Source organism: Triturus cristatus, chromosome 6 (assembly GCF_964204655.1).
Source record: "Triturus cristatus chromosome 6, aTriCri1.1, whole genome shotgun sequence".
NCBI lineage: Eukaryota > Metazoa > Chordata > Amphibia > Caudata > Salamandridae > Triturus > Triturus cristatus.
The window spans coordinates 1718458123-1718746480 of NC_140589.1; the positions used below are offsets into that span (position 1 = coordinate 1718458123).

Here is a 288358-nt window from a genome sequence, read left to right on the forward strand (position 1 = left end):
TTGCAACAAGGCTTCTTTCTGCTCTTCTTTTTGTTCTTTCTGCACGTTATCCTTCTTCCTGCACTTATCTTCGTATTTGAGGACTTCTGTTGCTTCTTTCTGCACTTCTTTTGTTTCTTTCTGTGCATTTTTTCTTCTTTCTTCACATGTCCTATCTCTGTAGGCATAGTTAGAAATTAGCATTTAAAAAACCTTTGAAATTCACAGAAAAAACCATAGGTTTCAGGCACGTTAGTGTTAGGAATTAGCATTTAAAAAACCTCAGAAATTCACTGAAAAAACCATAGGTTTCAGGGGTGTTATAGTTAGCTGGACTTTTCACTTGTACAAAACCATTGAAATTCCCCCGTTATAGTTAGTTCAGCTAACTATAACTCGCGCGCCCGCAATGCACTGCTGATGACGTCACATATTACATCACTCATGACATGGTCAGTGACATCACTCATGACATCACTGATGACATCTCAAATGACATCACTGATGACATCACTGATGACATCATCCTTGTGATAGAGTGGCAGACCTCCTCTCACCCTAATATAACCTTTGATACACACATTCAAAAATAGAGACTAAAATTTTCAAAACAATGGACATACCAATACCAGTTACAACAACCTCTTCAGTAATTCTAAGATCCACATACACATCCACTCATTCACCAACAGTCCTATACAGTCACTCATACATGTACTCACTCATCATATGTACTCATACACCTATACATCCTGTTACACAATGCCACTCATCCATAGAGTTACTCACACACATAGTCACTCATGCTAATAAAGAATCAAACATACATTTACTTGCATATACAGTTATACACACACCACCATACTTACTTCTACGGAAACTTACACATACTTAGTCTTTTAAACAATCACTTAAATAAACACATACTTATTCATACAGGAACTCTTTCAATCTCTCACTCTCACATATACTCACATATATACACCAATAGTCACATATACTAGTTTAAAACATATGTAGTTACTCATAAAGACACTATTGAGACAGTCATTCACTCACTAACACACCCATACACACACTCATCCACCCATACAGTCCTGCACACATGCTGTGTTCAACCCATACAAACAGTGAGTCACTCATTCATGCACCTATGCACTACGTAATACCCCCCACCGAACCATGCAGACACTCAGACTGATACTCAAAAAACCAACTAATAACCTATATAGACACCCATGTAGCTACTCACCAACCCATGCAGCCACTTATACACAAAGTGAGAGACTGATACAGATATTTACATATTTAAACATTACTCACTAAGCCATGTATTCACTATGATACACTTAATCAGTCAGTTACACAATCAATTTTTCAAAAACAAATCATCCATTTAGACACTTATATACCCATTTATTCTTTCATCGACCTTGAGATATACATATATAAAACATATTTAATTTTCAGAAAAACACACATTCACTGGATGATGTCATCAGTGATGTCATCAGTGATGTCATTTGAGATGTCATCAGTGATGTCATGAGTGATGTCACTGACCATGTCATGAGTGATGTAATATGTGACGTCATCAGCAGTGCATTGCGGGCGCGCGAGTTATAGTTAGCTGAACTAACTATAACGGGGGAATTTCAATGGTTTTGTACAAGTGAAAAGTCCAGCTAACTATAACACCCCTGAAACCTATGGTTTTTTCAGTGAATATATATATATATATATTACCTACTGGCGGTCGCCAGTAGGTAGTTATAGTTAGGACCACGTTTCCATAGGAAATCCGCAACATTCTATTTTGAATAACTTTGGCGCCGGTTGACGAATCCTTGCGAATTTTTCGAAATAGGTGGGGCGCTACGCTCCGCTCCTACCCTGAAAGTCTCGGGGGGATTCGTCAAGCGGGGGCTGAGATAAAAGGGGGGTCCCAAAACGCGTTTTTCCCATGCATTTTTCCATAGGACCTTTAGACACAGCTACAGCCCGAACGGCTGAACAGAATTACTTGAAATTTGGCAGAGAGGTAGTCCTCAGGTCAAGGAAGTGCCTTTTGTAGGTTTGTTGTAAATCTGTTCAGTAGATTCTGAGAAAATAGCCTTTAAATCAATATATATATCTGAGCCAGCTTACGGTGCGCTTACGGTGCGCTTACCGTACGCGTACGGTGACGTGCGCGAGCGCGATTCTGATTGGCTCTTAGATCTTAGTAAACATTCGAATCGGTCGAAACCAGGAAGCGGCGGCCGCCATTTTCTCACTCGCACTCTGACAGGGGGTTGAAAAACAAAGTGCAAAAACATATAAAGGGGCTGTTTAGACAGCTCCCAAGCACCTAGCCATGTCGAGGGAGTCCCCAACGATCCCCCAAGTGAAAAAAGGCAATTTTAATTTTTTCAAAAATTTCGCCGATTACGCTTACCGTACGCGTACGGTAATAAATAATAAAAAAATAAAAAAAATATCCACATTCTCCCCACCCCGTGTGCAAATGGTACCCGCAGGGCACCATTTGTGCATGGCCTATGACATCAAAAGCAAAACATATATTTTACCTGTCACAACGATGCTCATCATATGTCCTCCATGTGCGCACGGTGCGCGAAGCGCATCGTGCGTTCATGGCCCATCTAGCGTAACGTGGGCACGCGGTGCGCGAAGCGCACCGTGCGCGCACGGAACGAACTGCGTTAAGTGGGCGCGCACGCCACAAATGGCGTAAAGTAACTTAGCATTTAAAAAAACGTACAAATTCACTGAAAAAACCATAGGTTTCACACACGTTATAGTTAGTAATTAGCATTTAAAAAACCTTGCAAATTCACTGAAAAAACCACAGGTTTCACACATGTTATAGTTAGCTGGACATTTTACTGATAAAAAACCAATGAAATTCCCCCGTTATAGTTACTGTAGGCAACTATAACTCACGCGACCGTAATCCTCTGCTGATGACATATGTGTCTTTATGAAAAAAAAATATTTGTAATATATGTATAGCTAAAATTTAATGGAAGAAGACATGGGCAAATAAGTGTCTAAATACAGTATTAGCATCAGCAGAGGATTACGGTCGCGTGAGTTATAGTTGCCTACAGTAACTATAACGGGGGAATTTCATTGGTTTTTTATCAGTAAAATGTCCAGCTAACTATAACGTGTGAAACCTATGGTTTTTTCAGTGAATATATATATATATATATATATATATATATATATATATATATATATATATATATATATATATATATATATACTATTTGAAAATCTTTAAACTTAAATTTCCCACTCTAGTCAGTAAAACAGTAGGGAAAGTGTTGGATAGCGGAGGGGTAAAAATAACTATACCCACTCCAGTGAGAGCAACAGTAGGGAAAGTGTTGGGTAGCGGAGGGATAACATTTACTATTCCCACTCCAGTGAGTGCAATAGTAGGGAAAGTGTTGGGTAGCGGAGGGATAACATTTACTATTCCCACTCCAGTGAGTAAAATAGTAGGGAAAGTGTTGGGTAGTGGAGAGACCAAATTTACTATTCCCACTCCAGTCAGTGCAACAGTAGGGAAAGTGTTGGATAGCAAATGGGTAGAAATTACTATTCCCACTCCAATGAGTGCAACAGTAGGGAAAGTGTTGGGTAGCGGAGGGATAACATTTACTATTCCCACTCCAGTGAGTACAATAGTAGGGAAAGTGTTGGGTAGTGGAGGGATAAAATGTACTATTCCCACTCCAATCAGTGCGTCAATAGGTAAAGTGTTGGATTGCGGAGAGGTAAAATGTACTATTCGCACTCCAGTCAGTTCAAAATATCATCAACAGAATAAAAAAATCTTTTTTAAAAGTAAGTAAAAAAATATAAATATGTTAAAAATAAAAATATATTTAATATTAGAAAATAAACATTATAATGCTAAATACATATCACAAATAATATATTAAATAAGTTAAAAAAATAATTTTGAAACAAATAAATATTTTTATTTAGAATGTATTTATTAACACAAATATTAATTATTACATACATGTAGTCTATATACCTCCTAGCCTATCACACCACATAACTCACAAACTATATCGAAAAATAAAAAAAAAGTATTTACATAATTAACATAATTATCAATTAAACAAATATTATAGATTAAAATACAACTTAAAACATATGCAATTTATGAACGTCCCACACTTTACACCTATAATACCCACAGTCCACACCTAAAATTAAACTGTAAAAAATGTAATTATACAATGAAACATTTTTTCCAATTAAATACCTAATAGAATTTAACAACTAACTATGAAGTAAGGAAAACTAATTTACTCCCCACCCTTCACCCCTATAAACCCAAAACCAAACACCCAAAAAAAATTAACAATTACCCTAATAAATAAATAATTAATTAATTAATATTAATTATCAACTATTTATTAATTAATTAAAAATAAATTACTTCCCACCCTCTACCTCTACAACTCCACAACCAGAATTAATTACACAATTTCCATATTTAATTGTCAATTACTTAATCAAGTGACAATTAGAGAGGAATTGGCCTGACGGCTAGGGCGGTCAACCTTGAATCTGGGGAACCGGGTTCGAGCCTCAGCAATGATGCTGAACATCCTGTGATTCTGGGCAAATCACTTAATCTCCCCGTGCCTAACAAAAATGAATGTGTCCTAATGTAACGCAGCTGTTGCTATGCAAAGCGCTCTGATACCCGATACCTTCGGGTCAAGTTCACGCTATATAAAACTCTGCAAAAAAAAAATTATATTAATTAACAACTAATTAATAATTAATGAAAAATAAATTACTTCCCACCCTTTACCCCTATAAACCCCACAACCCGCACCTAAAATTAATTACACAATTGCCATAATTATCTGTCCATTAATTAATATTAATTAACAACTAGTTAATTCATTACAAGTAAATTACTTCCTACCCTTTACCCCCATAAACTCCACAACCTGTACCTAAAATTCACCAAAAACAATTAAAAACACAATTAACATTATAAAATCTCAATTTAATGAATATTAATAAATAAAAAATATTTATTAATTCATTAGAATTAAATTACTTCCCACTCTACTCCCCTATAAACCCACAACCTGCTACGGAACTAAAAAACACAAAATTAAATTAAACTAAAATAAATACCTACTAAAATTGTAACACATATATTAAAAAGCATAAACAAGAAGTATAAAAAAATACATCACATACATTTAATATATTTACTAAAATACATAACACTAATTAAAAAATCTAAATTTTTAACCACCTATATTTTTGCAAATGATATTAATGACTTCTATATTTTTACAATCGATATTTCTTACCTTAAAGTCGATTTTCTTGACCACAATATTCTTGCCGGCGATATTTCTGTGTCACGATATTTAAAACTCGATATTAGTGTAAGTCGACATTTCCAACTCGATATTTTGATGAATACCTCTTTGTTTATCACTGGTAGATAAAAATCTTGAGCTACACTGCAGCTGTAACCTCTTTCTGGTTCCCTGATAATGCTCAAAGTGAAAGCACTGCGAACCAGGATCACACTTGGTATTGTTCTATGCTCACTCAAGAATAACACAGTAACTTCAACAAATGTCAGAGATTAAGGCACAGGAGTACCTGCAGGAGCTCAGAGAAGCTAAAGGAAGGACTGGACCTGGGACTGTATGGCTGGGGACCCTTCAAAACCTTTTGGCTTTTTTTTCTCTTCTTTTTTTTTCTCACTGTGTGTAAGATCGGCGCAATTCTACAGAATAGTATTTTGGTAAAAATGTGGTCAAATGTGTCTCAGCATTTATTTATTTATTTATTTATTTATTTAATTTATATGGCGCGTTATAACCACAGGGGTCTCTAAGCGCTGATGCAGTATAGGTGTAATTAGCGGATTGGGGGAGGGGGATTTCTCAGCAGCACGAGCGGTGAGATACGGCCGTCACACATGGGTCATAGCTGACCTATTTGCTTGTAAGGGGTTTGGGGAAGGGGGGGAGGCAGGGAGGGTTAGTAGTGGGGAAGCGGGATGGTGGGCACAGGGAGGGGTAGGAGGGGCAAAACTCCACTCGAGGAATATTTTGATAAAGGGGGAAAGGGGGAAATCGAAACTGCTTGGTTGATTTATAAAATTACTGATGCTAGATCTGAAACATATAATAAAGGTAATATCATGGATGATAAACTACTTCTGCATAGCTGATGAGTATACAAATGATCTCAATGAATATATGTGGTCTGAACGACCAGGGTAAGAGACAAAGAGCAGCAATAGTGCTAAAAAATGCTAAGGCTGATCTTATATGCCTACAGGAGACTCACATCGAGGGCACTAGAGGGAGCATTATGGAACAACTAGGGAATAGGCATATCATGAACACTAGACAGGGGGGCAGAACAAGAGGGGTGACTATTCTTTCACGGCGGAAAAGAAGCCACGCTAACAGGTGGGGTTGCTGGGCTATGGCTGAATGTACGTTTCAAGAGGGTAGTTTTACTTTGTGCTCAGCATATGGCTCAACTGGGGATGATCCAGAGCTTTTTTAATTTTTGATACTGAACTTACAATATGGCCAACCCCCATTATATTGTGTGTTGATTTTAATCTTAATGGTCTGGGAGGACTTTGGGGGGAAGCAGGTCACAATTACTCGGGACAAAAGAGAAAGGTTTTCAATGCTCTTACTAACTTAGTGCAGAACAACGGTCTTACTGATGTGTGGACCCACCTGAGGCCTGCTGACCTGGCAAGTACATTTTTCTCAGCCCCTCAGAAATTAGTTGTTCGATTAGACTATTTCTTTGACTCATACTAGGTACAGAGAAACATCCAAGGGTTTTTTCAGACCATAATCCCCTAATATTAGCAGTAACTTTTACACGGGTAGAGGGATTAGAGCGGACTTGGTCCTTTGAAAGAAAACTTTTAAAGGATCAAGAGTATGGGGCACATATGAACAACTGGATAAAGGGGTTTTGGGATAATAATAGGGGGAGCACAATCTTGGGGTCGTGTGGGATGGGTTTAAGGCTAGGGTGAGGGGGAGACGCTAAGCTTTAGCCTACATCGGCAAAAGAAAGAGGCACAGCGAGAGAGAATGCTCTACCAACATTTAATGGAAGTGGAAGAGGAGCTTGTAGCAGCCTTGACATAAGGTGCCGCTTCAGACAAAATACAGCTAAAACTGGCAAATGCCAAGGCAGAGATTGGAATAACCACTGCAGCCAAGGCAGCTGAAAGATTATTTGGCAAGAAGGAGATATGCCATGAGTATAGTGAACAAGTTGGTTCTGTCTTGGCAGCACGATTGAGACAAAAAAGTGCTGCAGGAGCGATCCTTGAAGTTCTAGACACTAGTGGAAATCTAGTTAGGGATACACCAGATATTCGTGAAGTATTTCAACAATATTATGAACAATTATATTGTAAGGAACAACGAGGGGAGGTGAGCCTGATTTTAGAGATTCTGAGGGATATAACCATACAGTGCATACCATCTGAAGACAAGGAAACACTGGAAACCTTATTGACTATGGAGGAGGTTTATGGCGCAATTAGCAGTCTCCCCTCTGGTAAGGCAGTCGGCCCAGACCAGATCCTACTGGAATTTTATAAAACTTTTCTTAATGTAATTAGGCAAGATTTAGTAAATACTGTTCAACAAGCTCAGCAGGGGAACTCGGTTCCTGAGTCCTGGGCCTGGGCAGTTATCACCATTTAAAAAAAAAAGGGTAAGCCACCTAGAGAACCAGGCTCTTATAGACCAATCACGTTAATGAATAGTGATACTAAAATACTATCTAAGGCCTGGCGACTCGCCTGAATTATGTTATTGGGAAAGTGATTCAACCGCGTCAACACGGGTTTATTTCTGGGAGGGGAACAACTGACCATACACGTAGGGTTATAACATTGTTTGATGCTGCTGAGGTCTCAGGAGACCCTATGGCTCTCTAGGGTCTCATGGGTCTATCTGTGGATGGTTCTGAAATGGTATGGTTTCGGGAACTCCTTTCCTGGAGCGATACAGGCTCTCTATAAAGCAACTATAGCACAACTAAGACTGAATGGGGGGATAACTGCACCAATAACAACTACACGGGGCACCAGGCAGGGTTTTCCCTGTTCACCTCTGTTATTTGCGCTGTACATCGACCCTTTGATTCGGAAAATGGAGGCTAATAATGCAATTACATCAATGAAATTTCACGGGCTAGAAACTAAAATCCTAGCTTAAGCGGATGACGTCGCGGTGGTCAACCTCGATCCCTGCCCAGCATTAGCTGCAATAGAGAATGAAGCTCAGGTATTTAGATTAATTTCGGGCTACGCACTGAATCGACAGAAGACTCAGGTAGTAAAGAATGGCAAGGTGGAATTAGAGGGCTCCCGGGTCACTGATGCAGCAACATATTGCGATATCTCCATTACAACTAACCTGGAACGGCTGGTAGAAAACATTATGACCCCAGTAATATAGAAGGCTAAAAAATATTTTGATAGGATACATAACCTCCACTTGTCTATTGTAGGGCGGTGTAACATAATAAAGATCGTCTTTTTACCCAAAGTGCTGTATTTCTTCAGGGCTATCACGCTGGAATTTGAGAAACAGTGGTCTTTAACTTTGGAGAAAATCTTGAATAAGTTTATCTGGGCACACGGGTGAACAAGGAGAGCCTTAAGGTACATGACGTTACCAAGGGAAAGGGGAGGCTGGGAGGTACCAGACTTTAAAATGTACTATTGGGCTGCTGCTTTTCAATATATGCGGGGGCTACTGGATGGGACTATTGAAGACCTATGGATAAAAGCAGGTTCCCCAGATGTTTATAAATTATTACTAGGGAAGGAAGCACAAAACTACCTATTGAAATATAGTGAACCTAGCTACTACAAAAAACCAAGATTTAAGCCACTGAAGGCAGTATTTAAGTTCTGGGCGGTATTTAAAAGAAAAACAGGCCTAGGCAGGATTCATTTTTACACCCCAATGTATAGAAATCCTACGTTTCCTGGAATTTTATCGGATGGTGTAATGTTAGAGTGGGAGATGCACGGGTTACAGAAAGTGAGTGACCTTACTGGGACGGAGGGAACCTGAACATTTGGAGATATTCAGGTTGAATTTGGATTAGAAACTAGATACTTTTTAAAATATCTCCAATTACGGAGTTTTTTCGAAAGTAAAAAAGGGGGATTGACCGGCTTCAATGAAGTTAAAACAATTGAGGCTGCAAGAGATGCAGAGAAATGTACCATTAGGGGAATTTATTCAGAATTATCTATTCTAAAGCAAGATGATTTAGAGAAGTATGGGAAAAAATGGGCGGTTAAACATAATATAAATCAAGAGATATTTTTTGAGTCGTTATCTCTAGGACAGACTATTTTGTGTTCAGCAGGACTCCAAGCCCAACATTTTAAAACAATATTTTCACTGTATCACATGCCGGCTAAGATAGCACAGTGGGGGGGACAAGAAGGGACTAGATACCCCCGCTGCCATAGCACTGAAGCGGATATAATCCATATGTTCTGGACCTGGCCACAGCTTGAAACATTAGTAAATACAATTGGGATAGTCCAGAACCAAAGTTTAAATCTAAAAGTAGTATTAACACCTGAACTAATCCATTTGGGGGTTAATGGTGAGAACATGCAAGATCAGTCTCATGTTATCTTTCTGGCTACGACAGTGAGGAGAATCTGTATTGCCTCTCTGTGGGTTGATAAGATGGCCCCATCATTTCAGCAATGGCTTGCTAGGCTTCTCTCCATCTTTAATTTAGAAAAAGGAAAAAGGAAAAAGGAACTCTCAGACTCCAACAAGATGGCCTGGAGGACCTCATGAAGATTATACTCCAGCTCAAACAGAGGTAAGTCCCATGTCATATCTACACCTGAACCAAATAACCTGCCTCCCCTGAAATCCAGGTCCAGCCCCACAGCGCCCTGTGCCATGTGTCTCTCCAATTGGACTTTCTGATTTAAGATCAAATGATGTTTCTGTTTGGCCACCAGCATTGCATGAACGCAATTTACACAAGAGACAGCATAGAGTTTCCTTTTATACCAGCCAAATATTGTAATAGCCACCTGCATCATCTTATTGATCATCTTTCATTCCAAAAATATAAAAAGACCTTAGTTTTTCTTCTATTCTTTCTCCTTTCAGGCTCTTGGTTGCTTTGCTTAGTTTACCTCTTTAGTACATAGACACCCTTCAGGGCAACTAAGTGTTTGCGAACACCATCATCATCATACCCATCAGTCAGGCCCTGGAGACAAAAAAGAAAGGAGCAGTGTATTGGCAAAGCCCAGAGGGGGCACTATGCAAGGAGGCGTGGCAGAGAGCAGGGAGACAAAGTATGAGCAGAGCGAGGATGGACCAAAGAGAGCAAGGTATGAGCAGAAATGGCAGTGTGCGATCAGAAGAGGCAGGGTGCAGACAGAGAAGTTTGTAAGCAGAAGAGGAAGGGTGCAGACAGGGCAGTGTGTGAGCAGGAGAGACTGGGTGCAGACAGGGAAATGTGTGAGAAGAAGGGACAAGGAGCAGAGAGGGCAGTATGTGAGCAGTAGAGGCAGGGTGCAGACAGGGCAGTCAGTGAGCAGAAGAGTAAGGGTACAGACAGGCAATGTGTGAGCAGAATAGGCATGGTGCAGACAGGGCAGTGTGTGAGCAGAAGGGACAAGGAGTCGAGAGGCAGAGAACTGAGTATTAGCTGGAGGAGAAGTGTGCTCATAAGAGTCAGGGACAGAGGGTAGTGATTGTGCAAAGGGGTGCTGTAGCGCCACTAGGCCCATTTACTTTGACATCAAGTTTCCCTGACACTACACCTCAAATTCATTTATTTACTCCTCCGATGGATCTTGAACCGTGCCAAGAGGGGCCGGACATAAGGGACTCAATCCAGCAATCAAATGAGGACCAGGTATTGGATAACTGACTTATAAGCTAGTAATTATGTGCATGTAAATGACTCTCATTACTACACTATACAGGTACAGAATTATTACTGCTAAACCAAATCATCAATACATTTAGACGAGCTAGGATCATACAAACAAGTAACTCAGTTTAAGCTATACAAAATAATAACATAAGGGCCTGGTGACTAGAAATCTCTCTATTTGAAATTTCATCCCTCATCTAGACTATGGAAATGTACAATCAATTATTGGAGACCAGTCATAGAGAGAAAGAAACAGGATTTATATAAATGGTTAGATTTTATCAGTATTTTTAGGAAGTAAATACACCAAAATCAGACATTAAGGGGGTCATTAGTATGGCGGGCGGACTTTCCGCCCGCCATACCCCCGGGAAACGGGACCGCCCGCAATGCATGCGGCGGTCCCGCAACTACAATTAGGATGCGCCCGCCACACTGGCGGGCGCATCCCGCATTTGTAACATTGTGGCGGGCGGTGCTGAAAGCCCCGCCTGACGCAATGCCACAAAAGCAAGTTGTGACTTTCAATGCACAACATGACAGGCACTGCGCGGTGCCTGTCACGCTGAACATTGGAAGGCAGGGGGGTACCATAAGTACCCCCATGTGCACCCCCACCCCCCAGAATCCCTGGGGGCCCACTACGCGCCCCCAATGTTGAAGATCGCATGCCTTTCCGTGGTGGCAACGCCGCCATGAAAAGGCATGTCCCCGCCTGCATTCTAATATGGATGGCGGTGTCTACCAGACACCGCCACCATATTAACAGCTTTTCCGCCCGGTAGGCAATCGGCGGATTGCCTACCGGCGGAAAACTGGCGGACGGTCTTTCCATCCGCCGGGGTCCACCCGCCATAGTAATATGGCAGGGGGAGAATGGCATGCGGGCGGTAAAGAATGTTGGGCGGATCGCCACCGCCATGCTGGCGGTGGCGATCCGCCTGACATTCTAACGGGCCTCTAAGAGTTTAGAGTACAGAGTAATCACATTTATCACTTTGGGCCATCAATTACCATGGTTCTAGAAGGAGAGTTCAGGAAAGAGCATGGATCATCTCAGCTCAAAGATTCTCTCTCAAGGTGGGCAGAAGTCCGGTAATAGTGCACACAGCATATGCACCAGCCAGGAGAGTCTGCAAGTAAAGTTGTCTCTCAGTCCGACAAGAAGCAATCCTCATGAGAAAAGTGGCCAAAAGAATGTGTTCCATCAAATGGCAAAGAGGATGCCTCAGCGCCTGATCATCAATCCAACAGATAGTATAATTTTCTAGTTCGGGGGTGGCCCCACCTGGGCCACCTCATCAGATCAGACCTCTCAGTCCATTGGTCAGTTTGTTTAGGATGATTGTCATGTAGCATGAAGAAGATATATTTTTATGGCAAAAAAGGTGGAAATCATCACGCAAGCTGTAGAAGTATTCCAATTGTATAATTACGAACAATCATCTTTCAGTGAAGGCACATGAGTGAGTTGAAAAGGGCAATTTCTCACGGCAGATGTTCCCATTGTATCAATTTAGTGACAATCAGTTCTGGAATGTGCATGGGAACTTGTCTTCAGAAGCACAGTATCATTCTGCATTGCAAATGTTTGAAACATTCTCATGAGAACAGAATCAAGTACAAGGAAGAAAATGCAAGCCTAATGTGGATTTTAGTTCATGAAATACACAATATAAATTAATTGGAATATATTTTCCATTCTAAAGTTTGTATCTTTAATATCTTTATGAAGTCTAGGTAGCTAATAAAGCATTTGGATCCTATTGCAATTTGCACACATTACTACATTTGAAAAGTATAAACATATCAAATAATTTCAAATTATAAGATAACTAAATCATTTCTAGTAATTCTCATTAGAATATATGTGAAGATCATTATCTAAAAGTTTCAGTGAAATTAGAATTAGCATTTATGTGCAACACCATTTCTTTTTCTCGTTTGGTGCACACTTTAACATTAACACAAATAGCATTGAAGCATCTCTTTAATTTAGTTATCTCATTTACATTTAGTTCTCTTAATTCTTCACATATCTCTCATTACCCAAAGAAGGCTGGTTAATAAACTTCCACTACACGTGAGTTACCACTTTCACATTTCTATTTCACATTAACACGTGAGTTATCACTTTCACATTTCTATCTCACATTAAAAGAATACCGTGAAGTCTTAGTAAGCAGTCTACTCTTATCTTCATGCTTTTCCGATGCAGTGACTATGTGTCTTTATGATCTACATCTCAAGGCTCTTTGGCGTAAATGAGGGTCAATTGTGCACGTTTGTCGTTTTCTTTTAAAATATGTCAAAATGTGGTTTTAAGTGTCAAGTAAGGATTCAGCAGTTTATCTGCTTCATCAGGGGCAATGAGCAGAGAATGTTATATATGAACATAAAGGACAGGAACTAAAGCGGACAGAATAGAAGTGACAGGGAGCAGAGAGGAGAGAGTGTGAGCAAAGGGGCAGGGAGTAAAGAAGCCATGGTGTGAGCAGAAGAGGCAGAGAGTAAAGAGGGCATGGAGTAAGCAGAGTGGGCAGGAAGGGCAGGGATCAGAAATGATAATTTGTGAGCTGACCGGGCAAGAGCAGAGGAGGCCGTCTATGCAGCAGCAAAGGTAGGGTCCAAGTAATAAAATGTGTGAGCAAGTGTGTGAGCAACAGGGTTGGGAAGCAGAGTGGGCTATATAGGAGCATAGGGAAAGGGAGCCAAGGGGGCAGTGTGTAAGAGAATTGGGCAGGGAGAAAATAAGTCATGAAGTATGCAGAAGAGGCAGAGAGGGCAGTGTGTGTAAGCAGAAGGGGTAGAGAGACGGGAGGACACAAAGTAAGCACTTGGGCCAGTGGAGTAATGTGTGAGCAGAAGGGGAAGGTGCAGAGAGAACAACGTGTTTGTGAGTGGGGGCAGTGGCTAAAGTGGCATTAACAAAGCCCATCAGAAAGGGCATCGTGTGAGCAGAATGGGGATGAGCAGAAAGGGCAGTCATTGTGCCAATAGGCCAGGTAGTAGCGGGGGCAGGGTGGGAGCCTAAGAGGCAGACGTATATCGCTGTGTATAATCAGACTGGGCAGTGGGCGAACATTAATTGAAATAAGTAGCATTAATTTGCAATGAAATGAACTGCCTTGTACAGTCTTCTAATGGATCAAAGTGTGTGCCTTTCACAAGTAGATATGCCCTCTGAACTCCACTACCATCTGTAATTCGTTCACATTTATATCCAATATTCGTCCGGCTGATTCAGGACTCGCCAATACATTTGTGAGCACATCTCCTATGTTAGCAACAGGCCAGATCCACCAGCTCCGCATTTCGTGTCTAGTCTTCATGCGCTCCTCCCGTTCATCTTGTTGCAGTCTGAGAGTCCGAATTCAGGATGCAGAAAAAAGCACTTCGACACACGCTTATGAAGTCAGACTAAATCTTGCCGTAGGTGCCCAACCCCTCAACTGGCCAGCATCCCCTGTGAGGGAAAGACATCAACGTGTTTGGGGCTGACTGGAAGAGAATAACTGAAACCACCCTGCACCTCTGACACCCCTGTGCCTGTCCAGGATTGCTTTCCTAGGCAGAACATTCCTGTCAGCAGGGTGTACTGAGAAGTACTGGCACAGCTTCCGCACGGTGATGCTACCGAACTGCTTCAGGGGTACACATCCCAGAGTGCACTGGTGTGGTAAATGAAAGCCTAGCTCTGGAGACCAGGTATCATATAGAAACCACAGCTTAAAGAGTTGGCTTGTGATGTTTCAATATTATGCTTTCTTCAGTATAAACAAAAAGTTGTCCTGTTGTGGTCAGTGCAATGTTACTTTTCCTTGCCCCTATGCATGGTTACCTCTAGAGAGCAGGGTCAGCTTTTAGGGGAAGATTTATCTTGATGGTAAATTCTTGTTAAAATATTCAACACAATCCTGTTTACGTTGTTCAGAACAGCCCTTGCTAATAGGTAGGGTTGCCACCTCTCAGAGGAAAAAATGCCCACAACTTCTTTACATTTCAGGATTCTGTAATGATGTAGACATAGTACTTAAGTTAGAGTTTTGTAAACTCATTTGTGTACATTTCCATTCATAACCTGGCATTTCTGTCTTTGTTTACTTGTATTATCATTAAGGAATGATTTAGGTAGCCTGTAAGAAATTACGTTATTGGATGAGAGGAGTGGAACAAGCAACAACCACAATCCTTGTCAAGGTGAACCCAGTACTTAATTTGTAAAAAATTAAATAAGTGCCAGAGCCCTTGTCAGGAGGTCACTGCAGCTTGCACCACCCATTGCCCTTGCCAGCACTGCCAGTGACAGTACCAACCCAACTACTAACCATCCCACTCCTACAAGTGTGGCAATTCAGACTTTTAATATACATAAAAAATGACTCATACCTGTCACCCCAGCTATTCTTATAGTTTTGGGTGGCAGATATTGGTCATTTTTTTTATTTATATTGAATTATTAAACAACTGTGGTAGTGCTCATCACAAAATTAGAAAAATAGCGCCACCATGTGGCAGGCTGTCATGAGTGCTCGTGTTGGCAATAAAGTGCTGGTGCCGTGCACCGGAAACCATTGGTTCAAATTTAGCACTGCGTGAACCACAAAAGCCACTAATTTAACCTGTGCTTAACCCTCTGGTAGCTTGGCACATAAGCAGTCAGGCTTAATTTAGAGACTAGAGACAAAGTGCAAAGTATTTATGCAGCACAAAAACAGTAATAAAGTGAAAATAAAACAAAAGAAAAATCCCAACCCAATTTAGAAAAAGAGTGAGTTTTGATCAATAAAATGGCATTAGAACAACAAAACTCCAATGAGTAGAACCGGAGATATGCAATTTCAAAGTGTAAGGTACGTATAGTGAACTAAAGCACAAAGCGCTACTCGTGGTCATGTGGTCATGCTAGACTGGGGGAATTACATGTTCAGGCCAACCGCAATGGAGCGAGGGCTAGATACAGGGCCAGGTGACTGAAAAAGTAACCTTCTCAAGTCAGGCACGAGTAGTTCCATTGGCAGTGGAGGAGGTTGCAAAAAGCAAGAAGAGCATCGCGGATGGTCATCTTTGTAGCGCAAACAGCAGGAAGAGCAGTGTGGGCTGTCAGACATGTGGCATGAGGAGCCATTTGGGTGTTGTGGATGGTCGTTGCTGAAGCTTGGTGACGGCGGTCACAGCGGCCTGTCATTGCTGTAGCGCAAAGTGCATCTCACGCTGCCAGTCACCACTGGCAGTTGCGGTTCCCAAAAAAAGTCGGATTCACCAGAGCTTTGCATTGGCAGTTGGTGCGAGTGGCAGAGTCTCAGCAGCATGCACAGGCCCATTCAAAGTCACCAAGAGCCCAAAACTTCTGCATTTATACCTTTCTTTACAGAAGAAGCACAACTGATGCCAGCCAAGGGCCCAGGACCTGGAGAGGTACCTCTTGGGATGAGGAATTCACTCCAGCAGACGCCAGCAGGGCTCAGGCAGCTCCAGTTGCAGGTCCATGTCAGCTGAGTAGTTGCAGGAAGAATTCTGGTGCCTGTTGTGTTCCTGTAGCTCAGAACAGGACAACTGGCCCCTGGAGTCACTCAGAAAAGCCTTGGATGATGTGAGAGTTCCAGTTTTCCTTCTCAGACAGAAAGGCAATCCTCATGCATCAAGGAAGTCCTCCTTCTGCAGGGTCCACAGATCCAGGAGTGTTCTGAAAAGTGGCACAGAAGGCCCAATATCTATACTTGGAGCCAACCTTTGAAGTGGGGGAAACATCCTGACCTAACCCCACATCTAGTTCTAGAAAGTTTTTCCCTTCCCCTGCCAGGCTCCAAGAAGTCTAGGGTCACAAAAGACTGGTGTGAGGTTTCTTTGTATGTGCTGGAGACAGCCCCTATTGAAGTGCAAGTGGGGCAGGGAACAGCACCGCCCCCTCCCATCCTGTCAGTGTGGTTCGTCCTGCCCACACCTAAGCCGAATTGTCTTATTGTCTGGGAGAAATATACAAATCCTAATGGCAGAGTCATGAGACCCAGGAAACTGGCAGCCGACACCAAATGGTTAGGACAAGAAAATGCCAACTTTCTAAAAGCTCAGAATCTCAGAATCACGGTGCCTCTGTTTTGAAAATGGATACAAATAATTTTGGAAAAATTTTGAATAAATATGGATTACCTGGATGAATACTGGTTTCAAGTTTCTTGTCCTTGTGGAGACTGGAACAAAATGGCAGGGCAACATGAAGCTGGTGCGTGACGACACACCAGACAGTTGTGATATATGGATATGCTATTGGTACATAGCGCACTTCTGGCTTGCACGCAAAAAATGCATCATTGAAGATTTGTCTACACTGTTTAAATTAAGTATCAATCAGGAGTCAATTCCACCACTTTCTTCTCTAACTTTCTAAAAGAGCCATTTTCAGAACTGTGACTTAAAATATGACTTTACCATTACTGGGCATTTCAAACTACATTTCATTTGATGTAAACTTGACATTCCTCCCAATCAAAGGTTATCACTTATTAAATGTAATAAGGTAACCTAATGTTATCCACTGGGAGATGTAAGACTTACAGTAGTGGAAAGCGAATTTAGAACTTTTTCACTATCAGGACATGGAAAACTTAAAACCACATGTCCTACTTTTTTAATACAGTGCACCCCAAATTGTAATGATGCATATACATATGTTTAGGGACTGTCCTCGGGGTAGCATGTTTTAAAAAAGAAGGTTTGGGCCTGGCAAAAAAATGTGCTTAGCCAGGTGGAAATAACAGTTTAAAACTGCACTACAGGCTGCATGGGCAGACCAGAGATAATGTATAAAAGGCTACTTCAGTGGGTGGCATAATGAGTGCTGCAGGCCCACTTGTAGCATTTAAAGTGATTTCCTCTTGTATGCACTGCTTTAAGCATGAAATGCAAAGGGTAAAAAACCCAACCAGCTTTGACTGATATTCCTAATTTTTTTTGCCAGCCTTGACATGAAAATACTACCCATGCCGGTAATAACAAGCACTGGCAAAGCTAATAGGTCTTCCATTTGGGACCTATTGGCTTTGCCAATGGTTCTATATATGCTGCTCAGCATGCACAATGCAGTGCGGGTAAGCAAATAGAGAGAGAGACAGGTGAGAGAAGCAAACAGATGACAGAAAACAACATCAAGGTGGGGAGCAGCACATGTACGAAAAAGCTGAGCAGGGTGACATAGGCACACAAAGACAGGGGGAGGCTCACAGGCAGTGAAAGTGCAATGTGCGGAAGGAGAGACATATATTAGGAAGAGAGATAGAAAACAGTGCACTCTCGTACAGTGCTTAAACCAACAGAAAAAAACTAGAGCCTGAAAACAGAGCAGTTGGAGGACACAAAATGCCATTCTCCAGGGGAGAGACAAAGCCAACAAGAGGGAGTGAAGCCCAGAGGTTGAAGTGGGCGGGATCAGAGGGTTAGGACATGCCCATACTTTTTTGATTTATGAAAAACCATTCCCCTGCTTTTTGTAAAAAGACAACCATCCCAGGCCGGTTAATTCCGATAGTTTAAATGCTTCAGCTAAAATGTAATTCAGTAAATCTCCTGTGCTAGGAAACCGAAGCCGGGCAGACAGCTAATCAAGCCTTCCTGCAAGGGTGCTTGCTTGCCTTAAAGAAATGCAAGTGTGCACAACTAGTTAATTCTGCAAATGTAAAGGGTAATATGCAAATGCAAAGGATCAGGTATACAATCGGTGGTCAGCAATAGGCAAAATGGTGCTCTAAGGTCTAAACCAAGTACAAATCAGTTATGGCAGATAATCTAGCACGGTACATATGGTAGGGAAAAACCACCAGATCCCAAAGTTTGTGGCCAGCAGGCCACTGTTACTATATATACAAATCCTCTGCACACGTTTAGAAGTAAATTGTATTTTCAGATGTCTTTAATTCAAGATCTTAAACCTTCTTAGCCAACGTGTGTTTCGTTGCTGTTACAGGGGATTACCCCGCAACTTCTTCAGGGCTGTGGTCAGTATCAAGTAGTATCTTAATTCCGGTGATAATTCCAACCCAGAAGGGGTTCCAATTAGTATTGCGCCTGGAGAAGTAGACTAATCAGTCTGCTGATTCACACAGCGTACACGCCACAACCTGGAGATCGACAGGATTCTACTTAAAACTGCCGGATGGGGCAGTTTCTCTAAAACTCCTTTACATTTGGAAGCACAAAACTAATTAGTCTACTTCTCCAGGTGCAATGGATGCTTGGGAGTCGGTACTGGCTTTAATTGATTGAAACACTCAAAACTTTGTGATGACAAATATTTATTCTTTCTGAGTGGTAGTGCAAAGACACAAGCCCGTACCACCCCATTTTACCGGGTTATTTCCCTGTGACCCTACTGTGATGCCTATGACAGGACTGGGACCCGATACCTCTAGTCTGCATTGTGACATGTTGATGGGTTTGGGGTATGACTTCCCAGAACCCCCATAGATCGTTTACCCGATGGGAGAGATGTCAGGACTGATTCATGAGGACTGTCTGGGCTGGCGTCACTTCATTATAAAATTTCGGTACTATTCACGCATCGCTGTGAACATAACATTAATCCCCATATGCAGTACGATGCGCACGCGCGGGTGAGTAGTTCTCCCCAGGGGCGCAAGCGCGGCGGGACCTCGCATCTGCGCAAGTGCCCTGTCACGCTGAGGGATTTACGTCCCGGATGTAGACGCCGCCCGGGCTTCTCTATTTGGACTATTTAGTCCGAGCATTGTCCCCTGGTAACTCGTGGGAGGAGACGTATGGACGGGGCAGGTACTCTGCAGCCCGCACCTGGACACCATTGTAAGTTAAGTAGGGGGCGTTTTTGAGGAAGGGGCTTACCGAGCGATTAGAGCACGACTCGTGCACAGCCCTTGTAGTGTTTGGGCTCTGGTCTTTTTGCTCCCCCTCATGATTGTTCTCTTTTAAATATCCCTCTTTATTACAGTCCGTTTGGGTGCGGGGGTCCACCGTCTCTGGCCTTAGAAGGGACTCTCCTGATAATGCTGGGTAAGGAATTTTTATTGAAATTGCTTCCCTTTTTGTAAGTCCTGTGACATTACGCTTACCATACGGAAACAGGTAGCCATACATGACTGGTCCTATGCAGAATCACACTGTGGTCTAGGGTACTGTACATAATTTTGACACCCTGGTCCTCCACCTGACATTAAGGGTGTTTGCTAGACCGGCTTCGATGTAGTATGGAATTTTTATGGGCACGCACATTTTCGAGAGGTTCTCTTTCTTTAGAGTGGAAAAATCCCGGTAAGGGATAAATGGTACTTGGGTAACTTTTGGGACGCCCCGAAGTTCTGGCTTGTGTGTCTTTTATGGTGGCAGGTTGTGCACACGATTGTGGCACATTTTGTGGCATCAAGTTGTACTGATACACATACTGCTTATAATGTATTCTGTGTTTCTACCCTAGGTATCCATCAGGAGGATAAGCAAATTACTGCCACCCTGTATGGGAAACAGGGCACTGGCTCACCCTGACTGATTATGAGGGTATATGCTTTTTATCACTCACTTCACGTGCACTTCACTGTTGATTGTTTTTGATACTGAAGAAGCGCCTATGACCCTTGTGGCACCAGTGGCGCAAAACATGTCGATCTATTACATGCATATCTATGCCTGTAAGGGTAACTGTTTACCCATGGGGTTCTAATGTGCCTTTATGGGAACTATTCCCGTTGTCAATTTTTTGGCCTTAGCAACCCTTTTTTTAAATTTTTATTGTTACCTGCACGCACCTTGTAGCCCTCTTCATTTGGACCCATACCCCACATACCCTCAGGCACCATCCGGCATTGACTTTAAAAGAGCTCCGCCAAAGTGACACTTCGGGGGGACCCGTTGGGCATTGCACCGCCGTGTCCGACGAGGAGCCAATGCCCGATGATGAAGCATGACATCCTCCGGGGTGTGTGAGGGCAACAGGAGATCAGACCTCTTCTTTCTCCTTTTAAGGGGGTCCCTTCTATACCTAGGTCTTTCTCTTCACTTTTGCTTTTTCTTGGCGAGGACTATTGGTTGACATCCGGTAGCCAGCCTTTTGGAACAGTGTCCTTTTTGTTTGTTTAAATACTATGAAAGAGGAGCATGGACACTGGACCGTAATTCGCTCCTCGGTCCCCCCTCTCTTTTTTGATTTAGCAGTAGCACGGCGGTTCAGCCGAGGGACCTATATCTTTTCTATCCCTTCTACTTTCTTTTTTCATTTCCTTTTCACACACAAGCCCGTACCACCCCATTTTACCGCGTTATTTCCCTGTGACCCTACTGTGATGCCTATGACAGGACTGGGACCCGATACCTCTAGTCTGCATTGTGACATGTTGATGGGTTTGGGGTATGACTTCCCAGAACCCCCATAGATCGTTTACCCGATGGGAGAGATGTCAGGACTGATTCATGAGGACTGTCTGGGCTGGCGTCACTTCATTATAAAATTTCGGTACTATTCACGCATCGCTGTGAACATAACATTAATCCCCATATGCAGTACGATGCGCACGCGCGGGTGAGTAGTTCTCCCCAGGGGCGCAAGCGCGGCGGGACCTCGCATCTGCGCAAGTGCCCTGTCACGCTGAGGGATCTACGTCCCGGATGTAGACGCCGCCCGGGCTTCTCTATTTGGACTATTTAGTCCGAGCATTGTCCCCTGGTAACTCGTGGGAGGAGACGTATGGACGGGGCAGGTACTCTGCAGCCCGCACCTGGACACCATTGTAAGTTAAGTAGGGGGCGTTTTTGAGGAAGGGGCTTACCGAGCGATTAGAGCACGACTTGTGCACAGCCCTTGTAGTGTTTGGGCTCTGGTCTTTTTGCTCCCCCTCATGATTGTTCTCTTTTAAATATCCCTCTTTATTACAGTCCGTTTGGGTGCGGGGGTCCACCGTCTCTGGCCTTAGAAGGGACTCTCCTGATATTGCTGGGTAAGGAATTTTTATTGAAATTGTTTCCCTTTTTGTAAGTCCTGTGACATTACGCTTACCATACGGAAACAGGTAGCCATACATGACTGGTCCTATGCAGAATCACACTGTGGTCTAGGGTACTGTACATAATTTTGACACCCTGGTCCTCCACCTGACATTAAGGGTGTTTGCTAGACCGGCTTCGATGTAGTATGGAATTTTTATGGGCACGCACATTTTCGAGAGGTTCTCTTTCTTTAGAGTGGAAAAATCCTGGTAAGGGATAAATGGTACTTGGGTAACTTTTGGGACACCCCGAAGTTCTGGCTTGTGTGTCTTTTATGGTGGCAGGTTGTGCACACGATTGTGGCACATTTTGTGGCATCAAGTTGTACTGATACACATACTGCTTATAATGTATTCTGTGTTTCTACCCTAGGTATCCATCAGGAGGATAAGCAAATTACTGCCACCCTGTATGGGAAACAGGGCACTGGCTCACCCTGACTGATTATGAGGGTATATGCTTTTTATCACTCACTTCACGTGCACTTCACTGTTGATTGTTTTTGATCCTGAAGAAGCGCCTATGACCCTTGTGGCACCAGTGGCGCGAAACATGTCGATCTATTACATGCATATCTATGCCTGTAAGGGTAACTGTTTACCCATGGGGTTCTAATGTGCCTTTATGGGAACTATTCCCGTTGTCAATTTTTTGGCCTTAGCAACCCTTTTTAAAAATTTTTATTGTTACCTGCACGCACCTTGTAGCCCTCTTCATTTGGACCCATACCCCACATACCCTCAGGCACCATCCGGCATTGACTTTAAAAGAGCTCTGCCAAAGTGACCCTTCGGGGGGACCCGTTGGGCATTGCACCGCCGGGCCCGACGAGGAGCCAATGCCCGATGATGAAGCATGACATCCTCCGGGGTGTGTGAGGGCAACAGGAGATCAGACCTGTTCTTTCTCCTTTTAAGGGGGTCCCTTCTATACCTAGGTCTTTCTCTTCACTTTTGCTTTTTCTTGGCGAGGACTATTGGTTGACATCCGGTAGCCAGCCTTTTGGAACAGTGTCCTTTTTGTTTGTTTAAATACTATGAAAGAGGAGCATGGACACTGGACCGTAATTCGCTCCTCGGTCCCCCCTCTCTTTTTTGATTTAGCAGTGCAAAGACTTACCAACTGAGCTGTGAAGTGCGTTTTTAATTGTAATTATATTTATATAGCCTTAATTCCCCTGACGAGGTGTTGAAGGGACAGATATGTAAAAACATTGCATTCTGTACAGTCTGGGGATTACTAAAATCTATATTTCGGAAGCACCAATTTATCCTAAATATTTTTGCACATTTTGAAGCAGTCTGTCTTATACTGTGTGTAATGTAAGTTTAAAATAATGACTTACTGTTAGACCTGGCATCTTTTGGCATGTCTCTCTTGTCTTTTTGCTTTCTGGCCTCATGTTTTTAAGGGTACGTTGGACTTTGCTTTGTTGGTTTAGTGCCTCTGTGCACTATCTCACTGCTGTTCAGTGTTGAAGTGCAAGTGCCCCTACTAAAAATTGTGTTTATGGATTGGTGTTTCCATGCTGGCTTGTTTGATTTACTACTAAGTCTCTAGTATACTGCACTGTGTGTGCCCAGGTCCTAGAAATCAAATGCTGCTCATGGGCCTGCAGCACTAATTGTGCCACCAACATAAGCAGCCTTTCAAAGGTGTCTCAGACCTGCCACTGCCACTGCCACTGCTGCTGCTTGCACCTTGGTTTGAGGGCACTGCTAGTAAGTTACACGACGCACCTCCCTGTCCCACACTGCAACCTTGGCCTACCAACGCCAGTGCCATCGACTCCAGTTCATCAGCTGATGACAGCGCTTCAGCAACAACAACGACGCTGCCTGTACCGTGACCTGCTAGCACCACACCACTTCGCCCTGCAGCCCTGGTCTCACCGACGCCGCTAAACAACCGTCACTGAGCCGCTGCCTGCACCGCGACCTGAGGGCACTGCACCGCAGCCCCGACACCCTCCGATGCCAGCACTCCTGATTTCAACCGCACGAAGTTCGATCTGCAACATGTGTGACTTCAAGAGCCCGACAACTTCTGCACCGACCTCTGGGACCGATGCCTGCCGATGCTCTGCATTTCTAAAGGTACTGTTTGCTGGTCTTCCCAACACCGCAGCTGGACTGTGATACCGCGGTCATCCAGAACTGTTTGGAGTTGTTGTACATGACACGGTGATAGCCTGGACGGAGCTATCGACTTCAAGGAACTGTTTAAGTCTATTTTTGCTTATTGATATTACTAAGAGCTGTATAGCAGATTTTTATTGTTTTTGGTCTTGTCTGCACAGATAAAATATTGGATATTTTCTAAAAACTGGTGTGGTGTCCTTTTGTAATGTTCTCACTGTATTCCTGTCTGTTATGTGCAAATGCTTTACACACTGCCTCTGAGATAAGCCTGACTGCTCGTGCCAAGCTACCAAGGGGGTGAGCAGGGGTTATTTTAGAAATGTATCCCCTATTTAGGTCTCACCTGGCGAACGCAGCGCATGTGCTGCTTTCGCCTTGGCGAAACTCTATTGTTGTCGGTTTGGTTCGGAAGGGAGACAAACCATGTGCGCGTACGGACAGTCGATGTGCACGCGCATGGCGTCTCCTCTCTGGCTACATTCAATGCCGCTCACACACGTGCACATCTCCTGTCCTTAGCTGTCTCCTGTTCACTGTGCCTGCACGGACAGGAGATGTGCACGTGGAGACAGCTTGTTTTGTAATCCAATCTGCTGTCAGCGCTAATGCATGCCCTCCTCCCGTGGCACAGCCCGGGTATGCTATTTGCGTTTTTATTTTCTGAATGTCTGTATCCCGACACCCTGCTCCTAGACCTATGGTGCACAGAAATGCTCAACTTCCTACAGACACACAGGGCAGGAGCAGCACACATGGGCGTCCCTCCCCCTTATAGCAGGACTTCCCTCCCCTCCCTAAATAGCTCGAGTTTGGCTCTCGCATCCAGTCTTTCTTCCAACAGTAAGTTTTAGCAATTCCCTTAAGGAAACAAGCAGTTCACTCCAGCATGTGTTTCCTCTCTTTCACACATTTACACAGATATTCTTTCTCTCAAACACTGTCACAAAAATTTTCCCAAACTGTAACACACTCTCTCTGACACTAATTCTCTCACACATGGTTCTCTCGGGCACAAGCTCTCTCTCTCTCTCTCCCTCTCTCTCTCTCTCTCTCTCTCTCTCTCTCTCTCAAACACACACACACACACACACTCTCACACACACACTCACGCTCTCTCTCGCTCATACACTCTCTCACACACTCTCTCTCACACACACTCTCACACACACTGTCACACACACTCTCTCTCACACACACTAACACTCTTTCTCACACACACACACACACACACACACACACACACACACACACTCATATACACTCTCACACACACATTCTAAATCTGTCTCTCGTCCACAGGTTCAGAGCCCCATCCCTGTGAGTGCACAACCCCACTAGCCCTTGCCGGGTTGCTAATTCTGCCGCACATGTGGTGACTGCACAGGTTTCCGCATCCCGACTGACTTCTTGAGTCTATGCACCCCCCGGTACCTAGCAGCCAACGGGCTCTTCTGTCTGGTTGTCAGTGCCGCGGGTACAGCTTTTCTTTCATCAACCGCTTCTAAAACTCCCAAATCACTTGTCACTTTGTTACACTTGCGGCACTTAAAGCGCACACACCCTGCGATGCTATTGTGCCCACCCTGTGCCAGGTGGAGCCTCTGACTGCCTATGAAGCTCTGACCTCCGCCAGAGGACCTCTTGTAGTGTGTGTCTGTGTTTCACAGAGGATTAAAATGTAGATTATATGGCAGATGATTCATTCATCTCGTTGCTCCATGTTGCATTTTATCAGTGCAAATTGCAATAGGTCACACCTTTAATTAAGTCAAAGCCATTTGCTTTGCTATACAATACCATTAGCAAAACAAATGGCTTTAACTTAATCAAGGTGAGACCTATTGCATTTTTAATGCTTGTTCTAATTAGGAAGAAGGGTCCCTACTTGGACAGAGTAACAACCTGCCAACTAGAGACCCCCATTTCTAAAATTGGTTGTAAGCGGTGAGGATAGTACTTGACCTCTAGTGATTGGTGTCCATATCACAGACCACTACGTACTACATACGGTTTTCTTATTGGTCTATTTTTGTATTCCCAGATTTTTTAACTTAAACTTCCTACTGCATCATGCCTGATTCAGCAGCAGCATCAGTTGCATCCCTAGAAGTGCACTTTGAGGAGGAAAGGTTGGAAACCTACATGGTAAAGGAGTTGAAGGCTATTTGCATAAACCTAAGAGTCTAAATCAGAGGCTCACCAGGAAAGAGGAGCTACAAAATGTGCTGAGGGCCTGGGTAGAAGTCAGACATGCCAGAGGACAGTGTGGAGACCATAGTGTGGAGGCAGAGGAGCCTATTCCAAGGGTGGATGATCTGTTGGGAGGGAGGGACCCTCCAGGCCAGGTAGCAGTGGTTTGTCCCCTAACGAGCTGGAGGACGGGAGGGAAGCTAGGAGGTATCAAATAGAGCTTGAGAGGCTCAAGAAGGAATCACAGAAGATGGTTTTACCATGAGCGTGGTCTTAAGGAGCTGGAGCTACAAGGTAAATCCAACTCAGACGGTGGCAGCAATTCCTCAGTGCACTCAGAAAGAGTAGTATACATTTCAAAGAATTTAGGGAAGGAGTACAAGGTGTGGCATCATTTCTTAGAAGAGGAGAGGGACACCTTGTTGGCTTTGGGTAAGGGGCACAGCCACACCTACACTGACATGAAGGAGGCCCTTCTCACTAGGTATGGTCTCGCTCCTGAAAAGTACAAGGATCAGTTTAAAACCAGTAAGAAAACTGATTCCATGACATGTTTAGAATGAATAAATTCTTTTTGCAGGTCACTGGATGGTTGGGTGAAGCGCAGCAATTTGACAGTTTTTCAGGGGCTGTCCAATTTGATTGTGTGGGAGCACTTGTCTAGTCTATGTTTTGCAAAGGTGCACCAGCACTTGACAGATAGTAAGCTGACTGACCCCAGGAAGGAAAGGCGTTCTCCAGAGGGCCCCAAACTAGTATGCGGGGGTAAGGATTCCTATCCCCCCAGATAAGAAACCATGGGCCTCTTCAGGAAAATCTGCAGAGAAGGGAACCCGCACGTGCTATGCCTGTGAGCAGGTGGGTCACTTGAAGGAGGAACCCAAGTGCCCCAAAAGGGCAGAGCCACCCACCGCTGGGCAGTCCAAGGTATTGGCTAGTGTAGCGCTTGGGGAGGAGGAGTACCCACAGGAGGGTGGGGACCCCGCAGAAATGACCGTCGTCTCACTAGGGGACAGTGAGATGGTCCCTGGAAATGTGGTGCAGCCTAACACAAAGAAATACAGCACCTGGGTGACAATCAATGGGAAATGGGTAGAGGCTCTCAGAGATACTGGTGCCAGTGTGACCTCAGTCCAGTGTCACCTGGTCTCTGAGAAGCAGGTAGTCCCAGGGGCATTCCACCAAGTAATTGCGGTGGACAATTCAGAGCGCCAGTGTCTGGTAGCGCAGGTTCCCTTTGAGTGGGGGGAGTCTCAGGTCCCTTGAGGATGGTTGTGAGCACTTCCATGCCTGTAGATTGTCTTCTAGGTAACAACCTGGAGCAGTCCTTATGGAAGGATGTTGAGCGCAGGTCTCACTTGGAGATGCTTGGGTTGCCAGAGTGGGCATGCGTGTCAACTCGGTCAATGGTGGCTCTAGAGAGTGATCAAGAGGACTTGGAGCCTGAAACAGTGGCGCAAGTCCCTGCCAAGAGAAAGGGCAAGGGTCGTGGGAAACCGGCCCCTGAAGTTCCCACGGACCGGGAGGAGGCGGACCATGAGGGGGGTGCCCCGGTGCCTACAGGGGAGAGGGTAGCTGAACTGGGGAACATCTCTGAGCTGACCCATTGGCAGCAAGAGGGGGTCCCACCAGGGAGGAATTCTGCAAGGAGCAGAAGGAGTGCCCTTCTCTGGAGGGGTATTCAGAGGAGGATGGGGATCCTGCACCCTCATCACACTAGGGGACAGTGAGATGGTCCCAGGAAACCAGGTGCCTGCAAACACTAAGAAGTAAAGCGCCTGGGTGACCATCAATAGGAGAAGGGTGGAGGCTCTTAGAGATACTTGAGCCAGTGTGACCTCAGTCCGGTGTCATCTGGTCTCTGAGGAGCAAGTAGTCTCTGGGGCATTCCACCAAGTAATTGCTGTAGACAACTCAGAGCACCAGTGTAAGGTGGCACAGGTTCCCTTTAAATGGGGGGTCTCAGGTCCCTTGAGAGTGGTTGTGAGTCCTACCATGCCTGTAGATTGTCTGCTAGGTAACTACCTGGAACAGTCCTTATGGAAGGATGTTGAGCGCAGGTCTCACTCGGAGATGCTTGGGTTGCCAAAGTGGGCATGTGTGCCCACTCAGTCCATGGCAGTCAGGAAGGGTGGTCAGAAGAACCTGGAGCCTGAAGCACTGGCCCAGATGCCTGCCAAGAGAAAGGGCAAGGGGCACGGGAAACCCATCCCCACAGTTCCCACGGTCCGGAAGGACTGCGGCGGTGTGCCCTGGCAGCAGCAGTTGTCAAGGCTGCAGTGTGAAGCGGTGCGGTGCGGAGTGCAGAGCCCACAGGGAGCGGTGCAAGCAGCGGCTCGGTGGCCGCAATGGTCGCCGTTGTCGGTGAGATCAGGGTTGCACTGCACAGTGGGGCAGTGCCCTCTGTGGTGCTGACAGTCACAGTGCATGCTTTGGCGGCCGTCGTGGATCGGTGGTCAATGGGGCTGGTGTCGGTGGGCTGCGGCTCTGGTATGGGATAGGGTGGTGCTGCGTCTAGCTTAGGAGTGGTGCCCCCAGACCACGGTGCAGATCACAGCGGCAATGTTAGCTGGCAATGGCGTAGACAGTGAGACCAGGGTGGTGGAGTGAAGTGAGGTGGTGCAGAGTATGGTGTCCACAGGTTGCGGTGTAAGCAGTGGCTCGGTGGCGGCGGCGGTCATCGTCGTCGGTGGGACCAGGGTTGCGGTGCCTTCAGGTCACGGACCCGCCAGCAGTCTTGTTGGCGGCATCCGGCTGCAGTCTCTTTCTGTAGCAACTGAGACATGCGGTCCCAGTGGCGGTACCCAGAGGAAAGTGACATCTTTGCTGTCCCTGATACTTCGTGAACAGGAGGCAAGCTCTACCTCAAGCCCTTGGAGATACTCAGCAACAAGTGAAGAAAGTTCAGTCAAGTCCTTTCACTGCCCAATGCAGATGTGGCAATGGTAGGCCAACCCAGCAAAGCAACAACACAGCAAAGTGGCCATTCTCCTCCTGGCAGTTCTTCCAACTCTTCTTCTTGGCAGGTTCCTTGATCCAAGCGAGTTCTAAAGTTCTGGGGTTTGGGACCCAATATTTATACTGCATTTCTCTTTGTTCTCTTGGGTAGATAGTGTCTGTGTTCAGTCCAAACCAGATTGGTCCTCTCTGGCCCAGCTTCCCAGCAGGAGGTGGAGACAGCATTGTCCAAGGCAGACCAGGCACATTCAGGTGCAAGGAAATCTCCTCCCACTACTCTAAATGCGGCCCGGGTCTATTCAGCCAGCCCTGACCCATCCATTAGAAGGCAGGACACGCCTCAAACCCCCAATGGCTGTCTGAGGAGAATGAACATCCCCAGTCCCTGTCACTCCAAAAGCCAGACAGTCAATCCACAACCCAGCAGCGCCACACAGGATGGCTAAGCAAGAAAACACCTCCTTTCTAAAGGTGGTATTTTCAAACACAGAAAATAAAAATCATCTTTACTAAAAGATGCACTTCTACATTCTGAGTTCAGGCATAATAAACTCCATTTCTCTATCTTGTCCCAATGGGAAGATATACTAGTAAAATGTTACAGAGTATTCCCCATTCTATCCTGAAGGACAGATAGTCTTTCATCAGTGAAAAACGAATTAGACTGTAGTTCACTACCAGGACATGTCACACACACGAAGACATGTCCTAACTTTCACATACACTGCACTCTGCCTATAGGGGTACCTTGGGCCTACCTTAGGGGTGACTCACATGTAATAAAAGGGAAGGTTAGAGCTTGGCAAGTGAGTGCACTTGCCAAGTCGACATGGCAGGAAAAACTGCACGCAGACACTACAGTGGCAGGTCTGGGAATCCTTTGAAAGGCTGCTTGTGTAGATGGCCCAATCAGTGCTGTAGGTCCACTAGCAGCATTTGATCTACAGGCCCTGGCACTCTCAGTGCACTTTAATAGGGATTTACCAGTAAATCAAATATGCCAATCATGGAAAAACCAATCCATAATCCAATTTACAGCACTTGCACTTTAACATTTAACAGCAGTGAGAAAGTGCGCAGAGACACTAAACCAGCAAAAACAGTCAAAACAAGGAGGTCAGAAAGCTAAAAGACAGGGGAAACATGCTTAAAGATGCCAGGTCTACCACTGGTTTAGTGCCTCTCTACACTTCCTCACTGCTGTTGTTATATACCCCAAACTAGGCCTAAGTAGCAAACGACCTTTCACCTACATTAGTCCTACATTGCTGTGAATAACGGTTCTAGCACTGACCTTTTACCCAGTTATGTGCTGAATAAATGTCGTTCGGTTTCCTTGAAATTAGCCTCATTTATTATGGCTGAGGATTCTTAGAAAAGTCCCCTACACATGACGTACATAACAGCATTAACATACTCTATATAAAAGTCATGGTCATCTTCATCCTAGGGCAAAAGAACTATTTTGCATAATTGCAGGTATTGATTTAGGCTCATTTCCATAATAATACTCACTACATATCGATTGTGGTAGGAACCCCGAGGCTATCTTTATGGTATAAAAGACCTATACCTTCCCTAGATAGGCAGAGGAAAGGCTCCCACACTGATACAAGACACTGAGATCCCGGCCTGTAGAAGCTACTGCACGCAGTGGTCTGACATCCCTTGCTGGGTGTCCAACTGGAGACCAAGATGTGATCCTTCATTCTCTCCCATCAGGTAATGGGGTTGGCTCTTTCCTAGGGGATTCTTGGCTTTACAAACACATACATGCTAGGTACACTTAGGTAGGGTCAGCATAGTGTGAGTACGCTTGATTACTGTCATGTACATAAGCCTGCATATATTAACTGTTTTAGCACCATGGTAGAATTCTACTTTTTATTTACTCTGTTGGCGCTTGTAATCTTATGTATTTACTTTTGTCTAATGATTGTCGCAACAAACATGTTTTATACTAGAATGATGCTGGTTCAATACATGCTTATTGAAAACGTCCCCATCGTTTACTCTATTTATCTCTCTGAGACTAAGTGAGCACGATTGACTGAGCGAAAAGTACTGTACTGTTTCCACGATCCCTGAAGGATCAAGGGTTGTCATGTTCAATAGTTGCCAGACACTATTCGCTCCTTGGTAAGGTTACGGGGTTTATGGTGGCACTGTGAGCTAGTTGGTCTGAAGGCTAACCCCTTAGTTTATGTTGTCTAAATGCACAGATCCTGTGTAATTTTAGGAACTACATGACATGGCGCACCAAGGTTGGTTTGGTTCTTATTTAACAGTCAAGTCTCAGTAGTTCAGTCGTGCTTTCTCAGAGACCCCTACTCACATTTAACCAGAGACCTCTGGAGTGGGAAGGGAAAATCCGCCACAGCTGAGTAAGTATATACTATCTATTGGTTGTAGGTTTGTTCAAGCATGAAGGATTATAGTTTCCCATAGTGTGCAAAACCTTATCTGTTTTCCTTACAACTTCCTTCCGCAATGTCTGTCCAGGACGACGCTGCGAATACAGGGGAAGAAGAGCTTGAAGATGCTCTTAATATTACGGAAAATTGCAGACATGCAATTACTATGAAATTAATAGATTATGGCCTCCCACCAATGGGAGAAAATAATACCTTCGTGATTGAGGCACACAAGGCATTTAAGATAGAGGTATTCTATTCTTGGATCAAATTCCCACCTGCAGATGCACGTACAAATTTGTTTCATACTTACATTCCAGATGAGCCTCCTGAAGAATACTCTCCACATGAGGACATAGAAGTCCCGTTAACTTACCAGGAACATATTAACTGGTTTAAAGGCACCATCGTCCACATCACAGAAAATGTCAGAATCAGTCCACTAAGCAGAGAAAGAGTGACTTGGCCGGTCCTAGCTGCTTACACACCGTATCCAGAGCGATATTCATTGCCAGCAGCAGAATTATATACACTTTACAAAGATATAGAAAAACTATACAGAAACCTTACACAGTTCATAATGCGAACACTCACAATTCAATCTACAAGGGTCACTCAAGCTGGTCAACCGCAAAGGTCTTCAACAAAAATAAGCCAACAAACGCTGAACGCGGTTATGAGACAGATTCCCACTAAGCATTAGCAGATTCCGTTGTAGATAGCACAGAAAATAGCACCGCTTGAAGCTGTATTTCCCCATACGTGCCCGCAGGAAAAACACAGAATACTAACAATTTGCTTTCCATTGGGGATAGCTCCCTCGAGAGAGGATTGTACCACTTGAGGTACAGTTTTCTTTGCTGTTTATACCAGAACTCATGGTACCCCTTCAATAGCAGTTATACCAGAATTATGGAAACCAATACAGAATGAGTACGGGGCAGATCTGTAGTGTAGTTCCTTAATACCCTTCATGCAGGACCTGCGCTGTTTACGGATAACATAAACTGTGGGTCTTATGGCAGACTGACTCTGTACATCCCCGCCGAGTATGTTAGCCTATGTTTTGCATTAGCTAGCTCGCAGTGCCACTGGAATCTCCTTTCATCAGAGAGATTAGTTTTGGGCAAACTCAGAACACAACAAACCCTGGTTCCTCAGACTCATGGAAACAATATACTACTTTTCACCCAGTCAATCGTGTTTGCTCGTTTTCTCTCAGAAAGATACACAGAAGAAACTGTCGGGCGTGTTTACAATAAGAAGTTATTGTACCGTTGTTCTTCTCATGTAAAATATATGTGCTGCTATAACTGTAATACAGTAGCAGAGATATAGGATCAACAGTACAGTGAATAAAAAGAAATAGTACAGCTCTACCATTTTTCAATAGTCATGAACATGTACATGAATTTAGAATGCATTTATAAAATAAAGTGCATACTCCTAAAATGCCTGTCTAGATGTACCTGAGTGTATCTAGCCTGTGAGTAGGTGCGAAAGAGCTAATAAGCCTAATATCCTAATAGTCCAATAGCCTAATAGTTTAAGAGCCTAGAAGCCAAGTAGCCAAGAATCCCCCTAGAATTTAGTCGAACCCCATTACCTGAATAGTGATAATGTGGGACTTCGTCCTGGACTTGAGTTGGACACCCCGCAAGGGATAGTTAGACCACTGTAAGCTGGAGCAGTGGCATGCTGGAGAAGCAGCGTCTCTGGTCAGTGTGTCGGCCTTGAAGTCTCGGTTCCCTCCTGCCTACTGAAAGCAAGAGATGTTGTATTTATACAGTCTATGTTCATGTGTTAGCCATTGTTCAGTATGAGGATGACGTTGGGGATTAAACCTTTGTGCGTAGATAGGAGAGGTGAAGTATGCCTCCTGGAGAGTGTTCTCATAAATTATTCATATGTGCTAAGGATGACGTCTTAGCAATATCGATCTGGCAAAACCCACCCTCGTCATGGAACTAGGTGAAAAGTTTAGTCCTTAAAAGGCATCAGTTCTTATAAGGCGTTCAGTCCCTATAAGGCATTCTGTCCTTATTTGGAGTTATGTCCTTATAAGGCTCGTTCATATGAAATGAAGGGGAGATGATGTAGGGAAAGAGTACGATGTTCTCTAAACCTATATTAGGGTACCGATATGGAATATAACAGACCCTGCCCTGGACTTAGGGCAGAAATTGATATGCATTTCTGCCCAGGTATCTACAATTATGTTAGGTAACATAAAAGGGGTGGCAGCAGCAGTGGCTATACGCCAACAGACAGACGAGAAGAACCTAAGAACCACAGATGCTTTGATAACCTGATTCTGGGATTGTAGATGCAAGTGCAGTACACTGCATCCTATGAATGACTTGAAGCTATATGGAGACAGGAAATTTAGAAACCTAAGCTCCGATGAAGTTCCCCTTGCAGGAATGAAACGCGTTGGCTGGACCTTTTATAACAGATGAATTCTTTAACAAGTTGAATAAAGACGTTATTTATTTATTACTACCTGCCTCTTGGACTTTCTGAACTGTGCACCCCCACCTATTCTTAATCTTTGTTGATCTGGAACACAGTGACGCTGCTCAACGGCTGGCGCTTGGGGTCGAATGCATGACTATTACTGTTATTGGAACTGGTGTGAGGTGCGGCAAGAGAGGTCCGCCATTGTCGCAAATAGAATATTGGCTAACTCAAAGCAAGCACTCGATTTTTCTAAAAAGAAATGGGATAACAAACAAACAAAAAATAATAAGCATATTGCATTACCATCACGGGGTGGGTCTCCTCAACAGGAGCCCTCTGATAAAAAATACAATCTTAGGAACCGTGATAATATTTAAAAACCTGACAGGTATCAGGATACTGATACACGTTCCTCTCGTTCCTTTCAGGCTTCATCAAAACACTCGGAGAGGGAAGGACAGTCAAAACACAGGTCAAAAGAGTGAATCAAGACAAAAGACACATATCACACTTCAGACTACATTATCAAACAAGAAGATAAACCCAAAACTAGACCCCAATTTAAAAAGAAGAAGGTAGCTGGCCTTAAAATAAGAAATGCCCAGGCTACTGAGGACACAACTTCTGAGCGGGGAATGGGCTCTGACAATGCTAGACAGTGCAGCAGAAGTAACAATAGCTCGCCAGAACTTGATGGAATTTCTGGTGACAGCAGCATTGAATTAACATATCAGGGTAGAGACACCCTACATCGTTTGGGTAAGGGGCACAGCCACAACTACACTGACATGAAGGAGGCCCTTCTCACTAGGTATGGTCTCGCTCCTGAAAAGTACAAGGATCAGTTTAAAACCAGTAAGAAAACTGATTCCATGACATGTTTAGAATGAATAAATTCTTTTTGCAGGTCACTGGATGGTTGGGTGAAGCGCAGCAATTTGACAGTTTTACAGGGGCTGTCCAATTTGATTGTGTGGGAGCACTTGTCTAGTCTATGTTTTGCAAAGGTGCACCAGCACTTGACAGATAGTAAGCTGACTGACCCCAGGAAGGAAAGGCGTTCTCCAGAGGGCCCCAAACTAGTATGCGGGGGTAAGGATTCCTATCCCCCCAGATAAGAAACCATGGGCCTCTTCAGGAAAATCTGCAGAGACGGCAACCCGCACGTGCTATGCCTGTGAGCAGGTGGGTCACTTGAAGGGGGAACCAAGTGCCCCAAAAGGGCACAGCCACCCACCAATGGGCAGTCCAAGGTGTTGGCTAGTGTAGCGCTTGGGGAGGAGGAGTACCCACAGGAGGGTGGAGACCCCGCAGAAATGACCGTCGTCTCACTAGGGGACAGTGAGATGGTCCCTGGAAATCTGGTGCCCCCTAAAACAAAGAAATACAGCACCTGGGTGACCATCAATGGGAAATGGGTAGAGGCTCTCAGAGATACTGGTGCCAGTGTGACCTCAGTCCAGTGTCACCTGGTCTCTGAGAAGCAGGTAGTCCCAGGGGCATTCCACCAAGTAATTGCGGTGGACAATTCAGAGCGCCAGTGTCTGGTAGGCCAGGTTCCCTTTGAGTGGGGGGGAGTCTAAGGTCCCTTGAGGATGGTTGTGAGCACTTCCATGCCTGTAGATTGTCTGCTAGGTAACAACCTGGAGCAGTCCTTATGGAAGGATGTTGAGCTCAGGTCTCACTTGGAGATGCTTGGGTTGCCAGAGTGGGCATGCGTGTCCACTCGGTCAATGGCGGCTATAGAGAGTGAACAAGAGGACTTGGAGCCTGAAACAGTGGCGCAAGTCCCTGCCAAGAGAAAGGGCAAGGGTCGTGGGAAACCGGCCCCTGAAGTTCACATGGACCGGGAGGAGGCCGACCATGAGGGGGGTGCCCCGGTGCTTACAGGGGAGAGGGTAGCTGAACTGGGGAACATCTCTGAGCTGACCCATTGGCAGCAAGAGGGGGTCCCACCAGGGAGGAATTCTGCAAGGAGCATTCAGAGGAGGATGGGGATCCTGCACCCTCATCACACTAGGGGACAGTGAGATGGTCCCAGGAAACCAGGTGCCTGCAAACACTAAGAAGTAAAGCGCCTGGGTGACCATCAATAGGAGAAGGGTGGAGGCTCTTAGAGATACTTGAGCCAGTGTGACCTCAGTCCGGTGTCACCTGGTCTCTGAGGAGCAAGTAGTCTCTGGGGCATTCCACCAAGTATTTGCTGTAGACAACTCAGAGCACCAGTGTAAGGTGGCACAGGTTCCCTTTGAATGGGGGGTCTCAGGTCCCTTGAGGGTGGTTGTGAGTCCTACCATGCCTGTAGATTGTCTGCTAGGTAACTACCTGGAACAGTCCTTATGGAAGGATGTTGAGCGCAGGTCTCACTCGGAGATGCTTGGGTTGCCAAAGTGGGCATGTGTGCCCACTCAGTCCATGGCAGTCAGGAAGGGTGGTCAGAAGAACCTGGAGCCTGAAGCAGTGGCCCAGATGCATGCCAAGAGAAAGGGCAAGGGGCACGGGAAACCCATCCCCACAGTTCCCACGGTCCGGAAGGACTGCGGCAGTGTGCTCCGGCAGCAGTAGTTGTCAAGGCTGCAGTGTGAAGCGGTGCGGTGCGGAGTGCAGAGCCCACAGGGAGCGATGCAAGCAGCGGCTCGGTGGCCGCAATGGACGCCGTTGTCGGTGAGATCAGGGTTGCAGTGCACAGTGGGGCAGTGCCCTCTTTGGTGCTGACAGTCACAGTGCATGCTTTGGCGGCCGTCGTGGATCGGCGGTCAATGGGGCTGGTGTCGGTGGGCTGTGGCTCTGGTATGGGATAGGGTGGTGCTGCGTCTAGCTTAGGAGTGGTGCCCCCAGACCACGGTGCAGATCACAGCGGCAATGTTAGCTGGCAATGGCGTAGACAGTGAGCCCAGGGTGGCGGAGTGAAGTGAGGTGGTGCAGAGTATGGTGTCCACAGGTTGCGGTGCAAGCAGTAGCTCGGTGGCGGCGGCGGTCATCGTCGTCGATGGGACCAGGGCTGCGGTGCCTTCAGGTCACGGAACCGCGAGCAGTCTTGTTGTCGGCATCCGGCTGCAGTCTCTCTCTGTAGCAACTGAGACATGCGGTCCCAGTGGCGGTACCCAGAGGAAAGTGACATCTTTGCTGTCCCTGATACTTCGTGAACAGGAGGCAAGCTCTATCTCAAGCCCTTGGAGATACTCAGCAACAAGTGAAGAAAGTTCAGTCAAGTCCTTTCACTGCCCAATGCAGAAATAGCAATGGTAGGCCAACCCAGCAAAGCACCAACACAGCAAAGTGGCCATTCTCCTCCTGGCAGTTCTTCCAACTCTTCTTCTTGGCAGGTTCCTTGATCCAAGCGAGTTCTAAAGTTCTGGGGTTTGGGACCCAATATTTATACTGCATTTCTCTTTGTTCTCTTGGGTAGATAGTGTCTGTGTTCAGTCCAAACCAGATTGGTCCTCTCTGGCCCAGCTTCCCAGCAGGAGGTGGAGACAGCATTGTCCAAGGCAGACCAGGCACATTCAGGTGCAAGGAAATCTCCTCCCACTACTCTAAATGCAGCCCGGGTCTATTCAGCCAGCCCTGACCCATCCATTAGAAGGCAGGACACACCTCAAACCCCCAGTGGCTGTCTGAGGAGAATGAACATCCCCAGTCCCTGTCACTCCAAAAGCCAGACAGTCAATCCACAACCCAGCAGCGCCACACAGGATGGCTAAGCAAGAAAACACCTCCTTTCTAAAGGTGGTATTTTCAAACACAGAAAATAAAAATCATCTTTACTAAAAGATGCACTTCTACATTCTGAGTTCAGGCATAATAAACTCCATTTCTCTATCTTGTCCCAATGGGAAGATATACTAGTAAAATGTTACAGAGTATTCCCCATTCTGTCCTATGGGACAGATAGTCTTTCAACAGTGAAAAACTAATTAGACTGTAGTTCACTACCAGGAAATGTCACACACACGAGGACATGTCCTACCTTTCACATACACTGCACTCTGCCTATAGGGGTACCTTGGCCCTACCTTAGGGGTGACTCACATGTAATAAAAGGGAAGGTTAGAGCTTGGCAAGTGAGTGCACTTGCCAAGTCGACATGGCAGGAAAAACTGCACGCAGACACTACAGTGGCAGGTCTGGGAATCCTTTGAAAGGCTGCTTGTGTAGATGGCACAATCAGTGCTGTAGGTCCACTAGCAGCATTTGATCTACAGGCCCTGGCACTCTCAGTGCACTTTAATAGGGATTTACCAGTAAATCAAATATGCCAATCATGGAAAAACCAATCCATAATCCAATTTACAGCACTTGCACCTTAACATTTAACAGCAGTGAGAAAGTGTGCAGAGACACTAAACCAGCAAAAACAGTCAAAACCAGGAGGTCAGAAAGCTAAAAGACAGGGGAAACATGCTTAAAGATGCCAGGTCTACCACTGGTTTAGTGCCTCTCTACACTTCCTCACTGCTGTTGTTATATACCCCAAACTAGGCCTAAGTAGCAAACGACCTTTCACCTACATTAGTCCTACATTGCTGTGAATAACGGTTCTAGCACTGACCTTTTACCCAGTTATGTGCTGAATAAATGTCGTTCGGTTTCCTTGAAATTAGCCTAATTTATTATGGCTGAGGATTCTTAGAAAAGTCCCCTACACATGACTTACATAACAGCATTAACATACTCTATATAAAAGTCATGGTCATCTTCATCCTAGGGCAAAAGAACTATTTTGCATAATTGCAGGTATTGATTTAGGCTCATTTCCATAATCATACTCACAACATATCGATTGTGGTAGGAACCCCGAGGCTATCTTTATGGTATAAAAGACCTATACCTTCCCTAGATAGGAAGAGGAGAAGCTCCCACACTGATACAAGACACTGAGATCCCGGCCTGTAGAAGCTACTGCACGCAGTGGTCTGAAATCCCTTGCTGGGTGTCCAACTGGAGACCAAGATGGGATCCTTCGTTCTCTCCCATCAGGTAATGGGGTTGGCTCTTTCCTAGGGGATTCTTGGCTTTACAAACACATACATGCTAGGTACACTTAGGTAGGGTCAACATAGTGTGAGTACGCTTGATTACTGTCATGTACATAAGCCTGCATATATTAACTGTTTTAGCACCATGGTAGAATTCTACTTTTTATTTACTCTGTTGGCGCTTGTAATCTTATGTATTTACTTTTGTCTAATGATTGTCGCAGCAAACATGTTTTATACTAGAATTATGCTGGTTCAATAAATGCTTATTGAAAATGTCCCCATCGTTTACTCTATTTATCTCTCTGAGACTAAGTGAGCACGATTGACTGAGCGAAAAGTACTGTACTGTTTCCACGATCCCTGAAGGATCAAGGGTTGTCATGTTCAATAGTTGCCAGACACTATTCGCTCCTTGGTAAGGTTACGGGGCTTATGGTGGCATTGTGAGCTAGTTGGTCTGAAGGCTAACCCCTTAGTTTATGTTGTCTAAATGCACAGATCCTGTGTAATTTTAGGAACTACATGACATGGCGCACCAAGGTTGGTTTGGTTCTTATTTAACAGTCAAGTCTGAGTAGTTCAGTCGTGCTTTCTCAGAGACCCCTACTCACATTTAACCAGAGACCTCTGGAGTGGGAAGGGAAAATCCGCCACAGCTGAGTAAGTATATACTATCTATTGGTTGTAGGTTTGTTCAAGCATGAAGGATTATAGTTCCCCACAGTGTGCAAAACCTTATCTGTTTTCCTTACAACTTCCTTCCGCAATGTCTGTCCAGGACGGCGCTGCGAATACAGGGGAAGAAGAGCTTGAAGATGCTCTTAATATTACGGAAAATTGCAGACATGCAATTACTATGAAATTAATAGATTATGGCCTCCCAGCAACGGGTGAAAATAATACCTTCGTGATTGAGGCACACAAGGCATTTAAGATAGAGGTATTCTATTCTTGGATCAAATTCCCACCTGCAGATGCACGTACAAATTTGTTTCATACTTACATTCCAGATGAGCCTCCTGAAGAATACTCTCCACATGAGGACATAGAAGTCCTGTTAACTTACCAGGAACATATTAACTAGTTAAAGGCACCATCGCCCACATCACAGAAAATGTCAGAATCAGTCCACTAAGCAGAGAAAGATTGACTTGGCCGGTCCTAGCTGCTTACACACCGTATCCAGAGTGATATTCATTGCCAGCAGCAGAATTATATACACTTTACAAAGATATAGAAAAACTATACAGAAACCTTACACAGTTCATAATGCGAACACTCACAATTCAATCTACAAGGGTCACTCAAGCTGGTCAACCGCAAAGGTCTTCAACAAAAATAAGCCAACAAACGCTGAACGCGGGTATGAGACAGATGCCCACTAAGCATTAGCAGATTCCGTTGTAGATAGCACAGAAAATAGCACCGCTTGAAGCTGTATTTCCCCATACGTGCCCGCAGGAAAAACACAGAATACTAACAATTTGCTTTCCATTGGGGATAGCTCCCTCGAGAGAGGATTGTACCACTTGAGGTACAGTTTTCTTTGCTGTTTATACAAGAACTCATGGTACCCCTTCAATAGCAGTTGTACCAGAATTATGGAAACCAATACAGAATGAGTACGGGGCAGATCTGTAGTGTAGTTCCTTAATACCCTTCATGCAGGACCTGCGCTGTTTACGGATAACATAAACTGTGGGTCTATTGGCAGACTGACTCTGTACATCCCCGCCGAGTATGTTAGCCTATGTTTTGCATTAGCTAGTTTGCAGTGCCACTGGAATCTCCTTTTATCAGAGAGATTAGTTTTGGGCAAACTCAGAACACAACAAACCCTGGTTCCTCAGACTCATGGAAACAATATACTACTTTTCACCCAGTCCATCGTGTTTGCTCGTTTTCTCTCAGAAAGATACACAGAAAAAACAGTCGGGCGTGTTTACAATAAGAAGTTATTGTACCGTTGTTCTTCTCATGTAAAATATATGTGCTGCTATAACTGTAACACAGTAGCAGAGATATAGGATCAACAGTACAGTGAATAAAAAGGAATAGTACAGCTCTACCATTTTTCAATAGTCATGAACATGTACATGAATTTAAAATGCATTTATAAAATAAAATGCGTACTCCTAAAATGCCTGTCTAGATGTACCTGAGTGTATCTAGCCTGTGAGTAGGTGCGAAAGAGCTAATAAGCCTAATAGCCTAATAGTCTAATAGCCTAATAGTCTAAGAGCCTAGAAGCCAAGTAGCCAAGAATCCCACTAGAATTTAGTCGAACCCCATTACCTGAATAGTGATAATGTGGGACTACGGCCTGGACTTGAGTTGGACCACCCGGAAGGGATAGTTAGACCACTGTAAGCTGGAGCAGTGGCATGCTGGAGAAGCAGCGTCTCTGGTCAGTGTATCGGCCTTGAAGTCTCGGTTCCCTCCTGCCTACTGAAAGCAAGAGATGTTGTATTTATACAGTCTATGTTCATGTGTTAGCCATTGTTCAGTATGAGGATGACGTTGGGGATTAAACCTGTGTGCGTAGATAGGAGAGGTGAAGTGTGCCTCCTGGAGAGTGTTCTCATAAATTATTCATAAGGCATTCTGTCCTTATTTGGAGTTATGTCCTTATAAGGCTCGTTCATATGAAATGAAGGGGAGATGATTTAGGGAAAGAGTACGATGTTCTCTAAACCTATATTAGGGTACCGATATGGAATATAGCAAAACCTGCCCTGGACTTAGGGCAGAAATTGATATGCATTTCTGCCCAGGTATCTACAATTATGTTAGGTAACATAAAAGGGGTGGCAGCAGCAGTGGCTATACGCCAACAGACAGACGAGAAGAACCTAAGAACCACAGATGCTTTGATAACCTGATTCTGGGATTGTAGATGCAAGTGCAATACACTGCATCCTATGAATGACTTGAAGCTATATGGAGACAGGAAATTTAGAAACCTAAGCCCCGATGAAGTTCCCCTTGCAGGAATGAAACGCGTTGGCTGGACCTTTTATAACAGATGAATTCTTTAACAAGTTGAAATAAAGAAGTTATTTATTTATTACTACCTGCCTCTTGGACTTTCTGAACTGTGCACCCCCACCTATTCTTAATCTTTGGTGATCTGGAACACAGTGAGGCTGCTCAATGGCTGGCGCTTGGGGTCGATTGCATGACTATTACTGTTATTGGAACTGGTGTGAGGTGCGGCAAGAGAGGTCCGCCGTTGTCGCAAATAGAATATTGGCTAACTCAAAGCAAGCACTCGATTCTTCTAAAAAGAAATGGGATAACAAACAAACAAAAAATAATAAGCATATTGCATTACCATCACGGGGTGGGTCTCCTCAACAGGAGCCCTCTGATAGAAAATACAATCTTAGGAACCGTGATAATATTTAAAAACCTGACAGGTATCAGGATACTGATACACGTTCCTCTCGTTCCTTTCAGGCTTCATCAAAACACTCGGAGAGGGAAGGACAGTCAAAACACAGGTCAGAAGAGTGAATCAAGACAAAAGACACATATCACACTTCAGACTACATTATCAAACAATAAGATAAACCCAAAACTATACCCCAATTTAAAAAGAAGAAGGTAGCTGGCCTTAAAATAAGAAATGCCCAGGCTACTGAGGACACAACTTCTGAGCGGTGAATGGGCTCTGACAATGCGAGACAGTGCAGCAGAAGTAACAATAGCTCGCCAGAACTTGATGGAATTTCTGGTGACAGCAGCATTGAATTAACATATCAGGGTAGAGACACCGGATACAAGGGTAAGTGTCCTACATCGTTTACATGAAATTACACCCCAAATGGAGGAGGACATACCCAGGAAAGTAAAAGGTCTCTTTTGGGAGAACCTGAAATAGGGATAAGATATCCTTTTGGCTGAAAAAGATTGGCCGTCTGAGTTCGTTATGGAGTGCCCAAAGGGGGAAGATGTAATGTTACCAGTTTTCTCTGACCTCATTTGAGAGTCACTAAAACATACATAGTCTCTGGAGTGGGGGTTAGTGTTAGCTCCCGCACTTTACCGCAATCATGTAGTGTGGGATGCTGAGTCACCACACCATGAAATCCCATTAAAATCTACTCCTACACCACAAAGGCAGTACCCAAAAAAACATGCCGCAAACAACCAAGTCAGGGAGATCTGAGATCAACTTGAATACCAAGGTGTGATTGAAAATTGCGCCTCTTCCATGAATAATCCTTTGTTTCCTGTAATGAAACCCAACAATTCATACCGTCTAGTTTTAGACCACAGGCATTTGAACACATGCATGCGAACATTTGCAGTACAAAATGCACACAGTGCCGCATTAATGAACAACATTGTGCAGAAGAAATACAAAACAACACTAGATATCTCAAATGGATTCTTCTGCCAAAACATAGCGCCAGGAAGCAGATATTTGCAGCATTCTCAGCCTTCTGCTCTCAACGGCAATTCTGTAGACTGCCCCAAGGGTATGAGAATAGCCCCGGGTTGTTCTCAGCAAGAGTGTCGGAGTTAATTCAAAATTGTGATGAGGAGGCATTGTCCTATGTAGATGATATTTATCTGACGGACGATGAGTTATTGGATCACTTGGACAGGGTAAACAACATAATCGTGCGGTTCACCACTGTGGGCTACGAATTTTACTTTAAAAATAAAAAATTGCGCACCTCACAGTCCTATTTTTGGGAATATGAGTTATCCAGTGAAGGAAAAAGACTGGCAGCTATTTTTTTTAGAAAAATGTGCACTGCTACAACTTCCAAATACTCTGAAGGGTTTACAATCCAGTTTAGGATTCCTACTTTTTGGCAGATCATACATTTTGGATTACGCAGAAAGAGTTAAACCTTTATATGACCTAATCAGACCTGATTTTTCAGTTCAACATTGGACACAGAAACACACAGAAATTCTCCATTCCGCACAAGCTGACATGATAGCTTCCAAACATTTACACACATGTGTAAATAGCACAAATTTGTGTACACCTACCTTCAATGAAGGCGAAACGGTACCCTTTGCATACAAATGACATTTGTAAACAAAAACTGAAATGCGTTTTGCATCCACAGAAAATATTCTGACAGCAGTGCAAACTGCTGCAGTGAGAGAAAGGGCACTATCTCAGGGGAAACGGATAATTGTGGTGATGCCAGTGCGAATGTTAGAGTCGTTACCAAAGCAAGCATTCCAAATGTAAAAGTACTTCATCCACGATGGATACAATGGGCTAATTCTCTCACTGCAGCTGATGTAGACTGCAAATTTGATTCTACATTAAAAACACAAGCATTTCTGTAGTACGAACAAGAATATCCTCTCTTGAATGAAATAATGCCTCTAGATCAGTATGAATGCATTATTTACACTGATGAAGCCTGCCGTAGGAAGTAAACTGCAATACAGCGCAGCATGTGCGAATGTGAAGGGACATATGCGGGATGGCAAGTCCCGTCCTAGCAATACACAGACGCAGTCTCTAGGAGATTGCACAGCACAGCTGGCAGAACTAAAAGCCCTGATACTGCCACTAAAGAATACAGATCGAGAATTCCCCACACTCATTGTGTGCAATTCGTTTCATTGTGTCCAATCACATATCTTCACTATTGGGGCCAGAATGGGTTTTGAGATTCCAAAGGTTGCACAATAAAGCACAAATTGCTATAGGAACAGGTGGCAGAGCTGAAAAAATGCTTGCCACATGCTCATGTAATTCACACATTGAGTCATCAGCGTGTTGGTGTGCATGTTGAAGGGAATTCCCTTGCTGATGAAGCCGCCAAGGTGACAGGGTGAACTGCTGCCGTTGCTGCAATCACTCGTTCTAGCACGAGGATAGACGGACAGATAATGATAGCTGTGAACGCTACGCGCAATAACAGCTCAGCCTTACCAAAAGGTTTTCCACTCAAGTACTCCTACAAGTTAGATGCACAAAACATTCCGAATGCTCAAATTCCAGGAGTGGGGGATAGAATAATACCAAACATGGATAGCAGATTAGGATTAATTCTAGCTGCACTGGAGGGTCTAGGTTCAGCACACATAGGTATCGCCTCAACTGTTTCACTCCTAAAGCAGCGTTATTGGTGGCCAGGTCTCACTAAACAAACCATGGATTTTGTACTCAAGTGTGACATCTGTCAGCAGATGAAGGGTTCCACCGTAGCATATCCACCGCAAATACCATTACTAATATCAGACAGACATATGTCTATTTAGACCACTGCATCCCCTTACAATCAGACGGGGCTTACAAGAACATCTTGGTGGCAGTAGATTCATGCTCTAGATTCCTGTAGGTTTGGCCTCAGTTCTCGGCTGACACCCGAACTGTTATAAAGGATATGCGAGTCTTCATTGGGACATATGCATTGGCACATTACATTCTGACTGGGGCTCAGCATTTAGCTCACAGGCTTACAAAGAAGCCATGGGAAGTTTGGGTGTAGCATTGCAGTAGTCCTCTCTGTATCATCCAGAGGTAAATTTGATTTTGGAGAGGAAGAACCGGGACTTAAAGCAATCCTTAACAGCTTAGATATTAGGCTAGGTGGCAGTTGGTCCAATAGACTATATGGGGTGCAGAGGGCACTTAATAACATGCCAAGAAGTTCCCTACGGGCCGTACTTCATACGAAGTCCTGTTCGGGATTAGAATGTCGGTACCTGACCTCGACTGTGGCAGCACAGTGGTGGATGAAAAACTATTTGACATCAATGATCGTGTGGCTATTTTACGGGACCTCAATGAATTCTGGGCATTACAAAGCAAAGTCCAAGTAAAACGCACCACCACGGGAGAAGTGAAATCTGTTCCAGCAAGACCTGCCTGGGTCCCGATGATTGGAGACCTGGTCAGAGAAAAGATTGTGGACAAAAACTAATTTGGCCTGTACCTGTCCTGGCTCTCGAAGGAACAAGAACAGTGCTTCTTCTGTCCCTTGCCAGCAAGAAAGAAAATAAATTTGTCTCAATTGATCGGATCAAACCACACTATCTGGCCAATACTCAATAGTAGGCCACATGGGCTCCTGGGTAGCACCAGATTTCCTATCGCTACCATACAGGAAGTTCAGATGGAAAGATTAATTACGTTTGAAGATTTTACTCCAAAAAGTGAAGGAGTACCAACAATGGAATGCAACTTGTACCTGTTGAAATTGAACAACTTCAATCTACAAATGAAACATAGATCTCAATTCGCCTAACACCGACATCTATGTGAATATGTTTCAAACAGAGGCATCTGCCAGTTCCACAAAACCTGCTGAGCTACCAAAGGTAGATCGAACTGCGTCTGGCTACTTCATCGATTTTGGCAATTTCTCATTGGATCCAAGTGAACTCGAGTTACAGCCACCGCCTGCTCCCCACAAGAAAATAATTTCAACCTTTGGATGAAAAAGACTTACTTTATTTCTCCCTGGCTACAGCTCTGAATTGCAATTGGTCTACAGTTCCTAGTTCTTTGGATTGGTATAGTGACTGTCTTCTTCCTACTCCTGAATGAACATTACCTCCCAGAACTCTGTGCAGTACAACATGTGAACTTGGCCTGAAACCGCATGCATCATCACACCGTGAACAGAGAGACCTGTTTTTACTGAACATTATAGCAGATCTGGTTCCTGATGAATAGTATAGGACAGAGTTTCCTATGATGTATATGGTCCCACTGAATTATTAAGAATACCACACTTGTTTAAAATTTCTCTTAGTGATATCATCACCTCTAGTACTCTCTCTGATGATTGGGATATTGAAACTGTGCATACTATGCTATCTGATTAAGAACAATCCGATGCATTTTCAAGTGATGAATTGTATGATGGTACATCTAATTTTGACACCATGTTTTGTTACCAACACTATGCTCACCATTTTTTGCACAAAGCAAGTATCCCACGTAATGCTTTTACTTACTATCAATGGGAACATTGCCCAACACCGCCAAAAGGTAGTTCAACTACATTTGTAAAGATGTTTGCTTATTTTTCTGGGTTTAACACATCAGACCTTATTATTATAAGCTTGCACCTACATCTGCAAAGAAATATATGCTCACTAAGCAGATATACTCTGCTTCCTTTATTGCCCAGTTGTCTGTACATGGTTTTGACTTTTGGAAAGACACTAACGACACAAAATCTGTCTGGGGGACTAAAGATTGGTAAGTTCAGGGAACTGAAGCCTTATTTAGAGCATGCCTCATACCACATCCAATGATTTTCCAGAACGAGACAGTGCAACAGACTTCCTGTCTTGGGCTAGCCAAGATCAAGGATTTGAACTCACCTCGGATTCCCTCACTTACACAATTTTGAGGGATGGCAAAATTATACACAACACTGCGAGGATACATTAGATGCCATTCTACACAATGGTTCGTACAATTCATCTGACCCCAATTGGAAGGGATGGTTGGTTTGGCCTATCGAAACAAATAGGTGTCAATCACGATTCAGGGATACCACTGAAGGGTTTAGTATCCTTAGGCCTGACCAAGCTATTTACACTCAGTAAAGCTCTGGGGTAGTGACATCATACAGTGTTGGGAAGTTATGCCTAGAGTGGCTAAAAACCTCAACACGGTCCCAGGTAAAACAACACTTATATCTTCTCTCAAATTACATGGATCTTAGGGATGTTTTGTTAGGTCCCCAGAAGCCACGCCACAAGCGCTTTTTGTGTGCTATTTACAATGAACTATTGAACAGGAGGCTGCTGAGAGACTACGCAAGATTGATAGGATTAACCTAGAAAAGGCTTTGGCGGTGGTCGACAAAGGTATGACCACACTATCATCTAGAATTTATTCACTGGGCAACATTGTGTCTTCTGCGATAGATAAAATGTAACAGGATTTGCCTATTCTTCAACATGGACAATCACAAATGCGATCCATTCTATTATTAAGCTGGACGCTAGAATCATTGCATTCTGGCCCTGTGCCCTGGCATTACACCAATAGCTAAACTCTGTTCTCTGTATATAACCTAACAGAAAAACAGATGGTTATGGCACGCAGAGATGCAAAACATACAGTGTTGCACATTGAACAATTGGATCAATTACCTTTCACCGTGGCTGAGTACCCTTCCACAGAATGGCTATATTACACTGCCAGTCACGACATTCCAATTTCAAAACTGTCTGCAGTATCACCAGGTAGGCAGATACGAAGTGCTAGGAGACGGATACATACGTGAGTACTAGGAATGACCTTACAGATATACATGCAGGAATGGGGGCACTGGAGTTTTTCTCAGCGGTTCAAACTGTGAAAGTGCCTTAAGTGGTTCCTTAGTTTGCAAATACAATTCGCTTCACGGAGCCTGTAATGCTTCGGTTGCTAACTTGTCATGTCACTGGAAGGGTTCCCCAGCTGCCGTGATTCATCCGGTGTTCAAATTGATTTCGAATGGTAGCTATTTGATGCTGAATGATTAAGGCTGTTGTGGGATGGTACCAGGCATCGCATATCTAGTTACAGTGAGTTCCAGGGTTACTTGTTGTATGCAAGTATTGTTTCCACCGACCCACTCCGTTAGGGAGGCAATGCTGTGGCCTCCACTGACTGTTTCCTTTAAGCGGTTTAATTCTCTGAGCAGACTGAAAGCCCTGCTTTTGCAGAAAGATGCGGCCTTAACCTCAGCCCGAGAGACTTTTGATCTCCAGGTGGCAAGGTCTTCATCTGAGATAAAAACACTAGTCCGTATGAATTTCCCCCTCCATTTCAGGGAAATGGTTCATCGTATCTTTAACATGACTGATACGAGGGGGATTGTGCACCTAATTGAAAGCATAGATTCTGGACTATTGAGCATCTTTCAGACAATCTTCGCAGTTATTTCAGCATTTATACACTCCGTATTAGGAAGCGTTTTTGGAGGGCTTCCATTGGTCCTACTACTTGTAATGGGTATCCTGTTTTGTATTTTCCTGCTACGCAATGGATAGCCCAGTTCCTCGAGAGATGAAAAAAGCACTACTGGTGCAATGTTGCTGTGAACACATGGTACTCTATCTGGGCACACCTCGGTTTCAGGAGGTAAGCGAGCATTGGTTCCTATCATTCAGACCACTCTGGGTTGACTGCATCTTACCTGTGCTCCGCTGCCTATTCTGCGGATATGAATGCGCATTGGACATATGTCTGACTCTTCCATCGGTTGCTTCACTGGAAATAGACATACTACTGGACCCCTTAAAGGCCCGCGTGTTACAGTGTACTCAGCGTATTCCCATGTTGATGACCTGGTGGAACAGACAATGGCTCTGCAACAGGCTTACAGGTATAGAGTGTTTCCTCAGCGGCTCCTCTGGGAACTGAAGATCACCTTTGCTCCATTGACCTGATGCAAGAGGTGTTACAGGGACCACTGTCTGTGAATGCGAGCGTCCGTGATGTTGCATCTCCTATACAGGACACATAAGCATTTGGATTTTCGTATGATGGGAACAATTCAGTCCTTTTTCCAAAAAAAGCCAAATTGGAATGCAAAACATTGTGTTGTTTCGATTTTCTGCTCTCACTGAGCACTACGGCTTTCAGCGTGCTCAGTCAGTCTGATCATAGATTGACTCTTATTTAGGACTTATAGAGGTTTTTTTTTAATAAGCATTGTTTTTAAATATACCATGTTTTTAGATGTTTTTAGACACTGGTTTTATGATGTTTTTATGTTTTTAACAGGTATATTTTAGCATTAGGTTTATCGACCTTCGGAAGAGGTGAGGGAGTTATGTACCCCAAACTAGGCCTAATTAGCAAATGACCTTTCACCTACATTAGTCCTACATTGCTCTGCATAAAGGTTCTAGCACTGACCTTTTACCCAGTTATGTGCTGAATAAATGTCATACAGTTTCCTTGAAACTAGCCTCATTTATTATGCATGAGGATTCTTAGAAACCTCCCCTGCACATGACATGCATGACAGGATTAACATACTCTAAAAAAAGCCATGGTCTTCTTCATCCTAGGAAGGAAGAACTACTTTGCAGGTATTGATTTAGGCTCATTTCCGTAATCCTACTCACAGCATATCAATTGTGGTAGGAACCCTGAGGCCACCTTCATGGTATAAAAGACCTTTACCTTCCCTAGATAGGTAGAGGAGAAGCTTCCACGCTGACACAAGACACTGAGGTCCCGGCCTGCAGAAGCCACAACAGGCAGCGGTCTGACATCCCGTGCGAGGTGTTTAACTTGAGACCAAGACAGGGTCTTTCGTTCTCTCCCATTAGGTAATGGAGTTGGCTCTTTCCTAGGGGATTCTTGTCTTTACACCCACATACATGCTAGGTACATTTAGGTAGGGTCAGCATCGTGGGAGTACGTTTGATTTCTGTCATGTATATATGCCTGCATATATTCATTGTTTTAGCACCATGGTAGAATTCTACTTTTTATTTACTCTGTTGGTGCTTTTAATCTTATATATTTGCTTCTGTCTAATGACTGTCGCAGCAAACATTTTTTATACTAGAATGATGCTGGTTCAATTAATGCTTACTTAAAAAGTTCCCACTGTTTACTCTGTGTATCTCTCTGAGACTGAGTATGATTGAGCGAAAAGTACTGTACTGTTGTCATGTTCAATAGTTGCCCGAAACTATTCACTCCTTGGTAAGATTAAGGGGCTTATCGAGGCACTGTGAGCTAGCTTGTCTGAAGGCTAACATATCCTTTGGGGGTGTCTGGAATCAGTCCGGACAACAATCCCTTAGTTTATGTTGTCTGTACGCGGAGATCCTATGTATTTTTAGGAACTACACAACACTGTTCAGTATTAAAGTGCAAGTGCTCCTACTGTAAATTGTGTTTACAAATTGGTGTTTCCATGTTTGGCTTATTTGATTTACTGCTAAGGCCCTAGTATAGTGCACTGTGCGTGCCCAGGGCCTGGAAATTAAATGTTGCTAGTGGGCCTGCAGCACTGATTCTGCCACCCACACAAGCAGCCTTTCAAAGGTGTCTCAGACCTGCCACTGCAGTGTCTGCATGCGGTTTTTACTGCCATATAGAGCTGGCAAGTGCCCCCAATTGCCATGCCCTAACCTTCCCTTTTCCTACATGTAATGCACCCCTCAGCTAGGCCAAAGACACCTCCTGGGCAGGGTGTAGTGTATGTGAAAGGTAGGGCATGTCCTGGTGTGTGTAGCATTTTCTGATAGTAAAATACTGCCAATTTCGTTTTTCACTATTGTAAGGCTATCGTTCCCATAGGCTAACATGGTAGTTGCTTTGTAACATCTTACAAGTATAACTTTTCATTTTCTTAAAGAGATGGGTTTTAAATTGTGTGTTTGAAAATACCATTTTTAGAAAGTAGGCATTTTCTTGTTTAACTATTCTGTGTGCCTGTTAGACTTGGCCTTTTTGCAGAGTCATCCCTGAACTTTTTGCCTTTCTCCTAGTATTTTTCTGACCTGGTGTTGGTTATTTTAGGACTCTGGCCACTTTATCACCACTGTCCAGTGTAAAGTACATGTGCTCTCTAAGGTAAAACGTGGTAAGATTGGTCTACACCTGTTTGGCTAATTTAATTTACCTGTCAGTCCCTTGAAAATCGGTATCCCAGATACCCAGGGTCAGTAAATTAAATGCTACTGGTGGGCTTTCAGCGCTGATTGCGCCTCCCACCATAGTAGCCTTTCAAACCTGTCTCAGGCATTGCAGGGCCTGCACGCGCAGTTTACAGCCGCTGTGACGTGGCACATAAAGTGGGTGCCACATCTGTGACTCCCCTTTTACTACATATCAGTCACCCCTAAGCTAGAACCTAGCTAGCCCTATGGGCAGGGTGCAATGTAGGAAAAAGGTAGGACATGTTCCTTAACTGTGTGGCATGTCCTGGTAGTGACAAACAGCCATTTTGGTTTCTCACTACTGTGAGGCTGCTCTCTCATAGGAATACATTGGGGATTCCCTGATGTGTTTCAGTGGTAATTCCTGATCTGAGAGGAGTAGAGTGATCAAGTTTGGTATGTTTGGAATAGTGGTAATAAATGATGCGCAATGGTGTTCGCAGATTTATTATCACTATTTTAGAAATGCCACTTTTAGAAAGGTTCATTTCTGTGTGCTATGTGTCTTTGTGCCTGCCTGTTGTGTATTGCATGTCTGGCTCTGGAGTGACAGGGGCTGGGGAGATGCAGTGGCTCCAGAGGGGCTGGGTGAGTCAGCGCTAGGCTGAATAGGCCCATCTACATTTGAAGTGGTTGGAGGAGTAGCTCCTGGGACTAAATGGGACTGTGCTTCCCTTCCACAATGCTGGCTCCGCCCCCCTGTGGTGTGTCTGGGGCCAGAGCCTAAACTGACAAAGGAGGTGATTCTGCACCTTTAGAGGAAGGTGTGAGTGCCCCCAGAACTGGTTTGGACTGGGTGCAGAGCCCTGGGCCAGGGGGTAAACAAAGACTCAAACCAGTATATGTATTGGGGCTGTGACCCCATGTGTGGCTGCTGTGTGCTTACTTGGGACCCGCTGGGGACTATGACACTGCGTGGACTGCAGTGTGCGAAGAGGAACCCCCACATGAACTGAACTGCTGCCTGCTGGGTGAGCTGAAAGGACTCCCCTCCGCTGGAAAGCCCTGTGTGCTGGCCTGCCGGATGAGACTCTGGGCTGACCGCTGTGTTCTATACATTGCCCTGGACCTGGGCTTGGAGCGCTGCAGGAGCCTTCAACGTAGAGCCCTGGCGTGAGCTCATGTCACTGCAGTGTTAGGTGAGCGCTGTTTATGTAACTGCCTGAGTCAGAGGAAGGGGGCTCTTCCTGGGGGTGAGGCAGGTACCATCACGCTGTGAGGAAAGCCGCAGGAGAGGCCGGGAACCAGGCAGGGTCCAAGCATGGTCGTGGACGTGGCCCCAGAAAGAAAGGGGAAGTCTTGGAAGCTAGCGCGTGCAGTGCTGCTCGTGCCTTGTGTATGTCGGGGGGAGAAGCTGGAGCTTAGGCAAGAAGTACTCTCCCCATCACACTCGCATTTCTAGGATCCTCTAGAATGTCGCCAAACCGCCCTGCATCTTGACAAAGTCCCGGCCGGGAAGCGGGACACCAAGCCGCTGGAAGTCAAGTGACTGTCGCCTGGTTGTGGGTGGGGCCGTTACCGTGCTCAACTAATCACCAAGAGCGGTCCAGGAGAGGCCGCCGGAAGACAGGCAGAGGTTGCCTGGTTGTGGGCAGGGCCCGACCGAAGTTAGAACTGGCGCCTTGCAGGTACCTGAAGCCGAGGTTGCGACGTCAGAAGGACCAGAGCCTCACAGGCTCCATTACATGACTTCCCACCTCCCCCCACGGGTATAGGGAGAGGCGGGCCACCGGAGATCGCAGGGCATGGCGAGGAGACTGGAAGAGTCTCAAGAGGCTACAGTGAGTGGGGCCTTTAGGGGAGCCCTAGTGACACGCTTTAATGTATCGCAGTTGCGCCGCATGGTCGCAGGCAACTGCGTTCTCATTTCCAGCACCGGGGTCCATCCACCATTGGAGGAGACAGGGGTGAGTTGCACCCCCGGCCCCCTGTGCATTACGCACGCTGTTTTTGCTGCATTGGCAGCCAAAGGGGGCCAGGTTGGAGGCCCCGTGGGAGGGGAGACACCGAGTTTGGGAACACTGCAACGTGGGGGCATCTGTGATATTTTATGGGGGCATGTTTTCCATGCTGGTGTGTACCCAGAAGGCTCCATACTGCATATGGCTGATTAGGTTCAGTAATGAGGAGGTTTACGCCTACTGTCTGAGGTGATGAAGTGACATACTGTGCAGTGTATGCCCTGAGGCGCACGTGTATGTGTTGTAATATTGCCAAGGGTGGTACTTTACGCATCACTAGCACGGCTGCAAATGTTGTTAGAGGGCCCTGCTGATTATGTTCATGCATAATGCGTTATGCTGAAAGGTGGGCCTAACTCTTGACATAATGTGGTTAAGCTACGTGCACTATTGCCAGTAGTTACTGGTTGTTTTTACTATGCCCTGGTGTACTGATTATATGTATCATATTGTGCCAAGTTATCCCTGGGGGGGGGCATGATAGGCTTGTGGAATGTGCACTCTGAATATCCCTGTGTGCAGTGATACTGATAGGGTGCACTGCATAATAGGTTTATGCTAAATGCATCTTACCAGTAGTTACTGGTTGCGCTTTTCATTAATGGTGGGGTCTAATTTTGAGGACAGTGGCCCGATAGGCCCTGTAAAGTATATAATCCCATGTGAAGTGATACCTAGTGCCAGGTGGCACAGTGTATATATGTGATTGAGTTCTAATGTGTTTTATGAGTAATACAAATGCTATTTTTTATATAACCTTGTGTGGAGTTTCTTTTGTGGTGTGCCTAGTGTGTCGCTGCTGTGTGAGTGTGTTGCGCAAACGCTTTACACATTGCCTCTGGAATAAGCCTGACTGCTTGTGCCAAGCTACCAAGGGGGTGAGCAGGGGTTATCTTCAGTGTGTAACTCCCTTGCCCTGACTAGAGTGGTGGTTTCTGCCTGGCTTAGGCGCTTGCCCTAGCCAACCAGAAATCCCATTTCTAACAGTGCCTCTGCTGGTTTGAGTATTGACTATCTGGTTTTGGAGTGAATGGGACTGGGGGTGTGCATTCACTGTAGACAGTCACAGGGGGGGTGGATGTGTGTCCTGCCTTTCCTGGGTGACTCGTACCAGGGCTGAATATTCCTGGTCTGCCTTTAGAGCGCTGAGAGGAGTTTTCAATAGCACCTGAATTGGCAGTGTCTTCTCTGCACAATGCTGCCTCCTGCTCCTGTGGTAAAGCTGGGCTAGAGAGGGCAGAACTGGGTTGGACTGGGCTCAGAGACCCTTGCCACAAACAGATCAAAGTAAAAATGTGGTACAAATATTGGGGACCTGATCCCAGAACTTTATAACTCTTTTTGATCAAGGAACCTGCCAAGAAGAAGAGCTGGGGAAGCTGTGAGGAGGAACTACCACTTTACAGTGTGCTTTGCTGTGTTGGTCTGCAGTGGTTGCTTCTGTTTTGAGCAGAGAAGGGCTGAACTGAACTTTTTGCAACTTCTTTGTTTGAGTGTCTCCAACGCTTGAGGTAGAGCTTGCCCCCTGTTCAAGAAATCTCAGGAACAGCAAGTTAATCTGCTACCAGCACTGGGAACTGTGTGTTTTGTGCTGTAACAGTAGAAAAAGCAACCTGACACCGTCAGCGATGACGCTGCTGGCTCCGTGACCTGGGGGCACAAGACACTTCTCATCACGACCCTAGTCTCACTGATGACCACGCCCGATGTCGCCACCGAGCCGCTGCTTGCACTGTGACCTGTGAACACTGCGCTCCACACCACCTCATTTCACACCGCTGCCCTGGTATACCTGACGACAACGCTCCAAGTTGATAATCAATGCCGCTGCTTCACCGCGGTTTGAGGGCACCGCTCGTAAGTTACACAACACACCGCCCCGTCCCACACCGCAACCTTGGCCTACAGATGCCTGCCCCATCAACTCCAGTTCGTCAGCCGACCTGAGGGCACCACATGTCGCACCACTGCATTTCGCACTGCAGCCCCGCCAGTCAATGCCAGCGCTCCTGACTTCCCCGCACAGAGTTTGATCTGCAACGCGTGTGACTTCAAGGCCCCGACAACTTCTGCACCGACGTCCAGGACCGACGCCTGCCAAACCCGGCTCTTCTAGGCTCATTGCGAGGTCACCAATGCCCTGTTTGTCTAAAGGTACTGTTTGCGGGGCTTCCCGACACGGTAGCTGGCCTGCAACGCCACAGTCAGCCAGAACTGTTTGGATTTGTTGCTCACAACGCGGTGATAGCCACAGACGGAGCTATAAACTTCAAGGAACTGTATTTTAAGTCTATTTTTGCTTTTTGATATTTCTAAAAACTGTATGGTAGATTTTTATCATGTGTGGTCTTGTCTGCACAGATAAAATATTGGATATTTTTCTAGAAAGTCGTGTGGTGTCCTTTTGTAGTGTTTTCACTGTATTTCTGTATGTTATGTGCAGATACTTTACACACTGCTTCTGAAATAAGCCTGGCTGCTCATGGCAAGCTACCAAGGGGGTGAGCAGGGGTTATTTTAGAAGTGTACCCTTTTTCCTGACTAGGAGAAGAATGGTCCCTACTTGGATAGGTTAACAACCTACCACTAGAGACCCCCATTTCTAACACTTACATATTCACAGTGCTTTCTGTCACGGGCTTTGACCTCCTAGCACTAAAAATACTCAAGTCACTATTCTCCACTGCACTAACCAAGATTTAATTCTGTGGCTCCGTGGTTACATACAGACCTCTGCAGTGCATTAACTAATAGAGGTTTCATCAGGGCTTTAAGTGGGCCGGGTCCGTCCGGGTCTGAGCACCGGCAGTTATTTTCAGGGGGCCTCGAAATGGGTCTCTATCATGCTCTATTTTCGGGCCTCGCAAAGGTAGTCCATTTTCTTTTTTTTATTTGGACTGCAGTGAGAGCATGCACATCGGTCACTACTGAGAAGTGGAGACGTCATACCAGGTAAGCCGCGTTGTAGGGGAAGGGAAATCCTTTAAAGAGAACCATTTTCTCTCAGGATTTCCGTTCTCTTTTTGCAGCGCAGGAGCAGCAACATCATCGTGGGATGATTAGGAGAGCGACGACCAGGCGCGCAACGCCCATTGCCCCGGGCTGAGACAGCTTCCCGGGCGCACACTCACAGCCGCACCCAAGTACTTCACAGGTCTTTAAAAGACCATTTGCTTGTAAATGAGGCTCTGTTGTTTTTCACCCCTTTTTAGAGCCCTTGCACCCCCACTCTGCCTATTGCTGAAAGAATTAGCCTTCCCCGAAATTTAGCTAGGCAACCAACTCCAGCGCGACCCTGTTCTGACCTTTCACAGTGTCTTGTTTTAGTGCTACGAAAACACACGGTTTGCCTGGCTCACTTATTTCTCAAACCCTCTCTTTAATATGAAGATAGTAGCATTGGAATTACCTTTATATTCCTATTCTGTGCTTCACATGGAAATATAGAAGGGCAGGTTCTCACCACCCCAAATTAGCTGTTTGGTATACTCTCTCAAATGTAAGGAGTACAGGTATTCAGTATCTGTCAGCCCCGGCCAATTTAAAGCAGTGTTCCTATATAGAAATGGACAAAATGTTATGTTTCTGAATTAGCGTCTTACACTGAAAAGCTGGTTTATATTTCTTTAGCTGGATCAACCTTTGTTTAAAACACCACCAGAGAAGGGTGGTGAACTATGGTCAACAAAGTGCAACTGAAAAAAGCTTTCTTGTTCTTTATCAGAAACATCTGCCTGTCAATGGTTTTCACCGGCCTTTTCGGCCCATTAGGAGGCTGGGTGGATGAGTATAATAGGGGTATTTAGGATCGGGCGGAGGATGCACAGAAAGACGGATGGATAGGTAAATAAAGGGCGAGTGGATGGATGGCCAGATGTATGAATGGATAGCTAGATGGATGGATGGATGAATGTATGGATGGATGGAAGGATGAATGAATGCATGGACCAGTACTTAGGATAGGCGGGTGGGCTGATAGATGCTTAGGATAGGTTCTGGGACAGATGTATGTATGGATGTATGAGCGTATGGATATATGGATGGAGGTATGGCTGGATGGAAGAATGAATGAATGAATGGATTGCTGGCTGGATGAATGGCTGGGAGGATGAATGGATGGATGGATGGAAGGATGAATGGATGAATGGACCAGTACTTAGGATAAGCGGGTGGGCTGATAGATGCTTAGGATAGGTGCAGGGACAGATGTATGTATGTATGTAGGTAGGAATGGATGGATGGATTGAAAGATGGTTGGATGGCGCAGTGCTTAGGATGGATGGATGCAGGGCTTTAAGTGGGCCGGGTCTGAGCACCGGCAGTTATTTTCAGGGGGCCTCGAAACGGGTCTCTATCTGGCTCTATTTTCGGGCCTCGCAAAGATAGTCTGTTTTCTTTTTTTTTTATTGGACTGCAGTGAGAGCATGCACATCGATGTGAGCATGCTTATTTTGCTCACTACTGAGAAGTGGGGACGTCATGCTAGGTGAGCCGCGTTGTAGGAGAAAGAGAAATCCTTTAAAGATAGTGTTTTCCGAAGGTAGGATAATAGGAGGGGATTTTCTTAAGCACACAATGCTAGTTATCTTGATTTAGACCATGCCCCTACTTGGATAGGCCACACCCCTTTAAGAGGTTTGCCCTGCCCCTTTTAGAGCACCCCCAGTTTTTTTTGCCCACTTAAAGCCCGGGGTTTCATAATACACTATAGTGCATTTCCCACTGAGTAATATCTCAATTTTTTTTATTTTATTTAAGCTGAAAGTTATTTTATATGTAGCGACCTGACAGTGAAAGACCAAAAATATACAGAATATTTTGTTTTTAGCCACGCCTTTTACCCTGCCCCCACACTCACTGACCCCGTCCCCATCATATGCGTTATCTCAGTTCCCATACTTTTTTTATGCACTTTGGCCACTGGTGAAGCCCATGTGTGCTATCAAATTAGAAGCAAGTATATGGGAGAGACATAGAAGCAAACTAATGGTAAGTAATGGGCGAGCTCTAAGCCCACTGTAAGGTAACAATAGGTCTTGCAACAGAGTATGAGCTGATTTAGGTGAAACTAAAAACGACCAGGTGTCAACCATACTAACTCCAAGTCAAGTTTGCACAGCAGTGCTAACAGGTAAAATAAACTGCCAGCCTCTGAGAAACGTAAATTAGTGAGATTTGCCAGAACACAGGCAATGGAAAACTGCCCTTCACAGGCAATTGACAACTCTCAGCTGTATCCTTAAACCTTTCGAAGCGATTGTTATTTTCGCTGCCCCTCCAGGGGAGTCTAGGAAGCAAGACACCTGTCGACTATATAAACAGCTTACATACTGCGTCTACAGAAGTATCGAACTGTGTTGTAACGTTTAACTCCTGTCTGATGACAGAAGCACAAAGAACCTGGACTTCAAAATACACAAAACACAAGCCTCTGAGGCCAGTTTGAATAACACTGTACGTCTTCGTCGATAACTATTCTGCTTGCGCCGCGAAATAAATCTCACTCACGCGCGTGCGCAGTTCCTCTATTAGTTTCGACTTTAACCTCCCTCCCAGCGCATGCGCCGCTACTTCCCGGTAGCTGTCATTGATCCATTTGAAACATGGCGCATTCGGGGGTGCTGCAGAGATGCTTCGTGCCAGCAAGAGGAACTCATACGGCCTCCGTCTTTTTTCTGCACGGATCAGGTCAGCGCAGCGTTGGTGTGCTCAGAGGGGAGCAATGCAGCGAATGGGGGTTGATGCCACACTGCAGTCAGCGAAGCAGATGTGTTTTTCCGAGCTCTCGAGTTTCCAAGTTCCCTTCACGAGTACCTCATCAAACCTAGATGTTTAATTTGTATTATGAGGCTAGTGGTCCTGGTTTTGATAATACGTTTGGTATGACTACATATAATCCCAGACTGCAACGAAAGTACCTGTATTTGCGGTAACGGCGCATGGAACTGGGAAACTCAAGAGAACTGCTGTTTTGGAAGCACCACTCCCGGGAATATGTTCTAGACAGAAATAGTGCCCTTGGTACTGGAAGGGTCACAGAGACGGGTGTGGAATTTAATTAAATATCTACTTGTCCATGGGACAGGTTGCTTCATAAATCCACTTGTCCTGTAACAAAATCCACTTGCCCCTTCTGTGCCATGTAGTGCATCAACAAATTATGGCAGCAATCTCTTTATAAAAGAGCTCTGATATAGCATCTATGAATATGCCAGGGCTCATACCATAGTAGTGTTTGAATACTTGCAATCCCCTTATGTTGCCACATTTCCGCAGATCTACATACTGGGGCTGAAGGTAGTGGTAAGCAATAGTACCATGGTTAGATTGCCCTTTTGAGTCTGTGCAAACCTACCAACATGCATGTTTTAAGGGTTTTCAACAACTCTTCTCTAATCTTTTCCCTTATAGAGAAATGTTGGAAATGTACTCCTGACAATGGCAGATGTAAACCTTCTTCCAGAGTTGGGGAAAAAGTGGCTGAAAGGAAAGTGATCTTGCAAACACTCAGATTTTCGCATGAGCAAATCTACACATGCAGATTTGCTCATGCGAAAATGCAGTTCATAAATATTTTCTAGGAGTATTATTTATTTCCCTACTTCTGTTAATTCTTGGGAATTCACGAAAGCTGTGCAGCTGCACTTAAAAGGGCACCCATGGTATATGTCCTTGCATTAAGACTTTATTTAATAGTTATGCCCCTAATTTGGTCTGGCGTTGACCATGACCTTCTGTGTTTATTGAAATTCTGTCTCTCTGTATTGGCTGGCTTCACTGTGAGTGACCACATTCTGCTCTTTCACAAGGAGCATATCTACACACAAAGTTGTTTTGTTCAGTGCCAGTAACTACTGTGGCAGTGAGTGCTTTTTTGGACCAAAAAACAATTTTTGCTTTTGCCAATGTTTGTTATAATGGTGAGGACCCAGCACCTCCAACACCAATAAGGTTTTACAAAAAACATGCCACATCAAGTCACACATTGACTAAACTAAAAAGCTGATCACCAATTTCAGACCTACTGGCTTTACCAATGCTTGTTTGTTTCCCAAAATCCTATTGAAACTGGTTACACTGATTTTCCAATATGAATATTTTTGGGAAATACTACCATGCATCAACACATGTTACTAAATGATGCTGCATAGAAATGGTACCTGAAATTTCATAGTAGTTTAGCTAAAAGTTTTTTTTTCCTGCTTTCATGTTTTTTAGGAACATTTTATTTTGAAAGCAAGTCATCAATCTTGGTTCAAGCTTCTGCAAATATTTGCATCAAATCAGAGAGCATTCTGGGAGCATTATACATAGCCTTATATTGCTAAACTTTGAAAACTTGTGTACACATTTTTATACTGGAACCACTGTCAGTGCAGTCGGAGCTTACAACATTTACTTAGAGTGCTCACCCTAAAAATAAAGGCTTCTAATTAATGAACCATAAATGCAAGTTTGGACAGCATTAACATATGGGCAAAAATATTACCTTAACTGCAGACCGTGCCCTTCCCCGATCCATAATGTTGTACTGCAAAATGGCAACCAAAGGGTTTGTGCTGCAGGGGGTTGGGCCTACTTGTCCCAAGGACAAAATACACATGAAAACTTGTTGCCCTTGACCCCAAACAATATGTCCTGGATGTCGGGCTATAGGAATTGCACATCCCTGCAGAGAATTAGACATTTGCCCGGTTATGGTACCAACAAAAAAGGCAAATCCTGAAGGCGGCAAAGGTGGAAATTATGGAGAGCAGAACACAGGGTTTAATGGGACAATGGAAGAACAAAGTCGAAATACATTTACCAAGGAGTGCAAAGGACAAGGGTTCCAAAAGACGGACAGTGCCGAAATCTCCAAAGGGACATATATAATAACATGATGGATATTTCTAAAGAACACGCCCACTCTTTGCGGCATCTTAGCTTTGAAGATGTTTATTATACATACAATGACCAAACAGAGCAAAGAACCATGGTAACAGAGCTCTCAGGTTTCTGAGGTCAATGCATGAGTATCTGATCCAGTCAATATTTTTTTTCTTTGTATTCTGGGTGTTGCAGTCCTGATTTTGTAACAGAATAACAGGGCTACAAGTCCCAGAATGCAAAGTTAAAAACCTTGTAAAGTATGGTCTGTTTAAACGATGTCTCAGTTCAGAGTTTGCTCGCATCCGAGCCCCTTCCTTAGTAGTGATGCCTTGCTTCAATGTTTTAGTTTCTTTTGGCAGCACTGCCTCAATTTCTTCAGAAGTTCAAGCAGTGTTGAGACAGGAATATTGTGTGCGTGCTAAAAGGGGTCCCCTCCCCACCCTATGTGCCGACTGCATGTGAAAACTGTTTCCCAACTTTTTATTTTGGCCCTGCCAGCACGCTAATCATACATGGGTGCAAAGGGCTAGGACAGTCCTTGGAAATGTGAGGTCTGGATTTTGATCAATAACCTGAAGGGAACGCAGAAAGTGTGCTCTCCCAATGGGTGTAGAACTGTTTTTCATGCCGTGGGTGAAACACGTGAAGTGGTGCCGGGCACCATGTTTTTGTGAACCAATAGTCAGACAAGACTGTGCCAGAGAGAAGAATCCACAGACTTTCATGTAACGTTCTACTGCTTTGTGAACCCTTGAACCGTGCGCTGACATTACTTGTGACTACTGAATGCGTAAATGTGCAGTGACTGTTTAGCACATGTACGGCAGTAGGATGCTATGCGTGGAATGAGTATGGCTGCTAGGATAAGTGGGTTTCTTTCTGAATAGCTGTTAATTTAGGATGGCACAAGATCGAGGGTGATACAGCTTCTCAAGACAGTGGAAGTATAGGAACTGCAATTCTGTAGTTGAATGGTGGAGGTCCAGATACTGTTCCCACATTGTTCCAGTTCAGTGTTTCATGGCCAAGGAAGCGAGTGCTCTGTAGAGAACTCAGATGACTGTCTGGCCAGGGATGGTCTTTGCATGCCACCGAGCAAGGGACCCACGTCTAGGCATACCCATCCCACTTGGGGGGGAAAAGTGTTGTGGCAACAAATGATGGGCAGAATGCTGAATGAATCATTCACCCCAGTTAAGACGGGTGTTACCCGAAACTCGTCCAGGATGCTTGTTTCCGGTCATTAGACTGGCTTGGCAGTTAAGGATGGACTGTTCTCTTGAAGAGCAGGGTCAAAACTGATTTGCATATGGCTGGGTCCAAACTGGGGTGGCGTAGTAAGCAAAAGAATGATGGATTTAACCCAGATCTCTTAACTGGTGTGAATGTTTGATTCATTCAGGATTCCGTCCATCATTTGTTGCCGGAGCACTTTTCGCCCTCAGTGAGATGGGTATGCCCAGACGTGGGTCCCTTGCTCACTGTGCCACTGGATTCAAGGTAGCCTGGCTGATGAGGGGTGTTACCCTGAAACCGATCCCAGGATGATTTGTTCCGATCCAGGGAGGACCCGGCTTGACAGTGCAAGCTGGACTGTTACCATGAAGAGCAGGGTCAAGACTGAATTGCATATGGCTGGGTCCAAACTGGGGTGGCGCAGTGAGCAAAAGAACAATGGATTTAACCCAGATCTCTTGACTGGGGATGAATGTTTTATTTATTCAGCAATCTGTCTATCATTTGTTGCTGCCACCCTGCTAATGCAGCACAACAGCAGCAACATGAGTTGATAACATGACTTACACGTGTAAAACTGAGCTAGATGTGCCAACTGTCTCCTGCAGTGGCAACAGTGACTGGTGCATAAGCAATCTCCTATTGAGTGCAAACTGGTGAAGTTAACTACAAAATATCCTGCACGAGCAGAGACCCAGTGAACTGTACCTGTGCCTAAAAACTATGCTTGCAGTTGATGTCCTTTGAGCACTTGAGCATCTCCTAGAGCAGGAAGAGGGTGCCATCAAGGGTGTACATGTTTTCTTAGTAATTGGAGTTGCAATCATAACGCTACAGGTGAGCCCAATTTAACTGTGTAGTATTTACATTTTACTATATATTAAAGTACTTTCTTTTGCCTAAGATAAGCACTGGACTGAACAATGCATTATTGTGATTGGAGCTCTTGTCTTCCACACTACCTCCCTGAGAAGCTCTTCACTGTTTGCCCTCGCTATCCTGAGAGCAATGTATGTAAATGGTCGTTCTTGGTTATTTAGCTACTAGAATATGGCTTCATTTTTTCTGCCCATTGCTCTGCCTTTTGAGTGTGCCTGGTTTAATTCTGTGCTGTTCGGATGCAGACCAGGTTCTCCTAGCATGCTGCATAAATTATCTCCTCCCAAGTGGTAACCTTAGATTTAAGGGGATGGCTCGGTAGTAACTTCAGGTAATATATTAATGTTGGTTTTGATACTATTATAATAATACCAATATTTTGGATTGTGCATGTGTGGAATTTTTTTTTTATAAAGAAAATCCAAGGAAGTTAAATGTAAATATTGTTGAAAAGAAAAATGCTCGGTTTTGTGCGCCTCTAAGCATTTTATTTTAGTAGGAACGCATGGTTATTTTTGTAAAAGGTACCCTCTTGTTAATGGAGAAAATAACTTGGCCCATATAGATTGATGGTTATGAAATAGCATAGAATGTTCTGTTTCGATATTCAGACGAAAGATCCAGTTAAAAAACAAAACTGGGGCTGACGAGCCCATGGCTACGCACCTGCGCGCCTTGAGTGGTACTATACCTGAGAATATTTTTTGGCAGCCTACGCAGCAACCCTACACACATACCTACTCCCTGCTGACGAGAGGCAACTACCTCGAAACACGTGTCCAGGGATGGCTAACACGACACTCATTTTCATTTTAAACATTTGGCATAGGCGTACCCGCCGACGCTACTTCATGGACCACAATTCTTTGGGGTAACACGCTGGTAGGACTAGCAGAGTGTGGCCAATCGGATTTTAAAAAAAAAACAAAACTATTAGATCGGATTAATTCATTGTATTACACTAGCAGCTCAATTGGGTTGTCCCATTTAAGATTTGGGGTGGATTCGCAATAATTTTTGCATGCACAAGTAGACAGAAATTCCAGTAAAACTAATAATGCATGCACAGGTGTAAATAATGCACTCACTACACATAGCGTAATGGACACATAATGCAAAAGTCTACCTGAGACTTTAGTCTGCCACCTGTGAGGTGGCCACAGGAATAAAAAGAAAATTATGAACCACTCACAAAATAGTAACTTTTTGGTCAGTCACAATCACGTGGTCATAAACGTGCATACTTGTATATGATCCCTCAACTTTGACATTATTTGAATCGCAAGTAAGTGCTGCAGAAAGTGAGAGAAATTACGTCAGTCTATCTAGAAGGAGGGGAGCATTGTACAGTAACACTATTCACAGTACAATAAACAAGCAATGGTATGCAAAATTCAAGTTGCATTTTGAATCCGCAGCAGCAAAATAATAATTAAAAAAACACACTAGTAGAGAGGGGGTATGGGAGCAAAATGGAGTGAGTAGGGTTGAAGGTGGGTAGTTAAAAAGTAAATATGCCAAGCAGCAGTAACACTATATTAAAAAGAAAAAGCAGACACGCCAAGAAGGGTGAAGGCATAATACGATGCAAACATGTGAGATTGACAAGAAAGCCAGCCAACGGTAAGCAATGGGCTGTCCAAAGCCCAATGTAATTATTGGTTTTGACCACCTGTAGGAAAGTCCTAAATATTACTGTTAGTGATATAAAAAAAATCCACATTTTTTTTAACGCTACTGCTAAACAAAGTATGCATTTTAAATATTTAACAGCCTCACAGATTAGCACAATTAGAAAAATAGGTGGAAGTCTCAAGTGTGTGTGTGATGTACAATGTAATGAGTATCTTTGTAGTTGAAACTCTGGCATCCAGTGGTATTGAACTGCTTGAATGGAAAGGTCCTTTAGTGTTGCTGTTCCTTTAGCTTGCTGGGTGACTAGATATCCGTGCTTCGGCTGTGTAGAACCAAACACCTTCCTCCTTAGAGTTAAAGACATTCCAAGGACTCTTCTATAATTTCTGCTTAAGTTAGAGCGTCACATGATTTACTAAGTCGTTTTACTTACCACGTTTTTCAAAGCAGTTATTGAACTTTTAAAATAAACTCTGCTCAGCCTTTGCCAGAACGGCCCCAAATATGTTATTGGTCAGAGTAAAGTTTTTCAACACTCATATTCCCTTTAAATATGGGGTCCATAAATATATAAAAGAAGCCTTTAAAGGCCTCTTTAGCTCTTTTGGACTGTGTCCAGTATTCTGGCGTGTTCTTCTGTTGAGGTATTTTCGGCTTAAAAGGCATTGCTGATCATGCAGTCCGGTGCAAGGCAGCATCCCTGGCTTTCAAACACCCCAGCCTTCTCCACAGAATCTCAAAAGAACCCACTTTTTTTTAAAAACATTGTGCATTGGAATTCAACTGGACTCTGGCTTCCCAGGCATTTCTCTTCCTATGCATATCTTTAACAGAGGAAAAGGAGGTTGAATGACTCTGGTGGTACAGGAAATGTGCACCAAAATATAGAAGAGCAATTGTGTGGGTTACTTCAGTTTCATCAGTGGACATAACCCCACCTCTACTTTCAGCGGGAGGTACATGCGCTTAGCCTCAGGTGTCTGCTGCTTTTTTTCAAGTCAATATTTTCCAAAATATGAATGTGCAAGAATCGACGCTCTGTGGTATAAAAAATTCCCCTCTTTCACATTTTGGGGCCTGTTTTAAATAGTCCACCAGAAGCTAAAAAAAAAGTGAGATTCCGTGGATTTCTGTGAGTGGGAAGAGCTGCCATGACCAGTTACTGGACACGATCAGCCCCCTAAGTTCCACACACCACTCAAAGATGCCAGTAACCAGCAGAACACATGCAGCCATACAACAATACAACTGCAACACCGACCCACTTACCAGAAAGAACCAGAAACATGCAGCCCAGCCACTGTGCAACCCATGTGATGATGAGACATGGCAAGACTCCCACACATAGGAAGCACCACTCTGCATGCCTGCCTCCACTCCCCACACTTGAGATTGAAGGCTGCTGAGCACACATGGGCAATGCACAGAGATAATCAACAGAGCACACTCGCTCCAAGAGACAAAAAAAGAGTTTTGTGGTAAAACCGCCTCAATGGCTGGCATGCCAGCGGCCATCATCAACATCGTCAAGATAGACCCCAGTCCTTGCATGTGAAACATTGACAAAGCAGGACCTCGACTAGACACCGCATTCATCAAGGATGCACTGAGTTGCCCACTCGACAGCCAACAACTCTGCCCTGCCCTCTCAGCACAACCACCCATTCAATGAAAGGACTGTAGCGCACAGAGGCTCATCCGACACAGGCTCCCAGCCCAACGGCTTTTAGAATGAACTTCTCTCGGAATCGACCAGGGCCAAGTACCTTGTTCGTTGTTCTCCCAGCGGCTTTCAGGCAGATAGCATGCACAGCAGCACAGTCTGTCTGATGTCATTATGAGCCCTTCATGACACGTTTTCTACGGTGGAACAGGCATGCTTTCCGTTGCCTATCAGAAGACACCTCAGCGAATCCAAGAGCACAGACATGCACCAGCCACGTTAGCCTTACAACGCAACACAAAGTGATAAACATTCACTCGCCCCGTGATTTCACCAGGAGAACTGTACAATGTGAACTATTTTCAAAAGCTCATCACTTGATAGAAGTTCATTTTCCTCTTTTGTTAAATGGCATTTATTCAGAACTAATGACTCTGTTGCGGATCCGCAGTTTCAGCATTACTTACCTCGAATGTGATACATCTCATTGGCTGATAAACCTACCCAGCAGAGGTGGAATTCTTTACCAAAAGCCTCCCAAAGTCCCCAATCAGAGCAGCGCTGAATCGATCAGTGTGGCAGCGCCCATGTGGGCCCGGCAGCGGCAGATGTGTGCCAATCACCACATATCTGTCCCGCTCTCCATCAGCACATGGGAACTCGGAAATGCAGCCAACCCTCCACGGCAAAAACCGCGCATGTCAAACTGCGTGAAGGCCGAGCCTGTCCTGAGGAGACACTATGACAGGGTAAGGCAAAATGCACCTCCAGTATGACAGCGTCAGCAAACTCCGCAGAGCAGCGGCTAGAGGAGTTTTTGCTGAACTCCACACCCCAAGGGGAGCGTGGAGTGGAAAAACTCTGCCAACACCGCCGGTGGAGCAGAACCCAGCCCTAATGTCAGTGGCAGCTGCTCCCAGGAAGCAGTAGTGGGGGGTGGATTACAAATAAATAAATAAAGATCACTTGCCTGCCGGCGTCCACCTCTCTACCATCCTCTTCCTGGCTTCTGTGCAAACAGGAAGCACTCGGGGGCGGGGGGGGCGTTGTGTCTGGCTGAGCGCTGTGATTCGGCACTCGGACAGTAAATGGGAGCCTGGGTATGTGCTCCACCCAGGCTGTAATGCAGCCTGAGTGGAGAATATGCAAAGTGTGCATGATTGTTTGGCCTGCCCCAGACAGCCGGCACAAACATTCATGCACACTTAGGAGGGTGCCCACCACTCCTCCCCCCTGCGCTACCAAGCTTAGCCCTACAAAACTGCCTCAGCACAGAAAAATAAAATGATAATAACAGCGCATTATCATTTTATTTTTCCTTTTTTGCAGTGCGGCAAGGCAGTGGGGAGATGCTCCTCTGCCTTAGCGGAGGAGCTGCCCCTGCCTAATGTACACCCTCTTCTCTATTAGAGTTTGATATAGTCCTTTCTGACCACTGGTAGTTTTAATGACATATGGGTACCCCCATAATTTACTAGGGTCTAGGGCTGTTTTGTGCTAGCATTGTGGGAGCATTGCCATTAGTGGGGTGTGGGTCATATGTCCATGGGATGGAGTACAGTCTCAGCATTTAGCCTGAAAAAGTGTATGAACATGTGTCTTCTGGACACATTTCTGACCGGAGTATGGGTTACCCCTCCAAAACACTATTTTCCACCCCATAGCAAGTGAGCTAAATAAGAGCCATCGCTTAGCTGGTAGACATTAAGCGTTGTTCAAGGGTTTGTTTGTTCACATGCATGCTGTGAACATGGAGCAATGTACATTGTTCCCTAATTCTCATTTGCACGTGGCACTGGAAGCAAACCTCTTGAGAATGCATGGAACATGGATCACTGCCCCCGCATACCACATTACAGGCAAGGATGGTCTTATTTTGTAATTCAAAGCCATTCCTGTTGTTAGGAAAAATACATTGTTTGTCCTTTGCATGGCAACTACAGCTTCATTAATGGTGCTGCTAATGTCTTAATTCTACCTTGAATTCTGGTTTTAGGCCTTCTGTTGAAATACTTGCATTTCTAATATTTACAGGTTATATAATGTACACATTATCCCATCTTTCCCTGAGATCTAGTGTTGAGAACAATGTTGTCTCATTTTTCACACATCCTCCTTCCTTTACCAGTCACTACAAATGTATTCCTCAGTCTTACAGAGTTCTTTACATTTAGCCTCATAGCAATGAATTTAGGGAATATATCCTTTGTTTAAGTACCACTTAGGCAATAAGTGTAATGCAGATGACAAAAGATTTCTGCTAAGAGATCCCACAGTGTTTTTACTAGTTTTATTAATTTCATGCTTCATATAAACCTTTTGCACACCCCAGGGATTGAGGCCCAAACTCCAGGTTGAATTAGACACTCTTTCCATTGAGGTGATTCCAAGAAATTGTTTGAGATCAATATCTTGCAGGTAATATTATCCAATCGCATGTGTACAATTTATTTATCTTCATGCTCCTTTTATGATCTACTTTTTCCTTTTTCTGTTGTTAAGAAATATATCATTCCCTTTTCCCATCTTTAGTGCTGAGAATCTTGGTACACCAGTTGATGCCAGTCGCAGACATCTGTCCCTGGGGGGTGGGGGGCGTTCTCATTTTTCCTTTTATCAGGTTTTAGAAGCGAATCTGCTTCCTTTGACCTTGAAATAGTGAAGAACTTCATTCAGTTTCCTTGTCCTCTGCAGCTGACAAATATGGCCTTTCAATTTGAACAGTTGAAATAGGCAGTTATTGGCTGCTCCTCTGTTCAGAGGGACCCCAGATCTACCAAAGCTCTAAGACTTCAAGGTGTCTGCTCTTCATGATGTTTTATTGGGATTTCAAAGGTTAACATGAGATGGTGGCAGAAGAAGAGGAGTAAGGGGTGTCTCAGTTTAAAACATCAAAACGTTCAACAAGAAGTGTTAATGAAAATAATCCATTTTTGAACATATATTTAGGGAAATTGTGCTGATGTTAAATAATTAATCGTTGTCCCCGTTTGATTTTATGGAAATTAAAGTGATAATTCAGTTTGTCCTTGGACACATCTGGCTGCATGGCTGATATTCAATACTATTGCTTTATTCACAAAAGTGCCATCAAATGTTCATTTTCAAGATGACTTGGGCGTTATCAATGTTGTTTCTAGATGTATCAAGTTGTTCATAAAGGTAAGCATATGCTTGTGGATGTATTTAAAGAAAGGCCAGGGCAGGTCCAACAATTGTCTATACAGTGATGTGCTGAGGATGGCTTAAATATTATCCTGATTTGTCGAAGTAGAATCAGCCATTTCTTTTAACAAGGTAGGTTTGTTTTTCAATGGATGGTGTCACCACTGTTCTTCGAAGGATTGATGGCAATGATGAAGAATGCTTTAGCAGAAGCAGGTATAGAGAATTTAAAGACCTTGTCTCACTACAAAAGTAGGAGTTGCATTTGGCTAGTGCTAAGGAACACATGTGGAAGTAAATTGAGACAGAAGTATATTTTGGTTTCATTTGGGTGGGAATGAGGGGCATTGCAGCCGTCTCCACATTAGGTGGTTGATTTTGTAAAAGGGGGAAGATGACTGAGAGTAGACGTGGTTTCAATAACTGTGGAAAGTCACTGGTTCAGTAGTGACAGAGGTGTGTCGATAAAGCGTTCCAGAGGCATGGGGTTATAAATCTAAATTACTATCCCCCTCTAGATGTGAACAGTCAAACGGGCTGCTGTAGAGGACTTGGATTTACGGTTTTTGCAGAAAAAAGTTTGTATGTCAGATTTAGTGGACGTTTTTTCTTTCTTGGCAAAGGAATTTCTGCATAATCCATGATACTTGAATTGGATCTGGGATTTGATAGAGTGCCCATTAAGTTGGCAGAAGAAGTGCAAAATATAGTGCGTGCTTTTGTGATCTGCACAAATATACTTTGTTTTCTCCTCGTCCTAAGGTGTTAAAGTCAGTTTCTCTGAAGAATAAGGAGATAGTGTTGCACTTCTGTAGGCTTGTTTCAACTATTCAAATGGCTTTGGGTGTTTTCATTTTACCAAAGAACATTAGGGTGTTGTAAAGTGACCAATAGTGCAATCAAAGGCAAGTGATAGAGGAAAATTCGGGAGTAAATTATTATTAACTGTTTAAAAAAAAAAAAAAAAAAAGTTTCGTTATTTTGATTCCTGTAATAATTGTTCAGATTTTGCTTTAATGTTTGGGAAATATATTTGTTGGAGGCAAAGACATAACAATATCTGTGCTGTTGCATCATACTTGGACCTATATATATTATCTACTGGCGGTCGCCAGTAGATAGTTATAGTTAGGACCGTGTTTCCATAGCAAATCTGAAAATTCTATTTTGAATAACTTTTGATGAATCCTCGCGAAATTTTCAAAACTAATGGGGCGCTCCTCAGCTCCTACCCTGAAAGTCTCGGGGTGATTCGTCAAGCGGGGGCCGAGTAAAAAGGGGGGTCCCAAAACGCGTTTTCCCCATGTTATTTTCCATAGGACCTTTAGTCGAAGGTACAGCCCGAACGGCTGAACAGAAATACTTGAAATTTGGCAGAGAGGTAGTCCTCAGGTCAGGCATGTGCCTTTTGCATATATGGAGTCAATCTGTACAGTAGTTCCTGACAAAATTGCAGTTAAAAGTACATAAATATCTATATGCTCGCACTGTGCCGTGCGTGAGCGTAATTCTGATTGGTGGTTACATGTCAGTCAACATTCGAATCGGTCGAAATCAGGAAGTGTTGTCCGCCATTTTGTTTGTTTTGGGTGCGACACTGAAAAAGAGAGGTGGCGAACGTGAAAAGGGGGCAGGGTAGTGTGTTCCTGACCCCCTAGCCTTTGTCACGGGGTCCCTGAAGGACCCCGAAGGGTGAAAAAAACATTTTTTTTTTTTGTTAAATCGCAGGGTGCGCGCACGGTGAAAAACCTTTAAAAAAATATATAATAATACATACATAACTTAGCATTTAAAAAAACGTACAAATTCACTTAAAAAACCATAGGTTTAACACACGTTATAGTTAGGAATTAGCATTTAAAAAACCTTGCAAATTTACTTAAAAAACCATAGGTTTCACACATGTTATAGTTAGGTGGACATTTCACTCGTAAAAAACCAATGAAATCCCCCGTTAAAGTTAGTTCAGATAACTATAACTCACGCGACCGCCACTCTATCACAAGGATGATGTCATCAGTGATGTCATGAGTGATGCCACTGACCATGTCATAAGTGATGTAATATGTGACGTCATGAGCAGTGGATTGCGGGCGCGCGAGTTATAGTTATCTGAACTAACTATAACGGGGGAATTTTATTGGTTTTGTACGAGTGAAATGTCCACCTAACTATAACATGTGTGAAACCTATGGTTTTTTAAGTGAATATATATATATATATATATATATATATATATATAGCTGAATATTATGTGACAGCTACTTGAATTTTCATATTTACACCTTCTACTTTTAAAATATACTCTCGAGGCTGAATACTTGTATCTGCATTTATCGAATACCTGAGTAAAGCATTTCAATACATTGGCACCAAATACAAATAATGCAGATTTATATGCAGGGATACCATGAGGCCATGAATAATGTTTCCGGGCAGTGTCGCCTCGCACAAATCTGGCTACTACAAGTTAATATCCACTGATTGTGGAATAACTGTGAGGACCTGTTCTTTTTCCAGGTGGAATGCCTTACAGAATTCACAATTTTATCTTGATAAATGCTCCCACTTAACTTCCTGTTCTAAGCAAGTTCAGGCCTGCCAGAGATTGTCATTGAGGAGAGCACTATACCCCAGTGGATCAACTGAGGACACTGCTCTGCTCCACTTGTAATATGCCCATTTCTCTCATTTGTATTTTTTATGTAGATTAATCTATTGGAATCTTGTTTACATTAGTGATAGTGTGTGACCCAGTAGCTTGCTCTTCCACGACTAATCTTTAGATGGTGTTCTTATTGTTGTGCATAAAAAATATTTAAATTTGTTCTTACTAGGTAAATGTAAACTGCATTTCAGTTCCATAAGTCAATGTTCCCTTGAGATATATTGTTGATGAGTACATTTGAATATCCTATTTAACTCTTCTTGAGTTTCACTGTTTTCTTTAATTGGATAATATTTAGTCATGAAGTAAAAGCAATTTCTGTGGAAGGCATTGAGTAAAGATCAAAGTCCTCTTCCTCATTTTTTTTATAGGTGATACAGGAAGCGGGATTAGAAGCTGGATTAAACAGATTTTAGATGAAGATCTTTCTTTCCAGCATATAAAAGTTATTTTTCCTACTGCTCCTGAAAGGTATCGTACATTTATGTTTACTTGGATAATTCAATGCCGTTTGCTTAAGGTGAAGTTTTGTTAATCTGTTGTGCATTTATATACTTTTTGTTACACAAAAAGTTACACATGAAATAAATATACTTTTGTTATATTTGTTTGTTAACCGGGTCTGGTGGCTCAGTGAACTAATGCAGCCACTGCAGGGGCCTGTGTTCGACCTCATGGTCACAGGTTCAAATCCCGGCGGGTCCACTCAGCCTTTCATCCATCTGAGGTCGATAAAATGAATACCATTGAGTTGGGTACCATTAAACATCTGTTATTCAGCGCCAGGACACCTACGGGTAATCGTGCGCTTTACAATTACACCTGTTATGTTATGTTATATAAAAAATTAAAACCCATATCAATTGTCATCCGTGAGAAATGCCATTTTCACTAATTGGCATGCTTATTCTCAACACAAAATACATGTGTACACATCACAACGCTAGTCATGTAAAAACTGACATCCGTACTCTGTTCATTCTTTTTCGTACACTTGTTTTATTTAAAGCAAAAAAACCCTGACCAAGGGATTCATTTGACACCCTTGGGTAGGTTACGCCCACTGTCCGAGTGCCATGCCTGCACAAATACTGATCAGGCTTAAAATAGCATCTTCAGTATGTTGATGTTGTTCTGGTAAAACGTGTGATCCAGTTTCTTATGTTTTAGGATCACAATATTATAGCCCATTGCACTATGTTTACCATAGCTACCTTCCTGTGACCACCTTCAATGCAACATGCATGAGCCACAAACACACACGTTCTACCAGGAAATTTGTTGGCAGTTCTTTAAACTATACACTGAGTGGGCATTCCTCTCTCGCCTCATGCCATTGGCTAGTTCGTGTACCATTTCACCTCCCATACGATGCATGCGTTGCAGTGTGTGAAGTACTATTTTAAATCTTAAAGTACACTCAATCATCAAACATTTTGTCACATTCACTTTATCCTATATATGCAATACTATTATCTATACCACTGCTGCCACCACTAGGAACAAAAGTACTGCCACTTCTACCAGTAGCTCCACTAATACCAATAGCTCTACCAGTATAACCCATATCGCCACCAATAAGACCACCACCATCAATGCTACCATATATATATTTTTTTTTTTATCAGTTTTGTTTTTCAGATAGTATTGAGCACATGTACTATAGATACAACTTTAGCAGTGACAGTGTGAATTGTGGATAACAACGCAAATCATATACATGTACATTGCACTATTTTCTTCACCATAGCACAGAGTTTGATAGTACAGTGTTGGTATGTATACATAAATTGCCATTGGTAAACATCGGCAGATGCTTCATTTGCAGCTATCAGTACTGCCACTGATACTACAACCAATGCTACCACCATGGCCAACAAAGATTGTCAAAACCAATAGGTGTGGTTTTTAAAGTGCTATCACGTGGGAATATATTTCTGCATGGCTGATTTTGCATGCGTTCACATTAAAGCCAGATGTATTGGATTTGCCAGTGCTTCTTGTTAAAATATAAATGATACATATGAGCAGCGTGTAACTGAGAGCCAGTGTGTGTATTTTGATGTATTTCCTTTGCTGATACAATCACAATTTAGTTGCTGATATATATTTTTTTTCTTGTTTCGGAAGTGCATGCTGTTTGAATGCCTGTCATGAAGATATGAAAATCATAAAGAAATAGTGCTATTCACTAATTGTCCTTGTGCGTTCATATGTTTTAGTTTTCTGTAATGATAATATATTTAATTTACAGCTTTACTAACTCAAAGGAAAAAAACATTCATATAAATTGTATTAAAGATTCACCAAAGTACTGGCCTTTTGTCAGAATTAAAAACTAAGCAATATTTTATTTTCTATGCCTTTGAATTTCACCACTTACATCACAAACTTCATCTTCTAATTCATTTGCATAAAACTCAACATCAGATCAACTCAGCTCAAGCACTCTGTTCGGCAGTGGAACTCTACTCCCAGCTTCTATATTATTGTAGTCTAAGATGTTAATTCAATATGGGATTTTCTTTATAGAAAAGCTGGTGCACACATTTCCTAGACCTATTGACTTCACCTATGCTTGTTTGGATTGGTGGCCACTTCTTTGAAAATATTAATTCCATCAGATTCCTGAAACATCAGGACGAGGGGCATTTAAAGAACATTTAACAGCCTAAGGGACATGAAAAATGACTTGTAATGGCAGATATGATAAACTACCATGGCAGGGTAGTCTACAGTCCCTCATACCTTCCTAGTGAATTGGTGACACTCGAGTCCATTTAAAAATGTCTTTTCTGATTGAAACTCCAAAATGGAGGCAGATCAGGAGTCTATACTGCTACAACCTAGAAATACAATGAGAAAAACAAGTTAGGAATAGGGCCTGTGCCTCTGGAGCCCCACGGGTGATATATTTGAGAGTGTAAAGCATGCAGATGTAAAATGTGACAACTTCCTGTCGTAGAACCAGCAAACGTTGTCCTACTCCCTCATTAGCTGTGAAGCCTTGTGTGTAGTCAACGGTGTCACAAGTATATGAGAGAAGCCTTGTAGAATATGGAAGCAGACCTGATGCTCACGCGCACTCTGTTATTTACATTTTCAATGAAAGCCATTTCTCTTGCATTACATGGTTAGAGTTGCAACATGCTTTCTGTCAACATGTTGTGCAACTTAATATGTTCTCTTTAGGGGTGTGCAGTATTACAGAAACCCTTTACGTCACATTTCATGAACTTTCTAAGAAAAACATTGACCTATTTGCAAAAAACTGTGAACTTTGGTTTAATAACAGTTGCTGCTGAATAAATGCACAGATGGAGTCTGGCTGATTGTGACGCACAATTAGTGAAATATCCGTTGTTATTTTTCAAGTTATGCTGGAAAGAAAATCTGCAGTTTGGCTTTTTACTGCAGAATGTTACCTCAAAAGTGGTAGAAGTTGGCCAGCTGATAAAACTCTCGTTTGCATTTTCATTGTGTTCAAAATGATGAATTTAGGAAACTTTCATTAGTATATTTTCGCACATCCCTAGTAACCTATTGCGTCCTTTTCTTGCCACCATATTCGTACCTTCCATCAGAGCTGGAAATGGGAAAATAAAAGTGCAGGTATTCAATACCAGAGTGCCTGTTCGCTTCTGAGAAATGTCAGTACTCTCCAATGAAAAGTATTGCTCCTCTGCTGAGAAGTGCAGGCAGTCTGCCCCTCAAAATGCAGAAGTGCAGGCAGTCTGCCCCTCAAAATGCAGAAGTGCAGGCAGTCTGCCCCTCAAAATGCAGAAGTGCAGGCAGTCTGCCCCTCAAAATGCAGAAGTGCAGGCAGTCTGCCCCTCAAAATGCAGAAGTGCAGGCAGTCTGCCCCTCAAAATGCAGAAGTGCAGGCAGTCTGCCCCTCAAAATGCAGAAGTGCTGGCACTCTGCCCCTCAAAATGCAGAAGTGCTGGCACTCTGCCCCTCAAAATGCAGAAGTGCTGGCACTCTGCCCCTCAAAATGCAGAAGTGCTGGCACTCTGCCCCTCAAAATGCAGAAGTGCTGGCACTCTGCCCCTCAAAATGCAGAAGTGCTGGCACTCTGCCCCTCAAAATGCAGAAGTGCTGGCACTCTGCCCCTCAAAATGCAGAAGTGCTGGCACTCTGCCCCTCAAAATGCAGAAGTGCTGGCACTCCGTACCTGACAGTACTGGCTCATTTGAAGCGCTGCCTTCCATCATAACTTTAATTCATCTGACAGTAAGTATACTGACAGAGATTGAGGGCAGGCTTTACCACACGGCTCCACACATATCTAATTCTGAATGATTAGATTAAGTTCTGATTTCATAGTCCTAAAGGTTTTGGCTTTTAGGGAGTGCACGCTGCTTCACTAGGGCTACCAACTCACCCACTCGTTTGCCAGCTATGCATCTGTGAGACGAGTGAACACTGCTGTCGTGGTGGGTCTTTGTTAAGAAATTAACACCTAAGGGAAAGCCTGTTAAGCCCATTACTGTCCATCAAGTCATGCAGACATTGCTGAGTTCTCCCTACCCCATGAAACCTGCCACGTGACCTCAAATTCATTATGTGAGTAATAGACTGCTTTGAGAACAATACATTTCCGCACTCTCTTTCTGCAGCATTTTATGTATGATCGCTGTCTTTGTTGAGGAAAACAGACAAAAAGTGATTTGCCTGTGCTTTTTTTTGTTTCATTGTGAACTGGGAATTCCTCTAGGGATTCTGCCTGGGGTTTTGCTCGTCAGCTCCCTTTCCTGATAAGACCATTAGCCGAGTTAACAATGTGAAACAGATGCACTTAAGTAATTCCGGCTTCGGTTTTATACCAATGCACAAAGAAAGTTTATAAATATGTGCTTGCTTTGTATAGTTGAAATGTAAATACCAGAATTCTGCTTTGACCTAGTAAAACCTTTTCCCCTAAATTGGCTTCAAATGTGTTTATTTTGCAAGTCTGTTTTGTTTCAATTTTCTCGTGGTAGAAAAGGGAACTCTAAAGACCACAATTTCAAAATACTAAGATATCGAAGTAAAAAAAGTCTGCTCAGTCGATCCCATTTCGTGCAATTTTTTTTAATCGTGGTTGGCTGTGAATGGCCCTCTGAGCGGTTTTTTGCCCATGCAATTTCCGAATGTAATACGCTGGGTGAATTTGTACTTGCAAAACACTGCACAAAGATTAAGGCCAAGTGGTAAAAGCAGTCACATAGACGTTATGACAATTTACACCGCATTATATTGGAATCGAACACCAAAAACAACCCCATCCCGTGTGATAAAGGGATCTCTCCAGGGCGCCTTTGAGCTGATGTTTGCACAGCATTCTGAACGACACTGCAATTCAGCACAACAGACTGTTCCCAGGTAAAGATAATCGGCCAACAGAATGGGATCAAGGTCTGGTTAAGATAGGGCCACCATATAACCCAATGCCAAAAGGTCAACATTTTTCCTGTCGTGGCATTTCCTTTTAGAAATCATTGTTTAGAGGTGGAACAGGCTCGTGGGCTCAAATGAGCAGACCCAAGAGACTTGGGGCCTCATGTAGGTAGCTAATTACCGGTCGGTAACGGCCGAAATTCGGTAAATATCCCGTTACCGACCGGTATTTAGCTATTTGAGATGTAGGAGGCATAATTTCAGGATTCGGTAAATTACTGAATCGGTAAAATACCGATTCGGTAAATACCGAATCCTGAAATCATATGTAGGGAGCACTCTAAAGAGTGAAAATTAGTATTAAGAATTCGTTATTTACCACCAAATACAGGTTGGTGATAAATAACGAATACCTTGCAAAAAGTATTATTTTGCAGATTTAAGAGTGCCATGTGGCAGACATATGTGCGCCACATGTGCACACATGCAAGATTCAGGGGTGCAACAGGGTGTCAATGTGACACCCTGCCACCCTTGAATATGCTCCCCCCATTACTGAATCGGTATTTACCGAATCGGTAATGGTGAATGGCTTCCCATTGATTCCTATGGGCCTCCAGGCCCATAGGAATCAATGGGAAGGTATGCCTCATTACCGAATCGGTAAATACCGATTCATAATTACCGAATTTTTCCGATTCGGTAAAATTTACCGAATTATTACCTACATCTTATTTACCGATTCATAAATACCGAATCGGTAAAATTCGGTATTTATGAATCAGTAAATTTGATGCTACCTACATATGGCCCTTAGTATGCACTGATGCGGTTAAAGAAAACACAGGGCTTCAAACAAGCGGTGCTCCTAACACTGCGCCATACAGTGAACTTTGTTGAAGAAACGCCTTCCGTTGTTGGGCAGTGCCAAGAGTGCTTAGAAGTATGGTATTTGGTAGCACCTCGAGGGTAGATGAGAACAGTGTCAGACACTGACTAATGCAATGGAAGAAAGAACTTAAACAGTGGACATAGTATCACACCTATGTCTAAGTGGACTTTACTGGCCCTTGAGTGGCCATCCGAGCCACTCCTCCAGGAAAGTTTGGGTTGGTTCAATCATTCTGATTAACTCCCCAGTGACCATTCAGATCAGTGTGAATGCAGAGGCCAATTCTGTTTGTTCAAAATGTGAGTAATGCATTTCTCTCAAAACTTTGCATCAGAATTTTCCCATGCGTTCTGGCCATCTTTTTGGCTGCGTGGCAGCGATTCTGGCTCAAACAGTGTTGCAGTCCTATAAGATTGAGGAATTATCTGTGTGGTGCGCGTGGTACTGGACACCCAAGTGGCAACCTTTGTCCTGCTGCGGAACTCAGTCTACTGTTTTTACAGTCCATGGAGCAGCAAGGACACATCCGGCATAAAGGTCACAGCCATTTAAAAAGAGCATCAGTCATCCTTCCCGGCTCTTTAGGAAAGTTGTAGATCACCAACGCTGCAAACGAAGTGAATGAGATGGTTCATTGATGATGAACTACGTACCTTGGGGAGGAGGTGGCAAAGGAGAATGAACGACTGTTGTGGACCATGCCCATACTTTTCTTGCTGACAGCAAAAATGCTGAATACATTTTTTACTCTCAAACACTGACCACTATCTCTGACTGAATTCCATTCCAGCCCAGCGTTTTTGGTCTGTATCCTTCCAGAAAGGAACCTGCCTTATATAAATTGGCAGGCCTGTCTGAACTACCAAGCCATGCCCTTTCTGGATGGGAACACTAATAACACAAGACAATTGTATCTGTGTTGGATCTCATCATTGAGGTGTAGCTTAAATTCCTGTGAGCTATGGGACCTAGGTCTGAGCATAACTATGTCGCTTAGGTTCAATCACCGGGATCAGCAATTACTATGAAAGAATGCTTGAAATAATCTCAACTGCCGATTAATTAATCTTATTCGCATTCAATCCCATCTTTTTTTTGTTTGCTGTGTCATTAAAAATGAGATCAATAATGGGTAAATTATTCTCCCTCAAAAGAAACAGTCCATTCAGAATTACTAAGTTGTGTGAACGGGGAGAAAAACACATTTTGCCCTCATTAGGCATGATAATTGAGACACAGGTTAAGACTCAGTAGTACTGCAAGCTGCTTGACCTGCGTCTGTCAGACCCAAGTACGGAGGGTGACTCTGAGAAATAGAAAACGTGGTGGAGAGCATGAATTAATCTTAGACACAAGTAAGCATTCTGGGTTGCTTTCCATTCTACTGTTTTTTTGCTCACTGTGTCATTCCATTCCAGGTTTAGCCCACTTGCAAGTCAGTGTTGGCAACACCATGCTACTCCACTCCACCAAAGCGACAGTTCAGTGCATACTATTAGGTGAGGGCTCTTGAACTCTGACCTAAGCAATTGGACTACTCCTTTTTGGTGAGTTAAAGTCTAATTTGCATATGGTGTGTCACCTCCAGGAATGGCAAAGAGGAGGAAAAGATAATGGAATGGAGTGCACACAGAGTAAGTGACATAGGTTCAGATTAATTCAAACATTTACAGCCGTCGCTGTTCTTAATGACCTAGAAAGTTCATATGGCCACAGAAGGGCAAATAAGAAGAGACATCCTGGACTGGGAACTGCTTTTGTTCTTACCAGGTCCAGGATGCAGCTCCCTTTTTATCCGTATACAAACACCGCACTGTGTGAAACAGCATAGCCCTGTATACAGACAACACTGCTAAAGTTAGCTTTGGACAGCCTGGGGAATTGTTAAGCGATATGAAATGCAACAGAATGGTAAAGCAAGGGTGTCTTCTGGCGCTATACAATCTATACAGTGACCTTATTGGGCCATGTGTCACAAAGCGGAAAACTTCCTGAGAATTGGTGAAGAAAATCATCCAGGATGGTAATATTTGGACAACTCTGTGCTCTTAGCCAGAAATGCAATGGCAATGATATCTCCCTTGAAATCAGTTGAGTACTATTGAGCACAACGCCAACTGATCGTAATTGAAATAAGTCTAGAGTGGTGGTTATGTCCTATAAAACTCCAGTCGAATACAACTTTTATTTAAAGTAAAGAAGATGGAAAATGTAAATTCCTATTTTAATCCTGGGGCAGAGACATGATCAACTGTGCATGGACAGATCACCTAAAAGATGTGATTATGTGCGCTCAGAATGCTGCCACGGTTATGAACAGCTTTGCCAATGCAACACTGCAACCCACACGGATAGAGTCTTCAGTGCCAGTTTGGGAGGATTAATCTCATATGAAGCTGATATATTGTCCTCCACGGTTACGAGAAGCTGAGTAGGGGATGTTGGGAGGAAATCTAGAAGCAGATCCTTCGAACATCCCAGAATTTCCCCATTTGTACGTTATTGGCCACCATTCCCTACAAATGCGTAGAGGGTGGGCTTGGTCCCATATTGAGCAACCAGCTTCAGGAACAGCTTAGTGGATTGATGCTGAAAAGAAAAACTACTTGACCTGGCACCATTATAGACAGAAGTAAGTTTTCAAACCAGCTGAAATTCTCTGGGTACCAGACGTCTTTCAACCAAACAGAGAATTGCTATTTCTTTTTTTTTTTTTTTGTTTAAGAAGTTTTTATTGAATTTTCAGAGTAAAAGAAAAAGAAAAAGCAAGTGATACAATAAAACAATTATTACAATATAGCGCCATAAAGAGATATTATATAAACGAAGTTGGTTTACAATGACTAGGTCGACAAAAAGAAAAAAGAATCAATAATAGGATAAATTGAGGAATAAGGCACTGGTGGATGGGATAGGAGGGGGAGGAGGGAAGAAAAGAGGAAAGACCAAAGAGGTGAGAGGGAAAGATAAGAGAGAAAGCCAAAGAGAGAAGAGAATAAAAAGAAAATGAGTTATCACATGGGAGGGTGCGAGGAGAGATAAGTAGTAAAAGGGAGCCAGAGAAGATCAGCTTTGATTTTTTGGGAGACAGAAGAGGAGGAAACGGAAGCAATCCTATGTTCGTCACAAATAAAATTCCACCAAGTAATTGACGACAGTTTAGAATTATCTTTCCATGCAGACAGGATCACTTTAAAAGCTAATGCAATAAAAAGATCAAATAACCTAGAACTAGGTAAAACCGTTTCCATATCAGGAGCTAAAGAACCTAAAAAGATATTTACAAAAGATAAGGTTACATTAAAGTTGAAAACTGACATGCAAACATTCCAAATTGAATTCCAAAAAGATAGAACAGATGCACATTCATATAACTGATGGATTAATGTACCAGTTTCGATAGAGCAGGACCAGCAAAGGGGAGAGGATGTGGGGGAAAACTTACAAATAGTAACAGGAGTAATAATGGCTCTATGATACAGAAAAAACAGAGATTGGGTTATCCTGGCTGCAGCCGAAACTTTAAATAATTTCGACCATAATTTGTCCCAACATTCAATAGGCAGAGAGGTGGATAGGTCCATTTCCCATGCACTTTCAATGGTGGTTTTAGAACGAACATTGGCATTAGATAACAATAACTTGTAAACAGTGGCAGCTTTAAGTTTATGCGCCGGAAATAGAGGATACAATGGTGAAGAGGGTGTTAAAGAAGGTGAAGTTGATGGGAGAGAGTAGGTAGCTAATTGGGTTTGTATAGCATTAGAGATAATAATATATTCCTTGTGAAAGGAGTCAGGAAGCTGATATCGTGTTTGTAATTCTTGGAAGGGGATGATAGAAAACCCATTCAAAAGCTGATGGACAAAAAAGATCTCCTTTTCCTTCCAGTATTTGTAATAGAAAGATCTACCTTTGTATTTGAGAAATTTGTTATACCATAGGGTAGAAATTAAAAAACATTGGATGGGAGATAGGTCCTTAAGAAATGTATTGCACAGCAATTCACGGGAATATTTTAATACAGGGCTTTTGGACAAAAAGGTGCAGTTAGACATAAATGTGACATGCTGAAACTGAAACTCTTTTAGGAGCGACCGCTCAAAGATAATCCAACGAGGTATAGGCGTATCCCCAAAGTCGAAGGCCAACGAGAAAGATTGTTTAATCAAAAAAGCCGAGTGGTATATTTTAAAATTAGGGAAGCGCACTCCCCCCTCTTCCTTGGGGCGAATAAGTTTGTTTAAGGCAATGCGGGAGCGTTTATTGTTCCACAAAAATTTAAGACATAAAGAGTTTAATTGGGAAAAAAACCTGTTAGGGATTTTGACAGGGAGCATAGAAACCGTGTAAAGGATATGGGGAGAGACCATCATCTTAATAGTGTCAAGTCTACCCCACCATGATAAAAATAAGGGGGACCACACGAGGAGAAGGGATTTCAATTTATTCATTAGTGCGTTAAAAGTGAATTTAATAGTGTCCGCAATATTGGAGGCAAACCAAATGCCAAGGTATTTAATTTTGGAAGGACACCATGCAAAGGCAGTATCAGCAAACATAAATTGATAACATATCGAATTTAAAGGGAGAACCTCCGTTTTGGATAGGTTGAGTTTGTACCCAGAAATGGAAGAGTAAAGGCGGACTTCTTCTAAAAAGGGGGGAAGGGATTCACTGGGATTGGACATGTATACCAATATATCGTCCGCGTAGGCAGATATTTTAGTTTCAACAGAAGCAGAGGCAAAACCTTTAATTTTGGGATTGGTTCGAATACGCTCAAGGAAGGGTTCCAAACACAGGATAAAAAGTAATGGGGAGAGAGGACAACCTTGCCTGGTGCCTCTAGATAGGGGAAAAAATTGAGAGAATTGGTTATTAACAAAAATACTAGCCCTCGGACATGAGTATAACAATTTGATAAAAGAAATAAAATTAGGGCCAAAACCAAACCATTGTAATGTATGAAACATAAACTGCCAATTTATACGATCAAATGCTTTTTCCGCATCCAGAGACAAAGCAGCCAGGGGATCTTTATAATTTTTACCATGGGACAGGATATTCATGAACATTCTAGCATTATCGGAAGCCAATCTACCTTTGACAAAGCCCACCTGGTCCGTCTTGATCAGAAGGGGAATAACAGAATCAAGTCGAGAAGCAATAATTTTAGCGAAGATCTTGCAGTCGTAATTGATTAGGGAGATTGGGCGAAAATTTTTACAAAAAGAGTGGTCCTTATCAGGCTTAGGGATGATGACGATCAAGGCATCCATAAAGGAGCCAGATGCTTTCGCATCAGTAATGAAGGAATTAAACAGCTGCAATAATTTAGGGGCAAACAAAGATTTGAAAGTGCAATAAAACTCCACCGGTAATCCGTCCGGGCCGGGGGCTTTTGATTTCTTTAAAGCTTGTAGGGCAGTAAGAATCTCTTGAAGGGTAATATCCGCCTCTAAAGCGGAAAACTCAGCACTCAGAGATGGGGGAGCAGGGAGTCCAGAAAAAAACTTATCAAGATTATGAGAGGAGGGGAATGTATCGTCTGAATAAAGAGATCGATAATAGTCATGAAAGACCGCTGCAATTTCTTCATCAGAGGACACCAGATTATTGGTGGATTCATCCATGATAGGACCAATGGTCTTACGTTCAGAGCGAATTTTTAAATAGTTCGCTAGCATTTTACCTGCTTTATTTTGCCCTCCGTGAAATTTAGACTTAATTCTAAGTAAAACATTGCAGGCATCAACAGTAGCAATTTTGTTAAGGTTGGTTTTGGCTGTAATTAAATTCCTAAGTGAGTCAGTATTTTTGGAGGAAAAGTAGTCGTGCTCTAATTTTTTCAACTGTTGTAATTGGTCCTTATACTTTTTCACATTGGCCTTTTTCTTCCGGGACACAAAGGAAATAGTAAAAGCACGGAGCGCCGCCTTAAAAGCATCCCAGTTATTAGAAGTGGAAGTGTCTAATGGGTTGTTAAAGGTGAAAAATTCATTAATGAAGGAAGTGGCTTCTTTAAGATAAGCTGTATCAGAAAGTAGGTGAGTGTTAAACTTCCAGCGATTATATTTGGTGGAGGTGAGTGAAAGGTCAAAAACAGCATAGACAGGGGCATGATCTGAAATAAAGATAGAACCAATTTCAGATTTTTGGATACATGGAAGAAGGGATTTGCTAGCCAAGATATAATCTATTCTGGATCGGGTTTGGTGAACATTAGAAAAGAACGTATATTCCAACAAATCAGGGTTACAGGTTTTCCAAACATCATACAGTGGGCGAGAGGCAATGGCCGATTGAAAGGATTTATGGGTCTTATCCGGCTGAAATTTATACTTTGATAAGCGATCCGAGAAAGGATCCAACCATTGATTGAAGTCGCCTGCTACAATAATATTGGGACAATCAGCGGTGGAAAGGAGAATTTTAATATCATTCCAGAATTTTGGATCCGGTTTCACAGGGCCATAAATGTTTAACAAGATTAGCGTTTTATTATAAACAACAATCTTGGCCATTACCCATCGACCTGCGTCATCATTTTGAGAGGAAATAATTTGCACAGATAAAGATTTGTGAAACAATATGGCAACCCCCCCCTTCTTGTCAACAGCAGGGGAAAAAACAACTTGGCCTACCCATTGCCTTTTTAATTTCAGCGACTCAACATCATTACAATGAGTTTCTTGAAGAAAGGAAATTTGGGAATTGAGTTTAGATAAATGAGAAATTACCTTTTGTCTTTTAACAGGATTTCCAAGACCACGTACGTTCCACGTAACAAAATTACACATACGCGAGGTTCAAGGGAATGTGATACACATGGTGTGGGAATACTTCAGAGACAAAACGACACTGGAAGACAAAATGCGCATAAGGGTTACAAACGGGAACAACAAAACAAAAAATCACATTACTAAGAAGAATCAACAAACCTTTGACAATGTAATAAATGAAGGGAGGTCCGCAAGCACCATAATCATGAGAAAATGAAGGGAAAAGAGCGAAGAGAAAACATGGAAAATCTCGAAAAAGGAAGAGAGTGACGCACCGACCGGAAGAAGACTGAAAAAAGAAAGTGCGGGAAAGAGCAGGAGAAGAAAAGGAGGTGAGCAGACGTAAAAAGCATAGGAGAGTAGAGAAGGAAAACAGGTCAAGGAAAAGAATCCAGACCTGAAAGACAGCAATAGAAAAGTAAAGTTGGAGCGTGATGAGACAGGAGAGAAGACAGCGGTGTAAATCACAAGGATAAAATTGGAAGCAGGACATAACCTAGGTAGTTATAAGAAAGGAGCAAAGAGATGAGGGAGAAAAGAGAGTTTGAACAGGAATAACCAATAACAAAGAAGAAGAAACGTGATTAACAAACATACAATAAGCAATAAGCAATAAAGCATATAGAAAACTATGTATAAGAGGTATCTAAGGTAACCAGAAAAAAGCTGTTAAAAGCTGTTAAGAGCACCAAACTAAAGCGGTAAAAAAGAAGAGACGCTCAATGATTTGTGTCCATATTGCGAGAGGAGATGTTATTGAGAAACAGTTTCAGTTTTCCCGGGTCATCAAAGGATCTTGTCTGGCCGTCGTGGGTGATCTTGCAAATGGAGGGGTGAAGTATGCCATACTGGACGTTCAAATGCCTCATTTGTGGACGCAGTGCAAGGAATTCTTTGCGACGGGCATTGGTCGCATTGGAGACATCTTGTGAGATAAAGATATTGTGACCAGACCACGATAGGTGACGCTTAAGTTTAGCTGCTTTGAGTACAGTCATAAGTTCAGTGAACTCCAGAAAAAGCATGATAATGCCACGAGGTTTAGTGGAATTCGGTTGAAGGCGACCTAAGCGGTGAGCTCTCTGGATATTCAAAGGTGTAGATGACTGAAGGCCCAGGAGGTCATGAAGGAATTTTCGAAGGAAGAGCAACATATCAGGACCCTCAATATTCTCTGGCAAGCCAAAAAGACGGAGGTTATTCCTTCGATTACGATTCTCCAAGTCCTCAGTTTGGAGCTGTAGTTTGTGAATCTCTTGTTCCAATAACGGTATTTTTGTGGCGACATCTTGAACGTCACTGACACGCTGTTCTAACTCAGTCACCCTACCTTCCATGACAATCCATCGGTCCTCTATTTGTTGCAATTTTTCGTTTGTGGCGGCCATAAATGGTTGAAGGCCACGCACTTCCTCTAGTATATTATCTAGAACTGGGCTTTGCGAAGAAAGAATCGGCGAGGGCGGGTCATTCTTCAGCCTTTTAGGCTTTGCGCCAGAAGAAGATGGTTTACTCGGAGGATGGGAGTCATTAGACATCTTGGCAATTCGACTAGACGCTTTCTTGGCGGGAAAAAGTATACGGAGTTCTCTCATACGCTGAAAAGTTTGGCAAAAATACTCATAAAGCCATTACAGCATCACCTTAGGACAAAAAAACAAAAAGAAAAAGATACACGAAGCTGTACTGCATCCAACCTGTTGCTCAGGAAATAGGGGTTAATCACGGCTCTTCTGAAGAAAAGACAAAATTATGAGATCTTCTCCTGAGAGAAAAACGGTATAGAACAAGCATGGCCGGGGGCTAATGGAAACTGTTGAACTTGGAACAGACTCCCTCTCGGAGAAAAATGAAGCAGTAAAGCATCAAAGCATGATCCAGGAAATGCGTGCGCGGTGCCTCAGGAGTGGGATACAGGCGCCTTGATATAAAATGGCCGCCGTCGGGCATTACCTCAGGAAATCAAACCGCCACGTCTCCAAGGAATAGGAGTGATATAAACAACCGGCGAAGGACAATTCTGAATCACGCCATGTTCCGCTGGTGAATTCTTCTGGAGACAGCACCCGCAGCTCGCTGGGAAGCCTTCCACACAGCTAGAAAGCACCGCGTCCGAGCGGAGCTAACGGAGATCCGCCATCTTCCCTCGGCGTCCAAGCCACGCCCCCGAGAATTGCTATTTCTGAACTTTCCATTACGGTCTTCAGTTCTACTTTGTGCCAAATCACCCAACCCTGTGATTTGGCCGAAAGTGCTCCAGTGACAGGTATGCACTTTCCTATAATGTCCATAGATTCCCCTCTTTCCATGATTGCTACCTCTCTGACGGGCAATCTAATGCTTTTTAATGATCAGCTGCTCTTGAGACAACACTTTTCATTGCCCACTCACCGCCTCGTCCCCTCTGGTGATCTCTGCACCCACTCTACCCCCTTTCAATGTAAAGTACAGTAAAATGCCCAGACCCATTGCATTTGCCTTTGCTTGTTCTTTAAGGGGCAGCCTATAGATGTTTTACCTTTTTCAAGTTCGTGAACTGAGACCATTTATCAATGGGATACTTTGGCGAGCAATCCACTCCAGCGCGTTTTGCTGCTGGTCTGTTCAGCCTTGTTAGATTGAGCATGAAGTCTGGAGTAACTGAGGGTGAGTGAACATTTCTCCCTTGCTTCAGAGTATGTGTGATTTCAAACCTGCCCTGCCTCGCTCTGTCCGTATTCTGTCAGTGCCCAGGTTCTGGAAGCTGAGCATAAAATCTAATTATTGAGTAATCATAAACATCTGTCCTTCATTTCATTATATTATGTTTATCGTGAACCCAAGCCAAGCCTATGACCGTGGTCTCTCAGTCCCCCCAGTGTTTGGTGTTTCTGGTTTCATTCCTCGTCTCGTTAGTCACGCCGTTTGTGCTGTTATGGCTTCACATACAGTGCGGCGTGTTGAGGTCGAGTTCGCCATCGCGCCGTTCCTCCTTCGTGCCAAGGAAAGATTAAAGACCACAACTCGACACTGCAGTTTTAATTGATTTTTATGTTGCCTTTTTTCCTTCTTCTGTTTCCATGGCATAACGCAGGTTAACCTTGAGCCTGACACCGATGGCGTTCCCTTTAATTTTAGGCAGGAAAAGTTCGTTTTTTGTCTGCAGTTTCCAGTAAATGTCTACGATTGAGAAGACGCACACCACTTGACTACACACAATTTAATGGGAATATAAGTGACCACGCCGTGCACACTTGTTTCCTTCACAGCTTTCCATGGGTTTAGTGTTCACTTTGGAGAACCAGTGCTGTCACATGAACGGGAGACCGTAGGATGTTTGCACCTGAAAGTAGACTTCATCAGATTTGTATATACTTACATCTTTCTTGTACTTTACAGGACTTGGAAAATGTTAGAATTAATATTTTGGTCTAATTGTAAAAGATGTATTTTAGGTGGTTGTTGGGGGGTGGTAATGCAGTCGTACGAGAAAAATAGAATCAATTATCCAAAACGAGAATATAAAACGAAAAAAGAAAAATAACACAAAACCAAATTTTTAGTCTAAAATGTACGATCACCCGATAGGAATCTCCCTATTATATTTCATAGACAAACATTTCTCTTTTTTTATCCGTTACCTGATTACTAGCTTAAACAATGTGTCAATAGAGACAATTTTCTTTGGAGAAAACTCGAAGATAAAAACTTAAAACAAAATGCCTCATAAGCTATCCTGCACTTGACAGCCACTGTTACCAGCCCAGTAGAGTTCAATACAGCATTCTTGAGGTTAGGGTGCAATTGTAGTAATGTAGTGAAGAAAGGCAGTGTATAGCTTGACACTGGTGAACTGCAGAGCGTTTGAGGTCAGACCGCAATTGCAAGAATGCAGAAAGGAAATAAATACCCATCCAAGATGGGAAGAAACCTAACAAGTTTCAGAGACAGCCTTCAAAAGTAAGACCACTGTAAAGCTGAGAACTTCCATGGGCACTGAACATAAACCTTGTCATTAATGTGGATTGTGATTCAGGTGTCGTGCAACCACATTGTTGAGAAATTTCGGGATGTTGCCTAGTGCTGTGTTTATGGAGGACGTCCAAAAATTGGTTACTATGCAGATGTTTTGTTGAAGAACAATGAAGTGCGGACAGTCTGCTCTTTAGCAGCAACTCATTCCATCATGGCTGCCTTCACACACAACAAAAAATGCAACCATTCCCAAACCAATTCAGGAAAACGAAGAAAATGTTAATGAGTAAATGATGCAAAATTGTTAATCTAGGATAATGGAACCGAAGATCTTATGTCCAGCAAATGCTCATTGGAACCAGACTGGTGATAATCCTCGGTTCGTTCTATGCGGAATTGCCACCTACAGCCATTCAATTTTTTATGACTTCCTGTATTAGTTGTCTACAAACTATCCCAGAAGACTTCACTCACCATGACTGGCGTCGGGGTCCTCTCTCCATAGCTCCTTGCCTTCCCCATTCCCAGTCTTGGGAAACATGGGACCACCCCTCTGCCTGATCATGGAGTAGGTTTCTCCCCATTCCCCATACTGGAGGCAGAGATAAATGTCAGAGAGGCTGTACTGATTAAAAAGCTCCTCCTACCTGACCCCTTTTGAGCATATTTATGTCAATGGTCGGGCCTCATTGGAGGCTCTTTAGCCCCCTGTTCTGTCCACCAGCAAAACCACGTTTGTAGACAACGAGTAATACCATACCCCATCCTTCCTGCTCCCAGAAATACTATTGGTTTTCTGCCTGCGGAGGTTTTCTCAAGAAGGAATCCCAGCTGAACCGAATTATTACCGGACCTTTAAAGAGCAGATGGGTCATTGTCTCAAACTCTGTATTTTCAGGCCAGTCAGGACCAGGGTCACAAAGGGGTAACGCGTGGAAAACATGGACTCACAATTATTGATTTGAAAACCCCCGAGTATCGATCTCAAGTGCATTGATGTCTGCACACTGACATTGAATTGAGGAAATCCAGATGATTACCTTTGACTCTTGAGTGGTTAGTGCCTTCTGTCATTCTAAATGTCCTACCCAAAGGGTGGGTGCGTAGGAGCAACGGAAAGAATACAAGGGAGGAATATGCAAATCTGTGTTCAATAGCAGACCATGAAGAGGGAAGTGTAGCTGGAATGGTCATGAAAAGAGACCCCAGCAACAAGTGCTGGTATTGGTGACCAACAAAGGTGGTTTGAAGAACTAAGTCGTTGTCACTAATGAATGCGGTTCTAGATTCTACATCATACAGCCCGCATGAATCTGTTTTCATATTTTGGATCCCGTGGTTTTCTTTTAACCTCAAAGTATTGCTAGTATTGGCGCCTCTGCTACATTGTTGGTTTTCAAGGGAATGCCTGCAGAACTATTGGACTGACCCCTTCTGCTTCTTGATAAAATGTCTAAACAAGGGTGCGGTTTCCTTGACAGATGGAGAATTCTCGAACGTGCGCCATATGTGAGGGTTGCTGGGGGGGGGGGCACATTGGCATTTTATGCAGCAAATCAAGATAGAGCTGAAAGGAGGATGTTGATATGTGTGTGTTCTGTAAATGATAATGGAGGATGCATAATTCTTGAGATCTTAGTTTTCATAATCCCTGATTTTAGGTCTGGCTTAGCAGTGCCATTGTCTGCTGACCTGTTACTAGACCTTTAAAATATTCACAGAGTGGGCAGTGGCTCCACCCGAGGAGTATTTCTCTCTTACCTCATGCTACTGGCTGCTTGGTGTATCATTCCACACCATATTGACGCTTACTTACAGTGCATGAGAGACAGTTTCACATTACAAAAGTGAACTGCATCATCACGCAATAAATAATTTATCTCATAAATGCCAGCTATGCAGAAAGCAATCGTTTTTTGCTTTGCTCTTTTCTGTGCAGCAAGCCTTTTTGGCGTCTTATTCGGAACTCGAACTATAAGCCGACATATTGGCTTTACCACTGTTTGGTTCTGTTTCTAGTCATATCGCACTTAGTGCAGGAATGCATTTAACTTGTCCTACAAAGGGGCACCCCGTACTGCAGGGATTGTTGGCATGGGAGCGTCGAATGCAGGACAATTATCCCAAACGTGTTTTGAGTTCTTTGCCTTTTCTAAACCGGAATCTAGTTTTTCAGACTGAAACTGCCCTGTAATGAAATGAATAATAACTCCGTACTTCTTTTCGTCACTGCTTACAATGCCAGAGGGGTTACAAGTTGGTGAGTCCCTACCTCATATGAACATGTCTGCAAGTCTGCTATACATGTTGCCCTTGATACCCTCAAACCAAGATCGTTTCAGATAGAATGTCTTCCACAAAGTAAACGTCCTTTTTGACAAGTTCACCAATTTATCTTGGAGGTTCCTAGATGATGCTTTCTTTGAGGGAGGGTTTCTTTACGTAGGCCATCCTACAGGTGTCGGTGCCCGTTCTTTTCTCCTCCTGTTAGTATTGTGAGTGTTCCAGATGTGTTGATATTTTACCTTTTCTAAACGTGACCATAGGCTTTAAATACAAACATTTACTAATTCCCTAGCATTAGCCTTGAAATGTCATTAATGAGGGTGCATCAAAAACCTGCTCCTGCTCACAAGTGAGCCTGATCGAGCACCAATGATGCGTGCACGACTTCACTACAAGCCCGCAGTCTTTGACGAAGACAGCCTACTTCTACAAAACAAGCAACCTTCTCTAACACTCTCGCCAATTTGTCTCATGTTTACAGGGTGAATGTTTTATTATTTGAGGGATGCGCTTCACCTCTTTCGGCTTCCTCTAATTGGAGGGGTATAGAGTTTCTTCTCCTTTTAGTGTCATACGATTGAGGACATGTATTGCACTGATTGAGGACATGTATTGCACTGATTGAGGACGTGTATTGCACAATGGTGACATTACGGAGCGAGCCTCTGTTCTGTTCTTTTGTGGTTAAGCCATCTGTAGAAGAATTTCGAGGTTCATGCTCCTTTTCCTTATAAGAAGGGTATATTTGAAAATTCTGACACGGCTGTGTAGGGACTGTTGGATGAGAAAACATTTTCTTTGAAAGTGGCTTCAAGGATGTTTGTTAAATCAGTGTTTCATCCATGGTTATGCCTCTTGTCTGAAGATAAATGTCTTGAAGAAATAGTTTCTGTTAAGAAACAGTCTGGCATAGTCCACAGTAAAACGTTTGGGATTTCCCTGTACCTTGGACTAGTTGGTAAGGTGACTTCTTCCTCATAGACTCCAGTTCTACAAAATGGCATGCTTGGTGGAAGTGACATCAAACACCCGTTTACCTGCAGGGAAATTACAGGATTAGATGTACTGTGGCATTTGACCCTGGTAACCTCACAGGAAATTGCATCACTGAACAATTCCTAAAATAAGTGCAAGATTATTAAATTTTCAACAGCTCCCGGACAGCAGATAAGAGTATAGCCTACTTACCACGTATTGTATAAGTATTTATAAAGCGCAGAAAGACTGTGACCCTACGGGTATCCAGGCGCTCAGACAAAACGAGATCTTTTAATACTGAGGGGGGCAGATCAGGGGCCATCATGCTGCTGGAAAGAGCCAGGTCTTAAGGCTCCTCCTGAATTCCATCAACGGCTGCGTCTGTCTAAGCTCATGTGGGAGCTCGTTCCAGATTCTAGCTCCAACCACACTGAAGGCCCTCCCGCCCAGCCTTGCCCGTTTAAACCTGGGCTGTGCCAGCAGGTTGGCATTGGAGGATCGCAGTTGCCTTACGGGGGAGTACCTTAGGAATCTTTCCTGGAGGGGAACCGGACCCATCCCATGGATTGCTTTGTGAACCAAGCAGAGGGACTTGAAGAGGACCCTTTCTCTAACAGGCAGCCGGTGTAGTTCTCGAAGTGCCTGAGTGGAGGAGGAGTCAAACTTGCGGTTTAATGCCAACTTCGCTGCAGCTGACTGAACTCTCTGTAGCCCCTGCAGAATGTATTGGGGGGCTCCTAGGAACAGCGAGTTGCAGTAATCCAATCTGCTTAGCACCGTACTCCTAACGACCGTACTACGAGAGTCCGCGGGCAGCAATGGAAGAATACGGCGTAGGAGCCTCAATAGTCCAAAGCAAGTGCTAGATGTTTTATTCGCCTGCGAGTCCAACTGGAGATTGCTATCGAATAGAACCCCGAGATTCCGTACTGTGCTAACTGGGACCAGTGGGGCTGCGTCTGGAGCAAGCATGATATCCACTGGTAGATGTTGAATCCGCCTTATCGGCGCGTAGCACAGCAGCTGGGTTTTATCTCCATTGAACTGCAGACAGTTTCTCTGTAGCCAGTCAGTGGTCTGCCTCATGCAGCATTGAAACTGCTCCAGGGGAACTGCCTGTTTACCTTCCAGGGAGAAGGCCAGTTGTGTGTCATCTGCGTAGTTAATCAGCTCCACCCCGAACGCCTTGATGATTGAGAATAACGGCTGCAGATATATATTGAACAGGATGGGGCTGATACTTGAACCTTGTGGAACTCCAAAGTTTGCAGGAGTATTATCTGAGAAGAAGGAGCCCAGTGTCACCATTTGGTGTCTCCCTGCTAGATAAGAGCTGAGCCACTGTAATGCCTGGCCTCCCACCCCAAACTCCTTCAGCCGCCCCAGCAGGATTTTATGACTCACGGTATCAAATGCGGCTGACAAATCCAGGAGCACCAGAACAGCGGTGTTCCCAGTGTCAGCCCGCACGCGCATCGAGTCCAGCATGGTGACTAATGCTGACTCTGTTCCGTGACAGGGGCGGAAGCCAAACTGATCCTTGTCCAGCAGAAGATTTACCTCTAAATAGTCCGAAAGGGACCTGCTCACAGCCTTCTCTAAGATTTTGATAGGAAAAGGAAGTAGAGAGATAGGCCGGAAACTAGCAGGAACAGTTGGATCAGAGTTGGTTTTTTGATGAGGGGAGAGACTACTGCCTGTTTCCAGCTCTCTGGGACCAGGCCCTCTTCCAACGACTGGTTGCAGATCTGACACAGCCAGGGGAAGGTCAGGTGGCCATATAGCTTCCAAGCCCTCTGGGGCAGGGGTTCAGGGGAGAGCCAGAAGAGATACTATGTGCCGTAGTAACAAACAACGCTTCCGTAAAGAGCGGAAGAGTGGTCAAAGAGCAGAGACTACCAAATCTCTCATTGGTCATCTTCCTCTCAGGATCTTCGTCTACTGTATCAGTGCCCCTAAAGGATCGGTTATCTTTGTCACCTTATCCTTAAAATAAGTGGCAATCTCCTCACACAGCCTTTTTGAAGGTACGACTTTATTCTCTAGGCAGCGCGGGGTCGATGGGGATTTGACGATTTTAAACAATTCCTTAGCCCCATTTGGGGCTTGCACTATGGAGTCAGCATAAAAGCTAGCTTTGCGCTCCATAATGAGCTGCTTGTACCTGCTCTGTGCAGATCTTAACGCCATCTTGTCGCTGTCGAGGAATCCCTTCCTCCACTTTCTTTCGGCCCGTCTGCAGAGCTGTCTTGACAATCGCAGATCATCATCGTACCAGGGCGCAGATGGTTTAATCCTAACTCTTGTCTTTTTTATCGGAATTAGAAGGTCCAGCTTGTTGATGATGAACTTGTGATACGCATTATAATTTGCCTCCACCGACCTGGAGGCCTGGAAGAGGTTGACTGTGGGATGAATTAGCAGAGAGCCCATTTTAGCCAGTTTGGTCCAGTTTCTGCCCTCTCTAAACAATGCTGAGGTTTTAGCCTGGGTTAGAGTGTCCGCTAAGAGTAGACCAAACTGTATACAGTAATGATCTGTCCAGATTTGTGGCAAGACGTTTAAGACTTCAGCCTCAGCCTTGTTGGCGAAAAGAAGATCAAGAGTATGACCACCTTGATGAGTGGGAGAGGTGACTAATTGATGAAAGCCAAGGCCATTACAGGTAGACGTCAAGTCCCGCAACTGGCTCTTCATGCTAATGTTCTCCCACCAATTAAAGTCACCCATAACAACCATTTTAGAGTGTGTGAGTGCCAGATTAATAATAGTGTTCAGGAAGGGCTGCAGTGGGGTGTTACGCCCTGGGGGGCGGTAGCAGAGCAAGCCTGTAAATAGATTGCCTCTATCGCCGTGTAGCGAGAAGGACATTACTTCAATTCCCTCCAGTTCGTCCATTTGTAACAAAGTGGGCCGAAGTTCCTCCCTGTAGATTAAACCCACCCCACCTCCTTTGCCCCCTTGTCTGGGTTTGTGTATAAGTTTAAAGCCCTCGGGGCAGGCAGAGCCAACCTCCACTACTGCATCTGCCCTTATCCAAGTTTCTGTAAGAAATAGCGCATCGAGCGACAGATCTTCAATCAGCAGTGCAATTTCTGTGTGGTGCTTGACTAGGGATCTACAATTCAGCAACCCACAGTTAAGAGTACTCGACTCCATCGTGCGCCTGTTGCCTGCCCTCGCCTCCCAGTTTGAGGATTTTTTAACGAACTTACTCTGGCTGGTTACGGCGGAGTCCACCCTGCCCCCTATCTCTAGCAGCTGTGATCTAGAGTGCGAACGGCGTACCTTAGTGCCCAACAAAGAGTCGTGAGTCGTCCTATGCTCGTCCGAGGCGCGGACGGGCGCAGACGGGCTTGCCTTTGGCGCGCCGCCGGCGAGCCCGCTGAGCGAGCGCGCTGCGCGCTTGCATTATGGCCTCTTTCATACCCGGTCCCCCTGTGATTCGGGCGCCCCTACCAATATGGCGCCTGTCAAGCACCTCCGAGCCCAACCCAAAATGGTGCTGGTACAACGGAGTCGGAGGAGGTCCCGCTCGAGTAGCAGGTGAGAGCAAGTACATTTTATGGTGCGGGTATGCGGATTAGTGAAACCAATGTCAGTGCAGCATAAAAACACAAGAAAAGCGAACTAGGTCTAGCGTCAAAAACGGCTCAAAAGACCGTAGTCCAACAACACAATTATCAGCGATAAAGAATATTAAAAAGATTCAGCGAGAACCGCAGCGACCCCTGAGCCAGCCACTCAGCTGCTCTACAGGAGTACGTTTTGTCAGGTTAGCTAGGGTGCTGTGGTGATATTTATGCGGTAAACCCAACGCCTCCAGATGCCATGTGGCCAACAGTAATGGTATAGCCAGGTAAACCATTACATGGTAAGTCTTCACCGTCATATTCTCTTGCACAGCCCTGGACGTCCAGTCATAGCTTCCGAGGCCTAATTTCATTCCGCGTATGCCTGTGCATAGCATCTCAAAGCCCAATTAAAGTCTTCAAAAGCCAATCACAGACTCAAGTCCTCAGAAGAAACTTCAAATGTTCGAATGCCCGGGCACATCTTCATATGTCTAGGCACTGCCCACTCCCGTACTGATATCAGAGAACTGAGACCTTCACAGACCTCTCAAAATACGCATCTGTCTTGACATGAAATATGAGAAACTTTCACAGCAGAGAGATTTCAGGCGGTTCATTCATGGCACCTCGGTTCTGAACTGGCATACGCTAGTAAACCAGTCATAAGAAGTACTCAAACTCCTCTCCTGACCCGCAGCCTGCCCTGGTCTCCAAAAACGAAAATATCCAAATACCTCTGCCCAAGACCATCGTATGCCTCAGTACCCCAACAATGAGCAGTCCACCGTCCTCTCTCGGGTCACATTGCTTTGCAGTGCGCCGTGGTGTCCGCACTCGGATACAGATACCCATAAGGCTCCTACAAGGCACCTCCATGTAAGCTGCACTGAGCTCCAGTGTTTCAGTAAGCAGACATCACCAGCTCTTTGCAGGGCAGCTCCGCCGTGATTTACAAGCATCGATATAGAGCTACACTGAAGAATCCTCCTTGCATTTACCGTGTAGTGACCTGACACCGGCATATTCACAGGCCTCTCTCAAAGCACAGCATGTCTGCGTGTAAAGTGCAGGTGGGGGGTTACAGCCCCCAGCGCCAAGAGTAGTATTGCAGGGTTAAAGCCCATGAGCCGTAAATGTCTGTGTGGAGAAGAGAGATCTGCAGGTCATGCACGCACGCACTCAACCACCCACGCAGCGCAGTCGAACGCAGCAGTTTCATTAGCCATTTTAGCTGTCTTGCTCATGTCACATCCCCTGTAATGCAATATAAACAAAGCCTTATGTTGCATTTGCTCAACCACCTGAGGTATCCAGTTGGGATTAGAGTTGTAAGCAACAGAGTCAACCGTTCTTTGAAACGTGTTCACCCAGTGAGCTATTAACAGGTTCCCTGCTCCTTACTTAAGGTCATTACAGAGTGTGCCACGAGAACCCTCCTAATAATGCAGTCCCAACCTACCCGGCAGGGGGTAAGGTCAGTCCCCCTCAATGGCTCAGTAGTGGCAAGTCAGTGCATCCTTCTGACATCACAGTCAGCGCTGTATTTCTAGTGTAATGTAAGTGCTTCATCTCTAGAATGTTGTGAGTGCCTCGTTTCTAGTTCAAAGAGCGCAACATTGACCGATCAAAATAACTGTTCGATAAAAGTGGTATTGTCAAATTATGAAGTGAACTATTACTAGACCACTAAGTCTCTTACTTTCGCCACCAGAGTGAGGGTCACTGTTAGATCTGGGGGTCTCCAGTTGGCAGGGTAGGTACCACTGTCCAAGTAGGGACCCTTGCTTCTAGTCAGGGAAAGGGGGATACACTGTTAAGCTAACCCCTGCTCACCCCCTAGGTAGCTTGGCCTGAGCAGTCTAGGCTATCAAAGGCAATGTGTAAAGTATTTGTACCAACACTCACAGTAACACAGTGAAAACACCACAGATTTACTCCACACCAGTTTTAGAAAAATAAGGTATCTTTACTAAAAACTTCACAAGACCAAATACTACAGAAAAACCAACATACAATTAAAAAGGTTACTTTAAAGATAGTTCAAGAGTTTGTAGAAAATACTCCAGGATGTAAAAATCAGTGTCCTGCACAATGCGACTCTCAATGCACAAAATGCGACACTCTCGTGCCCAACAGTACCTGTAGTTGCGCTAAGGTTCCCAAAAGCTATAACATTGAAGATGGCAAAGGCGATGCGATACTCCTGAGACCTTGGGGAGGCTTTGCAGCAGCCCTGCTTCACGCAGCAGAGGTGGATGCGCCGGCTCCGATCTGTAGGGGGAGGATGCGATGACTTTGGCTTTCGTTGCTTAGGTTTCTTAGGGGGAAGGTTCACGCACAGGTACGGTGCAACGCTCTTCGATGGGGCGCGATGCGCGGCGCTGACTTCTGGCGCCGCAACCCTCGATGCGCCACGTGACAGGACTCTGCGTCGACGCACGCAGCGACTTGATACTTTCACGCACCGGCCCGCAAACTGGTTCTGCGACGACCTTCGCAGTGTCAGAAATCTTCACGCACCGGGACGATGCTCGACACACTCGGCGATGCGGGGACTCCGGGTGCTGCGATGACGCCGCAATGAAATTCTTCTCGCACTCTCGATCTTGCGACTCGCAACCGGATGATGCGACCCTCAAACGGATGATGCGGTGGGTACCAGTTACTCTTGTTCACGCTTTCTGCTTTCCAGCTCCCAAACACAGCAAAACGACCTCCTGAGGCCCCAAGACTAGGCAAGCACTCCAAGGCAGGTCAGAACTCCCTCAGCAGAGTTCCAGGGGAGCTGGTGGTGCAGTCCTTTTTTCCTGGGACTTCTTAACAGAGAGCCAGCTCTCCTCAGGCTCTTGGAGATCAGAATTTAAAGAAGGGGACACAGCAGAGTCCTTCCCCTCTCCTTGGCAGCAAAGCAAGACAGCAAGCAGGCAGTCTTCTCTTCAGTTCCTTCCAGCTTTCTCCTTGGCAGAGGTTCCTTCTTAGTTCCACAGTGATCTAAAGTTTAGGTGTCTGGGGTCCTCTTCTTATACCCCTCCAAGTCTTTGTCTCTCTTTGTTTCAGTGGGGGGATTCCCCTGCTCAAACCGGTTCCTGGGTGTGCTCTGCCCTGGAGCACCTGGTTCCTTTCAGAGTGAGGGTCAGGGTCGTTAGACGCTCAGCAGGAGGTGGAGCCTTCTTTGTACTGGCAGAGGCAGAGTCCTCAGCCTGACCAGCAGGGGGTGGAGCCGGCATTGTGCTGGCAGAGGCAGCCCTACTCAAACCCAGGGGCAACTCCTCCCACCCATCTAGAGCAGATCTCCCTATTCACCCTGCTGCTGACTCATCCAGACTCCTGGAGCCACCTAGCCCATCACATGACACCAGTCAGCCAATCTGCACACAGGCACACAGGAAGGTTAAACAGGAGAATAGCTACTTTCTAAAAAGTGCTATTCTCACACAGTGAATTTAAACACCATCTTTCTAAAAAGATGTATAATTAAATTCTGAACACAAAGATACCAAACTTGGATTTTCTATCTTGCCTTTAGGGGAAGATAGGCATGTAAACAGCCTCCCCCATTCTGTCCTATGGGCAAGATAGCCTCTCAGCAGTGAAAAACGACAATGGCTGTAATTCACTACCAGGGCATGTTACACACCTCAGTACATGCCCTACCTTTCAGATACACTGCACCCAGCCCAGGGCGGTACCTAGGGCCACCATAGGGATGCCTTACATGTACAGAAAGGGAAGGATAAGGCCTGGTCAGTGGTTGCACTGGCCAGATCGACATGGCAGTCCTGGACTGCACATAGGCACTGCAAGCAGGCCTAAGACATCGTTTTAGCGCTACTCCTGTGGGTGGCACAATCAGTGCTGCAGCCCACTAGTAGCATTTGTACTACCAGCCCTGACACTCTCAGTGCACTTTACTAGGGCCTTGCAGGTAGAACAAATATTCCAAACATGTATAGCCAATTACATCACAATTTCCCTAGGGAGCACTTGCACTTTGACACTGATCAGCAGTGGCAAAGTGCCCAAAGCATCTATACCAGTAAAAACGACATCCAGCATAGCATCAAAAATACAGGAGGTAGAGGCAAAAAGTCAGGGGTAACCACGCCAAAAGATGCCAGGTCTAACAGTCACTATGCCAGATTAGTGCAAGTGCGCCCTCTTCATAGCACTGTAGGATAATCCTTGCGCCCTCGCAGTAGGTGAATTATTTAGTACGGGCAATGCTGCGTTCATTTATGAAAGCAAGCATGTCAACGTTTCCAGATTAGCTAGAATTGTCTCCTACTCTTTGCAAATTCCTCCAGCTGCTCTTTAACTTTTGGATCTTCTGATGGAACAGGAGGGTGGAGAAGGTGCTGTTTTTTTCTTTAAATTAAGCTGTTACTTTGAAACGGACTTTGTAAAATACTTTGGCAGGCAGCCGTTGATGTGATAACTTTTCTTGTATCTTTCTCAGGGCACCATCACTGCAGAGCTATGCACAGCTAAATTTCTGTGAGCAAATTGCATCTAAAAAGGTATTGTGCTTCATGCCAATTAAATGTTATGATGTGTCGCCAGTGCAAATGCCACTAACAATGAAAAATAGTCAGGACTTGGGCCATCTGATTGAGAGCTCCAAGTTCAGTGGCCACACTGAACACAATGAACCTTTCATCTTGTTGAGTTTGCTCACAGTGTAGTCCTGACAGGCCAGTCCCTGCCTGCTTCCGATGCTCACCACTGTCTTTAGCAGTCCACTGCTCGGACCTCTGGAGTCAGATGTCGAGGAGTGGCTGAACTATCCGCTTGCACCCTTTTTGTCTGTGCGCAGCATTTGGATGACAATATGCCAGAGGAACGAAAACAAAAAATCCCCGCGTTATTGGGATTGATGAAGATATCAGCAGCAGGAAGCCAGTATTGGTTGTGCAAATAGAAAAATAAAAATACGGATAAACAGTCTACCTTTTGTTTCTGGTGCACTGTTGGTGCCAGGGTCGTAAGGCCAGCATCCGTGATTGCAAAGGACACTGCAGGGGAAGCAGCTGCTACCTCTGGAGACCCCTAATTTACATTCGGGTTCTTCCTTGCAAGTGTAAATTATAATTTCTCAGATTTTTATTTACTAGGGAGTTTTGTAAAGCGCTGCATGCTGCCTTTCATCCTTTTAATGTATCTTTTGTTGATACCACGAGCTGACATTGGACAAAGGTTTCTTGGCAGATGTTAGTTTTTGCAGGGATCAAGGCCCTTTTCTCAAGTACATTTTGTGAAAGGCGCCGAAGACCTTGTAGCATTTACAGGGATTCAGTGAGTGGTTTAAGTGTTTACATAATATGTCCCTTCTTTTAAAGGTGAAGGCACATTCTGGCTGCCTGGTTCTGTCTTGGTCTTTGGAGCCTGGCAATGAGTCTTGGGAAGACTAGAACAGATGATGTGATGTTACAGTAGTCGAGGCGTGCCATGACACAGGCTCTCATCAGCTTAAGTCTATGGTCAGTGTAAAGGAGTGCAACTTATTTCCAGAGAATGGAGGGCTGCATGTTCAGACAACTTGCCAACATGTTGACATGGGATAGGCATTCCCAAATTCTGTTCTTTTGTTGAGTTAGAGGAAGTCATTTTGAGGTTTGTAGGCCAAACAAATGGAAGTCCATCTCTTTGAAGATCTCCAGTCACTACACACTCTGTCTTGGAGCCGTTCATGAACAGGAAGCTGGTTTAGTAGAACAGTTACTCCGTACACACGGTAATATTCATTGGTTTCCCAGGACTGTTTTTCTCTTCAAAGTGTACCTGGTACTGCTCTGGAAGCATGACTAGATCTTGAACAAAAAGCTCAAGAAGGAATGACCCTGAGAACACAAGATGTCACTGGGCCTGTGGTTGATTCGATTGACCAGAATCTGACTTCTTGGTTGCGGTCGAGGTGAAATAATTGGACCCATATGAACCCTACCAAATGTTCAAAGCTCTCCATAAGTATAGTGTGAGCAATATTATAGGCTGCAGACAGGTCAAGTATGGCAGTTGTCCGTTCTTAAAGTCAGTGACCGTTTCTGTTTCTTAAAGAAGTACTGGTTTTGGGATTTTTAATATGTAGGTGTACCATAATTATGTCATCTCATTCCCACCCCTTCTTTTTCTCAGCCCCCCTCTATGTAGGTACATCATTATCCCAGAATGAATAGACTAATTTTCAATTTTCCCACAGTACCTCTCATTAACATTTTAAAATGTGGTCTAACAGAACATAAAATATTTCTGTCGCAATATCTCTGCTCTGTCACTAAACTGAATCCAGTAATCCCGTACATTGGCAGCTGTGGTTATGACACATTTGCAGATCTAGTATGTTCTAAAGTAAGGGTTAAGTTAATCCAACTCAAACTCCAAGTCCAACATAACTTCAGATATACCAGGTGCTTCAAACTGTGTCTATCCATCCTGCCACCCTTTAAAGTGCACCACTTGATTGTGCACTTCAATCAAAACATATTAATAATCCCTTCCACTGGAGCACACTGAACGTCTTGCATATGATAGTATTATAAAAAGACAGTCCATGCATTTTCTGTCTACTTTATTTTCACAACTTCAGTACAGTTCACACCGACATATCTGGCAGCATGAATTATCCCATACGTGGCAGTACTTCTGGAAACAAACGTGGCCATACTTCTGGGAACAGCCATGTGCCTCATTTACTGACTATTCCAGACTGCAGCACAAGTCTAGGCTAGTCTTCCACTTTGAAATACTGTAGAATCGTTGCTTCTTCAATTCTTTGCAATATTCCTTTTTCCCAACCGTTTGACACAGCTGCAGTAGGATTCTTTCAGCCTGTGTGAAGCCCTTGCCCTCAACTATAATTAGTAGTGCTATCTTTAAGTTTAATTCTATTGGTCAGTGAGTAACTGCCTTTAAAGTTTTTATACTGCCTCCCAAAAGGGCACATTTTCCTGCACATGAGGTTGTGTGGATAAAGTCTCCTAGTTCAATGTTGCATCAAAGACAGGAGGGGAATGCACTTCCTGTTTCCACCATAGGTGCTGTGTGGTGAGATATTTGGACTCTATTAGAAGATATGAGGTGCACAAGGACGACTCATTTGGGGCCATCGGAGTGAATGCTCACCCTTCTTTGCTCAGTATTCCAAAGTCTTTTTCACATTTATCACTTAGTTTTAGAAATTTCAGATGTGTTTTTAGATGAGGGACCAATACAGAGTTGATATTTGGCCACAATGCTGTAGCTGGGACATAGTAAATGTGACAGCCAATGGGCTAAATTCAGGGATATGTGCATTGGTTACTAAATATGACACGGCTGCATACCACAGTTGTAATTCGCTGACAAATTGGTAAGGTTCAAGTCCAAATTCCTCCTTCAGTTCCTCGAAGCATTTAATGGTATTGGAGGCTGCCCCAAGGTTGAGATGCCAAGATTATCCCATTTCTTGAGCCCCCTTAATGCAGTTAACTGCGGAAAACCATTCACAACCACTACATGGTTTCACCTGTATTTTTCCTTTAACAGTTTATTTGTTTGAAGGACCTAACCCAACTGTGTCAACAATTGCCCTGGTTGCTGAGGGGTGTCTCGTGGAAATTTACCTATGCATGTATATATAGTGTAAGTGATGTTTGTTTCCCAGTCCCAAAATTTCAACTACTTATGCTGGCAATATGCTTTGACGTATCCAGCTGTACAGTACTTGTAGAAGTGCTGTTCAGTAGTGTAACATCTGGTCCACTATGCCTAGCCCACCTTTGTTAGTAGATTTACTGCATTTAGTAAAGGGGTCCATCCTGACATATTTTGTATTGTGTGTATCACTGGTTTGAGGCTGAAATTGTGGTTGCAAACTATTGATCAGTTACCAACACCTCTCGGGTGACTGCAGTGGGCTAGGGAGACAGTAGGCAGTGGTCCATATGACTGCTGCCTGCATCCCCTACGGTCCAATGGTTTTCCAAACTGGAAGCCCTTTAACAAGTTTTTTTGAAGCAGCACTTGGTCCTTTAAGGAACATGGCCTGCTTTTAAATTGTTTCCCTATTTGGGAGTTTAAAGGGAAAATAGTTAAGCTATTCCTAGCAGACCACCATCCCTGTGCTTGTAGCCAGTTGCAAGTTGTTGCAGATAGCAAACTACCTATAATAGTCATTAGGCAGGTTGTTCTGTGAACTCTTGCAGTTGTAGATTTTACAATGCGCCTTATTAGTACATAGGCTGCATCACAAAATTAAAAACTGTTTGCAAAACATCTATGCGGAACTTGTGACATTTTCTATGACCACTCTTTCAGTATATCTGCCCATAAGTTCTTTAGTTTTTTTTAGGTTGTTTTGACATTTGTACTTCTGAATAGTTATGTGCTGTCCTGATAAAAGATCCAGACATTTTTGCAATGATGTCCAGAGCATCAAAGGTATGACCAAACTGTCACTTGAATATAAATCTGTCCAAGTGAGGTATCGTATTCCTTGATAAAGCCAGAATATCCCCTGAGTATTTTCAATCTGTGGTTTTAAGGATGTGAATAGTTCGCTTGCATGGTAGGTTTCTATTTTAGTTTTTGTATATTTGACTTTTAAGATTTTTCTCTGACATGAAGGGTGTGCAACATTGGGGGGGAAGTAAACACATTTGTTTTTGTAAAACCGTTAGCTTTTCGTGGTCTTTTTGAGAGCTATTGTCTATGTAAGATATTTTATTAACCTCGTTCAAAATAGTTGAGTGTGGAAACCCTATTTTTCTGAAATGGAGTTCTGAACTGTGCCCTTAGGGTTACTTGGAATATTTTCCTACGCTCCTCTTGTGCATGATGGACTTGATCATCATTGAGGATGAATTAAATATTGTACAGGTATCTGAACCTATTGAGATGATTCCATAATTGTCAAGAGGAATCTATCTCTGTGACCTTCTGATACATATAAGATAGTGATAATATTTGAAAGATAGAAGGTGTAGAGGTCACCTGGATTTCTTCCAAAAGAGGTTTGAAATACATATAGTGCAGGTGTGATTAGGTGTGATTCTTGTAATTCGGGAGAGGGTCTGCTTCACTCTTGGAATCCCAGATTTAGATGATGGCTCGGTAGTGTACAAGCAAGAAAGCATGCTCTGACTTTTCTCTTTTGGACGTGGCTTGGTTGACCAAGAATGTAAAATAGTCTGCATCCCCCCTCCCTCTAAAGGAAGGAGTACTAAGTTTAAAGAGCAAGTTTATTAAGATAATAGAATAGAACTAAACAAAAAGCGAGGGAGGAAAAGGGGAGGGGGATAAAAATATACAGTTGATTTACATCCATGTCTGTACAAAAGGACAATATGAATCTGAAAAAGAGATACTAAAAGATACCTGATGATAAAGTAAATAGCAGGAGGTTGCAGAACTTCTTGGGTGTCAGGGGTAGGAACAAAAGACGCCTTTACAGAGGTATCAAGGAATTGTTTAACAGGTGTCCATATGTCCTTTCACTTTAAAACGAAATAAAGGTTGCATATATGCAGTATACAAACGGTGATTATGACGTACTGCATACCACCATGCTTTGGCGGACAACTGTTTATAGTCTTTCCAAGTTGGGGTGATTTGCTGAAAAGCGATTGCTATTAAAAGGTCCAATATTCGGATATTAAAAGAGCTATTTATCCAGACATCAAAAACACTTCCCAAAAACACATTCCACAAAGACAAGGAGACGTTGGAATGAAAAATAAGATTAATTTGACGCCAAACTTGAAACCAAAAAACAGCAACAGAGGGACAAATGAATAGTAAATGTTTCAAATCAGCTGATTGTGCAGAACACGTCCAACAGGTATCTGGGTTAAACTTATGGAGAAGTTTCAGTGTCATGAAAAGTCTATTATAAATGAAAAAAAGTGATTGGATGCGTGAGAGGAGTTTCTAATTTTAATCCCCATCTGTCTCCAAGTAGATATAGGTGCAGTGATATCATGATCTTTTTCTCATGCCAATTTAGTATTAGACTTGGGTATGATACTGGAGACAACTCGTAAATGTGCATATATAGAGGAAGCCCTAGGATGTGCATGCAAAAGAACAGCCAAAGGTTTAAACAATAGAGCAGAAGGAGAGGAATGTGTTTTGAAGTGATTTATGCTCGAGAGATGGATTCCTGTAGAAGCGCAAATCTGTTTCGAAAGGTAGATGGTAAATTAAAAAGTATCTGAGCCTGAGAAAAGGGAATAATAGAATCCTGTTGAAACAATTGGTTGACCCAAATTAGGCCTTTCATTCTCCAAGCTCGCCAGTAAATAGATCTCTCCTTTATATGAATAAAACAGCTATTCCAAATAATAGATTTAAGGAAGGAGTGTAAATCAGTCGGTCAGTAAGATATAGTAGGATCTATTAAGTTACACGTATTCTTAAATATAGGAGTGGAGAATTTTTGAGGCTTTCGTGTAATGGGGTGTGAGATGGTGAGGAGTCAATCCAATGAGCAGATGGACGTAATAAAAAGAATTTATGATAATGAACAAAATCTGGGAAATTTACTCCACCTTCAGTCTTGGGAAGTTTCAAATTAAGTAAAGACATATGAGGTTCTTTTTTATTCCAAAGAAAGGAAGATAGGATAGAATGAATTATTGCATAGAATTTCATAGGAATCTTAAGGGAATGTTCGAGAGAGTAAAAAGAATAATGGGAACCAGCATCATCTTGATAGTCAAGCTGATCCCACCAAGACAATTAAATAGGGTGCCATCTAACAGTTAAAAAAGTTAGTCTATCAATACAAGCATCCATATTAATAGAAATGGAAGAAGAGAAAGACTGAGTAAATTGAAGGTCAAGATATTTAAGTTATTTAGATTGCCAAGTAAATTTGTCAAAGAATAATCCTGCCTGAAAGTGAATTTATTAAGCGTTAAACCTTCACATTTATCAGTGTTTAATTTATAACCGGAAACAGATGCATAAACGGAAACGTCTGAAGAAAAGGCGACAAGAGAAGAAAGAGGTCAGGACAGAAATAATAAAATATTATCTGCATAAGCTGCTAATTTAACTTGCTGAAAATTACAAGTAAACCCATGAATAGTAATGTTTTGTCGAATCCTAGACCGAAAAGATTCTAGCACCAGGTTAAAAAGAAAGGGAGACAAAGGGCAAGCTTGACAAACCTCTCTATAAAGGGAGATATCATCCCGTTAACACTGATGGCTGCTTGTGGAGAAGTATATAAAAAAGAAATGAGATATAATTCTTGGACCAAAACCGAACCAACTAAGCATATGAAAGATAAAAGATCAATTCACTTGGTCAAAAGCATTCTCTGCATCTAAAGCAATAGCTGCCATAGATTCTGACATACTTGATGACTTGGAGATGATATCAAAAAATAAGCGAGTATTATCCGAGAGATACCTCCCCCTTGACAAATCCCGATTACTCCTTTCCCAAAAGGTCAGAGGAAAAGGTTCTAATCTAAAGGCCAAAGCTTTAGAGAAAATCTTATAGTCCAAATTAACTAAAGAAATGGGCCTATAGTTTTTGCAGTATTGGGGGTCCTTCCCTTCTTTGCATCTAAAAATAAACCTGAAGAGGAAGCGGATTGAACAAAGGAATTAATTAGAGTATACAATTTAGGGAGAAGTAACTCGGAGAAGTAAATATAGAATCCTGCTGTAAATCTATCCGGGCCAGGAGCTTTATCTTTTTTGAGAGAGAGCAGTGCAAGATGAAGTTCAGATTGTGTAACATCTGCTTCCAGAGAAGAAAAATCAATCTGAGAAGAATTGGTTTTTTGAACAGAAGATAAACAATCCAAAATATCCTGATCAGAGGGATTAGAATCTGCTGTATAGAGGACATTATAACATTTCCGAAATTGAGCTAGACTATCAAAATGTCTGATAAGTGAGGCCATTGTCGTCAATAATTGAATCAATAAATAATTAGTTTTGTTTAATTTTAAGGTAATTCACCAAAGGTTTTCCAGATTTGTTTTGGCCCCCCATAATATTTAGCACTGGATTTAGTAGATAACTTGCAACATTGTCAGTAGAGACTTTATTAAAAGTAAGCTTGGCATTAATCAGTTGCTGTAATGAATGTTAGGAATGAGATGTGTAATAAGAATGTTACAAGATTTTTGTTTCATCAAGAATTCTTTTAGATGCAGTGCGAAATGAGCGCCTTTTCTTAGAGACAAAATTGATTATGAAATCTCTAGCTGAGCCATAAATGCATCCTATACAATATGAAAAGGGATACCCTCCATCTGATTAAATAGAAAATATTCCTGGGCAAAGGTAGTGAAAGAGGAAGTGAAAATGTTATCCAATAGAAGGGAATTGTTAAATCTCCATCTGTTAAGTGAGGTAGACTTGTGTAAAATATCCAAACGTATGGAAACTGGCGCAGCGTCAGAGATTAGAATTGAGCCAATATCCACTGAATGACGAGACAAAGATGATGTGAAATAAAAAATATCAATTGGGGACTGTGTATGATGTACTGGTGAGAAATATGTATATTTTTGTAAAGTCAGATTAGACAATCACCACGTATCAGTGAGACACTGATGATGTAGTGAATGCTTTTTGCGGCCTATTCGGAATATACGGGGACAATGAGCGTCTATCAAGGAATGGGTCAATGGGCAAATTACAATGTCCTGCAAGAACGAAATTATCATCAGGGTATTGCATGAGCTTCTGGGAATCAGAACCCAAAATTGACTATCTGGAGCACTAGGGCCATAAACATTAAAAAGAACAATAGGAATGTTATCAAAGCACAATTTAAGCATCAACCATCTTCCATCATCATCTTGATCCTGAGATATCGACTGAAAATGTAGAGATTTATAACCTAAAATAAGAACACCATGATCTTTTTCTTGTCCCCAGTAAGAAAAAAACCCTCACCAACCCACCCCTTATACAACGCAGGGATTTGGTTTCAGAAAGGGGAGATTCTTTAAAAAAAAACTATTTGAGCACTAAGCTTAGACAAATGCGTTAACACCCGCTGTCTTTTGATTGGAGAATTCAAACCTCTGCCCTTCCATGAAACCATTGTCAAAATCATTGAAGTAAAATAAAAATATATTCAGATATGAAACCGGACTAAAGACAAGGAAACCGTATGCAGGAAAGAGGATCTCTAAACATGAGAAAGAAAGTGGAATGAGAAAACTAAAACGAGAGGAGGAAAAGAAATAAGGAAAGAGAAGAGACCAAAGAAAGACAAGGCATTAAACTGATACAGAAACTTAGAGAAGAAACCAGATAAAGAACGAAAAAGGAAACATACCTAACAGTATTTTGATGAAGGAGGAGACCACATGACAAGACAGCATGCCTAAACTGGAGGGGAGAGACACGGTGCAGGAGTGACAATAAGCTATGTAGCAGGTCACAATAGGGAAACCACACGTGCAATTAAAACAAAAACAATTAAAATAACGACGTAATTTAAAAAAAATATATACACACATCTATATCTACATATATGTGTGTATATATACATATGTGTGTATGTATGTATGTATGTGTGCGTGTGTGTGTGTGTGTGTGTATGTATGTATGTATATATATATATATTCACTGAAAAAACCATAGGTTTCAGGGGTGTTATAGTTAGCTGGACTTTTCACTTGTACAAAACCATTGAAATTCCCCCGTTATAGTTAGTTCAGCTAACTATAACTTGCGCGCCCGCAATGCACTGCTGATGACGTCACATATTACATCACTCATGACATGGTCAGTGACATCACTCATGACATCACTCATGACATCTCAAATGACATCACTGATGACATCACTGATGACATCATCCAGTGAATGTGTGTTTTTCTGAAAATTAAATATGTTTTATATATGTATATCTCAAGGTCGATGGAAGAATAAATGGGTATATAAGTGTCTAAATGGATGATTTGTTTTTGAAAAATTGATTGTGTAACTGACTGATTAACCCCTTCGACGCTTATGACGGAACGGTTCCGTCATGCACGTCGGTTGGGCTGTGCTTATGACGGAACCGTTCCGTCATGGCCCCGCCCGCGCTCAGAACCTTCAGCACCGCGCGGAAATCCGCGCAGCGCTGAAGGGGTTAAGTGTATCATAGTGAATACATGGCCTAGTGAGTAATGTTTAAATATGTAAATATCTGTATCAGTCTCTCACTTTGTGTATAAGTGGCTGCATGGGTTGGTGAGTAGCTACATGGGTGTCTATATAGGTTATTAGTTGGTTTTTTGAGTATCAGTCTGAGTGTCTGCATGGTTCGGTGGGGGGTATTACGTAGTGCATAGGTGCATGAATGAGTGACTCACTGTTTGTATGTGTTGAACACAGCATGTGTGCAGGACTGTATGGGTGGATGAGTGTGTGTATAGGTGTGTTAGTGAGTGAATGACTGTCTCAATAGTGTCTTTATGAGTAACTACATATGTTTTAAACTAGTATATGTGACTATTGGTGTATATATGTGAGTATATGTGAGAGTGAGAGATTGAAAGAGTTCCTGTATGAATACGTATGTGTTTCTATAAGTGATTGTTTAAAAGACTAAGTATGTGTAAGTTTCCGTAGAAGTAAGTATGGTGGTGTGTGTATAACTGTATATGCAAGTAAATGTATGTTTGATTCTTTATTAGCATGAGTGACTATGTGTGTGAGTAACTCTATGGATGAGTGGCATTGTGTAACAGGATGTATAGGTGTATGAGTACATATGATGAGTGAGTACATGTATGAGTGACTGTATAGGACTGTTGGTGAATGAGTGGATGTGTATGTGGATCTTAGAATTACTGAAGAGGTTGTTGTAACTGGTATTGGTATGTCCATTGTTTTGAAAATGTTAGTCTCTATTTTTGAATGTGTGTATCAAAGGTTATATTAGGGTGAGAGGAGGTCTGCCACTCTATCACAAGGATGATGTCATCAGTGATGTCATCAGTGATGTCATTTGAGATGTCATCAGTGATGTCATGAGTGATGTCACTGACCATGTCATGAGTGATGTAATATGTGACGTCATCAGCAGTGCATTGCGAGCGCGCGAGTTATAGTTAGCTGAACTAACTATAACGGGGGAATTTCAATGGTTTTGTACAAGTGAAAAGTCCAGCTAACTATAACACCCCTGAAACCTATGGTTTTTTCAGTGAATTTCGGAGGTTTTTTAAATGCTAATTCCTAACTATAACATGCCTGAAACCTATGGTTTTTTCTGTGAATTTCAAAGGTTTTTTAAATGCTAATTTCTAACTATGCCTACAGAGATAGGACATGTGAAGAAAGAAGAAAAAATGCACAGAAAGAAACAAAAGAAGTGCAGAAAGAAGCAACAGAAGTCCTCAAATACGAAGATAAGTGCAAGAAGAAGGATAACGTGCAGAAAGAACAAAAAGAAGAGCAGAAAGAAGCCTTGTTGCAAAATCATCCTGTACCCTCAACTTTTTCAGACGAATACTGGTGGTAACTGAGTCTGACTAACCAGTCCTAGAGCCAGTGCTATGTTAAAAGACACTTAGAATACAGTGAAAACACCTACATACACTAGGGAACATTATGCGTTGGGGTCCCCCTGTGATTAGCATGACCTCCTCTGTAAGCCCCTAGTGTATAATAGGGCATGGGGATTAAAACTACCTCTTAAAACAGGCCACAGGGCGTTTTTGCACACGTTAACTCAGGCCCCGTCCCCTCCCTTCACCACTGTGTAAACACACCCTGTGTCCATTTTTAGTTGGGAGATTAAGTTCATTTGAATCCTGAGGGTCCCTAGGGTCCAACTAGCCCACTAGGTACCTCCAGTAAGTGCCACAGAGCTGCGTTGCAGAGAGGTGTAAAAAGTGGCACGGCCTGGACCACCTCTCTGCAATGCAGCTCAGTGGCGCTTACTGGAAGCACTTGGTGGGCTAGTTAGCCCCCAGGGGCCCTCAGTATTGAAGGGAAATTATATCCCCAATTTAAAACGTGCCATAGTGCGTGTTTGCACACGTCACCTCAGGCCCCGTCCCCTCCCTTCACCACTGTGTAAACGCGCCCTGTGGCTGTTCTAAGTTGAGAGATTAAGTCCCCCTGAATCCTAAGGGTCCCTAGGGTCAAACTAGACCACTAGGTACCTCCAGTAAGCGCCACAGAGCTGCGTTGCAGAGAGGTGTAAAAAGGGTCTTGGCCTCAGAACACCTGGCTGCAGCGCAGCTCCCTGGCGCATACTGGAGATGCCTGTTGGGGGCGCGTTTGCAGAGTGCTGCACGGAGGGGGCATGGCCTCCGGCACGATGCCAGTCTTTTATTTATTTTAGTTTTTTAAGAAGGGGGGCTGTTTGGTTCCCCTTCTTATTCTAATTTATTGGCCCTGATGACCCCATCCCCCAGGGCCAGTCTCCTAATTATATTTTTTTGACCCCAATCCCCAGGGCCGGCCACTGTTCTTTATTATTTTTAAAAAATATATATTTATAGACACACCTAGGACATGCTGGACAAACCGTACGTACCTATCACCATGACGATTTGCGTGATATTAATTAAAAGGCGACTATGCATGCAATGAATCCACGTGGAATGTATTTACACCACTAGTGAAGCTCTGACATGTCTGATGCCCTACCGTGCCTAATCCTGGTAGACACCCTTGTCGTTTATTTATACAAACATGGGTAGCTATTGACGGGCACATTTAATACACATGCACACCAAGCCATTCTAAGGGGATTCGACAAAAATTCGACCAAAACTATGCAAGAAACCCCCCTCACGGTTAATAAAACACACATCCACTGCCGGATGTGTAATACTTTTTATTTTACTCTCTGGAAAGGGGACGAACATCACTTGAGAGTCACAGCGTGCTCCTGACAGAGCCCAATGCTGTGTTACACCCACCATTGCCTGCCGAGTGCCACACACCTCTGTGTTGTATTCCACTAGCTAGTGCATATGCTATGACACTCTCTAGCCCATGTGCACTGTAACACCACCCCGTGAATATGTCATGCCACACTTGTCTTCGCACGGGTTATATTGCCCTATCTAACGTGCCTTTCTCGATGCCTATGTTATAACGCACAGTGCTATGCCATACATATTACAATCTGGGATCCATATCTTTGTCACAGTGCATATGCAACGTTACACTCCCCAGCACATATTTTATATTACAACTTTAGAGACTAGTTAGGTTACACAACACTGCCCTGTGCATATTACACTCCAAGGCGCATATCGCATAGCACGCGCTAGTGCCTGTGCTATCTCGCGCTCTCCAATGAATCTGTCATTGCGCACAATGTATTGCATATTATATTTCACGCCCGGTTCATCTTATATCACACTTTTTGGTGCATAGTTTATACCATACACTATATCTAGTTTTCATTTTCAATCGTGCTCTCAGGACTATGTTCTATATAACACTGTGTTCACCTACCCTTTTCACGGGCATTACATTTTGCGATAGGGGGTGGAGGGTCAGGGGGTGTTTCTGCCAAGTGAGCCCGGAGTCACAGTCACAAACGTCCTCTTCTTCCTGAATAAAAGTGAGATTATGCTGCATACTTGTTCATATTTTAAGTAGTTCGCACAGACACAATGTTTTAAAAACAATAAAGTTCCTAATACCCGCCTTCTCTGAACAGTTAGCTTGCTGCCCCATCCCCTTCCTCCCTATCCTCTGTTGTGTGAATCCATGGACTAGCCTCCTCCCTCCTGCCATGCATGGTCTGATGTGCTGCCACTGCCCTCAATTTAGTATGATGTACCAGTCCACTCCTCCTGCCCTCCATTGCCCAATTCTATGCCCCATCATTGACCTCCTGCTTAAACTCTGTGCTTAGCTTGCTGCCCCTATTCTCCTTCCCCCTGCCCTCCGATGTCTTTGTGCATGCCCCTGCTCCATCCTTTTTTCCCACCATGTCCCATGGACCTGCCACTCCTATCTACTCTGAGTGTTCTGTTGAGCTGCCACTCCCCTCCCACCTGCCAAGCATTGTCAGATGATTGTAACCTGTCCCTGCCACCTCCACCCTGCCTGTCCACATGCCATGCCCCTATCCTCTTCCTCCTGTCCTACATGGTCCATTGTACTGCCACACCCTTCTGCCCTCCCTGGTCTGTTGTGCTGCAACTGCTCCTCCTGCCTGCCCCGTGTGGTCTGTTGTGAGGTCCCTTCCCCTGAACTTTCTTGTCTGTGCACAGGTCCTGACCCTTCCTTCTATCCTCCATCGTCCTTTGTGCATGCCCCTCCACCCTCCTTCTTGCCCATCATAGCCATTGTGCTGCCACTAACCCTCCCACTTGCCATGCATGGTCTTCTGTGCTGCCATGGCCCCTCCCACCTTCCCTGTGTGGTCAGTTAGCTGCCCCTGACCCCCTCCCACCTTCCCTCCATGGTCTGTGTGTATGCCATCACAGTCTCACTGTTGCTCTTCATGGTGTGTCTTGCTTCTAGTGCCCATCCTGCCTGACCTCCATGGCTATCTTGCTGCTCCTGTCCTGCCCCCTTGCCCCCAGCCCTACTCCCTCCCTCCTGGCTTGTCTGTTCCATTGTAATGCCCCTGATCCGTCCCTCCTGCCCTTTTATGGTCTGTTATACTGCAGCTTTCTCTCCTGTCTGTCCATTATGGTCAGCTAGCTACCATTGCCTCTTGCCCCTCTGTTCTCTGTTGTCCATGTGCATGGTCCTGTCCCCTCCCTCTTGCTTTCTATGGATTGTTGTGCTGCACTCCCGTCCTGCATGCCCTGTGTGGTGTATTGTGCTGCTGCAAACCCTGATGCCTGCCCTGCAGGGTCAGTTTGGTGCACCTCTCCATGTCCCTCCTGTCCTCTGTTATCCAAGTCCATGTCCCTATCCCATTTCCTTCCATGATCCAATGTACCATACTTGCGAACATTTTGAACTTGGTAAGAGGGAGATTTTGAAAAAAAAACTGGGGTATTGATTTTCCCCTTTGAGTTACATTGAAAAAGAGGATATTGTAGACAGGAGACAGATCAAATAAAGCCCATTTGAGCTTAAAAACATTGGACGTTTCCTGACGTTTCGGGTCTGTTGGCATGTATGGTTGTACTACCATTGCCTCTTCCTTCTGCCCACAATGGTCTATTACATTGCCACAGCCTTGAAGGAGGGTAGTTTTTGTATCACAGGGGGCCCCTGGCCCGTTCTGTCCACACCTGAAGTATGAGACCCTTGTCCTTGCCCTGCCAGCTGAATTTTAGGCCGTATTAAATTGACCAGCGGGTCCTGTGTTGCTATATAATTATCCTGAGACATCCTTACCACTCAGCCAGCATAAAACCCCTGTGTAGGCCCTTCTGTTCAATATGTAGGCCTCTTTGTTAAATTGACCATAGCTCTGCAATTTTAGTGTATAGCAGTCTGAAGGCAGGTCTGCGAGGCCTTCTGATCCAAACTAGTAGCCCCCACCCTACCCGAGTGCTCCGTGCTCGGTATCAAAGTTCAACATCCCCCTGAAGCTGTCGACATACAGTAGGCTGCATCCTGGACTGGTACTTGCTTCCTGGGCAGGTTTCCCGCTTTTAAGGAAGTGGCAACCGCAGAGCGTCAAGTTAGGAGAACTGAGGAGATTTTATACATGAATATATTGAATTCCCGTACAATACCCATTATTTTCTGCTTGCTCTATGGAACTTACGATAAGCGATTGGCCTGAGAGACTGACCTTTTCACCCAGTCCATTGTCAGCATTAAGTGGGTAAATTACGAAATGTCTGGTAAAATCTGCAGACGAAGCTTTTGGGTAGCATACGTAGGTAGATGTAGCGTGCAAAGGAGCCCACAAAATGATATAAAAAGGGAGCACCCACAGATATCGACGGACTACCTCGCCGTCTGTATGTAGGTTAACAGGCAGTGCAGGTTTTCCCCAAGAGCTGGGAGCTCTTGTCTTCCTTTGCTTAAAATGTCTTGCTCTGCTTTGCTTGAAGTATCTTATTCTATTTTACCTATATGAAATGTCATGTTATGTTTAACCATTGTTCTCTTTACTTTTGCATTTAAAAGATTTTGTATTGTAATTGCAGGAATGCTTGCTCTAAGAGTAAACGTGAGTGTTCCTAGGTAACATTTTCCTTGGTGTAACTTGTTTCTCATGATGCATTTATAGATGTGTTTTCTCTCTCTCTCTGTCAGTACATTAATTGAGATACAGAGAATATTATGACAGCTGTATGATTATCTGGATTCTGTATTTTGTACTTTATGTCTCTATTCTGCGGTTTCTTTGAAGTTGCATTTTCTCATTAAACTGCCATTGTATTCTGCCTCCAATTCCATGTCTCATATGTCTGTTTTCTTCATTTTTGGAGCAAGCGTTCCTAGGCACCCCGGCTCAAATTAAGGTGCCCCTTTTGTCCCTGACTCACTCTCCTGCTCAGTTCTGTGGTGGCTCCCGGGGATCTGGGGACCGCCCCTAGCTTCCTTGACCCGTAATAGATCTTCCCTCCAACAGCCTCTCTTGCAAGTCCTGTATTGTTGGTTTGTTGCCCCTGCCCCCCTTTCCACTGCCCTCCATAGTCTGTTGTGCTTCCACGGCCCTTCCTGCCTGCTCAGTGTGGTTAAATTGTTGCCTTTGCACCCTCCTACCTGCCTTCAATTTTCAGAGTCCGTGCCCCTGGCCTCTGCCTCTCAACAGTATCCTAATGAACAACTAGATTGCTAACATTCTATATTTATTACAAAAGTGTGGAACGCCTGACATCATCTTGATGTAATCAAAACTGTAATACCTAGAGCATTTCCTTTAGAAATTACATATATGAGAGGGTCTTATTGGCATCAAAATTATGGTTAGTGCTCTAAAAGACTAAAATAAGGACATATTTTCTGAGTTTTCAAATAGCGACAAAGCACTTTTAAATTATTTGTTATCTTTATGTTTTTTTATCCAGTTGACCACTTGATTAAATGTTGCACTTAGGGGAGAGGATGTGGTGTTACTTCCAGAACTGCAGACTTTGCAACTGGGGAACCAGGTTGAAGTTTCTGCTTCAGCTCGACATTCTGTGATTCTGGTCAAATCACTTAGTCTCCCCATGTCTACAACCAAAATGAATTTGTTCTTGTGTGATGTAACCAATGCTCATGTAAAGCACTCCAATACCTGACAAGTCTGCACTATATAACACTGCAAAACACAAAATAATAAGTGTTTTGCACACTTCTGTCATTGGGCTATATTTGGGCTACATCTGGGTGATTTTGGGCTACATTTGGGCTCTTTTGTCTCCGGTGGCCATCTTGGGAGATTTATTTGTTATGAAGTTTCCTAATTTCCTCATGTACTGCAGTCTCCTCAGTAGGAATTGCTTTCAGTTTTTTACTTTGATTCCATCATGAAGGTATTCAGATATGTCACACATTTGCCATAAATTCTGAATGTTAGCACTCTAGTTGCTCATTAGATCACTGTAGTAAAACTACTGCACCATGGAAGTCTGCTCCTGGTATTAAAAGTGCATGTTTCAGTCTGCATGTCAGAATTTTTTAATGAAATAGAAGAGGATTTGAGAAGTCACTCAAAATGTGCCCTCATTTTCTTTCTTCAGCATTAATCATAATTTCTATGGCAAAATGAACCTCCTCATTGTGTTCCTTTTTAAATTAAATGTTTTAAGTGTTACCAGTTTATTCCAATCAAGATGGCTTCAGGTGTGCCATACTTTTGTCATAATGAAGACAGTAAGCGCTCTAGTTGTTTTTAAGAACATTCTGGGACATTCTGTCATTGGGCTATACTTGGGCTACATCTGGGTGATATTTGGGCTACATTTGGGCTCTTTTGTCTCTGGTGGCCATCTTGGGAGACTTATTTGTTATGAAGTTTCCTAATTTCCTCATTTACTGCAGTCTCCTCAGTAGGAAATACTTTCAGTTTTTTACTTTGATTCCATCAAGAAGGCATTCAGATGTGTCACACATTTGCCATAAATTCAGAATGTTAGCACTCTTTTTGCTCATTAGATCACTGTAGTAAAGCTACTGCTCACCAGGGAAAACTGCTGCTGGTATTGAAAGTGCATGTTTCAGTCTGCATGTCAGAATTTTTTAATGAAATAGAAGAGGATTTGAGAAGTCACTCAAAATGTGCCCTAATTTTTCTTTCTGCAGCACTAATCATACTTTTTATGGAAAAATGAACCCCCTCATTTTGTTCCTTTTTAAATTAAATGTTTTAAGAGTTACCACTTTAATCCAAGCAAGATGGCTTCAGGTGTGCCATACGTTTATCATAAGTAGGACTGTTAGCGCTCTAGTAGTTCTTTGGAACACTCTGGGAAGCTGCAGTAGAACACAAAGGAATCAACTGACAGTCTCTGCCCTTGTTGGATGTACATGTTTTACTGAGAATGTCAGACTTCATTCTCACATGACTGAGAAAGATAATGTGAATTTACAGAAAATAAGCTCTCAGTTTAGCCTATAGATCACCTTCCAAACCTCTGTGGTAAAAGCATGAGAAAATATTTTTCTCTCAATCATGATATCCCAGCAGAAGGCTTTTTCACATGGTGAAATCACCTTAGAACATACCACAATTCCTAAAATGAGTATGGTACCATCAACAAATGATTTATAATGTAACTAAAGTCTTAAAACCTTCTATTAACTGCAATGCTTTTTAATGAGGTGCTATCATGTATATTGGTCCCAAGATGGCTGCCAACACTTCTTGGATGAAGTGCTGACAGCCAATCAGATCTCAGGATGAGATGTGTGGTTAGGCTCCGCCCACATATATATATGCTTTTAAATGCTATTTTCTCAGGAAATACTGAACAGATTTACACCAGTAATTCTGTTCAGCCGTTCGGGCTGTAGCTGTGTCTAAAGGTCCTATGGAAAAATGCATGGGGAAAACGCGTTTTGGGACCCCCCTTTTTTTTCGGCCCCTGCTTGACGAATCCCCCCGAGACTTTCAGGGTAGGAGCGGAGCGTAGCGCCCCACCTATTTTGAAAATTTCGCGAGGATTCGTCGACCGGCGCCAAAGTTATTCCAAATAGAATGTTGCGGATTTCCTATGGAAACAGGGTCCTAACTATAACTACCTACTGGCGACCGCCAGTAGGTAATATATCTCCCAGGAATCCTCTCTCGGTCGAAAGAAGGAAGGGACACAGCGGGGTTCGTTTCGGACATTTATTGAAAGAAAAGTCGGCATGACCGGTTTCGGCGTCAAGCCTTTTTCAAATGCCGCAGTTCGTAAGGGTTGTTTCCATCAGGTTGATATCAAGCTCCTCCCATGCAGTGATGAAAGGCCCAGCTGCAGTGCATTACTGTGCTGACGTCACAGCAGCCTCTGCCACGGACTGCTGATACCATCATGCACCTTGTTGGTATCCAATGTGCCGCAGCGGAAAGTGACCCACGAAAATACTGGAAACAAATGTCCTTGGGTCCCCTACTCCCTAGCCCCATCACACACATATACATATATATATATATATATATATTATATATATATATATATCCATCCATAAAAACCACATTATCCCACCAACCAAATATAGGAAGAAGAAAAATATGTCTAAAACATAACATGTAATTACATTAAGAACATATCGACGAGATAAACTGGTTGACACAGTAACTTCTATAGTCTCTGCTTTACAGGTGTCAAGAAAAGTCCTAAAAAAAGGTGGATCCTCAAATGCTGTTGTCTTTTTCTTATATGTGACCTTAAAGAGACCGGGATGGTAAAGACCAAAACGAGCTCCAACAGAACGAATTTCAGGTCTCATGCTCAAAAAAAGCTCTGACAGGCAGCTGTAGCTTTAGCATAGTCCCAGGAGAAATAGATGTTGTCACCTGACCAAGAATTGCGTTTGTGTTTTTCACAGCCAAGATTACCTGCATTAGTTCTGTGAATTCTAAAAAGTAAAGGATAACACCTCCTCAAGATGACCCAACCTATGTGCTCGCTGAATATTAAGTATAGGCACATCAGGCAAATTCAGAAGCGGAGGTTTGAAAAAGGAAATCTGGTTCGACCCTTCCGTCCCTTCAGAAAGACCTTAAATTCCTAGATTATTCCGCTTGTTACGGTTTTGGAGGTCTTCAACCTGTTTCTGGAGGGAAATGACCTGCGTTTAAAGGACAGACACTGTACTACAGGTTGCATTAAAATTGGTTATTTGCTGTTCAGCATTAGAAACGCGTTCTTCCACAAATGACCATCTGTCATTGAGAGTCTGTAATCTGGTATTAGTCTCTTCCATAAATGGACGTAAAAGCCTTATTTCATCTAATAAAAGATACAGAGAGACCGAAGGCATCGTTCTTGTAGGAGATGGAGGATCGTTTTTCAGCTCTTAGTCCACACTTTACCAACAGTAGGATGTGCAGGCATACCTGCCACGTTAGAAGAAGAGGCACAAACTTTCTGTGAGGCGTTTTCATCCATGTCAGCATGAGATAAAAGTGCAGGTAGGTGCTTGAAGGTTTTACCAGAAGAGAGCCTGAGAGGTTTTTTAAGATGACACAATTTGACCATAAAGCTTCTAAATAAAGTAAGAAAAGTACAAAGTGCAAAAAAGACAGCACAAGCAAACACTACATATCCTGTCTCTCCGGTAATATACTGATTAGAGGCCAGCTAAAGTCATAATAAGGAGCCCAAAGCCATTTGTGAACAAAAAAGGCAGAAAACAGTCGCCTCCCAATGCATACATTTCAAAATGGTGGCCGCTTCATGACCGAAAACACGACGCCTGTAGCTCACCAAATGTTACTCCAGAAGCTCTGAAAAGGGTGCATGTAGCCGTCGCTACATATCACCCATGAAGCCCAAGACTCGGCAAGACCAGAAAAGCTGCTGAAACACAGCCGCAGCCCGTGCCGTCCCTCAGACCCTCACAGAGACACCGTCATCTTGGTCATGCGTCAAACAATGCCCCCCAAAAGGAAGGAGTACTAATAATCCTCAAAAGAAAATGCTATGCAGAGGCCGGCTCGAAGAAGTCCTAGTCTTTAGTGACTCACGAACGATTAACTAAATATTTAAAAAAACAAGTCATTGAGTCGGTCTGTGTTGAACATCACACCTCAATATGGTCCTTGTTGGGAGAGGAGAGGTTGGGCGTTAATAAGCTTGATATCCTGTGACCATCTATAGAGAGAAACTCTGCAGTGCACTGGGCAACTGAGGTAATAAGGATCTGAACTGGTATTTCAGTCTGCTTTCTGCTTCTTTGGCCATGTTTGGTAGTTACAACATGTTTTTTATTTTTTTTCGCATGGAATGTACTAAGATGTGCAATTTCACTAGAATACATGTAAAGAGCAAACAAAGTACTGATAATGGTGAACATTCTACTAAGAGACGATTGCGGAGTCGCAAACAGAAAGAGACCCCTACTTCACAGTTTTGGTAGGCCTTACATAAACTTCTTACACCCTATGCGCACAACACCGTAACCTTCTGTCTTGCTCGTTTAGGACTTTAAAATGTACTTCATGCCCTAAATCAATTTAATCTTTCTAATAAGCTTAAAATCAATGTTAAGAACACCAAGGTCATCATGTTTGGGATGATTCACGTGAAAGTGTGATATTAGTACCACATGAAACAAGCATTGGAAATGCAATAGGTCTCGCATTTGTTGGAGTTGGAGCTACTGGCATTGCAAATGGCAATGTTTTGTGCTTATTCAATAGGTCTATCTGAACCACTGATCAGGGGACCGCTTCATAAGCGAACTAGGAGAAGTAAACAGCCATGAAAATATGGATGGATCTGTGCATAACGTCCAGTATACAAGATTAAAAAATACAGACGTATATTTTTTAGAATATGTAATGTAAGAACTAAATTAGAGGTGCTATTGAAGTAGTGCAGTATATAAACTCCGCCCCTCAGCCAACCATATAAACACATCTGGAAACCTAATTAGATGCAGTCTGTGATAGATACCCCAGAATATTGTCCTGAATCACAGAAAACCAACAGTACTGGAAGTTTATGCTACTGACCTACATTGCAGAACACCAATGCCAATTACATACCTCTATACAATGAAAGAGGGATATGGATTTTAAAAAGGTATCTGAAAGAAACACGTTAGTTAGATTCCTCACCTTAGAATATCCCCAGGCGTCAGGCTGGATCTGGAAAGATTTTTGTAGCAATACCCCTTGCGCGTCGCTAGGCGTCGTCTGCGGCTCCGCGTCCGTCGTTGGCGTCGTGCGCCGGAATGACGTTGTCGGAGTACTTAGACGCCGCCCTCGCGCGCTGACGTCGGTTCTTCTTTTTTCCGCGCCAGACAGCGCAGATCCAGGAAGAGCTTACCCCTTAGTCAATTTTTGACTAAACTTTTTTTGGACTCTTTTTGGTCTTCTGTCGACTCGACTCTGGTGCCGGTAGGATGCCTGGGTTTAAAACCTGTGACTCCTGTCATCGACTGATGTCGGTGACGGACCACCATCGCCAGGGCCTTTACTGCCTGGTGCGTAGTCGTGCCCTGATTGTCAGGCCTTGACCTCGAAGGCTAGGCGGGAGCGGTCCCGTAAGCTTCTCGAGCTTCGGCACTCGGCTCTGCGCCGCTCACGGTCCAAGAGGAGGTCCAAGGACCGGTCGCGGTGCCGCAGCCACCATCATCGCTCGTCGGGCTCGAAGTCTTCGGGTAAGTCGAAGCGATCAAAGAAGTCCGAGAGGCGACACCGCTCTTCAGACTCCCCTCGCCGGTCGCGCGACTCGGCCGAGGGTCAGGGTGGTCCCACCCCCGCAGCTCCGTCTGAGTCGCAGGAGCCGCGTCCGTCCCCATACCCGCCGGTCCCTGGGACTGACGCGACTCCGGCGGAGGTCAGTGCTTTCCTCTCGGCCATGAGGGGCCTGGCTCCGCCGTCGATGCCTGCCGGCGCGCCTTCGGGCCCCGTGGGCTCGACTGGTCGACCTCTCGTGCCGCCGGCTCTGGCCCCGGCACCATCGACGACTTCGATCCCGACGCCGCAGGTCCCCGAGGGATCCAGGCCTGGATCTCTGCCGGCACCGGTCGACCTCACGACGCCTCCTCCGCCGACACCGGTTCCCCGGTTTAGCCCCGATCCGGCGCCGGCGCGGCTCTTCGCTGCTTCCGACGCCGATGGATGAGCGTTTCATGTACCGCCCGGCTCCGATCATTCCTCCTGTTTATCAGGAATCGGATGACGGGGGCGACTGGGAGGGGTCTGAGGACCCTATGGCCAGACAGGGCCAACTTTCACAGGACTGGGCAGACGAACTGGGGGATACCAGTGGTCTGGACACCTCCCCGGACGCTGGTTTCATCTCTCCTCCGACTGTGGCCTTGGAGGAAGGTGCAGCTTTCTCAGTGGTGCTGCGCAAGGCGGCCGAAGCCCTGGGGCTCGAGTTGCCTGCTGTGGCCATGAGGACTAACATCCTCACAGATGTGCTTCAACCGTCAGCAAGCTCCACAGAGCCTCTCCTGCAGTTCAATGAGGCCCTCATAGACGTTCTGCAGGGCACTTGGTCCAAGCCCTCTACAGTTCCTCCTGGATTGGATTGGATATGGTTTTTGTAGAGCGCGATAGCTACCCGCAGGCATCCTAGCGCTTAGCCAAGTACAGGTGTGTGGGCGGGTCAATTTTATCTTCTGAAGAGAAAGGTTTTTAGTTTTTTCCGGAAGTTCCGAAGGTTGGGTTCTGAACGAATAGAGATTGGGAGGGAGTTCCAGAGCCTTGCCGCGTTTGTTGAGAACATTCTTCCTCCACTCCTTTCTCTTATGAACCTGGGTCTGATGACTTGAAAGGTATGAGTCGACCTAAGCTGTCTGTTGGGGTGGTAGGGGGTAATCAGGGTATGGTTCAGGATTGCTCCTTTCCTCCAGTAGGCACGGTGGGCAATGCACATGCTTTTAAAATTGATCCTGTCTTTTACTGGCAGCCAGTGGAGGGCTTTTAGTTCAGATTTCACTGATTGGCGGCGGGGAATGCGCAGAAGCGTGCGGGCAGCGCAGTTTTGAATCACCTGGAGTCTTTTCAAGGTTGATTCAGGGGCGCCTAGATAAAGGGCGTTTCTGAAATCCAGCCGGGAGAGGATTAGGCCCTGGACCATGATCTGTCTGGCCTTGTAGGGGAGAAGCGGTAGGATTTTTCGGATGAGTCTTATAATGCCCATGGAGGTGGCAGATAATTTGGTTGCCTGGTGTCCGAAGGATAATGTGCTGTCAAGCCAAATTCCTAAGTTCTTGATGGTGTTCCTGGCTGGGGGTGCTGGGCCTAGATCTGGTGGCCACAGAGACTCAATGGATTTTTGAGGGGAGTTACCCAGTACCATTAGCTCTGTTTTGTCGCTGTTTAGTTTCAGGTAAGACTGACTCATCCAGGTACTTACTGCTTCCATGCAGCCTCTGAGATCATTAGGACATGAAGAAGGATGATTTAGGGTAACCACCAGTTGCGTGTCATCCGCGTAGGACACGACTTGGACGCCGAAAGGGCGAATTATTTCTGCGAGGGGGTGCATGTATATGTTAAACAGTGTGGGGCTCAGGGACGAACCCTGGGGAACCCCACAACTGAGTGGTTTACTGGGCGAGGTGGTATCGCCTTCGCAGACTCGGAAGGAGCGTTCTGACAGAAATGATCGTAGCCAGGCCGCCGCTGTAGCTGTTATCCCTAGTTCTGAGATTCTGTGAAGAATGATGTCGTGATCCACAGTGTCGAAGGCGGCACTGAGGTCCAATAAGATAATGGCCGCAGTGCCGCCCTGATCCACGATCATTCTTGCTCCTTCTGTTACAGCTAGTAAAACGGTTTCTGTTCCGTGAATGGGGCGGAACCCAGTTTGAGATGAGTCCAGTAGTTTATTTGTTTCCAGGAATTCTGTGAGGGATGGTTGACGTGCTTTTCCGCGATTTTGGATATCCAAGGTAGCAGGGAGATTGGGCGGTAATTTCCCGGGTTCATCTGATTTAGATTGGGTTTTTTCAGGAGGGCTTTGAATGTTGCCTGCTTCCATTTTGGGGGATCGAGTCCTGAGGAAAGTGAATTGTTGATTAAGTTCAGAATGGTGGGCAGGATGGTAGGGGTGATTGTTCTGAGAAACTGAGCTGGGGCTGTGTCGCTGGGAGATCCGGACTTTACCTGGAGTAATATGGTTTCCAGGCTGGTAGACTCCAGTGGTGGAAAGTTTTCTAGGGTGGTAAGTGGAGGTGGACTATTTTGGGATGAGGGGGTGGGGGGAAAGATGAGTAGATTGAAGAAGTAGTCTGCCTGTTCATTGCAGCGAGTTTAAGCAGTGAGTGGATCTGGTGGTTTATTGGGAAGTTTGAGCAGGTTCTTCGCGATTTGATATATTTCTTTGGGTTTGGATGCTGCTTCGTTAATTTTGTTTTCGTAGAAGGTAGCTTGAGCTTTTTTTATGTCATTTTTATAGATTTTTATGGCGGCCCGATATTCATTTTTTCTGATTTGTGAGTAATCAATGCGCCATTTCCATTCCAATCTTTTGCATTCTTTTTTAAGAGTGCGCAGGTCCTGTGAGTACCAAGGAGCGTTTTTTGGTCTCTGTTTGGGTTTGATATCCTTAAATGGGATAGTAAGATCTAAGGAGGTGGTGATCCAGTTGTTGAAGTTGTCATTATTAATAATCGGATCGGGGTTGTTTACTGGGACAGAGGCTCCCAGAGTGGTTGTCCACAGGTTGGTGTTAGGTTGGGACCATTTTCGGTCCCTGCAAGAGGCGGTGGAAGGTTTAGGACGTGGTCCGGACGGCGCCCAGATAAATGAGATCGGAAAATGGTCCGTCCATGGGAGGGGAATGGATGGACTAACTGTGAGATGGGTACAGTTAGTAAAGATGGGGTCCAGGAGGTGACCTTTATCGTGGGTGGGTTGCAGCACTCGCTGGGAGAGTTCTAGTGCCTCCAGATTGTTGCGTAGTTCAGCGGCGGCCGAATCTAGGGGGTCATCTAGGTGCACATTAAGGTCGCCTAATAAGGTGTAGTTAGGCGAGGAGCAGACACAATTGGCTACCTCCGGTGCGAGTTGGTTTATAAAGTTAGTCGGAGTGCCCGGTGGCCGATAGATAAGAGTCCCTGAGAATGTGCATGTGGAGGAGAAGTCCAGCGAGAAAGTAAGATGTTCGCAGCTGGATAGGGTAGTTGGAGAGGCGCGGCAGGTATAGCAATTCTTGTAAATAATGGCTATGCCGCCGCCTTTCCCAGATGGACGGTCGACCCGGAGTATTTGGTATCCTGCGGGAAGAGCTTGAATGACATCGGGGTCAGATTCAGGTTGTAGCCAAGTTTCCGTGAGGAAAATGGCATTGGGTTCTTTGTCGGAGATTAACAGAGATATTTCTGCAGCATGTTTAGGGAGAGACCTGCAGTTCAGCAGGAACATAAGGTATGAGGGAGGGGGTGTTTTTGGGCCACTTTGATACGTGCACTGTGGGCAGCAGAAAAGTTTTGAGGTGGGATTCCAGGACGCAAGGCATTGGTCGTGGATGGGGCCTCGTAGTTGATGTAGAGTGCTGGACGAGTATTGGATGGATTTATTTTGGCCAGCGGTCATGGCCCCTGGTCCCGGTCGGTCGCAGACGGGCTTGCTTTTGGCGCGCCTTCGGCGCCCTGCTGGCGCCGCCGCTGCGCCCGTCCGCTGCGCCTCCTGGGTAGAGTGATCATTTTATAGTGGCGAGGGCGTGAGGGTGGGAGGGGCCTAGCCCTGGTCAATTATCTGGTATTCCTCACCCAAGATGGCGGGCCCGGAAATACTAGTTCGGCAGGTGAGCCGAGACTCAATCAAGTTCTCGAGGGGGGCAGGATCTGCTCTCACTTCAGCGGTAACTGATAGTAAGTGGCGATTTGATTTTAGTATTTTTTTAAAATGCAGTTTTCTCCAAATAAGCAATCTTTTGGAGCGAGTTTAAAAACGATAGTAGGCTTTTTGATTCAAGCGGCAAAGTTTAAAAACAATGCCCCGGCTTCCGCCTCAGGACCAAAACAACACACCACACTCCTGTGGATCGGAACGTGGCCCGGCGCCACCGCCCTGCTCCGGGCGACCCCAGTTTCCTGTCCCAACACCCCACCCCCGAGAGTCTGGTTATCCAGGCCTCAACTTCCCAATCCTCCTTCCCATCCGCTCCTCCGGATCGGGAATCCAAGAGGCTGGAACAGTTTGGAAAGAAGCTGTTCTCTTCCCTGTGTTTGGGCCTGCGGTCTTTGAACACCGCTTGCCTCTTGGACCGTTTCTCCCACTCTCTGTGGGATACGGTGGAGGACGTGCTGCCCCTGTGTCCGGAGGAGGCCCGGACATGTCTCTCCCAGGCGCTTGCTGACGGGCGAGATGCAGCACGACATGCCATACTGTGTGGACTAGACACCACGGACTCGCTGGGTAGGGTGATTTCAACCACGGTGGCGCTCCGGCGCCACGCCTGGCTGCGGTCCACGTCTTTCTCGGAGGATGTCCAGAGTACCGTCATGGATATGCCCTTTGATGGCACTCGCCTTTTTGGTGAGAAGGCGGATAGTGCGCTGGCTCGTTTTAAGGACTCCCGGGCTACGGCCAAGTCCTTGGGTCTCTCGGCCCCGTGGCCACAAACTTCCGCCTCACGCCTCTTTCGTGGCCAAGGAAGGGACGCCTCCTCACGTCCGCCTAGCCACCGGCCGCAGAACCAACCTGCACGCAGTCGCGGACGTGGATTCCGCCGTGGCGGTACTGGAGGACAACGTGCCGGTCAGTCCACATCCACCCCGGCAGCATCCGCCTCAAAGCCCTCCTAGTCCGAGCTTTCAGGCCCATTCCACGCCAGTGGGCGGCAGAGTTCGCCATCACCTGCTCCACTGGCGATCCATCACATCGGACAGGTGGGTGCTGCAAATCGTCTGAAGGGGCTACTCCCTCCCCTTCGAGACGACCCCTCCAGCCATGCCACCGCAGTGCCACCGTATGTCGGAGGATCACTTGAATCTTCTGCGGGAGGAAGTTACAGCCCTCTTGGCCAAAGAGGCCGTCGAGCGCGTTCCTGGTCCAGAAGTAGGCCGTGGTTGCTATTCCCACTATTTTATGGTTCCCAACAAGGGCAAAGGGGGCCTACGCCCTATCTTGGACCTCAGGAGCGTCAACGCCTTCGTCTGGAAGGAACTGTTCAAGATGCTCACTTTAGCTCAGGTTCTGGCAGCCCTCGACCCTGGAGACTGGATGATAGCGTTGGACTTGCAGGACGCCTATTTTCAGATCCCCGTCCTGCCGGCCCACCGGCGTTACCTGCGGTTCACGGTGGGTCAGGAGCACTTTCAGTTCACCGTGCTCCCCTTCGGCCTCAGCAGTGACCCTCGGGTGTTCACGAAAGTGATGGCAGTGGTCGCAGCTAGTCTGCGCAGATCGGGGGTTCCAGTCTTCCCCTATCTCGACGACTGGCTGTTGAAGGCGGGCTCGCCCCAGCAAGTCGTCTCCCACCTCCAGACTACGGCCGACCTCCTGCATTTGCTGGGGTTCTCAATCAATGTGCCGAAGTCACACCTGAGACCCTCCCAGAAGCTCCTATTCATCGGAGCGGTTCTCGATTCGGCGCAGTTCCGGGCCTATACTCCGGAACAGCGGGTCCAGGATATTGAGGCTCTGATTCCCATCTTTCGGCCTCTATCCTGGGTTTCGGTCAGGTTGGTGCTGCGGCTTCTGGGGCTGATGGCCTCCTGCATCCTGTTGGTGCGTTGCGCCAGGTGGCGAATGCGGGTTCTGCAGTGGGACCTGAAGTTTCAGTGGGCCCAGCATCGAGGCAACCTGTCCGACCATGTCTTGATCTCGGAGGGCACTGCGAAACAGTTGCAGTGGTGGCTCACGGACCGCGATTGGGTCAGGGGCAGATGCCTCTCCCTACCCCAACCGGAGCACGTAGTAGTGACGGATGCGTCCCTCCTGGGATGGGGGGGGCCATATGGGAGAGGCGGAGATAGAGGCCTCTGGTCTCCGGCAGAGTCTCAACTCCATATCAACTTTTTGGAGCTGAGAGCGATCTGGCCTTCACTGAAAGCCTTCCTTCCCTCTCTCCGGGGAAGGTGCAGGTGTTCACGGACAACACCACCGCCATGTGGTATTGCAACAAACAGGGCAGGGTGGGGTCGTGGACCCTTTGTCAAGAGGCTCTGCGCCTCTGGACATGGCTGGAACACCAAGGCATCTTCTTGGTGGTTCAACATCTGGCGGGCTCTCTGAACACCAGAGCAGACGAACTCAGCCGCCGGTGCATGATGGATCACGAATGGCGTCTAAACTCGGACGTGGCGCAAGGTCCCTTTCTGCAGTGGGGAGTGCCTTGGTTAGATCTATTCGCCACCGAAGAGAACGCGCAATGTCAGAAGTTCTGCGCGTTGGAATTTCCAAGGCGGCACCCGCTCTGAGATGCTTTTCGTCGCGAGTGGAGTTGCGGTCTGTTGTACGCCTTTCCGCCTATACCACTTCTGCCCAGAGTGCTGAAGAAGATCAGGCGCGACCGGGCCCAAGTCATCTTAGTGGCTCCGGATTGGGCACGAAGGTACTGGTATCCCGATCTACTCAGTATGTCGATCGATCCTCCGGTACGACTGCCTCTTCAGGAGGACCTTCTGTCGCAGCAGCAGGGGACGGTCCTCCACCCGAACCTGTCCAGTTTCCACCTCCATGCGTGGAGATTGAGCGGCAACAGTTGATGCCATTTGACTTGCCTCCTGAAGTCTGTGACGTCATTCTGGCAGCCAGGCGTCCCTCCACAAAATCTGTATACGCCTGCAGGTGGAACAAATTTGTGGCATGGTGCACAGCAAAGGCTGTGGATCCCCTTTCCGCCCCTCTTTCTGAGGTTCTACTCTTTCTTTTTTCTTTGGCCCAGCAGGGCTCTGCTCTGGGCACCTTGAAAGGTTATCTTTCTGCAATCTCTGCTTTCTTACGGCTTCCTGATCAGCCTTCTCTTTTCAAGTCCCCTGTTATTTTGCGTTTTCTTAAAGGCATTACTCACATGTTTCCTCCTGTCCCCTTCGTAATGCCTCAGTGGGATTTGAATCTTGTATTGACCTTTCTGATGTGCGCTCCCTTTGAGCCTCTTCACAATTGTCCTCTTCGTCTTCTGACTCTTAAGACTGCTTTCCTGGTAGCTATCACCTCGGCTAGGCGGGTGAGTGAGCTCCAGGCTCTGTCATCTAAGCCTCCCTTTCTTTCTGTTCATCCGGACAATGTTGTCCTCCGGACTCGTCCTTCTTTTCTTCCAAAAGTGGTGACCCCCTTTCACATCGGGCAATCTGTCACATTGCCCACCTTCTTTCCGCCTCCGTATCCTTCGAAAGAGGAAGAGAGGCTCCACCGTCTGGACCCCAAACGTGCGCTGTCCTTTTATTTGGACCGGTTGGTTCTGATGCTCCGTCCATCACCACCCACTTTTGTACCGCTTTGGACCGCACCAGACCGTTCCAGGTGGCGAAAAAAGGACCCTCCTGTTGGGCTGAGAGCCCATTCCACCCGGGCCACAGCGGCGATTACTGCCCTGGGACGGGGAGTTCCCTTGCAAGACATCTGTCAGGCAGCGACGTGGGCCTCACTGCACACGTTCGCCAAGCACTATTGCCTGGACAGCCAAGTCCGGAGAGTTGGCTTCTTTGGCCGTTCTGTTCTCCAGGGCTTTCTGGTGTGCTCTTGGTTCGCAGACCCTCCACCGTGGTTGGTATTGCTGGGTATCTGTTCTAAGGTGAGGAATCTAACTAACGTGTTTCTTTCAGATGAACAAGTTACTTACCTTCGGTAACGATGTATCTGTAAGAAACATTAGTTAGTTTGATTCCTCACCGACCCACCCATCCTCCCCGCTCTGCGAACCGACATCTAGGGTTAAGGTCATCCTGTTCAGGGCCCTAGACTTTTTGGCACCAGTGTCGGTCTCATGCATGGCTCTGCGTTCCTGGTGCGGAAAGCTATGTACAAGAACGGACGCAGAGCCGCAGACGACGCCTAGCGACGCGCAAGGGGTATCTAGGATGACGCAAATATGGAGCTGAAGAGAAGCAGATATCAGAGCACCAGAGGGACGCAAATAACGAGAGCGAGCAGAGACAGATATGATGGCAACAGCAGGGGCATATATGGGGCCACAGAGGGGGGAAACAAAAGCGAGGTATGGTGGCACATCAATAGAGAAGCAGATATGGGAGCACGACAGAAGGGAGACATTGGGAAACAAAGGAGAGGCAGGTATGAGAGCAAAAGAGGAAAGGCTGCTACGGGGGCAACAGAGGAAAGGTCAATAAGGGGGTAAGAGCATGGAGGCATGAGAGAAGTAGGAATGAGAACAGTAGAGGAAAAGCAGATCTAGGGGTGAAGGGTGCACTTGCGGTACCCACGGTAAAGTTATTTTTTGCATTGAAATGGCGTGGCCAGTGACGCTGTGTTGGGTAGCTGTGATCAGGTCCTTGATGGATTGTTCTGACATTGTGGTACAGATATCCCGGGGATCTGTGCAGCTTGGTCAAAGTAGCCTGGCGCAGGGAGTGTCTGCAGTATGACGGTGATAGTTCCCAACACAGGAAACGACCTAGCGACAACGCCTACATCCCATAAACGGTACACACCCACTGGACGTCGTGCATGCACCTTGCCCCTACTCTCAGCACTGTTCGGGTCTATTACAAGCGCTTCTGTGATTGGACCAGGAGCTTAGCTTTTGGTGGATTGCCATTGGTTTAGCTGGCAGCTGGAGAGCGCAAGGAAAGAAACAATAGAGAGGAACGGAGAAACTAGAACATCACTTGCGTGCAAGGCACTGAATGGCTTGTTGAGCGCTGCCAGCGCCCACGCATGGTGCGCTTGAGGTACAACAGTATCATACTCGCATTTAGAAGAACCAGTAGAACACAACAGGAGCTGATAGAAAAGCGCATATTTATCGGCTTTACGCCATGCATACGCATGAACCCCCGAAGCGGTTGCTTAATGAAACAAGCAGGATAAGCTTGAATATGTTTGATTAACAGTTCGCGCAGTGCTCATTACTGTATGCAAATAAGTATGCGCACTATTTTAAAAATAACAATTACCCTGTGTAAGCGTAAGAAGACTGTAGTTAGGTTGTGCTGCTTCGGGTACTAACGGATGTTACGTATCGGATCAAGAGCCGATACTAAGCTCGCTAACAAAAAAGATGCAAAAGTTAACCAATAGCAAGCGGCGAGAAATGACCCAGCAATTGGCGGAGTTTAAACTAACATAGTGATTACTTCATGCCTCGTAGAGGCAGCGCATACGCTGCCTATGCGAGACCTAAAAAGAATTGAGTGAGTTTGATAACCAAATCATTTAGGGCTATAGCTCCAGGAGGGTGAAATAATAAGCAGCTGCCTTAACATTTTCCATACAAAGAGTTTGTTTGAGCTACTGAGCCATCTTGACGGTCATCCCACCTTCTAACACATGGTCTTGAGGCATTTCCTGGTAGGCTGTCAGGCTGGTTAGATCTTGCCTAATTTCGAGTTCCATTTTTTTTAATCTCAATCTACTAAACAGACTCCAATCCAACTCTAGTTTGTTCTGGCAAGACATGTTTATGTGGCAGGATCATATTTGCGCCAGGGCAAGATTAGTGATGGAGTGAACTGAGAAAGTGCTAGTTTTGTGAGAAATTGTGAAATTGGGGTAAGTGACAAAGCCTAAAATGTGACTGTGCTATTTTTAGCAATCATTAGTCAATCGTGAGATGTGCACACAGTGGGATTATTCATTTAATTATAGTACATTCAAGGCTGCTGTAAAACAACAACAAAACTTTGTAGCTGTGTACCCCCCTCATAATCTTCACCAATTTGCTCCACTGAAACATTCAGCTTATATGTGTGACTTCTAACAGCCAAAATGTGTATAGTTTGATTGTCAAAATGTCTTGTGTTTGAGATTTCTATTCACTTCGTGAATTTAGGATTTAATGGATTAGTTTTGCTGGCACCACAGGATACTGCTATCTTTGTTGTTAAATAGTGCGATATTCTGGGTTTCTTTGATGGGGTAAGGATTCCCCAAACTTGTAATATAGGACCAGATGTAATAAACTTCCATTTTCAAAAAGTGGTCGCAAACTGTGCACCAACTTTTGCGAATGGAAAAGTATTTTGCAATCTGACATACGTATTAATAGATCAGTTTTTGAAATTCCAAATTATAGTGGGCTACAATCTGACATCCCACATCAAATTAATGAGGTATGTCACAGGTTGCGACTCACAGCGATGGTCAGCTGCTCATCATGCCTGTGATGCAATTTAAATGAATTATTGTTGTCATTATTATTTTGAATGTAACCTGTTTTTCTTGAAAACTGCGCTGCATTTAAATAGAAAAGTCTTTTGTTTTTGTTTGTCTTGGCAGTGGCCCCTTGGACCATCGCCTACTCGCCAAACAGCTCTTTTTTAACATTCATAAAGGCGAAGAGTCCCAAAGCAGCCTCTTCTATTTAGTGATCGTGTTACTGTACCGGCTCAGGAGTCAGTAACTTCAGTGTTTTTGCAAATGGATTTCAGTTGTAAAACATTCACATAAACCCCAAAAATAGCTTTTTATAAAGGACACCCTAAACATGCCCCTTCCAAATAGTGATTTTGTTATGCCTTTCTGATTCCATTTTGTGATTCACTAACCTGTTACCGAATTGCAGAATGGTTTAAAGACATTCTAAAAAAACATTTAGCAGTCATAAACCTTCTCTGATTTAGCAAAGTGCAGGCTTTGTAACTGCTAAATAGCTTTGCACATCTGGCCCCTAATAGCGTGCGTGGTGAAAACACAGTTTAAAGGAGAAAAACAGGGCTTTATCAGTCACACAAAGTAGCAGGAATTTTGGCAAATGGCAAGTATTTTAACCACCAAAATTACATAAAAGTCAAAAATTAAATCAATAAATTCTCCCAAATAAGTAAAAAGAAAGGAGAACAAAGTGATAAGAAAAATTACAGTAAAATGATTTAAACCAGATTAAGGGAACAGAAGATGTGATTTTTTTTTTTTCTATTTTATTTAAAAGAAGATAGGGATTCATAGGGCGACCGTGAAGAACTGTAAAACGTGGACTATGGCTATAACTGAAACATGCGTAATGTATGTTTTGTATGCGTAACGTATGTCTACGATTAGACAAATTGATGTAAGAGATAGTTCTACGTGAAGTCTGCACTGTGTATATCACCTATTCATCCCCTTCCTCCTCAGCATTGATGAGAATGTGTTGTCCTTTCAGGCAGTCTTGACAGCCAGAGCAGAGGCTTGAGCAAGGTAAAGTGGTGATCAAGAGGCTGGGTTTGTTAACCTAATTATGCGGTGCTCGTCTAGAGAGGTGGGGGGTCTATCTGCTGCCGATCTAAAAAGGTGAGCTCCATGTGGAAGAGATGAAACTGTGGAGGGAGAAGCGAAGCATTACAGGACACTGGCAACTAACATAGTCCTAAAATATAAAACATGTGTATTTGTAAAGTGCATGTTCACCCAGACGGGTAACTTGGCGCTGAATAACAGATGTTTGTTTCCCAATTCAATGGTCTTCATGGTACGTATGGTGTGGGTGGGTACGTATGCGCACTAGGTAATATTACTTATACACAAGCATGCTTCCAAATGTTTGCGAATGGGCCTTTGTACCTTAAATGTGTGTGACAGGGGCAGGGGGGCTTGATGTAGACAGGTGCTTCAGAGAACTAGACCGCAACACGTCAGAGATGTCACTGCGTTCACTTTTTTCTTTCGCTTTACAAGCTTCGACTTTACTTTAAAAATCAGGAACATGACTTTTACGTACAAAACTGCCATCAAAGCACATGGGAGCGGGTAAGGTTATTTTGTTTTGGTGTAGGTAAACGTTTGGTAAGTGATTGAATAATTGTTTAAGCTGTCCTTTTTACAATTAGACTTTTCGCTGTTGTTTCTAAACTGAAATCCTAGTAATATAATGCTAATCCACGGAGAGAGATCTTTATTTACTAGACCAGAAGCCTGAAAGTGCGCCCTGAAAACCAGAAACGCCTCCTGGTTGACCTTGCTCTGCAGCAGGAAGGATGTCATTTGTTATTTGCTTGTGGTCCAGCTGTTGCAGCTGAACGACCTCTGCAGACACTTGATTTGGGCAGTGGCTCTGAGCTGTTAGTTGATGAAGTGCTGGGAACTGTGTACATTTTAGATTTCCTCCGGCGTTTTTGGAGCACGGATGCATCGTTGAGCGGTCCTCCTTTCGGTTCAAAGAGTACAATATAAAACAGCCCAGTTCTGTACTTTGTACACAGCATTGACGTCGCTTAGTAAAGTTACTTTGAGACGCCCCTTTTGTAAAAAAAAATGTTTAGCTAGCAAAGGTAGACATACTGTAAAATGCAAAGTAGCTTTCATAATGTAGAAATAATACATATAGTCCCAATCTAAGAACATTTACTTTCAAATCCAAATGCCTTTAAAAAAAAGTCAAGAATTTACTATATTTTAAACGAGAGAACAAAAATGTATATTTGTCAAATGAATGTAAATCTAGTTAATTGAATACAGTTTCAGTAGAACATATCACAGTGAAGACTTCTTGGGTTGTAGACACAGGGCCTTATTACAAATACAGCGGTCCCTAGGACCGCAGTAGTCATGGTGGAGGTCCACCCTCCCTACTACGACATGGGCTGTTGGACCGATACAGGACCGCTGCAACCGCTGGGCATCTGTGATCCTGCGGTGGTTGTGTAGCGGTCTGAGGCCGCTATATGCTGGTGGTTCCATAGCGGCACCGCCACGCAAATTGAGTTCCCTCACAACCACAGTTTTCTTGGCAGTGAGCCCGCCATGAAAAGTGGGGCGTGAGGAAACTAAGGGGGCCCTACAGGGTCCCCTGCTGTCTTAGAACCTGGGGGTGCATGCAGAGGGGGTACATATTCTCCACCCCTGTCAGTATGCACCCCATGTTCCTGCACGGCATGGACTGCACAGTCCATGCAGTGCAGGAACATGCTTTTGTGCTCCTATTGCAGTGCCTTTCTAAGACACCGGTATGAAACTTTGTAAGGCAACGCCATGGGACTGCCAAAGCACTATCCGCCAGACCGCAAATTAACTCTTAATCTGGAGGGCGGTGTGCGGACAAGTTTGGCAGTGTGGCGGCCCACTGCCACACCGCCAAATTCGTAGTCAGGCCCAATGTGTTCTGCATAGTAGCATATTTCTAGGCACTTAGTGGGCTACTGAGTTTTTTTACCAGTGAGGTCACTCCAGTTTCCGCAATGTCAGTATTACGCAGTCGCCTACCATCCAACCCAGCAAGAGTGGGCCTGATTGCCTCTACAGCTGCCAGAAGCCACCTTTCTGAGTTACATTGCTAGTGTGGGGGGAATGCTAAAATATAATTTGCCATGGGTGGCAAACAAAATCTCGGCAGACGCCCTAGGTGAGGTAGATAGTCTTGACAATAGTGTATGCCACACATGCCTCAGAGATAGTTGTGTTTTAATTTTCAGTTGAGGAAATCTCTGCTCACTTGTTAGTGATTGTAGTTGTGGTGTAAAGAGTACAGCTTTGGACTCTCAGTGGTCAAAGTTAGGGAAATGGCAGAAAGAGTAGTGTTCATAAAGTGAATGTACAGTGGTTTCTATGCTGTAGTTAATAATGTGCAAAACACAAGTCCCCTGAAAGAAGCTGATTGGGTGTGACTTATAACTCGCTATCCGGCATTCCCCAATCACTGCTCTTGAAGTTGCAGTGCTCAATCTGGAATAGATTCAATACATTACAGCATCTCCTGCCCTGGTCTTACTTCAAACAGTCTTTGGTTTTGTCATTTGAAATATCATTGGTGTATCAGTTTTCATGTGGCTGTGCATTTGTTCCTGAGGACATTAAAGGTGGTGCCAGTTTTTACAGATACATAAATCCTTTGCTTCAGTGGGCATTGGACCTGGTACAAAGTATTTTAATGTAATCCTGGGCCCTACTGTCAGACAAATAAGTGTGTTTAAAAGTAGTTTCACATGCTCTTATTTTTGCAAACTGTCAGTCATTTGTGGGGTGGTCCATGTAGAGAGCTGTACAATGGGCCAAGTCCGTTCTCATCAAGGCTCTCATCAGCTCTGACTACTGGTTGATTTCAGTGAGTAGCTCGATTTCGCACAGAATTGGCTGCTCAAGGCTAACGCTGAGTGAATTGTACCTCCGTATGCCTGTGTGTGTGGGGGGGGGGGCAAGAAAATAAGTGGAAGATGAATTCCGTTCCTCATTTGACCACTGAAGATATCTAGTGACACACCTTTCCCTAAACCACACTTCTGTTGCCTTTCAGTCAAGCGTGAATGGTGTCCTTGGGCCCTTAAATGGCTATTTTCATCTTCAGCGGGCTAGGTGCATACAGACAAAGGCCATCCTTACAACTGGGCTGTAAAATTCCAATCCATGTGCAAACCTCTATTTGCAGAGTAATCTGTATCTGAATTCAAAGTCATGCGGAATTTACAGCACCAGTTCATTTTTAGTTTTCCTTCGAGCAGTCTTTGGTTTTGACATTTGAACTATCATTGGTGTATCAAGTTTCAGGTGGCTGTTCATTGGTTCCTGTGGACATTAAAGCTGGTGCCAGATTTTTACAGTCTTCAATGTGCCTGAAATGTACTGGGGTAAAAAGGCCAGTAATTACCAGGACATTCTGTGAGGTGTCCTGCTATCTCATCAGTCTCTAAACACAAAGGCAACATTAAAGTAATTATACAGTAAAAACAATAGCACTGAAGGGAATTAGCTTGTGTGCGGATGTGCGCCTTGTGAGACAGCAAAATGCAGTCACTCAAAGTGAAGTTACCCAGTGGCTTAATTAGGCTGCCCCACTCCCCCCAGGATATATGCTGCAGTAGGTGGAAGCAAAATGTGAATGATGCAAGAGACCAATGGATGTTAACCACAGACCTAAAAAGATGAAAAATCGGGTTTGTGTTCCTGAAGGGGTCTCCACTTTAAATAAATTGGTTCAAGGCTTGTAGACCTTTTGATGGGGGCAGGTCAGGATATTACCAGGACACAATGTTCATTTAAGACTCGACTCGCCCCTCATACTCTCACTCTGAAAGGTCACGGGCTTCAGTGGCTAGTTTTGTTTTTCTGGATCATTGCAGGGCATGCAAGTTCCTCAGATTTGAGAATGCATAGAAAATAGACTGTCCTTTTGGTACATTCCCTTTTTTTTTTACCCCAGTTGGTCGCAATATTATACACGAAAGAGCCAAGCAGTGAGAGTATGAATCCTTTTTAAATGGTACAAAGGCAACAATTAGTATATTTACATTGCTTTATGTCTCCTACCTCGCCGCCAAGTGCTGGAACAACCTTCTCCTCCACCTCCGAACAGCATCCTCTTACACGGAATTCAGAAAGGGACTCAAGACCTGGCTCTTCAAATGATTACAGCAGAATCTTTGCACCTGGATGCCCTCTTGCATGATAGGCCGCACTCTACAAATCCCAATTGATTGTGTATCGCTTGGTTTATATTAATGTTAAGTGTTGCAAAGTTTACCTGTTGGAAAGTGGGAGTGGTGGATCTGGCCTTATTAAATTCAATTAAAAACTTGAAACAAAGTAGCAGAGAGAGCAGTGCCCAGAATAATAGGTTTGGAGACGAGAAGGGGTGAGAGGGAGAGATAAGTGAAAAGGAGAATAGGCAAGATGAGTAGTAGTGGTGTTAAGACCGGGATCATAAAGGATAGAGAGGAGGGAAGGATGGGCAGAAACAATAGGAATGTGAATAGGAGACTCATCCTATGGGTGACGGTACGTGGAGGAGGAGAGGGGCTGAGACATGAGGGACGTGCTGCGCAATTGTAAACCAGTTACAAGAAGAGTAGAGCAGTGAAAAAAGCACAATTGATGCTACATAAGCTAAAACAGAAATGAAGAGGACCAGGGTTCGGCTCAGCAAGGGACTCTTATCATTGTGTACACTGAACGTTTTGTGAAACAATAGACCCCAAAGCCCACTTTGCTAAGGACATGGAAGCGACAATCTCTTGCTGATTTCGTATACACTTCCAACGTTTAATCCATACTGAGAATAGAAATGTGGCCATAGAAAACACCACCACTCTAGAGGTGTCAACACGGAGGATAATAAGTGCCTCTATGTGCCATCTGGTACCCAAATTCCTGGATAGTAGAACTATCCATTTTGCTCTGTCGGTACGATACACTGGACAAAAGAATTGAATGTTTGTAACAGATTCGGGCACCTCTGCACAAACAGGGCAAATATACCCCCCACACCCAAAGGAATCGGATGACCACTTGCTACTAAATTGTCTTGTTGGGAGAGTCTTGTATCTAAACTGGATGTACAATTTACGTGCCAGAGGGGAAGTAATTTCATCAATTGTTGACTCGTAGTACGGATAAGGTTTTACATCTACGAATTCCAATGTTAGAGTTCCTCTGCATAGGGTCACCGTTTGGACAGCTACATACTCTCAATACATTCCTTTTAGACCTGCTTTTTTTGTGGCACACATCTCTGTGGAGGAAGACCAAAATTTCTCCTGACCCTGTTGCACATGCTGGAGACATGTCTCCAAGACATCCCTGGTATGATTCAAGGGCTGGTGAGGTCCTGAGGCAAAACCAGGAGGTCAGAAGTCTACATTGTCTATTTTATGTAAAAAAAACTTCTCTGAGCCAAATCCAAACACACTGTGATCATTGACGTGCTGGCTGGGAGTCCCAGAAGGGATCTAACAAACCTATTTTCAGCTGTTGACAAAATCTTAAAATTTGCATAACTCCAGATTTCTGAGCCATACAAAGCATACATTATATATCTCCAGAGCCGGTGCCACCCTCTTGGGGGTTGTCAGTCTGTGAATCTTGGCTATACTTGCAGGGTGGTAGGATAATAATGTATGGTTTTTTTTTAGTTTGAAAAACCCAATTTAGATTTGGTGTAAGTATTATGCCTAGGTAATCAAAGCATAACACCTGACCTGGGCATAATTTTCTGAGTGTAGACGCACCAAGGTGTCTAATAGATTTGCAGGGATACCCCTTCCCTCCAGAACCTACCACAACTTTCCTCTAGGAGCCAGATTGAAAGTGGCATGTAAATCAATGAACGCTACATATAAGCTGCCTCCGTTGATTACTGATGTTTTTCCAATAGATGCAGGTAAAGCGAAAAACCTGGTCAATGGTGCTGACGTTTGCTTCTAAAGCCCGCCTGAAAGTTAGATAGGACCTCATTCGCAACAATCCAGTCTTGAAGATGCACTAGCACTTGTTTGCAGAAGGTCTTTTGCAGGGAGTCTAGCAAACTAATGGACCTGTAATTCCCCAGGTCATTTTGATGCCCCTTCTTATGAATAGGTATGATCTCAGCAATTTTCCAAGAAAGAGAAATCGCCATTGCCTTCAGGGTTTCATTCGATAGATGGTTAATATAGGTTCCCCAGACTTCCGGGTTAGCCATTTACAAATTATTAGGAATCCTACCAGGCCCAGGGGCTCTAGACGCAAGGCAGCTGACAATACCTGCTCAGGTTTCACTTGCATCGAATTCTAACATACCAGCAGAATTCGGCTCAACTGTTAGTAGGGAGTCCTCTACCTCCTGCACCTGTTCAATACTAGGTGAGTATAGGCTACTGAAATGGGTACCCACTCTTGAGGTTGGATACAAAATTCCAAATTGACATTGGGGCCTATAGTACACACTGAAGCTATTTTCCCCAAAAGATTTGGAATCCTTAGTTAGCATTGCGTTATGGAGGTTTTCCCAGAGGCTACTCTCCCAGCCCCTGTTAGCCATGGCCAGTCAGACATACATTTAAATTTTGCCACTATTAATGATTCTGTTTTCGCTACCCTACATTCTTTAGTGTACCATTCCACCTCCTTAGGTTTGCTCCTAGCAGCCTTGGTATCGTGGATTAAAAGATTCCTAATTTCTGCGTAGAGCTCTTTATGAATATGCTGCAGAGAAGATATTCTGGACCTGGGGCAAGAGCATTTAGTGTCTCAACTGCCATCTTGACATTAGTAAGGACAGATTCCAAAGCAAGGGGGAGCTTGACCACCCAATTCCACCTTCTAGTTTTGCCATTGTTTATTTTAGAGAGGTCGCCAATGTCTGCGTCGGCTATAATTTGGGGTTTCTCTGCCAGATTTCCCACTAGTGTCCGACACAAGGCATTATGGTCGCTATCTGTCATGTCTACTACTGCCATATGCTTCAAGTCCTGCCTAGTATCTGTTCTTCCAGCCCTACTGGGTCTTCCCTGACTGATCTGCCACAAACGCTTTACAGGACCTCTAGCTGGCATAGGTGAGGGAAGACTGGCACATCCTTGCTGCTGGTGCACCAAAGGCAAGCCCCTCTGGACCTGCAGCACCAAGGGTGCCCCAAGAAGATGAATGCAACTTGTTAGCAATGAGGTTTCTTGTTATCAGAGTATGCACCCTGTTCAAGCAGGTACCACCACTCTTGTCAGGGTAAGGTAGATACACACTAAAAGATAACCTGTGCTTACATTCTGGTAGCTTGGCACAGAGAAAATCCACACAGGTTTAGACAGACAATAATGTTATGAGTAAAACAAGACAAAACCGCCAAAAATCCAACAAGTACAACCATTGATGAATTTTTAAAGAATTAATCAAAAAGTATTGCTTGGACGCAAATAAAGCTTAGGGGTTACTTGAAGTCACACTGGACCGTGGTAAATCCAAAGTTTAGGCCGACCCTGATGGAAGGCAGGCCGGCTACAGGACTCGTGCCGTTCCCGAACAAAAAGTACATTGGCTGGAGCAAGCGTCAATGTTGAAGACTTGATGCGAGGAGCAGAGGAGGCGATGTGTCGTCGTCGATCCCATTGATGCAGGGGATGCGTCTGTTACGATCCGCGCAGTCGATGAAGGCTTTGTCAATGAACCCCCTGTACGATGGCACTGCGTCGTCATCAAGCCGCACTGTCTGTCGCTGAGCCGTACAGTCCGAAAAGTGATGTAGTTGATAGGCTCTTGCATCGAAGGGCAATGTGTCCTTTCTGATCGGCGCAAAGTTGGTACTGCATCGATTTTGATGGTTCTGGACAGCAGAAGTCACCATTCAAGGGCCCTGGACTGGATTGGCGCCACTTGGCATGGCATGACTCACAGATGGCAGAGTTCAGGTGCGGTCGCAGGGTTAAATGAAGTCTTTGATGGCCCGAGACTTTAGAGCGGGGGCAAGTCCTTGGAGTCACTCTGGGTTCAACTGAGATGGGTCTATTTCTTTTCTTCAGCAGGGGACAGATCAGCAGGCAGCAGGGCAGCACAGAAAAGCAGTTCTTCCAGAGCAGCTGTCAAGCATAGTGGTGATCCTTGCAGTACAGCAGTCTTTACTCCTGGTAGAGTTCTTCACAGGTCTAGTAGTGTACTGTCTTGAGGGAGTCAGAGGCCCCATACTTATACCCAGCTGTCGCTTTGAAGTGGGTTGACATCAAAGCAGTCCCTTGAAGTGCTCAGGTCCCCCTTTTATCCCAGCCCTGGTTCCAGACTATTAGTACAGCATAATCAGCCTTTGGTGTGGTAAACAGGACACTACTTATTCAGGTGTAAGTGTCTGCTCCCCCCCTTCCTGCCCATGAAGAGCTATCAAATAGCACATGAATACAGATCAGCTCTATGTCACACCCACCCTTTCTGTGTTTGTGGCTCTCTAGAAGGAATGCACAAAGTTTAGCTGTCACCCACCCCAGACGTGTATTAGAGACAGGCTGCAAGGCACACAGGGCAGTGAGAGCAGAGAAATGTACACTTTCTAAAAGTAGCATTTCTAAAATAGTAATTTTAAATCCAGCTTTAACAGTGAAGAGGAATTATCAATACCATTTCAAAGATATGAAACATGATGCAACAATTCCTATATAGTCAGAAATTACAGCTTAAACGTGTATTAAGGAATTCTCAATGCTAGCATATGAGAGGAGCAGGCCTCCCAGTAATGAAAACGAATTTGGGTGTTTGTTACTACCAGGACATGTGAAACTTAAATGTACATGTCACATCTTTTACTTGCCCTTAAAGTTACATAGGGCCTACCGTAGGGGTGACTTATGTTTAATAAAAGGGGAGTTTAAGGCTTGGCAAGTGATTTTAAATGCAAGTCAAAGTGGCAGTAAACTGCACACACAGGCCTTGCGAGGGCAGGCCTGAGACACTATTGAGAGGCTACTTGTGTGGGTGTCAGAATCGGTGCTGCAGCCCCACTGGTAGCACTTGGGTTACAGGCCCTGGGTATATGGTAATTACTTTACAAAGGACATGCAAGTAAACTAAATATGTCAATTGGGTATACACCAATGCCACTATGTTTAGGGGAGAAGCACATGCACTTTAGGTTGTTTCTTTAGGAGAACTCTCCACAATTCTTTCTTTATTATCTTTATCTTTGAATCTGGCATCTGAAGTGTTACTAGAGATTGTATCCCGAAATCAGGACAATCTAACTGCCTCTTTGAGGGTCATCTGTACATTTTCTACGTTGATTATGAACCCGGGTTCCTGGAGAACAGATATCATCTATTGTCAATCACTCTTCAGGATTATTGGTCTTGTGACCTGGAAGTAATGTCATGTAGAACAATGATCATGCATGCTATTTTTAAACTCAGGAATTCCTTCAACAGCTTAGTGAGACACCTTGAGTGCTTATAAGTCTAATTAAGAGAGACCCGATTTCTCCCCTTGAACTGAAAAACCAGTGATGAGATGGAAGTCTGGGGACCAGGAGGTATGCATTGTTTAGGTCAATTTGTCCTTCTCTTAATAAATCTCCCAGAAGTGGGATACTGTCCACATTGAAGTGTCTGTACGGAATCCAGCTTTTGAATGTATTTTTCAACAGGGCTATAAAACCGAATACTTTTAACTTTTTGATAAGAAAAAATATTGCTTAGGAATCCATGAGGGCTGGGGAGAAGTCTCCTAGGTGGTGAATTTCCTCAAAAGTTCGTCAGTCTCTTTGTAGATGACCAGCTGATCTTTTGAAAACCTCAGATGTCTAGGGGAACTTGGCTGGACTGGAGAGACAAAAATACTTATGTGAAATGCTTGCATCTTTTCCAGCACCCAAGTGTACTCTGACCATAGGCACAAATTGTTGACAAACGGTTAGACCGTAACCCTCCCCCTCCCCCTTCTTACTTGGGAAGAATAGATAAGACTGACTGGAATAATTGGCATGTAAGTAGGTTGATCACCAGGAATCTTTTTTACTAAAGCACCTGCATTATCTTTGGCCATGAAGGAAAGAACATACACAACAGCTTCTAGTATGCACCACCCTGGACCCCTCGGAACACTGTTATATGAAACTGCCAACCATGCATCCCATACCATGACTGGACCCTCCATGAAGACCTTCATTGAATACTTTTCTTTTTTTAAACAGAGAATTGTGCATCATCTGCGGCCATTAATGTATTCATGTTGGACCAGGTCCTTTCTACAGGTTTACCCTCAATCTTTTTGCCTTTACCCTCCACTTTTTTGCTGAATTTGTTCTTGCTGGCCTTAGCACTCTGTGCACTTTACCACTGCTAACCAGTGCTAAAGTTCTTGAACTCGCTTCTCTAAAATGTGGTGAAATTAGTTGATACCCTGTTGGCACATTTAATTTACTTGTGAGTCCCTAGTAAAGGGGTATTGCATGTACCCAGGGCCTGTAAATTAAATGCTACTAGTGGGCCTGCAGCATATATTGTGTCACCCACTTCCAGAGCCTTTTAGCATGTCTCCGGCCTGCCATTGTAGCCTCTGTGCATTTCTAAACTGCCATGTTTGACCTCGCAAAATAAACCTTTTTCCAGGCCCAGACCTTCCTTTTAAATACATGTCACCCCTAGGATAGGCCCTGAACAGCCCAGATGGCAGAGTGCAATCTATTTCAAAAGCAGGACATGTACTTTTAATTTTTACGTGTCGTTGTAGTGAAACTTTCACTACTAAAAGGCCTACCTCTCCCATAGGATAACCTTAGAGTTAACTTATTTACTAAGCTGTAACTTTCAAATGGGAACTAGTAATCAGTTCATGTTTGATGTCTTTGGAATTGAAATGAGAAATCCTGTCTTATGATAAAGTCTGATTTTAAATTACTATTCTGAAAATGGCACTTTTAGAAAGTTGGTATTATCCAGTTCTTGCATCGTGTATCTGGGTCACATGACTGGATGTAGTTGACAGTTGAGCTTTGTGTATTCCTCCTAGACAGCCACACACAATAGAGAGCAGAGGTGTACCTGAATGGACCATTACTGGCAGAATGGGAGGGTGGAGATGGGGACAACCATACTTACACTTGAGTAGGCTGTGCCCTTGCTCCATACAGAGGGCTGCATACCCCCTGTAGTTCATCTGGAGCCAGGGCAGGGGAGGCAAGAAACCTGTGCACTTCAAAGGGAAACCTCTAGAAGCTTCTCCCACTTCAGCAGAGGTCCCTGGTATAAATACTGGCTCTCAGACATCAATTCTTCAGTAGACTTCTGGACTTTGGAGACTCTGTTAGGAAGATGGACTGCTGTGCTGCTGAAAGGACTGCCACTCTGCTGGGCCTTGCTGGACTGCTGCCTGGCTGAATTACTACCCTGATGGATTGCTACCCAGCTGCCTGAGTGGATTGCTACCCTGCTGCCCTCCTGCCTGAGTCAGAGGGTTTAGCCCTGAACCCAGGACTCCAAGTGTGCCTTCAAAGGCTAGTCTGCTGGCCTTCACAGCCACAGGGACGTAACAGGATCCCAACCAGCACCCAGATCCAAATCCAGCTGGTGCTAGTCACTGAGCCCCTAGTGGTGCCCTTCAAGTCCTGGACCCTTGATGTGGCCTCAGTGGAGCTGAAATTACGTTTTTGTGCTCTTTGCGACCGTGAACGGGCCCGTTGGCACCACCGCCTTGTCGCTCACAGTGCCTGCCAACGAAAAGTTCGTCCAACACGACTCTGCAAGCTACAACATTGACTCTTCACAGGGAGGGCACTGCAACGCTCTGACCCGACCAGGATCTTTGAGCTACAGCAACGACGTCCGCAATGCCAGGTCTGCTCTTCTCACTACATCAACAACCATCCACAACGCTTCCCTGCTCCTCACGGCCCCCTCCACAACGCACGGGACTCTGCGCTAGACTGAGAACGTAACTTTTCATCTGGACTAACCTGGCCCCTGTATCTGAACCATGCTCCCTCGCAGTGAGCCTAAACTTCTACCCAGTCTCGCACCACCAGATAGCCACGAGTGGCGCTTCGGGCTTTTTTGTGCTATTTTCATTCATATCTTTAAAATTGCACTTCTCTGGTCTAATGTTTGAATTTTTGTCGCTTTGGTCTTGTTTTATTTATTAACTTTTGCTCTGTTTGTCTAAATTGGTGTGGGATTTTTCTTGTGTTGTGTTTTCACTTTATTACTATTTGAAATGCTGCGTAAATACTTTACACATTGCCTCTAAGTTAAGTCTGACTGTTCTGTGCCAAGCTACCAGAGGGTTGAGCACAAGTTAATTTGGGGTTTGCTTGTTCCTCCTCCTAACAAGGATTGTGGCTGCTGCTTGAGTAGGGTTTATTCTCCTGAACATGTAACTCTATTTCTTATCATTCATATTCTTCTCCATTTCTTTGATGAAGGTGGTCCCAAAGAGGGGCCCATCAACTACAGAGCTTGCTTCAGCTGAAGGTAATTCTCCAGGTGTGGGGTTTACATGCAGCCGAATGCTGCACCTTCTCTCACTGGGTATGGTGCAGTTACACTTAACTAGAAGGCACATAGCTCCGTGCTCCCTTCTAGCTTGAGTGTTATGTTCATTGACAATTCTTCCTCCTTTATTGTGAAACCTATTTCTGGAATTCTCATTATTCGGCCTGACATGTCAACTAACCTATGTTGAGAGGCCTTCCATCAACAGTTTGCACACTTTGGTGGTTAAAGGAGAATATGCCCATGAAGGTTAGAATATTGGCATCAATTTCTGGGTGACCAATAGCTTGCCCTCTAGTGATACCTTAGGACGGTTATGCACTTTTACATACCCTTGTAAAGGTTGGTCTATAGGTCTGGTGGATGGGAGCCATTTCAAAGATCTGGATGCCCAGTCACCTCCAGGTCAAACATATAACTTTGTCAGGGTGGTCCCGATTACCCTTTGTATCGGTATCTCTTTCCCTTTGTCCCGGATGGTTGAGGGCTCTGGAGGCACTAGCTGTCTGAGTCCTCAGAGAGATCTAAATCTCATTCTCACATATCTTCTGGTACCTGGTCATGCTCTGAATGGTCTGAAGACATACAAGATAAACTCTTTAATTTCAGCTTCAGTTTAGAGGGATGAAACGCAGTGCATGGATTTGTGTGGGCACCTGTAATTGCAACAGGTTACAACGATCCCCTTCCAGATTAGAACGGGGCTCTTTAAGTAGGTGCCACAAGACAAGCGGGGGCACTGTCACATTTGTTAGGTAGTCTCATGACCTACATCCTAAGGCAGCACGGTTTAGAGTATTATTGCCACCCTGCCATATAGGATTGAGGCAGAGGTCATATGGAAGGAGGTGAGCTGAGGATTTTCACTGGGACATTGAGCTGGAAATATTTTCCTAGAGGGCTTAGTGGGTGAGAAATCCTTCTCTGCGTGCCCCAGTCCCACATGCTGATTCACAGCAGCGTCAACAGAGGACTTCAAGCCCTTCTGGATACCGCTTGCACCGCTCATCTGCTACAGTGCACAAAGGTGCACCAATCGGAGCACATTCTCTAGCCTTCCAGAGAGAAGGGCCCAAGTACCGGGGGAAAACAATATTCAAAGCAAATCAGGCAGAAGGAACTGTGGACCTGGAAGTCCATGCAGTCACGCGGGGATCAGCACCTTTCCTCTATGAGATGATTGAAAAAGAAGCTGTAATGTAAGTAAAAGAGTTAAATTAACTGCGGAGCATATAAATAAAATAGTATTTTTCCAGCATTTTAATCGTAGCAAGTCTCATAAAAAACTTTCACTAATAGAGATAAATAAAATAAACGAACTATAAAGAGGCCGCTGAAGATATGGACCAGACATTACAAATCCCCAATATTTTTTTTCTTTTTTTGAGGTTGCTGTTTGAGTAGTCAAGAACATGAAATGCCTTTCTTGACATACATGGGAAGTGCTGGAAAAGTGTCATAATTCTTAGACACTAAAAAGGACACTTCCAGCTAACCGAAACTAACTGTAATATTGGATTAGTTTGCTATTTGCGAATATTTTGCTTCCAGATATCCAGTCTACAGCATCCACTGTGGAAAAGGCTCATATTACCGAGGATATTATTTTAGGGGAGGTTTAGGCTGCGGCCCAGTCGGCCCTAATTCGTTGTAGCCGGCAGACAACACAGAAGGGCAAGTTTGGGCAGCTGTGGGGGAAAATCTCACATTAGTTACCCTAATGCAGGCTTGACCAGGCAAGGGTAACCCTGTACCGCGATAGTTTACACAGTATACCGGTTTTTAGTAAACCAAGGACAAAACTACACACGTTGATCTGTTAAACCTGCAGGCCCTGCTAGGCTGTGTTCGAGGGGAGACCAGGGAATATGAATGCAGGCCATTTGGGGGATGTTCACCAAGTCTCTGGCTGCAGCAGAGGTAGGAAACGAGGTGATCTGAGGGTATACCACGAGCAGAAGGGGTTTCTTACAACGTCCAAACCAATGACATTTTCTTTAAAATAGGTAAAGGTACTTAGTCGCTTATTCATTATTTCACAGAAAAATGAATAACGGGGGAAAATACAGATTAGATGACAAAATGTAGAGATCGAAATGTCAAAAATTCTGTGCCTTATTACCGAGCCAAAGTTATGAGAGATTGCAGTTTTCGTCACTTTCTGAGTGTATAGTCAAATTATTGGTCATTTATCAGTATTTAACCCCTTTCTTTTGTGTTAAGTCAAAAATGCATTTGCATCCAGTACTTTTGCACATTTATTTAAATGATAAATGTACGTGCACTGTTGGAAGCCGCCAGGTCTGACTTCTTTTCATAACATATCTATAAAGTAGAAAAATATGTTCCTCTGAAAAATCTAGAATTGTAATAAAAGACATGCACATGATGTTGCTGATGGGCTTCTGCAGAGCCATTGGACCGACGTCATGAGGGACAGCTTTGACAGCCTCTCGGAAGAAGGCCTACTGTCCGACTTTATTCTGTATCTACAAATACGTACAGAGAAGTACCATGTTTTCCTTATGAGTTCAGTGTACACATCGGTATAAACAGAATAGCGGGAGCAATGGTTGTAATCGAGCAAGTCAGCAAATTTAGTATAAGGAATATTTGTACATTCTGTACTCTTATTTTTTTTTTTTTTATTGTCCTGTGGGTCTATCTTAGAGGCTTTGTGCTTTGATGTGAATGTTTTGTGGAGCACATACATGAACATTATATACTTGTTTTAAGAATAAAAGGCTTCTGAATTTCCATACAGTAGCTGTTTCATTCGTTTCGTGAGAACAGACTCCTTTGTTGGGAGAAAAACTAGGGCTTGAATAGGGACAGTATTTATTTTAAGGGTTTGACTTACAGTTGATCAAAGGCGGCCCGAATGCAGGCTGTCGTTGTAATAGGACCTACGCTCTTGCGTCTAATTGCGAGTGGAACATGTGCCTCGTGATTAAACACCATAATTAATCTATGCTTTTTAACCTGCCCGAAATGACAGCTTCGGTCCCGGTGTAGCATGCTTGATCCTGCACTGCTGTGCACTTGCGAGGCAATGAGGTGACATGTCTGAGAAGCCAGGGGCTCTGTTCAGCACCACAAGGTCGGCTCTACAGAAGTCATTTTCCAGTCTGAAAATGAGATTAAAAGGTTTCGATACTGGTAGTCTAACCTAATAAACGTGAAAGAAAAGGCACGTGGTTGGCATTCCTCCATTTTCCTAACTTTCTATAGTTATTTGGCATCATTGAAGCGTTTGTCACCTTTGGGACAAAAATAGGGATATTTATAATTTTCTTTCATCGCTTTGCTGCTCTGTGGAAGCCTTCAAAATGCAAAGCGAAGTTACATTTAATGGCGTCGTGAGTACCACCAAGCGTTTTTTTTGTTGTTGTAAATATTAGTGTGCTTTCAACTCCACAAAGGCCTGTGCTTTTCTGGGCAGTTCATAAACTCTTTCTATTGCAAAGGTGCACACTTTCTTTCTGGTCCCTTATAATCTTATTCATGAAGCGAGTGGGCCCTCGTTTACTCAGGCCAGGGGTGTTGTAAATGTATGAGATCCATCTATTTCTTGTGTTTGCACACGTATGGATCTGAATTATCATGCTGTTTGTTTAATGGAAATTACATCAGCAGAACAGATCCCATGTGAAAAAAATCCTACATCAAAGAAATGCATTCATGGTTGGCAACACGCCGCCTGGGCCTCCAGTACCAATATAGCTTCTCACCTATAGCTCTAGAAGAGAATGTCCACCTGTTCCTCAAAAGTTACTACTCTGTCAACGGAGGAGCACAGGAGCTGCCATGCTATGCTGCATCCCCACTTTCCTGTTCTCCCTGTATGGCTTACCCAGTGACGTGGCCCCATAGGTCTCAAGATCTCTGCTCCTGACTGGGTGCAGAGCTTGGTCTGGGGCTTGCAGGAATAGGAAACTGGTGCTAAATCTACGGCTGCTGCTGTGTCCTGGACCTTTGAGTTGCTGCTAGTGGGCCATGGCAGCTCAGCAGTACAGCAGTCATCACCCTATGCTTCTCTGCGCGGTGATCCAGCCTGAGTCAGCAGGCCTGGCGCCTCGGCCATTACAGCTATTGGCTGCCACATCCAACTGGCAAGTGTTGCACCAGAGCTGCTGTTGTCCCACTAAGAGCTCTGTCCCATATGTGGAGGCTGCTGTTTACTTCTAGGATTCTTCTGCCCACCAAGCCCCTCCCACCATCGCCACACCATCCTTACCCAAGCAGGTCTCTCTTTTCCTACGAACCCCTCCATGCACCTCTCAGAAGGCCGTGTGCTGCAGGAGTTACACAAGACCAGGAAGGGGTGGAGCAGTGGTGGCTAGCTATCCATATCATTTTCAACATGTGCCCGTGCTAGCTGCAAAGCTAAGGCTTTACAGCCAAAAAGAAGAGGCTGGATAATTCATGATGCCACGGTCTACCATTACCCCATCGGGCCCAGAGTTCTCAATCATCATACCCTGTGAGCATTCAAAGGAGGCGTGATGCTGGGGACCCTCTCTTTGGCTTATGTGCAGTGTAGTTCAGACAAGTTAGCAGAAGTGGCCTCCCTGAGGCTCAATAATTTCCAAGAAACATGGCATGGAGTTACCTGGCAAACGTCAACCAAATCCAGAAACAGAGGATGTCTCATTCTCACAAAAGGGATGTGCAGACCTATCATTTATTATAAGAAGATGGAAAATGGCCAATAACCCATATAGAATCATTGGAACCGTCAATATCGCTGTGGGTTGGAATCTGCCTCCTTTTTGATCCCAGGGAAGAGATAATAATGCACGATTAGGCAAATTGCAGGTTACGTGGGTATTAAATCTTAAATTCAGTACATTGGAGTATAGATTTATGAATTTGGTTATCTTGCAACCAAAACCTTTCTTCATAGAACATCCATTGTTCCTCATTGCGTGGTTGATTGTTGGATTTCTGTTTTTCTTCTTTGAAGTTTTGAAAAGCAAGAGAGGATTTTGCCGAAAACATTCATGTATGAATTTGTTATAAATGTTGCAAGAAACTGCATGTATTGTCATGTTGCTAAAAAATGTCTGTTTTTGGAATAATCCCCGTCCCATTTTTATGGCGGTAATCACTTACTGACGGATCTCACGGTGTTGCAGATCCACAAGTTCCCAGGGCTAGCGATGGGCAGAGTTTTAATTTTGGGATATAAAGTACTCATCACACAAACACATCACCTGAGGACCCCATGCAGCTACTGCCATTGTAGGAACATGTTTCCCTGGCTCCTCCACCATCTTAGAACTCATTATCTGAGCAGACCTACTACTCTAGCACTATTATGAGATGCACTATTCTACCAGACATGCATCACCCAGACACAGGCTGTTGTCACAGGACACACGTCACCCTAGGCGCCTCTTTCTGTTTTAGGATGGACACCTCCCACTCAACCCTCTTCCATAGGGCAGCCATCACCTAAGAGCCCACTCCTGCTGCTGTAGGTCACACATTTTCCAGGCATCCATCATCAAGCAGAAGCCATACACTCTAATACTGGATGTAACATTTACGTCATTGGTATTCCCAGTCTGAAAAAATCAGAGACCGGGTTTGTTCTGACTGGATTCTATTCTGCAACTGACATGTGAAGTGCAGAAATGTACATCCATGTTAGCGTTTGTTAGAAATGGGATTTCTGGTTGGCTAGGGCTTGCGCCAAAGCCAGACAGAAACCACCACTCTAGTCAGGGCTGGGGAGTTACATGCCAAAGATAACCCCTGCTCACCCCCCTTGGTAGCTTGGCACGAGCAGTCAGGCTTATCTCTGAGGCGATGTGTAAAGCGTTTGCGCGCGCACCCAGCAACAACACCCAAGGCCCACCACAAAGGAAACTCCACACAAGGTATTCTATAAAAATAGCCTTTGTATTATACACAACACATTAGATAAAAACACACACTCTACAATGTGCCAACAGGCACGGGCAGAATTTACAAGGGATTATATATACAGGGGACAGGGCCACCTGGACCACTGTCAGGAATTAGCACTTTTTAGAACATAGGAATAATACTGTAGTACAAAATAACATATGTAGCACACAACCAGTAACTACTGGTATCAGGTAAGTACCACCTACGCAACCCTAACCACCTTAGGAAAATATTGCGCAGGGAATCAGGACCTCACTAGCACCACCTGTACTAGGGAGAAAACAACCACCTAAGTATCACAATACCTGTAGGGGTCTAAGCACATAAACACATGATGCATAACATTCAGAGGTGTAAAGCAAAGCACATGACGCATAAACACATTCAGAGGTGCAGGAAAGGAACAATGGCGCAAAAACTCACAATAGCCACTATCTGTGGCAGTCCCTAGGCCAACTGGCTTTGTAGGGGCAAGGGCGCCCAAGCTGCGCAAGCCAAAACACAGAGGCCACAACCTAAACGTTGCAGCTGCCCACTAAGTGCTGGGCAGCTGGGAAAATACTTGGGCACCACGGTGCCTTTGGAGCCTTCTCTGGGCTCTGAAATTGATATGCCCCCTTGGAGCCTCGTGGGCTCGAGACAAGAAATGCCCCAACGTTGGAGCGACTCGCGCTCAAGAAATAATGCCCCCACCTCGTGGGCTCTCAAAGAATGCCCTCGTAACGTTGGAGCCTCAACCGGCTCTGGAATCAGCCCCGCCTCGTTGGAGCCCTCACGGCTCTTTAACAAAAGGCCCACGTTCGTTGGAGTCCCACACGGGGGACTCTTTACACACAATGCCCCCGGAGCCTCGCAGGCTCTTGATCAACGAAGAACAATGCCCCCAAACGTTTAGAGCCTCCAAGCGCTCTAGAGTAGAGAATGCCGACACCACGGAGCCCCCAGGGCCCTCCCCTACTCACCGGGCCGCTCGCAGGGGGACTCCGTTCCTCTCGCTGCCGGTCTGCTTCGTTTAGGGAGCCTCCGGCGCTCCCGTCACACCGGACTCTTTCACCGGGGCAGTGCGAGGCGGCACCAGAGAGCTCCCGCTCCTCGGGGCTCTCTCGCTCTCTGGGGTTCTTCCTGCTTTGCCCAGGACAGCGCGGGGTAGGCTCCCGGCTGCTTCCGGGTCAAGTCCCGCCCACGTCTCAAGCGAAGGCTGCCTGACTTCCGGGATTTCGGCCCGGGCTGCAGCGGTGATTATCTCTACGGCGATAATGAGGGGTGGGCTCCCTCAATCAAAACGGCCATAAGCGGGGTGGGCACCCGCGCCAGAAATAATTGATTATGCGGGGTGGGCACCCGCCGATGTCCACGGCAATGTCCCTGGCAGGGTGGGCACCTGCCAGGGGACTTTCAGGATCGGCAAAGACGGGGCAAACGCCGGGTGGGCACCGGCTTTCAGCAATAAAGCGCTCCTGAGCGCTAAAGGCAAATCCAAGCGCTTTGGGGGAAAGAAAAGCGCTTCCAGGCGCTTAGGGGTGCCAGTCAACACCTAAGTCCTGCAAAGTTCTTCCCTGCATGCAGCAGGGCAGGGGTGGGGGCAAGGCTGGACCCAGAGCCAGCTCACTGGTCCTCCAGGCAGGGAGGTAGTCCAAGTGGCGGTCCTCTGGTCCAGCAGCAGCAGCAGCCCCCCTCAGGTAAGATCCTGGCAGAGAACAGTTTCTGTGGGGACACAGCCCCATTTTTATACAGCAAAACCCTTTGTTCTGGGTTTAGGGTGAGTGGGAAAACCAGTCGCAGCTGGTTGGGGAGCACCCTTGATGTGCTCAGCCCCTCACTCTATTCACTGGCAGGGCTAGGGTCGTCAGTCGCACCACAGGGGGCGGAGCCAGCATTGTGTGTGGAAAACCCTGTCCTATTCAGGACCCAGGTGTACTCCTCCCACCCATATAGCTGCTGATCTCCCCATTCACCACTGGGTGACTCATCCTGACTCTGGGGAATCCCTAGCCCGTCACATGACATGACCAGCCAATCACGCGACAGACACACTGCACACAGAAGTGCCCACCTCTAGAAGTGGCACTTCCACACTAGGTACATGCACGCCGCACACATCATCGCGCAGCATTCACTCCCACGAGTCCGCACATACCAAACTCGGGCCTGCACACCCCACGCATCAGGAACTACTAGGGACACATACATTCCCCATGCATTCCTATGGGAGGGCAGGCCTATCTCACCACATGCACTCAGAGCACGCACGCACTTTACCCTGGGACACAGGGAAAGTGCGCAGAAACCAAAAAATTACCACACCAAGGGCCTCATGTAGGTAGCGAAATACCGGTCGGTAACGGCCGATTTTCGGTAAATATGCCGTTACCGACCGGTATACAGACAAGTGAGATGTAGGAGTCCAAAAACCACTTTTCGGTAAATATGAGGCGGTAAATACCGATTCATAGTTACCGAATTCTAAAATACCGATTCATATTTACCGAATACAGAATTAACGAATCGGTAAACATGAAGTGGTAAATATGAAGTGGTAAAAATTTAAAATGACATGTAGGAGCAGTCGGTAATTAAGAAATCCATTAAAATCGGTAATTAAGAGTCGGTAATTAACACGGACTAAAAGCAGGTGGTAACCATCAACAATGGATAAAAACAAACCCAAAATTCAACAGCGTGGACAACATGGCCGCTATGTACGTCATTGCAAGGCGCCTACGTCTACAGGCAGCAGGACTGAGGGTGTGGCGACGGGAGGAACAAATCTACAGACAGCGCATCACACTATTCCAGCTGACTGATGCAGAGATACATGAGAGGTACAGGCTACACCCCGAAACAATCATGGACTTAATCAGGGACCTACACCCACTCCTGGACCAGCCAGTTAGAAGGGCGCACGCCATACCCCCACATGTGCAGGTGCTCTGCAGCCTACATCTGTTGGCATCCGGCAGTTATCAGGTGGTGATAGCTGCGGTGGGTGGGGTATCCCAAAGTTGCCTGTCCCGTTTCTTCAGGAAGTTCCTGGATGCCATGATGCAGAGAATGCACCACTACATAAGCTTCCCGAACTCACAGGCTGCACTGCAGAAAGCAAAAACTGACTTTTATCACATGGCACAGTTCCCCCATGTCCTCGGCTGTATTGATGGTACCCACATCCCAATCTGTCCACCAGCAGATACAGAGCACATCTACAGGAACAGGAAGTCCACCCACTCCATCAACGTGCAGGTGATCTGTGATGCAGGGAACATCATCACAGATATTGTTGCAAAGTTTCCTGGGAGCACCCACGACTCTTACATCTTCCAGAATAGTGGGATATACACACGACTGAGTGCCGGAGAATTCGGAGAGGGATACCTGCTAGGTAAGTAACAGTGACGCCCCTTGAAACATGCAAACATAGTGTATAGAGGCATGTTACTGATGGTTCCCTTTCACCCATCCAGGCGACAGTGCATATGCATGCCGGTCATTCATCCTCACTCCCTACCTACACCCAGCTACCCAGAGTGAGAGACGATACAACGTGGCACACAAAACAACACGCAATGTGGTGGAGCGCACGTTTGGACTACTGAAGAGCAGGTTCCGCTGCCTGCACAAGAGCGGAGGCGCACGCCAGTACAAACCCATCACCTGCTGCAAGATCATTGCCACTTGTGCAATGCTGCACAACCTTGCCACGAAAAAAGGTACAGATGTGGAACTAACATATTTTGAGGACAACGAGGATGAGTCAGGCCAGCCAGAGGGCAACGCAGCTAGAGTGCCAACTGCAATCGATGGGAGAGAGAGACGGGCAGAGATCACATCCAACTATTTCTGAGTAAGTAAGGGGACACAGCGAGTTGTGAGCAGTCATGACGTAGTTTAATGTGGCACCACGCCATGAACACATGATCAGGCGAATCTGGCAATATATCATCTATACAAGGAGTATGTCCAGGGTTACGTCACCCATTGTGAAGTGGCTAGGCAGGGCGACATCAATGTTTGCGCATACGCGCTGCAGTGGTGGATTGCACGGCCTGTGCATCCTCACTAGAGCCAACCCCAAGCCGCCTGCTGCTCCTGCGTGTTTCTGGGACGGGGGGTGTGATGCTGCTGGTGGTGTCGATGCTCTCCGCAGGATCCCCTGCAGCAGTTGTCGACGCCTGACTCGTCAATAGCACCCCTAGTGCACTTGTCACCTGCACCATCCCCCGAGACAGGTCGCTGCAGCACTGTGTTAGGCCCTCCTGCATCGTCACAGAGCGCCGGCACAGTAGGGAAGTGGCAGTTGCCAGACGGTTGAGTGCCCTGCTGGTAGTGTCCCTTCTCTGGCGTTCCCGGCGCCGTGCTTCGATGTCAGCATCTAATTTGCTGCACAACTGCTGGATAGACTGGGACATGTCCCGAATGCCCGCAGCCATGCCGCCAATGTTTGTGTCCATGTTGACTATGCTTGTCTTCATCACCCGCATGTGCCTCTGGACTGACATGACTGCCTTTGATTGCAGGCGCTGTTGCTTTAACATTTGGCCCTCGAGCCCCAAGAAGACACCATGGCCGTCAGTGGGTGCTGGTGGACTCTGGACACGCGACCTGCGGCGCCCTCTTGTTTCCGTCTGTGCTGCCTGTGAGGTGTGGGGCACAGTGGCATGGCTCCCTTCCTGGGGCCCGGTGCGGTCTTCAGGGCCCATGCTGTCGTCTGACGAGGTGTCCAAGGCTCGTAGCCTGGCTGCTGGACGCCTCCTCTGTCTCACGCATGCAAGCGGAGATGTGGCCGGTGAATCGAACATGAGTGGCGAGGCTGGCTCTGGTGGTGGTGATGCTGGCTCACGGTGAGGTGATGCTGGCTCTGTGTGCGGCGATGCTGGCTGTGTTGGTGGTGCGGCTGCCAGTGGGCCTGCTCCCCGGTCTGTACTTGTGCTGGCTGGAGGTGTTTGATGTTGCCGTGGTGCCGTCTCTCCTGCAGCATGCCCTGTCCTGCATGATGTCACATCTGTGGACAGAAATACAACATTGGCTCAGTGTCCCCGAAGGGCTGCATTGCAAGCGGCACAATAAATAATTTCACATTCCAACATGTCCCCTGTCTCCTTGTGCCTCGAGTGCGTGACATGCCTTGTTGCCCTGTAACATTTACGTCATGGTTAGTGTTGCCCTGACTACATCTCCCGAAATGCATTGCCTGTCTGCACTGACACGTGTGGACTGCAGTGTGATTCTCGTTTCACATTTGGGGGATGTGGGATGGGGTAGGGGGGGATACATTGCTGTGCTTTCGTCTTACCTTGGTGTGTTGCGGCTCTGGCAGAGCTGTCGGCGTCCCCAAGACCCACGACGCTCTCTTGCTCGATTGTGGCCGCCACCAGCTCCTCCAGTTCGGTGAGGGCAGGTGCCCTGTTGGTTCCACCTCCGGTCTGGCTGGCCTCCTTCTGGATGTCGCCCATCTTCCTCTTGGTTACAATCCTCAGGTCATACCAGCGCTTTTTGAGGACCTCAATGTCCCTGTGGGTCACTCCCACAGCATTGACCTGCGCCTGGATGGCCAGCCATATGTTGCGCTTTTCCACCTCAGGCACTTGCAGGGATTGCCTGCCGAACAGCTTCTGGTGCTGCTTCACGACCTCCTCCACCAGCACCTGGAGTTCCTTGGGGCTAAATTTCAGCTTCCTCCTCCTTTCCCCTCCGTCTTTCTGTGTTCTCTGGCTGGACATGCTGTTCGTTTACCCGCTCGCACATGCAACTGCTCCCTGCCTCTCCTCTGCACTCCAAGCCTCTCCAGGGTCGGCTAATTATGTCCACCTGCCTGGGTGTGGCCACTTCGGCTAATTGAGTACACCTGCCTGGGTGTGGGCAGTTCCAGGTTGGGTGGGCTGTCGTTGCACTGGATTCGCTGTTTCGTCAAGTCATGTGATTTTCTTTACCGACTCCGTACATACCGAATCGGTATTTTCCGAATCGGTAACTACCACCTCGGTATTTTGCGATTCGGTAAATACCACCTCGGTATTTACCGATTCGGTGAATTCCGATTCGTGATTACCGAATGTTGCCGAATCGGTAACTGTTACCAAATTTTTACCTACATATAACTTACCGATTCTAATTTACCGATTCGGTACGGCTCGGTATTTTAGAACCGGTAAAATTTATTTACCTACATGAGGCCCCAAGTCACCAGTAAAAAGCAAAAAAGTTCAGGGGTGAACCTGCCAGAAGGGCCAAGTCCAACAGCGTTTAATACAACAAGGACAGTGTCCGTCTCAGTGGAAAGTTTACCTTCTGACTCAAATTTTGTTTTTTTAAAGAAAGTGTTTTTCAGTGAGTCGTTGGTGGGGCAAGCCTCCTGCTGGATCCAAAACCGGGCTTGATTACGGCAGATTGTAGAATAGCGAGGTCTTATTTTAGTCAACAATTAAGGTTAGAAAGCTCCAAGTAGGCACAGCCTGGGTAGGCTTTTACTTCAATCGGATGTTGCTCACCACTAGTTCTGATGAAGCCCTCTACATTCAGACTTAGAATCATTTCTGGAAGTCAGATGCCTGTCAGTGGGGCAAACCAGCAACTGAGGCCAACTGGTGATTCCACTACTGCAGCTTTGATGGCGGTCCCAGTTTCCCCACAGTTCTCCAAGCAGAAAGTTTGCAAAAAAGTTTCTCAGTCATGCTTTTTGCAGTTTTGGGCCAGGAGCAGTACACTCTAACACCAGCCCAGGTCCAGGAACTGGGGGAACCACTTAGGGGTTAGGACTCACTTTGGCAGAGGCTAACAGCAGGTTCCAGCGCAGTTCAAGGTGGAACAGGTTAGCTGCGTGGTTGCAGGGAGAGAGGCCTCTGCAAACCTTGTGTTTCCCTGTAGCTCAAACTGACCCTTGGAGTCACTTCTAAAATCTTGAATTTAAGGCAGCCAGGTCCAATCTTCTTTCAGGTCCTTCAGACAGCAGGGCAGTCCTCCTTCCGATTCCTCAAAGGTCTAGGAGCGTTCTGAGGAGAGGTCTGTTCGGGTCCATGTTTATGCTCCAGTGCCAGCCTGTGGGTGGAGGATAAGCCTTTGTCTACTCCCTAAATCAGTTCTGGTCAGTTCCTCCCCTCCCACTGGGTTTAATGCTAGCCTAACAAAAGATGGGCAGGCCTAGGGTGTGAGCTTCATCTGCCAATCAATCAATCAGGGTTTGTTAACCGCAGCTACTCACCCGGAAGGGTCTCAAGGCCCTGGAGGAAGGGGGTGGCGCGCAGCTCTTAGGCACTTGCGGGGTGTCGTCGCAGGTGAGATCAGCTGTCTTCCATGGCCCATCAGGGTACGTGCGGTGCCGGATGCTTATGGTGATACGTCGAAGAGCCAGGTCTTTAGGTCCCTTAGGAACTTGGAGAGAGTAGGTGTCTGGCAGAGCTGGAGAAGGAGGATGTTCCATGCCTTGGCCACGCGGAAGAAGGAACAACCTCCTGTTTTGGTCTTCTTGATGTGTGGTACCATGGCGAGGGAATGCTGGGCTGTGCTGAGGGATCTTTGGGGTGCGTGGAACAAGAGGTGGTGGCTCATGTAGGTGGGGCCGGTGTTGTGAAGGGCTTTGTGGGTGAGGAGCTTGAAAGATATTTTCTTCTCGAAGGGGAGCCAGTGTAATGCTCGCAGGTGTTGGGTGATGTGGCAGTGGTGCAGTAGGTTGAGGACTAGTCTGGCGGCGGCGTTCTGGATGTTCTGGAGTTTGCGGGTGAGGTTCTTGTTGATCCCGGCGTAGAGTGCTTTGCCGTAGTCCAGTCTGCTGCCGAAGAGGGCGTGGGTGACAGTTTTCCTGTGTTCGAGGGGGATCCAGTTGAACGTTTTACGTAGGAGACGGAGGGTGTGAAAACAGGAAGAGGTGGCGGCATTGATCTGGTGGTCCATTTTGAGTTCGGAGTCCAGGATGATTCCAAGGTTGCATGCGTGGTCCGTGGGTAGGGGTGGCTTTCCGAGGGCGGGGGTGGCACCAGGTGTTGTTCCAGGCATCGGGATGTGGGCCTGTGATGAGTACTTTGGTTTTGTCGGTGTTTGGTTGTAGGCTGCTGTTCTTCATCCACCTGGCGACTGCCAATGACATGGAAGGTATCCCTTGAATCTCAGGAAGAGTCTGGGCACAGCTCCCAGGCCATCCTGTCAAGGTAGGTGCCCTCCCCCCTTCTCACACCCAGATCCCTTTGTCCACTATTTTGTAGCAATACATATCTTACTACAGGCCATCAGGGGTCAGGTGACAGCTGGGCACTGGCAGTAAAGTCTTTTGGTTTTAGCAGGAAAATAACTTTAAATGTAATGGTGTAAACCAACATTACCCTGTGGGAATGCTCGCCTTGCCACAGTGAAAAGCCAATTTGGAGGTATTTTTACTGCTAGGGCAAGTAAAACATTAAATGTACATGCCCTATATTTAAATAACACACACCTTGCTCTATGGGCATGTAGGGTCTGCCTTCGATGTGACATAAGTATTAAAAAGAAATGTTTAGGCCTCGAAAAAGCTTTATTTTGCCATGTCAAAATGACAGTTTAAAACCACACACCCAGGCTGCAGTGGCATGCTTGCAAACATGCTTTCCAGTGCTTCATTTTTGGGTGGGACAGCCCACTATTTGCATTTAATTTACATGGTCACGGTACATTTAGTACCATTTACTAGGGACTTCAAGTGAATGAAATGTGCAAGTTTGGGGTATTCCAATTCTAATACGTGTATAGAGAAGAACACAAGCACTTTACCACTGGTTAGCAGTAATAAAGTGCACAACTAAGTCCCAAATACATGTCCTCTTTGTGCCTACCAGGAATTGTCTGCCTGTTAACATGCATCTTTTATCCTCCTGCGATTATGTCATCAGAGGAAGCTACGGCATGGCCTGCTAACAACACAGAGCAGTATCAGATCTTAATTTGTCTGCTGCACTCATTGACTTCCAATGTTCAAAAGGATTGCCAGCCTCTCAAAACGTTGCCTGTGTGTGAAAGTTCCAGCTCCCAAAGAAAGTGTGCAGAGTCCTATGGCCTACAAGAACAGGGTGCACTAAAAAGGCAAAACGATTCCTGGTGACTCTGGAGGAAGGGCGAATTTTCAACACAAACCATGATAAACACATGAAATCTTATAGCAGCAGGGGGATAATGCAAAGTCCACTCTCAGTGCTGTTTTTTGTGTACTTTTTTGAAGAATTAATGACATGATATCCTTTAGCCCGCATTAGTTGTCTGTGGCCAAATGTAGAAAGAAAAAAGTATTCTGCTCCAAAAACTTCGGTAATCTGCTCCAAAAATTCACCATGTCCTTAACCACAATTGCAACCCAATCAACATGACTAACCACATAATTGCACCATACACTGTGGATCTGTAAAAGGTTCCTCTGTACGATAGCATGGTTCGGTGCTCATGTTTTACCTTAAGAAACGCAAATAGCTCATATATGAAAAAATCGTATTTTTCCTTCTGTTAAGTTGGAATCGTTTTTTGTGTGACTTATAACCGCATATTGTTAACAGCAGGTGCTGGAAAACACCCCATCTGTGAGTCTCGGTGGTCTATCAGTCCTTGCTGGAGCCTCTGCATGAGGCATTTGTGGAAAGAGGATATTGACTGATATCTGCCACCAAGCACACAGCTCTCTGCTAGCCGGCAGCGATGATTACTGCCCTGCTTTCATGGTCTGGCTTGAGAGAGCGGCCATACAGTTATGTGAGCATCACTAGAGAGGGGTGTGCTCCGCCCGCATGTTGGGAGCCAGAAATACATATTGTCATGGGGCAGAAACTGTGTGCTTTCACAATAAAGTGCCTACCCTTCATGCAGCCTTGATCATTTTGTTTATTTATCCAGCTGGCTATTCTTGAACCTACAGGGGCAAACGCATGACACTGGAATGCTAATAAAGCGTCTTCGATAACTGGAAAATGTATGTTTTCTGTGGCAGCAGCACAGATGGGAGGAGGCAGTCATTGACCTACATGACTTTTTAGGTCTGAGTTAACAGTCCAACTATCACTTGACCTTTTAACCTGCACCATTATTATTCTACGTTTTTTTTGCTTCCACACAAATACATATCTATTTCCATGCTATGTACTTGTAATGCTCGACATTAGAGTACAGCATTCCTTTAAAGCCAGACCTAATGCCATTGCTTAGTTGCCTGTGAAATGGATTTGGGTCGCGTTTCTCTCGGATATAAGCTACGCAGGTGGTTTTAAAAAGGATTGGTTTGCCATTTTGCATCTTGCCCACTGTTCTCTGTAATCCTGAGATTGTTAGGCTCTTCCTCAGAAGGTTGTTTTACAGAAGTTAAAGGTCCATCATTCTGGATTAAACATTCTTGGTTGTAGCAGAGTGTTTTTGATAACTTGCTCCCTTACTAGAATGTATACAATCTAAATCTGTGTGCACCTACTTAGAGGTGTTTGGTTGACCGGCTCTTACAGACCCAGGTGACTTGTACCATGCAAAATACTTCAAACCCAAACTCAAGTCTGAAACTCTTGTTTTCAGGTTTTTATGGGCTGAGTGTGTAAACATCTTTGCTGTCACTCAACATACCTTTTCACAATTCTTCTACCATCCACCAGATACAGCATTTCCAAAGTTTTCAATGTAAAGAATTTAAAGACAAAAATACAAAGTTTACGTCACAGATGAGTAATGAGTAATGTTTTCTTGCTTTACAGACCTTACACGCCTATGATGGGGGCCCTGTCCACTGTGTGGTTCGACAGATATAAAATTTCCAATGATTGTCCAGAGCATCTTGAATCAATTGAGTCAACTTGCAATATGCTTAACGATTTGATTGAAGAGGAGGTTAACAGTGGCATACCCAAGAACAGAATAGTATTGGGTAGGTCTGTTTTAAATTTGTATAATACAATGTGCATGCTGTATTAAGAAATATACATCCAAAATTAGAGGGCGCAATGTGTGATGTGCTTAATGATCACTTATGGAATATAGGGGGAGCTTCAGAGATATATATATTATCTACAGCATATTAACATTATAAAGCCTAATTCCTTTCATGCTTTGCAGCACCAAAGAAGATATCAAATTATTGGTCAAAATTTGTATATGGGGGCGTGGCTACGATGAGGACCCATGTAGACGTGTTCTCACTGAGTACCAGAGGGCCTTCTTAATCCTGCAGGCAGGCCAGATGACAACCAACAAATCCTGAAAAGAAGGTAGAGGCAGGGGAGGTGGTCCTTGACCAGTGGAAGCCTCCAGATGGTGGCATCAGCCGTCTGTAAGCAATGAAAAGAACCTGAGAGGCGTCATCCCCTGCCCAACGGCAATTCTAATAAGATGGTCACCACCAGGTAAAAGACGGCATGTGGGGAGGAGAGGCATGCCTGTCATGTTCCTGCCTGGTGTGATCAGGGTGGGGGGGGGGGGGGGGGGGGGGTTAGGCGCCGACCGGAAGTCTGTATGCCCCTCAATCGGAGAAGGGACCCAGAGCCGAGAGCGAGGAGCTCCTGGCTGGCAACAATTGCAGCAGAAGCTTCAGCCGCTATGGGCGGGGACAAAGTGACTAAAGCTGGCACGGACAGCCGCAGTCCAGAAGAATGAAGAGACTCTTGGGGCCTGATATCTTACCTCCTCGCCAAAATGAGAAACTGTAATTAGGAGTGGCAGCCCAGGTGAACCAACATCTTTTGAAACAGAATGCACACGCCATGACTAACTACCTGGACCGCTATTAATATTGTGGAACACCGCTGCTCCCCGGTTGGGTGTCTGGATGTATTTTGGGCTCTGAGCCTGGCAGAGTAGTGCGGGTGCAATGGGGATAGCCCAGGTAAGAGACCAGAGAGGGTGTTCTATACGGGATCTCCTGAGTGCCCAGAAGCTTGAACACAAGTCTGTCTCAGCCACAAGCACTATGATCGATGAGAGTCCATCCGGCCCACAAGTTGAGACCAGAGGGGACAGAGACTCCCCAGCTACAGGGGAGATATCCAATTGATGCTGGCAGCATTTAAAAAGGAAATGGGCCAACTGAGGCAAGACCTTGTGAAATCTCTAGCCAACTTAAATTATGTAGCCCAGAGACTGGACACGAGCAGATCATCTCCTAGTTGCAGCTCCAGAAGAGGCCAATAAGAGAGGTAAACTGACCATGTGGCTTAAGGAATTAGAAAAACTGTGGCAATTGCTAACTGACAAAGTGGAAGATGGAGAAAACTGATCACTGTGAATTAAATGTGCATATTGGAGGTATTCCAAACTCAGTCATGTCAAATATATCAATAGCTTAATCAAATCGCTTCTGCAAGACCTGGAAGAGCCCACAGTCATGTTGGACTTCACACAGAGTATTTTCCCCATGCCGAACAAAGATGAATTTAACTACTTATGTCCTAACTAGAGTGCATCACTTTCATCAGAAAGACGAAATCATGAAAGCAGCTAAACGGTCTGAACCCATAGTATTAGCTTTGATGCTTACCAAGAAGTAGTCCATGAAAATAGTGACTGGCTACCTGCGTACTCAAAACATCCCACGGCGCTAGGGCTTCCCAGTCTGTCTTCTATTCCAGTACAAGGCTAAACAGTTCTCGATCTCCACAAGATGAGAATCTATCTCTCTTTTTCAGCTGGAGGGGCAGCAGGGCATGGGTGGCAAAAAATTGGGCAACCTTAAACTGGCATGGCAACGTCAACAAACTAGAAAAGCCAAGCAACAAGAAGCGTGCAAAGCCACCCAGGAGCAGCAATTTCCTTCAGAAAGCAACCCCCAATTGGAGGAGCCTTGACAGAGACAGTATTGGGATTACTAAGGAATATCAGGCACGGAGCCCTCCACGTACGAGCAGTAGGTCTTTGGTGGAGTGAGCCAGTGGACTGCCTTTGGACCCGGTAAAACCCTCTAAGTCTCACTGGCTTGGTGTTTATCCCTTAGCACTGTGACTGGAGACTGTCCCCTAAGAGATCCCGTTGGTTGTTCCTTATATCGGAGTCATACCTTTGATCTTTGTTCTATAATAATTAATCTATGTCCTTACTGGCCTGGGGAGGTGTGGCGGGAGGAGGGGGCATGCACTTCCTGGCTCAGAGGAGCTGTCCCAAACTGAGGTGGACCCTTTACTGTCTACCCCAAGTTGCAAAATCGCGGTCCCCTGACAACACACAGTAACTCAGTGGGAATTACGTAGGGCTATGACCTGGGAGGACCCCTCATTAGTTAAAGTAATTTTTATTCTTTTTGTTAGTTAAAGTGTGTCCATCACTATGGCCAAGACCATACCGACTGAAAAGCTGGTACAGACAGTTGGGTAAGTGCACTTCGTAGCCCAAATCCCTTACTGTGACAGCTGCAGGTGGGTTAGCAAACTTTGTTCCCCACTCTCAATGCAGAAAAAGAGACAGGCTCTGAGTATTGTAACCCTAAATGTGTACAGGGCCTCAGTTCACTGGTAAAGAGGAAGTCCTTGTTTTATTGGTTGATATGAAAGAGTCAAATCTGGTGTTATTCCAAGAGATGCACCTCTTGCCCAGCAAAAAAATGCCACTCTCTGTACCATCCATAACAGTTTCACTCAAATGCACCCACCAAGACTAGGGGTGTGGCAATTCTGTTGGGGCCAGCAACATGTGTTTGCTTGTACTCGATCCATAGAGACTCAGAGGGGAGAATGATAGTGTCGGTGTACGGCCCAATCAACCATGAAGAGCAGTTTTACTCCAGAATCGCCTCCTATGGGGCCCAGCACTCATTTATAATATGAATGTGGGGGAAACCTTAATGTGGCCATTATCCCCATTATGGACAGATCACACTCATCGTGGCAACCATTGCACCTCCCAAAATCTATGATACTGGGTCTAGAGGATCTGAAAATCGTTGATGTTTGGGAAGGTGTGAAGGATTACACATTTTATTTGTCTCCCTGCCTGTAAACCCCTGGGTGGGCTCATCAGATATTGGCAACACAGGCACTATCCAACCATGCCCTGATGATGGCTACACTGTTGCATTTCCCTCTGGGAGCTCCCCTCTGTAGATTCTGGAAGATGTATGAAATAGTGTTCCAAGACCCTGTCCTTAAAGAGAATATAAAGGAAGTAGGCAATAACTACTTCAAAGAGAATGCAACCGAGGAAATCTTCTGGGCAATCCTATGGGATGCTGCTACGGCAGTGATAAGAGGCGAACTTATAAGCTACAATACAATCTTCCTTCATATGGCCAGATCTAGAAGTCTGGACTTGAGGCTGAAATAGCCACACTAGAACAAGAATTTAAACATACTAGTGGTAGAAAAATGCAAAGAGCCTTACGCAGGCCCGAGGGGAGCTGGAAGCAGTACTAACTGCCCAACAACTGCTAGAAATAACACTGTATTGGGATGAGGTTGATAAAGCAGGTGGGCTCTAAGCCTATAACAAAATGCATACAAAGGTCAAAGAATCACATAGCCTCGATTAATGACAAGGAGGGGTGCCTACACATGACTGAAAAGAAAATTGTGGCAAGTTTAGTCACCTATTATGCTGCCCTCTATGAAAGAGAGCTGTGTTATGAGAAGCTACAAGATAAATATCTAGCTACGGTACACTTCCCGGAGATTGACAAGACACTTGGAGAAGAAATGGACCAACCACAAAAGGTACAGGAGGTGACCGAGGCCATAAAAACGCTTCCCAATATTAAAGCTCCGGGCCCTCTCGGTGTTTCTTTAGCCCTACCTGGCTATGATCTACAACTCTTTTCTTAACACCCGGTAGGTCACTCCATCAATGATGGAGTCCCTCCTCACGTTGATAGTGGAGCCAGGAAAAGACCCAGAGGAGCGAGGATCTAACCGCTCCATAGCCCTTCTCAACAGGGATGTCAAGACCTACAGCAAGATCTTGACCGCCAACCAGAAACGGGTGTGGCCCAGTTTGTGTTCTCCGTGCCTGCTGGATTTCATTAGAGAACAACACACAGCAAGCAATATGCTATTGGCTATCAATGTAGTAGACAGGGCGTCCACCACGAACACTCAAGTCCTCCTTCTCTACCTTGAAGCGAAGAAGGCTTTTGACCTCGTTAACTGGGTCTTTTTATTGAATTGCCCTGGGTTATGAAATGAGGTCCTTTGTTATGGTGAACTAGACTCTGAATACAGTCACATCTCTCGGACCCCATAGGACTGGCCCGAGGGACACAACAGGGTTGCCCCCGCTTACCAACAATATTCACCCTGCTACTGGAACCATTGTTACAACATCTTCAGGCTCACCTGGATATCACCAGTTTAGAGACAAAAGATGAGCACATGAAGTGTGCCCTTTTCACCGATAACATTCTCTGTTTCTGTAGTAGGGGATCTCTGTGTATAGTCATAATCTATGAATAGTCCCGCCCATGTGCGGGGATCCCGGAGCAATCAAAAATATCTCTTAAGCTGTCCTGCATTTGCAAACCTGCAAAGACACTTAAGAGACAGACAAAATAATACAGCCTAATTACAATATGGCTGCACTGGCCAGCACTTCCTCTGAAGTGAACACAAAAGCCAAAATAAAGTTTAAATGTCATTTTTATTCACATCTGACATGTTCCTTTATTATCTCACACTCCCTTCACCAAAATCCCTTTAAACAATAGAGAGGAAGGGGTGGACAGACAAGCCCTATAGGCTGTCATTATGTGTCTGCTAAAGGGATACCGTGCCTTTAAGAAACTCTCCAGAGACCCCCGGTTTCCCAGGATGCACAGCCAAAGCAAGTTACTTTCAGTTCTTTTTTCCGGCTCCTGCTAGCAGGACCCTGGAGCATTAGCTCTTCATTTTTTGAGCTTTTATTCATTTTGAGTGATTTTTTTTTCTGGATTTGAAGTTTCATTGGACCTCTTTGGCCTTTCTCTACATTCTGCTGTGGTTTTTTGGCAGAATTTCTGCAGTTTGCTTGCCTCTATAGAATCGGACAAGTGCTTTGACTGCGGTAGGACATAAAGGCCAAAGCTGAAGCTCACAGAGTTTGTCTTCTGTGCTTGCCTGTGTCTTCTGTCTTTGACACCTGTTTAGGCTTCTTCTTCAGCCCCTGGGTAAGGAGAGGGTAGGTCCTCTACCACGTCCCATGCTGTGGTCTCGGGGGCTTTCCCCAGTAGGAACGCGCCTGCAGTATGGCGCGTTTTCCGGTCAGCATCGAGGACGGCGACGTCGAGAGCAGGTATGACGCCAATGCTCTCCGTCGACCCAAGAAAAGGCCCACGTCAAGGAGGCTGCTTAGCCATGACGTCGAGAGCCATGACGTCGAGAGCCATGACGTCGAGAGCCATGACGTCGAGAGCCATGACGTCGAGAGCCATGACGTCGAGAGCCATGACGTCGAGAGCCATGACGTCGAGAGTCATGACGTCGAGAGTCATGACGTCGAGAGTCATGACGTCGAGAGTCATGACGTCGAGAGCCATGACGTCGACGTCGAGGCTTGACGCCGCTGCTTGACGCCGCTGCTTGACGCCGCTGCTTGACGCCGCTGCTTGACGTCGATGCTTGACGTCGATGCTTGACGTCGACGCTGATGCTTGACGTCGACGCTGATGCTTGACGTCGACGCTGATGCTTGACGTCGACGCTGGTGCTTGACGTCGACGCTGGTGCTTGACGTCGACGCTGGTGCTTGACGTCGACGCTGGTGCTTGACGTCGACGCTGATGCTTGACGTCGATGCTTGACGTCGACGCTTGACGTCGATGCTTGATGTCGATGTCGGTGCGATGCCTGCCGTCGGTGCGATGCCTGCCGTCGGTGCGATGCTTGACGTTGGTCCGAGGCTTGATGTCGGTGCATGGCTTGATGTCGGTGCATGGCTGGACGTCGGTGCATGGCTGTACGTCGGTGCATGGCTGTACGTCGGTGCATGGCTGGACGTCGATGCATGGCTGGACGTCGATGCATGGCTGGACGTCGATGCATGGCTGGACGTCGATGCATGGCTGGACGTCGATGCATGGCTGGACGTCGATGCATGGCTGGACGTCGATGCATTGCTTGACGTCGATGCATTGCTTGACGTCGCGGCGCAGTGATGCTTGACGTCGATCGCCGTCGAGGCGCGGTGATGCTCGACGTCAAGGTGCAGAAGGAGGTTCGACACCGCTGTGGTGGTGCCGTCGCAGTGCTGATGACGTCGCAGTAATGGTGAGGTCATGGGTGACGTCGAGGGGTCATTATTGGCGCTCGAGGTCTAGGTCCTGTTCTGGACCTCGCTCTGTTGTGGGCCTATCATCATAGGCGGGGACTTCGTTTTCCCGTCAGCGTCGACTCTCGACGCTGAGCTGGCGCCGAGGGACCCTTCGGAGTCTGGGGCTACTTACACGTGGTCCGCTCGGAAGCGCGGGACTTTGGTCCCCTCGCTTAGCAGTGTCTGCGTACCGGCTCACCATCTTGGTCGCCTCCTGCTCCGCCCCCACGGGTGATACCACGGGGATGCCGCAGAATTCTCTCCGGCTCATCTCCCACTCACCGGGGGGCCTGTGGCGCCTCGGCCGGAGATCCCCCCCACCCCCCCTCCGTGGAATCTTGATGTCCCTAGCACGAGGTCTCGTGTGGGGGCGTCGGTCCCATGGAATCCGCTGTCTTCCATAAGGTCCCGTCGTCACCGTTATGGAAGTTCTCGGGTCAGGCATGCCAGGGGTGCCTCTTACGTGAATAGGGAGAGGTGCTCTCCTGTTCTTACGAACCTCTGGCTGGGCCGTTGTGGTGATCCCTGTGTGCGTTCCTTCACCGACGTGTGGATCTCCTGCCCAGAGACAGGGATAGTCTACAGGGCATGATGGTTGCGGATATATATATATATATTCTTAGGCTCTGCAGCAGATATTTCGCTTCAGGCGCATCCCGGGTTTGCCGTGGGTTTGTTCTACGGCGACATTCTTGTCTTCGACGGAACCTCTGCAGCCTGCGGCGCAGCAGTGTGTTTCTACTCTCCTTCTCTGCCGCAACTCTTGTGCTCCCATGCGGATAGCGAGGTGGCCCGCATGAAGGCCAAGGCTGAGGCTTTGACGGTTGGGAGGGGCAGGGAGAGCGGCTTAAGGCCGTCTGTCCTCTCCAGCGGCGTTATGCCTCCCAGATTTTGTTTCTGCGGTCTCGGGCCGCCATTGAGTCATTTTGGGGCTCACTGCCGTGCGACTCTTCCGGTTTCCCCCCAGCGCTCCCTCCACCTCAATCGCGCTCTGTGCGCGAGTTGTAGAAGGAGGCCACCTCCATCTTCCAGTAAAGGAAGATAGACTCGGCTCCTCTGGGACGGACTGGAAAGGGATGGCACTCACTGTTCCTTCTAGCATGCAAGGGAGACATGACCGAGTTTGGACCCATGTTCGGCGGGCGACAAGCCGACTCGTGGGATCAAAGAGTAGTACATTCCGGTGGAGGTCTCTGCATTAGGTTTCCCCTCAACCTCCTCAGGGTGACTGACTATGCAGCGGGGAAAATATCGCGAGTTCATGTTTTTCACAGTGGGCAACGGCCATTATCATTGCTTTGTGCCTCCTTTCGGCCTGCAGCCGACACCTCGGAATGTTCCATACGCTAGGCCGTGGTGGCTGCGCATATGAGAGTCACAGTGGCTTTGTCTATCCGTTTCTGAACGGCTGGTTGATCAAGGCAGCTACTTTCAGGTAGCGCGCCTGCATTTCACTTGGACTCTCTCTCTCTCTCTCTCTCTCTCTCGCTCTTACTTCGTTTGGGCCTCCGCACTGACCTCACGAGGTCTGTCGTGACTCATCGGCTGTGTGCCCTTCGGAGGGGAGACGCTCTTCGATCCTTCGTAGGGCTCGAGTTCTTGTATTATTACCCTTCCCCCCCCCCCCCCCCGACGGTGGGGCAGGTCTCGTCTCTGACGATTGGTTGGTCAGGGCACACTCCTTCTCAGAAGCGCAAGCGCACTCCCTCCAGACGTGCGTTCTCTTGAACAAGCTGGGGTGGCACGTCACCATGTCCAAGTCGGTCCCGGCGCCGTTTCAGTGCATATAGTACGTGGCGGCCTCCATCTCTACGCTGTCAGTAAGCGTGTCTCCTTCGGAGGAAAGACGATGGTCACTCCTTCGGTAGGCTCAGGCCCTTGTGACCGCTCCATCGGAGGGGCTTGTGACGACGAGATTCGGCTGTCTCTGCATGCTCTTCAGTCGCTGCAGTGGTGGTGTTCGGGGGACAATCTCCTCAGTCGGGCCCTCTTCACAGGGGGTATGGTCGCAGACGGAGATGACTTACCACATCAATTTTTGGGGAAACTCAGAGCAGTGCCCTTGGCCCTGAAGGCGTTCCATCCCTCCTTCAAGGCAGACTCCCTGCTCGTTCAGACGGACAATCCTACTTCCATGTATTGCATCTACAAGCAAGGGGGCTCCCGTTCACGCATGCTGTCTCGGGAGGCGCAGGCCATCTGGTATTGGCTGGTGACCAGGAACCTACCGATCACGGCTACCCATTTGCTGGGAGTGCAGAATGCCCAAGCCGTTGCGCTCAGCAGGCTTGTTCAGGAGAATCACGAGTGGGTGCTAAACGGCGACGTGCTGATAGACGTCTTCGCAGAGTGGGGCGCTCCGGAAGAGGCTGCGACTTCGCGTCCAGGTACTTCCGACCAGGGACGCTGGGGAAAGCTCTCTGGATCAGCTGGTCTAACGGCTTTCTCTACGCCTTTCCACCCTTTCCCCTGATATCGGCGGTGCTGATCGAGCTGTCGCGATCCAGAGCCAGGATGATCCTGTTGGCTCTGGAGGGGTCGAGGCACTGGTGGTTCACCGACCTTCTTCACCGGTCTGTTATTCCGCACAGGCGCCTGCCATGTCGGCCGGACCTTCTCACGAGGTTCGGATGACAGATGGTTCCCCCAATCTTTCGTCCTGGAGTTTGGCAGCCTGGCTCCTGAGTTAGTGCGATATGGACACTTGAATCTGCCTCGGGACTGTATGGATATACTGAAAGAGGCAAAGAGACCGTCTACGAGAAATTCTTATGCCTATAAGTGGAAGAGATTTTGCTTATGGAACAGGGCAAAGGACGTTGACCCTACATCCTGTAGAGAAGATGTTATTCTGCCTTATCTGCTGCAGTTGGCTCACTCTGGGCTTAATTTTCAGTCTATCAGGGTTCGTCTCGCAGCTTTGACTGCGTATAGAAAGGGCCCTTCCCAAACCTCATTTTTCCAAATGCCTGTGGTTACAGATTTTTTGGAAGGTTTGCGTAAGGTGTTCCCCCCCCCGTTAGACGACCTCCTCCACCATGGGAGTTGAATGTGGTGTTGTCCAGATGAATGAGGGAGCCTTTTGAGCCTTTTCATAAGGCCTCCTTGCAGGATTTGTACTGGAAGGCTGTTTTTCCTTGTGGCGATTACATCAGCCAGGAGAGTAAGTGAGATTCAGGCTCTGTGTTGTCAAGAGCCGTATACTGTATTCCATGCTTCTAAAGTGGTAATGCGTACTCATCCTAAGTTTTTACCTAAAGTGATATCTGATTTCCATGTGAATCAAATGATAACTTTGCCTACGTTTTTTTCAGCATCCCTTCTCTCCGGCGGAGAGGTCTCTGCGTTCACTTGCTGTGCGTAGGGTGTTGACCTTCTATCTCGATAAGACAAAAGGCATCCGCAGGTCGGATCCACTGTTTGTGAATTATGGTTCGGTAAGAACTGGTCTAGCTACCTCAACACGGTCCCTCTCCGGATGGATTGTGTCCTGTATTCAGCTTTGTTATCAGAAAGCTAATAAGACGTTAGGGGGTAAGCCTACAGCACATTCGACTAGAGGCAAAGCAGCGACTACAGCTTTGCTTAGGAATGTTCCAATTGCTGACATTTGTAAGGCTGCCACCTGGAAGTCGGTCCATACGTTTGCAAAGCATTACTGCCTGGATTCTGATGCTAGGGCAGATGCGCAGGTTGGACAGGCTTCGCTGAGGAATTTGTTTGCACACTAATTTGTTGGTGTCTGTTTTTTTTTACTCCACCGCTGTTTGTTGGTTGGGATGGGCTTGCCATTCTATTCATAGATTATGACTATACACAGAGATCCCCTACTACAGAAGGAGTAGTTTCTTACCTGTAACTCCAGTTCTGTAGTAGGGGTATCTCTGTTATAGTCATAAGCGACCCTCCCTCCTCCCCGGTGGAGTAAACTGGCAGTACCAGGCCTGTTGTTATACACCTTCAAAAAGAACTGAAAGTAACTTGCTTTGGCTGTGCATCCTGGGATACCGGGGGTCTCTGGAGAGTTTCTTAAAGGCACGGTATCCCTTTAGCAGACACATAATGACAGCCTATAGGGCTTGTCTGTCCACCCCTTCCTCTCTATTGTTTAAAGGGATTTTGGTGAAGGGAGTGTGAGATAATAAAGGAACATGTCAGATGTGAATAAAAATGACATTTAAACTTTATTTTGGCTTTTGTGTTCACTTCAGAGGAAGTGCTGGCCAGTGCAGCCATATTGTAATTAGGCTGTATTATTTTGTCTGTCTCTTAAGTGTCTTTGCAGGTTTGCAAATGCAGGACAGCTTAAGAGATATTTTTGATTGCTCCGGGGTCCCCGCACATGGGCGGGACTATTCATAGATTATGACTATAACAGAGATACCCCTACTACAGAACTGGAGTTACAGGTAAGAAACTACTCCTTCTTAACCAATCCCGTCACTTCTCTCTTGGCAGTGGTGGAGGAACTGGACCATTTCCAGCGAGTGGCAGACTTTAAAGCCAACCGCCGTAAAAAACTAAAGGGATGGAGCTGGGCAGTAATCAGGAGAATAGCGAAGCTGTCCCCTCTAGATATAGGCTGCAAATTGCTTTGGCAAGAATAAATTGCCTGCATGCGACTATCTTCCTCCTCCCCCCCCCCCCCCCCCTCCCACACACACACAAAAAACTGTGAGATATTTCAGAGCAATTTACCTCCTCTGCTTGACATCCTAATTACAGACCTCTACCCATGGGACAGGCTTTAGGTTTCATGAAGGGGTAGGATCATCTGTTTCAGGATGAACTTTCCACCTTGCCTGCTTTATCCTTTTAGATTACTGCCAGTGAGGATCTCACCAGAGGTCTTGAAATCAATACAAGCAAAAATGTGGACTTTTATTTCTCTTCCAGGGGATCCTCATCAATAGTCATAAGCATTAGAATATTCCCGCCCATGTGCGGGATCCCGGAAACGGTATATTATATGTGCCCCACATATATATATCCATACATATATACCTATATGTATACACAAGCAATTGCAGCCCCTAAACCCTAGAGCTGAACCATGCTGTAAGTAATTTCCACTACACATAAGAAAATAGCATTATAAACATGAGAAACAACATTATAACTTGTTTGGAAACTGTTTTAATGCTTAGAAAACAGCAGAAATTCTTAGAAAACACTGAAAGCATAGGAAGCTCCCAGGCTGCATTGCAAATACCCAGTCTAAAAAGACTGAAAAGCTAACTCATAGCTGCATAGCAAAAAACTGACACCGTGCCTTTAAGGCACACCTGACCCCCACCTTCCCATCATGCCTCAGGGGTGGCAGTTAGGTCAGTTGTTCTTTCCGGCTCCTTCTGGAAGGATCCTGGCAACAGAGCTCCACTTTTTTCTGAGTTTGTCAGAAAATTTTGTCTGTTTTTCAACTGTTTTTTCCCTTACTTCGACGTTTTACATCTAAGTCAGTAAGAGGCTGCCTTTTTTAGGCATTTTTGGGCATTTTTTCCATCTTAAAATGCCTTCTCTTTTCGATCCTTGCCCTGCCTGTGGCAAGAAGAAGGCCAGGACTGACTCTCATAGGGTCTGTATCCTGTGTCTACCGGAGGATCATGATTCCAAGACATGTACTCACTGCCAGAGCCTGTCCAAAAGAACTTTGAAGGACAGAGAGCGAATTCGCGTTTATGGCCTGGCACAACCATCCAGGGGCCGATCTCCGGTGAGGAAGGGCTCCAAGAGGCATAGAGATTCATCTAGAAGCAAGTCCTCTCGTCCTTCCGCCTCAGCGTCGGGCTCGGCGCTGAGAAAAGATGTTCCGGTAGGTCGTGTTTCGAAAAAGAGGCTTTCGACAGCAGGCTCGCCGTCGAGAGCAGGTACGTCGTCGACGTCGAAGTCCAGACCGCCATCGTCAACTCGGCGACGATCGGCGTCGAGATCCAGAGCTTCTCCGCCGTCGTCAACCCGGCGACGTTCGGCGTCGAGAGACACCACCCCTCCGCCGTCGTCAACCCGGCGACGATCGGCGTCGAGGAGCAGGGAACCTCCGCCGTTGTCAACCAGGCGACGATCGGCGTCGAGGAGCAGAGAGCCTCCGCCGTCGCCAACCCAGCGGCGTTCGGCATCGAGGAGCAGGGACCCTCCGCCGTCGACATCTCGACGTCGATCGGCGTCGAGGAGCATGGACCCTCCGCCGTCGTCAACCAGGCGACGACCGGCGTCGAGGAGTGTCACCCCTCCGTCGTCGAGGGCACCATCCCCTCCGTCGTCGAGGCTCCATCGGCGTTCGACGTCGAGACAACAGGATCCTCCGCCGTCGTCCTCCAAGCGGCGTTCGGCGTCGAGGTTGGCATCCGTGTCGACGTTGAGAGTGGCAGCATCTCCGCCGGCGTCCCCGCGGCGTTCGGCGTCGAGGGAGAGAGGGCCTCCGTCGTCGGCTTCACATCGCCGTTCGACGTCGAGGCGGCATGCTTCGCCCACTGAACATGGCCGCCGGTCCACATCGAGGCGTCGTTCGACGTCGAGAGAGTCCCGGCGAGAAAGGAGACGACACCACGGATCGACGTCAAGACCGCGCTCGACGTCGAGACAGGCCTCGGACAGGTCGGTGGTCCTGGTGACAGAGTCGGCGTCTCGCCATTCCTCCTCTCACTCAGGGGCCTCTCCACGACCGGCAATTCCACGAGAACCTGCGGTTCAACCCCGTAGGTCTTCTCCTCAGACTCAGACAATTAATCTGTCGCCCAGATGGCTGCTGCCAGCACATCATGGGCAGGACTCAGGGCCTACAAGGAGGATGCGGGAATACATCAGTCCAGTGCATGATTCTCCGCTGCAACAGCTGGTGGCGGCTGTGGACAGAGCTAGTCCCCCCAGGCCAGCGCGTCAGAGATCGCCGGACGACAGGCGACGCAGATCGCGCTCCCCCAGACGGGAGGAGCGTTCACCTGGGTCACGGGCTCGTGATCATCGCCGGAAGAGGAGAAGGACTCCATCATCGTCCTCTTCCTCGTCCTCCAGGTCATCCATCAAGGACTATTCACCCACGCTCTCGGGCAGCCCAGTGTCCAGGGTCTCGCCCATAGACGACATCAACACCTACCAGGAGGTGTTGCAGCGGGGAGCACAGAAGCTGGGGATTGAGATGTCAGTCCCCCAAGTCACCACGTCGGTGATTTTTGAAACACTTCACCAAAAGTCTGCCTCTCGTCCGCTGCTGCCTTTGGTCCCAGGAATCATGGAACCAGTCATGGACACCTTTCTCACCCCTGCGACCGTCAAAGCCGTTCCGGCTCGTATCCTGAAAAAATACAAGCCAGCTACCTCTGACCCCGTCTTTGTGAAGATAGACCCGCCTGCGGACTCTGTCATAGTGGCAGCTGCAAGAAAGGGTCAGACGGCGTCGGCCTCCTCTTCCGTCCCTCCAGATAAGGAGAGCAGAACCCAGGACTCTTGGGGACGCAGGGCCTGCTCTTCTGCGGCGACGGCCCTCAAAATCTCCAGCGCGGCGGCGCTTCTGGGCAGGTACGACAGGGCTCTCTGGGACTCGATGGAGCGTTTCAAGTCCAAGCTCCCCAAGGAGGACCAAAAGGACTTTGAGGAGATTGTTACTGAAGGGGCTCTGGTGGCTAATCAGTCGATTAGCACAGCGGCGGATGGTGCGCTAATCTCAGCCCACTCTTACACACACGGCGTCTGCGCCAGGAGGTCGTCCTGGTTGCGTCTGACAGGGCTCAAGCCAGACGCACAGCAACGGATTTTAAACCTCCCGTTCTCTGGCACCTCCCTCTTCGGCACTCACACGGATGAGGAGATGGGGCGCATGAAAACTGAGCTGGACACCCTCAAAGCCGTGGGCTTGGAGAAGAAAAAGGAATTCAAGCGCCGTTTTCGACCCACCAAACGCAAGGGGCCTCAACAGAGGGTTCAAACCCCTCAGTGGTCTCAGAGCAAGCCCCAAGGGAAAACCCAGTTTCGAGGCGGAAAGTCTGGCAGGGGCAGAGGTGGACACCAGCAACAGTCCTCCACTACCACAAGAGGAGGAAAGTCATGAGCTGTGGCTTCCTCTACGGCCGTTGCCCACTCCAGTGGGAGGAAGTGCGTCACAACATCTGGCAGAGTGGGACAGCATCACAAAAGATCGCTGGGTGCTGAATATACTGCGTCATGGATATGCGCTACGTTTTCGAGCGCGTCCCAGAGACATCCCGCCAAAGAGGTCCCGTCCTCACCACTTAAAACTGCTCCAACAGGAGGTGAGGGCACTTCTGCAAAAACAAGCCATAGAAAGGGTTCCTCCTTCGCAGGTCGGAAAAGGAGTGTACTCCCGGTACTTCTTTGGTGCCCAAGAAAGATCAAGAGCACAAGTTTCGGACGATTCTGGACCTTCGTCTCCTAAACAAAGTCATCGTCAAGGAGAAGTTCCGTATGTTGGCGCTTCACCAAATATGTCCACATCTACAAGTCGGAGATTGGATGTGTTCGGTGGACCTCCAAGATGCGTACTTTCACATTGCAATAGCGAAACGTCACCGCAGGTACCTGCGGTTTGTGGTTGGAAGCAAGCACTACCAGTACAAAGTCCTCCCATTCGGACTCAAGTCGGCTCCGCGAGTCTTCACCAAATGTATGGCAGTGGTGGCGGCCTGCCTACACAAGCAGGGTCTCTTCGTCTACCCGTACCTAGACGACTGGTTGCTGAAGGCTCCATCCCAGCAGCAGGTGAAGAAAGACTTCCAAATCTGTCTGAGACAGTTGCACGCTCTCGGCCTTCACGTCAACATGGCAAAGTCCGTGCAGCAGCCCACTCAGTCCATCCACTACCTTGGCTCCGTTCTGGACACAAGCGTGGGAAGAGCGTATCCTTCGGAGGAGAGACTATCTTCAATGAAGAGGAAATGCAGGCTTATGCAGCAGATGCGGAGGCCGTCAGCCCGGCAGGTAGCATCTCTGCTGGGTTCCATGGCGTCCTGCATTTTTCTAATTCCCCACGCCAGACTGCGAATGAGACCTTTGCAGCAGGCTCTGGAGGACCAATGGGATCAGTCCACAGGCCGTTGGGGAGATCAAATCTCTCTCTCCCAGGTAGCGAAATCTTCCCTAGCATGGTGGACTCGTCAGGACAATCTGTTGGTGGGAGTCCCGTTTCACCAGCCACTTCCGGTGCAATCAGTGGTGACAGATGCATCGCTACAAGGATGGGGGGCCCACATGGGGTGCCTCCAAATACAAGGTCAGTGGTCTGCAAAAGAACAGGGCTACCACATAAATATGCTAGAGCTTCGAGCAGTCCACCTTGCTCTAAAGGCGTTCCTCCCAGCACTCGAGACCGACTCAGTCATGGTGCAGACCGACAACACCACGACCATGTTTTACCTGAACAAACAGGGCGGGACTCGGTCACGCCCCCTCTCCCTGGAGGCGCAGGCGATCTGGCACTGGCTGCTCGCCCGGAACCTCTCGGTGGTGGCAGTACACCTTCCAGGGGAGTTGAATATCAAGGCAGACGCACTCAGCAGGCACTTCGAAGATCAGCCCGACTGGGTGCTGCACGACGACGTGGTGGCGGACCTGTTCCGTTGGTGGGGTCGTCCAGACATCGATCTGTTTGCAGACGACGAAAATTCAAAATGCCACGCCTTCGCGTCCAGATTCCACCGTCCAGGGACCAGGGGGAATGCTCTTTTGATGGACTGGTCAGGGACATTTGCCTACGCCTTTCCGCCCCTGCCTCTGATTCCGAAGGTGGTATCCAAGCTGCTCAGATCCGACATGAAGATGATCCTCATAGCTCCGGACTGGCCGCGCCAGTGGTGGTACCCGGAACTTCTTCATCTCTCAGTTCGACCTCACAGGCGGCTGCCTTGCAGGCCGGACTTGCTGTCCAAGATGGGCGGGAGGATTCTGCATCCCAACCTTCCCTCACTGAACTTAACAGCATGGCTCCTGAGGTCCTGCAATACGGACATTTAGGTCTACCGCCTGACTGCATGCATATTCTCAAGGAAGCGAAGCGACCCTCCACAAGAGCGTCTTATGCGTTTAAGTGGAAGAAGTTCTTCATTTGGTGTAGGGAGAATCACCATGATCCTACAAAGGGGCAGGAGGACGTCATCCTTCCGTACCTCCTTCACTTAGCTAGATCAGGCTTGAAGTATGCATCCATCAGGGTCCATTTGTCTGCCATTACAGCTTACAGGAGGTCTCCAAGTCAACCTTCTTTTTTCCAGATGCAGGTGGTCAAGGACTTCTTGCAGGGGTTGAAAAAAGTTTACCCCCCTGTTCGAAACCCTTCGCCTCCGTGGGAGTTGAACTTAGTGTTATCCAAGTTGATGGGCCCACCTTTTGAGCCGATCCACAAATCTTCTTTACAGCATCTGTCATGGAAGGTCGCTTTTCTGGTAGCCATTACATCGGCACGCAGAGTAAGCGAAATCCAGGCTCTGTGTACTAAAGAACCGTACACAGTTTTTCACCAGCACAAAGTGGTCTTAAGGGCACATCCATCCTTTCTCCCTAAGGTAGTGTCTGATTTTCATATTAATCAGTCCATTTCTCTGCCATCCTTCTTCCCGAATCCAGCGACCCCGGCTGAGCGGTCGCTCCACTCCTTAGACCTCAAGAGGGTACTTAAATTCTATCTGGCCAGTACCAGAAGCATTAGGAAGACGGATCAGCTGTTTGTCAACTATGGCGCCATGAGAACAGGCTTCCCAGCGGCTAAACGATCCATTTCCAGATGGATTGTTTCCTGCATTACCCTAGCCTACCAGCTGGCGAAAAGGCCCTTACCTTTGGCCCCTAAGGCTCATTCTACTAGGGGGAAAGCGGCCACAGTAGCTTTCTTGCATGACGTTCCAATGGCAGAGATCTGCAAGGCGGCCACTTGGAAATCGGTCCACACCTTTACCAGGCACTACTGCCTCGAATCCGATTCCAGGGCGGATGCCCAAGTAGGCCAAGCCTCCTTGAGAAACCTGTTTGGGTAGCTGAGCTATCTGAGCATACTGTTCCTTCTCTGTTTTTCTTTCCTTTGCCCGCAGGGGGATGAGGTGAGGCTCGCTATTCTATTCTAATGCTTATGCTTATGACTATTGATGAGGATCCCCTGGAAGAGAAGGATTAGTTACTTACCTGTAATCCTAGTTCTCTTCCAGGGGTATCCTCATCAAAGTCATAAGCAACCCTCCCGCCTCCCCGGGCAAAGGTGTGTTAGTTTTCAGAGGTTATTATTTTTCTTTGTGCCATGACTTTTCAGTCTCCGCAAAGAACAACTGACCTAACTGCCACCCCTGAGGCATTATGGGAAGGTGGGGGTCAGGTGTGCCTTAAAGGCACGGTGTCAGTTTTTTGCTATGCAGCTATGAGTTAGCTTTTCAGTCTTTTTAGACTGGGTATTTGCAATGCAGCCTGGGAGCTTCCTATGCTTTCAGTGTTTTCTAAGAATTTCTGCTGTTTTCTAAGCATTAAAACAGTTTCCAAACAAGTTATAATGTTGTTTCTCATGTTTATAATGCTATTTTCTTATGTGTAGTGGAAATTACTTACAGCATGGTTCAGCTCTAGGGTTTAGGGGCTGCAATTGCTTGTGTATACATATAGGTATATATGTATGGATATATATATGTGGGGCACATATAATATACTGTTTCCGGGATCCCGCACATGGGCGGGAATATTCTAATGCTTATGACTTTGATGAGGATACCCCTGGAAGAGAACTAGGATTACAGGTAAGTAACTAATCCTTAGAACAACAAATCCCCTCGCACTACAAAACCTCTGTTAGTACGGAGCTATGCAGAGGGAGGTATGGGAGTCCCTGATTTTGAAATGTGTATATACTGGCTGCTCAGCTCGTCCCTGGCTCTAGCACGGTGCTCCTCTGATGCTGACAAACCCTGGTGCCTTATGGAGTAGGTACCCTCCCGGTTCTCTCACCATCTCTTGCTGTGAATATCCCTCTGCAATCGCCACTCGCTCTCTGGGCACTTTGATGTGGTCCCTGAAGTAACAGTGCAATATTAGAACAATGCCATACACACATGACGGGTAACAACCTATCCTTCCCCATTGACCCCAGTGACAGGGAATCCCAAATTATCAACAGGCATGACCACAGAGTAATTGTCCTTGGAGGGGAGTGATGCACTTTGTCTTAGCCAACTCTCCATAAATGGAACTCCTAATTCCAGAGACCAATGTGCCAGTGCAGTGATCTTTACCGAATCAAACAGCTCTTACACTGGGCCAAACAACCTAGGGTTAGGGAACTGGGGGCGAGAGAGACTACAGTGATGTAGAATATGTTCTCGAATGGGAACACCAACAACGTGATATCTCGACTTTATCAAGTCCTAGACAGATCTATTCCCATAAGCCAGTTTGTGTGTAAGGAAAAATGTTCGGAAGCTCTTGACCTCGACCGGACGGAAGTGGACTGGATTCTAATATGGGGAATAGTAGCAAAATCCTCCGACTGCCTTCAGCACACAGAGAATGCCTTTAGAATTATGCTGAGATGGGACCTGACCCCAGTACTTTTTAAGGCAGCGATAAATACCCCGGACACTTTTTGGAGGGGATGTAGATCACGAGGGACCTACATTAATTTATGGGGGAGATGCCCCAAAAGTACAACCGTTTTGGGAACATGTTTTGGGGATCATTAAGGAGATCACGAACATAGAATTGCCAAGACCACCAGAAATTGCACTACTGGGCCATGTGGATGAAGAGCAACTTTGTCCCCTTTTACAAGCCACTGAAAAACTACTAGTGGCTTGACTGGTGGTGGTCCAGAGATAGCAAGATCCCATGTTACCAATAACGGGGAAGTGTGGATGTAGGTATGGATCATTCTATTCTATTTATGCTATGGAACGCCTCACTGCTTCACTTTGAGATCCCCTGTCTCCAAAAATGGCAAGACTGGTGGGGGATAGGGAACTGAAGGAATATGTCCTGCAGGACTTAAGTGGAGGCTTTGAGACACTAAAATTAGAGTAACCCCCAGCCCTTGGGCCACACAGCTTCCCGGCTGTGATCCTATCTGTTTGAGATACCAGTTCCATGTTACAAAGAGATTTGATGAAATACTATAAAAAGCTGTTTCCCTTGTTCCTATTACACTTTTTATACAAGCATAATACTGAATACGTTTGTGGAATGTATGGCCAATGAAAAAGGATTCAATATTGTTGTTAAAGTGTCTACGCCTAGTCTAATCTAGTAGAATCCACTGATTTTAGGAGTTTATATTTAGGACAAAGGAAGCACATAATGCATTATTGTACGAAATTGAGTTAGTGGGTGACTGGGGCGTGACCCAAGGGCAAGCAGCAACTTCAGTCCTGGTCAGGTCAAGGCACAACCAAGCACTAAATTAACCAGTGCTCAACCCCCTGCTAGCTTACCACTGAGCAGTCAGGCTTTATTTAGAGGCAATGTGTAAAATATTTGTGCAACACTTCAAACAGTAACACAGTGAAAACAACACAGAGAAAGATCCCAGACCATGTTAGAAAAATGGAGCTTAATTTAATAAATAAAACAAGACAAAAACCCAATCAGTAAAACTGGAATTATGAATTTTTAAGAATTAAAGTGTAAAATAGAGCCTAGATGCAGATAACACCTACCACGGCCATCTGGTAGCATTTGACAGGGTTAAAGTAAAAAAGTTCAGGGCGACCGTGATGGAGCACAGGTTGGATACAGTCCCAGATTAGTCCCACTGAAGGTTTGCCTTCTCAAGTTTTGTTCTAAGAGTCCCATTGGCATTGGATCGGGTCACGGGGAGCAAGGAGAACGTTGCGGGCAGTTGTCAGCGTAGTGCAAACAGCAGGCAGAGAGTCGCAATGGGCTGCTGGTGCTTTGCATTGGCAGTCCCCCATGGGTTGTCGAAGTTGCTATGTGGAAGAGACAGCCTGATGGCTGCTAGTGCTGATAATTGGTGCTAGCGACACGGTCTCTGTGAAAACTGGTCCATTCGCGGTCACGAAGAGACCAAAAGCTTCTTTTTAAGAGCCCGTGAGCCACACCAAGGGTCCAGGACCTGATAGGCACCACTTGGGGGTGTGGGTGGAGGGGGGTCAGGAATTTGCTGCAGCTAGGTCCAGGAGCTGGTTGGGGAGCCTTTTGTATCCCTGAGGCTCAGATCAGGAGGCCAGTAGAATAGTCCTTGGAATCACTCTGGAGTCCTTGATTGAAAGTGAAGTTGCAGGTCCAGTTCTTCTTCCCCTGGCAGCAGGTCAGCTCCTTTAGAGCAGCAGTCCAGCAGAATGGCAGTCTTTGTAGCAGCCTAGCAGTCCTGTGTGGCAAAGTATCCACAGATCCAGAGTGTACTGAAGAGTTGATGTCTGAGGTCCAGGATTTCTTCCCAGTTGTGCCTTTTGAAATGGGGGAGAAACTTCTAGCGGTTTCCCTTTGAAGTCCCCAGGCATCCTGCTTTCCATGGCTCCAGACTAATTACAGGGGGTATGCAGCCTTTTGTGTGGAGGCAGGAAAGAACTTATTCAAGTGTAAGTCAGGCTGTGCCCAGCTCCTTCTTCCTATCCTGCCCATGATGGCCCATCCAGGGACACCTAAGCTCTCTATTGTGTGTGGCTGTTTAGGAGGAATATACAAAGCTTATCTGTCCGCGACACCCAGTTATGTGACCAGAGACAGACTGCAGGCACTAAATGGCTAATCACAAGATAATGCCAACTTTCTTACAGTTGATCAAAAAGCTGGTTCCCAAATGGTGTATCAGTCCCAGGCCGTGATGACATCACTCCATCATTTTTATCATTCTTTAAACATTTGTTAAATCATTTTTAACATTTGTCATAGTTTTGTCAGTGTTTTGATTTTTTTAAATCCTAACGAAATGAGGATTTCCAGATCTTCCATGCTGTATTCGCACATAGAGTTGCTTCACGCATATTTCTACAACATATGACGATGTAACTGTCATCCATTCTAATGTATAACCAATGCATTTCAGGAAGATTCCCTTCTTCAGGGGTAACTACAACACAAAAGGTTGAAAAAAATCCTGTTAGCACCCTAAGTATGTGATGGTTACCTAGCAAAAGTCATAATCGAATCAGGTTAAGCTTGTGTGACCTATAAATTATAGAACTCATGCATAACCCTCCCCATAATGTGTGCCCATGGGTAACTTAAAACAAGAAAAGAGGTGTTAATCCAAAAAAACAAAAAATCACTTGATAGAACACGTTAACCCCCATCCCCCCCAAATCAACAAAACAGAACAAAAAATGCATGTTTCCAACCCTGTTCGCGTGCTGAGAAAGCTAGTGGCCAAACTATAATAAACTTGTATGCTGAATTCTACTGATTATACTGTGAAGTGAACCACAGAGAGACCCCAGTAAACGTGTAAAACTACAGAAGTATAATGCAATTCATTTACATGGTGTGTAAGACCATATCTTAATTATGTAAGAAAAATATTTGACAGCTGTACACAGCCCCTCCAAAGCCTGCTCCATAAGGAGAATAAGGTCAAAGTAATCTCTTTAAATAGTCCTGACTTAACCTGTGTTTGTGAAGAAAACAAACAAAAGACTATGAACCCCCAGTGCTTACGGTGCTCTAAAGCTAAGCAGAAAAATATCCAGTCATCCTCGTAAACCATTGCTTTAACCAGGATACTGTGGAAAATTAACTCTGTTAATGCTTAACTGAAACTATCAATTTTGCAAAAAATATACGGTGAATTACCATAAGTGTTGCAGTGTTCTGTTGGAAAATGCTCAATTTGGAAAGGAAAATACAGTGAAAGTGAGATGAACTAACGTATGAATAAAGCATTAGCCACTTGTGTGCTGTGTGACCTCACCGACAATTAATGAATCATAAATGTTTGTAGTTATGTTAAATTGTATTTATAGAGCGCCTGTTGGAAAACCACTCCCACACTAGAAGGGGTGGTGGTGGTCTTCCGGACACACTGTGGTAGCTTGGCTCGAGTGGTCAGGAATCAGGCTCCGTGCTAAGCATACAACATACCCAAACAATAACCATGCGTGCATCCGTTCCAAAAACGACTCTACACCGTAAAAATTATAAAAATAACTTTCTTTATCTTCTTTTTCTCTTAGTTGCTGATTGGATAAAATAAATAACAATCACAATATACAAACTTTTTAGAAAGTGCAGGACAAATAAATACTGGCTTACTGATTCAATAAATAGGGGTGATCATAAATACTGAAGGCATAAATAAAAGTGCAATACAGACAGGCAATTAAATATTCTGAGGCAATAAATACTGTAACCAATAAATATTGTGCATCAATAAATACTGTGGACCAATAAATACAGTGGAACAATAAATAGGTTAAATACAATAAATACAATGCCCCTAACAAATACTTAAAAGCTGACAGTGACACTCATGGAATCAGATCACTTTTGAATTCCTAAGGGCTGATTTGGCCCAGGCACAGCTTGTGGGGATGTGGAAGGCTTGGGGGTGTCTACTCCCTGGCTTGGTCAAGACTGAGGCCTAAACTGAGGTAGATAAAGGGGGGAAATTCCAGAGACCTGGCTCTCTCCCTCCACACAACTTCTCTAGATTAGTCCCAGTTCACCCCTGGCACCGTCAGGTTGGTTCCAGCACCTCCCTAGCCCCTTAGAGCAGTCTCTCAGGTCTCCACAGGGCCTTAGGCGCCCTCTACTCCACTTACTGCCCTTTTTCGGATGCTCCGACGCCGCTGGAGTCGTGTCGATGCCGTGAGGCGGTTCCAGATCGACGTCGGCGGCCTCGGCACAATGTCAGTTCTTTGACGACGCCGTTAGGCGGCTCCGGTCTCGATGTCGGCGGCCTCGGCTCGATCTCGACCTCCGATTCGAAGGCGTCGGGCAGTCTTTACTCGATGTCGACTTCGGGCGGCTCCGGTCCGATGGCGACCTCGGATTCGATGACGTCGGCCGGCCTTGCCTCGATGTCGACTTCCGGCGGCTCCGGAGTGCGATCCTCACTCCCGACCTCCGGTGCTCCTCTCCTTAGATTTCCGGCGACTCCGGAGTGCGATCCTCACTCCCGACCTCCGGCACGATTCCCACAGGTTCCGGCGACTCCGGAGTGCGATCCTCACTCCCGACCTCCGTTACACTTCACCTCGGTCTCCGACGACTCCGGAGGGCAGACTTCACTCCTCCGATGACGCCGCTCACTCGACCTCGGGTGACTTCCTCCTCGACCTCTGGTATTCCTCACGACCTCTGACGGCGCCCTCTCTCGACCTCTGGCGGCTCCGGGTACGACGTCTGCTTTTCCAGTCAGCGCCGCTTCCCCACCTCGGGCTCCAGGTCTTAGGCTACTCGACGTCGGACTTCAGGGAAACCAGTTTCCAGGTCAGGATCTTGCTGTTCTCTTGTTTCTAAGGCCTGTTCCTGCTGTCCAGGTCCTTAGGATGGTTTTTCTGACTTCTTCCCGCACAGGGCTCCAGGCTGGGCTCAGTCAGTAGGGACTAGTATCAAGGGTGGGTTTATGGACCCCACTCCAGGCACAAGTTTCCACCCCTGCTGCTTCACTCCTTCCTCCTTCAAGTTTGTGCTGCTCACTCTTCACCAGTCAGGTGCCAACTGCCAGCTCCAACTGCCAACTCTCTGTCTTAGCTTCCCAACATTCTAAACCGCCTCCAACTGTCACAGGGTTCTGGAATGTTCTGGAAGGTGCTAGCAGGTTCCAGTGGATGCTGGTGATGTCACAGGTGGCCACCATTTTGTGCTCCAAGCCCTCAGACAGAAGTTTCAGGGGTAGCTAAAATGGCTCCCTGAATCTGCAGCAACACGAAAAAGTCTGGTGGTTCCCAAAAAGGAAAAATTCAAACAGGGTTTGAGGCAAAAGTGGGACAAAATAAATAATGATGAGGAGGGACCACCCAAAGGGCTGACAGGTCTAACACGCGTCCCCCCCAGCTGAAAGTGGGGAGAGCTACCCAACCCCTTGGGAGTTCTCATCACTAAGGCGGAAATACCTTGAGAGACCGTCTGCATTGGCGTGGTCCACTCCAGGCCGATGTTCCACCTGAAAGTCCATTCCCTGTAGGGAAATAGACCACCTCAACAACTTGGGATTCTCCCCCTTCATTTGCATCAGCCAACGAAGGGGTCTGTGGTCGGTCTGAACTAGGAAGTGCGAGCCAAACCGGTATGGCCGCAACTTCTTCAGAGCCCATACCACTGCAAAGGCTTCACGCTCTATTGCACTCCACTTCTGTTCCCTGGGAAGTAGTCTCCGGGATAGGAAGACCACGGGTTGATCCAGACCCTCTTCGTTGAGTTGCGATAACACTGCCCCAATGCCATGTTCTGATGCATCTGTCTGGACAATGAACTCCTTGGAAAAGTCTGGGGCCCTTAAGACCGGGGCCTCGCACATGGCTTTCTTCAATCTCTCAAAGGCTTGCTGACAAGCCTCCGTCCAGACTACCCGTCGAGGTTGTTTCTTGGACGTGAGCTCCGTGAGGGGGGCTACGATGGTACCGTACCCCTTCACGAAGCGGCGGTAGTATCCCGTGAGGCCCAAAAATGCTCGGACCTCAGTCTGTGTCTTGGGGGGTTCCCAGGCCATGATGGCCTTGATCTTCGCCTGGAGGGGTTGCACCGCTCCCCTACCCACCAAGTGTCCAAGGTACACTACCGACCCCTGCCCGATCTGGCACTTGCTGGCCTTGATCGTCAATCCAGCTTGTCTCAGGGCCTGGAGAACAGCTTGCAGGTGACGCAAGTGATCCTCCCAGCTGTTACTGAAGACGGCTATGTCATCCAGATAAGCAGCAGAGAAACTCTCCATTCCGGTGAGGATCTGGTTTACCAGGCGCTGAAACGTGGCAGGTGCGTTCTTGAGCCCAAAGGGCATCACACAGAACTGGTAGTGGCCATTGGGCGTGGAGAAGGCTGACCTTTCCCTTGCTCCATCAGTCAAAGAGATCTGCCAGTACCCTGAAGTAAGGTCAAAGGTACTTAGATATTGGGCAGCTCCCAGCCGGTCAATCAATTCATCCGCCCTAGGGATCGGATGAGCATCAGTTTTGGTCACTGAATTCAGTCCCCGATAGTCCACACAGAACCTCAGTTCTGGTTGGGCACCCGGTGGTGCAGCTTTTGGTACTAACACCACCGGACTGGACCAGGGGCTGCTAGAAGGTTCGATCACTCCTAGCTCCAGCATCTTAGTGACTTCACTATGAATGCTGGCCTTCACCTTGTCTGACATCCGGTAGATCTTGGACTTCACAGGTGGGCTGTCTCCTGTGTCCACGTCATGGACGCACAGGTGAGTCCTACCCGGGACAAGGGAGAACAACGAGGAGTACTGCCCCAGGACCTGGCGACAGTCCTCCTGCTGTTCAGGAGTTAGAGATGGGGAGAGAATCACTCCCTCCACCGACCCATCCTTCTCTTGAGACGCAAACAGATCAGGGAGAGGCTCGCTTTCCACGTCCTCTCCTCCGTCAGTCACCATCATCAAGATGACTTCGGGCCTCTCATGGTGGGGTTTGAGGCGGTTGGCATGCAGCACCCGCAGGGGCTGACGAGGGATCTTCAGGTTCACCAAGTAGGTAGCCTTACCCTTCTTCTCCAACACCTCAAAGGGTCCTGACCAGCGATCCTGGAGGGCACTAAGCTCTCCCGGTTCGATCACCCACACTTTCTGGCCAGGCTCCAACTCCACCGGGTGAGCATTGTGGTCATACCACGCCTTCATTACTGCTTGACTGGCTTCCAAGTTGTCAGAAGCTTGCTTCCACAACTTAGCCATTTGGCTCCGGAAGGCCAGCATGTAGCTCACCACATCCTGGGGAAGCTTTCTGGGAGTTCTTTCCCATCCGTCTCTCACCAGGTTGAGAGGTCCACGTACAGGGTGCCCATACAGAAGCTCGAAGGGGCTGAAGCCCACTCCCTTCTGTGGCACTTCCCTGTAGGAAAAAAGTAAACAGGGTAGGAGGACGTCCCATTTCCTCCGCAGGCTTTCAGGCAGACTTCTGATCATGCCCTTCAAGGTTTTGTTAAACCTCTCCACCAGACCATTGGTCTGGGGGTGGTAAGGAGTGGTTAACCGGTATGTCACTCCACACTCCTTCCACATGGCCCGCATGTACGCTGACATGAAGTTGGTCCCCCTGTCGGACACAACTTCCTTGGGAAAACCCACTCGGGTAAAGATTCCCATCAGGGCCCTAGCCACAACAGGTGCTGTTATGGTCCTCAGAGGTATTGCCTCTGGGTACCGTGTGGCATGATCCACCAGAACCAGGATAAACCTGTGACCAGCTGTAGTCGGTGGATCTAACGGACCCACAATGTCGATGCCCACCCTTTCAAAGGGGGTGCTAACGACAGGAAGTGGTTCCAGGGGAGCTTTCAGCTTCACCCCTGTTTTCCCACTGGCTTGGCAAGACACACATGTCCGGCAGTAGGTATCGGACGACACTTTCATCTGAGGCCAATAAAAGTGTGGGACAAGACGGGCGAAGGTCTTGTCTTGCCCCAGGTGTCCTGCCAATGGTATCTCGTGAGCCAACTCCAGAAGGAAGGCTCGATAACGTTGAGGAACTACCAAGGCTCGTGACGATCCATGTAGGGGTGCCTTGGGTTCACTGTAGAGGAGGCCATCCTCCCAGTAAACACTGTAGTTCCCTTCAACGTTCCCTGCTGCCTGGGCTTCGGCCTGTCGCCTCAGCCCCTCAAGGGTAGGGCACTCCCTCTGGCCCTGGCAGAATTCCTCCCTGGACGGGCCTCCCTCCACGTGCCACTCGGCAGGGATGGGTAGGTCCTCCAGGTTGGTAACGTCCCCCACCGCAGACTCCTGGTCCACCACCTCCGGTGGCCTATCCGTCCTACGGGGTGGGGACGCCGAGGCAGGCTCCTCCTGTCCTCGGTTCTTCCCTTGACTGGCAGCTGGCTGGGCCTTTGTTCCAGGCTCCAGCCGAAATGAACTCCCTCTTCGGGTAGTCGCGGACCTTGTGCTAACACAGGCCCAGTCAGGTGTACCCAGCATCTCAGTGTGAGTCCGGTATTCCACCTCCTTCCAAGCGTTGTGCTCCATGTCATTCCCCAGCAGACAATCGACTGGCACGGCCGGGCTTACGGCAACTCGAAGTGAACCTGCAACCCCCCCCCATTCAAAGGGAACCTCGGCCACTGGATAGTGGCCTGTTCTGCCGTCAGCCATCGCGGCTGGGTGGAGTACATCGGGAATTACCTGCTCTGGAGACACCAGTTGGCTACGCACCATAGTCATACTGGCTCCTGTGTCTCTCAGAGCCTCCCCTCTTTGGCCGTTGATGGTGACCCATTGCCCATACTTTGCGGTATTTGCGGGCACCTGGATCTTGGGAACCATCTCCCGTTCTCCCAGGGACACTAAAGTGACACCCGCCCACTCCCTTCCCTTAGTTAAGGGCATCTCCTCCCCGAGCACTACACTAGCTACTCCGGGGGTCTTTCCTCCAGTGGGAGGGGGTGGTCGTTTCAAGCACTTCGGATCTCCTTTATAGTGTCCAACGCCACCGCACTCATAGCAATGGACAACCCTTGGCTGCTGACTCTGGCCAGGATTAGGGTTTCTGGGTGGGTTAGCCTTAGGGGTGAATCCTGTTCCCTTCCCTTGGAAGTTATTTTGGGGGCCTTTGGAGAACTCCTTTTTCTTTTCCCCTCCCTCTTTCTTCTGGGGGGCGCCCTGTCCGGCCTTTTGAGTATCCCCTCCAGTCCCCCTTGTGGACACCCGGGTACTAGCCCAAATGTCCGCCTCCTCAGCAAGCTTCCGGGGACTGGTCAGCTTGCTATCCACCAGGTGTTGCCGCAGTTCAGGGAAACATTTCTCGAGCAGGTGTTCCTTCAGTACCAGGTCAAACAACCCCTCGTAGTTCCTCACTTCACTGCCCTGAATCCAACCTTCCAGTGCCTTCTTTGCATAGTCCAGGAAGTCCACCCAATTCTGTGTGCCCAGTTTGTGACTACCCCTGAACTTCTGTCTGTACTTTTCAGGTGTTAATCCAAACTTTCTGATGAGCGCCAGTTTCATGGTGGGGTAGTGGGTCTGCTCATCCTCCTCGAGGGCCAATAATGCATCCCTACCAGCTGGAGGCATGTACTTGTACAATCCCCCTCCCCAGTACTTCTCTGGAACCCCATGGGCCCTCAACGAGACCTCATAGGCCGCTAGCCACTTGGCGATATCGTCGCCCACTCCATAGCTAGCTACTATGTCCTTTGGCAGGTATGGTTTAGGTTCCCTGGTGATCTCTTGGGTTTGGCTGCCACCACTAGGAACAGGTTGTGCCCCGATTCTCAAGATCTGAAGATCTATTTCTTTCAGTCGTAATTCATGGGCCATCCTCTGCTCCTCCTTCTCCTTCTCCAGCCTTGCTAAGTCCCATGTGAGCTGTCTTTTCTCCCTCCGGTCTGTTAACTCCACCTCAGACAAGCCACCGCTAGAGGCACTGCTGCCCTTCCTAGAAATGGTTCTGGGCCCTGCTGACAGGTTCCCCACCTCAGGTTGGTACATCTCAGCCCCCTCGGGGTCAGGCTCTCTATCCCTGTCCTCCTCCTCAGCCTTGCTTTCTCGGCGTGCCTCCCCCCAAGCCCTTAAGCTGGTTTGGAGTGCACCCTTCTTTGCTCCTGGGGGACAGTACACCCCCTCCCGCTGGCAAAACTCCCTGAGTTGGGCCACAGTGTACGTTTCTAGATTTTCTAGTACAAACTCCATCTCGCCCACTCAGGTTAGAGGACAGGTTTTGTGCAGTAACTATGCAGGGGGGTACCTTTAATAATACCTCCTCCCACCACCAGAGTAAATTTGGAAAAAAACAAAAACCCACAATTAGGAAGGCCGCTCTTGAGATAACTCCCGGTGTAGGCCTATGGACTACCCACAGTTATTGTTGAGTATGCGTAGGCACAGCTCTATCCCACCACTGAACACCAATTATGTTGGAAAACCACTCCCACACTAGAAGGGGTGGTGGTGGTCTTCCGGACACACTGTGGTAGCTTGGCTCGAGTGGTCAGGAATCAGGCTCCGTGCTAAGCATACAACATACCCAAACAATAACCATGCGTGCATCCGTTCCAAAAACGACTCTACACCGTAAAAATTATAAAAATAACTTTCTTTATCTTCTTTTTCTCTTAGTTGCTGATTGGATAAAATAAATAACAATCACAATATACAAACTTTTTAGAAAGTGCAGGACAAATAAATACTGGCTTACTGATTCAATAAATAGGGGTGATCATAAATACTGAAGGCATAAATAAAAGTGCAATACAGACAGGCAATTAAATATTCTGAGGCAATAAATACTGTAACCAATAAATATTGTGCATCAATAAATACTGTGGACCAATAAATACAGTGGAACAATAAATAGGTTAAATACAATAAATACAATGCCCCTAACAAATACTTAAAAGCTGACAGTGACACTCATGGAATCAGATCACTTTTGAATTCCTAAGGGCTGATTTGGCCCAGGCACAGCTTGTGGGGATGTGGAAGGCTTGGGGGTGTCTACTCCCTGGCTTGGTCAAGGCTGAGGCCTAAACTGAGGTAGATAAAGGGGGGAAATTCCAGAGACCTGGCTCTCTCCCTCCACACAACTTCTCTAGATTAGTCCCAGTTCACCCCTGGCACCGTCAGGTTGGTTCCAGCACCTCCCTAGCCCCTTAGAGCAGTCTCTCAGGTCTCCACAGGGCCTTAGGCGCCCTCTACTCCACTTACTGCCCTTTTTCGGATGCTCCGACGCCGCTGGAGTCGTGTCGATGCCGTGAGGCGGTTCCAGATCGACGTCGGCGGCCTCGGCACAATGTCAGTTCTTTGACGACGCCGGTAGGCGGCTCCGGTCTCGATGTCGGCGGCCTCGGCTCGATCTCGACCTCCGATTCGATGGCGTCGGGCAGTCTTTACTCGATGTCGACTTCGGGCGGCTCCGGTCCGATGGCGACCTCGGATTCGATGACGTCGGCCGGCCTTGCCTCGATGTCGACTTCCGGCGGCTCCGGAGTGCGATCCTCACTCCCGACCTCCGGTGCTCCTCTCCTTAGATTTCCGGCGACTCCGGAGTGCGATCCTCACTCCCGACCTCCGGCACGATTCCCACAGGTTCCGGCGACTCCGGAGTGCGATCCTCACTCCCGACCTCCGTTACACTTCACCTCGGTCTCCGACGACTCCGGAGGGCAGACTTCACTCCTCCGATGACGCCGCTCACTCGACCTCGGGTGACTTCCTCCTCGACCTCTGGTATTCCTCACGACCTCTGACGGCGCCCTCTCTCGACCTCTGGCGGCTCCGGGTACGACGTCTGCTTTTCCAGTCAGCGCCGCTTCCCCACCTCGGGCTCCAGGTCTTAGGCTACTCGACGTCGGACTTCAGGGAAACCAGTTTCCAGGTCAGGATCTTGCTGTTCTCTTGTTTCTAAGGCCTGTTCCTGCTGTCCAGGTCCTTAGGATGGTTTTTCTGACTTCTTCCCGCACAGGGCTCCAGGCTGGGCTCAGTCAGTAGGGACTAGTATCAAGGGTGGGTTTATGGACCCCACTCCAGGCACAAGTTTCCACCCCTGCTGCTTCACTCCTTCCTCCTTCAAGTTTGTGCTGCTCACTCTTCACCAGTCAGGTGCCAACTGCCAACTGCCAACTCTCTGTCTTAGCTTCCCAACATTCTAAACCGCCTCCAACTGTCACAGGGTTCTGGAATGTTCTGGAAGGTGCTAGCAGGTTCCAGTGGATGCTGGTGATGTCACAGGTGGCCACCATTTTGTGCTCCAAGCCCTCAGACAGAAGTTTCAGGGGTAGCTAAAATGGCTCCCTGAATCTGCAGCAACACGAAAAAGTCTGGTGGTTCCCAAAAAGGAAAAATTCAAACAGGGTTTGAGGCAAAAGTGGGACAAAATAAATAATGATGAGGAGGGACCACCCAAAGGGCTGACAGGTCTAACAGCGCCTATCACCAGAACGTCTCTAAGCGCTGTAACATAAATCAGAAGATCCAGAATCCTTATCCAAACGCCTCTGTAAACAGAAGGCTCTTAAATTTCTTCCGGAACGGTAGTAACCTGGCTTCCTTACGCATACCGTCCGGTAGCTTGTTCCAGATCTGGGGGATAGTAACTGAAAATGCCCTGCCCCCTAGAGTAGTTCTATTGAAACGTGGGCAGACTAACAAGCTAGACTCTTGACGACCGAAGACAGCGTCCTGGCGCATAAGGCCTCAGGCGGTCTTTGATGTATTTGGGTGCCTCTCCATACTGAGACTTGTGTGCAATGCACAGCCCCCTAAATCTAACCCTTTGCTTAATGGGAAGCCAGTGTAACTGTTGTAGCAGAGGGGTGGCATGGGCTCTTCTTGGCAATTTATAAATCAACCTTGCCGCATCGTTCATAACCACTTGGAGCTTCCCCAGGAGTTTTTCGGGAAGCCCAGTGTAGACTGCATTGCCATAGTCTAAGTGTGACAAGATTAATGCTGTCACTACCGTCTGCATGGTGGAGAAAGACAGCAGGGTCACCAGTTTCAGAAGTTGCCGCATCAAGCCAATACAGCTCCCCACAACAGCAGATAACTGGCTATTTAGGGTCAATCCAGTGTCACACTTAATACCTAGGCTCTTCACTGCTGGCACCTATATCTGGGTGGTGCCCAGCTCTTGAGGCCAAAAAAGACTTGACCAGGGCGAGACCCCTGAGGTAAGAGAAAGCACTTTTGTTTTATCTGGATTTACCTTTTATGAATTAGAGGTCATCCAATTCATAGTGAACCCGAGAATATTATGGACATTACGCTGTGAGTCGGGGGAGTTGTCAATTCGCACAATTAGTTGGGTGTCATCAGCGTAGTTAAACACCTGGCAATCCGTTTTTGCCAGTGCATTTATCAGAGGCTGAAGGTAAATATTAAAAGGACAGCACGGAGCCCTGTGGGACGCCCCATCGTAGGTTGCCCTGCCTAGACGTGCAATCTCCTAGTTGGACTCTTTGAGACCGATCCTCCAGGAAAGAAGTAATCCATTGGAGGACCTTCCCAGTGACTCACAGCCACCGGACACGGGCTAACAACTGTACGTGGTTCGCCGTGTCAAATGCGGCTGAGAAAGCTAATAAAATTTAGAGCTGAGGGAGTCTTCTTATCAGCTGCAAGCCGCAGGTCGTCCAGCACTGAAAGCATCACCAAGTCAGTGCTGTTTTGAGCCCTGAACCCGGCTTGCCGATTTTGTAACAGCTGATGTTGTTCAATGAAAGACGAGAGGACTCTGAGTACGTCGGAAATTTTTAAGAATCCTGGCGTCTGCCCCCGCCTTTTTCAGCAGCGGGATCACCAAGGCTTCCTTAAATTTCTGTGGTACCTTTCCTGTCGCCAAAGAGAGATTTAGTAGGGACAACACCTCATCCAATATCACTAGAATGATCGTTTTGAATAGCTTCAGAGGACAAGGGTCCTCAGGTGACCCCGATTTTTACTTTTGACACATTGTGAGCTAAATCATGTGGTTCGAGCACAGGGAACACAGAAAGGGCAGTGCCCTGAAAGTCAGGCCGGTCCCCCACTAACAGGAGGCATGGGGTGATGCATGTGTTACCTATATCTATGATAATGTCTTCAACCTTAGTTAAAAAGAAATCCTGTATCTTGTCACAGTCAGCTTGACTGGCGACTGTCCTTGGCTCTTTCAGACAACTCAGCTCCCTGAGTACGTTAAAAGTCTCTTTCTGAGTATCTGTCGCCTCACTGATCCTTGCTTCATAATGCACAGATTTGGTTCTGATAATTGAAGCTTTATAGAGGGCCAATTTTACTTTGTATGCCTCCTTCGACTCTGGAACGAAAAATTTCCGCCATAGTCGCTCACATTGACGGAGAGCTTGTTTTTCCCCTCTAAGTTCTTGCGTGTACCATGGGGCGCCCTTCATGCTATTCGTTATTCTTTCCCTGTGGGCAGGGGCTACTTCGTCAATGGGTAGCCTCAACCGATGTAAGAATTCTTCATACTTCAAATCCAGGTCTCCGGACTGAGATCCAAGCTGTATTGTCTCATTCAATACTTCCCGCAGCTTGGCGTCTTCGATCTTACGCCAATTCCATACCACCCTCCACCCTGCGGATAAATGTTTGGGGCGACTGTGCGAGTATGCTAGTAAATCCTCAATGTATGTTGATGATGCTTGTACTTTAAACAGTTTTAGGGTACAAGCTGCAGGTGGATAGAAATGTAACTACTTTTAGTTGTGACAGGATGCACAAACTCTCAAAGGCACAGTTTTAACTTTTAGTCAGAACGCTCAATCAAAGGGATGAATTTTGGTGTGCGACTCTGGTTTGTGTTCCCTCCAGACGTGCGTGAACTTGATCAAAAAGCTGGTGCCCAAGTGCTGCATCCTTTCCAGAATGCACAGCTGTACCGACATCACTCCTTTATTTTCAACATTCTTTGAACCTTTTTAAGAAAAATTTAACATTTTATCATAGTTTTGTCAGTCTTGGATATTTATTCAAACAAAATGAGGATTTCTAGATTGTTCATGTTTTATTCGCAAACAGTAGTGTTCAGAAAACGTACACAGAGTCGCTTCAAGCATATTTCTACAACATATGACAATGTAACTGTCATCTATTCCAACCTTTACCCAATGCATTTTGGGAAGATTTCTTTCTGCTGGGGTAACTACAATACAAAAGGTTGAAAAAAATCCTGTTAGCACCCTAAGTACAAGTACAAGTCAAGCTTGTGTGACATATAAATTATAGAACAACTCATGCATAACTCTCCCCGTAATGTGTGCCCATGGGTAACTTAAAACAAGAAAAGAGGTGGTAATCCCCCCCCCCCAAAAAATCACTTGATAGAACACGTTCAATCCCCTGAATCAAAAAAACAGAACAGAAACTGCATGTTTAAAACCCTGTTCAGATGCTGTGAAATCCTGTGGCTAAACTATAATAAACTTGTATGCTGAATTCTACTGATTATACTGCGAAGTAAAACACCACAGAGAGACCCCAGTAAACATGGTGTTGAATTTACGATGACCACATCTTATTGAAGTAAGATAAGAATCCAAAATCTGACCGCTATTGCACAGCCCCTCTAATGCCTGCTCCATAAGGAGAATCAGGTGAAAATAGTTTCTTTAAATAGCCCCAAACGAACCTGTGCTTGTGAAGAAAACAAACTAAATACTATGAACCCTCAGTGCTCAGGATGGTCTAATGCCAAGAAGAAAAATATCCAGTCATCCGTGGAAAAATTTGCTGTAACCGGGATACTGTGGAAAAGTAACTTGGTTAATGCTTAACTGAAACTATCCATTTTGTAAAAAATATGCAACGAATTATCAAAAGTTACACTGTGCTGTTGAAAAAAGCTCATTTTGGAAAGTAAAATACAGTGAGTGAAAGTGAGATGAACAAAGGTATAAATAAAGTTCAATCCACTTGTGTGCCATGCAACCTCACCAACAATCAATGAAACACAAATGTTTGTTGTTGCGAGTATGCTAGTAAATCTGCAGTGTATGTCGATGCTTGTAATTTAAACCATTATAAAGTGCAAACTGCCGATGGACATAAATGTAAATACTTTCATATTGTGGCAGGATGCACTCCAGTCTTTACACAAACGTTCAAAGGCACAGTTTGAAAATTTAGTCAGAATCCTCAAAGGCATGAATTACGTGTGTCTGGATGAAACGCAGACAAGGGTTGCATGCCAAAATTCATGCCTTCGAGCGTTCTGACTAAATGTTAAAATTGTGCCTTTGAGCGTTTTTGTAAAGATTGGAGTGCAGCCCGCCACATATAAAACTTTTTGAAAGTGCCATTTTCAGAATTGCATTTTAAATACCGACTTTACTGTAAGTTAGGATTTTAAGTTGTGATTCTGGAGACACCAAACATGAACTGCTTACCTCCTCCCATTTGAAAATTGCACTTCTAAAATGTAATAAGGCAGCTCCAATGTTATTCTGGGGGATAGATAGACCTTTCAGTAGGGACTTTAATAGCCGGTATAGCCCAGCTACGAAGGGCTCTAAGGCTATTAGAACATTCTGCCACTAGAGGGCAGAATGTTCAAACAAATAAAACAAAGGCCTCTCGGAGTTCGAGAGGTTTAAATTCCCTCGGGCTACGAGAGGCCTTTGAAAACAACATTGGAATGTTGCTTTGCGGGCCTTTACCGGCCCGTAAAAGCATGGAGTACTTCATTGTCTTCAATGGAGCCCCCAACATTCCAATGTTCTAATATTGTTTATAGTCTCTGATTATGGAGGATATGGGCCTGCAAGAAGAACAGATAAGCTGTGTTCTTTCCTAGGTTGTGAACAAAGGGATAGAAGCATTATGCAACTATGGTGAGGATTAATGAGAGCCAACCATGTTCTGGCAGAGTGTATGAAATAGGGTTAGAGTAGACCTTTCAGCCATGTGCTGCAATAGCTCTGCCAGGGCCTCCTACTTTGCCATATCTGAAACCATGAAGTATTTGGATAATAAAACACTCGTATTATGCAGGCACTGCCCTGGCGGAACAAAGCTCCTTGATGGGTCTGAGGAGACTGAGACAACATGATTTACAAATGCCCCAGCAACTGCTGAGTTGGAGATCTTATTCCTTTCTTCAAAGCAAATGAAGTATATTGAGATCAAATGAACTTTGTCACTGTGTTTTTAGCTTCTTTATGGACGAATGTCTTCACCTTATCGGTTTGTTTTTTCTTTCGGAATTTCTAAATAAATAAATCCGATTTCTGTTCGCGTTGAGCTTCATCCAGCTCTCCTTTCACTGAACTTGTAAACCTTCCCTTTGGGATAAGGATTTTAATTTAGTTAAGTTTCATATACCATTGTGAAGATGCCTTCTGGGCTGCCATCGCTTTGTTTTATCTTGGCTAAAGATTTTTGCTTTGTTACATCACGTTCCTCCCGGGTCTCTTTTTCTGCTGCATTTTTATCTCTGGTGTTCTCAGCCTCTGAACCACAGTCTTGCATCTGAAACTGTATATTAATAATCATTGATTGGTCAGCGAAGTGTTTAGGTGCAGTATCTATTTTCGATATTTTGGTTGCAAAAATAAATGACCCCAGAAAATAATCGATTCTTTTGAAAATGTAGAAACCCTAGTTAAACGCATAGCCTACAATTATGGGTTCAATTTTTCTGTAATCTTCTATTAGGCCACAACTTTGAATGAAAACGTGTACTACTACTTTTCATTTATAACATGATTTAGAGCTCTTTGTCATTGATAGCTCAATATTTCCAAAAGGAACTATCCAATCGTCCCATAATCTTTGTTATTATGTACATTTTAGCTGCTTTACTAAATCATAACACATGGAGCGGAGGGATAGCTCATAAGACTTATTACAACATGGAATAAAAGCATCCATTAGAACACAAAGAGTTAGCTATTGCAACTGAGAGTGTCCTTGCAGTTCACAACAGCATTTATATACAAACTAGGGGGCATATTTAACAATAGTCGATGCAGCATGCCAAGCTGCTATGCTGCATTGTGTGAAAAGGAGAGCGCTGAAGAGCGTCATATCTAAGACATGGCACTATTCGCTCGCTACCTGGCTGCCTAGCGAAACTGTGCAAGGGGGCCTGCACTACAGGCAGCATTGTTATGTGCAGGAAGGGATACCTATCCTAGGAGGCAATTTCCTTTTTTTAATGTGTGATGCAGAATGCACAGAAAGAGGAAATAATGAGGAATAAATATATTTCTCCTTGTTACTCCATGTTTGGGGCTGATGTACCATTTTGGCGCAATCCAGGGTTTACTGATTTTGGTAAATTAAGGATTACGTCCGATTCCTTGGGTGGATGCACAGGAACTTCCAATTGCGACCATTATGAAATGGAACGCAATGAAGCGCAAGCCACTGTGTTGTGTTGCATTTCTTTACAAAGTTACGCAAGGCAGCGCATATCGCCTCTTCAGTGGATTTATACAACTTACTTAAGCATTTGCCTTGCGTTGTCTTGCACGACGCAAGGACAACGCAAAGGCTTAGTAAATCTGGGCCTATATGTTTTCTGAGTTTGGTGTAAGTTTGCGCAGAGCGGTAGATTATTAACTGAAAAGTTAAACAGCTCATAAAAAGAATGTGTTCAGTTAAGGAGGAGAATATTTCGGGAGCTGCGGAGGCAGGTTGGCGTTGAAGTTTGGGGCTGAAGCATATTGAGTTTGTGAACACTTGAATTTTTGGTCTAGCTCTTACTTCTGAATGTCCAGTTACACTAGCGCTAATAACCTATAAGGTAGGGGTACAACTTTAAATATGGCATTAATGGGTGCATTGTTCGATTCACCCCAGTCGTTAAAGGGTCTACAGTTAATATGACCCCTCCTCAGAGTGACTTGCATCAAGCTGAGCTTTTCTTCCTGGGGTTGCTGATGGTGTATTTGAAAGTTCTTCAGTGCTGCCTTCAACAGGCTTTTCCATAGCTAATTCTTTCTCCCCTTCCTCTCTTTTGTGCCCTACTGTCTTTTCATTGTTGTGTCTCCACCTTCTGAGTGTTAGAGGGGCTACCGGGAGCCGTGGATGTAAACTTATTTTTAAAGGCAGTAGTGGGACGAATCAAGAAAGAACCAGTCTTGTTGACTCCGCTGGAATATAGCAGGGTCAGTCACGAGATGAGCAGTATACCTCTCATAAGAGACACTGCTTGGTTGCACTGGAACATAACCAGCTTCCTTTAGGTCTTAATTTATCCTCCTACCCAGTGCATCTCTCTGCTCGATACCTATAAGTGCCATCAGCAAGCCTAACCGACTGAGATGTGCCGGTTCTCTCGGGGTGTGTCCGAGGGTAGTTTTGTGAAAAATCTTTCAGTACTGGCACTTCCCAATACAGATCCTGGTTCAGCATGGTTGACCAAGTCAAGTCCCAGGCAGAAGTAATGGATATCCGTGGTATTGATGATGTCAACACGGCTCATACTGTTGTTTCTCCTTATTTGTCTTTGTTTCCCTCCTCTCTTGGCTCCTCTCCACCTTTGGATTCCAGACCAAAGCAAGCATTTTGCCTGTATTTCTGTTAGACGTGGGAAAGAAAACAAATCAAGATGTTTGATCTTGAGCATCAATAATTGCTATGATGCTTAGCACCTGACCCCCCGCCCCCCCACCACCCCCAGATCTTGCCGCAGGTGGATATTTGAAAGTAATCATCTCCTGTGCCTCCTCTATTCTCGCACACCGCCTGGTCCTGAGCTCAAGCAGCTAGTCGCCTCATGCCGCCACTATCCACCCCTGCTCTTCACTCAGCTAGGCGCTAGCATCAGTAAATCAAACATGCAATCCTCTACTAGTGATTATGCAATGAAATTGCAGAGATGAAATGCAATTTGGCTTGGGCTAGTCTTCATTAAGTGTATTCTGGTCAGATTATGCAACGTAGTAGGTATGTTTTTTTCTGCCAACTGATTGTATTTAACAGTGTCGTACTATACTGAAAATGTATAGTCGCTTGTGTAAATGTGGTCCTTTTTCTGTAATTACTAGACGGACATTTTTAAATTGCTTGTGCAGATCCAGTTTCAAGCTATAATCTCTTTTAATTAATGTTATTTTAGCATGCATGTATATGCATTTAATTCAGTTGCAATGTCAATAAAGTTATGAAGTGCATTTTCAACAGAGGCAATGGGGTTATGGCCAATCAATTAACCTCAGAATAATATTCTATGTCTTGTGATCTTCTGACAGTAATCTGTCCTGTGAAATAGATCTCGGTGGAAACGCCATTTTCTAATAGCATATTTAAACATACATTTCTCAACTAAAATGATTCCAACTCTGCCATTCAGTGAAAGAGAATGTCTCTGTAGTGCCACAGATATTTGCGTTAATAAATGAGGAAAAAATACGTGATTAACCTACCCTACCCGGAAGCTCCTGCAACCAGTAAGAACGCTCCAGGAAACACTGTGCTAGAAACGTATTTGAAATAGGTTATTTTCATTAGATTCGTCTATATTACTCGTTGGCATGGTTTGACATTCCTAGACTTGGAGGGTCATTGGGAAATATTTTCACTTTTTAAGTCATTTGATCTGATAGATATTTCAGGTAAAAGTGATTGTTAGGCACAGTATGATCTTTTCTAAATGGTACAATTGTGCCTGAATGCAAAGAAAAGGAAGCACGTGTAAGTAACCTTTCCTACAGGGTCTTAAAGGTGGATTCATTAGTACAGCTAATTTGATGAATGCTCGCTCGAAGACATGTAAACAGTGTGGTTCTCCCCCATGGCAGGAACAGATTGCAGCTCTCGTGCTAGCACATTATATGTTGACATAGGGGTTTGCTTGTCAGTGTGTGCAGCAAGTTGTTTCTTTCATCAGAGGAGTGTCTTTGATCTTGTTTTACTTCTGAATGTTTTCCTTTTGTTTCATCTCAAAAGGCTCGTTTTCAGAGTTTATTTTCTTTCTTTATTAAGTCTACAGGATTGAGTATCTTTCTCATGATGCTATGCTAATAGTGCTGCTGTTGCTCATTTGCAAATCTACTGTAGTCCCGATTTTGAATCTGTGTAACATTTCCTAAAGGTATTGATTTGTGTGATGTGTGCAACCAGTCCAAATCAGGTCCTCTGTTCTTAAATAACTACAAAAGGCAAGATTACTAAGTTTACTACACCTTGTTGCACAGAAGACACTATATGGATTGTGTGACTCCAGTGACAAAGATGTGCTGAGCTTTGTCCACGGAACAAAATAAATGTCTGTTGTATTTGATTATTCAAATTTTTGTGTTTTGTGGCCTGGCTAAAAATAGGGCTCTATATTTAGCCAGTTTTCTCCGAACACCTCCATGAGCTATCAATCCTGTTGGCATGGCTTCATTCCTTTAACAAACAACGCTGCATGTGTTGCATTGATTGATTGAGAGATGGGACATTGCTGTTCTGACTGGATCCCTAGACACTGAACTCCTAAGCATGATGTGTTTCTTAAAGTACCCACAGTAGTAATGATGCATATGTTACTGTGGAACAGAATAGTGCTGAATGTTAACTATTGCTTTGCTGACCAGTTCAATCGGCTGCTTTTCCAAAAGTTGACTTTTGTAGTTCCCAACTTATTCATGTCTCCTAAAAATGTCCAAGGAGCTTCAGGAACTTCTGTCACTTTGTAATGAAATCCACTCAGTGGAGGTTCCATCTTTCAAGAGAACGGTTGTGTGCCTTGCAGTCTGTGGCTTTGATCACTTTGATTTGCTTGGTACTTAATCCCAAACCTTACATTAAGTAAAATATCATGGCATTCATTTAAAAATATCCAAGTATTTTCTCAATTTTCTTTCTTTTTTTTAAACACTAGAACAAATTAGGCCTGTCCCTTCTAATCCTTATCCTAACCCTCTCCTTTTCCTGATTGATTAACTTTTAAACTTAAAGCTAAGCCCTTATGTTTTCTTACTCTTTCCCTGCACATAACTGTAACACTAGCCCTAAATTGGCACTACCCCTAACCCATATTATAATCTTAACTCTGATCATATCTATTGCCTTTACCCCTACACCAGCCCTAATTTTGCTCCTACCCTTAATTATAACACTTACCCTAACTCTCACCATACTCTCCCACCTTTAACACCTCATCGCTACAAACTCGGACCATTACCCTTTCCTTGGCTACAATTCTAAACCTTTGGATCACACAAGATTCTGTTCAACTTCATGTTTAGGTCTGGCGTTGGCCAATAACTTTTTATTTTACTAATATTAGCTCGCATGATTTGCTCTATGAATGATGTGTAGCAACTCTATGTAATGATGCAGGGAGAGTTCCACGATCGGGTTTGATCAAGCTCTGCCAGTAAAGCCTATTTTACTTAATAATTCAGTGTGATTTTTTTCCAAATTCCAAGCTCTGTGTATATGTCACGGGAACACTGTAAAACAACAAATTGTGTGCTTCTATAAAGGATTGACAAAGTTTATGTACAGTAACCATATTTTCAATGTAAACACATTCTTAACTAATTGGGCAACATCGCTACTAACGTGTGATAGAACAATGTGTCAAGCTTTATCCAGTGGGCTACACGTTTGTTGAAACTTTATTTAACTTTTTCATAAAAGCAGATAATCACCATTTCATAGTAAATTTTAGTGCCAACATGCGTATTACATTGTTGAACGACCATTGATATTTGAGAAACAGCCATGAGCGCAGGTGCATACCAAGGCCGGGTTCCGGTGTCGGGTCAACAAGCATGTGCACAACTATTTTCTTCTTCCCCACATCTGCATTCTTCCCAGTTGTTCTCTTTCAGTGTTGTCAGAGAGTGTTTCCATACTTTCCTTGAGAAAGCATAAAATGACCTATACTTGAATGCCTTACATTGGTCATTTAATGGAATGAGTAGAGAGGAACGGAATTTGTTTTATACCCTAATGAATACTTAACTCTTATCTAGACTGCTGAAGATGATCCAGCTGTCCATCCCCAACGGACTGGGTGGGGAATCCTCTCCTCTAAAATGGCTGTCATATGAAGGTGATACTGTGGCCAGCTTCTTCAATAATGGATGCTCCTTACAGTGCACCAACCCTGCCGATCCTGGGGCAGTGCTGGGTCCCACACTAAGCATTTGAAATAGTTGAGAAGTATAGCTTTGCTTGCCTGGTCCCCGGCTGGACACAAAGTCCAACTTCTTGCTAAGCCCCAGGGCCATCGCTGTAATGCTCTGGGCATTGCACAGCCCAGCACGAGCCTGCACTGGAGGCAAAGAGTGAGGATGGGGGGATTGACTGCTTTCATGAGTCCTGTTCGCCTTCTCTGTGACCTTCTTGTACCCGCTTGCATCCAGTGTGGGAGGCAAAGGTTGTGTAGAGCCACCCTCCCCATCTAGCGCCAGGTTGGCAAAGCCAGGAAAGGCAGAGTTGGGTATAGGTGTGGCAACAGGGGTGCCCAAATCTCACTCGTGCTGGTATCTCCTGGACTAGTAGGCATTTAGAAACATTCACCGAAACCATGCCTCATGTATATTAATGAGGCAGGGTTCTCTCTGTGAATACTTCCAAATATCTGTGAAAGAGCTAATATGGCCTGTGAGGGTCATCAGAATTCCATTCTTGCATTCACATTGACATTACGCCCAGAATGCAGCTCCTGTCACATAGTGGGGGAGGGGCTGCAATTTAAGCCAAAACATCTGGCTTGCAATTTGTGACGAATTCTGTGGTAAGGTACCTAGGACGAGCCACCTTCAGCAGGTGGAAGCTGGGTAGGACTGTGAGCCTCCGGTGAGTCCGTATTAGAGAGTCTGGTGCTGCTGACAGATGTGCGCTGGCTGTGTGTACAGTAAGGAACTACTTTGCCACCCCACCAGCACCATCATGGGTAGCCAGAACCTCAGTATAACCATATGTGATATTTGGTGGCGCTCTACTGTTCACATTAGAGTTCATAACAAACAGCTGAAGCTGTTGTTAGCTAGACACTAATATAAAGTGACTGGATCAGGCCAGAAATCAGGAAGGCATGCTGTTGTCCTAGGGACCCCTGCATCCTCTTCCCCGAGGCCTGTAGATGTTTGCAAATGGCTACCACACCCTATCACGTGCCTGCATTTCACCAATGGTTAATTACCATTAAATATGGCTGCAAGGCGACGGGATCAACCTTTGCATAGCCCCGTTTCCTAATGAATTGGGGGCATATGTATCAAAATATGTTATTGCGATTCTCAAATAGCGATTTTTTGAGAATCACTATTTGAGAATCGCAAAACGGGATGTATTTAAAAATTCGCAAATATTTTGCGATTTCTTGTTATTCCTTAATTGCAATTAGCAAATTGCGAAATCGCAATTAAGGAATACCTTCCCAATGAACGGGAAGTCCTTCTCAATTTGCGATTCGCAATTAGAAAATCGCAAATTAAGAATAATTTCAAGGGTGTCATAAGGACACCCTGGTGCACCCCTGAAATGAGCATGTGTGCGCATATGGCGCACATACGCACATACATGCCCTAAGGACATGTATGTGCACCACATGGCACTTTGAAAAATGCCAAAAAGTGCAACTAGAAGTTGGTGGTAATTTGCGATTTCTTAAGGAGAAATCGCACAACTTGGGTGCTTGTTACATAGCATTTAAGGAATCTTGCGATTCCTTAAATGCTTACGCAAAATTAAGGAATCGCAAAATTAGCGATTCCTTAATAATGCGATGTGAAAATGGCTCATACATCGCGATTTGCGATTTTGTATTCGCAAACGCAGTTTTTTTGCGAATCGCAGCGTTTGCGAATACAAAATCGTTTGATACATATGCCCCTTGCTGTTTAGACTTAGCAGGGTAAAAAATAATTTGCGACTTCTAATGTGTGACTTCCTTATATGCATCGGAATGTGTTTTTTGAAAAAACTGCAGCCGCTGTTTTTTTTGTTTTTTTTGCTCCTCAGACTTTGAATGGAGAACCCCTTGATGCATCAGGACCTCAATTCCCAATTGCAAAACAAAGTGCTGACAAGTTCAGAGACCACAGAAGGGTCAGCCTTGGCTAACGTTTGAAGCCGCTGCATCTTCAATGTAGAAAAAGTGTAGGGTATCAAAGAGGGATATTTTTCTTAAAAGTGAATATTAAAAATGTGGTTCTTTAATGTGGCAAAATGTCCCGAAATCCCTTGTTTGAGCGAAAGAAGATAAAGTGATTGTTCTTTTTGCTGTAGGGCTGTACTAAGGCAGCCTGGCTCTTTGCAAAGCTAGAAGGAGCGGAATCTTTAGTGCGGAGAGACATCTGGATTGAAATGTTATTCACGTCACCAATTCGTAAAAGTGAAATGTGGCTGGCTACCGCAACAAAAGCTGCCAGTTAGATCCCTTGTGAAGACATTACACAATGACCAACCAGCACACTCAAGAGTATGTCGCTAGTTAGAGTTTTACGTTTCACCTCCACGTGCCAAGTTTATATTAGTAGAATAAAAAGAAAGGGCGCCAAAAATGTAAAATCTACCAACTGAGCATGTGTTTTCTGCATCATGTCAATTTAGACTTCCATTGAAATATTATCTTTTCGAATCATAACATTGTGTCATCAATTGTAAATTGCCACTTAAATCATTGTCTGAACTGAATGTTCAGCGCAGATTCTGCCCAGAGACCTTTGTGCCACAAAGTGATAAACCGCAGGTTTTTCCATGGAAACTCTAATCCAAAGTGCTGGCCCTTTGTATTTTTGCTGATTTCGGTGGCGTGAAACACATACAAGCACCATTACCTAATATTATTCTGCATCGAAGGTGACTGCATTGTAAAAGATTGCAAATGAGTAATTGTCGGTGGCAGTGCCAGATCGTGACTAACTGGGTGCAAAACTTCGATAAAAAAAAATTGGAAATAAAAATGCGTTTTCAATATGAACATTCCTAAGTGTGCTATGAAATGCATTGTATGAAATGAAGCTGGCTTTATTTGTGCCACTCGTATCATGCAAAACGGCAACAAGACATATTGCAGACTTGTCCATTGTTATTAACATTTCTCTCAACTGCAGTTTTGCTTCCATAGGTCGAGCCGCTTTCCATTCCCTTACATCCATTTTAATTGCTTTCATTATATTTTGTTCATTTATTTTTCGTGGTTCTTGGCGTCGTTTACTGCTGCTACCATGGACTGAGGCGTGTTCCTAAAGTACAGAACCCCAGGGGTCCAATAATTTTTTTGTAGTTGGAATCCGCTCGAAGCGTATAGGGTTCACCGAGAAAACAGCGCGAGTTTCCAAGAACAGCTCCGTGTTCATTTCCTCGTCAGCAGGCTTCTCAAACCGGACATCTAGAAGAAGGTGGCGCTGCGCAAGAAACACGTTCTGTGTTTTTGACTTAAATCCATCTTTAATTTATGTATTACTTAATCACACATTGTTCTTTGTGCCTTAACACTTTGTGAGATAGTGTCTGGCACGCAAATGGGACAAAATTCACAAAACCTCAGGACAAAAGTCGTAAATGTACACACAGGTTTTATAATTTATGCCTCAAATTAATTTACACCTTGTGTGGAATAACGTGTAGGTTTACTCCAGGTCTATGCTAGTGGTAGACTTCTTTGAGTACTCCCAGGCATTGTAAAAGCCAAGTACGCATCATGGAATATTCAAAAGGTGCAGTTTCCATATGGGAAAATGTGACTTTTTTTTAATTCTAATTTGTTTTGCTTTGCTTCTTAGGCAAAATATTTTCCTTATTTAGATACCCTGCCCTCTCTCCCAGCCTAACAATTTTATGGCTTTTCAATATTCCCTATGTCAAATAAACTTTATTCCTTCCCTTTACAAGGGTAAGTTTGTAAATGTATTCAGAGAGTTAATCCCTACTAAAGTTTGATGGCTTTCCCCTAACTAGAGAGGTTGTGGGTATTAATTAACTTATTCCAGTGAACTCGCCCAGGAACGCCCTCCAACAGACTCTGGGTGTAAAGTTGCTTACATAGATAACCTCTGTAATGAATGTTCATGCCTTTTATCAGGGTAGGAATATACCACACGTTATTCTGGGGTTCTGAAATAGGATTTTGCCCTCACAAAAATAGTTATCTGCACACTTAAGGTGACACCTGGTGTACAAATAGCTTTCGGAAGACAGCCTGTGGTTTACTCATTATGCTTTGAATCAATGCTGTACATTACCCTGGTCATGTCAAACATGGATAAAGCTAGTATGGTTGCAGAACAGACAGATAAGAAAAATCAATTCTAAGCCTGTACTTTCTTTGATTTACTCTGCGTGCCTCAGTTATTGCAAACTCATGTAGCTAAATGTGACAAGTTCCAAAATAATTTAATAGGAGTAGAGTTATTCAACCCTGCGTAGTGGGTGTCCCTTCTCATACTCCTGATATATACTTAAGGATGTTTATTCTGTTTTTAGATTTTATTAAAAATGCAGCTATCATTCACCAGTGGGATGAAGGGTGTAATTTGCATAGTGTTATGGAATGTCAGAATGTGGTCCTTCTCTCCGTGTGATCAAGGAGGCAGCATGAACCCTACAATCCCCCAACGCCACGTGGCCATCACTACCGCTAGAACATTGACCTCCCAATGTTCCCAAGACAAGGGGATCAGTTACAAACTAAATCGAAGAAGTAACCTAAAATAAAAAGGAACAATGCAGGTATGCATTTGTTACGTGGAGAAGCAAATACAATAATTGCCAATTTTGTCGTGGAATACTCCGGCACTATTCGAATAACGTTAATCACTACCTGACAGCACCTTCTAGCAAAGGTGTTGTGGTATGTTCAGAGAGTGATTTGTGGTCTGTGTGGTTAGAGAGTGATTAGTGTCTGTGTTGACTCTACTGTGCTGAATAACAGTCTAGAACTTAGATAATAATTGCAGTATTTCTAATTTAGATGCACTGCTAAATCAATAGACTTTCTTTACCAAAATGCATTGACCTGTCATGAGTTACTTGGTTAACACGCCTCTCAAATAAACCTATGTGAGATCACCATGGAAGTTCTCTGCATGGCTTGAATGAGGAGAGTAGTTCTGCACAAGTTGTGTTCTTTCACACCTACATTTCCCAACATATCAATTCAAGTCATTGTATTCGACGCCGAGAGAGCTCTTTATCCATTACACAAAAAAATTATTAGTTTAATAGCTGCACTCTAAGGAGTCTTCACTGGGTAGATGCTCCGCTCTGAGTATCTTGTTACTTTAGTCTCAGACAGCTTAATTAGTTACACATACATTGATACCAAATTAAACAAGGGTTCTTTGCATACATGCAGACAGTTTCTGGTCACTTATCTAGCAAAAACCTCAGATTTCTCTTGAGATTTCTGGTGTAGCATCGGCTGCCGCGAGACTGGTAAAAGATCACAGCCTCATCCACCGCAACACTGGTAACGTGAATGCGGCACCAGCTTCACCAGGACCAGCAAGGACTGCTCAAGCCTCATCCTGTGACATCTCATGCAAACATAGGAAGGAAGTCAAAAAAGCAAGTACAGGAAACAAGGAGAAAAAACACTGTAATGACTGGTATTAGCATAACATTTATTCCAGTTTAGAGAAGATGATGTCAAAATGATCCGACAACTCGCACCAGGACTCCTACCCCATGCCTTCTCATGTTGTTGTAGAGACCTCATCTATTTTGAAGGATTATACTTAATGATGAATCTAAATTGAATCATAAGGCCCAAATAACCAAATGAATTTTGTTATACATAAAGTAGTACTACAGGAGTACTGCTCACATACTACAAAATGCTACCGCTAACCTACTTTCACAAACCACTGCCACGCCTGTCCTGTTTGTGATAAGATCTCCACCATGTATGGGGAGATATGTATTTTGGTAATAAATGTGAAAGGGACCAGGCGGAGTGATTGGAAAATGGGAAATACTCCTAAATGAGTGGGGTATAGGGTGGGGTAAGGAAAGGTTTAGTGACAGACATGCAGATGCAAACACCCACCCACAAAAGTGTGAACCCATTTTATACTCATAAACTATACTTCTAAAGGTACTACAGTCAAAACGCTCCCAGTACAGTAATAAATGTACTGCAGCTCAGCTTTTGAGGAAGTGTAGCACCACACATGGCCAATCACAGCTTCTGCAACTCCCATATAAAATAATGGAGGCAGCAATTTAACATTAACACTCAATTTGAAATAGTATTAAATAGTATTAAATACGTTATTTCAGTTTTACTAAGGTGGTGGAGACATGCAAGTGTCATTTACTCTAAATCTAAATTCCCAAATAGTGGAAACATAGAGACTTACACTTAAGCTCAAGAATATATTTACACAGGATCTACATGTGTACATTTATGATTGTGAATAGGGCCCCATATTGTTTTTTCCTTACCTCTGCGAAAAGTAAGATGCAATATACCCCAAGTGAAGTTGCTATTATATCAATTTGAATGCTTTCTTATTACTTTAAACATTTTTGGATCTGTTTCGTTAAAACAGTTTGTTGCATTAATGATATTAGTTCATTATAAATTAAAACAAAGGAAAATTGACTCAAACCAAATAAATATAAGTATACTTTTTTTTCTTAATCAACCCAAGTAAAATATAGACTTGGGAAGTCATGTCATATTTGTGATTCTCACCTTATTGTAATCATTTGTGGATGCAATAATCACCATTTTTCATTCCATTGTTGAAATTTGATGCACTGACACGTGGAGCTTCTAGACTGCTGCACAGATCGCACTGGGCTTTCATAGCCACCTAAGTACTGGGTAAAAGAATTTCTGCCTTTGGAACATACTATGGAAATTCAACTCAAAGGCAATACTTAAAATAGTTGGTTGTGCTCCGTGACGGTTCGATATTCACCGGTGTCAATTTGTCACAATCTTTTGAAGGATAACACTGATAGCATGACCTGCTACTGCTGCCATCTATGCTGCAGATCTTTCTATTCATACCCGATTAGAGCATTACTTTAGTACCATAACTATTCTTTCTGCTGAGAAATATAAGGAATCAGTCATAAGGATTCTTTAGCTATAACCTACTGTTCTCCCTACCAGCCTTGAAAAAGGTTGAGACAAAACATGTCGGCTGTTCTGCTGAAGAGAAATAAAATAATTCTCTATAAAGATAGCAGGAACTTCTAAAGGACTACCATTGGACACCTTGATTCTGCTCTTGTTCTATAGTTAACTGTTTAAATTACCTTGATTGGAGAAATAAACCTAACCAAACTGAGACCACTGTACTAATGCTTTAAAATTGGACTGGAATGTCATGTAAATATATTTATTATTCATGTACTATTGAACAATATTGAAATAACATGGACCTAGCCCTATTGACACCACTTATTTGTAGTGATTTGCAGCAATAGGAAATGGCATTTCTTCTCGAAATACATTCTAGCATATGACTTTTATTTTGTTTAATGTGTATTTTTTTAAATCAAAATTGCTATAACAATCTGAGACACACTTAATCCGTTTGAGAATAGTTATGGTAGGCCATTTCATTTTGTAACATTTTGTGTCCGGCATTAAGCTTTCCAAGACAAATCTGTTGATCCAATTAATTTTTCTCACATGCAGTTCCATGCAAATTCTTTTTTTAAAGTAGAGTATACATCTTCAGGAAGATATTTTAGGATGGAACAATTGGGCACTTATAATAAATGCGTCTTAAGCTGAGACGGATTAGCTGTGCCAAAAAATAAAGGTTTGTGAGAAAATGTCATTGTTTGAGTGATCACCTCCATTTTGTGCTTTATTCATGGCTTTTAGAAACTGCACACTGAGGCACTGCCATCCAGTGTCAAGTGCATGTGCTCTGATTCCTAAAATATGTAACAAATGCAAATCCCTGATTGGCATATTGAAATCGCCTGGCAGGCCATAGTGTATGGTGTTGAGACTGAGGACATGAAATGGAAAGTTAAATGTCATTTATAAACAGCAGCACTCATTGTGCCATCCACTAATGTGACAAGCAAACCTAGGGTCAGGCCTGCAAATGTAGCCTGACTGCTTCAGTTTAAACCTGAAGTCTGACTGATATTAAAAGTCACCCCTAAAGTCACCCCTAAGTAGGCATTGTAGCCCACAAGGTAGAATAATTGGGGCTGATTTAGAGTCTGGCAGAGAGGTTATTCCTCATTTAGAGATTGGCAGACCTTTAGTTTGTCGGCAGCAGAGATACTCCCTCTCTGCCACCGAAGTAAACCTCTGTCAGCCCAATAGATTAATAGCCATCGGAGGTTTCCCATTTGTCCATCTATTTGCGCTAGTTAGAGTGGGTAGACAAATGGCAAGTTTTCATTGTCCATCACCACCATGTAAAACCTGGTGGTAAGGGGCAGGATAAACTGCATAATGAACCCCACGCCATTTGAGAAAACTCATCACGCATGAGGATTTTGTTTTCAACCATATAAAAAGAGAAAGGTTTGACATACGGGAATCAAACTTTTAATGCATTCACAAGACTCTCCATGACAGTGGTTCCTGGAAATTAAAGAGCAGTCCACTGGGCAGGCGGAAGTCTCTAACCGTGGTGATCGGAGTAACCTCGCCATGGCAGGAGGAAAGTACTCTTCCATGGCGACTGTACATAACAGGGCTGACAAACTATAAATCGGGCCCTTGGTATTTAAATTCGGGACATCTACAAATTTAATGTTGGCATGTCCTTCCAGAGAAAAGCCCCCAAAGGTATTTTAACTGTGAAGGCTCTGGCTGTCCAGTTGGAAACCTAGAGTGAAGATAAATCTATTAATTCTGCCAAATTTATTAATTTTGCTTTCTCAGGTTTTGAGCAAGCTACAGAAATGGTTTAGCCACTATTTTTTTTTTTTTTAATTTGTATATTTATTAAAAATCAAATTCAGTAAGAAGTTTCTAATGAATATTTAGGAAAAGTAGCATTTATAAAGTTTACCTTTTCCCTGCCTTATGCTTCTGGGGCTAATTTGTATTGGCCTGCCAGCAGCTGTTCCTGCAAGTGATTGACCTTAATGTATTTTTTTGTCCTCGTATCACCAAAGCTGCTTCAAGCTCTGGCTTTACTACATTAGGGGACTGGCCTCCAGCCTTATACACTTGTGTTGGTCTCACCACATCAAAGTTTGCTAGAAACCCATATCTCATTGGTGCCTGGGTGCAATCATGGGACTACTCGATTTTCTGGAACCGACATACCACTCCACCTCAAAGTCAGCCCAGATAGTATCCGCCCTGCCTGGAGTGGTCCCTAGATACAATCTGCCGGTCCGGTGCGAAGCCTTTAGCCAATCCTCTGGGGAAGAAAGTAATGGATCTCCCTTCTAGCAAGAAGCGCTAGATAGAACAGCAGACACCGCTGAGGTCAACCCATGAGGCTGTATGATGTAGTATCTACCCCAAAAACGTCACTGTGGGGCTCAGCTTGATTCTAACTCTCAAAAGTTCCACAGTGGTTTTACTCATGGTCTCCCAGTACCTGCTGATCGAGGGACAGGTGGCAAACATGTGTTCATCATTTGCTTCATGATGGCTGCATCTTGGGGTCGGGTACTGCACAATCCTTGCAATCCTTTTGGGGTCCAAAATATTCTATTATGGGTGAAATAATGGTTCCTTTTTAAATTAGCCTGCTTAAACGTCTAATACAGCATGTTTAAGGATACTTGCCACAGAAGTAATGGCTCAAAACCTGGGATCATCTCCTCCCAAACCACATATGGTGCCTCCAGTTTTGTATTGTCCTCGTCCAAGAGCTTCCAATACCATGTGGAAACCTCTTTGTTCATGGGCCTCAAATCTTGCAGGAGAGACTCAACTTCCCAGATCCACTGATATCCTGATTTAAGTACTTGCAGCTCTCCTCTGGGTATGCAAGTGCCAATCTTGATAGGGAACCCCTAGCTTTAAGTGCTTCTCAAGGTAATAGACCCTGCACTGTGAACAGTCCCCCCCACCCCCCAGGTTGCTATCCCAGCCTTTCTTAAGGGGGTAGCTCAACCCATCCAGCAAACACTCTGAGGTACCTGGGGAGTCCAAACTGGTGAGAATTCTAAATAGTAGGTAATACCCAGAGTCTACATGTCTCTGTACCAAAGGATGAATGCAGCCTTTAAAACATTCAGTCAAACTTTATTTTTAAACTTCAGGGCCCTGAACCTATAAAGGAAACCTGTAGGTCCCAGGTCTGTGATCATTTCTGCTAAGATCTTACCCCAGTTTGAGCTATCCGGTGTTCCATGGAGCATCATACAGTTCTTAAACTGGAAAAGCCATACAATAAGAACTCTAGTCCGGTAATGCCACGCCCCCTTTTTTTCAAACTTTGCCTCATTTGTTTCTAGGAAAGCCTGGCTCCACCAGTAGCCCAGATAAAAGATTTAATTTTTCCCCATATTTTAGCTATAGCCGTTCTGGGAACCATAAATGAGATACAATTAAAAAGATATGTCAACTTGGAATATCGCCATTTTAATTAAGTTCACTTGATCATAAATAATCATTTGCAAATTCCTCTACTTAATAAGCAGCAGATCGATCTCCTTTCCCACCCTCCCTAGATTGTGTAGGAACTGCCTCCAGTGCATGGACTATGGAGATGCTCATGTATTTGATCTTAGTCTTAACCTCCCCATTCCAATTAGCAATGTTTCAACACATAACCTCAGACTTGGCGGTTTTCACGGAGTATCCAGATAAAGACCTAAACTCCTCAGCTAGCTTTTTTACCCTAGGGATAGTCTGGGCAGGATCTGATGTGCTTCTTATAAGGTCATTGTTAGACTTGACATCTTTTGGCGTGTTTCCCCTGAGTTTTTGCTTTCTGACCTCCCAGTTTTGACTTTTTTGTTTTTTTGCTGACGCAGTGTGTCTGCGCACTTTTCTCACTGCTGATCAGTTGTAAAGTGCAAGTGCGCCTGTGGTAAATTGTGTTATGGATTGGTGTTTCCATGATTGGATATTTGATTTAATTGATAGTCCCTAGTAAAGTGCACTGAGTGTGCCAGGGCCTGTGAATCAAATGCTACTAGTGGGCCTGCAGCACTGATTGTACCATCCACGTGAGTAGCCCTGAAAAGGTAACTCAGACCCGCCATTGCAGAGTCTGCGCGCAGTTTGTAACTGCCATGTCGACTTGGCCAGTGCACCCACTTGCCAGTCCCTCACCTTCCCTTTTCTTACATGTCAGCCAACCCTAAGGTAGGCCCAAGGTACCCCTGTGGGCCGGGTGTAGTGTATTCGAAAGGTAGGATATGGTGTGTGTGGCATGTCCTGATAGCGAATTACGGCCAATTTCGGTTTTTGCCATTGCAAGGATATCTGTTCCCTATAGGACAGAATGGGTAGTTTGTTTACAACATCTTATAAACATTACTGGCCCGGGGAATTAGGTAGAAAAATAAATTTTAGTATGCCTAAACTCAGGCTCTAAAGATGCATCCTTTCGTGAAGGTGATGTTTACATTCTGTGTTTGAAAATACCACTTTTATAAAGTAGGTCTTTTCTTGCTCAGTCATCCCGTGTGCCTCTGCTGGAATGTGGATTGCCTGTCTGGGTTTTGGATGACAGAAGGCTGGGGAGCAGGAGTGGCTCCAGATAGTCTAGGTGGGTCAGGAAACAGCTGAATAGGTCTGGGCTGCAACCAGAGAAGGGGAAGGAGATTTCCTTGCACCTCAAAGGGCTTGGTCTGCCTCTGACCATGCAGTCTCCACCTCCTGCCAGGAAGTCACAACAGAGAAGGCAGAACTGGTTCTGGCTGGGCACAGACACTCTCTGCCTAAGAGATCAAAGGATTTTGGGATATAAATATTGAGGCCCAGACCCCTGAACTCTAGAACTCTTTTGGACCAAGAAGACTGCCAAGAGGAAGAGCCGGAGAAGCTGTGAGGAGGAACTACCACTTTGCTGTGTGCTTTGCTGTGTTGGCCTGCAGTGACTGCTTCTGTCTTGGGCAGTGAAAGGACTGGACTGAACGTTCTGCAATCTACTCTGTGAGTTTCTCCAAGGGCTTGAGGTAGAGCTTGCCCCCTGTTCTAGAAGTCTCAGAAACAGCAAAGACCTCAAGCTCTTCTGCCCTCAGCACTGGGGACTGTGTGTTTTGTGCTGCAACAGAAGAAAAGCAACCCGATGAAGTCTACGACGCTGCTGCCGACTCCGTGTTCTAAAGGCACCGCAGAGGGCACTGCCGCAATGCTGCACTGCGACCCTGGTCTCACCGACGACGCCACCGAGACGCTGCTCACAGCGCGACCTGTGGGCACCGCACTCCGCACCGCCTCGCTTCACGATGACGCCTTGGTATCCCCAACAATGCCCTTCCACGCCGAAATCTATGCTGCTGCTTGCACCGTGGTTCGAGGGCACCGCTCGTAAAGTTACACAACGCACCGCCCTCATCCCGCCCTGCAGCCTTGGCCTATTGACGCCAGCGCCATCAACTCCAGTTCGTCAGCCAACGACAGCGCTTCAGCAACGACGACGACGCTGCTTTACCGCGACCTGCCAGAACCATGACGAGCACTGCTTTCACTTCGCACCGCGACCCGCGTCTCACCGACGACGTCATCTGATGCTGCCACCGAGCCGCTGCTCGCACCGCAACCTGAGGGCACCACATGCCGCACCGCTGCACTTCGCACCGCAGCACCCGACTCCTGCCGTCGCCAGTGCTCCTCACTTCAACAGAGAGTAGATCGATCTGCAATGCATGTGCCTTTGAGGGCCCCGACGACTCCTGCACCGACCTCGGGAACCGACGACTGCAGACGCCGTGCTTTTGGAAGCTCAACGAGAGGTCGCAGACGGCCTGCATTTCTAAAAGGTACTGTTTGCGGGTCTGACACAGTAGCTGGCCCGCGACGCTGCGGTCAGCCGGAACTCTTTGGATTCGTTTGCTCACAACACCGTGATGGCTCTGGACTGAGCTATCGACATCAAGGGCCTATTTTTCAAGCATATTTTGATAACCGAAGATTTTTAAGTACTGTATTGTGGATTTTTATTGTTTTTGGTCTTATCTTAAGTATATAAAAATGTTGGTTATTTTTCTAAACTGATGTGGTGTCCTTTTGTAGTGCTTATACTGTATTACTGTTGGTTATGTGCAAATGCTTTACACACTGCCTCTAAGATAAGCCTGACTGCTCGTGCCAGGCTACCAAGGGGGTGAGCAGGGGTTATTTTAGGAGTATGACTCCCTTATCCTGACTAGGGTGGTGGTTTCTGCCCGACTTTGGCACATGCCCTAGCCAACCAAAAATCCCATTTCTAACAGTCATCAGCATAGAGCGCTATCTTTTTCCTATAGTGCTGCGAGGAAAAGGGGAATAACTGTTGATACCTTCTGAGTAATTGGGTAAGTGGTTCGATATAGTTGTCAAACAGAAGGAAAGAAGGAGGGCAACCCTGCCTCATGCCTGTAGAGATCCCAAAACTCCTAGTCAACGAACCATTAAATAGGATTCAGGCAGACGAGGTTCCATATAATCTCTGGAGGGTCAAGATAAAACACGGGCTGAAACCTAATGCTGACAAGACCTCCCACAGATAAGCACAGCATACTTGGTTGAAAGCCTTGGCCCCATCTATTGTAGCCACTATCAAAGGGATTGAATAGGCAGTGGCTAAGTTGAGGGAGTCAATTACTTGTTGAGTGAGTTCTTGGATCTGGCGTTTAAGGACAAAACACTTCTGATCGGGTGGATTAATTGAGAAGCTACTTTGGCCAATCTACTTGCCAGAATGCTGGAAAAAACCTAATTGTCGGCATTTAGTAGAGAAGTTGTCCGATATGAGTCTGCCTTTTTAGGATCCTGAGCAGTTTTTAAGATTAACATTAACGTGGCTTCCCTTGATTAATCTGGGTCTGGGTGTTCTCCGTATAAATAGAGTTAACAATTGTTCCCCAGACAGGTACAACCACTTCTTCAATAGATTATAAAGCTCAGGGGGAATGGCATCTGGGCCCGCCGCCTTTCAATTCTTAGCATGTTTCAGGTGCTCACAAATGTCTGTCTGAGTGACCTGTGCCTCGGACTTCTTTCCCAACTCCGTGAGTCCAGGAAGGCCCCTGTCCCTCAACCATTTCCTGAGCCTATCAAGGTCTGGATAGACCTACTCTGTATATAGCGCTGAGAAAAGGGAGACCAGGTGTTCCTGCATTTCTCCTCCCTTTTTGGAGATGTTCCACCCGAATTAATAATCATCTCCTTGTTGTTGCTAGAGCTTTCTGATCTCGTCTTCCATGCCAAGAGTGATACTGATCATTTCCCATACTCAAAAAGATTTAGACACTTGGCCTGTCACTTATCCCTGCACTTATTATCCAGCTTGATATTTAAATTTTGTTGCACCTCTTCCAACTTCTTCAGTGCTTGATCCCTGCCCATAGGAGAGTTTTGCGCCTGCAGGCAGCCCTTCAATGTCCCTATTTCTTCTTCCAGAGAGAGAAACTCCACCCTCTCTGATTGAATCTTAAAATATGCTCGACTTCGCAAGACCCCACGTATGAAGGCTTTAGAAGTATCCCAGACTATAGCAGGGTAGGGAGATCCTAAGTTATCAATGAAAAGAATCACCACTAGTTATTTTCAGAGCCGATCCAACTTCTGCATCCAAGAGAAGGGCATGATTGACCATCCACCTAGAATTCTGCCCATAACCAGGACACTGAAACAGCATAGTCACAGCTAAATGATCGGAGATATGCCCTGGCAAGTTCTTGACCGATTTAAACTTTTCTGCTATGGCACTTTCCACAAAAAATTGTTGAGCCTTGAGAAATGACAATATTTCTTGCTGTGGAATGTATACACCCCTGTCTAAACCATTTGGTGGCATCACACATCCACCAACCCCAAGTCCGGAATCATACCTCTTCGAGCCTGCCTAGTCTTAGGTGTATTGATACAATCTCTCCTGGTAGATTGATTGAGACTGATATCTAACAGAGTGTTGAAATGGCCCCCCACAGCGTCATCGGTAGTGAAGACTTCACCAGGTTCCATTCCAGGGTGGAAAGGTGGGAAGGCTCATCGACATTCGGGCCATAAAACCTAATGCATATGAATTCATAATCGGAACATCTCATACCTGCCAAGTTCCATCTACCTGAGCTATCGTTTTTTGAGTATAGCACCTCCACCCCTCTTCCTTCCCTCAAAAGAATTGTAACTCTTTTGCACTGCTTGATCCGAGCCTAGAAAATTCTCCATCCATCTATATTTAGAAAAGAGGACTCTACTCTGCCAGTAAATTGGTCTCCTGCAGGATCATAACATGGGCCATACTCTCTTCAAGATACCGAAGCACAAATCTCTGCTTCCCAATGGACCTAAGGCCATTGATATTTCAAGTGAAAAAGCAAATCTCTTTGCCTGCCCCCATTTAATTTCTAAGCATCTCCACCCCTTATTCCTGTAGTATAATTTATTTTGAAATAAGTGATTAGAAAAACAGCAGCTTGGTGATTTTGAGGAGATTTTTGTTGTCCCCCCCTCTCCCCCCCCCACCCGCTGCTCTCCACCCAGTGCCCTCTCCCAGATCCCACCCTGGGGAACCCTCCCACTACTGATTAACATTTTGAATGCCTAGGAGAATCCCCTGGGAGGGAATGTTATGAACAACAATTATAAGCTAGCCCGCAGCATGCACCCCCCCCCCCTCGCCACACCCAGACCCTACATTAAGCCTGACCTCAATAAGAAAAACCTCGGGAAGTAACACAATCCATCAACTCCTTCTTCAAACACATGGCCTCGCTTGCTCTTCATCAAAGTATTGAAGGGTCCCCCGAGGGGGCTATGGCAAGACTGAACCAGGATATGGAATCTCCTCACATTTCTTCAGATGCGATTAGTATGAGTAGTATGGATATACTTAGTGAAGCAACCAGTCCAGCTATGAATGGCCCTACCCAGCACGTCCCACAGATCACTACCAGGAGCAGGTTTGAGGTTCTCGCCTATGGAGGTCCGAGCAGGTGGGTGAGCTCTGCCAGAAAGATCAGCAGGAGAGAGTTGCCACCTTGGGGCCCTTAGAAGATTAGATGGTTGGGGTACAGGCAGAGGAGTCACTGGCAGCTATCCTACTGGGGATTAAGGCGGAGATCAAGAATAGGTTTGAGATATCCAAGGTTAACGAGTCGACTATTCAAGCTTCTTGCCTAGTGTTTCCTAGAAATTGGATGAGGTGGCAGTGTGGACTAGAGCACTGGAGAAAGAGGTCGTCTTGGTCAAACAATATATACAGAAGAATGCAACTACAGTCAGCCTATTGATCAAGACAAATCAAGGTCAGAGGGGGTATTTAGAGAGGATCAAGGCTCCTTGGAAGAAAAACCCCCAGATCCTAAATATCCCAGAGGAAGGTAGAGACATGAAGACCTTTATCATTGCACTATTACGGGACACAGTTCTCAACGATATGCCTCATATTAATCTCGGACAGGAGATCCAAAGAGAACACAGGTATCTATTTAAAAGTAATCTGAAGCATCAAAAACCAAGAAGATCCTGGTACATTTTCTTTCATGCTCCGTAAAAGAGGCCATCTTCGGTATTGCTTTGAAGTGTGGGTCTCTCTCAAGGTTATTCCTTCAGTCTCTGGTCTGATGTGTGTAAGGCTACAGACCAGCATCAGTGGAAGCTCATTAGGAGAATGGAAAACTCCACAAAATTCCAAGCGATGCTACGCATTATGTGGAACAATCAGATGCCAAATTATCCTACCTTGGAAGATGTGGACTCCCTTCTTGACTCCATCAAAAGATGCTTGGCGTTAATGTGGTGTGAAAACTGCACCCAGAGTAAGATAGTGATTTAGGCCTGTTGGGCAGGATAGCCTGGGTATGAGATATGTGACACCTGTCAGCTCAGGAAGAAAAGCAGTGAGGGCTCAGGACATTAATTTACTTTAAAGGTGCAGTGGATAGCCCTGCCCAGCTCCAGTTTAGTGTAAGGGGAAGCCTTGGAGAGCAAAGCCCTTTGATCCCAGGACAAACCATCGTCAGCCTAGCATCATCCCAGTGAGAGGGAGAGCTTGTCCCCGTACTAGCAAAGCAGGTGCGGAAGGCTTGTTTTTTTAGACATACCCCTGAATGGACCAACAGAAGAACAAGGGGCATATGTATCAAACTCCCCTTTAGCGAATCTTAATTTGCGAGATTTTGCGATTCGCAAAATCAGATTCGCTAAACGGGATGTATAAAATAAATCGCTAATCATTTGCGATTCCTTAAAAATCGCAAATAATTCGCAGAATCCCGTATTGCGATTTCTTAATAGCGAAATTCGCTAAATAAGAAATCGCAAAAACGGGAATCTGCAAGCCTGGTGCAGGCTGATGACATCACAAACAGGAAACTGTAGTGATTGCCTGCACCTGCTCACCTGAGCCACACCCAGAGGCTGCTTGTGGAGTGTGAGGAGGCTTTCCTGGAGACAGCAACCAGCAATGGATCCCAAACAAAACCAGCAGGGCAAAGATGCAGAAAAAAGTAAGAGAAAACACAAGTTTTCAGAAAAGGAGCAGGAGGTCCTCATTGAGGAGATGGTCTGCAGCCATGAGCTCCTGTTTGTGAAGAAGGCACTCAAAGTCCCAGAGGCCAGGAAGAGGAAAATCTGGCTGGAAATACAGAGCAAGGTGAATGCTGTTGGAGTCACCACACGCACCATCGAGGAGCTGCGCAAGCGGTGGTATGATATGCGCCAGAGGTCCAAGGAGAGGGTGGCAGCCAGACTCAAGGATGCCACTCAGACTGGAGGAGGACCATCCACTGCAGAGCAGCCAACCCCCCATGAGGAGCTCGTGGAGTCTACCCTCCTGCCTGAGAGCGTTGGTGGTGTGGCTGCAATCGACAGCTCCGACCCCTCATCCAGCAGACAAGGTAAGATGCATGCCAAATCACCCTGCACTCCTCCCCATCCCTTGCACACTCCCCCAAATGCGCATAGTAAACTCCCAACATGCCAATCCAGCCCAGGTCTTACAGCACACCCAGCAATGCATCATGGTACTCGTAGTACTGTGTCTGACTGTGTGTCCATGACACCATCACAAATAAATGCAACATATGTGTTTTGGGGATCATTGAATAGAAATGTGTCAGAGGTTAGCCGTCAAAGATTTGTAACTTTATTGAGTGCCACATGCAGACAGTAACACAAACTCATATAGTCCCCTTTACATCCACAGCACACGGCATGCCACAAGAAGACAGCGCTGAGGGAGAGGAGCCTGCAGACCCTGCGGACTCCAGCGATGAGACAGAGCAGCAGCCAATTCAGCGCAGGAAGCGCGCACATGTGCCCCCACTGCCTCCATTTGAGGATGAAGTCCCAGCAACAGGCGATGACACCGACAGGAGAGAGGGGAGTCAGGGTGTGACAGACATGCCCCGTCATGACGCACCAACACCAAGGCAAAGGGAACAGGCCATTTCCAGGTCAAGGCCCAGGAGCAGCACTGCAACAGAAGGAGAAGGCACCGTGTTCTCCGGCTTGGAACAGTGCATGTTGCAGGAACAGCGCCTGCAAAGCAAGGCAATGCGGTCAATGAATCGCCAGCTAGGCCGCCTACATCAGGACAATCGCAACATGGTAGCGGCAATACAAGAGCTCTGTGCCACTTTGAGGGGCACCCAAGCTGCCAATGACAGGGCTGGACGACGTGCCAATGCACGGCTACACAATTATACTAAGGCAGTCAACCGCCTCTGCACCACCACCAGCGCACTCACACGCAGAAGCGTAACCATGCAGGTGGACATGGCACATTGCTGCCAGGACATAGCACGAGGGCTGGCGCAGGTGACCACTGCTGTGGAACAGCTGCAGACAGCCAATGCAGGTGGCAGCGCACTAATGGCCTCTGCTGAGAGTGAGGACACATCGAGTCGCAGCAACATCACTCCAACCTTGCCAGGTGAAAGACGCCGCAGTGGCAGACAGGTAGCAGGCCAAGGGCGCACCATGGGGGTCAACCACCCTGGACGGCACCGACGGAGGTGATCATCTGCGGGGACACTGACTGCAACACGGGTGCATTAACCCGCAAAAGGCTGTTTGCCCTATTTCTTGTGCCTTCTCTGCACTGTGTGTACAACATGTGCTGGGGACAATTACAATTTCTTTCATGTTAAGTGTGATTAAACACTTGACACATCATCAGGCTTTGTAGTCTCATTTCCTCAATACTCACCTAAAAGTAGTTTTGTGTGATCTCAGTCCGTCTCTGGCGTCCAGCAGCTGCCCCAACTCCTGGTGCTGGTCTGGCAGGGGGAGCAGGGCGCTCGTCATCCGATGTGTCTGTATCGGTCACATCAATTGTGGTGCCTTTCCTCATTGCCATGTTATGTAGCATTGCACAGCTTGCCACGATTTTACAGCAGGTCTCAGGGCTGTATTGCAGTGCGCCTCCACTTTTATGCAGGCACCTGAAGCGGCTCTTCAGGGTTCCGAAGGTTCGCTCAATGACACAGCGTGTAGATCTGTGTGCCCTGTTGTAGCTCCTCTCACTTGCATTTGCAGGATCCAGGTATGGGGTCAGGATGAAGTCGCACACTGCATAGGCACTGTCACCTGCATGGAAAAAAACACAATAGGTGAGTCAATGTCCCCCCCCTCAACTGATGTAGTGGATGTATTGATGTGTGCAATGTATTTACCGAGCAGGTACCCCTCCCCAAACTCTCCAGCACTCAGACGTCTGTGTATTCCACTGTGTCGGAAGATGAAGGAGTCATGTGTACTGCCGGGGTATTTGGCTACGATGTCTGTGATGTGATACTTAGCGTTGCACACAATCTGTATGTTGAGGGAATGGTAGCATTTCCGATTCCTGTAGACATATTCAGTTTCTGCTGGGGGTGTGATGGCCACATGGGTCCCGTCAATGCAGCCGATGACGTGGGGGAAACGTGCAATCTGGTAGAAGTCCAGTATCGTTTGCTGTAATGCCTGTTGGGTGGTGGGGAAGTAAATGTGATGTGAGAGCCTCAGTTGCATTGCATCTAGGAAGGCATGGAAGAAGCGCGAAAGTGCACTCTGTGATACCCCACCAACCTCCGCTATGACCCGTTGAAAACTCCCTGACGCCAGGAGGTGCAGGGAGCACAGGACCTGCACATGTGTGGGAATTGTTTGTGTCCTGCGAGTAGGGTGCTCCAAGTGGGGGTTCAGCTCCTCAATCAGGTCCATTATGGTCTGTGGGTGCAGTCTGTACTTGTCATAGATCTCCTCATCAGTGTTCTGGAACAGGGTGATGCGCAGCCTGAAGATACGTTCCTGTCTCATTCTCCTGTGTGCAAGGGCCCGAATACGCAGCCTCCTGGCTATCACGTACATTGCAGCCATTGTGGGTGTGTTTGTTGCATTGTGGGCTGGTTTTTGTACCTTGCACCAGTTTACCACCTGCAAGCAATTGGTGTTAATAGCGATTTCTTAATTAGCGAATTTCGTGAAATCGCAATTTGCGATTTTTTCATACATGTGTTTGCGATTTCTTAGCTAGCGATTTCTTGTTAGCGATATTCGCAACGCTAAGGAATCGCAAATTAGGTATTCGCTAGGAAATTCGCTGTTTTCTTGTTTCGCAGCCTAAGAAATCGCTAATTTAGCGATTTCTTATTTTTCAGTTTGGAAGTGTGTCATACATATGAAATAGCGAAAAATCAGTCGCAAACGCTGTTTTTTGCGAATCGCAGCGTTTGCGACTAATTTTTGCTTTCATACATATGCCCCTAAAAGAGGACTGGACCTGCTTTTTGAGACTTTTGCGGAGGCGTGAATTACTGGACCTGCTCCCATTGTACTCCAGATTAAAAGTGGACTACAAGGGTCAGTTGACAGACATTGTATGTGGCTAGAGGGACAAAACAAGCTGCAAGAGGCCTTTTTCCTGACGTGCCTTGCTGATCAGTAGCAACTGGAATTAGCGCGGATCCTCTCGGTGGCCTCTGCTGGAGTAATCCTCGCTCTGAGGACCTAGGGGATTCAGAAGTGACAAAGAGGTGCTGTTCCAGAAACTCTGAAAAGTTTTTGGAAACTTTTTTAATTTTCAATACCTCTTGGGCATCAGCAGAACTTCACGGCAAAGGTGTCCGATTCTGATTTTGTCAGATACCACTTCAGTCCTGCCTCACTGGAGGGGTTTGAACTTCTTAAAAAAAAAAAAAAAGACTACGTCCGAAAGTAGAGATCTTGACCAATAAAGGCAAGAAAAGTATCCGCCTGACGCAAGGACTTCATCTACCATGAAATTTGAATTTATTACACCTTTAACTTTTCCCATCCAAATCAATGGCTTAAGTGGGCCTTCATACAGTGGGTCTCCGGCTTTGAGATGACTGTGACTAATGCAGACTACAATGTTGCCCTACTGGAGGATTTTGACTTCAATTTCAGAGACTGGATGTAAAATCTTTGACGTGGACCGCGCTGCTTCATGTATTTGATCTGCATGACATAGTGGTTGGCCTGAAAGCACATCTATGTCCTGGTCAACCACAGATAGTGACTACTGATTGATGATTTACTTTTTCATCTGGCTTTTTGCCTCACATCTTAAAAATGTACATCTTTGGTTCCCCTTATTGAATGTTTGTTATTTTGGTGTCTTTTTACTCACTCAATTTGTATCTGTTTTTCTAAATTGCCTGTGGGATTTTTATTGTGTTGTATTGCTTCACATATTTTCAGATGCTAAGCCTTTCTGCTTAGTACTATACCTATTTTGGGTTTGAGCTTAGGTTTAAATTATTGAAACTGTATTTTACCCTTGCAAGTTTATTGCCTTGTTCCTTGTGTTGAACCCACACCCACCACAATTAATACCCCACTTTCTTTCATCTTTAAGTTAAATTATCATGCTTAATCAGAGACATGACTATTTATGTATGGTAACACCCACACCACTCCCCAGACAACTAAGAATCTGTTGTATCACTGAGCAATCGAAAAATAAGGTAATGGCAGTTTTCATGTCATCTGTGAAAATGGTTTCGAGTGGTATTGTAAAATTCAAGAACTAATTGTCCATTCTACAATTCAGGATTCACTCAAGAAACATTTTCCAAATTATACTAATCTTGTCAAGACATTTAAGCAAAATTAGCCTACTAGAGTACCATTTAGAGAATTATGATCATCTCTGAAACAGACCTAGACAGCAGACAGAAAGAGCAATGCAAGTTAAGATCAAAAAACAAAATTGATATTGGAGGAAATTATATGTAAAATGCTTTTCTTTGTTTCACAGGTAGAGCAAGTGCACATGATTGATATATTGGTGCATTTCCATACTGGTGCAGGTGATCTTACCTTGTTTTTGCCCCATATGATGATTGCACTTCATTTCTGCTAGCACCTTGTAGTTTCCTGAACACTAACACTCATCTGACCAGGATAATTAAGAGATTGTTAACCTGAAATTGGGGCACTTAGTAGAGTTATCTGGGTTGATAAATATTAATTTCCGGTGCTTGGTCTTGCTATTTCTTACTCATGGTAGGAGCACTGCGCTGTTCACTATTGCAGCGAGTGGTTGTAGAAATAGTTGTCAAAGTCTTCACGGTTGGTAAATCTTATGCATTGCTGAATTTTATTTTGTTTTCTTTCTTTAAAGGTGGGTTTTCAATGGGAGGAGCCATGGCAATGCATTTAGCATATCGATATCATCAGACTGTAGCTGGAGTCTTTGCTCTATCTAGTTTTCTAAATAAATCTTCAATTGTTTATCAGGTATGTCTAAATCGTTTATCAGTAACCTTAATGACATTCATTTATGTAAACTAAATTATTGAAATTGCTGGTGCTGGCATAATAGATGGTATATACACGACAAGGAGGATGTTGGTCATTCCTTAAACTTGGGGTCTGATGTTGGGTAGGATGCTTTTCAGTCCACAGATCTGACCACACTTCCCCACAAACTGAAGTACATTGTCAAACATCATGGCTTAATCGTCTCAAACTCCAGCAAATTCTTTCACGGATCATTTTGGGATAAACTTGTTTCAGTTAAAATTTAACATGGAAAATATGTCTGTTCTTATGAGTCTAGATCTGTTCAAAGCACACACATTGCTCAATCCCATCTGCTACTTTAAAGTTATTGTCTGCGAGATCATCATCAAAATATCTGCTGCACCTTTAGAAAATCAGAGATAGAGCTGTACCATTACCCAAAATCTGCACATTAAACCTTCAGTTCTAAGGTGGTGATTGTCTTCAGTCCTGATGGAAAGTACATGACACGTGCAGCTCTGGTCTGAGTCTGCTGCCAAATGTCCACAACACAATTGTAGTCTCCGTGTAGTAGCTTGTCAGAGCTTACTTAGTCACTTAGGGGCATATGTATCAAAATCCGTTATTGCGATTCTCAAATAACGATATTTTGAGAATCGCTATTTGAGAATCGCAAAACGGGATGTATTTAATAATTCGCAAATATTTTGCGATTTGTTATTCCTTGATTGCGATTAGCAAATTGCGAAATCGCAATTAAGACATACCTTCCCATTCATTCATATGGGCCAGGAGGCCCATAGGAATGAACGGGAAGTAATTCTCAATTTGCGATTCGCAATTAAGAATCGCAAATTGAGAATAATTGCAAGGGTGTCATAAGGACACCCTGATGCACCCCTGAAATGAGCATGTGTGCGCCACTTGGCACGTTGAAAAATGCCAAATAGTGCATTTTTCAAAGAAATCGCAAATTACCACCAACTTGAAACTGGTGGTAATTTGCGATTTCTTAAGGAGAAATCACACAACTTGGGTGCTTGTTACATAGCATTTAAGGAATCGCAATTTACGATTCCTTAAATGCTTACGCAAAATTAAGGAATCGCAAAATTAGCGATTCCTTAATAATGCGATGTGAAAATGGCTCATATATCCCATTTTGCGATTTTGTATTCGCAAACGCTGTTTTTTTGCGAATCGCAGCGTTTGCAAATACAAAATCGTTTGATACATATGCCCCTATATTCTTTATTAAATTACATTTACATTTTGTAACCAAATCATCGAAAGTTACCTATGCCACTTGTTAAAAATTATTTTACTTATTTATGTATATAGTTTTCTATAGCGTGTACCAGATTGTTGAGTGCCAGAGTGCTTTACACGAGGAAAGTACAATACAAGAGCGTCATCCCTAGGGACAGAATACACGCAAGGGACATAACACCGGTTTATAAAAGAAAGAAATACATTTCTGTCCAATGTGTAATGTTCAAGCTTACAGCCTGCCTTGATTTGATTTTTTTGTAAACATTATTTTGGTTTGAGTTAGTAGTGGAGAATTAGTTGTTTTAGATCTTTTTTGGAAAAAAGAATCTGATATTGATTAAGTGACTATAGGGGGGAGGTGGGAATAGAGTTCCATATTTTCAGGGCATGATCTGAAAACGAGATCCAAATGGTTCTTTGTTTCTTGAACTTTGGATGCTCCAGGAGGATGGATTCAGCACTTTGCAAAGACCAGATTCCACCCGAGGGTATATATACATTTTTGCCAGACTTATCCGGGAACCGCAGTGCATGACCTTGTGTTATGCAGTCTATTTTAAATCTCCTTCCACATTCTAAGTGATAACAATTAGGAGTGGCAAGGACTGGTGTGATGTTTACAGGATATTTTACTACTGTGATGAATCTCACTTCTGCGTGTAGTGCTGCCTTCAGATGAGTCGTTTAGGAATAACTATCAGCAGGGCATGGCCATAATCAGTTCTTCATAAAAGCACTGCTTGAGCCACCATTTTAAAGTTCAATGATCCATCACAAAAGTTTCAGCTAGTACTTAGTGGTCTTTGTTCTAGCTCTTTCTTTCTACCTCATAAACACCGCTCTCCAGCTGTCCAAGAGTCTTTCAATAGGACGCTCTTCTCTTGCTTACTCAGAAGATAACAGCTTCCACAAACACATCCTTACCCAGTTAATAAGGCACCCAAATGAGCAGGGGAACTTTCCAGAGATCTAACATGGACTAAACCCATTCTATGCAAACAAAACATTTAAAGTAGCCTTGGTTGAGAACGTGACATGATGTCGTTGGAGGAGAGTTTCTGGAACTTTGCACCAAACCTGTCTTTATTTTATTTATTTTTTAGGAATTACATCGAATCCATTCATAAATCCTCGGTGCTTCTCTTCATCTTCTTCCTAGTGCCATGAGAACCCACATTTTAATATTTTTGAAAGTTAGTGAGATGTTCTACATATTAATTAAAGAGAATTGAAGAAAGCCGTGTACATGCTTACAGCCCACAAATGCCAACATTACACGAATCCATAAGGGGAATCCTGGCTTATGTAAATGGTTTCACTAATTGGAATTCTCCGACACAAATGTGGATAAATCCACAGTAGGAAATCCCACGCAAGGATGATAATTGGATGTTATAAGTTACGCTTTTCATCCCAGAAATAGGTGAAGATTTACTCTAATCAAAGTCTGGAGTAGCTCCCCTGCCCCAATAGGAAGGAGAACAAATCACTCCCACCCATGTTTGATGGGGTGTGTGGGAAGAGCTTTATCCATGGGGCAAAAATGTTTCCTTACAGAAAAAATGGGCATTTGGCCGGTGGGCTCCATTCCTCCTGTCCATAATTCTGTGCTACATAGAATTACTCAGCCAGGAATTAGGATCCTTGGGCATATATCATGCAATATTCCCAATATATCAAAAAGTTATAAATCTGTGTCTATGTATAAACTACTTGTACGGTTGCGATTTACTACTTTTTTCTGGGAATTGAACCCATAAGGTTCAATGATAATATGTAAATTTTTCTTTTTCACAAATAATGGGCCTGTTAACATTTACTTCATAACTTTCTTGAATGACTCTCATTAATCCAATTTAGATGCTGGTTTGATGTAAATTTCAATTGCCATCAGCACTTTTGAGATTGTCAGTATCAGTAAAATCCTCCCAACATATTGTTATCAAATAAATTACATTTCATTAATAATCTATATCAAAAATGGGAAGAGGGGAAAAAGGACAGCTTTTAGTGTGTCCCACTAAATCATTTAAACAATTTGAGCAAAGTCATAACAAAGTGTTAGCCTGAAATCTAGATATGAGAATACATGTTCTCAAAATGCTCTTCTCTCTTAGGGCCATTTCGTAAAATATGTTCCGCTTTATTACTGTGTTTTCACAGTAGGCAATCGTGCAATTTGTTGTGCCTGTGAATTTTTTGCATAACTGTTCAATCTTCTCTCTCAAGTGTCTTGTTTTAACCGTTCTGTTATACATCTCCATCCGAGATATTGTGCCAAACTAATAGATTACAGAGTTATTTTAAATTTAACTTGTTTTCATTGTAGTTGACTTTATAAGACTATAAAAATAACATAGACCCCCAATACCAGTATTTCGTACTGAACAGCTATTCATGAATATCATGTTACTTTTTTACCTCGTGTCCTTTGTCGGTATGTAATTCTTGATTACGTTTGCATTCTTATTGTTGATCATTAATGTTCTTTTAGTCTGTCATACCTCTGATATATTTTTCTTTTCTATTCTCAGACTCTTAAGAACAATCCCATTAGACTTCCAGAGCTATACCAGTGCCATGGAACTTCAGATGAGTTAGTTATGCACTCATGGGGTGAAGAGACCAACTGCATGTTGAGTTCCTTGGGTGTGGTAACCTCCTTCCATAGCATTCCAAAACTTTATCACGAGCTCAGCAGAGATGAGCTTGAAAAACTGAGCTCCTGGATTCTTGAGAAACTGCCAGAGGACACTGATGTTGAAAATGAGGACTGATCATATCAATAAAACCTATAGATATGGGATTGTGCAAAATGTAGTTTTTTGATAGTGATTCCATTGCAAATGTACATTAGATTTGATTTTTCTGATAAATATTTAACACTGTCTAAGTTGTCAGCCTTGCCGATGAATCCTGGCAATCACACAGGAAGATGTAATGCGGAAACAGCACGACTTGATCACTAGATACACTACCATTATATACAAGAAGCTAGAGGGGAATAGTGCTTAACAGGAAATAATGGAAAACCTGGGTGACACTTGGAAGGAAGCAATAAAATATATTGTTGTGTAGTTCCTATATTACCTATGAAGGATCTGCTTGTTTTGGATAACATAAACTGTGGGTTCGGGCGCAGACTGATTCTGTGCACCCCCACCAGATACGTTAGCCTGTCTGTATCAGCTAGCTCAGAGTGCCACTAGAATCTCCTCTTAGCGGGGAGAGAATAGTCCTTGGCAACCTCAGAACATGGCAACCTGTTATGTTTCATATTGATACCCTAATAAAGACCTGGGCAATATCATACACCTACACCTACATTATCTCCCCTATATACTACACAGTAACGAGCCTTTAGGATTGAACCTTTACCTAGTTCTAGTCCTGGGTGCAGAAGGAGGGTTTTTTCCTGATCAATAGCGTCCTATAACTTCATCAATGGACTCCTACAGTATGAATGAATATTCATGAGGGTGCTTTGAAACCAGGCAGGGGCTACACACCACCTAAATAATATCTACGTACAAGGGTCATCCCATTCGTCATCCTCAAATCCAACAATGTCTAATACAAGAAACACAAGACAAAGAAACCCTAGATACTTTTGGTATAAATATAGCACTTCTTGCTAGGGTTGGTAGAGGGAACCGAGACTTCCAGGCCGACACACTGACCGGAGACACTGAGGCTCCTGCAAGCAGACGATCCAGCTGACAGTGGTCTAACACATTCCGTTGCGGGGTGTCCAACTTGAGACCAGGACAGGGTCCCACACTCTCTCACTTCAGGTAATTGGGTTACACTAAATCCTAGAGGGATTCTTGGCTTCACACCTACTCACATTCTAGGTACACTTAGGTAATCTAGATAGGCATCGTATAAGTACGCACACTTTTATCATGCATTTTATAATCATGTATGTATTCATGATAATTGCAAGATGGTAGAACTGTACTATACTTTTATTTTCACTGTGCTGCTTATCATATATATCTGCTACTGTCGAACGGTTGTTGCAGCACATCTAATTTACACAAGAAGAACAACTGTGCAATAAATTCTTATTGTAACACGCCCAACTGTTTCTTCTGTGTAACTCTCTGATACCGAATAATTGGGCACGAGTGACTGAGTGAAAAGTAGTACATTGTTTCCACAATCCTGGGGGATCAGGGTTGTTGTGTTCTAAGGTTGCCAGAAACTATTCTCTCCCGATAGGAGATTCTAGTGGCACTGTGAGCTAGCTAAAACAGAAAGGCCAACATTCTCGGTAGGGGTGCTCAGAGTTGGTCTCCCACCAATCCTACAGTTTGTTATCCAAACGCGCAGGTCCTGTATGGGTAATATAGGAACTATGCGACATGGCGCCACCAACGTTGGTTGGGTAATTATTTAACAGTAGAATCTGAGTAGTTCAGTCGTGCTATTCTCAGAGATCCCTACTCACAAAACACCAGAACCATCTGGAGTGGGTGGGCACAAACTCCGCCACAGCTGAGTAGGCTAAAAATCCTATTTTGAAACGCAACTCAAATTGCGCCTAAATTCAGACATACAATCACCCTGAAACTATTAGTAAATGGTTTACAAGGTAGGGGTGCCATTGTAGCTTTCCTGATTGAGGCACACAAATCAAACAAAACAGAGGTATTTTATTCGTGGGTTACATTCTCAGCAGCAGATGCAAGAACAGACATTTCACTACTATACAGAAGGAGATGCACCAATGGAATATGGTCCGTTTGAGGACATAGAGGTTCCACTACCGTATTATGAACACTTAACTGGTTTAAAGGCGCCCTACCACACATAAGAGGAAGAGGAAGATTAGACCCGCTTGGAGGAGAGTGGGCAACGTGGCCGATAGAAGCGGCCTACATACCACATCCTGACATTGAAACAATGCCACAGGCAAACTTACTCATACAACACAAAGATTTAATTAAAATTTACAGAAACCTGATGCAATTAGTCATGAGGACTTTCACAGTTCAACCAGCAACAGTTGCAACAAGTGGAATTCAGTCTCAGGGTACATCAACTAAAATCACACCACAAACGTTACATGGGGTAATTGGCAAAATGCCCACGAAACGTGAACAAATGCCATTCTGGGTAGCTCCGAAAATAACTCCGCTCGAGGCAGTATTCCCGAATTCTACCCCGTATAAAAAACACAGAATGCTAACAATCTGCTTGCCCATGGGGATAACACCACAAGTAGAAGATTGTACCACTTGGGGTACAGTCTTTGCTGCCATATATACCAGAACTCATGGCATTCCTTCGTTAGCAGTGGTACCAGATGTATTAAGACAAATACAACATGAGTACGGAGCAGAACCTGCCCTGAACTTAGGGATGAAGTTACTAGGTAACTATGACCAGGTATCAGCCAAAATACTTGCTAATATTAAAGGGGAAGCAGCTTCAGTGGCAATCTGCCAACGCCTGAGGGAGTTCAGTCCGTTAGATCAACAACCCGAACTACCCAAAATAAGTGAAACTGCGTATTCAGAATTAGACAGACAGTTTAGGTGGGAAAGCTTTAAAACCACAACTGATGGGCAATCCTGAGGACACTTCCAAGCTGACACCTGCTTCTTCTAAATAGAAGTGGGTTAATTAAAAAAACAAAAACTTTAAAGGAAACAGATCTGAATCCCGAGGCAGATCTCCTCCACAGGAGCCCTCCGAAAAGAGGTATATTCTCAGGAATAGGGATAATATTAGGAAATTAGGAAACCTGACAGGTATCAGGATACTGATACACGTTCCTCTCGTTCCTTTCAGGGTTCATTGAAAACCTCTGAGAGGGAAGAGCGTACAAAGTCCAGAGACAAACCGCACGCTCAAGACTATACTTCCAAAAAAGAAGAAAAGCCAAAATCAAAACCTCAGTTTAAGAAGAAGAAAGTTGCAGGCCTGAAGATCAGACATGCTTAGGACACAACTTCTGAACGGGATTTGGGCTCAGACGATGCTAGTCAGTGCGGCAAAAGTAACAATAGCTCTCCAGAATCTGATGGATTTTCTGGTCACAGCGGACTTTAATGATTACATCACGGTGGAAACACCAGATACGAGTGTGTGTCCCACTTAAGTTACATGAAATAACATTCCGGATGGAGGAAGACCAGCCCAGGAAAGTAAAAGGTCTCTTTTAGGAAAACCTGTCATCTGGTTATGACAGCCTATTAGCTGAACAAGATTGGCTGCCAGCATTCATTATGAAGTGCCCTAGGAGAGAAACTGTAATTTTTCCATCTTTCTCAGACCTTCTTCCTGTTCGTTTTAAACACACATATGCACGGGAGTGGGCAGTTGCCCTAGCTCCAGCATTGTACAAAAATCATGCCGGATGGGATGAGAATTCAACCCACCACGTGATCCCGTTAAAAGTGTCACCAAATGCACAGAGACAATATCCAGTAAAGCAAGAAGCTAAAAAAAAGGTCAGGGAGATCTTAGTTCAACTTGAATACCAAGGGGTGATCAAAAATTGCACCTCACCAATGAACAATTCTTTGTTTCTTGTCATGAAACCTGACAACTCATATCGTCTAGTTGTAGATTACAGACATTTCAACACTTGCACAAAGACATTCGTTGTCCAAAATGCACAGTGCCGCATTAATGAATAACATTTTGCGGAAAAAATACAAAACTACACTTGATATTTCAAATGGATTTTTCTGCCAAAATATAGCACCTGAAAGCAGGTTTTTGAACGCATTTTCAGCTTTGGGGTCACAGAGACAATTTTGTCGCCTCCCTCAAGGGTATAAGAACAGCCCGGGGGTATTTTCAGCAAGAGTAACTGAGTTGCTCCAAACTTTTGATGAGGAAGCATTGTCCTATGTGGATGATATTTATCTGATGGTCGATGACTTACAAAGGCACTTGACCAGGGTGAGCACCATAATTATGGGATTCGCCTATGAGGGCTACAAATTTAACTTTAAAAAATCAAAAATTGGCCACCTCAATGTCCTGTTTTTAGGATATGAGCTTTCAAGTGAAGGGAAAAGTCTGGCAGCTAACTTTTTAGCAAAGTGTGCAGTGCTCCAACCTCCAAAATCATTAAAAAATCTACAATCAATACTGGGATCCCTAAATTATGGCAAAACATACATTTTGGAATATGTAGAAATAGTAAAACCTTTCTACGACTCAATAAAACCTTACCTCAGTTAGACAATGGACACAGGAACACACAAACATCCTACGTTCACTACAAGAAGACATGATAGCTTCAAAACACTTACACACGAGAGAAAACGTACACAACTTAGTGATCCGTGTAATAGCGGGTCAATGCGGGTACACTTACTTAACCTTCAATGAAGGCAAAACATTACCAATCCCTTATAAATCACACCTGTACACAAAAGCGGAAATACGTTTCACTTTGACAGAAAAATCCTGGCAGCAGTTCAGACCGCTGTAGCAAGAGAAAGAGCACTGGCTCAAGGGAAACGCATAATTGTCTTAACACCAGTACCAGCTTTAGAAGCTGATACAAAGGATAGCATTCCAAATGCAAAAGCCTTACATCCGAGATGGATACAATAGGCTAATTCTCTTACTGCAACGGATGTTGAATACAGATTTGATCCCAGTCTTAAAAACACAAGCATTTCTGCAATACGAACAAGAATACCCTCTACCAAATTAACTTTTGCCTCTAGATCAGTATGAATATATAATTTACACTGACGGATCTGCTCAACCAGCCATAGAGAGTAAACAACAATACAGCACAGCATGTGCTATCTACAAAGGTCGCATGCGGGATGGAAAGTTCCATCCAAGTTGCACCAAAACGCAATCTCTAGGTGACAGCACGGCTCAGTTGGCAGTTAAAAGCACTGATACTGGCACTGGTAAACACGGATCACGAATTCCCCACACTGATAGTGTGATTTTTTTTTTTTACTGTGTGCAGTCATACAATGAATATTTACATCATTGGGAACAAAACGGGTTCAAAGATGCAAACGGTGGGACAATTAAGCATAAAATGCTATGGGAACAGGTAGTTGAGTTGAGAAAAAGAACTACCAAGGACTCACGTGATACACTGAGTCATCAACGTGATGGCGTTCACGTTGAAGGGAATTCATTGGCAGATGAAGCCGCGAAGGGGGCTGTATGCACGGCTTACATAGCTGCATTCACTTGTTCTAAAACGAGGATAGACGGTGAGATTATGGTTGCTGTCATTGCTTTGCGCAAAGGCAGCACAGCAGTACCAAAGAAGTTTCCACTCAAGTACTCCTACAAGTTAGATGCAAACAACATTCCATTTGCTCAGATTCCTGGAGTGGGGGACATATTTATACCAAATATGGATTGAACACCAGGTTTGATTATTGCAGCACACGAGGGTTTTGGCTCGGCACATACAGGCGTTACAGCGACTATTTCATTATTGAAACAGCGCTACCGGTGGCCAGGTCTAACAAAGTTAGCTAAAGACTATGGGCCCGATTTACAGAACTAACTTAAGACAAAATCCTAAACTTACTACCATTTTGGTATTCACAGAAGGCACTTACTCATTTTGGTATTCACAGAAGGCACTTACTCATTTCGGTATTCACAGAAGTTAGGAGTCCTAACTTTAGGACTCCTAAATGCCTTCTGTGAATACAGAAAGTCTTAAAATTAGGATTTTTCTCAGTTTAGCAGTAGTATAGTTAGGACTCCTAACTTTAGGACTCCTAAATGCCTTCTGTGAATACCGAAAGTCTTAAAATTAGGATTTTTCTCAATTTGGTAGTCCTAAATTTAGATTTAGGACTACTACATTGAGAAAAATCCTAATTTTAAGACTTTCGGTATTCACAGAAGGCATTTAGGAGTCCTAAAGTTAGGAGTCCTAACTATACTACTACTAAACTGAGAAAAATCCTAATTTTAAGACTTTCGGTATTCACAGAAGGCATTTAGGAGTCCTAAAGTTAGGACTCCTAACTTCTGTGAATACCGAAATGAGTAAGTGCCTTCTGTGAATACCAAAATGAGTGAGTGCCTTCTGTGAATACCAAAATGGTAGTAAGTTTAGGATTTTGTCTTAAGTTAGTTATGTGAATCGGGCCCTATGTCTTGAAATGTGACATCTACCAGCAGATGAAAGGCTCCACCATAACACGCCCGGCACAGACACCATTATTAAAATTAGACAAACTTCTTGCTTGTGTGTATCTGGACCACTGCGGTCCCTTACAGTCAGATTGGGCCTACAAGTAAATCATGGCTGTAGTGAATACATGCTCAAGATTCCTAAAGGTTTGGCCTCAGCACTCGGCTGACGCTCAAACTGTTATCAAAGATTTGCAAGCCTTTATAGGGGCATACGCAGTTGGAGCGTTACATTCTGACCGTGGCCCGGTGTTTAGCTCTCAGGCTTACAAAGAGGCCATGGAAAGTACGGGCGTAGCATTGCGGTACTCCTCTCCATACCATCCTGAGGAAAATTTGGTTGTGGAAAGAAAAAACCGGGACCTAAAGCAATCTTTAACAGCTAGGGCATTAGGCACGGGCAGTTGTTGGGTCAGTCATATATATGGGGTACAGCGAGCCCTCAATAACCAGTCAAGAAGTTCTCTAGGTGGTGTCACTCCTAACGAATTTCGATTTGGGACGAGAACGTGGGTACCTTATCTTTATTGTGAAGGCACAGTGGCGGTGGAGAAAGCATTTGATATCCATGATCGTTTGGCTGTTTTACAGGATCTAAATGAATTCAGGACACAACAAAGTAACGTCCACCTGAAACAGAACGCCACTGGGGAAGTCAAGGCAGTCCTGGGAAGACCTGTCTGGATCCCAAAAGTCGGGGATCTGGTCAGAGAGAAAATAGCGGATAAAAAAGAATTTGGACCATCATACAGAGAGCCTGTACCTGTCCTAGCAATTCAAGGAATAAGAACTGTACTTCTACCGCCTCTTGCTGGAGAAAAGATTTGTCTCAATAGACTTAATCAAATCACACTATGTGGCCAATACTAAGCAGAAGGCCTTGTGGACTCCACAGTAGCAGACATCCTCCTCTAGCTACAATCCAGGAAGTTCAAACAGAAAGACTTATCACGTTTGAAGAGACTCCTTTATGGAATGAAGGACTATGCAACAATGCTATGGAACTCGTTCCCCTTGAACCCGAAGTTTATTTTCAAAATAAAACTCGCAATAACACACTTGTTGCCATAAGACCAAATCCTGATGTTTACATCAACATGCCTCTGTGGTAAATAAAATTAAATATTACCGGACTGAATTTCATACGGAATCTTAAAATAAAGTAAAATAGCTCAAAATAACAAGAGGCAGAATCCGTGGTATAAGAGGTTTTCTAAATGGGCTTTATTCCATTCAAAATGGCCGACTCGAGTCACGGCCTTCAGGTTCCGTCACCACGAGGGTTCAGGAAGTGAAGTACAATATTTTATTGACAGACATGTATTTTTATAATAAGTACATTACAATGAAACGAATGTAGAAGGCGTAACATTTGATAAAAAGAGTGACAAAACAGGTACGTAATCGAAACTAGGCGTAATAAGGAATAAAAGAAACATGATTGGTTTGCATTATCAGACATAGGTGGATCTATAAGATAATACTTGGCATAGATGCGCGCGCAGCAGCATGACGTGTATTTGACGTGCAACTAGGGTGTGAAGGGGACTTGACATTTAGCTCTACATGTGGAGACGAGAAGTCTGAGGGGTCAAGTCAACCTAATCCCAAATCATATCTAACATCCTATGTTTAAAGAACTATGTTATCCACAAGGAAGGACTCTCGGACAGAATCTATTCTATACTAACTGTGTGTGCGTGTCCAAGCGTCTAAGTGTCTATATGAGATGCGAGGGGCAGAAAACTTTCCATGGCAACAGGGCTATGAATCACTCGCAGGAGGACGGAAAGGCTGAGTCCTTTGCTTGTGAGCTAAAGGAAATGTTTACCTAAATCACTAGACAGGAATGCATCGGCTGAAGAGCAAAATAGATAATTCGAAGGTGAAATACAGCTTCTTGGCAGGCAGGCGAAAACTAGCCGAGGCAGGCACCGTTAGCTGCACAGGGAGTAGGACAAAGTTCATGGATACAGATGCGAGCTCAAGCTGAAGCTGTCAGAGACAGAGAGCAGGGAAAGGCTTTGAGGACAGAATCGGGCCTACTTGCCTGAACTGTAAAAATGTAGTAACTTAGCCATATAAAGTCGGTGGCCTTTTATACTTATGAATCGAATATCCAGCCCTTTTGATGGCGGATCTGACAGAGAACATGTTGACGGTAGACACACATATGTTTGCGTCTTAGAAACTGGAACTGGAGGGAACATACATGTACTTGTAACATGCATATAGATCCGTTGGGGTCCAAGATAGGGGACATAACTGATCAGGAAAATCCACATTTCCACATTCCCTCCTTGTCCCCTACTTGCCCTTCAAGAGATATCAATCTTCATCATTCCATCGATTTGCTCATGGAGCATCATTTCTTCTTCCTTCTTCTTCCGGCATTTTGAACGAGAACTGTGATATGGAATGCATGATGTGGCACACAGACCACAAATCGCTGGTCCACATTGTAGGCATAAACAACAACTGAAGAGCATAAGAAGGCCAATACCTAGGAAGGATAGAACTCTCCATCCCCAGGCTGATATCACACTCCAAAACCACCCGGACCACGTCCAAGTGCCTGGATTTTCGTGTATCTGGCTTACAATCTTATGAAGGCGTGTTATAGCTTTATATACAGATGGCGAATTTTCTGGTATGAATATGCAGCAGCTGGATCCGATGACCCTGCAAGCTCCGCCCCTATCGGCCAGGATGACGTCAAGGACAAGACGATTCTGGAGAACAACAATTCTCATCACTGATTGTTCCTCTGTCAGATTGCCTAGGGCGGCTATAGTCTCGTTTACTACAGCTTCAAGAGTCTTGGTGAGTCTGCGTATCAGCTTACTATTTGATATGGTACCTATATAGGGAAAGATACCTTTATTGAAATCTACATACTTGTCCCATGCCGTCTCAGTATAATCGACAACTGGGAGATCTCTACGCTCTCTTTTGTGTACTAAATGAACATTTCGATAATAATCAGGGGGAGCTAGGAAAACAGGTGGCAAAAGGAATGCTATGTAACAGGTACCATCCCAATCTAGAGGCAGACGCATATATGCCGTCTGACCACATATAAAGTAAGAATGGCGAGAAGTTCTAAATGAAGATTTGCCTTGATCACTATATTCTACTGTAGTAACGCATTGGCTATGGCCCATATGTATGGAACCAACTTTTCTTAACTGGAAATACTGACATAGTGGGCAGAATTAGTTCAACTTCGGATTTGACATTCAAAATCATAAGATTAGGCGTAAAATTACCTAATTTATACACTTCATTTTCTAAATCAGTTCCTGTTCTACTGGGGTGACCCTCCTTATTGGGGTGACAGACCTTGAATAAAACTAGATTCAGATTTCCCCATATCCAATGTTGTTGATAAACGGCTGTGTCTGGGTCTATGGAATTTAATAAACTAAACCATGCTCCACAGGAGCCATTGTGTGTGAATGGATGTGGAAAGAAAGGCAGAACTCCTTTGTTATTCTGATAGGGAGGGAGTCGGCCACACACCCAACAATTGGTGGCATTACTAGTCTGATGGGAATGATGTAACATACTAATGAATGTGTTATTGCGCAGCGCAAGTCTATAGGACAACTCATGTGGGGGTAGGTCACTAAAAGAATGTTCATCAGTTATATTGAAAACATGTTTAGAAACAGGATAGTACATATGCAACAATATACTTGTAGTAACTATTAAAAAACTCAAGGAAAACAAAATTAATAAAGTCACAATACAGTGGTTACGCAGTAATTTACAATAAGCATGTCGTTTCATCATGATTCTGGACTCTACGTGATTCAGACCTAAGGGGTACATGTCGGGACAGATTCAACCGCTTCACCTTGGAGAGGACTTAAACAATCAAATCGTCCGACAGTTTAGATCTGGACCTGAGTTTCTGTTTATAGAGTTCGGTGCTACTGGCCTCAGCCAAAGGTAGCTTTGAGTCAATGGGGGAAGACACACGGGCAGTACTGTCTGTGTCAGGAGGAAGTCCATGAAATTTTTTGATATGGCTGGAATGAATCCACCCTTTGCGTCCCTCGATCTTCACGGCTGTTCTTGTGGTCAACAGGACCAACTTGGGTGCTTTCCACCTGGGCTCCAGTTGATTTTTCCTGTCGAAATTTCTCACAAAGACAAGATTACCCGGAACAACGTCATGGGGTTTCGCCTCAGTGTTGTCGGGAAAGGCTGCAGCTACCTGTGAACGAGAAGATTGTAGTGCAGACATCAAGGAAGCCAAGTAATCTGTCAGCATATTACAGTCAACATCAGTTATTTTACGGGGTATAGGCGTCCCCCACATATTCGGTGGTCTACCGAAGATCACCTCATACGGGGATAGCCCTGTTCTAGAGTGTGCTACCATTCTCATGTAAAAGAGTGCAACTGGTAATGCTACTATCCAGTCGACACCTTTCTCTCTACATATTTTGGACAGTCTGATTTTCAGTGTCTGGTTATGTCTTTCTACGAGACCTGCTGCCTCGGGGTGTCGGACACAGTGGAATTTCCACTGATATCCCAACAAAAGTGAGACATGTTTCATTAATTCGGATGAGAAAGGCTGACCGTTATCTGAATATACAACACGTGGTAAACCGTACCGTGGGAAGAATTCTCGAACTAGCTGCTTGGCAGTAGTCGGGGCAGTGTAATCTGATACGGGATACGCCTCTGTCCAACGGGAGAGAGCGCAGACAACTACGAGAACATATTTGAATCCTCGACAACGTTCCATCTGAATATAATCCATCTGGAGGACTTCAAAAGGATGGTCAGGAGGCTGAAATCCACCCTGCTCTACGGGAACACTCTTTCCTGGATTAAACTGACAACATATCATACAGGTACGAACTTTTTGTTTAGCTGCTGCTCGTAAATGTTTGTTGAACCAAATGTGCTGAATGCTGTCTAGCATAGCCTTCTCTCCTAAATGTGCTGGACTGTGAACTGTAGCTATAATGGCTTGAACCATGGAATCAGGGAGAAACCATACAGATTTCTCCTTCGTCATCCATCCTTGATCTGTCTGGATCCCTCCTAGTTCAGTCCACTTCTTTATTTCTTCTGCTGTGGCATGTGTCTGTATGTCAATTACGTCAAGTGCGGGATCCTTAATTGTCATACACTGTGTTGGTGTCTGAACTATTGGCTTTGTCATGTCTAATGTGCGATTCTGAGCAGTCTGTTTAGCTGTTTTGTCAGCTAAATCATTGCCTTGAGAAATGGTATCAGTAACCTTCGTGTGTGCTTTACATTTCATAATCGATATAGCAGTGGGTAGATGTATTGCGTCTAACAAGGCATGAATGAGGGGTCCGTGCTGAATGTGGGCACCATGGGAGGTTAAATAACCTCTCTCTCGCCACAGCACGCCGAAGTCGTGTACAACTCCGAATGCATAACGTGAGTCAGTGTATACATTAACTTTCTTATTTGTGGCTTGAATACAGGCTTTTGTTAGAGCAATAAGTTCTGCTGCTTGGGCTGACAAAGTATCTATACAATTTGTCTCAATAACTTCAGTGTCTGTTGTGACTGCATACGCGGCCACTAAATCTCCTGTACTTGTTCTCATGCACGATCCGTCTACATACAACGTCAGGTCTGGATCTAACAATGGAACGTCTGTCAAGTCTTGTCTAGGTTTCGTCTTTATTTCAATGATTTCAACGCAATCATGAGCTAGTGGGTCTGTTCCAATTACAGGTAATAGTGTAGCAGGATTCAATGTATTACACCGTCGGATCTCTATGTGTGGTTGAAACAATGTCAGTTCATAACCGGTAAGTCTTGCTATGGTCAAGTGTTGTGTTTGTGTTCGGTTCACAAGAACCTCTACTGCATGTGGTACTTGTACTGTCAATGGGTGTCCTAATACTATGGCATCGCTTTGTCTGATTGCTAAAGCTGTCGCTGCCACTGATTTCAGGCATGCAGGCAAAGCCTGAGCTACGGGATCTAATGTACTGGAAAAATAAGCACATGGCTTGCGTGATCCTGCTTGATCCTGAGTGAGTACTGACAAGGCAGTACCTTCGCGTTCTGTAACAAAGAGTGTAAAATGTTTGCTATAACATGGTGTTGCTAAAACAGGTGCTTGACATAAAGCTTCCTTTAGGCTTTCAAAAGCTTGTGTATGTTCCTGAGTCCAAGGGAGAACAGTCGATGTGGCTGCCTCCTGTGTGGTTAACTGAATGAGTGGTTTTGCTAGAAATGCGTACTGAGGGATCCACTGCCTACAATATGAAGTGAGGCCTATGAAAGCTCGCACCTCCTTTTGTGTCTGGGGTATTGACATGTTAGCAATTAACTGGATGCGATCTGGTGTAAGCTGCCTTCCCTCCTTGGACAGCGAGTGACCAAGATAAATAACTCGCTGAACACAGAATTGCAGCTTAGAAGGGGACACCTTGTGCCCCTTGTCGGCTAGGAAATGTAAAACTGTCAGAGAAGCTTTTTCACATTCTGGCTCGCTTCTCGCGGTGATCAGCAGATCATCGACATATTGAAGCAGTGCAGTATTGACTGGCATGTGGATACTGTCGAGTTCTCGTTTCAGTGCTTGGCTGTAGATGCTGGGGCTTTCTGTAAATCCTTGGGGAGCGCGTGAGAATTTAAAACTGCGCCCATTTAAACTGAATCCGAACAAGTATTGGCTTTCCGGATCTATTGGGACGCTGAAAAAGGCATTCTTGAGATCAATTACAGTAAAGAATGTTGCTTCGGAATCAATTGCTGTCAATAATGATGATATATCAGGGACCACAGGTAATTGTGGTACAATACACTTGTTTAGTTCACGCAAATCAATAACCAATCGGTACACTGGTGGGGCAGTAGGATCAGTTCGTTTAAGAATCGGAATTATCGGTGAATTACATACATTGGAGTCTGTTTCTACAACTACTCCCTGGGCAATCAGCTCATCAATGATTTTCAGCAAAGCCACTACAGCATCATGCGGTAACTTGTATTGTCGCATTCGTGGTAGTACCACTCCTGCTTTCAGTGTGACTCGATAGGGTGTAATGTTCATGCAGCCAACATCCGTAGGGCCTTGTGCCCATAGATGTACTGGTAAAATCTGTAGTCGGGGATCCATGTCTCTAGACACATAGTGACCTTTAAAATCACGCAAAAACAACCTTACTCCTTCCGGAGAACAACATATTATGGCTCCTAGTGCTTTCAGAGTTTTAATTCCTAACAGATTTTCTGGGCATGATTTAGTAAGCAATAAATCTGTAGTTCGTGTCAAAGGTCCTATCGTAAGTGGTAGAGGCTGTGATACTTCATTAACAATAGGTTTTCCCGAAAAACCAAGGGAAACATTTTGAGAGCCTGAGAGGGGTGCCCCTGGAACTTCACTACGTTTTATTGTTGTTCGACTTGCCCCTGTATCGAGTAAGAATTTTCTATCTTGACCTAATAATTCACTATGTACATAAGGTCCTTCTTGATCTACAGGAATCTCGATAAGCGGTAAGTCAACTTCCCTCTCTAGGCTGGTTCATGCGTAACGCTGATACTCAGGGTATTCATACTGTGCAGTCTGATACATTTGTCGTGTTGTAGTTTGTGTGGCAGTAGCAGGCAACGGTGGTGCAGCTGGCACAAACTGTATGGGTTGCTGTGAGGCTGGCATGGACTGTTGCTGAACTGGCATGGACTGTCCATGCTGCATAGCTCCTTGTTCATTCTGATCTTGTCTAACTAATCGTGGTCTCTCCTTTGCAATACCTGTAGCTATATTACGTTTCAGGACTGGACAATCGTGTACATAATGGCCTAGTTGTTTACAGTAATTGCAGGTTCCTTTTACAGGAACTGTAGAATCACCAGAATGTGTCACACCCTTTTTGTGACCATCTGCTGGTACTGTCTGAGAAACTAGCATTTTCATTTTTGTATCCTTCATGCGTCTATGCTCGTGTTCTTGTTCATCCCTAATTCTATTGTGATGATACTGTAACATTTGTAGCATTTGCGACGGAGTGTTACTTTGCCAGGTACTCTCGAATTTCAATATTCTATTCTTTACTGGAGGTAATGCATTTTCCACTAATTTTGTCACAAATAAATGTGGATATGAATCACTACTTGCTTTTATACCGCTATTTATACCAAAACATTTTTCAAATCGAGCATAATAATCGCTTGTGTCTTCATCTTGTTTCTGTTTGCAGGCTGTGATTGCACCCCAATCTTCCTTTTTTGTAGTTAATAAACGTGGCAGTACCTGTACTAGTAAACCCGGTAACAGTTTAACTTTATCCCCGAGCCCTGAACCTGCAGCTCGGGCCCTTTCTTCCTCTGCTAATGCTGTCCAGTCTATCTTTTGGTCTCCCACTTCCCACTCTTTTTCTTTCAGTTTTTCATAAATCCAGCAGGCAAAAGCACCTTTAATATCGTCATAATATCAGGAAAGGTGTACTCTCCCATTAGTAACATGTCTTTAATTTCTCGGTGGAAACCCGCTGGGTCTTTATCATGGCTAGGTACTACTTTCTTCATTTCTAATAATTCCATTTTTGATATGGGTGTGTAAACAAATACACGGTGAAACTCATTGTCTTCGCCTTTTATTGGGTGCACTTCTCGTAAAGGATTTTGTCTATCCATATAGTACGGCGTTCTTTCTTTGTGGGGCAGCGAGAGAGAATCCGGACTTATAAAAAGGACATACTGTTTACGTGACACTAATATCTCTTTAATTAGCTTGTTACTAGAACCTCTCCATCTGTACGTGAGTAGTTCCGTTAATATATCAGGTAAAGGACCAGGGTCAGCATGTTGGCTCTTATATAATATGAGGAGTTGCTGAATCATATAGATTCCAGCTAAACGTTGTTCATCTGTACTGAGATTAAAAAACGTGTGTGCTACGGTCTCATCACCGTATTTTTCAGGACTGTCAATCCAGTGAACGGCTGATCTGGCTAATTCTTGCTCATCCATAGAATCGAGGAGGTGGTAGCCCCTTCGTTCTCGTAGTATTTTATCTGCGGCTTGAAACGAATGTTCAGGAGACTTCAGATTTATTACAGGCGTCGGATACGTTCTGTTATTATTTGGGCATACAGAGTGTATGGGATCAGAAAAACATCTAGCATTATCACAGGATCTTCCTCTGCCTACATAGGCTATGGTCTCTGACTGTCTTGCGGAATTCTCTGATTCGGACACTTCATCTTGCTCATACTCGCCTGTTCCCAATCTTTCTTCATGAATACGCTCTATTTCTTTACGGATTTTTCGGCACATGGCTATTATACAATTTTGCTTATCGTGTCTCCCTTCTGATATATTCTGACTCCATCTTGTAAGAATAAGCATTGCATTCGGGTCTACCCCCGGACGATCTTGATTTCTGATCACACAGTTTATGAGGAAACGTAACAGTTCCCCCTGTATCTCTACTTTCTGGAATTCCATAGCTCTGTTAATACATCCTGGATCTCGTCCTGTTTGAACAAAATGATATATGTTATCTAGATGCGTAGTCATCCCTGGTAACCTCGCTAAATACTCTGCGGCTCGCCTGATACGTAATGATGCCAGGACCATTTCGTCCTCTTTACCAACCACCGGGTCATATCTACAATTTACAAGGAGTTCCTTAAGCGTACGTTCATTTACGAACTTAGGTGTACGTGAATGTGCTGACTCTTGAAAAACAAGTTTATTTATTCTAGGTGGTGTGAAGGTACTGCTAGCACCTCCCGTGGCCCTATCTGGGGCGTCGGGTGTGAATGGGTTCGTCGAACGTGACACAGCAACTATGGGTGTCGATACCCCTGTAGAGTCGACTGCGGAGACAGATGCGGAAACAGATGTGCTTGCCGAAGCTTGCGTCGGGACTTGCTGTTGCACGGGTACAGATACCTGATCCTGACGTTGAACCCCTCCGCCAGACGGTCTATGTGGTGTGGCGTTAGCATACTCGGGGGCTGCATCGTCTAGATATGAGGAAAGAAAAACATCTTCTGCGGTTCTGGGATGCCCTTTTGGATGTACCTTAATTGGAAATAATGGGGGTGGCAAGTCTTTTGGCACCTCCGTATCAGCCTTAGGCAGTCCTTCGGCTAGAAGGGGATACATACCATTCATAAGAGCATTCCTTTGCCTATTTACTTGTTCTGATTTCACTCGGATACCTTCCTCAATTAATAGATTTTCTTGAACTTTATTTGAACTTTCTTTACTCCTATCTTCTTGTCTACGTGCTTTTTCTGTTCGTCTATGAGATTCTTTACGCCATAACTCGACAGCGTCTTTCTGTGACTGTCTGACCTTTCTTTTCCATAACTCTTCCTCCACTTTCATGATGCACTCTGCATCCCAGGTTCCCGCTGCGGGCCACCTTTGACTTTCTGGTAATCCTTTGGTATAATCTACCCATAGATCAAGAAACAATATGGCATCTAAGCCATGCTTATGGTACATGAAATGCCCTGGAGTGTCTCTAGGAGGAATAGGAACTGCTTCTTCAAGCACCCCTTTTCTGGTAGTAATCTGTCTTAACTTCGAGAAGAGCGGCATATTGACAACTGATCTGATACTTACTCTTGAACTTACTTAATACGAGAAAAACACAATAATGAACAGTGAACAATGAACAATCATTCATACCACAATATGCAAGACATTTTCTGAATACTTTAAACATTAAACATTAAACATTTAATAATGGTCGACAATGATGACAGTCTGCTTAACTAATCACCACGCTGAATTCTTGACAATAACTGAATACTTCGGAATACTTGATATACTGCTAAACAGTACATATACACTGCTAAACAGTGCAGACCGGATTTGTGTACCCAAATCCGTCTTGACCGGCACAACCTATGTGCGCGTCAACACGCCTCCCCGGCGATGGTACTCACCGAGTAGCTCCTTGAAACGGAAGGCCTCAGAGAATGGACAGGACTCGACGACTGCGGACATCGGACCCTCTGGACGTCGGGATTTCGGAAAACCTGGTGGGCCTCTGTATACCTCGGATCTTGCTCTCTCAGCTAGGCTCTGGTCGGGATACTTCGCACTTCTCACCGCCTCGTCTGGGTTGATCGCAGCCTCAGTCGCCCCCGCTTGACCGGAGGGAGCTTACAGGAAATCCTGCTGGTACGCGTTTATGGTCCGTCCAGCTGTGGCAGGAGACCGGGCCTGCAACGCACCGCCGGCGCGTGAGATGAGAAAGTGTCCCTGTTCGGGCGCCATTATGTGGTAAATAAAATTAAATATTACCGGACTGAATTTCATACGGAATCTTAAAATAAAGTAAAATAGCTCAAAATAACAAGAGGCAGAATCCGTGGTATAAGAGGTTTTCTAAATGGGCTTTATTCCATTCAAAATGGCCGACTCGAGTCACGGCCTTCAGGTTCCGTCACCACGAGGGTTCAGGAAGTGAAGTACAATATTTTATTGACAGACATGTATTTTTATAATAAGTACATTACAATGAAACGAATGTAGAAGGCGTAACATTTGATAAAAAGAGTGACAAAACAGGTACGTAATCGAAACTAGGCGTAATAAGGAATAAAAGAAACATGATTGGTTTGCATTATCAGACATAGGTGGATCTATAAGATAATACTTGGCATAGATGCGCGCGCAGCAGCATGACGTGTATTTGACGTGCAACTAGGGTGTGAAGGGGACTTGACATTTAGCTCTACATGTGGAGACGAGAAGTCTGAGGGGTCAAGTCAACCTAATCCCAAATCATATCTAACATCCTATGTTTAAAGAACTATGTTATCCACAAGGAAGGACTCTCGGACAGAATCTATTCTATACTAACTGTGTGTGCGTGTCCAAGCGTCTAAGTGTCTATATGAGATGCGAGGGGCAGAAAACTTTCCATGGCAACAGGGCTATGAATCACTCGCAGGAGGACGGAAAGGCTGAGTCCTTTGCTTGTGAGCTAAAGGAAATGTTTACCTAAATCACTAGACAGGAATGCATCGGCTGAAGAGCAAAATAGATAATTCGAAGGTGAAATACAGCTTCTTGGCAGGCAGGCGAAAACTAGCCGAGGCAGGCACCGTTAGCTGCACAGGGAGTAGGACAAAGTTCATGGATACAGATGCGAGCTCAAGCTGAAGCTGTCAGAGACAGAGAGCAGGGAAAGGCTTTGAGGACAGAATCGGGCCTACTTGCCTGAACTGTAAAAATGTAGTAACTTAGCCATATAAAGTCGGTGGCCTTTTATACTTATGAATCGAATATCCAGCCCTTTTGATGGCGGATCTGACAGAGAACATGTTGACGGTAGACACACATATGTTTGCGTCTTAGAAACTGGAACTGGAGGGAACATACATGTACTTGTAACATGCATATAGATCCGTTGGGGTCCAAGATAGGGGACATAACTGATCAGGAAAATCCACATTTCCACACCTCGACAAGAACAAACTACGATTTTAACGAATCCCGATGCAATTCCTACAATTGATCGAACTGCTTCTGGCTACTTCATAAACCTTGATACGTTTTCTTTGGATCCAAGTGAATCAGAAACGACGCCAGCCCAACAAACAGGCAAGCAACAAGTCAAAGACTTTCTGAACTATCTCAAAAAGACTTACCTGGTATTGCCTTGGGTAGAACTCTAGGTAATTACTGGGATACTGTTCTTTCTTTTCTGGCTAGGCTTAGTTATAACTTTTAGCATGCTTATTAATGTACGATACCTTCAACAAAGCTCTGCAGCCCAAAACGTTATTTTGATTCTGAAACCACATCAATGCTCTCATAGTGAGCAAAGAGACTTGTCATCAGTGGACATCACAGCAGTTTCTATACTGGACGGTATAGTTTGGGACAAAGTTGATTTTGATATATTCGGTCCGACTGAACTTTTAAAACTCTCATATATTTAAAATTTCATTGAGTATATTATTACCGCCAGTACATTTTCTGATGATTGGGACTCTGAAACTGTTAATAACATGTTGTCTGATTTAGAGAAAACTGCTGCATTTCCAAACACTGAAATGCTAGAAAGTACTTCAGACTATGACACTGTTACCAACATTATGGTCATCATTTGTCGCACAAATCTATATCCTCTAGAAATGTTTTTGAGTACCACCACTGGGAAAATTGCCCTACACCACCTAAAGGTAGTTCGCAAAGATTTTCACAGAAATTCTCATATTTTTCATGGTTTAACACTTCTGACCTGACGTCATTTTATTATAAAGTTACACCGACATCGGCAGTGAAAATGATGCTGGCAAACACCAAACAGATTTACTCTGCTTCCTTTATTGCTCAATTGTCTGAACAGGGTTTTGACCTATGGAAAGACACAATAGACTTGAAATCAGTGTGGGGGTCTAGATACTGGCAAGTCCAGGGAGCAGAAGCGCTATTTAGAGCATGCCTCGTTCCTCAGCAGATGATATTTCCAAATGACATTGTGCAACAGACATCCTGTCTTGGACTAGCCAAGAACAGGGACCTGAACACACCTCGATTACCAACAGCATCACAGATGGAGGGGGTCAAAATTCAACTTCACAGGAAGGGATAGAAATAGATGAAATTTTAAGGTACAATAGATCAGATCCTAATTGGAAAGGATGTTTTTTTTGGCCCATAGACACAAACGGATGTCAGCAAAGATTCTGGGGTACAACCAAAGGGTTCGGTATCCATAGGCCAGGCCCACAGTATGTACAAAGAGAACACCCAGGGGTAGTGACATCCTACATTGTTGGGAAGTTGTGCCTTGATTGGCTAGAAACCTCAACATTCACTGAAGTGAAACAGCACTTATCTTTACTCACACAAGACATGGATCTTAGAGATTTTTTACTAGGCCCCAGGAAACCACATTGAAAACGCTTCATATATGCTGGCATTTATGCTGCCTACAATGAAATTTGGAAAATATCCCAACAAGAGTCCGTAGTGAGATTACGGGAAATAGACCGTATTAACTTAGAGAAGGCATTCGCGGTAGTTGATAATGGGTTAACAACTTTGACCTCCAGGATATATTCCTTCGGCAACATTGTATCTTCTGCAATAGACACACTGGAACAAGATTTGGCCATATTACAACACTGGCAATCTCCGTTACATTCTAATAGTATGTATGTATGTATGTATTTGACTCTTATTAAGCGCATCTGTCACCCCAAGGGTATCCTGGCGCTGAGACCCTGTTTAAACCACCGATAGAATGTTTATATTGCCCTAGGGAACAGATAGGTCTTAAGGTCCCTTTTGAAGGAGGTCAGATCTTGCTTACCCCTCAGCACTAGCGGAAGGGAATTCCATAATGAGGCGGCTGTGTGGCTGAAAGCTCGGCCACCTATCCTAACTCTAGTGATCCGCACCAGAAACGCCGATGAGGATCTCAAAGGCCGGGCAGCTTGGTACCAAGAAAACAGGCCCTGGAGTGGGATTGGTCCAAGTCCATGCAGCGCCTTAAATACAAGACATGCCGCCTTAAACGCGATCCTCTGTTGTATCGGCAGCCAATGTAGGTCAGCTAAAGCTGCCGAGGAGGAAGCAGATCGCGGGCGCGATAGAGCCAGTTTTGCCGCCATATTCTGGATCCTCTGCAGCTTCAGGATCAGTTTTTTTGGGGCTCCTAAGAGTAGTGCGTTGCAGTAGTCTAATCTACTGAGTATAATACTCCGCACCACCTCAGCTCTAAAACCTTTGGGGAGAATAGGCAAAATTTTGCGTAGAGCACGGAGCAGGCCCATACAAGTCGCTGCGGTCTTATTAACTGAACCATCCAACTGTAGGTCCGGTTCGAATACCACTCCTAAATTACGGGCCGATTTAGCTCCTGCCACAGAGCCAGGAATGGAAGGTGGCCAGAAGTCGTCAGGCAGCGCCCGGGGAAGGCGATCAGGAGAGCAATGGAGAACCTCTGTTTTAGCCCCATTGAACTGGAGTGAGTTGGTTCGCAGCCATTCAGCTGTGGCCGACATACAGCGATGAAAGGTGTCTTTCGAAACCGCCTCACTACCCTCAAATGAAAAAATCAGTTGAGTGTCATCCGCATAATTGATGACTGATATGCCGAATGACTTAATCAGTGCTATAAGGGGTCGAAGATATAAATTAAACAGGATCGGACTAATCGCCGACCCTTGAGGAACTCCCTGCTTCACCTGTCGAGTGGCAGATTGAAAAGGTGGTAAAGCCACTGCTTGCTGTCTGTCACTGAGATAGGACGTTAACCAATCTAAGGCTAGACTGGTTACACCCACGCTATGGAGACGCTCCAGGAGAACCGCATGGTCAACCGTGTCAAACGCGGCCGACATGTCCAGCAGTACCAGAAAGACTGACCTGCCCCTGTCGACACGCGTTCGCAGATCATCTAACACGGTGACCAATGCGGTTTCCGTGCCATGTGCCGGCCTAAAGCCATACTGAGCTGTATCCAGGCAGGAGTTTAATTCCAGATAGTTGGACAAGGCTTTTGTGACCCATCTCTCAAGAACCTTTATTACAAAAGGTAGAAGCGAGATGGGCCTATAATTAGCTGGACAGGATGGATCTAGAGAAGCCTTTTTTAATAGTGGAGTTACTATTGCCACTTTCCAGCTATCTGGAACTGTCGCCGTCATCAGTGACTGGCAGCAGATGGAATGAAGTGGAGGAAACAGCTCATCCTGAAACGCCTTCCAGATCTTATGAGGCATTGGATCTAGTGGTGAGCCCGATGACACTCCATTGGCCAATAAGACAAACTCCTCCGATGTTGGAATGGGAAAGCAAGGTAAACAAGATGTATCCACCTTGTTGTTATCCCGAAGCAATACCGAACAGCGGAGAGGTTCCAGTGAAGGAGGTAGCGGCGACCCCAGTTGTCCAGGCACTGAGAGTCCGTTCAAGATGGTTCTTATTTTCTCCTCAAATGCCGCGGCCAATGAATCGCACAGGTCCTGAGAGGCCGGGATAGCGGGAGCTGTACAGGACGGATTAGATAAGTTGTTAACCAGCTTGAACAGGGTTTGCGATTTATTTGTGGCCTTATCCAAGGTATCTTCTAAGAACTTTGCCTTAGCATTTCTCAGCTGGTTCTTATATACCTGTAAGGCCACTCTATACGCTACCCTGTCCAACTCCTTATATCCTTTCCTCCAAGTACGCTCAGCCTGTTTGCAGCGGATCTTATGCTGTCTCAGATCGTCGTTAAACCAGGCATTAGTCGCTCTAGGTCTCTCCCTCACCCTCCGCATAGGGGCCAGTTCATCTAAGGATATCGAGATTTGCTGACAGAGTGCAGCGTAGCTCTTATCTACACTGTCCTCCACCTGAAAACCCCTGGGCAGTAGAATAGGGCGGGTTGGCTCTCTAAGCAGTCGGGCCCATTGGCGCTTAAATTTAAAGCCACTTGTAGTAGTTGATTTTAACAGCCCGGGCACACCAATGGACATAGTGATCAGAAAATGATCTGTCCAATCCTGCTCCAAGATCTCATTCACCACCACCATCTCTGGCTCAGCAAAGATCAGATCTAACACGTGTCCCTTAACGTGCGTGGGTGATAAAATCAACTGCATAAGTTGAATATTACCGCACGATTGGCAGAGCTCTCTATAGGCCAGGTCTTGGGGGCCGGACGGCCAGAGGTTAAAGTCTCCCAATATTAAAACTTTAGCATGGGAGTTTGAAAGATCGTAAATTAAGTCAACCAGTGGCTGAAGAGAGGTTGTGGTCGAGGAGGGAGGCCTATAGCATAGCAACCCTGTAATCAACGAGCCACCCTGGGACATAATGGAAAAGCCCATAAGCTCAAACCCCATTACTTCCCTAACCGCTAGCTCCACCCGGGAAATCGAGTCTTTGAAGATGTAACCTACTCCACCTCCCCTACCAGAGGTACGAGGTACATGCCTGATCAGATAGCCCGGTGGGCAAGCCCAACCTAGTTCCAATCCACTATCCGCCGTAGTCCATGTTTCCGTAACGAATAGTATGTCCAATTGTAAGGACTCCAATAGCAGGGCTATCTCGGCATGGTGCTTCACAAGAGAGCGGACATTCAGTAGACCGCAAGACAGATTTTTGACCGCTAAAGGACGCGATCGATGTTGGACCCCGTCCCCCGTGCGGTACGATGAATTGATGTCCTCCTCATGGTTGTCGACCGGCTGGGTGGCCAGAGGCGCCCCTGACGCGCCCGGGACGCGAACGGGCGCAAACGGGCTTACCTCTGGCGCACCTCCGGCGCGCCTGTTTCCCCATGCCTATTGATAGTATTACGCCGCGCGGGCTTCCGGCTGCTAGAGCCTCTAGCCCCACCCAAAATGGCGCTGCGAGTATCCAAGCCTCAGCCCTACCCAAGATGGCGGACGAAGCACGGAGCACCCCGACCCCACTAGCTGAGTCCCGCCAAATGCGGGTGAAGGCACAATTTACAATGCAGGTGAGCCTAATCTAAAACCCCCGCTTGCTATCCCCAAAATGCTGGATGAAATAACAATATCGCAAGAGCAGCAGCAGCGCGATATAATAAAGCGCAGTTAAAAGTATACAGCGTACGCCAGCTAAAAATGCTGTCAGGCAAACACGATGGTAGAAGTCTAAGGAAAATTGGAGAGAGCGATTTAAATAAGCTCTCCAATGCGCGGGCTTCCGGCTGCTAGAGCCTCTAGCCCCACCCAAAAATGGCGCTGCGAGTATCCAAGCCTCAGCCCTACCCAAGATGGTGGACGAAGCACGGAGCACCCCGACCCCACTAGCTGAGTCCCGCCAAATGCGGGTGAAGGCACAATTTACAATGCAGGTGAGCCTAATCTAAAACCCCCGCTTGCTATCCCCAAAATGCTGGATGAAATAACAATATCGCAAGAGCAGCAGCAGCGCGATATAATAAAGCGCAGTTAAAAGTAAACAGCGTACGCCAGCTAAAAATGCTGTCAGGCAAACACGATGGTAGAAGTGGTAGGTTACTAAGCTGGACGCTGCAATCTTTGCATGCAGGCTATGTGGCTTGTCAACAGTACGTCTCTGTTTACAGAATACAATCTAACTGAAATACAGGTAGAAATGGCACAAAGAGGAGCAAAATATACCATGTTGCGCATTGAAAAACTGGATAGATTACCATTTACAGTAGCGGAATCACCATCAACGGAATGGCTAATACATGGCCACATAACTCTACCGGTCAGTTTATATTGTCTTGAGCAAAGGCAGGCAGGCAAATATGAAAAAATGTATAAGGATTCTTGGGAGTTACCATGCAGATTTCGATGCCAGAGTGGAGATTCCAGAAGTGTTTCTAAGCGGTACAAACTGCATGAGTGCTGTAAGCAGTTCTCTCATGTGCCAGGATATTTCTCTGCGTGGAGCTTGTAATGGTTCAGTAGCGAACTTGTCCTGCCACATTAAAGGGACTCCAGCGGGCGTGATTATTCCGGTATTCGAGCTGCTCTCGACTGGGAGTTACTTGATGCTGAACGATCAAGGTTGCTTTGGGATGCTTCCGGACATTGCCTATCTGGTCACTGTGAACTCCAGGGTTACTTGCTGCATGCAAGTATTGTTTCCCCCTATGAATACAGTCAGGGAGGCGCCGTTATGGCCTTTGTTGAAGGTTTCCTTTATACAGTTTGATACTTGGGCAGACTGAAAGCCATGCTTTTACAGCAAACCGTACCCTTAACCTCCGCCCGAGAAACCTTTGATCTTTAGATCGCAAAAACCGCGACTGAGACACAAGCACTTATACGTAGAAACTGCCCCCTGCATTTTGCAGAAATGGTGGGTCGTATCTTTAATATATCTGATACAAGTGGTATTGTAGATCTATTTCAAACGATAGGGTCAGGATTTCTAAGCACCTTTCAGGAATCCGGATTGTCATTTTTCTGCTATGCAATGGACAACCCAATCACCAATAAGATGGCAAAAGCCCTCCTGAAGCGCAAATACCATGAGCGCATGGTACAACATTTGGGCATACCACGCCTGCGGGAACTGAGCGCCTCTTGGTTCCTATCCTTTAGACCAGTCTGGATGGTCTGCATCTTACCTGTTCTTCGATGCCTGTTTTGCGGAGAAGAATGCGTGTTGGATCTCTGTCTGACACTTGCATCGGACACGCCTACGGACTTGAATGCCAGTCTGGAACCTGTTAGGTCCCATGCTCGGCAATGTCCCCAGCGTATCCCTATATTGATGGCTGCATTCCTCGAGAAACCGCAGGTGCTTTTCACTACAACTGGGTTGAGCATCAGCTCCTCCACTAGCACTCAGGTATCGACTACAGCACCAGCTGCCTCTACACCAGCTATTGGCAGTTCTAAATATCATCTGTGCTCCATTGTCCAGGTGTTACTGGGACTGTCCTCTGCAGCGGCGAGCAACAGCGATGTTGCGTCTCTCAGCCAGGACACTTAATCTACAATTGGCTCATAGTGTGCTGGGAAAGAATTAGTTTTTTCCTTTTTCAAAACTCAACAAAATTTGGAACATTTCCTAAAAATTGACACTTGCGCTGGAAAAGCATGGACTTCTGGTGCTTGTAGTAGTTTGACTTACATAAACTAACTCGAATAGGGCTTTGGCTTAAAGTGACATTTCCAAATACTAACTTTCGAAAAAACTTTTTTCTCCCTCCATATTAGACTAATTTTAAATGGTTTTAAAAACAATATTTTAGGAAGCTCATTGATATTTTTATGCGCTGCTACCTAGTAAAAAGAATAGTTCGCTAGCATTTTTATCATTGTTGACTATTCAGAAGAGTAGTGGGTGTTATGTTTCATATAGGTAGACTAATATAGGCCCGGGTAATATCATACACCTTCACCTACATTATCTCGCTTATACTACACAGTAACAAGCCTTTAGGATTGAACCTTTACCTAGTTCTAGCCCTTGGTGCAGAAGGGGGGTTTTTCTCTGAACAGTAGCGTTCTATAACTTCATCAATGGACTCGTACAGTATGAATGAATATTCATGAGGGTTCTTGGAAACCAGGCAGGGGCTACACACCACCTGCATAATATCTATGTACAAGGTTCATCCCATACATCATCCTCAAATCCAACAATGGCTAATACAAGAAGCAAGGGACAAAGAAACCCTAGATACTTTTGGTATAAATACAGCACATCTTGCTAGGGTTGGTAGAGGGAACCAAGAGTTCCAGGCAGACACTGACCAGAGATGCTGAGACTCCTGCTAGCAGACGCTCCAACTGACAATAGTCTAACACATCCCCTGCGGGGTGTTTAACTTGAGACCTGGACGGGGTCCCACACACTCTCACTTCAGGTAATGGGGTTAGACTAAATCCTAGAGGGATTCTTGGCTTCATACCTACTCACATGCTAGGTACATCTAGATAGGTATCATAGGAGTACGCACACTTTTATCATGCATTTTATATTCATGTATGTATTCATGATTATTGCAAGATGGTAGAACTGTACTATCCTTTTATTTTCATTGTACTTCTAATCATATATATCTGCTACTATCTAACGGTTGTTGCAGCACATCTATTTTACAGTAGAAGAACAACTGTGCAATAAATTCTTATTGTAATACACCCGACTGTTTCTTCTGTGTAACTCTCTGAGACCGAATAAGTGAGCACGAGTGACTGAGTGAAAAGCAATACATTTTTTCCAAGATCCTGGGGGATCAGGGTTGTCATGTTCCAAGGTTGCCAGAAACTATTCTCTCCCCGATAAGAGGAGATTCTAGTGGCACTGTGAGCTAGCTAAAACAGAAAGGCTAACATTCTCGGTGGGGGTGCTGAGAGTCAGTCTACCACCAATCCTACAGTTTGTTATCCAAATGCGCAGGTCCTGTTTGGGTAATCCCTCAAACGTGGAAACAATATACTACCTTTCGCTCAGTCACTCGTGCTTACTCATTTTGTCTCAGAGATACACAGACTAAACAGTCTGGGCGTTTCAATACGGATTTATTGAACAGTTGTTATTCTAGAGTAGAATAGATGAGCTGCAACAACCATTAGACAGTAGCAGAGATATATGATTAGCAATACTACAAAAGTAAAGGAATTGTATAGTTCTACCATCTTGCAGAAATCATGACTATATACATGTACATAAAACACATGATAAAAGTGGAACCTAAAAGTGTGTACTCTTACGATGCCTCCCTAACTAGATGTACCCAAATGTACCTAGCATCTGTGTAGGTGTTATGCCAAGAATCCCTCTCGGATCTAGTCCACCCCATTACCTGAAAATTAGAGAATGTAGGACCCCGTCCTGGTCTCGAGTTGGACACCCAGCGAGGGAAGTTAGATCACTGCTAGCTGTAGCGTCTGCATGCAGGAACCTCAACGTCTCTGGTCAGTGTCTCAGCCAGAAATTCACAGTCTCCTCTGTCTTTCTAAGCAAGACATGATGTATATATACCCATAGGTCTCCCCAGGGGTCCTACCTTGCTGTGTTACTGTGTCGGCCTAAAGGATGACGTCGGGCCTGACCTTTATACAGAGGTATTATACAGGAGATTGTAATCCTACTGTTAGTCCTGCTGTGTTTCCAAGAAGCCTCATGCATAATGTATGAGAATTGAACCAGGGAAAAACCTGGTTCTGAATGCAATGTCATATCTGGGTAAAAGGTCAGTCCCTATGAACCGTTATGTATGTAATGTAGGGAAGGATATAGGTGAAAGGTTACAGTGTTACCTGCACCTATATAGGGTACCTATATGGAATATAATACCCACTCCTCTTCCGACAGGACAACATATGTAACCTATTATTGTACTATCATTATAACAAGATATTGGTACACACAAAGTTTTAAAAACATTTATTTTGCTAAAATGTTTAAAACATCTCTAAAAAACTTAAAAATATTAAAAACTTAAAAGCCATAGCTCTAAAGTGTCCATAATTATAGTCCGAACCACTATAAACATTTGAAAGCCATGTATGCCCAATAAATGAAAGGAATGTAAATTTTGTTTTTGAGTTCCAAATTGAGTTTGTTTAAAAAGGGCCAATTTTCTTCCAGCACATGACGCGCCAAATGAGTCAAATGTTTGTGTCCTGGCTGGTAGACGCAACATTTTGTTGCTGGCTTCTACAGTAGCTGGACCCTGTAACACCTCGCAGAGTACATCAATGTAGCACAGATGATGTTTCACGCTGTCCGCAGCTGGGCCAGCCTGTGCGCCGTCCAAAGCCTGGGTGTCAGTGGAGGAGCTGGTGTCCATACCAACAGGTAGCTCAAGGAATGCCGCCATCAACATTGAAATACTCTGAGGACATTGCAGAACATGGGCCCTTATCAGGTCCAGTAGAGCATTCACGTCCGGATACGCACTTGATGGGAGTGTCAAACAAAGGTCTAACACTCATTCTTCTCCGCAAAACAGGCATCAGAGGACAGGTAAGATGCAGTCCATCCAGACTGGTCGAAATAACAAGAACCAAGATGTACTTAGTTCTCCTAGGCGAGGTGTGCCTAGATGTTGAACCATACAGTCATGGTATTTACGCTCTAGTAGTGTTTTTTCCATCTCCTTGGTGACTGTGACTTCTATTGTGTAGCAGATAAATAACAATCAGGATTTCTGCTATTAGAAACAGGATCAGCGGAAGTCCTCCAATCGATACTTCCGAATACGGAGTGTATGAAGTTTAGTATAACTCCAAGTACCATCTGAAAGGTGCTTATAATTCCATAACCTATGGTCTTAAATAGGTGAACAATGCCATTCGTATCAGACATATTAAAGATACGATTTACCATTTCTGCGAAGTGGTAAGTGCAGTTACTATGAATAAGCACCTGTATCTCTGCTGAAGATCTTGCGATCTGGAGATCAAAAGTCTCTTGAGCAGAGGTTAAGGGTACACACTTCTGTAGAAGCATGGCTTTCACTCTACTTAGGGTATCAAACCGTATTAACGAAACATTCTGTGAAGGCCATAACTGCACCTCCCTGACTGTATGTGTCGGTGGAAACAATACTTGCATACAACAAGTAACCCTGAAGCTCACGGTTACTAGACATGCGATGCCCGGGATCATTCCACAGCAGCCTTGACTGTTCAGTATCAAGTAACTCCCATTTGAAAGTAGCCTAAATGCTGGAGTAATCACTGCAGCTAGGGCACCCCTCAGATGACAGGACAAGTTCGCTATAGAACCATTACAAGCTCAGTGCAGCATTCTATCCTGACATATGAGTGATGCACTTAAAGCGTTCTCACAGCTTGCACTGCTAAGAAACACTTCTCGATCCCAACTCCGGCATCGAAATCTGTATGGTAATTCCCAAGATTCCTTAATGTATTCCTTACTCATTTTTTCATATCTTCCTGCCTGCATTTGTTCAAGGCAATACTGAAAGTGAAAGGTAGTGACCGGTAGAGTTATGTGGCCATGGATTAGCCATTTTGTGGATTGTGATTCTGCCACTGTAAATGGTAATCTATCCAGTTTTTCAATACGCAGCATTGTATATTTTGCTCCCCTATGTGCTATTTCTATCTGTTTATCTGTTAGATTGTATTCAGAAAACAGAGACATGCTGTTGATGAAAAGCCAAGGCACATAGCCTGCACGCAAAGATTGCAGCGTCCAGCTTAACAAGATAATAGATCGTAATTGAGATTGCCCGTGTTGTAATATGGCTAAATCCTGTTCTAGTATGTCTCTCGCAGAAAATACAATGTTGCCTAAGGAATATATCCTGGAGATCAATGTAGTTAACCCATTGTCTACCACTGATAGAGATTTTTCTAGATTTATACGGTCTATTTCCCGTAGTGTCTCCGTGGCCTCTTGTTGGGATATTTTCCATATAGGCAGTTTAAATGCCAGCATATATGAAACGTTTCTGACGTGGTTTCCTGGGACCTAGTAAAAAATCCCTAAGATCCATATCTTGTGAGAGTATGGATAAGTGTTGTTTCACCTCTGTGAGTGTTGAGGTTTTTAGCCAATCAAGGCACAACTTCCCAATACTGTAGGATGTCACTACCCCTGGAAGTTGTCTCTGTACATAGCGCGGATCTGGCCTATGGATTGTGAATCCTTCGGTTTTACCCATGAATCTTTTCTGACAACCATACCATTGGAACCATTTCTTCCAATCGGGGTCTGATCTGTTCTATTGTATGATGTCATCTAATGTAATCCCATCCTCTGATGTTCCGTTGCCCTTGGTGTGTGATGGTGTTGGCATCCGAGCTGTGTTCAAGTCTTTGTTCTTAGCTAGTACAGGGCAAGATGTCTGTTGCACTGTCTCGTTCAAAAACATGATTTGTTGAGGGATAAGGCATGCGCTAAACAAAGCTTCTATACCCTGCACCTGCCAATCTCTAGTACCCCAGACAGATTTTAGGTCTATGGTGTCCTTCCATGAGTCAAAACCTTATTCAGACAACCGGGCAATAAAGGAAGCAGAATAAACCTGTTTAGTGTTTGTTAACACATTTTTCTATGCCGATGTTGGTGCATATCTTATAATATGAGGCTGGGTCAGACATATTAAACCCGGAAAAATATCGAAACTTCTGTGTAAATGTTTTTGAACTGCCTTTCGGCGGTGTTGGACAATGCTCCCTTTGATGGTATGTAAAGACATTTCTAGGATTTGCAGATTTATGCAGAAAGTGATGACCATAATGTTGATAACAATACATAGTTTCATAGTCTGATGTGCCTTCCAATGTTTCACTATTAGAAAACAGCAGATTTTTCCAAATCAGACAACATGTTATCTACAGTTTCAAAATCCCAACAATCAGAAAATGTACTTGAGGTAATGATATCACTTAATGATATTTTAAATAAATGTGGAATTTTTAAAAGTTTGGTCGGGCCGAATATATCGAAATCAACCTTGTCCCAAACTATACCATCAGGTATAGGAACTGCCGTAATGTTCACTGATGACAAGTCTCTTTGTTCTCGATTAAATTATTGTTGTGGTTTTAAAACTAAATTCACCTTTTGGGCTGTAGAGCTTTGCCGAATGTATTGTCCATTAATAAGCATGTTAAAAACTATCACTAAGCCTAACCAGAAAAGAAAGAAAAGTACCCCAGTAATTATCCATAGTTCTACCCACGGTGATACTAAGTAAGTCTTTTTAAGGAAGTTCATAAAGTCTTTAACTTGCTGCTTGCACGATTTTTGGGCTGCCGTCGTTTCAGGTTCACTTGGATCCAAAGAAAACGTATCAAAATGTATGAAGTAGCCAGAAGCAGTTCGATCAGTCGTTGGAATTGCATCAGGATTTGTTGAAATAATTTTTGCTCTTGTTGAGGCATGTTGATGTAGACATCAGTATTTGATGTTATAGCAATTTCCTTACCATTTTGAGTCTGATTTTGAAGTTGAACCTCGGGTTCAAGGGGAATGAGTTCCATAGCATTGTTGCATAGTCCTTCATTCCGTACAGAGGCTCTTCAAACGTAATGAGTCTTTCCGTTTGAACTTCTTGGATTGTAGCGAAAGTAGGGCGTCTGCCACTTTGGAGTCCACGTGGCCTAGTGCTTAGTACCGGCCACATAGTGTGGTTTGATTAGGTCGATTGAGACACATCTTTTCTCCTTTTTTCCGGCAAGAGGAAGTAGAAGTACAGTTCTTGTTCCTTCAACTGCTAGGACCTGTACAGGCTTTCTGTAGGATGGCCCAAACTCCTCCTTGTCCGCTATTTTCTCTCTGACCAGATCCCCGAATTTTGTGATCCAGACAGGTCTTGCCATGACTGATTTGACTTTCCCAGTGGCGGTCTGCTTCAGGTGGACATTACTTTGTTGTGTCCTGGATTCATTCAGATCCTGTAAAACAGCCAAACGATCATTGATATCAAATGGTTCCTCATCCGCCACTGTGCCTTCACAATCAAGATCAGGTACCCACATTCTTGTCCAAAATAGGACCTCATATGGAGTGACACCCCCTCGAGAACTTCTTGGCATCTTGTTCAAAGCGCGCTGGACTCCATACAAATGTTTTACCCAACTTTCACCTGTGCCTAATACTCTAGCTTTTAAAGATTGCTTTAAGTCCCTGTTTATTCTCTCCACAACCAAATTTCCCTCGGGATGGTACAGAGATGAGTACCGCAATGCTACACCCAATCCTCGAATGGCCTCCTTGTAAGCCCAAGAGCTAAAGGCCCTTTTCAGAATGTAATGTGCCAATTGCGTATGTCTCTATGAAGAATCGCAAATCTTTTATAACCTGTTCCAGCGTCTGACGAGCGCTGAGGCCATACCCATAGGAATCTCGAGCAGGAATCCACTGCAACCATGATATACCTTTAAGCCCCATCTCTTTTTAAGGGGCCGCAGTGGTCCAAATAAACGCACGCTAGTGGTTTGTCAGATATTAACAATGGTGTCTGTGCGGGACGTGTTACAGTGGAACCTTTTATCTGCTGACAGATGTTGCATTTCAAGACAATCTTTAGTCTGCTTTGTTAATCCAGCCCACCAATAGCGTTGTTTCAACAATGAAACAGTCGCTGTAACTCCTGCATGTGCATAACCTATCCCTTCATGTGCTGCTAGTATTAAACCTTACCTACCATCCATATTTGGAATTACTCTATCCCCCACTCTAGGAATCTGAGCAAATGGAATTATATTGGCATCTAACTTGTAGGAGTACTTGAGTGGAAATCTTTTTGGTACTGCTCTGCTGTTCTTGCGACAAGCATTAATAGCTACCATAATCTCACAGTCTATTCTCGTTTTAGAACGAGTGATTGCAGCTACGGAAGCCATGCATACAGCCCCTTTTGCAGCTTCATCAGCCAATTAATTTCCTTCAACGTGAACGCCATTACGCTGATGACAGTGTATGTATCACGTGAGCCCTTGGTAGTTCCGATTTAAACTTCACTACCTGTTTCCATAGCATTTTATGCTTAATTGTGCCACCTTTTGCGTCTTTGAACCTGTTTTGAATCCAGTGTTGCAAGTATTAATTATAAGACTGTACACAGTAAAACTAATCAGACCCAGTTAGTGTGGGGAATTCTTGATCGTATTTACCAGTGCCGGTATCAAGGCTTTTTACTCTGCCAACGGTGCCATGCAGTCTCCTAGAGATTGCTTTTTTGTGCAACTTGGATGGAACTTTCCATCACGCATGCGACCTTTAATGATTGCACATGCTGGGCTATATTGTTAATTACTTCCTGTGGCCGGTTGAGCAGATCCGTCAGTGTAAATTATATATTCATACTGATCCAGAGGCATTATCTCAATTGGTAGAGGATATTCTTGTCCGTATTTCAGGAATGCTTGTGTTATTAAGTTTGGGTCGTACCTATATTCTACATTTGTTGCAGTGAGAAAATTAGCCCATTGTATCCATCTCGGATATAAGGCTTTAGCGTTCGGAATGCTTGCCTTTGTCGCAGCCTCTAAGGCTGGAACTGGAGTCACTACTATTATTCCTTTCCCCTGAGCCAGTGCTCTTTCTCTCACTACAGCAGTCTGTACTGCTGTTAGTATTTTCTCGTGTTGAAGCACTCACAAATTCACCAACAAAGTTTCCTATTAATGTCACAAAACTAGATACACATTAAAGTGGGCTTCTCTTCTTCTTTTATTTTCATATGAATCTCCAAACTTCTTATATTCATAACATTCTTCCACTCCCAACGCGTTTCGTCGATAGGGAATAACCCATGCGACTTCCTCAGGGCTGGAAGCAATAAATAATACACATTGGAGTATAGAAACACATTTGTTTCATATTCCATAGCCCACATGATTGAATGTGCAAAGGAAAAGCATGCTGTGTGACATATCATCAATATAATCACATCCACATGATTAATTAACACAGTAAGGAATTCGACCAATCGTTTTGACAATTCAAACTAAAAAGATTCAATCTAAAATAAATTAATTAATCACCATTGTAGCAGTGAAACACTCCAAACACTCGTGATGGCACCGTTCTCCCAACAGTAAACCCAATCAATTAATCATGCCTTAAACAAAGCCAAATTGTACCTTGATCTTGTATAACTGCCTCCTAAATTCAGAAAAATATATATAGAACCTAGTCAGACACACTGCGGTATGCATGAGGCAAGGATGGCGAGGGTAAATACCAAAATTTAATTCATTGAAGCACATACCTTAAAACAATTTGGGTTGAATAATATCTGTGCCTCCTTCCTAATGGTCTTTTATTATCCAACAACACCTACAATGCAAATATAATTGTAAGCAACCCTGCACTAAAGATAATATGTCAATCATACCTCAAGTCTTAATAGACTGAAATACAATCTCACCTGATTTCAATGAGTAGAGTACGTGACCATTAGCACAATTCTTAAGGCAATGATCCTCAAAGTTTGTATTTGAAGTCTCTGAAGTACGGAGACCTATAAATCAATGTAAACATCAAAATTTCAGTATGTCTCCTAACATACTGCACAGCGTCCCCCAATAGTCAGATGTCCCTCTCCCATTTTACTCACTTTTAGCAATCGCAAGCGTCCCCAGATACGGAACCGTCTTCGTGTCTGAACGCGTCGCGTGTATTGACCCTCTTAAACAATCCAGTAAACATAAACGAGGTAACTACGCCGTCGTTTGACGAGCGCCATTTTGGATAGGTTTCGAGAAAACACCAACATAAATAACGGACGCCATTTATAAAATGTTAAGAAATGATGCACCTTGAATCTGAGCTATCTTATTAAATAGAAAGCATAGCGATCCACGAATATAATCGCAACCATCGTTATTATGAGTTATACCCCGCCAAACCTATGATTTCTTAATTAAAAAAGCATAGCAATCCACGAAAGTAATCGCGGACATAATTATTATACGTTATATCTCGCCTTACATATGATTTTAGTTACCAAGAAATAGTGCCAATTATACTAAGGCAACCTAATCATCTTACCGCAGTAAATCATTTCTGTTGTTGTAGCAACAGATAGATAAAGACAATCTCCAAGTACTCAATTAAATCAATCCATTTTACCCAGCTATTAAACAAATAGTCACCAAACACCGTAATCACTGGTTAATAGGACCTGCGCATCTTTAATTATTAAATTCTTTGCTGATATAATATAACATGAAATAAGTACCTAAGTAGAATATACTAGGAACTGCACGAAACATACAGCTAGAAAATAGCTAACAACTAAAAGCAACATCGCAACTCCAACAAGCCATCACTAGATCTACTTAATGATCACTCTTTTGCTCAACCTGTCCAGTCCATTAAATTCTCATTCCCCTAGGAAATACTGTAACTCACGGTCATAGTTAAGACCATCCTCCACAGCCCTCAAGCGCATGATCCATCTTGCCTCATGCCTCCGCAGTGCGAGTTCTCTGTTACCTCCACGCGCTTCCCTCTTAACATGCTCAATGCCACAAAATTGAAATGATTTGTGTAAACCTTGCGAAGTGCAGTTATGTATGTGTTCCGCAATTGGATACCTGTGATCATTATTCTTTACTGCACTTCGCAAGGTTTACACAAATCATTTCAATTTTGTGGCATTGAGCATGTTAAGAGGGAAGCGCGTGGAGGTAACAGAGAACTCGCACTGCGGAGGCATGAGGCAAGATGGATCATGCGCTTGAGGGCTGTGGAGGATGGTCTTAACTATGACCGTGAGTTACAGTATTTCCTAGGGGAATGAGAATTTAATGGACTGGACAGGTTGAGCAAAAGAGTGATCATTAAGTAGATCTAGTGATGGCTTGTTGGAGTTGCGATGTTGCTTTTAGTTGTTAGCTATTTTCTAGCTGTATGTTTCGTGCAGTTCCTAGTATATTCTACTTAGGTACTTATTTCATGTTATATTATATCAGCAAAGAATTTAATAATTAAAGATGCGCAGGTCCTATTAACCAGTGATTACGGTGTTTGGTGACTATTTGTTTAATAGCTGGGTAAAATGGATTGATTTAATTGAGTACTTGGAGATTGTCTTTATCTATCTGTTGCTACAACAACAGAAATGATTTACTGCGGTAAGATGATTAGGTTGCCTTAGTATAATTGGCACTATTTCTTGGTAACTAAAATCATATGTAAGGCGAGATATAACGTATAATAATTATGTCCGCGATTACTTTCGTGGATTGCTATGCTTTTTTAATTAAGAAATCATAGGTTTGGCGGGGTATAACTCATAATAACGATGGTTGCGATTATATTCGTGGATCGCTATGCTTTCTATTTAATAAGATAGCTCAGATTCAAGGTGCATCATTTCTTAACATTTTATAAATGGCGTCCGTTATTTATGTTGGTGTTTTCTCGAAACCTATCCAAAATGGCGCTCGTCAAACGACGGCGTAGTTACCTCGTTTATGTTTACTGGATTGTTTAAGAGGGTCAATACACGCGACGCGTTCAGACACGAAGACGGTTCCGTATCTGGGGACGCTTGCGATTGCTAAAAGTGAGTAAAATGGGAGAGGGACATCTGACTATTGGGGGACGCTGTGCAGTATGTTAGGAGACATACTGAAATTTTGATGTTTACATTGATTTATAGGTCTCCGTACTTCAGAGACTTCAAATACAAACTTTGAGGATCATTGCCTTAAGAATTGTGCTAATGGTCACGTACTCTACTCATTGAAATCAGGTGAGATTGTATTTCAGTCTATTAAGACTTGAGGTATGATTGACATATTATCTTTAGTGCAGGGTTGCTTACAATTATATTTGCATTGTAGGTGTTGTTGGATAATAAAAGACCATTAGGAAGGAGGCACAGATATTATTCAACCCAAATTGTTTTAAGGTATGTGCTTCAATGAATTAAATTTTGGTATTTACCCTCGCCATCCTTGCCTCATGCATACCGCAGTGTGTCTGACTAGGTTCTATATATATTTTTCTGAATTTAGGAGGCAGTTATACAAGATCAAGGTACAATTTGGCTTTGTTTAAGGCATGATTAATTGATTGGGTTTACTGTTGGGAGAACGGTGCCATCACGAGTGTTTGGAGTGTTTCACTGCTACAATGGTGATTAATTAATTTATTTTAGATTGAATCTTTTTAGTTTGAATTGTCAAAACGATTGGTCGAATTCCTTACTGTGTTAATTAATCATGTGGATGTGATTATATTGATGATATGTCACACAGCATGCTTTTCCTTTGCACATTCAATCATGTGGGCTATGGAATATGAAACAAATGTGTTTCTATACTCCAATGTGTATTATTTATTGCTTCCAGCCCTGAGGAAGTCGCATGGGTTATTCCCTATCGACGAAACGCGTTGGGAGTGGAAGAATGTTATGAATATAAGAAGTTTGGAGATTCATATGAAAATAAAAGAAGAAGAGAAGCCCACTTTAATGTGTATCTAGTTTTGTGACATTAATAGGAAACTTTGTTGGTGAATTTGTGAGTGCTTCAACACGAGAAAATACATGAATCAATTTGATTATTGTTCTGAGGATTAGGGTGCCTATCCTCTAGTTGAAAGCACCGCACTAGGATAATCAAGTATCAATACTACTGTTGGTGTGAAATTTTGCTGGTTGCGCGTTCTTTCCCTTGACACCCATTTTTGCTTTGTACTGCTGTTAGAATCTTTTCTGTTGATGCAAAGCGCATCTCAGCATTTGTGTACAAATGTGATTTGTATGTAATTGGTACTGTATCACCTTCATTATATGTTAGATAGGTGTACCCAGATTGACCCGCAATTATACGGATCACTAGGTTGCGTACGTTTTGTAAGTGTTTGGAAGGTATCATGTCAGCTTGTTTGGAACAAAGTGTATCTGTGTGTTCCTGTGTCCAATGTTTCACTGAAAAATCAGGTTTTATTAAATCGTAGAAAGGTTTTATTCTTTCTGCGTAATCCAAAATGTATGTTCTACCAAAATTTAGGAATCCCAGGATTTATTGTAAATTTTTCAATGATTTTGGAGGTTGGAGCAGTGCGCATTTTTCTAAAAAAAATTGGTTGCTAGGCTTTTCCCTTCACGTGAAAGCTTATATACTAAAAACAGGACACTGAGGTGGGCAATTTTTGATTTTTGTAAATTGAACTTGTAGCCCTCAGATGTAAATCCCAAAATTATGGTATTTACTCTGTTCAAGTGTTCCTCCAGGTCATCATCCGTCAGATAAATATCATCCACATAGGACAATGCCTCTTCATCTAATTTCTGAAGTAACTCAGTTACTCTGGCCGAAAACAATCCCCGGGCTGTTCTTATACCCTTGGGGGAGTCAACAAAATTGCCGTGTGACCCTAGCACTGAGAATGCTGTTAGATACTTGCTTCCAGGCGCTATATTTTTGCAGAAAAATCCATTTGAGATGTTAAGCGTTGTTTTGGTTTTTTTCTGCACAATGTTATTCATTAGTGCGGCACTGTGTGCATTTTGGACTGCAAATGTCTTAGTGCAAGTGTTTAAATGTCTGTTATCTAAAACTAGACAATATGTATTGTCAGGGTTTCACGACCGGAAACAAAGAATTGTTCATTTGAGAGGTGCAAGTTTCAATCACCCCTTGGTATTCAAGTTGATCTAAGATCTCCCTGACCTGTTTTTTTAGCTTCTTGCTTTATTGGATACTGCCTCTGTGCAGTTAGAGTATTTTTTAAAGGAATTATGTGGTGGGTAGAATCCTCATCCCATCCAACATGATTTCTGTATAATGCTGGAGCTTGGTCTACCGCCCACTCCTGCGCATACGTATGTTGTACGTGCCTGGGAATATGGTCTGAGAATGCAGGTAGAATGACAGTTTCTCCTTTAGGGCAATCCATTACGAATGCTGGCGGCCAATCATGTTCAGCTAATAAAATGTCATAGCCAAAAGTTAGGTTCTCCCAGAAGAGACCTCTTACTGTTCTACATATGTCCCTCCATTTGGAGTGTTATTTCATATACTTTATGTTGGACACTTACTCTAGTATCAGGTGTTTCTACTGTGAAATAATCATTCAAGTCTGCTGTCACCAGAAATTCCATCAGGTTCTGGCAAGCTATTGTTATTTCTGCCGCACTGTCTAGCATCGTCCGAGCCCATTCCCCGTTCAGTAGTCGAGTTCTCAGAAATCTGGGCATGTCTGATCTTTAGACCTGCAACCTTCTTATTTTTGAACTGTGGCTTTTGCTTTGGTTTTTCTTCTTTTTTAGAAGTGTAATCTTGAGCGTGCTGCTTGTCTCTGGACGTTTTACTCTCTTCTTGTCTTTCTCACCATCCTTCCCTCTTGGAGTTTTTCGATGAACTCTGAAAGGAATCAGAGGAACGTGTATCAGAATCCTGATACCTGTCAGGTTTCCTAATATTATCCCTCTTCCTGAGGTTATACCTCTTTTCGGAGGGCTCCTGTGGAAGAGACCTACCTCGGGATTGAGATCAGTTTCCTTTAAATGTTTGTTGTTTTTTATTATCCCACTTCTTTTTAGTTGAAGCAGGTGTCTGCTTTGAAGTGTCCTTTTCAGAACTTCCCATCAGTTGTGGTCCCCATGCTTTCCCACCCAAACTGTCTCTGCCTTATTCTCTATATGCAGTTTCAATTGTTTTTGGTAGTTCGTGTTCCTGTTCTAAAGGGCTGAACTCCCTTAGGCGTTGGCAGATTGCCACTGAAGCTGCTTCCCCTTTTAATATTAGCTAGTATTATGGCTGATACCAGGGCATAGTTACCTAGTAACTTCATCCCTAAGTTCAGAGCAGGCTCTGCTCCGTACTAGTTCTGTTTTTGTCTTAATACGTCTGGTACTACTGCTAATGACGGGATACCATGAGTCATGGTATAAATGGCAGCAAAGACTGTACCCCAAATGGTACACTCTCCTACTTGTGGTGTTATCCCCATGGGCAAGCAGATTGTTAGCATTCTGTGTTTTTCATACTGGGTAGCATTCTGGAATACTGCCTCGAGCTGTGTTATTTTCTGAGCTACCCAGAATGGCATTTGTTCACGTTTAAAGGGCGTTTTACCCATCACTGTGTGTAATGTTTGTGGTCTGATTTTAGTTGCTGTACCCTAAGTTTGAGTTCCATGTATGTCAACTATTGCTGGCTGGACTGTAAATGTCCTCATGACGAACTGCGTAAAGTTTCTATAGATTTTAATTAAATCTTTGTGTTGTATGAGTAAGTCTCCTGGTGGCATTGTGTTAATGTCAGGATGTGGTGTGTAGGCCGCTAATATCGGCCATGTTTCCCCTTCTCCTCTGAGTGGGCCGAGTCTTACTCTTCTTCTTATGTGGGGTAAGGCACCTTTAAACCAGTATAAATGTTCCTAGTACGTGAGCGGAACTTCAATGTCCTCAAATAGACAATATTCTTCTGGTGCATCTCCTTCTGTGTAAGAGTGAAATGTTTTTGTTCTTGAATTTGCTGCTGGGAATGTAACCCACGAAGAAAATACCTCTGGTTTGTTTGATTTGTGTGCCTCAAGCACGAAAGCTACTATGCCATCTCTGGCTGTTACACCATGCTCTAACAGTTTCAGGGTGACCGTATTTCAAAATGTTTTTGCAATCGGATTTGCGTCTGCATCTTCTTCTCCCGCTGAGAGTTGTAGATCTACTCTTACTTCATCTCCTGTCTCAGTCATTTTTGTAAAGAAGAAGTTTGTTCAAGGGAACTAAGATACGGTATTTTGATGCACAATTTTTAGGAACAGTGTGCCCTCCAAGCTTGATTAACCAAAAGCCAATAAATAGGATTCTTTTAGCCTACTCAGCTGTGGCGGATTTTGTGCCCACCCACTCCAGACGTCTCTGATATTTTGTGAGTAGGGGTCTCTGAGAATAGTACGACTGAACTACTCTGATTCTACTGTTAAATAAGTACCCAACCAACGTTGGTGTGCCATGTTGTGTAGTTCCTATATGACCTATACAGGATCTGCGCGTTTTGGATTACATAAACTGTGGGTTCGGTGGCAGACTGATTCTGTGCACCTCCACCGGGTACGTTAGACGGTATCAGCTAGCTCACAGTGCCACTAGAATCTCCTCTTATTGGCAAGAGAATTGTTCTTGGCAACCTCAGAACATGACAACCCTGATCCCTCAGAATTGTGGAAACAATATATTACCTTTCGCTCAGTCACTCGTGCTTACTCATTTTGTCTCAGAGATACACAGAATCGGGGTGTTTCAATAAAGATTTATTGAACAGTTGTTATTCTAGTGTAGAATAGATGAGCTGCAACAACCGCTAGACATTAGCAGCGATACATGATTAGCAATACTACAAAAGTAAATGGAATGGTATAGTTCTACCATCATGCAGAAATCATGAATATATACATGTACATAAAACACATGATAAAAGTGTAACCTTAAAGTGCGTACTCCTACAATCCCTCCCTAGATGTACCTAAATGTACCTAGCATCTGTGTAGGTGTTATGCCAAGAATCACTCTAGGATCTAGTTCACCCCATTACCTGAGAATTAGAGAATGTAGGACCCCGTCCTGGTCTCGAGTTGGACACCCAGCGAGGGAAGTTAGATCACTGCTAGCTGTAGCGTCTGCATGCAGGAACCTCAACGTCTCTGGTCAGTGTCTCAGCCGGAAATTCACAGTCTCCTCTGTCTTTCTAAGCAAGACATGATGTATATATACCCATAGGTCTCCCCAGGGGTCCTACCTTGCTGTGTTACTGTGTCGGCCTAAAGGATGACGTCGGGCCTGAACTTTATACGGAGATATTATACAGGAGATGGTAATCTGACTGTTAGTCCTGCTGTGCTTCCAAGAAGCCTCATGCATAATGCATGAAAATCGAACCAGGGAAAAACCCGCGTTCCGAATGCAGTGTCATATCTGGGTAAAAGGTCAGTCCCTATGAACCCTTATGTATGTAATGTAGGGAAGGATATAGGTGAAAGGTTGCAGTGTTACCTGCTTCTATATAGGGTACCTATATAGAATATAACAATATCACTCTATAGGAAACAGAAATAAGGCAGATTGGAAGGAAAGGAGCACATTGGGAAATAAGGAAGCAGGGAACAAAGGCAAGGACTGAGAAAAGGGTAAGTACAAAAGAAGTAAAAGCTTAATAAATCAGATGATGCTGAATATTACTAGGTCAGAAAATGTGGAAACAATGTAAAGCAGAGCCGGCTCTTGAAACAAGAGCATGCTACAAAACAGTCCAGGGTCAAGAAACATGGCTTTCTTGATAAAATGTGCAGGTTCAGGAAACAGTAACTCGTTTTAGCTCGGGAATCTAAGGAGCCAGAGGGTAAGCCAACCAGGAACACTACAACACTTTCAATTCAGGACTGAAGCAAAGTGATGTTTGAAAAGAGCTTACTCCATGCCATTCACTTATTTTATGTGATCATGCTCACCACAGATGGGCCATTTAGGTGACTGGGTTTCTTAGTATTTAAAGTACATGGATAGATTTTTGGTCACAGGACTGGTTGCCTGCGAACAGAACTCCCTCATAGCGATTCCACCATGTTCCAACTAACGCATATATTATTTAAATTGTTGATTTGCAAAAACGATCAGCCAAGCATATTGTTTTTGCTCTCTGAATATTAACTACATTACTTTTATATGCAGCTTAGACTATGCAATCTGTTGTCGTGGGATTACCAAGGATAGATCTACCAGGAATATGCCATCTGCATTTAGAAAACAAGGAAGTTCTTTATTTTGAAGCTTCTGCAAAAACTCCCGGCTTCCAGAGGAGTGGTAGGAGGTCAAAAGCAGTTTTGCCAGAGTCCATTTGAAATTGTAATTTCTTGGTAACTAACTTTTCAGTTTCTGGAGCAGCTCCTCTTGGTCATTATCATCACATCTTTGCCAGATCGGATAATAAAATCTATCAACGTGTTACGGTGTAAAAAAAATCAGTAAAAACTAAATAAACTTGAACAAATGTAGTTGATCTGAAAATTTAAAAAAAAAATTCTAATCCACCTAGTAAAAAACCCTGATACTTGTCATACATTACAAGTGGTGGCTTTGCCCAATGTTTTAGACCTTTTCAGCCATGGAGCATAAATACATTTGGAAACAGCAAACACTATGAACATTCTTGTATCAGTTTTACACATTCTTAGCGCATTTATCCGACATGCCTATAGTCCAATATAATGGGACAATGCACATAGCTCTAAGTCTAGAATAGAGGGTGCAAGAAAACAACAGATGTTACTCCAATTTCTCTGCCAGACCACAAGAGGGACACATTTTGTACTTAATGTGAGAAAATGACCAGGAGAATGTAAAATTAGCTAATGGTAAAACAACATGGGCCAGATGTATGACTATTTTGATTTGCGAGTCGCAAATCACAATGTACAACAGTGTCTCAGACACTGTTTGCGATTCATGAATATTAATGAGGCTCTTGCAATTTGCAACCCCATTGGGAATGGCTGGAGCTCCCACGTATTGTGGCCTTCTGGGCTCAGGAGACCTGCATGACTGGGACTGCATTTAAATAAAGCAGTTTTATGTTTTTTAAATGCAGACCATTTTCCTTAAAGGAAAACAGGATGCATTTAAACAAAGAAAAATGAAATGTTTAGATTCAATTTCTAACAGCAGATAGTGGTCCCTGGGACCACTGCCTGCCCCTAAAATATATTTTCCTCTGCATTCACAAAGGGGGGACCCCTTCCCGTTTGCAAGTGCTATACCACACTTCAGAGAAGGGTGGTAAACTGCGACTGTTTTGCGACCGCAATTGCGGTCGCAAAACAGTCTTACATAAGGTTCAGACTCGCTGTTAGAAACGGACGCCTTTGGAACGCCCCTTCCTGATAGTGAGTCGCTAATCCTATTTTGCGACTCGCTAAGTATGCCATTTGTTTTTTGCATGCGCCAACGAGTAGCAAACCAGTTTGCACATGCAAAAACCGGTCGTGCATCTGGCCCCATAGCTCAACTTCAAATACAGAAATCTTGAAAGTGTTGGGTTGATATGATGTAATATTTCCTCACACAAATACAATTTTGTGGTGCACAAATTAATGTGATAAAGTGCCTAAAGATACAGAGGATTCCCGTTTCTGCATGAATAATGCCCAGTACCTGGTCTTTGCACTTGCAACTACAGTTGGACAAATAGAAGATAGATTATGCCAGCTGTCTCTCTGGCCAAGTTCTAATAAAGACAACTTAACATAGCTTTGCCAAGGAATCTTCATGGCTTGTGGTCAGTAATAATATCATGGAGTGCGTCCCCATGTGGTCTTGACACACTAAATATGGAACCAGTACAACATAGGTCTTAGTTTGGTGAGCTCTACAATGGGCTTCAATGCAAGACAAACCGTATGTGTAATAGACGAGTATTCCAGGCCAGATTTGTTAGGGACCGTAAAAAAAAAATCTTTGATCCCTAGGTTTGTAACGTCAGAATATCCCCATACCTCTGCACCATAAAGAGAAGCATTATTTGCTGGATCTTAGTAAATTTCTATTGTGGGGGAGACTGGGTGCAAGAAATGTTCTTCGCAAGCCTAAGATTGGCCAAGGCCCGTTGCAAATTATTTCTCTTCGATCCCTTGGTTTGCATCCTCCGAATATCCCTAAAAGTCTGTACTATAAAGAAAATAATGAATTACTTGATCTTTGTAAATTTCAATTGTGGGAGAGACTGGGTGTAAGGAAGTGTGGTTGGCAAGCCTAAGAATGGCTGAGGCTCTGTGTTTAATGAGAAGGCAGCTTTTTGAAATGTGTGACACCCATGAATTGCAACTACTTAGCCTCATTCCCAAGTAGTCAAATTTGTTGAGTCTTTCAAGACGATGCACACCCAACCTCATTTCCTCCCTTATATTTCTACTTGGATTAAAATATATACATTTGGTATTCTGGGTATTGACTTCCAACCCACGCATATGACAAAAAGAAAGCCTGTGAAGGAGGGTTTGTAGACCTTTTGGGGATTAGGAAATTAGTGGGGTGTCATCAGCAAAGAGTAGTGCCTGAAATCTCCCTCTATCCCTGAGTTGGTGCATCATTTGTGCAATCAGTCAAAAAGCTAATACATCTATTAATGAAAAGAAGGCAAAGGGTAGGGGCCAGGGCAAAGTCCTTGCATACACCTTTCTCAACACTGAATTTGCCTATCAATTTTCCCCTGAGACCCCACCTAACATGAGCAAAACTTTCCTTGTGAGGGCATATTATAATTTGTATATGTATGGGTGGCACTCTCATTTAAGCAAGAACTTCCCCAGCCTCCTTCTAGGGACCAGATCAAATGCGGCTCTGATATTGAGGATAGCAACATAGAGGTGCCACCCGCCAATGTCCACTGTCCTCCACTTACCAGAAATCTAAAGACCTTATGCACAGACCCCAGTGTTCGCACTGCATGCAAGACCAATCTATCTACAAAATATATTATTGGTACTGCAATTATTCACAAATATTTTTAAACAACTACTTTGTGTTTAGGTTGGACATAGCCTAGAAAGATAAAGCATCTAACTTTTGAAGTAATGCTAAAATTCCAAGGGCATCGCAAGTTCTCTTTTTCTTATACCTCTTACATGTTTCTTCTTGAAAGTGGCTGTGGGCAGTTAGTATAGAATCACATAAGGCTAAAAAGCCATTCCATAGTTGATGAAGAGTTTGTGCATAACATGTATATGTAAAGCCCATGTTCACCCCCCTGGGGCATCTTAGCTCTGAATGACAGATGTTTATTGTATGTTATCTCACATTTTGAATTGGACGCCTTCTATATGGGTTAGTTGAAACAGATCGTTAATCCAGAATTCTATTCTCAGAGGAGTAGAGGACTTCTATTACTACTTTATTTGTGATAATGCAGGTCTTCAAGATGATACAAGTTTTCTTCCAGTTCGTACTCCATGCAGTCATGACTTGTTGGGCAATTATATAACATGTTATTTGTGCCAACTAAAACAGGGAAGATGGTATTGCCCATATCCTCTTTAGCCTATGATGTGTTACAACACTACCTATGGGCCTTGATTTATATTATCAACACAGCACCTTAGAAATACATCTACTACTCATTCTGGCTTCTTTCTCGAGAATGGGAGCTGTGGTATTGTTCCTTTTGAGAATTTATAGGTGAATACTCAAAATTCTATTTAAAGGCATCATAGCAGTATTTTGTTACATAGGCTTTCCAGTTAGTGGCAATTACTGCATGCATGCAATAAGGTGTCTGCCAGACAATCAATACCATTTCATTTTATTTCATACATGATCATATGAAATAAAACAAAATGGAAATGTTGTATTGGAACATTTATGTGTAATAAGACAGCTACAACATATCATCATGGAAATCTGTAAACCACACGACAAGAAGCTTAATTTTAGTTTTATTTGAGACTTGAGTGTTTGTGGTATATTTGTTCTAGGCAAATATAGCCAAAAGGTGGAGGACCACTGCACAGTGTCGAAGGCAAAGATACAGTCCACGAGTGATTGGAGAAGTAGCTGGTCTCTTGGAGCAGAAGTGTACTGTTACTGCATCATGGCGACTTCTTCTTAAAAATGGCATCCATACTCTACCGTAATAATCTATTACAGTTCATTTGTTAGGCCCGAATACCTGCTGCATGAGCCAACAGTTTGTTGAAAACAAATCTCCAAGCACAAAAACAAAGGCCACTTGACAAACATAATTAAAGGGACATTGTTTAAGAATTGTTTCATGTGAAATTTCTTTCTTTGGTTGCCACATTCATTTGATAATAATACAGTTCAATAGGCCTCTGATTACCTGGTGCTTTTGATATTCTGCTGATGTTTGATTTCAGAGTAGGAGATATGTCTACATATTTTCACACAGACGGAACATTAATCTAGATTTCACTGATGGCCGGCAGTGATCGGGGGGGAGGGGAGAGGAGGTAAAAATAAAAAACGTATCTGATTACAGGGTCTCTCCTCTGCCGTTCCTCTGTCGTGTCTCCAGCTGGAACAGGGAAGCAGGAAACACCCAGTTTCCAGGCTCTCCTGAGCCAATCACAATGCTGCAATGCAGCATTATGACTGGTCTAAACGATGTGGATCGGCGCTCAACCAGGGAATTGGGGCCTTGGCATGTTCTCAATGCAGGCTGTAATGCAGGAAAGGTACGCATGAACATTCATGCGCTGGTTGGGAGTCCAAACCATTTCTCTCCTGCCCTGCTCTGTAAGCAAAGCAGCCCGCCTGCCCACAAAGCTGCTGCGGCAGGGAAACATAATATGATAATAAGTTATTATCATTTTATGTTTTCTTTATTTCACTGCTGCGAGCAGTGTGGCAACGCTTCTCCGCCTTAGTGAAGGAGCCCCCACTGCTAGATTTACTTTTGCTTGGATGTTTGTGTGTGATGCTTATAGCAGACAACACTGGTTCATTCTAAACTTTTTTACGAAGGTAATATATGATAAATTAGTGGATGTAGCTTCTATCCAGATAAGAGCCATAAATCAGAGTATGCACTTAATAATTAAAAGAAAAATCAGGAAACATTGGCACCACACTTTACAATAAATTACTTAAAACAATTTTGTCACAAGTTTAATAATCAAATCTTTTTTTAAAGATTACACAAACAAATCCATCAAATGATTAAAAAAAAAAGTGTAAGGTTAATAGAAAAGTGACAGGTGCATGTATAGTTTATGTACAGATTATGGCGGGTAAGCCAAGAAACCATCAAACTAAGGTATGATTTTGAACGAAAATTAGATTAAAAGATATGTTTTCTTTGTGACTCTCAAAAACTAACTTCAAAGGAGCTGTCATTTCCTTGACCTGAGGTTAAAGGTGAAATATCTACCATTTTCACTTGCTCCAGGACTTCTTTCGAAACTCAAGAAATATAGTGGTTCTGAGCCCATCGGATATCTAAGTAAACTCCACTGGCTACGCTATCTAGAAGAGCTGTAATTCTCTCCTTTTTGGTTGGTAACTCCAACCAGACTGGCAAAAGAAATAATGAAACATAAGGGTCATTTGAGAGCCAATTATGGGAGCTTGAGAGTCTCTTGTCTTTTCCCCTTTCACAAGGGACGATATCTGGTGTTTCCCAACTGTTTCATAGGACGTAGAGGGCAGGCATGGATCATATGTTCTGCAGACCCACAATGCATGCACACGCCATTTTTGCATTTGTGTCCCTCTAGGAGTTAGTAAGGGCCCCACAAGTGACACCAACTTACATTGGTTTCTCTTTAGAAGAGTCAGACTGATCTTCAGATGGTATCTCTGTCCTGTGAGGAGGCAATTGGGCATAACTCTGGAGTTAGGATGGTTTAGCCCTACGTCTCTTGGTTCGTCTTTCTTGCAGACGATGTTCGATAGTCAAGGCATCATCCATCACTGTGTACAAAGACTCGCATCTGACAGAGTGAACTAGTTCCTCATAATTTCTTCCCGCAGACCCAGCCGGAAAAGAGTGACCAGTGTTCATTTAATCCAAGTAGTCTCTAAAGCCAGTTGACGAAGTGGGTTATGTATGCATGGATGCCTTGATTCCCCTGCTGGATCTCTCATAATGACTGTAAAGGGGAGAGCAGGCCTCAAACATGTATTTAAAATGACTAAAAGAGAGAGAGACTAGGGTCTTCAGAGGATACTAGAAGAGTCGCCCAAGCCTACACCAGCTCAGACAAGGCAATCACCCGATAACCAATCTTAGCAAGGTCTTGTATAAAATGCGCAAAGTGGAAGGCAAATAAAACAGTTAGGGAATCCAAATATTCCCTTAATTTATTTGGATCCTCAGAAAAGCATTGCGTCAAAGAAGGAACAGCTGGAACGTCTGAATTTCTAGTAGTAAGGGCCTGTCATAGAGTAAGGTTTTTATCTCTAAACTGTTGCAATTCTTGTGTCTGTTGTTGGAAAGTCTGGAGTAGTGCTTGAGCAGGGTCGATTTGGCATACCTAAGCGACCAGCTGGGCCTGGTCCAATTGTTCACCCTCGGTACTGTAAAAGTGGCATTGCAGTCTGTCCGCAATCAGGTGCCTACTTTTAAATCTTCATTCGCGAATTGATGAAGAACGCTAGGATTTGGCTGTTCTGGTCTGCCAGAGGTAGGGGTGACCTCTTCTAGTAGCTGCTTTGCTGCGAATGAAGAAACTGTGCCCGAGGGCAAAAAACCTACGGAAGGCAGTTTAAATACAATGGGAACGAACACAGGAAATATAACCGAAAGAGTCCAAGCTCATGAAGGGTCAGGAAGAAGAATAACTTCTGCAATAAGGAATGTAATGCTGGGACGGAATAACTAATCGAAGCAGGAAGAATGACACACTAGGACAGCATGGACAAAGCGGTGCAACACAAGGAAGTGACTGGACAAACTTCCTCATATAGGGCCAGAAACACAGGAAATTATGGGGAAACAATTTTACATTGGGAAAGAGTGATAGAGGAGTAGAGTGAGGCAGCCATCTTTGGCTTGGGCTTTTTTAGAACCCTGGAAAGAAGACCTGACAGAATGGAGGCACCAATTGCGTCCTCCAACAGTGGTTTTCACCATGACTCTGGAGAGGCAGGAGCACAATTACACTGGCGAGTCAGCTGCCACAAGATAAGAGACTGCATGTGGTTAGGCAACTTGCCGGTGTGCTGCCCACATTACTCATCGGTCTCCACTGTCACATCCCACCTGCTCAATCTCCACTGTCACATCCCGCCTGCCCAACAAGAACCTAGGCGGGATGCTGGTGGCAGAGCCACAGGTAATGACAAGTTGGTTTGTCAATGATATGGAGACCATCATGTAGGCTTTAATGAACTTAGAAACACAGGATAAAAGAGAAGATGAGGGAGTGCTTCAAAATTCAGGTAGTGAACATAGTAGGTAATTGGGTGTTTGAAAGCCCTATAGCAGTATTGAGTCCAGCTCAGATGGTACCATAAAACTGAGCTTCTGTATGGCTTACGGTCCACTCAGGTTTGTCACCCACATAGATTGCAACATCACACCTCAAGTGGACATACCTCGCAACAATCGAGGTATCGCAATATTCAGTATCTTTCCTTTGATCAATGGCTGCTGTATGGAGAGGCAGAATTCCACCACCTAAAGACAATTTTAAATTGAAAGTTATGCAATCTGGTTTAGAGATGTTCAATCCATTTATTCGCGAATTGGTTTCTATCTGGTGTAAAGGGTGTGTCCTATTTGGATGACATTGTGCTGTGAGAAATTAGGTTGTTGGTTGACTTTGGTGTGAGCTCTGGTCAAGCAGCAACCACAACACAATCCGTGTCAGGTTGAGGCACAAGCAAACCTCAAATTAACCTGTGCTCAACCCTCTGGTTATTTGGCACAGAGCAGTCAGGCTTAACTTAGATGCAATGTGTAAAGTATTTGTGCAACACTTCAGATAGTGATACAGTGAAAACACTAAGCAAAAAGATCCCACACTAAATTATAAACACAGAGCAAAATGTAATAAATGAAACAAGACCAAAACAACAAAAATCTAATCAGTAGAACCGTAGATATGAATTTTTAATCAATAAAGTGAAGACAGCGCCACAAAGCGCCAACTAGGGATATCTGGTTCGCTGGACCGGGTCAAATTCAATAGATAAGGCTAACTGCAATGGGGTGCAGATCGAATACAGTCCCAGATTAGTCCCTTTTGTACAAAGAGTCCTGTTTGCATTGCAGAGGGCCATGAGGAGCAGGGAGAGCATTGCGGGATGCTGTCAGTGAAGCGAGAGAAGTCGGACGGCGTCACAGGCAGACATTGCTGAAGCTTCACGGTGGCAGTCCATGCGAGTGATCGATGCTGCAGTGCAAAGAGTCGGGCTGCGGACATTTGGGCTGACTTATGGTGCAAGCGGTGAGGTCTCAGTACAAACCAGCACTCTTGAGAAAAGCCCAAAAGCTTGAATTCAGTGCCTATGAGAAGCGCTAAGGGTCCAGGACCTGAGAGACACCACTTGGGGGTCAGGAACGTGCTGCATCTGGGTCCAGTGGCTGGTGTAGGATGTTGGGGAGCCTTTTATGTCCCTGTGGCTTAGATCAGGAGGCTAGCAGACTAGCCCTTGAGTCACTTTGGGGTCCTGGGTTCAAGATGGAGTTGGAAGTCCAGTTCTCCTTCCTCTGGCTAGAGGGCAGCAGTTCCTTTAGGGACGCAGTCCAGCATATTGGCAGCCCTTGTAGCAGCACAATAGTAGTCCTTCCTGGCAGAGTATCCACAAGTTCAGAAGTGTACTGTAGATTTGGTGTCTGAGATCCAATATATATATCTAGTTGTGTCTTTAAAGTAGAGGGGACTCTTCTAGAGCTTTCTCTTTGAAATCCCCAGGCATCCTGCCTTCCCTCTCCTGGCTCCAGACTAACTACAGGGGTATACAGTAATTTGTGTGGTGGCTGGGCACAGCCTATTCAAGTGTAAGTGGAGCTGTGCCCAGTTCCTTCCTGACATCCTGCCAGTGATGTCCCAACCAGGCACACCTAAGCACACTAATGTGTTTGGCTGTCTAGTAGGAATACACAAAGCTCAGTTGTCAGCTGCAGCCAGTCATGTGACCCAGGTACAGGTTACAGGCACTAAATGGCTAAGGCAGGAAAATGCCAACCATCTTACTTCATCATAAGTTAGGATTTTAAATTGTGATTCCAGAAACACCAAATATGAAGTGGTTATCTATTTCCATTTGAAAATTACACTTATAGCATGTAATAAGGTAACACCAATGTTGTCCTACGGGAGAGGTAGACTTTGCAGTAGTGAAAAACTAATTTAAGAGTTTTTCATTACTAGGACATGTGAAACTTAAAAGTACATGCCTTTTAAAAAAATACATTGCACCCTGACCCCTGGGCTGTCCAGGACCTACCCTAGGGGTGACTTATATGTATTAACCCCTTCCATGCTCATGACGGAACGGTTCCGTCATGAGCATCGGTTGAGCTGTGCTCATGACGGAACCGTTCCGTCATGGCCCCGCCCGCGCTCGAACCCTTCAGCACCGCGGGGGAATCCGCGCAGCGCTGAAGGGGTTAAAAAGGAAGGTTTGGGTCTGGCAAAAAGTTTATTCTGCCAGGTCAAAAGGGTTATTTTAGTGGGTGGCACAATCAGTGCTGCAGACCCATTAGTAGCATTCAATCTACAGGCCATGGACATATGTAATGCCATTTGGCTAGGGATAAGTAAATTAAATATGCAAATGGGGATTAGGCCAGAAAAATTGAAGTTGGTAAAAATGGAGGAGGAATGCAAAATGTTTGGGGGAAGACCACCCTACTGCTGAAAGCTCTAACAAGTGCCAATTGTGGAATCACAATTTAGACCTAATTACCAAGGCTAGAGAGTTTTGAATAGAACAAGAGTTTGGTTGGTGTGTACCCAGATGTAAGCAGGAGAAAAAAAATCCTTTTCAAACAAAGAATTAGTCAATTGTGTTGTGGATTTAGTAGAGTTCTTAGGCACAAGTTAAGGCGTTCATAGGCCTCACAGTGTTTGGAGGGAAATGTCCCATGCATGATGTGGAGTAGTGTTTGCTGCCCTGTGTGCCCTAATGTAAGTGTTTGGTATACCAGTTTTAAGATTTTCACCCCAGTCTCATGTTAATCTAATGTGTGCGCGAAGGCCTTGGCCTGCCCTTTAACAAGAATCCAGAGGATTCACCAAGTGTGCTCACCATTGTGACAGATGACTACTGTAGCTGTCAAGGATTCGTGCGTGTAATGCTGTGGTGGCAGGATTACAACATTTTTGGAAATCCTAGTGTAATCAGACTTCACCGATGTCACTGTATGGGGGCCTACTGGCCCACTGATATAAAGTTCCACTACTATAGATGAGCCTCGATCCTTGCGCTATGATCTTCTGCCCATGGGGGTATGTATGCTGGTCTGTGTGTTACACACATAAGTGGCCTGTTCATGTGCACAAGATGGTTGAGAGATTCCTTTCCTAGCCATTGGAAGTGTATTGCTGACATTCCAGAAACTATAGGGAGGGAATCTAGATACTGGAGTGGGGAAAGACAAGACAGGCTTCCCCTGTGAAATTCGATTAGGTCCATTTGCTTCAGAGGGCTACTGATAAGACTTCCTGAAACTGGCATTTGGTAAATATTAGGAGTGAAGGGTGGGATTGCAGTTCCTGTTGTCTGAGTGTAAAGGGTGCGTAAGAAGGACCTCCTTCAAGGAACGCATCAGCAACAACGCGCACAACAGCAAAGAGCACTTCAACATCGTGAAAGAACTCGCCAACCACAGCTCCAACGACATCCCGCCATCACAAGACCTCTGCGACTCCTTAGCCACCTTCTTCCACCCCAAGATTGCAGACATCCACAACAGCTTCAACACCCAGTCCCCCACCCCGACAGGCGTCGACACTTCAGATTTACCGCCCCCAAGCACACCGGCCTTCTGCTCTCCTGGCACCATGTCAACGACGACGACACCATCAAAATGATGAACACCATCCACTCCGGCTCACCATCGGACCCCTGCCCCCATCACATCTTCAACAAAGCGAGCTCCATCATCGCACCCCAACTCCGGAAGATCATCAACAGCTCCTTCGAGACCGCCACCTTCCTGGAGAGCTGGAAACACGCCGAGATCAACGCCCTACTCCAGAAACCCAAGGCGGACTCAAAGGACCTCAAGAACGTTCGGCCCCTCTCCCTGCTCCCGTTCCCGGCAAAAGTAATCGAGAAGACTGCCAACAGACAACTGACCCACTTCCTACAGGAGAACAACATACTGGACTCGTCCCAATCTGGGTTCCGCAGCAACCACAGCACCGAAACCGCCCTCATCGCCTGCACCGACATAAGTACCCTGCTGAACAACGGTGAAACTGCTATCATCATCCTCCTCGATCTCTCAGCTGCCTTCGACACAATCTGCCACCACACCCTATGCACACGCCTCCACAACACAGGGATCCGCGACAAAATCCTGGACTGGATCACCTCCTTTCTTACCGGCAGAACCCAGAGAGTCCGCCTCCCCCATTCTAATCGGAAGCCAGCCCGACCCTTTTTAACGTCTACATAGCACCGCTCGCCAACATAGTCCGATCGCACGACCTCAACAACGTCTCATACACCGACACCCAGTGAAGGACCTGTCCACCACCAAAACCAACCTCCATGAAGGAATGAAGGCTGTCGCAGAATTGATGAAGACCAGTCGGCTGAAACTGAACTCTGACAAGACAGAGGTACTCATCCTCGGCTCCACGCCCTCCGCCTGGGACGACTCCTGGTGGCCGGCCATGCTGGGAGCTGCACCGACACCCAGCAACCACACGCGCAACCTGAGGTTCATCCTGGACTCAACACTATCTATGACCCAGCAAGTCAACGCTGTCTCCTCCTTTTGCTTCAACACCCTCTACATGCTTCGCAAGATCTACAGATGGATCCCCATCGGAACCAGAAGGACGGTCACCCAAGCCCTCGTCAGCAGCAGGCTGGACTACGGCAACGCCCTCTACGCGGGAACCACGGCCAAACTCCAGAAAAGACTCCAACACATACAGAACACCTCTTCACGCCTCATCCTCAACATCCCCCGCCACAGCCACATCACTGCCCACCTGAGAGACCTGCACTGGCTCCCCGTCAACAAGAGGATCACCTTCAAGCTCTCCCACGCTCACAAAGCACTCCACAATGCCGGACCAGCCTACATCAACAAACGACTCACCTTCTACTCACCAAACCGCCAGCTTCTTTCTACTGACCTCGCCACTGTCCCAGGCATCCACCGAACGACCACCGGCAGCAGATCATTTTCCCACCTCGCTGCCAAGACATGGAACACCCTCCCCACCCTCCTGCGACAGACCCAGGACCTTCTGACCTTCAGAAGACTTCTCAAGACCTGGCTGTTCGATCAGTAGCAGCACTCCCCCCCCCCCCTCCCTTCAAGTGCCTTGAGACCCTCACGGGTGAGTAGTGCGCTCTATAAATGCATGATTGATTGATTGATTGATTGAAGAAGTGGGGCAGCCATTTGTCTCTCTTCCTGATCACCGTCAACTGTGACTGTTGATAGTCAGGTACATATTTTTACATATTTTTCACACCTCTTTGTGCCTCTGCTGTGGGTACTCCAGCCTGGAGATGACCCTGCTCTGAGAAACATCACTTTCTGACACAGAGTCCGACACTCTGTGGTATGGGAGTATTATAGCCTCAGTGACATAACTGAATTCAAGGAAACACCCTGCACTGGCCACTTGGACTTCTGACTTTAGATCATGAAAGTAGCAACTTGTATAACCCCTGTACCAAAGACTCTAAATTACAAACAGGAATTATTTGTG

At 44.8% G+C, this 288358-nt stretch overlaps 1 protein-coding gene across 1 annotated transcript; it reads left to right on the plus strand.

The window, feature by feature from the left end:
• Positions 1 to 59265: 59265 nt before the first annotated feature.
• On the plus strand, positions 59266 to 234036 carry LYPLAL1 (lysophospholipase like 1). Its single transcript, XM_085612939.1, has 5 exons — positions 59266 to 59390; positions 73192 to 73291; positions 163949 to 164118; positions 228558 to 228673; positions 232486 to 234036. The coding sequence occupies exons 1-5, from the start codon at positions 59306 to 59308 to the stop codon at positions 232726 to 232728; spliced, it is 714 nt and encodes a 237-aa protein (XP_085469065.1). The 5' UTR covers positions 59266 to 59305; the 3' UTR covers positions 232729 to 234036.
• Positions 234037 to 288358: the final 54322 nt, after the last annotated feature.

Excerpts from the sequence above, each read along its gene's own strand:
- LYPLAL1 (XM_085612939.1), top strand. The coding sequence starts at position 59,306 with ATGGCGCATTCGGGGGTGCTGCAGAGATGCTTCGTGCCAGCAAGAGGA. Across the intron at positions 59,391-73,191 it reads CTTTTTTCTGCACGGATCAG|GTGATACAGGAAGCGGGATT; the intron begins GTCAGCGCAGCG and ends TTTTTTTTATAG. Across the intron at positions 228,674-232,485 it reads AATCTTCAATTGTTTATCAG|ACTCTTAAGAACAATCCCAT; the intron begins GTATGTCTAAAT and ends TTCTATTCTCAG.